Source organism: Coccinella septempunctata, chromosome 1 (assembly GCF_907165205.1).
Source record: "Coccinella septempunctata chromosome 1, icCocSept1.1, whole genome shotgun sequence".
Classification (NCBI taxonomy): domain Eukaryota; kingdom Metazoa; phylum Arthropoda; class Insecta; order Coleoptera; family Coccinellidae; genus Coccinella; species Coccinella septempunctata.
In genome coordinates, this window is record NC_058189.1 from 52814647 (window position 1) to 53035398 (window position 220752).

Consider the following 220752-nt stretch of genomic DNA (forward strand, 5'->3'; position numbering starts at 1 on the left):
ACGCGTGGTTAAAAAAAACTGAAACATTCAAATAAAAACCTAAATTCTATTTTGTTCTGTAAGAGAAAAAAATATATGTTGATTTTATCACGTACAGAAAATTATATGTGTAATTTAGTAATTATCTCTGTGACTTGTTTATGTTTATTTCAATGAGAACGAATAAACATATATATCTATCTATCTATTCTAGGTTTTGTTTCGTGATGTTTCCATTTCTATCATTGAGTTAATCAACCCCGCAGAGAGAAAGGGCTTGATACCAAATTTCTGATAGAACTGTGAGAGTTCATCTGTGAAATTAATGAGCTTATTCTTCCGAGTGCATCAGGTGACTGTGGGACTCAGGGATATGCAACATTAAATCTTAGAATTTTATTTTAAACTTGAGAAAAAACAATTGTCGAGTATAAAGTATATATTGTTATATTCCTAAAAAAAATTCTATGACCATTTTATGGATGTGGACTGCGTGAGGTCTATGTTCAGATTCTGGAGAAGGAGACTCTGCAAAAAAAAAACACCAGAAGTTCATAATTCATTTCGGAAAATTGATATCTCCAAACTCACTTGACTCTGTTTCTTGTAGACGTAATCCAAGTTCCCGCTACTAAGGTTACTCTCATTGAAATTTCGAATACCCAAAATCTCGACTGAGAATATTTTTGGAGGGTGTTCTGCACGATTGTTTATGACGTTTATTTCTATATCTCCATCCTCCACCAAGAAGGAAATCTGTGTGTAATTTCTCCCCACATCTGAAAATGAAATAAAATAAAATACTTTGTTTTCTAAGAAAGAAAAAACATGCTGCAAATTTCTGCAGATGAAAGAATCCCAAATGTCTTTCACCTGTTAACAAAAAGGACTGTTTCAAAATTCATTATTCTCATTTAGTCCAAACTTTTCTTTTTTAGTTTATTGAACTAAGTTTAATTATTCAGTTCTAGTTACTTATTTTTCTTGAGTAGTGTCTAGAATCTGTGGAAATATGACTACTAAAACGGTACCCATGTCCAAATTATAAGAACTTTTATAACAAAGTAATCACGAGTACCTACTTATCCGTGTAGTGTACTCTGCCCATTTAAAAGTATTATTCAACATGAAAAAAAATTTTTTTTTATTTACAGAAAAAAAAGACAATTCTAAGCATTTGAGATGCTTCGACTTCAAGGTCATTTGCATCTCCTACTACGTACTAAAAAATTGACTGGTTAAAAAAAAAAAAATTCAAATATCATTTACAACGTTAATTGCATTCAAATAATGAAACAATCGCCTTGCGCTAATAGGATCTACGTTCAGAATATCGTTTAGGTTGTCCCCCATTGCTGCAGCTCTTCTCTCTTCTTCGAATCTGGGGCAATCTATTAGGATTTGTTTCACGGTAAGGTTGTGGTTGCAAGTGGTACATATTGGTGGTTCAGTGTTTTCTAAGTGGTATTTGTGTGTTATGGCTGTGTGACCTATTCGTAGTCTCCTCAAACTGATTTGCTCCTTACGATTGAGTGGTGTTACCGGAGCTTTTTTTACTGTTTTTTCACATTCATGTAGTTTTGAATTTGTTTGTGACCAGCGGGTTTGCCATAGTTCGTATGCTCTGGATTTGTAATATGTTTTTACATCTTCCGAGGATTGATAATTCTCCAATGGTGTGGATTCTTCAGATGCCGTTTTTGCTAAGATGTCAGCTCTCTCGTTTCCTGGCACTCCTATATGAGATGGGATCCACAAAAATGCCACTGAAACGTTTTTCTCATGTAACCGATGTACTATGCTTAATATTTGGATCACAAGTGAAGAGTTACTGTTGCATGTCTTCAATGATTTGAGAGCTGCCAAGGAGTCGGAACAAATTAATATGCGTCGATTGTCTGTGCTTGTTGTCTCTAACTGTTCCAAGGCTTTCCAGACTGCGAATAATTCTGCAGTGTTTATTGTGCATATTGATGGTAGTTTATATTTCAGTTCCATATTTTCTGAATACACCGCGCTTCCAACGTTGTGATGGCAGTCTGATCCATCTGTGTATATGACCAAAGAGCTATAACTAGAAATTTTTTCCATTGTTCTGTTTCATTTCCTGTTTTGTTGAATTATATTCTCTGTGTGTCGTTAGTGATAAGTCTATTATTGGTCTTTTCAATTTCCATGGAGGAACTTTCAGGGGTGAAAAATTTTTTCTTTCGACTAAATTATCTATTGATATAAGAGCTCTTGATGGGAGTTCTTGAATGATTGATGTTGTTTAATGTGAATTAAATTGGTTCAACAGGTCAGCATCACACACACAGTGCCTACTTTTTTTTACGTCTAGTTTCTTATAAGCTCTACATCCTTCAACTGAACAATTACCTACATTCCCAGCGAATTTCGAACTCTAAAGTCCTTGTCTTCCGAAATAAAATTATGAAATATACAACAATGAATCTTCAACTTACACGCATTAAAATTAAATTGTATTATGGTTAATCATTAACTTCCTTACCTACAGAAATACCATCATCCCAGTACAATAATCCCTCGGCTCTTCCGTTTTGATCTAAGGCTGCCACTATCTTCAAATCGGCTTTTCTGACCTCTTCAGTGGTTGCTCGGTAAAATTGAGTGGGTAAAACTTGACCGCCGCGTATGAAAAGTGGTATCGTTTCATTGTCAGCATAGATATCCATGAATTCCCCACTGCTGTTCAATGGTTGCCTTGTATAATAATCGTACCAAATTCCTTTCGGCAGGTAGGCATTTACTGAAATCGCATTTTCCTGAAACATGAAGAGCATAATCCGATGAAGTATGTATAAGAATAACGTCATTGTAAATTGTGAGAAGGATAAGTAAATGAGAACACTATTTATCCCTTACGACTTAATACAATATTGTATTGTTGCTTATGAAAATTCCTGTTAACAGAGGTCTACGAGGATGTATTGATATCTAGTTAGCAAGGACCAGTTCCTTGCATAAAAAATATATTGCGTTACCATAGCAACGAACAATAATTCATTAGAAGTGTCAGTGTGAAGTTTGAGGTAAAAAAAGTACACCAGTGTTACACAATGAATTAAAAGAAAGAAGATGTCCACCGAAATTGTGAAAAATTGGAGTATCGAGCCATCATCAAGTACCTGTATTTAAAAGGGTTAAGAGGTAAGCAGATTTACAAAGATATGCTTAATACCCTTGGTGATCAATGACCTTCGTATGCGACCGTGAAAAATTGGACTGCAAGCTTCAAAAGAGGTAAATTTTCCATTGAAGATGATGATCGATCGGGAAGGCCAGTTCCTGTGACAGTCCCCGAAAATATCGATGCAGTTCATGACGTGATTTCATCAGACCGTCGGAGTGAGCTAGAACGGATATCTGAAGCACTGAATATTTCAGGCGAAGGCGTTCATCATATAGTTCACGTAAAGGACATGAGAAAAATTGCTGCAAAACGGATCCCCAAATGTGTGAATGTTGACCAAAAGCGTGCAAGGGTAGAAGCATCGCGTTCGATCTGTGCTCGATTTGAAAACGATGTAGACATCTTAAACCGAATTGTTACTATGGATAAGACTTGGGTACATTTCTACGATCCAGAAACAATGCAGCAACCGATGGAATGGCGACACTCTGATTCTCCGAGAGCTAAGAAGTTTCGTGTCCAAAAATCTGCTGGAAATGTTCTTGCTTCAGTTTTTTGGGATTGTCATGAAGTAATCATGATTGATTTTTTATAAGGGTAGGACAATAACCGGAGATTACTATTCGATATTACTGACCACTCTACGGGAAAAAATTAAAGAGAAAAGACGAGGAAAGCTATCCAAAGGTGTTTTGTTTTTGCAGGACAACGCTCCTGCACACAAATCTCATGTTGTCATGCAAAAAATTCGTGATTTAGGGTTTGAATTACTAGAACACCCCCCTTATTCACCAGATTTGGCTTCATACGACTATCATCTCATTCCTCAACTGAAAAAAAGTTTAAAAGGTCGTGAATTTTCTTCCAACGACGAGGTAATAAAAGCTGTGCAAGTCTGGTTTGCAGAGCAAAAAGAAACATTTTTTTTTTGAACAGTCTAGAGACGTTGCAGGTTTGCTGTAATAAATGTATTCAATTAAGAGGAGAATATTTTCAGTAATAAAATATTTTGACATTGAAATTTTGTTTGGTTCTATAGTAGGCTAAGAATTATTCAATATATCCCCGTGCAAGAGGATCTCGGAACTGCTCTGAACATCAATCTGAATAAATTCCCTTTTGAATAAAGAAGAATATGTTCGCCCCAGGACAGGTTTTCACCAAAATGGTATCGTAAAAGCAGCCTATAGTGCACTAAGCTATAGTACCTAGATATTCTATAGGCAGTATTTCAAAATTCTGTAAATAAACAGTTTTTCGAATGATTTCGAAAGAACACGATAAACCTGTATTAGTTATTTCAAGTTTTCGAAAAACTGACCAAAACGCCTGGGGTTATCGATAAGTTGATAATACGGGCCAATGACCCACTGAAATAAAATTAGAACACTTTTTATTCCAAAGCGAACCTTTAATTTTCCTTTATTCAAGAAGGGAAATATAGACAATCTTGTTAACTATCGTCCAATAAGCTTGCTGACCCTATTGTCCAAAATATTCGAGAAAACATTGGGGACTGGTATACCACAGGGTGGTATCGCTGGACCCCTTGTCTTCCTATTGTACAGGGTGTCCCCGGGTCCTAAATTCGATGTCCAGTGAGGGAATCTCGGAAACTAGAAGAACTAGCGCAAAACCGATGATACGCATAGATTAACTTCAATTAATCTATAGATGACACGTTTTCGAGCTCTTTTTCATAGAAAAAAGAATGGTGAAAACTGTAGCCTTCTACTATCCTTCGTTTTTGTGTTATTATCAAAAATTGAGATTTTGACGATTTCGAAAAGTTCTCATAACTTTTTGGTCTATGAAGTTACAGATCTGAACCTTGAACCTTCTTAGGCACTTTTATATGTTTTATACTTCTTTTCAAAAAAATTCACTCACTTCTAAAATGGGTACTATAAGTAATCCAGATCCCCATAAGAATGCAGTGTCGATGTCGTAAGTATTCCGGTCTTCCGGGAACCTGCAAAAAATTGTTTTTCAATCAATGTAATGATTTTATTCAATAAGTATAATCCTATGAACAATCTGGACAAACTGGTTATATCGGTTGGATTAAGTTTACTCACTCAACCAAAAGGGGTCGAGCCACTGTGGTGCCATTCTTGTGAGCTTCCCAAAACAAAGTATACAGGTAGGGAAGAAGGGTGTATCGAATTTCCAGGGCTTTTCTTGAAGATCTGATGACTCTGTCACCCATTGACGCTGGATCTTGTTCCTTCAAACATAAAGAGCACTTTGTATCAACAACTACATAGACTCAAAATCATTTTCGTATGAGACACTGTATTGATATTTGTGATATTGTTCGTTGATATTTTTAAGTCGAGTAAGACTGCGGACACCTATGCCGAGTTTCATTGGTTGTGAGTTTGTCAAGTTCTCACAAAAATGTAAATTCACATTTCCATTTTCATCCCCAACAGACCAACATTCTAAACGAAACCATATGCAATCATCACGGGTCTCGTATTAGGATCTTTTTATCGATGATTTATATAATTTTTAACGTGGACATTTTGAAAGTTTTATTGTAGGTATAGAGTTATTCGGGGTAACTGAGCGCAGAGGGTAAGTGTGTGCAGTGCGTATATCTCGAGTATCTCGACTCTGCAATGTATGAAAAAGGGGTTCATTTGGGTGAAGCAAGGGCGCAGAATCGTCAAATTAGTTTTTCATAGGAGTGCGCCGTGCGACGTTTCGTTAACTTTTTATTTGCAATCAATCAAATCCACTAGTTTTCTTGTTAATTTTTAGCATCTCTGCAAATTCTGCCAGGTCCAAGTTCCGAGTCCGACAGTGTTAAACAACATTTTATTCGATCATGCGCATATTAATCTAATTATATAATAAAAAATTTTAGGTTCTCTTAGCTGCTCAACTCTATAAGAACGTCAATTCAAATTTTGGCTTACTGGGGAAAGTGTGCGCGGGTAAGTGTGTGCAAATATTCATTATATGGGCATCAGTTCAGTGAGGAATAAATTATGACATTGTTGATTTTCTTGGTAAAGACTCGATCAATATTGTCCTATTTGTACAGAAAAATATAAAGAGCCACCCACAGGGAATGTATCAAGTGTTGTGTTCACCAGGAATGGTGGCACAAACAATAATGCAGTACTTGAAAAAAAGCGCTTCTGTATTGACAATAAACAGCATTTCTCTAATATTTTTACATTTTGATGACATTAATTTGTAATTTGTTTTGATTGTGTGGTCCACTAAGCACTGCGTTCACTTACCCCGTGAGGGTGCGCACACTTACCTGCAATACGGGGCATGTGAACGCACTTCGACTTTCACTATTAAATTTTTTATTGCGGGAAAAAAACGTTCATGTTTGTTTGCTTTTTGATGTTTTTTTATAGATTGGAAAATTCTCTATCTTATGAATATGTTTTAATTTTCCTAGTTTCAACATTTGAAACAGGGTATATGGCTTGAAAGGCAAAAGTGCGCACAGTTACCCCGAATGACTCTAGGTTTTTTCGAGAAACGCTTTATTTTGAGCAGTGAAAATATAGGACCAATTTATCTGAATGCTAATTCTTCAGAATGATCTAGCTGATAAGCATGCTTCTGATTACCTTCATCCCTACTGAATTGTGGTTTCTTGAGAATGGGTAAAATGCTCCTAATTGCATCCATCTGTTACACAAAGGTTCGGTTGCAGATCCAAAGAAGCCACATATATCAGCTCCCATCAATGGTATTCCGAACAAACTGAAGTCCAACAATTCTAAAGGAAGTAAGGGTCAATAAGGTGGAAATTATACTAGGTGACATTGAAAGAATAACATCCAGAACGAATGATTTCGCAACTCGATTTTATTAGCAACATAATGACTGTATTTGAAGCGTAATTCAATAACAAATAGAAAAGTGAATGTTTTGTAATTGATTGATTTTTGTGGGAAAAGAAGTAATATCTATTTACTTTGTAACTTTGTAGGGAAACCGTTTATGAAAGCTGAATCGTACAAATATTTTTGAGAATTGATCCGCCTTTATTTTAGCCGCTATAATTTTCACAATATGTCCCTGTTTGATTTATATTTCTTGATGCTCCTAATATCACACAAAGAAATTCAGATTTTTCGAAAAATATGCAGTACTAAGTGGTACTAAGACCGGTTGTGCTGGACTGGCATGAGTTATAAGTTATAAACCGGAAGGTATCCTCCATATACAGGGCGAGTCTTTGACTCGTACAAATATTTTAACAATAAATTCTTGAGGTCAAAAGAAACACTTTTTCCCGATAGCATTTTTTCCGAATCGGTCCTGATACAAAAATATAGCCATTTTAAGTTTTCATAATGAGCTGTGCCACCCCTAGAAAACAAAATTACCTTCAGAATAACTAGCTAATGACCATATATAAGCACCGTTTCATTAAACGAGATTAATTCCTTAAACATCATTTTTTCCATAACGATTCTATGCCTAAACGTCGTTTAGAGCCATAGACATAGAGACATGGACTGAGCAATGTCTTTTTTTATAGAAAGAGAGAAATTATCGTCAGGTATTTACCTGCCTCTTTTTTGTTCACATAGAGGTGAGTGTGGACCAATCAAAATTCTAGAAAAAAACAACTGCATGCCCGACGTGCGTTTCTCTCTGTCACTTTTTTTGACCGTATTTCATGAATAGATATAAAGGGAAGGCACAGTCCATGTCTATATGTCTATGTTTAGAGCTTAAACTTCGTTTAATCCTTAGAACATAGATACATGGAATGGAAAATAAACATTCCAAAGACTGGAGTGAGATGGTTGCTTAGTGTCGCCAATCACAATTGAGACATTTGTTTCGGAGATCAGTGTCACATCAATTTTCACTACGAATAGATAAGAAGTATATAAATTTTTCAATATAACGCCACTGTCTTAGTGTCGCGCTAGGCTAGACAGAGAAACATCGAATGTGTGTACTACAAAACATTCATTTGTAGCACTGAATGACCATTCCATGTATCTATGTTCTAAGGTTTAATCAAACGGTGCACCGTTTGCACAAGGCCATAAATCTGTGACACTATACATCTGTGGATCTTTTAAACAGAGTTGTATTCAGCCGAAGTAGCCAATTTTTCAAATTTCACAGATACTTTTTAATAAACATCAAAATACTCGAAAACGGCGCATTACACGAGAAAATATGAAAACAATTGTATTTTACAAAACGTTCAACTGTTAAAAGGGGGTAAAAGGGGTAATTACCCCCCGGAGAGCCCATAACGAATCCGATTTTTCAAACTTTTCATATGAGAAAACTAAGAAAAAACAATATTATAATGAAATGTAAAGGAGATATTCCTTGTCAATTTTAAGAAAGAAATTTGGGACTGCAAATGCTACCTAGAGGTACCTACAGCAGGGTGATATTTGAAGTCTTAATTTGAAATTTCAATCGTTCTTTCAATTATTACACCCCCCCTCCCAGGAAATCAGTTTAGGACCGCCCTGGATTGCCCATTAGAATTTGGTTACTTTCTTAATAACGGTTTTCAAAAACCACCATAAGATCGAAGTTTCACTGAAGATGATGCACATCGCAGTTGCTAGCGAAACTAGCGAAGGTGAAGTATCTGGATGAGCATAAAAAAAGCCCGGAAATTTCACATGCACAACCGTCTGTCATCCAGCCGTGAAAGCCTTGCTCAACATTATATGAATTTATGAATAAACTCACGTGGAATACTGTAACTTAAATCCTCCCAGTTTGAACCTATATCTCCACTCCAATGTCCACCGTATTGCCCACTACCAGGAAACGTTGACCTTGTTATCACCAAAGATCTCTCCCCCAAAATTTCAGAGACAACACTGTAAAATTTGAAGAATCATTTTTTTTTCAATAACTAGATAGGTACTAACGAAGGAAATTCAATGTTTTTAGAGAAAATTAATATATTAATATAATAATACGAATATGCAGAAAAGCGTTCCATATCATTATTGAACTTTTTGTGCTGATAATGTATTATACGATCTTTAAGAAACAACACATAAAAAGCACCGAGAAAAAAGAGAGCTCCTTTTAGCTGAAACTTCAAGATTCTTGTTTTGGTCTGGACGCGAGGTAACACTGAAACAAAACGCTTTTTTGCCACTATGTACGAGGATGTATTGATATCTAGTTAGCCTAGACCAGTTCCATGCGAAAAAAAATATTGCGTTACCAAAGCAACGAACTCATCAGAAGTGCCAGTGTGAAGTTTGAGGTCAAAAAAGTGAACCAGAGTTACGCAATAAATTAAAAGAAAGAAGATGTCCACCGAAATTGTGAAAATCGAAAAATTGGAGTATCGAGCCATCATCAAGTACCTGTATTTAAAAGGGTTAAAAGGTAAGCAGATTTACGAAAATATGCTTAATACCCTTGGTGATCAATGTCCTATGCGACCGTGAAAAATTGGACTGCAAGCTTCAAAAGAGGTAAATTTTCCATTGAAAATGATGACCGATCGGGAAGACCAGTTTCTATGTCAGTCCCCGAAAATATCGATGCAGTTCATGACATGATTTTATCAGACCGTCGAATTGCGCTAAAACGGATATCTGAAGCACTGAATATTTCATACGAACGCGTTCATCATATAGTTCACGTCAGTTTGGACATGAGAAAAATTGCTGCAAAATGGATCCCCAAATGTTTGAATGTTGACCAAAAGCGTGCAAGGGTAGAAGCATCGCGTTCGATCTGTGCTTGATTTGAACACGATGAAGACCTCTTAAACCGAATTGTTACTATGGATGAGACTTGGGTACATTTCTACGATCCAGAAACAAAGCAACAATCGATGGAATGGCGACACTCTGGTTCTCCAAGACCTAAGAAGTTTCGTGTCCAAATAACTGCTGGAAAAGTTCTTGCTTCAGTTTTTTGGAATTGCCATGAAGTACCTAATCATGATTGATTTTTTGGATAAGGATTGAACAATAACCGGAGATAACTATTCGACATTACTGATCACTCTACGGGAAAAAAATAAAGAGAAAAAACGCGGAAAGCTATCCAAAGGTGTTTTGTTTTTGCAGGACAACGCCCCTGCACACAAATCTTATGTTGCCATGCAAAAAATTCGTGATTTAGGGTTTGAATTACTAGAACACCCCCTTATTCACCAGATTTGGCTCCATCCGACTACCATCTTTTTCCACAACGGAAAGAAAATTTAAAAGGTCGTGAATTTTCTTCCAACGAGGAGGTAATAAAAACTGTGGAGGTTTAGTTTGCAAAAAGAAATTTTTTTTTTTGTAGGTCTAGAGAAGTTGAAATTTTGTTTGGTTCTATAGTAGGCTAAGAATTTTTCCAATACAATATCCTCGTATGCATTCATACAGTATCCAGAATCCTAATCATAACGGGAACTTGATGAAGAGCTTTCGTATGAGGAATTTCACAATATGTAACTCTTTTTTTTTCTCGAAAAAATGAAGATAGCACTAGATGTGAAATCGGAAGAATTATTAAACAAAATATAATACCCACTTGCTGGTTACATTCGTTTCACTTATGCCGTACAGATTATGTAGATTATATTGTAAACCAGCATATTGTTTCGCTGTCATACATATGGTCTTCTTACTGAGACTTCCTTCCAAGACTCTAGGAAGGTAAGGAGGGTCCTCCAGTTCGCTCTCAGGACAACCATACATCGAGCCTTTTAAGAAATTAGAAGGTTCGTTCATATCTAACCAAGCACCATCAAAGGGAACTACATCGTGGAAACTCTTCATCATCAATTTCCAGTAGTCGTGAGATTTTGGATTGGTGAAGTCTGGGTAGGCGGTGGAAACCGGATTCCATACCTATAAAAGAGTTAGAATTCTTACCGATGCAAGACTCGTGGGTCAAAATCAGCAATAAGATGAGCTACGAATTTTTGACCAAACCTCGCAAGGCAGCAATTGATGAAAATTTCCAAAAAAGTATACAGACAAATTACATTGATGGATATATTTTCACTCAAGACGCTTTAGTTATAGTGAAATACGTGTAGTGGTTGAATAACTCAAATCCAGTTTAAAGTTCAATTCCCCCTTCCACAGGGGGAAATTTCATACCCCCCGGCAATCATTGTTAAAAAAGGCTCCAAGAAAATGTTTTGCTCCAGGCCTCGCAATTGCTAAGGTCGGCTCTGATCCCCAAATAAATATTACCTGAGCCACCAAGATTTGTCCTGTACTATTCTTGACGAAAATATCTAACTCAACTCCTTTGTCATAGGGAGGATATGTTCCGTTCGGTTCTCCTGAACTGACACCTGGATCAAATAGAATAACATATTTTCTTCCTTCTTTATGTAATTTGTCGACAAATTGGGGTAATCCATTGAATTTTTTCTTATCGTATGTAAAATCGTTGGAATTGTTCATGTAGTCCAAATCGTTCCATATAGATTGCTGAAAAATCCAGAAAAAAATTAAAATATAGATAACAAAAGATTATAAAAGAAGAAATGACGAATAAGTGATCATGCAGAAAAAGATTGAGTAATATGAAAGTTTTGATTATTTTTTTATAGCTCTTTTGCGTATTTTTTTAATTAAAGAAAAGTAAAGAAATGGCTGAAAAAATAAAGACCCAAACTCCCGAGTTATCACGAGACACCAGGACGCCCAAGATAAAGGATTCAATGTTTCTATCGCCAATAACAGAACAAGAGATAATCAATCAAATTGTTATGCTAAAAAATAATACAGCTCCAGGGCCGGACTTAGTGCGGGCAAATACTCTAAAACAAATCGCTTCAGAAATTTCGAGGCCGCTTGAATATGTTTTCAATCTGTCAATGCAAAGGGGTAAATTTCCCACATTATTCAAAAGGAGTATGATCTCACCAATTTATAAATCTGGTTGTAGGACTGATATCGGAAACTACCGCCCTATAGCCATTATAAGCAATATAGCGAAAATTTTCGAGAAATGCCTCAAAACTAGGCTTACTGAATTCATGAACAAATATAATATACTAGCAGATAACCAGTACGGTTTCAGATCTGGACGAAGTACTAGTGATGCCATATTTGAGGTAACTAAAACTATATATGAGGCTATTGATAAAGGCAAAAAAGTGATTGGTGTGTTCTTAGACTTGAAGAAGGCATTCGACACAGTTTCCCATAAAATTTTGTTGGAGAAGCTAGAAAACTATGGGGTCAGGGGAAATGTTGCTGCTCTTTTCGAATCTTATCTTGAGGATCGAACTCAATTTGTAGTGATAAATGGAGTGAGCAGTAGTGAGCAATTGATTGATTATGGCGTTCCCCAGGGTACGGTTTTGGGGCCGTTACTGTTTAATATCTATCTAAATGACCTGCTAAATGTTCAACAGAATTCAAATTTCAGAATCATTGCCTATGCTGATGACACGGTCATTTTATTTATGGATGATACGTGGGAGACTGTGTACAGACGGACGGAGGAGGGTTTGAATTTCGTGGTATCTGAAATGAGGAAATTGATACTGACAATTAATCCACAAAAAACAAAATTTATAACTTTCGCGTTGACGGAGGCTGCCACTTCGAACTTAAAGAAATTTATAGTTGTTCATGATAAGGACCATTCCACTGATAGCTGTGACTGCGAGTCGTTCAAATGACTGATTCCATAAAATATTTGGGTATACATATTGATCGACTTCTTCGATGGAAAGAACATATTAAATATTTGTTGAAAGTAATCAGATGCTCGATTCCCAAATTTAAATTACTGGTTAATATATTGCCACGCAAGACTTTGTTCTCGGTTTATTACGCCCTTGTACAATCCGTGTTGGAGTACGGAATTGTTGGATGGGGCGCAGCATACACGTCTCATCTTGTAAATTTGGAAATTCTACAAAAGTTCATTTTGAAGATTATAATGAAGAAGGATCGCTTATTTTCATCCGAATTGCTTTTCTCGGAGGCTCGGGTTTTCACTTTGAGGAAATTATTCTATAAGAGTGCTTTGATAATGGCTTATAAAAATATTTCTCAACTGGATGGATATGAACATTCTCATTCCACCAGAGGTCAAATCAGGGGACAGCTGCAGATCCCGAGATCACGGAGAACTTTCACGCAGATGCATGCTCATTGTATTGGTATACGTTTGTACAACACAATATCGAAGGATTCGAGGCAAGCAAATAGCCTAAAATACTTTATAAAAAGTATAAGAAGTTTTATTTTTTCAATTTAGGATGGCTCTTCTTTCGGTCACTCTCTGTTGGAAAATAATTAGAAATTAGTTAGAAATGGTCGAAAAAAAAAAAAAATTAAATAAAGGGAAAACGAATAAACTTAATACTTGTCGAAAAATTTAGGAGCTCATGTCTAATTTATTTGAATTGATTTTTTTTACTATTTCCTCAGACTGTCAGGCACAAACCCTAGGTTTAATTGACAGTCTTTTCTTACAAATATATTACTCTGTATATTATATGTTACCTTTCTAAAATAAATAAATGAATGAATGAATGAATGAAAATGAATTATGTATATCATATTGATCCTACTAAGGCAAACACATTTTTGTCTTAAAAAAATAGTAGAAATAACAATTTTATTCGAAATGTAAATAAAAGTGGAACTTTATGAACCTCTGTTTGCCTTCAATTGAGGAAATCTACTCAATTTGGGTTGTCACAGCATATGCAAGTTTGAACTGAATAATTATGAGTTTTATTCTTGATTTTTTCAAATGCACCGCGGAAACTATTCAAAATCGTTCTTCAAATATGAGGTTTTAAAATTTAAATCGCTTCGTTTCTAGTTTACGATTTGGCAACAGCGCCTAGTGGTAAATAAAAAGAACAATGGCTTGTTTATAAAATAACAGATGTTCATTTACAGCCATCATAAGGCGCGTACTCACTGGCGAGCCTCAACAGCAACCGGCCATAAAAATCCTATGAAATTTTACGACCTTCCTCGTTCGTCGCAGACTTCATAGACAGCCATCTTTGTCTATCTCATCAAGAATAATGTATTTGTTGTCCTTTATTATCAACGCATATTTCTGTCGATGTTTCCAACTTGTGCAGTAGAAACGAAACGCTTTAAAATTTATAAACCCATTTTTATTCTTCATTTTCAAGTCCTTAAAATATTTTTTTTGGGAAACGGTTGAAATGGTTATTTCAAAATGTGACGTTTCAAAAAAATTTCATAAAAAATACATCATTTTCGTCAGAAGGGGTATTCCCTTTGATCGATTAATTAATTAAGCGCTGAAATAGTTCAAACTCACCACTGGGATACCAGCATTCAAGTTCCTCTCAATATATTTCTTTGTGGTATTGAGATCTTTGAGGCCAAATTTACTCAGATGGAATCCTAAACTCCAATGTGGTGGCATTTTGGGTTTACCAATCACCTGCTGATATTGTTTGATTACTTCAGAAGGAGAAGGGCCCAGAAAAATGAAGAAATCAAGTATTCCACCAATAGTTCTGAAGGTTAATGCTGGGGTTGGTTGAATGATGATATCTGTGGGTAAATAAAATGCCAAATTTAATGATTGTCGTTTTTCATCTGCATAACGATTTCGGATCGATATATGGAATTATTTTTTTTTGAAAAAAATTATGAAATAAGCAAAACATTTTAACAATATTATTATGTTACGAGGATGTATTGATATCTAGCTATCTGATTAAAAAAAAAAGAAGAAATTGTGAAAATCGAAAAATTGGACTATCGAGCCATCATCAAGTACCTGTTAAGGGTTAGAAGGTAAGCAGATTACGATATGCTTAATTAATAATAATAATGCGACCGTGAAAAATTGGACTGCAAGCTTCAAAAGAGGTAAATTTTCCATTGAAGATGATGACCGATCGGGAAGGCCAGTTTCTGTGTCAGTCCCCGGAAATATCGATACAGTTCATGACATGATTTTAACCGACCGTCGAATTGGACTAAAACAGATATCTGAAGCCCTGAATATTTCATACGAACGCGTTCATCATATAGTTCACATCAATTTGGACATGAGAAAAACTGCTGCAAAATGGATCCCCAAATGTTTGAATGTTGATCAAAAGCCTGCGTGGGTAGAAGCATCGCGTTCGATCTGTGCTCGATTTGAAAACGATATAGACTTCTTAAACCGAATTGATGAGACTTGGATACATTTCTACGATCCAGAAACAAAGCAACAATCGATGGAATCCCGACACTCTGGTTCTCCAAGACCTAAGAAGTTTCGTGTCCAAAAATCTGAAAAGTTCTTGCTTCAGTTTTTTGGGATTGCCATGGAGTAATCATGATTGATTTTTTGGATAAGGGTAGAACAATAACCGGAGATTACTATTCGACATCACTGACCACTCTAGGGTAAAAAAATTAAAGAGAAAGGACGCGGAAAGCTATCCAAAGGTGTTTTGTTTCTGCAGGTGAACGCCCCTGAACACATATCTCATGTTGCCATGCAAAAAATTCGTGATTTAGGGTTTGAATTACTAGAACATCCCCCTTATTCACCAGACTTGGCTCCATCCGACTATCATCTCTCTTTCCTCAACTGAAAAAAAGTTTGAAAGGTCGTAAATTTTCTTCCAACGAGGAGGTAATAAAAGCTGTATAGGTCTGGTTTGCAGAGCAAGAAGAAAAATTTTTTTAAGTCTAGAGACCTTGCAGGTTCGCTGTAAAAAATGTATCCAATTAAGAGGAGAATATGTTGAGTAATAAAATATTTTGACATTGAAATTTTGTTTGGTTCTATAGTAGGCTAAGAATTTTTCAATATATCCTCGTATGTATTTCTTAGAACAAACTTGACAATTACCGTGTCATTTCTGAAAATTAACTTCAACAATCAGCCATGATTAGAAAATTTGGTGAAAAAGTGAAAGGACCAGAAAATAGATTGAGAGTCGGAAGTTGAACTCTAATGTAGAAAGTAAATCGTTTCAAAAATGTTCAGATGTTCCATTCTATCGAAAAATTAGCTGTAAATTGAAATCTACGGAAACAATATAGTAGGTATTGATTTTTCGTAAAATTTTGGTTCAATACTCACCCATTGCGTTACTATTTTTCAAAAATATTCCATGAGCTTTAGTAGAATTCTCCATGGATAAGTAGAATGGATGGGAGCCATATAAATTCGTCTGCGAGAATAAAAATACTCTATTAACCAAATTCGGAAAATATATAAACGTTCTTTAACCAATATCGTATTTTCAAAACTCAATTTATTGTGAAAAAATGTAAGAATATACCATGAGAGCCTTTCTGCCAAAAAGCATGATGTGTATTAAGATTTTAAAGTTAACAATAGGAATCAGAGGTAGATTTTACATAAATGGATTAGACCATCATTAGAATAACTCGAATCTTATAAATTGAGTCTCACATTGAAAAGAGGAGATGTATCCCGACTGTATAATGTGTAGGTAGTCCATTTTGACTGCAGCTTGAATCTTTCCTTGTGTTCCCCCAATCCATACAAATATGTCGAAGGTAATTTCGTAGTTATCTGGATGAACTGATCCGAAAAAATGAAATTGGTCAGATCGGAAGCATCGAAACTGCAAAAAAACTGGTTTATCGAACAAATAAATTCACAAGACAGAAAACCACTCACATGGTCGTATTATCTGATTTTCTGACTACCCTGAAACCCTGCAGATCTTTCCCAATTATTAGTTTGTACGAAGGATTCTTAGTTGCTGGAGATGGTAACTTTTTCTCCGGGAAAATGCTTTCATACCTTTTCTTTGTGGGGTCAATTACCTGGAAATAGAAATCATATATGTATGTAAAGGGGTTCCCAACTAAAAAATATTTATTCTAACTAATTAACACAATTAATTCTTTCAAAACACACAAATGCGTTTTTATGAGGATCCCACTTCTTTTACTTCATCCTCTCAGAAATCTAGTGACATATAATTTAAAAACTCTCCTCAATCCGGATATTTATAATTGTGTCCCTCTGCATTTTAGTTATAAACATCTTTTATTTTCGGACGAAATTATTATTAGTATTTTATTATTTTATATCAATAAATTCGCATGACTCTTTAGATCAATTTATTTAGCCATATCTACATAAAAACTGTTCATTCCCTTGAAATTAAAGGAAAAATTTGCCCTTTTCTTCAATAAATTATATGTTGCATTTTTTTAGACACAAAGACTTGTATGCAGTTATGTCGACGCCATTATGGTTATTATTATTGGTGATGCTGAAATAAAATATTTATCAAAAAATTCAAAAGATTACTTATATTATTGGCCTTTCGGAAAATACGGAAAAAAGAAAATTTCCACTAGCGTTATTGTTTGTTGTGGTCTATTCCAAAAGTTCACTGGGAAGTTGTAATAGGCCAAAATCCAAAAAGTTTATGCTTTTATTTGAGCAAAGGAGAATAACTTGAATAAATGTTATGAAAACTGAATTATTTCGATGATTTTCATTTAAAATTCAACTCCAAGATACCTAATAGGAATAGGATTTTGGTCTATAAGTTTTTCCCGATAAACGCACACGCACTCTTACTTCGATATTTCGCCTATAACTTCTAAGACACGTTCATGAAATTTTTTTGGGGGGATTATTATTTTTTTCCTTACTGGACAGTCAATGAGCTCTACAATTCATTACCTTAAATCTCAAAATATCATCACTCTGATAAGTTGCAATCAATTTGATCAAAGCCACGTCTCTGGGATAAGGAGACTTATAGCTACGTTCCAAATAAGCCACAAGTCCATCAGACGTTTCCGTGATATTTTTAAATTTGTAGGATAACGATTTAGGTTGATAGAAGCAGGCTGGTATGCCAGAACTGGATTCCGACCAGCAACATCCCCTAGATTCGCAGATATCCTGTGTAACATTTCCTCTTGGTATACAATCCAATCGATCATTATCCTTCACCAAGCTGCACTGTGAAACATTTGCTTTCGGAGGATTTGGGAGGCTTTGGAAGCTAGAGACCTGAAAAAAAAAGTTGGTGAAATCAGAATGTATTCCCCATCAGTTATCAATTGATAAATAAAAAAAAGTGTCCAGTCATATATCAGTGCTTTTCTGAATTATACTACTTATTTAAATCCCTTTGCATTCTTTACTTTTATATCATAAGGCAGAGGATTGAACTCTGGTATGTTTTATCAACAATCAAATCCAAGAAAATTGAGTACGATCTATAGGGAGTCGAACTCCCTATGGGTTTATAAATATTCCTAAGAATCAAGGCCTTAGGAAGGAATCAATCTAATTGGCAGATGTCGATCACGTGATCGTCTTAAACTCAGCATCAGTATTGAAACTTTTAAAATACAAATTAACTTGAAATCAACAAAAATAGAAAACAAAACAGGGAAATTTGTATGACTTCTCTTTGACATAAACACGACTTTCCTCATAGTTGGGGAGCCGACGATGCTATATCGGGATTTACTAGAGGGACGTGGAGACCTAGTGGATTTTGAAGATTAGATGGTAAAAATAAAAAAAAAAGTTCTATGATGTATTCACTTTCAGCGGTGGGGAAAGCGTCTGCAGGGTCTCAAAGATGTAAAAAAAAATCGTCAGGTGTACATACTCGAGTTGAAAATGGTAAAAAACAATTTCCAGCGTGTCAGATTTTGGGAGGATATGTTAATTGGATCCAAAGGAAGCTACTTTTCAAGGGACTGACAATTTGGACATGACGCAAGGTCACAGCTGTCCTTTGAAAATGTAAAAAAAAAAACGTTACTTGTACATACTCGAGCGTGTCAGATTTTCATACAGATGGTCAATCAGGGTGTTGTAGACGTGTTGACCCATTAATCTGACACTAATCAGGGGGGGGTTCTCTTAATCTGACACTTGTAAGATGATAAAAATCCCTGTTTTTTCGAATATTTCCCTCCCTGTACCTCAAATCGTTTTTGTATTCATTATGAACGTTGTAGATAATAAAATTCTACACAACTTTTTTCTGAAGCAATTTTACATACTCCTAACCGTCGAGTTAGAGAATAGAGCAAGAAGCTTAGCCACACATGCGAAAGGTCAAGGTCAATGTAGAATCCCAGTCTAATCTACAATTGTCAAAATGACAAGGTATTTCTATGATGACAATTTCGAAATTAGTCACGAAAATTTTAGTGTTGTCTGTGACTGAACCTTATAATGTACTATTTTCCAACGAGTGAATTTTCGCTTCAGCATGTATCGCTAAACACCTCGCATTAATCGCCATATATCTCAAAAACGTTTGAACGTAGAAAAAATTGCTTGCGACAAAATTTGTTGAAAATGTTATGCTCTACAACTTTTGTAATGAATGCGAAAAAGATTTGAAGCCCAGGGGAGGAGATAATTCAAAAAAACTGATTTTTGTGACTTTTATGGCCAATTTTTATTGTTTCGGCTCGCTTAAACTGTCAGATTATATTTTCTCCGTTATTCTTGAGTCATTAGCTTCAAAATGAAAAAACGCCAACGCACTCGAGAATGTACACGTGACTTTTTTTTTTTGCAACTTTGGCGCCCATACATTTTTGACACGCTCAAATTGTCAGATTAAGAGAATATATACTTTTCAACATGTAATTAACGAAATATATCTTAATCTGACACGCTCGAGTATGTACAATGATCGTTTTTTTTTACTATTCTGACAGGCTGTCCTAGACAATTCCCCCTATATACATGCAGGTCTAATTTTTGTTAGAGGTACTCTACAGGGTCCAAGGTATGTCCCCTTATATTAATCTGACACGCTCGAGTAAATCCCGAATTTCCCTCTTCGGCTCCCCAACTATCATATTTGACAAACGACCACTGTTATTTGTATGATAAGTCATAATAAGCATACTTTTCGATGGTATACTTTATTCCCTATTCGTAATCGTAGCCAAAGCATCAGCAGTACTACATTCGAAATGTATTATTATGTGAGATGGATCAGAAAATCCATGAATGGTAGCCTTAAGGCCACCCAATCCTAGATAAGCCTATATGTCGATATCAAAAAAAAATCAAATCCCTTCATAAAACACTCAAAAATTGTAGGTACCAACGTGCAGCAAAGGGAAAACATCAGTATTTCACAGGAGCTCAAGAAAACCACAAATAGGAACAGTTTGGCAAGAATTTTCATCAAAACTTACTTCATTCTGCGCTCCTAGAACAGTAGCCAAACATACAATAAATATTAGATCTACACGAAGATCCATCTTGTTACACTGTTTCTTTACACTAGTTTTCCTATGGAATTCAATAATTATATCTCCCCTTAACACGTTTATCTGAACCAATCATGAAGGAGATACCATCAATTATTATCTCATTATTTTTTTTCGAGAGGTTTCATAGATATTTTCAATTTGATATTACATTGTCCAGGAGATAATACATAAATACAATATTTTGAATTCTTGTGATTTTATCGTTTTATATATTATTGCAGTTGGAATAAAATTGGGACCAAATATTATCTAATATCTTATGAGATATAATCAATTATTATCCCATTAATCTTTCAGGTGTTTATTGATGAAATGAAAATGAATATTTGTTCCACGAGATGGAGACAGAATCTGCAAATCATCGAAAGATTGAAATTTTTTTATACGATGTCCACTACTAACGTTGCCAACTTCTTTAGCGGGACTGAAGAAATTTGTTTGTGATATTGTTTTATAACGCTTCATGTATCAGAAAAATATTTCCCTATATAATAAACACCCAAACACCACCTGTACATTTTGTACAAAAATTCAAAGGACTTAGTCATTAATGAGAAAGGCGAAATTTTTGAAGAAGTTAGGATTTCGACTTTAATGTACGTACGTAATCTATTTTGATATGGGGCTTTTCAAGTTTAAGGCTTCAATATATTTTATCCTTCATGTTAATGAGCTTCAGTCGCGATAAAACTTTTATCGGCCCTTGTAAAAATTCTTTATTCTTCTTTGTCTTCTTGAATGTATAATATCGCGTTCTGGCAAGTGAATACATAATAAACGAAATTAATTCAGAGACATGACACCCGCTGATATAGAATCAACCAATATGTTACGTATTACGATCTGAATCGAACTAGCCAACCACCATCGCTTGAAGTATCAACAGAAATAGTAGATGTAGATGCTGACCATGGTTTCGGTGTCATTTGAGCTCGTCAGATCAACATAACTCGAACTCCGACGAAAATGAAATGAATCGAATCGAACTTTAGTCTGACTGACCGGCAATAACATTTAGATACATTTATTGGAATTCTGTAGGAGCTCGTCACTGGCAAAATAAAATGGTGAACATAATTCGACAATTCGTGCCAAAAAAATAAATGATCTTGTAGCACCTTTTGTCAATTTGTGAAAATTGTGAAATTAAATAGGTAGCTCTACACATTTTAAAGAAGAATAAACTACTAATAAGTGTGTTTCAACGTATGATGAAAGAGGAAATGTCAATATCTGAGTTAGAACGTTCTATAAATGTTATGAGAAAACTATATGGCCTTGTATTATTGTATTTCAGTATTAATTTTATCTAATAATAATCAGATCATGATTTCTGCTACTTTCGTGATTGTCCCAGTTTTTTCACGTGGATTGTATTGCTGTTCGTTATTGATAGTGTATCAATAATCTATATTAGTTTAGAAAATTAAATGAATCAATTGTCGAACTCTCTAGAGATTATGTTCTCACATCAATCTTCCAGATCATTGGAGGATGACTATGTTTTATCCATTATTTCTGAATAAATCATACAAAAACAATAGACCCATAAGGATCGCAAAAAAAAACGTCAAAACGTCCATATGTTTCCAGGCTCTTTTCGCAAATTACTTAGGGAAATGAGTAGAATGAAACATAAGAAAAAATAATATTTCTGGAATTATTGATGTCGAACTCTTGAAATTCGAAATATGCATTAGAATATGATGATGATTTATATAAAAACTTGGTCCGCACGAGACTAGCTCAACTAGTTTTAAAGTGAAGACATTTCGAATTTTGTGTTACCGTACTCGTACCACAAATTTTTCATATAGTGAAAGTTGGAATAGTGGAATTGAAAAATAATAAATCTCTGTGTGAAGTCCGCGGCATTTTTATTCGTAAAATATACGATATAGATACTGAGTGAGTGCGCATAGTAAGGCACAAAATTCATATAATCAGTTAGTATTTGCTATTTTGCATGGAAATGCTTTATCATTTTTCTACAAAATGGTAATTTCCGAAGATATAAATTTTGATTGTTTTTTCACTCATTTTTCACTTTTATAGAGGGTGTTTTCAAAGGTGAGGCTTTTTTCCAGACAGAAGGTTGAACTCATCAAAATAAGTCGTTTAACGACCATATAAAATATTCAAAATGGCTGAGATACAACCCCTAGAAGTTCGACAAAATTTCATAGAATTTCAAGTACGGGACTGTACGTGGAAGGTGACTCCGGCATCGCAAAAACGAAAAAAAAACAAAACATAAACATATGGCTGGACAATGAATGGTTCAGTACTAAGTTCATCGGATTAGATGCATCAGGTCACTTTTGCGAGAATCATAATTGTTGTATCGTGCAATTTAGGGTGAAAAAAAAATATAGAAAATCGGGGCAGTTTCTTGAAAGTGCTGATGTTAGTTATGTTGAAAAAGTGCTATGATGTTCCCCATTTCATCCCATTTTTACGACGATTGTTAGAATGTTCTAACAAGAAGATTGTGATGCTTCTTTGTGAAAAAATTCGTGAATAATTTAGATGAATTTTACTGGTATTATTCTATTTTTTACACTTGTGTTCTAAGTCTCTTCTGTCAGTTGGTATCGAAATGATCCATATTTAATAAATTCGTGAAAGTTACTAAAAAATAATGAGAACAATTCGGCAATCCTAAGTTTCCATTTTCATTCCCACGTGGATATCGAACGAGCCAATATCCTAAACGAAACCACATGGTCGAATCAGGATATGAGTTTTTTCCCACTGCTTTGCGATAATTCAGCTAACAAACGGTCTAGGGTCGTATAAGGATCTATTTCAGTAATCAATTTCAATTTCAATTTTTTCTTTTTTCAGTTCTACCTTCTGTTGAAAAAACTTGCCTCATCTTCAAATACCCCTGTATAATTCCCAGCAATGAACGAGAATTTTGCGCAACCGAAGACCGAATAAAAAATTGGCATTTCACATCTATGCATAACTTTATGCATTACTTTAGTAAAAGTTTGGTATTTCTATGGTAAAAGTTGACATTGTATAGATGTCAAATATTGAAAACTATTCTGCAACGCTGAATTCGAAAAAAAAACGAAAATGGTGAGAAATATTTCCTCTGTAGCTTATTTTATACGATTTACCTACTTGGAATATGAGCGGCCAATATAATGAGAATATATAACTCGTGTATTTTTAGAAAATGTTTTTGGTAAAAAGGATTTTTTGATAGTCACTGTATTGATTACAGAAAAGATGCAAACTATTTATTTAAATAGTTCGTTGTGCAACCTATACCTCTACCTATTGAGATTCAAATTAGGCTCCAACTTGTAGAAAAATGTCATTTAGCCAAACTCACCTATTATTGGCCACCTGAAAAAATTTCAAATGAAATCATCCCACTAAGTTTAGGTTACAATTTTTCATTTCACAAAAAAAAAATCAACTGAAATCTAAAGAAAAATTAATACAAAGAAAATCATTCAAGAATTTAGTATTGCCTGTCGAAAGTAATGATTTTTTTGGCCAAGTATATAGGAATTATGATTTTTGTTTGGTGAGGATGTGTTGAAAAATTTTAATATTGAGTGTTCACTTTGTGCTGATGAAAATGGGGGGTTTTGAGAGGATTTCCCAGGTGAAGAACATCCATATTGGTACGTAAAGCTTTTTTTTGGAACGAATACATAAGTTCCCCTAAATCGCATTTCCCTACAAGTCAAAGCCTGTTATAGTTGGGGAGCCGACGATGCTAAATCGGGATTTACTCGAGCGTCGTGGAGACCTTGTGGATTTTGAAGATTAGATGGTAGAAAGAAAAAAAGTTTCTATGATGTATGCACTTTCAGAGGTGGGGAAAGGGTCTGCAGGGTCTCAAAGATGGAAAAAAAATATCGTCAGGTGGACATACTCGAGCGTGTCAGATTCCGATACTGTATATGCCCTAACGTGTCTCTGATAATAAATTCATGCTTATCTGACAGTTTGCGCGGTGGGACTGACCGTACGGAAGAGTTGAAAATGGCAACAACAAAAAAATTTCGGGCATGTCAGATTTTTGGAGGATATGCTAATTAGACCCAAAGGAAGCTAATTTTCAAGGGACTGACAATTTAGACGTGACGCAAGGTCACAGCGGTCCTTTGAAATTGTAAAAAAAATCGTTACTTTTGTACATACTCGAGCGTGTCAGATTTTCATACTGTAGGTTAATCTCGGTATTGTAGAAGTGTTGAACCATTAATCTGACACTAATCAGGGGGAGTTTTTTCAATCTGACACTTTGAAGATGATAAAAATTCTTTTTTTTCGAATATTTTCCTCTCTGTACCTCTAATCGCTTTTGTATTCATTATAAAAGTTGTAGATAATAAAATTCTAGACAACTTTTGTCTGAAGCAATTTTACATACTCTTAACCGTTCTCGAGTTAGAGGGCGATAAGGGCGAGAAGCTTAGCCACACATGCGAAAGGGCAAGGTCAATGTAGAATCCCAGTCTAATCTACATTCATCCAATTGTCAAATTGACAAGGTATTTCTATGATGACAATTTCGAAATTAGTAACGAAAATTTTAGTGTTGTCTGTGACTGAACCTTAGAATGAACTATTTTCCAACGAGTGAATTTTCGCTTCAGCATGTATCGCTAAACACCTCGCATTAATCGCCATATATCGCAAAAACGTTTGAACGTAGAAAAAATTGCTTGGGACAAAATTTGTAGAAAATGTTATGCTTTACAACTTTCATAATGAATGCGAAAAAGATTTGAAGCCCAGGGAAGGGGATAATTCAAAAAAACTGTTTTTTGTGACCTTTATGGCCAATTTTTATTGTTTCGGCTTGCTAAAATTGTTAGATTATATTTTTTCCGTTATTCTTGAATCATTAGCTTCAAAATAAGAAAAAACGCCACCGCGCTCGAGAATGTACACGTGAGGTTTTTTTTGCAATTTTGGCGCCATCCCATACATTTTCGACACGCTTAAATTGTCAGAATAAGAGAATATATACTTTTCAACATGTAATTAACCACATATATCTTAATCTGACACGCTCGAGTATGTACAATGATCGTTTTTTTTTTCACTATTCTGATGGGCTGTCCTAGACAATTCCCCCTATATAGAGGTCTAATTTTTGGTAGAGGTACTCTACAGGATCCAAGGTATGTCCCCTTATATTAATCTGACACGCTCGAGTAAATCCCGAATTTCCCTCTTCGGCTCCCCAACTATTATAACCTGATACCTATACAGCAAGTAGAAGAAAGTAGATCTTTCTTCTTTCAAATAACAATTACCTACAGGTCGTCCCATTAGTGAATGAGGTAGCACCTGCAAAAGTAGGCAAAATGAACAGAACTTTTTTACGTTATGTGGTTGATTCATTTCCATCCCCACAGTTAACTCCATGTTAACTCTACAAAGCGACCATAATTTTATTATTTAATCCATTCTTATACCCACAAATTTCAGAGTGAAATAGTTGTTTCTTTCGAGAAGACAAAAAGCCAGACCATCACTGATTCGAAAGAGGACACTTCTATATCCAAAGATAGGGACAAAAAAAAATTGGAACCCAAATTTCTCCTTTCCAAACAGCAGAAAGACGACATAAAGGAAGCGTTCGATTTGTTCGATTCGGTAGGTGGCGGTCTGGTGGAAAGGGACTTCCTGAAAGTCGCCTTCAGGGCGTTAGGAATCGAACCTAGCCGAAAAGATATAAGAAACCTTTCCGCTCTACCCCTTTATTTGTCCTACGAGGAGTTCGTCGAACAGCTACAGATCAAGATGACTTCGGAGGATGAGCCAAGCGATGTGATGAAGATGTTTCAAATATTCGATCTGAACCGGTCCGGGAGGATAACTTATAAAGAACTCAAGAAAGTTGCTGATACTTTGGAAGAGGATGTGACGGATGAAGAACTAATAGAAATGCTTGAAGAGGGTGATGTATCTGGAGATAGAAAAGTTGAATTTGCCGAGTTCAAGACGTTGTTACAAAGAACATTGATAGTATGAAAACTGAAAGCACACGTAGATTTCAGTTCGATTCGAAGGTTTTAAAAAATATATTAAGATTATACTTATTGTTTTACTTTATAGTTGTCATACATTATTTTTGCTAAAATAAAACATCGTTGATTTTTCATATTTGTTTTTGGATCGCGATTTTTCGAATAAATATACTTTTCATCAATGAAGCATGCATGACCTGAGTTCATATCTTATTTTTCGACATTTTTACCCCTTCAGTCGATGATAAACTCGAAAAAATATGGGTATAAATAAAACAGCCCTTTTCACTGATTCTCCACACCCAAAAAAAAAACTCAAAAGAACAGTTTTAAAATGTAATTCCTGTACGCTAAACCAGATCTTCCAATTCTTTAATCCCTATACAGATCCAAATCTATGACAGATGTTTCAACAGTAGATTCTTGAGGCCAAAAGAAACACTTTTCTCCTATAAATCTATTAAAAAACCTTCTTTACACACACGTTCTTGGTCGAGGACGACCAACTAAAATCTTCACTTTTTTGAACACATGCAAGGAGCGCAAAACAATAAACCATATTTTTCGTCATCAAAATCTTGGGTTGAAAGTCAACTTCCCAACTTAGCGCACAACAACAATCAAATATACAGGGTGTCTGTAAACAAATGCGAAGGATTTAGGAAAATGATTCCTCGATGAAAATAAGTAGGGGTAGTTCCTATAATTTTTTGTCGAAATCGACCTCCCTTACAAGATGCAGCCTTTGGAGTTGACAGTTTTAAATTTTTTCACGGGTTCTAAAAAACACTGAGTCATAAAACTATACATAATATGAAGCACTAAGTAGCTGTACCTCACAAAATTTTTTTAGATCTTATAACTTTATTATTAGCTAATAATAGAATAATAGAATTGCACTCCAGAGCGCTCTTCGAAGTCAACTCGAAAATGGAAGGTGGAAAAACAAAAAAAATTATTTTCTCCTTAACAGGCCAGATATTTGAAATATTGGTATGAAAATATAGGTTTTCGAATACGCTGAATCTATCTCGAGCAATTTCGAGAGCCTGTCTCCCTTCGTTAAGATTTTCATTTGGAAATGCATTTTTCAAAAATTCCAATTTTCAATCAGCGATATCTCCTCTTATATTCTTCTGTTCCAATTGGGATTTCCGGTTATATAATAAGCATATATATAGAGAAACTATATAATCAGCATTGCCAAGCCTTTCCACCCTAGCACAAAAACTCGATTTCGAAAATCTCGATTTTTTGGGTCAAAAATGAGCAAGGGGTTACATCCCCCTGAAATGACCTGTTTGCTACTCTGTCTGAAAATCAGGATGTTCTATATTACTATCCTAGGATATGGAGTGCATAGAATTTGTTCCGAAGATTGTAGAAAACCAAACAAGTTGATGCTTCAATAGAGAAATGCACTCCGCAGAGAGCTCTTCGAAGTGAACTCGAAAATGAAAAGTGGAAAAACAAAAAAGATTTTATTTTCTCCTGAACAGGTCCAGATATTTGAAATTTTGGTATGAAAATATAGATTTTCGAACACGCTGAATCTATTCTGTCTCCCTTCCTTCTTATTTTCATCTTGGAAATGGCATTTTTCAAAAATTGCAAATTTCACTTAAGAATCCTTCAAGACCGAACTTTTGCCCCCAGATGGATGAATTTTCTCAGATTTATTACTAGAAGAGCTGCTCTTTGAGAATATGTATCACATTTCCATCAACGGTTATGTTTATTGACAGAAAAACTTCTCGAACGGTGACTATCGAAAAATTTCCAAAAAGATAGAATCACATAAATAATCGTCAAGACCGAACGGCTGCATCGAGCTCTGAAAAATTATCAGATTTATAACTAGAAGAGTTGCTCTTTCAGAATATGTATCACATTTTCATTTACGGTTTCGTCCATTGAGAGAAAAACTTCTCGAACTGTGACTATCGAAAAATTTTCAAAAAGATGGAATCACTTAAATAATCGTCAAGACCGAACGGCTGCATTGAGCTCCATAAAATTTTCAGATTTATAACTAAAAGAGTGGCTCTCTCACGCTGAATCCATTGCGAGCAATTTCGAAAGCCTATCTCCCTTCGTTGACTGTCCCATGCATCACATATGATTCATAAAGATTTTCGCCAGGAGTTCATGAGTCGTATGTGATTCATTGAACGTTCAAAATAAATATTTTCAATTTTCATGAACACTTCAGTGTCTGCGGTTTTAATGGGCTGAACGTCTTGAAGAAGTATGTATGGATAACCTCAATCGTAAAGAATCATACGTGATTCGAGAAACGTCAGCATCAAGTCTTCTATTGGACTTGAAAATTTTGAACACTTCCAAATGGATGGAGAAATAATTAATGTGTTGGACGTGGGGGGTGAGAAAAAAATTAGAATGGGGTCAGTCAACGTGTTAATCTTGGAAATGGCATTTTTCAAAAATTGCAATTTTCAATCTACGATATCTCCTGTTATATAGGTGTTGAAAATAACAACCCCTTATGATTTTTTTTCAAAAATTGTTTTGGTGGGATAGATTATCGAAAAATAAAATTCTCTTATGGTTTCCCATTCAAGTCTGGAGAAAAAAGGTCTCTTGCAAAATTTCGATACAGACGATACTTTTCTCAGAATAAATAAAAACTTACAAGCAGTACACAAAGGTCTGTGAGGCAGAGTTGATGCATGTATTTTAGCGGGAGGTAGTCATTCTATGGAACATATGATAAAATGGAATGAACAGTGATCAGAACTGCTTGTAAGTTTTTATTTATTCCGAGAAAAGTATCGACTGTAGCGAAATTTTGCAAGAGACTTTTTTCTCCAGAATTGAATGGGAAACCTTGAGAGAATTTTATTTTTCGAAAATCTATCCCACGAAAACAATTTTTGAAGGCTGTCATTTTCAACCCCTAATAATACAGTTATGAGATCTAAAAAAATTGTGTGAGTAACATCTACTTCGTGGTTTTTATTATGTATAGTTTTTTGACTCATAGTGTTCTTTATAACCCGTAAAAAAAATTAAAAACTGTCAACTCGTCATCGCCTTTCAAAGGCTGTATCTTGGAAGGGAGGTCGATTTCGAAAAACATTTATAGGAACTACCCCTACTTATTTTCATCGAGGAATAATCTCCCTAAGTCCTTCGCATTTGTTTACAGACACCCTGTATAATCAATGAATTTACAAGGAGATTTTAGGACTCTGGACTTCACTCTTTTCTCTGAACCCCAAAATGTGAGAAAAGAAAACCAAACAAAAATTGGAACTTTCTGCAATTGCCGGAAGATGGATGGAGAACTCTTTCGAGCACCAGACTTTCCACGCACAAAATCGGCGAATTCTTTACACTTCTCAAACGATTTTCCCGCACTTTTCCGTCGCAAACGATTAAAGCTCATTCCTTCCGACCCTATCCTACCCAAGGCCGTTAGCTATTCCGACAACAAAATTCCTAGAATGGATTAGTACCGCAAATCAAAAATAAACGAACACTCCTCGAATACTATTTCAATAATTCCGCCTAAAACTGACTTCAACTGCAATTTACTTACTTTCGTTCTCTCAAGCTACCTGTTTCCCGATTTATCTTTCCTTCTTGAAAAAAACAACAAAAGACTGGATTTTCTTTATAAAGTCACTGTATCTACACCGCCTGATCTAATAATCAGACGCAAAAATAAAGTACTGCATTAAATAAACAATAATAATTATTCATGGGGGTAAGGGGAGAATAGACAATATATTAATTCATCAATAGTTTTTATTACACTCAAATAAGGTACAATAGGGAAATATCAGCCAAAAAATAGTTAGAAAAAAGTTTTAAAAATGAATAAAAAATACCTTCACTAAATATAAAACACAGGAAAAACCTTAATTCTAAAAAATATTCAAATGTGACTAGTTATAAATGGAGTAATCCTGCTACATGGAATACTCGATTTTTATGGCAAATGACATTGATAATCAAAACATGGAGCAGTTAAAGCAATGATGAATTTGTGCAAAAAATCTATTCTATATATAAAAATCACATCAAAATAATTCAGATGAGCAACATTCAAAACTCGATACAAATACATGTACATATTTCTATCAATTACATCACAATGAAGTTGGCAACCGTTTTGTTGAACAAAAAGAATTATCATTATTCATAATACCAATTAATGAATTTCAATCATCATGAGCAAAATTTCAGACTTTTTCCAAGGAACTTATCGAAAGGACTTGCTTGTTAAGAAATATCACGATATAAGAATTCCAAATTCAAAAACAATAACTGTACTGAATATGAATTTTAGCTCTAGAGAAAATTTATCAAATCAAACTTCTAATGATTACAATTGGTGTTATGGACTCGATAAAGGAGGATTTTTGATATTTCTAAATACTGAAGCTTGCAAAAATGGAAAGATTTGGTTGCATTCTCCGCAAACTGATTCCATCCAGCTTACAATAAAATTTCAAAATATGTACCAATGGAGTGTACTCCTAATAAAATTTGTATAACATTCAACTTTTTAGTAAATTCCTACCTAGAATATGATATGACATATAATCAAAAGTTCAATAACGTATTTCTACGATAATAATGCTCATATATCAATATATGATTATAGAAGTAAGAAGTTGAATTTCTTGAGAAATACAATAAAAACTGAATGTATAAGAAAAGTTTTAGTCTCAAAAGTAATATCAGTCAGCCATAAATGATATCTCGGAAAACATAAACGTTTACTTCCAAGAGAAAACAATGTCACTTTTAAAATCCAGCTTGAGTTTATCGATGGATAACACCTGAAAACATTTGTTTTCATTTGAGACTGCAATTCACATGAAAAAAAAAATATTTACCTTCTGCACCGCATCGTAATGGAAATTCTTAATTGAATCACTATTGAGGGTTACTGTAGACACTGTCTTTTGAACCCCTAAAATTGTCACATTACCCAAACTGGGTGGAAGCTCTTGGCGATAAACATTCTTGATTTTCAGAGTGTTATCTTCTGCAGAAAATGTTGTGAGAGAATATTGCTTCTCTTCATAACTATCTGAAATTCAGAAAGTCGATGTTAATCTTAATATCTATTTTGTTAGTTACACCATTTATAACTCAAGATTGGCTGAAGTGTTTGCTATGAAATTTGATTTGTTGGATTTGTCTATGAACCTGTTATTATGAAATACATTGACAATTTGATTAAATAATTGGTGATATACTCACTTAATGAATCACCATCATCCCAATAAAGTTCACCAGATGCTCTCCCTTGTTCGTCCAGTGCAACCAACAGTTGTATTTGTGTTTTACGACTTTCAGTTGTTGTCTGCTTTGCAGATTGTTGCGGAATAACATATCCCCCTCTGACAAATAGAGGGATTGTATCAAGAGGTGCAGATATGTTGAAAAATTCACCTTTACTCAAGGTGGGAGCTTTGCTGTAAAAATCATACCAAATCGCTTTGGGTAAATAACCTCGTACGGTTTCTACATTATCCTGAAAATTCAATAGTAATGTTTTTCGTAAAGAATGGGTACCTAATCAAGCTTTACCTCCAGGACCGGAATAATCATTAATGCTGGTCCCCACAGGAACTGAGTGTCAATGTCAAAAGTGTCAGGTTCGTTCCAAAATCTAGTAAAATGGGAAAAGGATATTAATCAATTAGATAATCACTGAAAGTTTTTTCTCATAATATGATCACTCACTCAAAAAGCAATGGTCGAGCAACTGTGTCTCCATTTACGTGAGCCCTCCAGAATAATGTATAGAGGTAAGGCAGCAATGAATATCTAGTCAGGAGTGCCTTTTTGGAGGATTTTATGACTAAATCTCCGAAAGCAACTGGATCTTGATCCTAAGAAAGTAATAAATAAGGAATGTTATATCACCTTAACAAAAATATACAGGACAGGATTTCAACACTTGCCATTGGCATACCTCCAAAGTTACAAGAAGTATGGAAACCCATTAAAATTTTTTTTATAGAAACAATAATCGCACTTTTACCTCCTGTGCTCTAGCAATTCCAAAACAACTCCCTATTTGTGATTTACAATTTAAAAGCTTGTATAGAATGCTTTACAATGATATTAGGGAAAGCTAAGAAAAATTGAAGTATTTGCATTTATTACAATAAAAATTTAAATAAATAAAAAAAAATTCAAAAAACTTGCGTTTCATGAAAAACCTGTGAGAGACAAGAAGGTTTTTGAATTGAATGAGCTTTCTAACAGTTGAACATTTTTTGAGGAATTCAAATGATGGGTTTAGTGTTTCCAATAATTTTCCTAATTTTTGACTCGATAATCTGTTGCTAAATTTTGTTGCATTAATTTCAATACTATCGAAACATTTTTTAAATGTCTTTTCGTACCTCTTATACCTTGGGAAATATGGCATTTTTTTGAAAATCCACCTTTCATACTCACAATTCCATCATCAGTGTTGTGATTTCTTGAGAATGGATAAAAGGCCCCCAACTGCATCCAACGGTTGCACAAATTAGCTGTTGTATTTCCATTGAACCCACAAATATCTGCTCCCATAAGTGGAACACCATAAAGACTAAAGCTCAAAAGTTCTGAAAGCAATTTTAGTTTAATGGAATATTTTCCAAACTCCGAAAATGATGTATAGTTTCACTCACGAGGTATGCTGTATTTCATATCCGACCATGCGGACCATACATCACCACTCCAATGTCCACCATAATTACCAATACCGGGAAAAGTGGATCTAGAGATAACCATCGGTCTTTTACCACGTATCTCAGCCAAAGCACTAAAAAATCAATTTAGAATTGAAACTTTCTCACAATAAAAGACTTACAAATTGGTCACAATCGCTTCTGTGAATCCGAACAAATTGTGTACATCGTAATGTAGCCCCGCATACTGTTTACAAGACATGCACATGGTTTTGTAATACAATAATCCACCCTCTACTGATGGAACATAAGGGGGATACTCCAAGTTGTTCTGAGGACATCCCGTACTGGAGCCTGAGTAGAAGTTTGAGGGTTCGTTCATGTCGATCCAAGCTCCATCGAATGCTATCTGCCTGTGAAGATCTTTCAGCATGGAAGTCCAATAATCAACCGTATTTGGATGAGTGAAGTCCGGCCACACTGTTGTACCTTTATTCCAAACCTAAATTGGAATTAATTGACGGATACTGGGAATGGCTTGTTATATAGACTGCTCCACAAGAGTTAGGGATATCGTATTCAATCGTTTTTAAAAGTATGTAATCTTCGAGAAAATCGCTGTAGAATCATTTAAAACTCAATAACAACTTGAATCGATCCAATAAAAATCAGTATAAGACATTTTGTCTGGTCGCCTTTTTTCTGAAGTTTGGTTCTTTGCATAGGCTTCATGAATGTTCTTATTTTGAAATGAAGTCAGTTCATCAACGGCTTCGATTTGAAACGAGTTTTCTGAAAATGCCAAGACGTAAATTAACAAACGCTGAGGCTAATAAGGCTATCGGACTACTACAGGGTGGCCTAACACAGGTTGTTGTAGCAAAAAGGCTCCAAGTCAGCCAAAGTGTGATATCTCGACTTTGGAATAGGTTCAGGGAGACAGGACCGTGTTGGAAAGACCAAGGCTTGGTGGGCGACGAAAAACAACACCTGCTCAGAATCGTTTCATCACCGTTTCGGCGAGAAGAAACCCTACATCTACGTGTAGAATGCTACGGAATACTCTTCAAAACGCAGATGGGGTACAAGTTTGCATCGAAACCATCAGACGACGTTTGAGAGAGGTGAATCTAGGTTCGATTAAGAGGACTTCCATTGACACGTGACCATAAGCGTAAGACTGGAATGGGCAAGGCAACATATCAATTGGAACGATCAATGGCGTAGTGTCCTTTTCACTGTTGAATCCAGATATGGACGATTTTCAGATTCTCGCAGAATAAGGATATGGACAATCCCACGCATACCCCGTAATCGTCGCTATGTCCAAGAAGTCCATCCATTCCGAGGGGGTAGTGTTATGGTATGAGCCGGGATATGTTTCAACGGGCGCACAGATCTACACATTTGTCCCGGGAATAATATGACCGCCTTACACTATAGGGAGCATGTCATTGACAATGTTGTGCCAAATTTTCACGCTGCTATTGGTGAAACTTTTCAATTTCTAGACGATAACGTTAGACTGCACCGTGCAACCATAGTTAAGAATGCGCGCGAGGAGCTTGGTATTCCACATTTACCAATACCTCCGCACTCACCAGATTTGAATTGCATAGAACATGCATGGGATATGCTCCAAAGAAGATTAGATAATCATCAACCTACCCCAGAATCCTTAAATGATCTGAGAGAGCTTCTGCCCCGTTTATGGAACCAAATTCCTCAAGAAATGTTCAGCAATCTCGTGTGTAGTATGCAAAGAAGATGTCAAGTTGTTATTGATGCCAGTGGAGGCCATACATTGTATTGATAGTCTTAAAATGCTTGAATTCTCTGGGAATAAAATTTAGTTATTTTACTCGATTTTTCTTAACCACCCTGTATACGCTGCAGACCTACAGGCTAAAATTAATTTGCAACATGAAATCATATTAGTATGAATTTTTATCACAAAAATCTTATTTTAACTATATTTTTTTGCAATTTAAGTCAATATCCCTAACTCATGTGGAGCAGTTTAGATCCAAAGGGTATAGAGTGAAGCAAACACAGTATTAAATTTTACATAATTTAGAAATACCAGTCTCTAAAGAAAGAAAGTTTTTGGAATTAACTGATCAGAGGAATCTGCATCACATTGAAACTGTAGATACTCGGCTAGTGAACTATTTCATATGTTATCAAGTGTTTGAAATAATATGTAATAGAATGATTTGAAAGACTTAGGAGATGTCTCGAACAAATCCTATGTTGCAAATTAAATTGATAATTTGTGAGTATGTAAAAGTTTGCCTGCCCTACAGTGTCAATGAACTATCTAATAACATTCAAATTATTTGCAAAATCTCTTTCTGGAACTTACCTTTCCAATAAAAATTTGATTGCTACTATTCTTCACAAAAATATCCATCTTAACTCCTTCGTCATAAGGTGGATAAGTACCATCAGGCTCGCTAGCACTCACTCCGGCATCAATCAAGGGTATGTAATGCATACCTTTTTCATGTAGTGATTCAATAAAACTGGGAAGATCTTTAAAGTTTTTCTTGTCATAAGTGAAATCATTACTGTTGTTCATATAATCCAAATCATTCCATTGAGTATCCTGTAAATGGGATTTATACTTCAAGATTTTAAATTAAATGAAATTTTACCAGTGGAATTCCGGCATCAATGGTCCTCTGCATAATTTTCTTGGTTTCTTCCAAGGTTTTATAACCAAAACGGCATAAATGAAATCCTAAACTCCAATATGGAGGCATGAAAGGTCTTCCTATCAAATCAGTATACTGCCTGACAACATCAGATGGAGTAGGTCCCAAGAAGAAAAAAAAGTCCAAAACACCTCCAATAGTTCTGAAGGTAATTGCAGGTGTAGGTTGCAATAATATATCTGGAATAATTGTTATTATTTTATGTAATTATTTGTTTCAATTATTGTTTACCCATTGCATTGCTGTTCAGTAGAAAAACTCCATGAGAAACACCTGGCTTTTCTAACAACAAGTAGAAAGGGTGGCTTCCGTAGAGATTTTTCTGAAAAATGTGAAATTTTTAACAGTTTGATTTAATTACATTTTCCCTATAGTTTCAGATCTAGAAACTAATTAATTTGAATAATCATACTTACATTGAAGTCAGGTATGCCATCATGATTGAAAAGTGTATACTTAGTCCAATTGGTTGGTACCATGAAGCGTTCTTGGTGTTCACCAATCCCATAGATGAGATTTGATGGTAATTTACCACTTATTTGGAGAAACTGATTCGAAAATATCAAATTCCTGAATTCTTGTGCATCAAAACTAGAATTATGAACAATCTCAATACTGCATATATCAATAATTTATTATATTATTTACATGACAGTGCCATCGTTCTTTCGAAGAATCTGAAATCCTGGTTTCACAGGATCGTAAATAAACTTGTACAATAAATTAGTTGCTGCTCTGTCCACAATAGGAATTTCTGGATATGGCGGTTCAAATCTATGTCGCAACGGATCAATCACCTGTGAAAATACATTTATGTATGGACCTGAACCAAAAACTTTGAAAATGAGGAATAATAATTGCCTCAAAATAATATATGAATAAAAATAGTTTTGTTTATATCTTAGTTCAATGATATTCTTGTTTTCATTATCTGTTTCATCAATTTCCTATAATTATTTCACATACCTTGATGTGAAGTCTCGATTCCGTCTCATATTTGACTACTAGCTTTATGATTTCAACATCATCAGGGTATCCACTTCTGTATTCTCTTTTAAGAAACGCCATCAGCCCAAATGCTGTTTGTGTTACATTCAAATAATTATATGTGGCATATCCTTTGGGATAAAAACAGTAAGGTATTCCTAATTGAGTTGAAAGTTTTGAAATCCAACAGCATCCTCTTTGTTCGCATGTTTCTTTTGTAGCACTTCCTTGAGGTAAACAATCTAATCTGTCAATTTCAGAGAATATCTGACATTGGGTAGAATTGGGCTTCGGAGGAAAAGGAAGGTCTTTATGAAGAGCAATTTGACTTTTATCAGAAGAGTAAATTTCCTTTGAATCGTTCAATACTTTTTTCCCCAAGAGCTACAAAACACTATCAATAGTAAAGTATCTCCTCAAATATAGTTCAAAATTACCTGACTCGATTGGTATAAAGAATCCTCAGAATCCGCATGTTTATAAATAAGGTCAAAACAATATAAAAGATATATTACCGGAATAATAAAAAATAGAATTAATAGAAGGATTGCCACAATAGTATAAAAATTTGGCATTGACCATTTTCTCCTAGGCCCCTCCGTAGAAAATTTTTCATAATGATCAACCTGCAATACAGTAAATAGGTTACATTACTCCCCAATTCAAAATAGAAAAATATTTAGCGGGTCCTCGGAGAGAATCCAGGGGAAATGAAAATTGGTTTGATAATCACGGTAAATCATTCTTGTAAAAATTGGACTTATGGAGTTACAAACTTATATTAGGCTCACCTTATTTAATGTGTGAGGGGAAAACTTTTCAGAGATAGACGACTCTCTCGATACTTTATTCTTTTCAGGAGATTGTTCATTATGAAATGAATCAAATGACACTGTATCTATTCTACAAATGGTAGGTTTTTTCCTAGCGCGGAATAGAAAGAAATTGTGGATCCTAGTCATTGCAGAAATTCAATTTCTATCGAAAAATTCAACTAAATATCAGATATCATATAGATATTCTTAAGAAATGTAAATTAATTTCATTATCAATACGTTGCTATTCCAACAAAGGAAATTTTTGAGTTGATATAATAAGATAACTCTTTCTGGGAATAATATTTGTCCAGCCGACCTTCTCTTAAAAGTTTAAACAAATCATACTAATTTTTTAAACAAACAGTTCAAAATTATTGTATATATGTAAATATTCATAAATCTGATAACAACATAACCTTATTAAGAAGGGTAATCACAGAATTTCAAACACTGATCAAATATTTTATGGTCTTAGTAAGGATTGGTTTATGCAACTGGCCTCTAATCCCGGTTTTCGGCCATTCGAAAAATATACAAATTGAATGAACGCTAGTTTTGATAGCACGTAACATCCAACTTTTGTACGAGGGCTCATTATTGTAGCTTTACTACCAAAAACATGAATATTTGAAGTTCATTTCTAGATTTAGGGATTAGGTAATAATAAGTTGCCAGCCAGCATAAACCAAACCTAAATTGTAGAATTTTGTATTTCAAAAATCATTCAACATCAACGCAAAGATTAATTTCCGAATATTTCTTCTTTGATCAAAGATATTAAGGAAACTTCAAAATTGTTGGAATATTAATGGATGTAATCTAACTGCAAAATTTTCACTCCCCCTAAATACTTTCATAACATACACCTGTAATAAATACTTAATACGTTTATTTACAGAAATTAATTAAATAGTCTATTTAGCATAAGATGGAACAGGCAAATTCACTCCATGTTTCGCTTCGAAAAATGTATATGACAAAATAATTTCATCAACATTTTTCATATATGGATCTTCAATGAACTCGGGATCAATATAGAAAAATACCGGCATATCCACCTGAAAACATTAATAAGTAGAGTATTAATAGGTAACAAAACTGTAGTTTTTATGTAAATCTGAGATCCTTCGAATTATGTACCCACTTGTTCATTAGGATTTAGCTGTTGTTCTTCAAAACAAAAACATTGGATCTTATTGAAGTACTGTCCAGCTTCAAAAGGAATAACATTATAAGTACTTATACCTATTACCGGTTTGGAACTTGGATTTTTTGCTGTATAAAATGCTAAGGCTGTCTCTCCTGGTACAACCTATAAAGGGGAATGCTATAGGACAAATATGTCAGTTAACTTTTTATATTACTGTCATTTCTTTTTGTTGTGGTTTGAAATTCCATTTCATACTAGTAGAGATATCAGCATTGAATTTAATTCTAATGGGTCTTTGTCTGATTGGGGTCATCGTTTCAACTTTACTATCATCGTGTCCCACAGAGACAGTGCCTCCATAACTGTATGCTTGACAAAACATTCTATATAAGGGAACAGCTGCATAGCTCATACCAGCAGTCACTACCCCGGCAGCCGCAACATAATACAATGTTGATCGTATTCTTTTATTTCTTGCTTCCTCATGCGATAATTGTTTGAACAGTTTTGAGCTGACATTAATGTTTCTTTGTGATTTACCGAACTCATTCTCTATTAATTTTAAAATCCTAGTTACGTATCCTTGCTTGAAAGGATACATTTCTTATTGTTCATCTATATTCTTATTGATTATATTATATAAATATCATTTATTCATTGGGTCAATTAGGTTAGATTGCAAAAACAAAACAGTAACAAATAACCATAGAACACAGATGACAGATAACACGATACACGAGTAGAGAAAACCATAGAAATGACCCATAAAAAGGTATTTTCGGAAATCTAATCTTGGTCACCAACTCAATCCCTAACGAACACGTGACACTCCACCCGTCAGTTTGAATGGAGTAAAAATTTTTATTAATACACTCGATCGAAAGATTTATGTGTATGATTTTGAGGATTTTTGGTTGGCACTTTTTTTTTGCAATTTTGTATTCTTTATCATTTTTCTTTCATTAACTCACACAAACTCACCTGCAACTATTAGAATTTCGGGTTATTCAATGTATCTTTATCTTAGTTGTCTTAAATAAAATTTTGACTCATATATTTGTGTAGCAACTCCAAAACCGAATCAAAACTTGATAATGCTCTAAGCTATTCGAGCATCTTCGTCATAACTTCCAAATGAAAACACCAGAATCTCAATTTATTCAACGAAAATCCTCAATTATTAAATTACAATTTAATAAAATGCACAGTGTGTTCAACTGATAAACCTACTGAAAATTTTACAGTGAAACTGAAAAGGAACAACTATTATATTGTTGGAGTAAAAAAACTTCTCAGCTTATATGAATGCATCCATAAAATTGCTCAAGATAACGAATGTTCAACAAAATTCTTCTTCAAGTACGCTGATGACGGATAAGTGTCTCGTATTGCTCAATTCATCAGCTTTTCGACACATACTTGAATTGAAAGCTTTAATCGAATCTAAAATATCCTCACAAAATGGTGTGAACAAACGAACGACGAACTTTTTGAACAATCGTTATATTACGATAAATATCTACATTCTTGAAAATTTTTCTCTAGTATTCTGGAAAAATTCAAGATGCGGATTGATTTGAATGAAATATGTATATCTATATACACATATATCTATTTATAATCTTCTTCCTTTATTTTTCAATCCTGTCGAAAGGTTAAACGATCTTCACAGAACTTTACAAAACCATTTTACAAAGAGTGTGAGATCTACCATTATATTAATCTTTAATTTGGAACAATTCTATACAGGATGATTTTTGCATTCATTTATGCATATTTTATTTTTCATTACTTATTCAGTTATAATGTGAGTAATATTATTGTCGTTAACTCCAACATTTGAAAAAATCATCCAGTATAAAATTATTATTGAACATAATTCCGTAAAGAATATTTCTCACTATTTTATAATCCATAGTCGAGAGGATAGAAGGTGCCGCTTGAAAAAATAAATACATAAAGTAAGAAAATATTAATTAAATGAAGATAAAATTTCTTGGTTGTGATGAAAGTGGGGAAAAAGTCTTTCTATTGAGTATTAAGGCAAAATGATTTATACTGAATGATCTTGCTGAATTCCATATAATATTATCAATCACACTATCTACAGGGTGTTTCAAAAAAAGATGACGCGCAGTCTACGGCAAAATAAGTTAGGTTTGTTGAGTAAAAATATTACATAACGGCATCTTTTTTTGAGATACAGGATGTTAAGAAAAACTCTACTGACAACATTGTAATGAAATGTTGGTTTTCAAAGAATGTCAATTTGAAAATGATGAAGCAATATATCTGCAACTATAGCGTGAAAAAATTACTTAGGACACTCTTATTAACTATTATTGAACACCAAAAATAGAACATTATTCTCATAAGTTCAATTATATCAAGAAGAAAATTAAAAATAATTTTGATGAAAACATATTTATGAAATAATCAACAAATATGAGTTAGTGTTTCAACTCTGTTTCCATGCCTACAGAATTCTATCCTTTTTTCCAATGAATACATTAATCTTTTCAACGTTTGAGTATCATAGCTATGAGGTCATTTGAAGTGATGTTCGAATCTGTCGCGCAACTATTAATTGCCAGTATAGTTTCGACCTAGTAGTGAAAAATTTAGATGATTTTTTCAATACCATGTAGGTAACTAGAAAACGGATCCGTTACGGATTTTTTTTTACTGAACAAACCCAACTATTATTTTGCCGTGTTCCGTGTTCTACCTGATCTAGCAAAGGGGTCACCTTTTTTTTGACACCCTGTACGATTGCCATAAAATAGGTTTTTTCAAAACACTTCGGACTTATGTTGATGGAGAGTTCGCTTCCCCAACTTCATCCTCTTAACCATATACAGGGTGAGTCTTTGACTCGTACAAATAGTTTTAAGAGTAGATTCTTGAGGTTAAAAGAAACACTTTTTTCCTCAACCTTTTTTTTTTTCGATTCGGCCGTGATAAAAGATATAACCATATTAAGTTTTTATAATGAGCTGTGCCACTCCTGGAAAAACAAAATAACCTTCAGAATAACTAACTGAATCTGTGACACTACACATCTGTGGATCTTTTAAACAGAGTTGCATTCAGCGAAAGTACCTAATTTTAAAAATTTCACAGATACTTTTTGATTTTTGAAAATCGAATTGCTCGAAATGGCGCATTATACGTGAAACTATGAAGAATAATTTATTTCACAAAACGTTCAAATATTCATTAGATAGCGTCAACTTTTAGTCGGGTTTTTTGAATTTTTGGTATTTTTATGGTACGTAATGGTCATAATGAGAAAACTGGAAGACGTGGGTGATATCTTGTGTTCGAAAAAGATTAATCAAATGAATGAAAAACTAAATTCCGAAATTCATTTCATTCGATAAAACCGTTTGTGAGATAGAACTAAAAATAACATTTTTTTATAGTTGTTCAATAGCCTGTATCTTTTAAACCGATCCGATTCGGAAGAAATGGTAAGGGAAAAAAGTGTTTATTCTTTTGACTTCAAGAATATACTGTTAAAATATTTGTACGAGTCAAAGACTCACCCTGTATATCCTAACGTAAATCATTACCTAGAGTTTTTGAAAAGGCAATGTTACTTAAAATTTATAGGAAGTTGAGAAGTATGTCAGGTTCAGCCTACAGGGGTGGCACATATGTATAAATGCGCCTCTGTTGACTGTTGGGTTTTGTATGAAATTTCGATAATTCTAATTTGTTGTAAATGGCCAAAAAATTTATTTGAAGCAATATAAGAATTTTTTGACTAATATCTGCCCCTCTTAAGTACCTTAGTGATCTGACATTTTATATAGAATCACTTGTGCCCACAGATTCATTCAATATCCATATTTCAAATGAGACATGAAGGTTCGGTAGTTATGTGATAGGTTTTGTTAGCTGATGGAGGTAACGGAGGTCCAAAGTCTTGGGGATAATATATCGACCTTCAAAATATGAAACAATGAATAAATTGTTGAGTTTAATTCAGAACAGCACAGCATTTTTGCACGAGCATTAATTTAATGACACCATCAGTTCCTTCTTATTGTTTTGAAAGCGTTTCAAGTGGAACTTTTAATTGGCTCACCAGTATATTACTTCATATTCGTCAAATTAAAAGACAGTCTCTGCGTCACTAAACCACTGCAAGTGTAAAAATGCAATAAGCATAATCATGATGAAGGAAGAATGAATTCTATAGTTTGGGTGCTGTTAGTTTTAATGAGAAAATGCGGTGATCTGAAATTTATGCAAGTGATTATGGATAATATTGAATTGATTTGGCCGATACTTAATGAAAATCCATAATTTAACTAAAAATAACAAATAAAATGATTTTCAAAAAAATGAGTTTTCAAACCACGACCCGTGCGTTTCGCTACCACAGTAGCATCATCAGGTTAGTGAAGGTAAAAAGTTTACCTTCACGATGCAATCTCATGTGAACATCAAATTTTAAGAGACTATTCGGTTTTTAATGCTATATTTGTATAATTATAATCGTGAAACCGTGGGAGCTCCAACAGAGCTCAATCCTTTCGATATCTGCGATAAGTAAATATATACCTTTATACCTCTTCATAGGAGTGTGAAAGCCGAAAGGCTAAAGTCAGAGTATAATAAAAATAAATTTGAATCTTTTTTATTGCATTCGAAAAAAGCCTCATGTGCATAACATGCAATGGAAGACGAGGATGTGATGAAATATGATTTTTGAATTGTTAGTACTTGATTGTCGCAGTGATGGGGAAGGATCTCCTCATTCCCATGCATTTCTCCCTATCGATGAACAGCGTATTAACTTTGTTATGTAAGTCCGATTCGAGGTTGGCCCTTGTCTTCAGCAGCTGTTGATGTTGAGCCTCAGCTTCCTGGAGTTTCATGTTCAGATATTCGATGCTGTTCTGTAGGTCGTGAACCTCTGACACTAATCTGGAAGTAATAGAGCAAAATATGAGGTTTCGATCGATTAATTCATCGTCCAACTTGGAAAACCTGAAAGATGCCATTCAAACACCTATACAGGGTAAGTCTTTACTCTTTGACTCGTACAAATATTTTAACAGTAGATTCTTGAGGTAAAAAGAAACACTTTCTTCCTTTATCATCTTTTCCGAATCTTTTCGGTTTAAAACATATAGGCTGTTGAAAAACCATAAAAAATCTCACAAACGGTTTTATCGATTTATATGAATTTCAGAATATAGTTTTTCATTTATTTATATCTTTTTCGATCACAAGCTATCACTCATACTTATCTATAATTACCTTTAAAATACTAAAAATTCAAAGATCCCAACTCTTGAAAATAAGTTGGACGCTAACTAATGAATATTTCAACGTTTTGTAAAATAAAAGTATTCTTCATATTTTCTCGTATAATACGCCGTTTTCGAGTAATTTGTTGTTCAAAAATTAAAAAGTTTCAGTGGAATTTGAAAAATTGGGTACTTTGGCTGAATACAACTCTGTTAAAAAGATCCACAGATTTGTAGTGTCACAGATTTAGCTAGTTATTCTGAAGGTAATTTTGTTTTTACAGGGGTGGCACCGCTCATTATGAACACTTAAAATGGCTATATCTTTTTATCAGAGCCGAAACGGAAAAAAATTTATAGGAAGAAAGTGTTTCTTCAGAATGTACTGTTAAAATATTTGTACGAGTCGAAGACTCACCCTGTATAAGGTATAGTTATTTAAGTGGCGATTAGTGTGGGTCTGTCATATTGCAACGAACCTAAGCCGGACCTGCCACTCGCTGCGTTCGCGAGTAAACTGTGACGAACGGGTCGCATTCTGGAAACGCGAGAAAAGGGTCTTCTTGGATATAAATTCGCGACGCGATTAAACAGAGTCAGTCGTCAGTCAGTAGTCAGTACAGTACTGAGATAGTGATTAGCGACAAATTAGTGAAAATAAATAACCGTAGAAATAAATCAAATAATAAAAAATAATAATAATAATCAATAAGTAAAATTGTAAATGAATCATTTGAAAAGAACTTCGGACTAATTTCATCACAATGGTGTCAGGAATGAGATTTTTAAATGAATAAAATGCTCGCATTTTGGACAGTTTCGTTTAAAACGTTCGAAGACGAAATGTGTACAAGAAAAGAGCGCCTTATATAGAAGATAGTAGATATTGCAGGAAAGTACCTACACAGGAGAGTGAGGACCCGGACCGAAACTTTTTCATTCGTAGTTTATGTATTTGAACTCGAAGATTGTCGAAGAAAACTCGAAGACTTCTGAATTAAAAGTTGGTAGGAATTCGTAAAAACCTAGAAGAAAAGTTTCAAGAAAATTCTACAATTCTGAATGAACTTTGTGGTGTGGCGAATCTCTTAGAAGGAAGAATAGAGACAGAGTAAGATAAAATAAAGAATGAATTCGAGGAAGAAATGTGCAAAATGAAGAACACGATCAGTGAGCTGGAAAAACGAATTATGTATTGATACTCCGCACACCAGAGAAATGGTTAGCAAAAATTCAAAGTTTGACCTGAGTTTTGAACGTGGATACCAATTTTCTTTGGAAATAAATATTTTTTTCCTAGTATTTTTGTTATCATGCCTATATTACCTGTCCTGGGCGATATCCCTGCAGAGTTCAATTTGCTTCCTGTGCGTCCTAGCTTCTAATCGCGTATGGGCCACTTTCATTGGATTAGATTTGTCATTCATAGCTTTCTTCAGAAGCTCGATATTCTTTTCGACAGAGAATATTTCTTGCTGGATCTGAAATGAGAATTATCGGAAATGTATGCGCAGTCCATTATTCGGAAAAGTTAATAGTTCTATTGCGCATGCAATGATTCCCATTCAAAAAATTTGAAGAACTAGAGTCGCCTTACTATCACAAACCTGAAACTGAGTTATGTTTGAATGTTTAAATAATAAATAACACTGTAATTTATTCTGGGAATTGGCCATCGACCGAAGTCCTTCAGCCATTCTTGAGAAAAGTTCTTTTCGGTATAGGTATACTAATTTCGATAGCACCGAGTGGGCCAAGTAAAAGAGGAAAATCGGCTGATTTATAGGTTTGGTAAATCGCTATCTTTGAGCGAACCGCTGCATATGAGGTCAGCGAAAAATGCCAAACGAAAGACGAATATCCGGAGCGTGCTCAGCAAATACTCTAGACCCGAGAGCTAGATCGGAAAGGCTAATCGACAGGCAATAATTAATCCTGGAATCATTCAAGATGCCGTGAAATTTGTTTTTATTTTTCTTTTCCTATCGATTCAAGCCAAGGAGCTTTTGATATAGTAACGCGAAGTTATAATTATCTTGAATTGAATTGAGCTTGAAGTCAAAATTTAAAAAAATACGCAAGGAACTATAAAATCCGACGCTGCAAACTGAAACAACCCCCAACATTACCTTGTGCAGGTGCATTTGCAACTTGCTCTTGGCCTCTAGCGTCTCGGCAGCCCTTCTGGCCAAAGCATTGTTCGTTTTACTCCAAGCATCCCAGATCTCGATAGCAACACCGTTTATCAGATTTTCTACGTCCGATCTCATCTGCGAGGACTTTCTCCTCTCCTCCTGCGATCTTTGCACCATCCTGTTGCTGTTTTCCGCCCACGTCAGTTGCGTGCTCACCCTGGATATCGGAACTTTTAAATTTATTGCTCCACATGTTATTGTGAAAAAACTTTTTTACTTTCATAAGTATGCATGGCACACTTGTCACAAGGGAATAGGAACCGGACGAATTCATATTTTATATCATTTTTTCGAAATGCGGTCCAATTTTTACTCCTTCGGTGATAATTTTTATTATCCTTTGCCCAGATTCTGGATTATTTTAAATTCTGTTCAATTCTTCTTCATTTTAAACCCCCAGCACATAGTGAGAGAGAGAGAGAGAAAATTTATTGCTATAGCAAATGGCTAACGACTTGCGTCTTACTGCCAGTATTAGGTACATTTCATTGTATATTACAATTCATTCTGAACCTTAATACAATTATACACTGTTTAGTAAAAAAAAAAAATTCACAAACTACAGCCGATGATGGCTGTCATTTGAAATCTTTAATTGTCTCTATTAGAGTTTTGATTGTATATTTTCTGTTGTGTTCCTGTTGGGGACTCTGTAGAACAACTGGCTGGAGTATTCTAAGGTTGTTGGGATTTTTTACAAATTTCGTTCCTAAGGCCTGAAATCTGTCGAGAATGGGTTCGATCTTCATTTTTTCATAAAGTAAGGCGTTAGGTGGGTTGTGTAGTGGGTTCTCTGGGTGAGTGTTCGTAAAAAAGTGTTTAAAAGTATGCAAGGTCGAGCTGTGAATTTTTTTGAAATTACATATTGAATATACATACAAATGATGTAAACCACCTTGGAAAATATAATCCGTAAGTATATTTGCTTCATAAAACACATAAAATTTATTCTTCAACAATGAAAATGTACTATCATAAGAGGTGTTCAAAATGGAGTACTTCCATCTCGAAATATTTCCTAGCTTTTTAAATAAGATTATTTATTGCTCTTCTTATCATATCGGGATTTTGTTTAACTTCTGCACAGGCTTCTTCTATCCCCTACCGCAAATGCTCCCGTGAAGTTAGAAGTGTCTGTCACTTTTTCACGCACACTCAGTAGGAACTGAGGGTTTTAAATGAAAAAGAGTTGAACAGAATTTCAAATAATTCAGAATCTCGACAAAGGACAATAAAAATTATCACCGAGGGAATAAAAACAGGACCGCATTTCGAAAAAATGATATAAAATATGAATTCGTCCGGTTCCTATTCACTTGTGACAAGTGTGCCATGCAAAGTGAAAACTGAATTCCTTAGAATGGGTTATGTAGTTTTTCATGGTGATAACTAAATTTCTGTAAGGGATGTGAAAAATATAGATTTTGGAGCTTGAATGAAAAATCAGGATATACTGAGTACTGCCCTGAAAATATTAATATTCCATAAACCGTTTGGAAGAGCTTTCTGAAGTAAACAAACCCATAAAGTTTGATCGAAATTGGACCTTGCATTCTAGAGTTATGGCTATCGCAAATTTAGGTCAATGTTCATGAATCACCCCGTACCTCCGAAACTAATAGCCTTAGGATACAAAACGAGCAAGTTTTTTGAAAGGCCTGGATGACCTGCATTCACCATTGAGCTATGGCCAACGACTCATCATGAAACACCCTGTATAAAGCTATTATCCTCTGAAGTAGTTGACCTAAGAGCAGGAGAACTCTTTTTGTGTAAAATACATTACAAGAATGCATAACATTAAGATTCTTCATTGGCGTCAAAATAAATGGAGAAAAACACTCACCATACCTTAGAATCCCCGCCACTGAATTCGAATATAGGGTGCAAAAAATAACTACATATTAATAGTAAAAAGCTCATTCGCAGGACCTAGTATATTGACGAAAAACTAAAATTTTAATGTTTTTTTGACACCCTGTATCTAAAAACGAAAAAATGTTTCTCTTTATAAGGAGTCATTAGGTTTCTGTAAGAAAACACTTATCTAGGAACGCCCTGTATACATACAGGGTGTATATACATGAACTGTGACATAACTCACGTTGGATCGAATTTTTCAATCCCTCCGTAATAGCTGATTCCCTTCGAAAAATTGTTGAGTTGATGGCACATATTATCGATTCCAAGGGCAGATTCCTTGCTGACCACGTCCAATTCGAGCTCGTGTTGTGCGGCTCTGTTGTTCCTCATTTGGTCCTCCATCTTATTAAACAGGCACTTCAGCTTTTCCAGCGAATTTCGGTATAATTCGATTTCGGTCAGCAGAGATTGTTCTGGATCGTCGTGCACCAGATCAGTCCCTAAAAAAATTTCAGAGCCGTCAGAGCGTTATAATCGTCTGATAATTTCATATCACCACGGATGCGAGCGAGGCGAGGCGAGGCAAATGCTTTCGATCTATTTACCACCCGTCAACCTTTTTTCCTTATAGCAATAAAGAACATCTTTTCTACCTTGTTATATTTTTCTGGTGCCTTTGAGAAGACAACGCACGTGTATATCAGAGAAGTAGGTACCTACTTTTAAATTTATAATTAAAAAAATGGATTTATGAAGAGTTGACGACGAGAATAGCCGCGACAGTAGCATGCAATCAAACCACCTTATTTGTCTAAGCTACTCGCGGAACACCTCAAGGAAGAGTAATATATACCCCTCTCCTATGGAGCTCAGTAGTGGATGAACTACTATACAAGGTGAGTCTTTGATTGGTACAAATATTTTAACAGAAGATTCTTGGGCTAAAAAAAACTGTTTCCTTTACAATTTTCTCCAAATCGGCTCGGTTTTAAAGATACAGGCTATTGAAAAACCATAAAAAATCATTTTTAGTTCTATCTCACAAACGGTTTTATCGAATGAAATGAATTTCGGAATATATAGTTCTTCTTTCATTTGATGAATCTTTTTCGAAGATATCACCCACGTCTCCAGATTTCTCAAAGACCATTACGTAACATAAAAATACCAAAAATTGAACCCAACTCTTGAAACTAAGTTGGACGCTATCTAATGAATATTTGAACGTTTTATAAAATAAGAGTATTTTTTATATTTTCTCGTTCTCACGTATCCGTGAAATTTTAAAAATTGGGTACTTTGGCTGAAAACAACTCTGTTTAAAAGATACACAAAATGAAGATGAGTAGTGTCACAGATTTAGCTAGTTATTCTGTTTTTCCAGGGATGGCACAGCTCATTAGGAAAATTCAAAATGGATATCTTTTTATCAGGGTCGAATCGAAAAAATGGTAAAGGAAAAATGTGTTTCTTTTGACCTCAAGAATCTACCGTTAAAATATTTGTACGAGTCAAATACTGACCATGTATAGAGGCTAACGCTTAACTTCTAATGCCTAGGCTATGTTGGTTTGTTGATGCCAAACTCCTAATAGTAAGAAGTAAATTCGAGGGAACCCTTTGTAATTTATTACAGAAAGTCCTCGCAGAACTAACGAACAGTGCGCTGCTGTCAGTGGGGATCACTATCAATCCAACCAAGACCACAGTAAATCCGTTCACTCAGCAAAGGAAGCTTCCAGCCATGCAATCCATTTCACTAAATGGAGATATCAAAGAATGGAAGTCTGGAGTCAAATATCTGGGCATAAACCTGGACAGTGAGCTAATATGGATTAAGCATGCCAATATTATTGCTAGTAAAACGATAAGAGTTCTTATGGCATGCGGAAATTCGTCCGCTAAAACTTGGGGCTAAAATACTGCGATGGATATTCACTTAGACTAAACACTAAGAGGTTATGTCTATGGATGCTCATGATTGTGGAGGAACGAGGACTTCTTTAAGCCCTTCCAGATACTGGAGTTCATTGGAGCTCTGGAGCTCGAGGACGAGCTGTAGATGGCGCAGATTTGAGAACAGCTCTGATGGGGGCCAAAGCCAAAATCACAGCTGCGTCGCCTTAAAGACGGCTGTGGCACTATGGACCTAAACTGAAAGTAGCAGCGAACTGTAACTCCATTTTTAAACTATGAATTGTACCTTGTTATAAACGATAACGATACCAAGGAAACATTTTAACATAAAGAATCATTGAACAAAAAACTATTTCATATCGGTAGGTACTCATTTCATAAATGAAGCAAAGTTTACCTAATCTGTTTTCTCTCTGATATAGACATTCCTGCGCGATATGCAAGGGACCTTCTATGTCGTTCATAGCTTTCTGAATGCTTCTCCTAGAATCCTGCAGCAACGCTGACTCTGTCAGCAGTTTCTCCAATTCTGTTCTAACCTCGTTCCTCCAGAAGGTGGTGTCCGTTATTCTTTCCCCCAATCTTCGTCCTGATTCCCTTTGTCCTGCTAGGGTTTTTTCATCAGTTTCCCTTTAGAAAAGATATTTATTAGGATTCCGAACATTACTATTGAGAAAACTGCCGATATGGATGTCTGAATCAATCAGAATTACCAAGATGTGAAGCGAGAGTAATATTCAACAGGATTTAAGTGAAGTGGGCGATCTTTCTATTGAATATTTGAAAAGCGTTTTGCTATTTGCTTATAAAACAACACTAGCTTCATTACAGAATTTTGTGACGCATCTAAATCGCAGTTTCGGAAATCCTTCTTATTCGATTTTATTCCTAGTTTAAAAAACCATTGAACCTAAAATATTACCTCATCACCCTGATGAACTCCCCCCTTAATCTTTCCGAATAATTCCTGTTGGTGTCCGATTCGTTGAAGTTCTTTAAATTGTTCTGAGTCCATTCGAAAGGAGTATATCGTGTATACAAAGCTGCCCTTGCAGCATGAGCTGGATTCCTGTCGAATCCTGTCACCAGATTAGGGAATTTCAAGGGCCTTGTGGCCATGCCATATGGTGTGTAGCATGGATCTACGATAGTGTTAGTCACAGGTTGACTTGGCCTGGAAAATCATAAAGGACTTTTTCATCAGAAATGGAACACTGAAAGTTTCTAATCCTATTTAACAGCAGATTTATGTAGAGGAATTCCCGAAATATGACCAAGGAACTTGTGCATGATATTCCCACTTATATTTCGGGTGGATTCGCCTTATATGAGGTCGAGAATAGCTTTGTTTGAACACTGCACTGATTGGACAACATTTTGTTGTGGTCATTTGAAAAAAGTGCTGTTGAACGTTGAACCGCTATCTTTGAAAAATATACTGTACAAGTTTGTCAGTTGTATTTCTTGACACCTGTATAAGAAGAAATATATTATAATAGTAGTAAAGTATACATAAGAACAAAAATTCCGAAAAACCATGCAGAAATGGTAATAAATCAAGAAAAATTTTATGCTTGAGTGCAGTTTTGTGCTAGACATAAAGTATTTCGGACTGAAAAATTATGAAATCTTGAATATGTGTCATCATATTCAAGATTTTTAAGTTAACTCTTTACTAAGAGTAACAAGTAAGGACAGAGGGGTGCCTTAACTAATACTGAATTAAGATCAAACAGTTTGATTGAATGAGGTGGGTAACCATTACAGTGGGGACAGTTCGATGTTTTCGTATCCGAGAGTTGGTCTCCATGGATGAGGTCTGGGGGTTTTGAAGTATTCACCAATTCTCGTTGGTATCGGTGCTCCAGCCACTTGCTCTACACAGGGGGTGGCACCCACTGTACTCCAGGGTTGCAGTTGCTGAAATCAATATATATTGATCTTCAAAAAATGGATCGAATAGTATTGAAAAATACCGAGTACAACACTGTTTCGACCTTGGAACTCATCTTCCAGTTTTTCTCGAAAAACAATTATTTAAAAAAAGGGTATTTCCAGAGTGAGAACTTTTCTCTAAAGAAAAAGTCAAGGTGACATTTTTGTCTGATTTTCGGTCAGATTTTTCTAGTGAGACTTCTGTCAAGAAAATGAATAACATCTATGTTGAGTCCATTGAACTAAAGAAAGAAACTTGAGTCTTATGATGCTCTGTGCTCGAAATAATTTGACATTTATGTTAACCCCACTTTTTTGTAGTCAACTCAAAAATAAGAAATAAGAGGATTTTTATTTCATATGAATACGCTTCAATCTCATATTAAAACTATTACCATAACAGTTACTATCATTGTCACTGAATCATTGAAGGGTTTTCAGAAATCAATAGTGGTTCCAAATTCATAAATTCATCATCACTATGGCAAGTACTGAGGAAATTTTAAACAAACCCCCAGAACGTAAGGATTTTATATTTGAATAATTAATCGATAATGAGTGAATAATATAATTTCCAAGATCTTACACCAATAATTCTTGGACTTTTCTGATCATACTCTCTTAACGTTGATTGATTTCTTAAAATATGATTTATGTTGTTACAATCTGAATTGTTATTCAGATTGTCCTGGCACACAAAGTGAAAGTGCTGGAAAAGCATCTGCTTGTGAGGGCTGCCCTAATAAACAAATATGTGCTTCGGGTGTAACTAAAGGACCTGATCCAGGAATTGAACTTGTTAAAAAACGATTACAAGATGTAAGAAATAAAATTCTTATTCTATCTGGAAAAGGAGGTGTCGGAAAAAGTACTGTTACTGCTTTGTTGAGCAGAACTCTAGCATTACGAAATTCTGAGATGAATGTGAGTATTTCGTTGCATACAATCACTCTTGTTATGAAATGAGATCTAATCATTGATTTTCTACAAAAGTCACTTACTCTATTATATCTACTTCTTCTGTGTTCTTCCCCACCAAAAATCATTTGAATAAGTTATTTCAATATAATATGTTTTAGATCAACTAAGGTTTTTCAGAGCACCTGAGGGTATATGTTGAAATAATTGTTTTATTAAATATCTTTACAAATCAAAAAAATGGTTCTGCCTCCAACATGGAGAATCTCTGATACAGTGTTATATTTGTATCATCCTTATCCTGGTACAATGACCCATATTTTGTATACTAATAATCAATAAAAGGAAATATTAACCATTCTGTCCGATTTTCTCATTGGGAAAATGTGAATTGAGGGAAATTGAGGGTGAAAGTTGATTTGTCTCACAATACATTATTCCATTTTCCTATCTCCCCATCTTTATCAGAGTGGAAAGGCTTATCTTGTATTATTCCAGATCATTAATCAATAACCTATGCTCTTCATTGGCATTGTACTAAACAAAGAATCCATGCAAGTGTTGATTGCTCAGATAATTTTATCTCTGTCTGGAGAAAAGGTTTAATGACCCTTACATGGATAGCTTCTGATAAAACATGAGTTAAATTGAATAATGCAGTCAGCTATCATTATTCCTTTCTGAAAATTCTTGACAAATATGCATTCCCTGATATCCTTGCTTGATTTTGTGCCATCTGATAAATTTTTTAAATCATATTACCATTGACCATTCCCCAAGAATAACCCTCTTCTCATGATAATTTTTTCCATGGAATATATTCTCCAAGTCAATATTCCAAAAAAAACTCAACTAAGCTCCATATTTGATAATAATTTTTGTTTTCTGCTACAATTAAGTATCATGTTGAGTTTTTTCTACAATAATGAGGATTCATGTATTATAGAAACCTGAAAAGCTAGAAACTGTAAGATTTGGAATAAGGATCTTGCATTCCACTCAAATGTACATTAAAGATATTAAAACTCTATCAGAAAATAAATTGGGATGGAAATTACACTCGACAAGATCAAAGAATCATGACTTTTGTTGTTAGAGCGGTTGTGAACTGTACAGAGCAAGTGCAATTCAGTTTAAGATGTAAGGAAAATGTATCTGCTCTTGCTCTGCATAATTCACAACCTTTGTAAACCATGCTACAAACAAACCTAGTATTATTTTATGTTTCAAAATTTTATATTTTTTTTATAATTCTCTTAATCCAATTTGATTGTCATATCAGGTGGCAGTTTTAGATGTTGACATATGCGGTCCTTCTCAGCCAAGAGTAATGGGAGTGCAAGATGAACAGGTCCATCAATCCGGTTCTGGATGGTCTCCAGTAGTAAGTAGTTATATCACTTTTAATTGGGTTATATTAGGGTGTATTAGCTAATATAACAAGATTAAATGTGGATCCACCTTTGAAGTGAATCAGAAGATCGTGGGATCTAATTAACCAGAGGATTTACTAGCACCAGAAGTGAGTCAATTCATGCATTCATGAAAACTCTTATTAAAACACCTTTTGGTGTTTTTTTTGTTTCCTGATTTAAACAAACTATGAAGTACTAACTCTAGTTGCAAAAACTGAAGTAATCTAAATGAAATAATCTACCTTTTTGAGCATTTATTGAAATTGAATCTACTGAAGAAAAAGTTTTTCATCTAGGTGAAACTGCCAAATTTCCCCCTTTTATATAGAATGTGGCTGCAAATACTTGATAGTTTAAAAATTACGACTGGTAACTTGTTCACACACACATACACACTCAATTTTTTAATGGATTTCCTTTCCTGATGACTTTTTTTGGTGAAAATTTCTTTTGAAATGCAAGAGGGCGCATAAACAAGCACCTATAAGATCCACCGGCGAACCTTATATATGTACATATAAATATACAGGCTGTTCCTCAATAAGTATTAACCTAAAACTGTAGTTTCCTTTTGAAAAAGGAGAAATTTTTTTCTTCTTCCATTGCCAATATCTTGGAAGACGTCAAAAATGTTTTTTTTTTCATGCAGTTCTCCTTTGCGACATTTATTTGAAACAGCTTATATATTTTTTTTTATGTACATATATATTTAGGTTTGCCAGATCCTGGGGAGCTTATAGACCCTTAATTCTTGCAGCAGGATAGGGATAGATTACCTGTAAATTTCTCAACTTTTTGCAGATTTTTTACTCAACTTGATTTTCTTTTTACAGTATGTAGATGACAACCTATCTGTTATGTCAATTGGGTTCCTCCTTTCTTCGGTTGATGATGCTATCATTTGGAGAGGACCTAAAAAGAATGGTATGATAAAGCAGTTTTTGAGCGAAGTTGACTGGGGAAAATTGGATTACCTATTGATTGATACTCCCCCAGGTAAATATATCTTTTTGTTAAACCTTCTATAAAGATTGATAATAAAGTTTTAATGATATGAAAGCAGAAAATATTTATTGAGAAATATTAAGTTGTGATTATTTTCTTCAAGGAACTTCTGATGAACACTTAAGTCTTTCCACTTATTTGTCCGAAGCAAATCTTACTGGGGCAGTAATTGTCACCACTCCACAGGAGGTGGCTTTGCTGGATGTCAGAAAAGAAATAGATTTTTGCAGAAAAGTTAACATAAATATCTTAGGAGTGGTTGAAAATATGTCAATGTTTGTATGCCCATGCTGTCAGGTTAGTCCTACATTATATTTAGTTGGGCTTTGTGCAATGAATTATTTCAGACCATGTCCGAAATTTTTCCTGCAACAACAGGGGGTGCAAGGCAAATGTGTGCAGAAATGAAGGTCCCATTTCTTGGTAGTTTACCCCTAGATCCCGTTATTGCAAGATGTAGCGATGAGGGCAGAGACTTTGTGAGTGAATTGCCAGATGCAGCTGCAACAAAAAGCTTAATGAATGTGGTTGACAGTGAGTACTTACGATTCGTAGAAAGTACACTGCGCAAAAAAATAAACGCACATTCTGAAAATCTCAATTTTAATGAAAGTTAACTCTACATTGACTTCATAACTTATTTTTTATGTTCTCACGGAAAGGTTTTGAACGAAACAAGACACATTAAATGGAAGAAAAATTCAGGATTTCACCGAATCTTATGTGAAAGAAGAGAAATGAACAATTTTCAAAATACTGAAATGCTGATAAGTGATTTAATACTTGGTATTTCCACCCCTTGCGTTAATTACAGCTCGACAACGACGGTTCATACTCAAACTGAGTTATCTTAAAATGTTCTGATCTAATCCTTCCCAGAGATCTCCGAGTTGAATTCTTAAGTCATTAAGAGTAGCTGGATGATTTTCTGAACTTCTCAGCCTTCTATTGAGGTTGTCCCAAACCTGCTCAATCGGATTGAGATCTGGACTTCTTGCTGGCCATTCCATTCGAGAGACTTCAATCTCTTCAAGGTGCTCCTGAACGATGCGCGCACGATGGGGTCTGGCATTATGGTCCATAAAAATGAAATTTTCACCAATGTATGGGGCAAATGGCACTACATGCTCTTCAAGAATGTTCCTTATATACTTATCAGCATTCATAGCTCCATTATCAACGACCACTAGGTCTGTGCAAGCAGTCAAAGATATTTCACCCCATACCATAATCGATCCTCCCCTGAAACCAGTAGTATTCAGGAAATTGCACTGAGCATATCTTTCATGTGGACGTCTGTATACAAGGGAACGTCGATCACAATGGTAGAGGCAGAATCTAGACTCATCTGTGAAGAGAACTCTTTCCCAATCGGCCTCTTCCCAATGGATATGCTCTTTCGCAAAATCCAAACGCGCCTTTCGATGGGCTGGGGTAAGAGCTGGGCCTCTTGCCGCGACACGAGGCCTTAAATCATATTCTCTGAGGAGATTTCTTATTGTCTGAGTGCTAATTTGCACCTCATGAGTTTGCTCAAGCTGAATTTGAAGGAGGCGAGCGGTTGCAAACCGTTGTCTCAACGAAGAAACTCTCAAGTAACGTTCTTGAATGGCAGTTGTTACCCGTAGTCTACCCTGTCCTGGTCTTCGGACATTCATACCTGTTTCCCTGAATCGCTGCAACATTCTGGACACACTTGTATGGGAAACTCCCAACCTTTCTGCAATTCTTGTGTATGTCCACCCTTCTTCTCGCAAACTACCGCTTCGGCACATTCCTCTTGGGTCAAATTGCGTGTTTCGCGTTGCATAGCGATCGAGTGTAGAAAATCAAACGAAAGAAAAACTATTGATCACTAGAATTGATCGAGAACAACTGATTTTAGAATGGGGCCAATAAATTCAAAATCTGATAATATCATCTTTTTTTATTCCTGCTGGGAAAAAACATCTGTATTGAAGAAAACCGTTGAAAGTGGATAACATATGCATGCATAATTCTTATAAAAATAATTATCATTGAGAACACCTTCAGTTGTAGAATAAATTTGAGATTTCCATAATGTGCGTTAATTTTTTTGCGCAGTGTATATCTTGAATGATATTCGTCCCAAAAATGAAGAACCCAACTTATATAATTCATTTCTTATGTTATGATAACAATTTTTTTTCAGATATTATCCAGGCTTGTGACAAGAAACAATTGATATAAGAAGTGATGAATATTTTTGGATGTTAGTATCAATCGATGGAAATTTATTTTTGTCAGTATATTGTATATGAATGTTGTGTACTATAAAATATATAAATAGTTCAGCAATTTATTATTTCATTATTTCCTGAGGGTAAGGAACACTTGCTTTACTGTAAACGTTTTGAAAACGCCTACAAGCACATAATACTAATTTTTTGAAAATTATATGCTTCCGAATTAAATTTGGCAGTTACAATTTTGAGAAGATACCGAAAACATTCTGATTTTTCTAGTTTGTGGGCACTGTATTGAGTATATAAATGACTACAAAAACAAATAAAGCATATTATTTAATTGTGCACATCCGATAGGACAGGAGAGAGATACAAAGCCAAGACACTTTTTTCAATATTTATTAATTGCACAAGCTATAACTATATCTAAACAAAGAGATTACATATAGAAACACTTAAAATACGCGGCAAGAACAACATATACAGAAATTAGTAGATGTAAAAAAAATAAATTTACATAGTGAAAAACAACAGTCTCATTCAATCTGAAAATTTATATAAATAAAAATGATAATACTGATATGCAAAACATTTTAAAATCTCATTTTATGAGATACTATCACCAATTAAAAAATATCACAGTTGAAATTTCGAATTAGTATGTTATGAATGGACAAATAATACATGAAATTTCTAAGTTGAATGACAATAAATACACCTTTCAGCATCAAATTGCAAATTATTTTGAAGTCGGAAAAATTGACGAGTATTTTGAACCAGGAAAAGACCTACCATATGGAGAAATTTCTCTCTTTGACTATGAAATACATAACTGAATATTATTGCACATATCATTCTAACAAGGTTATGTATGTCTCTATTGCATGTGCTTATTCACTTTTTTGAATAATTTCCACAATGACTAGTTCGACTTAGAGAGCAGAAGCTTAAAATTCTTCATATTTACTTTCAACCAAACGTACTTATTGTCACTAAATATTTGAAATGAATTGAAATTATCACTCCTGTATTGATTAATTAAATGATTATGCTGAAATGAAATGATTATTCATGAAATTAAATTCAAAATATTGCATAGAGGCTAAATAAATTGAAATGATATCGACACATTTTCTGAATATACTCATAAAGTGAAATCATGTTAAAAGAAAGATAAATGCTGATTTATCAATTATTGCGAATAAATACCGAGAATCCACATAAATCCACACCAATTAAGTACAGAAGAACATCACAAGAATTAATTGAATTGAAGCAACTTTTCAATAGTTAGGAACAACAAAAAACATTCGTCGGCATCAAGTACCGAATGAGATTCTGTATTCCTCAATTATTCAGTAATATATGCATAAGGATTTGAAAACCAGAAATAATTATCAAAAAGTATTTTTATCTTCTACTGATTGAATAAAAGTAAATTTTCTTCTTCACTATTCAATTTAAATCATTAAAACTTCTTGACCTGTATGTAAAGAAAAGACAAACAAAAATCTAAATTATCAGTTATCTCAGTTTGTGTAAAAATTGGTGATCACCCAGTAATCTAATGATCACATAATAACAATCTATTATTTTTGATAGTTTTTGTCCATTTTTTTTATCTTGATTTGTCAATAATAGGTTTGTTGGAAGAGTGGTTCACAACAGTTGTGAACTGTACATCGCAAGCACAATTCCATTTTAGGGCAGGCAAAATCTATCTGAACAATTCACAACTGTTTGGAACCATTTTACGAACAAACCTAATTATTAATACCACAAACTGAACAATGGTGAGATGATAATTAAATGCAAAAAAGTTTTTTCTAAGGTTTCAGTGAAAATGTATTTTGCAACATGTTGTTGCATAAGATAATTCATGGTTTATAATTTTGGAAAGAAATTAACAAAGTAAACTGAATTTTACTGAAGTCATTATTATTATGGGGAAACACATTTCATTTTGATGCTTCCTATAAGAAATATACATGAACACTGAAGTCCTTGAAAGAAAAAATATTAGTCATATAAACTTTTTGAACTGAATTTGTGATTCAAATTTTCGAAATAATTATACTCAGAAAAAGAGTTCTGTTTTTCAAAACCTTAACCATATCTTACCTTAATCTATTACTTACACCTCAGTTCGATGTTATTCACTCACAGAAGATCAGGTTTCTTCATAACGGTGTTTATCTTCATTCTTCCAAGAACTTACCTGTATATGAGGTGGTGGCAGAAAACTTCTCAATGATTGTATGAGTTGGATTGTATCTATAAGAGCTGAAATAAAAAAATGTACACTTAAAATAAGGAACTCCAATAATACGCAACTAAACATGAATGACAACTTGTTTCAGATAAGATCAAAGCTTCTTAAATCATTATTCGAGAGCCAGCCCTGAGGCGCTCTCAAGAATTCACCTCGGAGTGTCATCATGATTAAATTCTTCTCATATGATATATGAATAAGATGAATAAAGATGAGTATGTTATCCAGTTCTGAAATTATTTTTTTCAAGCATGTTTATCAATGGAAATATGCAATCCATTTCATAGTAAATAATTCTATGCTTCACAGTTGAACAAAATAAAAAACTTCTACTTTACTTTTTTCATGTTGTGAGTCGAGCTTTAGACTTTAGATTTAATGTTCATGACTCTCCTTACCTAACCAAAATTATAATTCATGCTACTCATATTTATCCAACTTATACCTTATTATGAAATTTTACTCACTTTTTTGAAGAGCCTCCGATTGTTTGCCGTAAGGTTTACACATAGCTGGACGTACATAAGTTTTCATCCGTGCCATATTTTTCATTACCTCCGAAAATGCTCTTATAATTTTATCTTGACCTCCTTCACCCCGAACATCTTCCTTCACTTGAGATGTACTGGCTGAAGTCCATGCTCCATTATGTAGAGCTAACAAATCTTTATTGGCTGCTGATAGGCCTTCAATAGAAAAATAAATAAATATTAACTGAAATATTCAGTCCATGAACACTTCTAGAATCACAAGTAACTCTCTTGCATATCTTTTGTATGATAAACTTGTGGAAAAAGAATGAGATCTATCTCCTGGTTGCTAGCATGATACTATGTCATAGAATTATACTTTTTCTCTTCTTCTTCATAGATAACCTCAAAAGTTCAGCACAATGCATCTTGAAATGAACTCTTTTGATGAAAAGAAAGAAGAAAAACCTTTTTGATAATGTGATTTATATAATTTTTTTTATCACCATACTTATAAATTGTAAACATATCTTTGGATCACATAAGCTAATTTTTCAAATCCCAAGTTAAAGTTTGCAACTGAAAAACAACAACTCACCTTCCAAACTATCCAAATTATTCCTAAGAAAATCAGAAACTTTGTGATCTGTGATAGGAACCTCATATTGTGGAGGGGGCTTGGGTTGGCTCTTTGAAAGATCCATCTGATGTTGAAGTTGCATCTGATGTCTCTGCTTCTCTAAATTCACATTCATTTTATCGATATTCTGTTGAGCCAAAACACGATTTTGCTGCTGTATGAGAGCCGCAGTTATCTGCTGCTGTGTTGGAGGTGCCACAGATTTGGGACGATCCATCAGTTGTTGATTTTGTTTAGAGTCCAAAGCATTCTGATTGACCATATCAACGCTGGACATTCCTAGAAAAGAAATGGTCACTAGAATCAAGAATAAGATTTATTTCAAGAAAAAGAAATACTCCTCAAATGGTTCATCTCGATGATAATCTGCTGATATATGAAATTAAGTAGGTTGATGGCTTATCATCTTATCAAGGATGATGAAGCTAACTTAATTTTAATTTATTAAGTTGAGGCATAATATTGTGCAATGTGTCAAACAGTAATACTGACTTATTACATACTCTATGCAACTTACTGCTTCTAATATCGGGATTATTAGCAGCTTGCTCTGCCAGATAGTTTGGATTTCCTAAATGCTGTAATGTTTTCTGAGTCAACTCCATTTGACTCTTGTAGTATCTACAAGCTGGATTGGGGCAATTTTGTACTACTTCAATAATAAATTCCTTTTCCATTCCAAAGTTTTCTCTTCCAATTGTATAAGATTCCATAACCTTTATAATTTTTATTAAGTATTTAGTATAACCAAAACTACCAGACCAGGAGAAATAACATGGATTGTACTGAAATCCAGCACATCAAATAATGAACTACTCACTGCCCTAACAGTTGCTTCAATTCCAAGGTGTAGCCCATGTGGACCATTCATATGTTTTAGCATAACTGCATTAGCAAAGTGTTCAAAGGGTAAGATGATTTTCCCATTTTCCCTTAAAATCAACCGGCCTTGAGAATCAAGTGTCACTCGAGAGGCCATCATCCTGTAATATATTCAGAAACTTGTTGAAGGGTGGTCTTTTTTATGTAATGAAAAACTCATTACTTACTGTAGATATGCGGCGCTTGGGAGCATTGATGTTTCTTTAAGTTCACTGAAACATTGAAGAAGCTCCACTGAAGGATTCCAACCCTTATTTTGCAAATATAACTGCAAGAGCATGTATAATTTTTCAGTTACATATCCAGTTCCACTGAAACCCATTGGAGATGCTGCAATATCATTCACCGAGGCTTGTTGCATTCCTTTAGCAAGAACGTTCTTCATAGTCTCCGCTAAATCCATTTCCAACAAACCAAACTTCGACCAAATTTTAATACAATTTTTTAAATATTCATTTTAACCAAGATGTCTAAAAACATCTTAATTTTAACGCAGATCGTAACTATAAAACTAAATTGACGCAATCATTTCATTTTACACTGGAAAACAGAGACTATGCTGGAAAATTAATGCATCGAGTGAAAATAAACATAGGCAAGCAGCAGCACATTAACATAGAATAATCACAAATGGCAAAGAAAATCAGAAAAACCGGTTCCGGCTCCGTTCTTTCGAAGTATTTCATTTATTAAAGAATTTCACCAGAATGTAATCTAGTTGTTATTGTTTTCAATACATACTATATAATTACTATATTCTCCTTTTCATTCGCGAATTCTACAAACTGAAAATTTTTCAAAATTTTTGTTCTTGATTTTAATATCTGTGGATGGATCGTAGATCTAACCCATAGATCTAATAAAATTAACCTAGAAATCGGACTTCAACCTCAATTATTTGGCTGTTATCTTAACAAAAACATTTTTATAAATTTAATTTTTGGTACGATGATTACTTATCAATATTCTTAAACATCCCGTAGTTGGAAAGATATGTAAAAAGAGGATAGGTCTTGAGAAAAATTGACAAATAAATATTATCTGAATTGTGTACTTCCCAAATTCATTTTACCAAGAATGATTTAACAACCTTTTTGCGATTGAGATATTTAGGTTCATATCATTTTTTTCTATTTTAATAATCTTGTAAATATCTTATCAAATCTCATTCATCCATTTTCCAGGCGTAAATACATATTTATTATAAATAATCAGAATCAGTGCAGTCGAGCTTCACAATATCTATAGATTGGATTTTATGGATAGTGGGTATGTAATGATAATTTTCATCAACGAATATAATTATCTGTCTTATTTTGTAGCCCTTTTTTTATTGCTATTCTTTTTCTATTCTTAGAAAAATTGGGGAAACTAAATGTACAATGGAAGTTCGGATTCACTTGAATCTGAATCATGTCTAAAAAACCCAATTTCTTTGTAACAAGATGTATTATTATTATTATTATCATTAATTTCAAAATTTCTGAACTTGTTTAATTTCAAATGCCAGTGCTAATGCTTCACATCGAAAGATACTGTTGAAAATGTCTTATCTCATTTTTTGTTTACTTGGACTGTTATTTGCTTATAATTCTTGCTGCTATACTTGCTCCTTCAGTCCTTCATATCAACCGGATTCTTAATCTACACTTAAAAAACGCGTAGTGCATGAAAACTAAATATTGAAGAGATGCTACCTACTTCATTTTATTGACCCATCAGGATCAGATTATTGCTTGCATGTATTGTGAAACATCTCATAGAAAGCGGACAATGCGTGGAGGCTTTTATTGCCAAGATATGCGTAGAAAAAATATTGAACTGCCTGAAATTTTTATCATTGCTTTTAGGCAGAGACAAAGGTTGTCTCTGGGTATAGATATCCTCTTAGTGGATATTACAGAATTGATACAAACGCATAACATCCGTCTACATAAAAGTCGCTATTATTTAAACCGAACTACCCACATGCCAGCATTCACGGAGCCGACGGAAATAATCTCGCAGAAAAAAAAAGATGCTGACCATATGGTTTCTGCCTTATTTCTTATTATGTCTTATTAGAGCCACACAAATACCTTCCTTCCCGATAAAAAACGTCACCAATTGACGGAGCGGACCCTAACTCGAATTCAAAAAATTACCAGAATGGGTTGAGTCGTTCGGAATTTATAAAAAATAAATAAATATGGGATTACCACTCTCGCATTCCTGACTCGCCTACTCGCCTTTATGTACTTTGTTCACTCCTGAGAAAAACTCACGTAGTGCGGGACATACTGTATATATTTTTCACCATATAATGGCTAATATAGTATGACTACTATATTAGCCATTTTCGTCCGTTTGCATGCATTCCTTTCTTATCAAGCGTTCCACCTGTAGTCTCACCTTTTGAGACTAGTTACAAAGTAGGTGGTTCATTGTGCATATAGATTAATATAATGAAATGGATAAAATATCTGTGATTCATTTTGTTTGAATTTCAAGATTGCAACCTCTAGATTAAGACTTGATTCAAGTGGTCAGACGATCTGAAATACATCATCAAGAGTTGAGCCAATTTTTCATTAAAGGAAAAAGATACTTTTTTTCAATTCTACAAATTCAACCACGAAGTAAGTGATGACTAGTTCTAGATTTTCAAATAACGACGTGTACTAAATGAAGAGTGCACACTTGAAATGAAAGGCTCAATTAGTTTGAGTGATGAATATTTGAATTTTGTATTACAGAGTTTATTTTTTGTATTTTGAGATGCATCTATCTCACTCTATCTTTTTGACTTGGATGATTGGATGTCATCCTTGTACTCTTTAAGGTCATGAAGAACTGAAATTCTTTCAGTTTTGCGCTCAAAAGTTGAGACTGGAAATAATTATATACCAAAGTGAACATTTTAGACGCTCATATTTTATAATCAAAGAATCAATATCAACCTTTGGAATCGACTACGAAAGAAAACCCAAAATTTCATCAGTTGAGGTATTGAGAAATGCAAATGAAAGAAAAATATCAGTCGGGCTGTCCAGGCTTTCCTTGAGAACCACTCGGTAAAACCAGATAAAATGGCGCATATATCGCGCTAGTACTCCCTAAAATGATCCCTCTAGGTTTTGATGCAAGGTGCAAATAGAGAAATTAACCATAATATAAAACAATTTTGTTGAATCTGGACTAATTAAACTCCTTATAACTTCATATGTACAATTAGTACACTAACTGATACAATACTTCATGTTCATATACTTCTATTATTATTGAGTAATAATAGATACGAGAATAGATATTAACCCAGTTTATTTGCTTCAAATGTCTAAACCTGTATAGTAAAGTGCCTTCCTCTCGGCATGAATGCTTTGGTTTTATTGTTTGAAGTATGACGAATATTTGAAAAATTATAAATTTTTTTCGTTTTATTTAAAATTTCATCAGAGGGTAGCTTGATTTACTCCGAAATGAGAAGAAGAAATGACACTGTTCAACAAATTCTGAATGTTTGTTTAATTAATATTCATGATGCAGCATTTTCTAGATTTTGCAATGATTTAGTTCAATAAACACCAAACAAATCTACACTGTGAAATGCTCGTATGCTGGTTACTATATTGAATTACTATGTATTTCGATGATTAGTGAAGACTGAAACAAACCAACTTTTTGTAATAATATTTTGTTAAAGCCAACAACCAGTTTTTATCTTTCTTTTGTACAATGTGAAAATAACCGTTCAAACCTTATATTGGTGTTCTGTGGTTCAAACTGTAGGGAAGCATACAGGGTGAGTCTTCGATTTGTGCATATAATCTTTATTTTTAAATGAACTCTTCTTTCCTTTATCATTTTTCCTTATTCGAATCGATTGCGCTTCAAGAAAAATTGTAGAGTAAGTACGTGCCTTAATAATCTGTTCAATGTTTCATGACTTATTTTAAGAGAATATGGACAACAAAGTAATTTTTTGTCAGTAATATACCTATCTATATGAACCAAATTCTCCTTATGTGTTAGGTTTTCTACATTCCTAAAATTAATTCCTCAAATTTTTTCAACAGTAACTTGCAATTAATATTTTTTTAAAATGCGGAACTATCATTAATTTCAAACGTGGTTCTCTAGCTGGTAAATAGACACAACATCCATTTATTATAGCGATCGAACATCAAATTAAAGATATTTCCGGAAAAAATATACACGACAAACTAAAAATTTGGAAATAACTGAAAAACTTCAAGTTTTTTGTCGTAATCGAAGTTCAGCAGAAAATTTCGTTCACACATTGCAGGTGCATATCCATTCGCATATGCGCTGCATGCAAGATTAATTTGACGGATTCGATTAACATATCTATCTTTTTTCACTGATGGTAGTTACGATTCTCAACATATTTATCATAATAATATTCACAAAGCTCTGTCACCGATAGACGATTATTTTAGTTCATTATTTCCAATAATAATAAACGGGTTTCAAAAGAACTTTTCCTCCGCTAGGAAAATATACTTTTCTCCAATGCAAAAATTATTTTTTCCTCGAGCTTGAAACATGTATACTCTCTCCTCGGACTCGAAAAGTTTTTCTCCTATTTAAAAATATTATAGTTTTTCTCCTCAAAACAGGTATCCTTCCTGAAAAATATATTTTTTCTTCCTGGTAATTTTAGTTCTTGTGGTAATTTCAATTTCGAAAGTGCGAGTAAGTGATTTTCTCTCCGATTATTAGCAGAAAGTAATTTATTTAACAAAAAAAAAGAAAATTCAGACAAAGCTTATTAACTCAAATATAATTACGTACTTAGATACAACATAAAAAAGACATATTACAGGGTGAGTCTTCGACTTGTATAGTTGATTCTTTTGAGGTCGAAAATAACTTTCCATACCATTTTTTCCGATTCGGCCTAGATAAAAAATATAGCCATTTTAAATTTTCACAATGAGCTATGCCACCAACAATATTTTTCCTCGGTTGCTATCGCATTTAGGGGAAGAAGATCAGCAATATCTTCTCATCTACTACTAAAAAATATATTATTTTCCAGAACATCCTGTTGAAAACTATCGAACAAAAAAATGAAGATTCCGCTACTGTTTTTGCTTTTGGTGGTTTGCTTACATGTCGACGCTTGGAAATTTTGTCACAAAGGACGCTTACACGGAGGAAACTTAGGGGAGCCTGGTTCTAGAGGCACCCTTTCACGTTCTCCATTCGTTAAGACGTTGTGGTTCAAACAATGGCTGGACCATTTCAATCCTAGGAACGAGGAAACTTGGCAACAAGTGTGTAATTTTTATTCTATAATTTTCCTTTTATATGATTCGAAATTTTTAGAGATATTTCATCAATAACGAATACTATCAAGACGGAGGGCCAATATTTCTAATGATCGGAGGGGAAGCAGAGGCTTCCGATAAATGGATGACCCAAGGTGCGTGGGTTGACTACGCCAAGAAATTCAAAGCTCTTTTATTTCAAGTTGAGCATAGGTTTTACGGACAAAGTCATCCTACGGAGTGAGTAATACCTAATAGTTTTTATGTTTTTTAATTCTAAACACAAGATTTAATATACACTGTTTAAAAATTCAAGTGGATATGCGAGAGAAAACTTACTTTATGCGCTTGAATAGAATTTTCAGTATCGCTGTACATAACATCTGGATAGACGTATGTTTGCGTATTACACACACATAGTAAGGTCCTCATGACCCTAAAAACCGCATAAAAGCGCATGACGTTAACCGAATGTATTGGCCAAAATTGTATTTAACATGGCTAGTCTGCAATATGTCACAGCTTACCTGACCCACCACAGACATTGCAACTCGCCAATGCTTTGACTCAACAACGAACATTTGGCAAATCATTCCTCAAACTTTCATTAATAACCTCATTGGCACAATGGCGAATAGAGTAAAGAGCTCAACGAAAAGCTAGAGGAGGCCCCAAGCGATATTAAACCTTGATTTCAAGGTGTTTCTTGTCAGAAAGCCTACAGACTCAACCAGGTTGAAAATTTATTTTGTTAATTTCTCTACTATTTTGTCGCTCTAAAGCAGTAAGTATACTGTTGCCATTTCAGGTAGGTTAACCATATGTAGACACCTAAATATACGAAATAGTTTTTTATTTTCCTTCATACAATTATTCAATTTGTGTAAAACATTCACTTCATCTTTTGAGGAGTGTATATTCCAAATGTGGATAATGAACACTATAAGACTATAACTAAGTTAGTAGCAAACATCAAACATATAAAAACCAAAGCTCTCTTGAAAAATTTGTACAATTATTTGATTATTATACTTTTTTCAGAGATATTAGTGTGAAAAATTTAGTGTACCTCTCCAGCGAACAAGCTTTAGCCGATTTAGCTACTTTCATCACAAAAATGACAGACGAATTGAAACTAACAGGCAAATGGATAGCATTTGGTGGTTCATACCCAGGTTCTCTGGCCGCTTGGCTAAGAATGAAATACCCTCACTTGATCCATGGTGCAGTATCTTCTAGTGGACCTTTGCTAGCTGAAGTTGATTTCTTTGGTGAGGATTACTTCATTTGTGGTTCATAGATAATTATTCACTTTTTGGACAATATGTTGTAAAGCAACATGTTTAATTTTCACAGATTACTTCAGAGTAGTTGATGAAGCTCTAGAATCTTATAGCGAACAGTGTTTAGCTAACGTAAAAACGGCCCACGAACAAGTTAACCTCCTCACCAGACATCCCCTCGGCATGAGGAAACTGGATGAATCTTTCAAACTGTGCGATCCGTTGCAGACTTTGATCAAGGAGCAGAAGCACCTGTCCAATTTTTGGGATACGCTGGCCAACAATTTCGCTGGCGTTGTCCAATACAATAAGGACAATCGTATCGGGAAGACGAAGGCCGGGAATATAACCATCGATGATCTCTGCGGTATAATGCTCAATGAGACAATAGGAATACCTGTTCAACGTTTGGCCGCCATCAATACCCTACTTCTCAACGCCACAAATCAAACTTGTTTGGATTATAACTATGACAACATGATCAACGAACTGAGAAACACAAGTTGGGAAGGAGAAGGAGGTGAGTTTTTGCGATACATAATTAAAAAATCGCTACAAATTTTTTGACAACTTCCTTTGAATCATTGTGCGCAGCACGACAATGGACCTACCAAACCTGTACTGAGTTCGGGTTCTACCAAACATCCAGCTATTCCCCACACGTATTCGGCGATCAATTCCCGGTAGATTTTTACATACAACAGTGCGAAGACATCTTTGGATCCAGATTTAACACCTCATTTCTGGACAGAGCAGTAGACAGAACAAATACGATATATGGTGGACTCGATATTGACGTGACAAATGTCGTTTTCGTTCATGGATCCGTTGACCCTTGGCATGCCCTCGGGATCACCAAAACCAAGGATCAAGGCGCCCCAGCTATTTATATTGAAGGTAAAAACTCCATAGAGGAACCATCAAATTGTTTTTAATATTTCCTTTCATTTTGTTTGGATTTCATCATTGTACGGGTTCTTCGCACCCCTCGTGATATACATTTGGATGGTTTATTGTTTGCAGGAACAGCACATTGCGCCAATATGTATCCTAGAGATGATTCTGATCCGCCTCAGTTGAATCAAGCAAGAGTGGAGATTGAAAATCATATAGATAGTTGGCTCAGACTATGAAGTCAACCACTTCAGACATTTCTATCTGTTAGTTAAGGTTTAAAAATTCAGGTAAAATAGTTTTATAAGATATTCGAAATATAATAAAAGTTATAAAGTTGAATTTTCGTTTTTCATCATAAACCTTCACTACCTATTCTGTTATCATCAGGAAATCATTCCATATTTTTTTAATGTTCAGTTTTCAAAGGAAAGACCAGTATGAAAAAAAGAATTTTTAGGCAACAAAAATATATTTTCATTTAATTACATATATCTAATTATCATTTCTTTCCAAATACTCAAATTCTTTTATTATACAAACTAAAGAATAATTCATAATATATACTATAATACAATTCTGTTTATATATTATTCAGTTTGAATAATGTAGAGCAATCGATCAGATGAAATCCGAATAAATATCATTATAGAATAAGGAGAAACTTGAATGATTGAGTCATACTCTAGAATATCCACCAAGTTTCTTCAGTTGCTGAGTCACAAGAATATCCGTAATTTTTTCAGAATCTCTTTCATTCAGGTCGTATCAACAACTGAATTGCATAATTTCATCTGAACAATTAGCCTCCAATAATAGCAGTTCATGATGCCTAATTGCATGGCACTATAACCTGGTTACCTTCCCTAAGTTTTCACCTTAAGCTATTAAAAAATCGTACGTATAACATGAGCAGTTTAGCGAAAATATCTGTGACAACCAAAAATGATCTTTTCAATGTTAATAAATAAATGATATGATCAAACTTCTGATCCTCCGAAATACGGTGTATTTATTGATGATGAATTGGAAAAGCTCACCGAAAACACTATCACCACAATATCAGTCAAAAAGTTTGTGATAAGAGTAAAACATTCAAAAAGATATACTACATAGTTCGCAATAATGAATATACATATAAGCCTAATAATTGTATTAGACAGAACTTGACAATATTCTTTTTATATGTTATACTTCAAGTAACTTTTGTGGTGAATTTTCAAGAGTGGAAATTCCAATGCGTATTTTGAAGGATCTTAGATTGCAGTTCTGGAGGTCCTTTGAATTTTTTGCTATGAAATAAATATTTTTAATGATCAGATTCCTACATCCTGGGGTTATGTAAATGACTTATCGGTACGTAGAATCCTTAAAATTCGTCTTTGAAGTTATTGATTGAATAAGAACAGCTCCTATTGGAATCAATAATCTTCCAGGATATTTGTCGAAAATTAATCGTCATATAAACCCCAATACGTTCATTCGCATAAATAAATAGTTTCATTGGACGAACTCAACAGTGACCACCATACTGGGTTGTCAGTAGCGCCTGTGGTCTCTGCTAGGTGGTGGCCTTGGGTCCTTTCCGCTTTGGTGATGGTGATGATGATGATGATGCCTCTTCTTCTCCGAACTCTTACTGCCGTTGAATAGTTCGTTCGCTGCCAATTCAGAGCCGTCCTTCTGTCTCTCGGAGTTCCTGAACTGATCGTCCATACTCTCCTTTCTTCTTTGGGGGGAGTGGGTTGAAGAGCTGCCCGCGTTCAGCCCCGATTTACTGCCGGCAGATTCGTGTAAGTTCTCCCACGCTTGTCGGTAGTACCTGTTCAAACCGTTCCTAGATTCCGAACTGGAGGAGTCGAAAGAGGCTACTGTGTTGCAGTCAGGGGAGGTACGGTGTCTGTAATGTTTGGCACTGTGGTTTCTGGAAACAAAACGGAAATTTAAAGTTTCTGTTCCAAAAAGCGGCTATGTCTATGACAATATTTGTTTCTAAATTCCAGTAGTTGGAGATGAAAAGGGTTTTTGTTTGTTTCGAACAGGGCTGGCGACAGGAGGGAAGGTCAAATGCCTATGGGCCTAGACTCATAGAGAAACTAGGCTCACAGTAGGACACAGGAGAAGTCCACCAAATTTAATTAATGAAAGATCTCTCCCTAAATACCACCTTCTGATTTTCGTGTTTTTCTATTAAATTTGAACGAGTCCAGCCTTTAGTGGGAACAGCTGCGCCACACGACCCCACCATCCCTCCTGGCGATGCCAAAAGGTGGTTGCTAATGTTTTCATCGCTTTGAGAACATACGAGGATATATTGAAAAATTCTTAGCCTATAGTCCGGGAGGCAGGGGCTTTTTTTTCAAGGAATTTCATCCCGGCTGAATTTAATACTATACTGTTGTAGTCACATTGCAAATGACGAAACTGACCGTCAGCTGGTCAAGTAGCGGTGGGTGCGGGCGTGGGAGGCGGCAGAACTCGGGAAAAAATGCAAAATTTCAAGTGATTTCATCCCGGCTGAAATTTTTTATATGTAATATTGATGATAATTAAAAACAAAATAGTGAAGTCAGCCGATCCGCGGAGGGTGGAAAATACGTCAGTCGAGCGCGTGAAGTTGGGAAAAAAAGTTGAAAATCAAGTTATTTCATCCCGAATGAAAACACCTGCATATGATTTCTTACATATATGGAAATATAAAAATGACCGTCAGCTGCGTGTCTAGCGGGGGAAAGACCGTCAGTCAGAGCAAAAATGTATGAGCGCGCTCATGCATTTATACGGCGCGCGGAATTTTCAGTGGTCTGACTGATGACTTTTTTCTTATAAGTTGATCAGTCTACTAATATTTTAACATTTATATTCATCAAAAATATGATTTTTATTAATATCAGACGGGTTTGTTACGATTTACCCATGATACATGTAGGTAAAGCAGCAACATCATATAATATACTTAATTATATGCAATAGGTAATTCATATTTTTATTAATTAGTTATCAACATTCAAATATCCATCCGTTTCTGTTTCGTTTTCTTCTGAAATAAAAAAATCAATCAATTAATAAAATCATGTTGTTTTATGCTTTTTTTGGCATATATAAATAAACGAAAAAATTTTTTCATACCTTCAATGTTCAAGTCTATATTACTGATGCTTGTAATAGATGGTGGCAATTGGTCTCCCACAAACCATTTAAAAAAATATTTGTCTTCAATTTTCTCCCATCCATAGTCGGATGGTAATAAGTCAGTAAGGACAGGGAGATGAGCTCCAAAGGTGGGCGATGTATGCCGTCCGGATGAAATGCTGGTTCAGTTCAGCCTTACAGGGCGGGAATAACGACCCGTCAATTTTTTTTTCCAAATTTATTGGATTGCAGTCATCTTTATTGCCGTATGCTCTGTTGAATGTTAACACACGAGCAGTGTTAACATCGTCAACTCCTGCAAATCCATATATTCTGCAAACATAGCTTTCCAAGTATGTGAACAATTGATCGATGTCACAATTGGGGATTTGTGAAATACCACTCAGTGCCTGGATATACGTTGGAGACTTCCGGAGAATTTCAAACGGTTTTTTTTTCCTTTACGGTAAAATGCTGAATTGAAATCGCATCCAGTAAAGGCATGAAATCCTAGCAATGCAGAGCACAAATTTGGACCCAATGATACAAACAATTTGGTGGCATCAATGAATGTCTGATTATTGCCGGTCCCAACATGCATCGAGATTTGTGCGTTCTTCTCGATGAAATTCATATTTCCCAACATGATGATCAAGATATCTGTATCAGAACATCGCTTTGTTACATGAACATCAGACTTTAAGCGACAAACATGGAAAACCATCTTTGTGTCTGCTTCTTCGTGACCTGGACACGTTAACAATGGATCGGATTATCGTTGAACTTTACCTTCTTCAACTTCATATTTGTGGCATTCTATATAGTTCACAAAAACTGTTTTATTACCAATCCACGATGCCGTGTGATCATTTTACCAGTCGTCTATTAAAAATTTAACGAGCGCTTCTTTGAAATAAATATTTTTCAATGCATCTGAGAAATTTGATGGACGTATTTGATCGGGTCCATTTATTTGAAATCGCTGCCCTCTGACCCTATTTCTTAATGCATGCTCGTTGTCCTTAATAGATGGAAATACGTATCGGTCAAAAGCAATTATCACTGTATCGGCACTATTTGATGTAAATACTTGCATCAGCTTTTGTGATATCTTACTAAATGATGATGGCACATCTCTGATTGAATGCATTATGAAAAAACCGTCATAAATAATTACGTCGCACTGATTTGGTGGGATGCTGTCGAGATCTTTCTGAAGAGTTTTCAACAATACCGATTTATCGGTTTTGCAAATCGTCCCATCTAGGTGACACAAGCTAGGGGGACAGGTGTTAAGGGATATGCTAGAACTGTATCGATATTTAGAGTTTGTTTCAAGGACAGTGAAAATAGTTGTCCAAATAAATCACGTTGCATTTGAATGGAATGGGATCTTCCAGCAACTAACATTTTTTGCTTCGGTGCAGCCGCTGAGAAATTCAGGATCTTATTTCTCTTGATGACTTTCTCAAATCTTTCCTGATCTGCCGAACATTCTAATATAAATTGTTTCCGTTGTTCATTCCCAAGTGTCTCCACATTCAGCAAAAAATTTTCGATGTCCTTTGTAGTGGCTTGCCCTGTTGAAATATTGTATAATGAATTTTTGTCTACGTCTTTCGAAAAAGGGTTCATATTTTGTTTTATATGATTTATACAATTCTCCAACTGTAAGGAATGTCTCTTTATTCTGCTCTTCTCAAGATCAGCTGTTATGTCTTGGTCAGGCCGAAGGTCGGTTTCCTCCATAACGTGGGCAATAATTTTTGAACGTATGCTGTGACTTTTACACCATCGCTGGCGAGCCTTGATTGAATTGGTAGTGTGACTGATTCCTGTCAATTTATTGGCAGCATCGGCATTTATGGTTTGTTCCAATGTCAAGTCTATGGGCTGTCGAGAGAATGGTTTGTCAGTGCGTTTGATTCCCATTGATCCACTACTTAATCGCAAATATAATCCTGGATGTGTTTCATGTACTTTCATTAATTTGTCATAGTATATTAGGGTGTAACGTGCATAATTTGGCTGATTAAATGCGAAGAAGACATTTGCAATATTAGGTAATATGAGTTTGAAGAGTTCGACGTTCCCAGTGCGTATACTTCGGCATAACATGAAATAATGACTAACTAAATTCATATAGATCATGTAGAATTAATAAAAATATGAATTACCTATTGCATATAATTAAGTATATCATATGATGTTGCTGCTTTACCTACATATATCATAGGTAAATCGTAACAAACCCGTCTGATATCAATAAATATCATATTTTTGATGAATATAAATGTTAAAATATTCGTAGACTGATCAACTAATGAGAAAAAAGTAATCAGTCAGACCACTGAAAATTTCGCACGCCGTATGAATGCATGAGCGCGCTCATACATTTTTGCTCTGACTGACGGTCTTTCCCCCGCTAGACACGCAGCTGACGGTCATTTTTATATTTCCATATATGTAAGAAATCATATGCAGGTGTTTTCTTTCGGGATGAAATAACTTGATTTTCAACTTTTTTTCCCAACTTCACGCGCTCGACTGACGTATTTTCCACCCTCCGCGGATCGGCTGACTTCACTATTTTGTTTCTAATTATCATCAATATTACATATAAAAAATTTCAGCCGGGATGAAATCACTTGAAATTTTGCATTTTTTCCCGAGTTCCGCCGCCTCCCACGCCCGCACCCACCGATGGTATTGCAGCTGACGGTCGGTTTCGTCACTTGCAATGTGACTACAACCTACAGTATTAAATTCAGCCTGGATGAAATTCCTTGAAAAAAAAGCCCCTGCCTCCCGGACTACTACTATAGAACCAAACAAAATTTCAACGTCAAAATATGTTATTACTCAACATATTCTCCTCTTAATTGGATGCATTCATTACAGCGAACCTGCAACGTCTCTAGACCTTTCAAAAAAATGTTTCTTCTTGCTCTGCAAACCAGACCTCCACAGCTTTTATTACCTCCTCGTTGGAAGAAAATTTACGACCTTTTGAACTTTTTTTCAGTTGAGGAAAGAGATGATAGTCGGATGGAGCCAAATCTGGTGAATAAGGGAGGTGCTCTAGTAATTCAAACCCTAAATCACGAATTTCTTGCATGGCAACATGAGATTTGTGTGCAGGGGCGTTGTCCTGCAAAAACAAAACACCTTTGGATAGCTATCCGCGTCTTCTCCCTTTAATTTTTTCCGTAGAGTGGTCAGTAATGTCGAATAGTAATCTCCGGTTATTGTTCTACCCTTATCCAAAAAATCAATCATGATTATTCCATGGCTATCCCAAAAAACTGAAGCAAGAACTTTTCCAGCAGATTTGTGGACTTCTTAGGTCTTGGAGAACCAGAGTGTCGCCATTCCATCGATTGTTGCTTTGTTTCTGGATCGTATAGAAATGTACCCAATTCTCATCCATAGTAACAAATCGGTTTAAGAAGTTTACATCGTTTGCACTCTTTTGGTCAACATTCAAACATCTGGAGATCCATTTTGCAGACATTTTTCTCATGTCCAAATTGACGTGAACTATATGATGAACGCGTTCGTGTGAAATATTCAGTGCTTCAGATATCCGTTTTAGCCCAATTCGACGGTCTGATAAAATAATGTCATGAACTCCATCGATATTTTCGGGGACTGACACTGGCCTTCCCGTTCGGTCATCCTCTTCAATGAAAAATTTACCTCTTTTGAAGCTTGAAGTCTAATTTTTCACGGTCGCATACGAAGGACATTGGTCACCAAGGGTATTAAGCATATCTTCGTAAATCCACTTACCTCTCAGCCCTCAAATACAGGTACTTGATGAAGGCTCGATACTCCAATTTTTCGATTTTCACAATTTCGGTGGACATCTTCTTTCTTTTAATTCATTGCGTAACTCTGGTTTTCTTTTTTGACCTCAAACTTCACACTGACACTTCTAATAAGTTATTATTCGTTGCTATGGTAAAACAATATTTTTTTATGCATGAAACTGGTCTAGGCTAACTAGATATCAATATATCCTCGTAAGTGCGGGAAGGCTGTCCAGACCTACAAACCTGTGCGGTGTGTGAGTTTGTTCCTGGCTTCATTATTTATTAATTTATTACCTATTCTCTATCGAAACAAGCAAACACAACTATAAGGAAGAGCACACATGGGTTAAGCATATAAACAGCGTGTGGTGAAGGGTTTCTGTGCAAGGAAAGAGAGAGATGAAGGGTACATGCAGTGCAGTGCGGGTCGGGTCGTACCTGTGTTCATCGTGGCACAATTTCGGGCTTTAGATGGGGTTGGAGAAGTAACCAGCCCTATGGGTCCGACAGTTTCGTGTGAATTCCCTTCTACCGATCTGCTGGTCGGGAAACGGAAGCGCTAGGAGGGTGTACCAACGTGAGGGCATGGCACTGGCTGCAGGCAGTCGATGGGAGGAACGGTTTGAGCCGCCCGCACTGCGATTTGACATTGGTGTGAGATGAATGATGAGAGGGAAAGTTGAAAAGATGTTAAATAAAGTTAGTCTTACGATAACAAAGATGAAGGAGGTATAAGTAATCTTGTACAATCGTTGTAACGAGCAGTGCGTGTCATAAACAGATCTGAGTTGTATCTTTTATTGGTATACCCTGGTGGTGGAAGAGCACTGCACAAAGGCCCTCTGTAGAGGAGCGGATCCCGAATAGCATTATTTCAGTGAAAAATTAATAACAAAACCTAGTAGATTCTTTGAGGAAATTAAAGTAGGTATTTGGTATGAAATTCCTCCCGTCCGAAGATAACTATTTCAACCCTTTGTGAGCATACTTCAAGGTTGAAAAAAGATATGTTGATTGGACCCAAAGGAAGCTACTTTTTCAAGATACTGACAATTCGGGCGTGACGCAAGGTCACAGCGGTCCTTTGAAAATGCAAAAAAAGCAAAAAAAAAGTTGTAGGTAATAAAATTCTATATAACTGTGGCTGGAGTAGTTTTTCATTCCCTTAACCATTTTCGAGCTAGAGGGTGATTAGCGCGTGGAGTTTAGTCACACATGCGAAAGGCCAAGGTCAATGTAGAAACCCAGTCTAATATACATTCATCGCCATATTCAAACGTAGAAAAAATTGCTCCGGACAAAATTTGTAGAAAATGTTATGCTCTACAACTTTTATAATGACTGCGTAGAGGAGATAATTCAAAAAAACTGATTTTTGTGGCCTTTATGGCCAATTTTTATTGTTTCGGCTTGCTGAAACTGTCAGATTATATTTTTTCAACTTTTCAACATGTAATTAACCAGATATATCTTTATCTGACACGCTCAAGTAATATGTACAATAATCCCCTGTTTTTACTATTCTGATGACAGGCTGTCCTAGACCTATATAAAGGTCTAATTTTTGGTAGTGGTACTCTACAGGTTCCAAGGTATCTCCCCTTACATTTAACTGATAATCTGACACGCTCGAGTATATCTCGAATTTCCCTCTTGGGCTCCCCAACTATAGGATTCATTACCTGAATGGGAACGTTGTTGATATTAATAAAAGAAATACCGATCCAACCGAATTGAAAATTGAAACCTAGTTATGAAGTACTGATACGAAATTTTGTAGGATCGTATAAAACATGAGAAAAATTCTTATGGCTTATTAACATGGGTAGATTTTTTTGACATATGGTATTCTTTATTCGCATGAGATAAATGATCATAAGATTCTCGATTTTATAAGTTTTCATTCAGCTTAGGTATGAAACTCGCCTATTTTAATCTGAGGAAAACTATAATAACATGTCGAATTGAGCTCAAATTTTACACGATACTTCAGAAAGTTTTTTGGTACTAGGTACTAGTCTTCAAGATGTTTGCATATCTGTCTTTTTGAAAATATCGGTGCGGCCAAGCAGCGTTGGACAAATTCCGTACCTGGATGTGTTACCCAAAGATATTACACAGTGCGTAATATCTTTGGTGTTAGGTGTAACCAACCACACTGGTTCTGAATTTGAACAAGCCTGCAAATGCTCTTGGTCAATGATCTGCTCATTTTTAGACGTAGGTGTAAGTGCTGATGGTCATGGTACAATTATATGGAAAACGCGTGACCTTGATATACAAAAAAATTGGTCGCCCAGATTCGCCTTTGACTGTAGTCTATAGTCGAAGATTATTGAGTTAGGTTAAGTTAAATTAGGCCAACTAACTCAATAATCTTTTACTGTAGTGAATCTGACCGCAGTATCGCTGGCGAGTGGCGCGTAGTGTCTCCTGACTTCAAGGTTGAAATTTCGTGCGTCAGATCTTCCCTTGTAAATCGGCAAAGTGTAACTACTTGTACTCTTTGAGCGTTTGCGTACTCCGTTTTGCGATAGGATTCGCTGTTCAGATAGTCGGTGTCAAAACAAGCGTGTTTATTGATGTGAATCCGTAAAGCAACGTCCAAGCAGATGCAACAATAAAGGAGGGCCCAACTAAAAACCCCAATCTTCACAACTAACCACAAAACTTCTTTTTCCAAAGGCTCCCATACCCGTCAGTTCTGATTTATGTAAAAGCCAACAAAACAAGATATCCATAATTCCTTACCTTTTCACCAGAATAATGATGGTTGTGATGATTGCTGCCAAAAATATGAAAGCCCCGAATGCGCCCAACGCAATGACAGCGCCAAGATTCAGCTTGGCTCCAAGTGGTTCTCTTCGTTCTCCGTCAACGGAGAGTGGAATATTAACATTTGGAGCCTCCCCCCGTTGTATGTTCGAGCTTCCTGCTATTTCGTTGTCTTGGGGATGCACAGCCACGACTAATTGAGGAAATTGGGTGGTGGTGGACGTTGTTGATTGCGCTGAAGTAGTCCTAGGCGTGGTTCTTCTGGTGGTCCTGCTTATCTTCAAGATATCCATGTCTGCGCGAATGGTTGTCGGACGTGGTGGATGTGTTCTTCTTCTTGAAGTCGATGGTTTGGTAGTTTTCGTGGCAGGCCGTGTGGGTGTTGTAGGTAATAGAGTTGTTCCATCTTCTGTAACAAGATAAAGTTGATATTCACAGCAAAATTCGAATTTGTTCGATTTGGGAGACGTATTCATTTAAAAAGCGACCGATTATTTCGATTTCTGCCTGAAAAAACATAAGGAATATGTGACGATTCCAAAAAAAACATAAATTGGGAAGAGAAATAAAAAAAACTTTGACTTTGATTATTCCAACCATAATATTATAAGGGTTACTCGTAGCAAAAACCAAAGTTCAAGATTCAAACTCTTGAAATCATCTAAAACTATAGGTAATGATTCTCAGAAATTCCATCTGGATAAAAAGCCATACACTGAGAGATCTCATCTGTAGAATTTTTCGCAGTTATTTACGTTAATATTGTCCTTCCAATCCTTTTTTCCCTTACATCTCGTTTTCTTCAATTTTTTTTATAGATAATTGGGATATGGATAATTTGATGATTACGCAAGACTCAGATTATCGTATTCGATTAGAATGTATTGATTGTTTTTTTCAAAGTTCAAGAAATATCGAAATCATGAAGAATAATTGCAGACTTTTCATCAGATTCAATTGTATCTGAATAATGTCGAATCCCAACAACCCAGTAATCAGATGCAAAGATCAAAAACGTGATGATGAAAAGTCTGCAAAACAAAAGTCAAGGTTCTTTCATCTAGGAAGCGGATGGATATTTGAATATCCGAGCATAGAGTGTGCATGTTTCAAAGAGACCTTTTTCCCATTCTTAATTATGTTCATTACCTACTTTGTCAATAAATGGTTGAAGAACGTAAATTTTCAGCATATATTGAATTTATACAAAATTTGTCCTCAGTGATGTTCTGAATTGTTATTTTTTTATTCATGTATCACAAAATTTTGTGTTTCCCCAGTAGGAAGCATTTTGTTGCAAAGACAAATTAGGCAATTCGAGTAAAAGTGTCTCGTTGCCATCTTTACTTTCGTTGCAGAAGAACGTGTTTTTTCAGGCAAGAAAAGTAAGTCAGAGAATACGAATAAAAGTAACAGTACCTTGGCAAGTAGGTGGAAGCGCATCATATTGCTCATTAGCCAGGCAAGTAATCTGTCTTGGTCCAACGAGCTTGTAGCCGGGTTTACAAGAGTATCGGACCTGTGTTCCAAAAACTGTTTCATTGTTGTTGACGAGCTCGTAGAAGCCATTTTCGATTTCTATGGAGCCGTTGCATTCGATTACTGTGGAAGATTTAAATGAATATGCATTAAGTACTTCAGTTTTATGCAGATAGTTAATCATCTCTGTAATATTACGGATTTGTAACGAAGCAGCCCATTGAATTTTTTTTTTTGGAGAATTACACTCATCAAATTCATTTTCTATCGGAAATACGAAATTTTTCTCCCAGAAAAATCATCGTTGATCTAAATACTTATTCTGAAAGAGAACAAATTTTGAAAGAATTGATCTTCACTCAGTGTTTTTTGCTCTTTTCAAATTTCTATTCGATTTTTATATCTTGTATACTTAGTGATATTTCTTACATGACAAGTGAAATTTTTCAATACGGGCCTGAAATTTGAAAATTTTTATTTTGCGTGAGCTGATGGAGAATGTGGATAGTAACAATCTTTTGAAATATCAGCGAAGTTAGCTTCATTCACGAAGAGTTCATAGTTTCAGCATTTTTCATAAATCAACCTATATCTAATAGTTAGGGAGCCGACGATGCTAAATCGGGATTTACTCGAGCGTCGTGAAACCTAGTGGATTTTGAAGATTAGATGATAGAAAGAAAAAAGGTTTTATGATGTATGCACTTGCAGCGGTGGGGAAATCGTCTTCAGGGTCTCAAAGATGTGAAAAAAAATCGTCAGGTGTACATACTCAAGCGTGTCAGATTAAGATAGTGTATATGCCCTACGTGTCTCTGATAATGAATTCATGCTAATCTGACAGTTTGCGCGGTGGGACTAGCCGTACGGAAGTGTTGAAAATGGTAAAAAAAAAAATTTCCATCGTGTCAGATTTTTGGAGGATATGTTAATTGGACCCAAAGGAAGCTACTTTTCAAGGGACTGACAATTTGGACGTGACGCAAGGTCACAGCGGTCCTTTGAAAATGTGAAAAAAAAATCGTTACTTGTACGTACTCGAGCATGTCAGATTTTCATACAGATGTCATTAATATGACACTAATCAAGGGGGGGTTTCCTTAATCTAACACTTTGAAGATGATGAAAATGCTTTTTTTTCGAATCCGTACCTCTAATTGTTTTTGTTTCCATTATGAAAGTTGTAGATAATAAAATTCTACACAACTTTTGTCTGAAGCAATTTTACATACCCTTAACCGTTCTCGAGTTAGAGGGCGATAAGGGCGAGGAGCTTAGCCACACATGCGAAAGGGCAAGGTCAATGTAGAATCCCAGTCTAATCTACATTCATCCAATAGTCAAAATGAATGTATTTCTATGATGACAATTTCGAAATTAGTTTCTGACTGAACCTTAGAATGTACTATTTTCCAATGAGTGAATTTTCGCTTCAGCATGTTATCGCTAAATACCTCGCATTAGTCGTCATATATCTCAAAAACGTTTGAACGTAGAAAAAATTGCTTAGGACAAAATTCTTATGAACTATTATGATCTACAACTCTTATAATGAATGCGAATAAGATTTGAAGCCCAGGGGAGGAGATAATTAAAAAAAACTGATTTTTGTGACCTTTATGGCCAATTATTATTATTGCTAAAACTGTCAGATTATATTTTTTCCATTATTCTTGAATCATTAGCTTCAAAATAAGAAAAACACCACCGGCGCACTCGAGAACGTACACGAAACTTTTTTTCTGCAAGTTTGGCGACCTCTCGCACATTTTCGACGCGCTTAAATTGTCAGATTAAGAGAAAATATATTCTTTTCAACATGTAATTAACCACATATATCTCAATCTGACACGCTCGAGTATGTACATTGATCTTTTTTTTAATATTCTGACGGGATGTCCTAGACAATTCCCCCTATATACAGGTCTAATTTTTGGTAGAGGTACTCTACAGGGTCCAAGGTATGTCCCCTTATATTAATCTGACACGCTTGAGTAAATCCCGAATTTCCCTCTTCGGCTCCCCAACTGTAAGCTATTGTCCCTTATGTCATCAGGCATCCTCTATATGTATTTTTTTCCAAATATTGGTATGATGTGGCCGATATTTGATGGACATCCATAATTACCTACTAATTAACTAGATACTCCAGGTGGGTGAAGGTATACTCTAACATGAAGATGCTATTGTGATATCGAAACAATTGTTCAATTATGCAAGGGAAAATATATGATTAATGATTTTCTGGGGTAGGTACTTACTCTCGCATCTTGGTGGTGGACCATTCCATCGAGCATCTACGTCACAGATAAGCTCAGCTCTATGCACAAGTCTAAAGCCCTCATCACATTTATACACAACTCTGCTTAGATAACCCACACTATCGTTGACCAAAGTATACTCTCCGTTCGCGATATTGGCTGGGTAACCACACTGAATTTCTGTGAAAAATGATATGTGAAGTGATATCCTCTAGCGCCTCATCTAAACTCAAAATTTGACTTACGTCTACAAGTAGGTGGAAAGGCGTCGTAGAAACCAGTATCGAGGCACGTCCTCGTTTTCCTTCCAACGAGAATGTGCTCTTTGTCACATTCATATTCGATTGTCGTACCAACGTCGAAATTCTCAGCTAGCATGGTCGAGTTTGGTGGCTGTTCTGGACGTCCACAAGCTTTTGGTTCTGCAAAAAATGTTGAAAAGTTAACCACGAAATGATCGAAATAAAAGGACATTCATATGGATTTTACAAACCAATTTTAAATGAAAATCTGGAAAGATTCTAGAACCTATAGATTTCTGGGAACAAATTTAAAGGTGTCAATAAGTATGGGGACTTTCATCTAATGAGGCAAGGGCTCATTGATGCTTTCCAAGAGAAATGGTAGATGAGGGCCAATTGAAAGGCCACCACACTCTCCAGACTTGACACCTTTAGATTTTTCCCCTTCGGTTGTGTATAAAACACAGCCCCGAGATGTAGAGGTATTGATAGTAGGAATACACACATCATGCCTAGAAATTCAAGTTGAAGTTTCCAAAACGTAAGGACCGAATTTGAAAATGGGTTATATTTTCGTCTACAAATAAATAATGGACAACATTTTTTTTCTATAGTGGTAGGTTGTTCATTATTTTCATGTTTAATTGCTACTCTCACTATAGTAACTATTCTACTCTTTTTTTTGCCCCATTTAAGATTTTAGGGTTTGCTGTCATCATGCTCACAGGTTGATTAATATTGATTGGAACTAACCGTATAAAATTTCTCCCTACGAACCAAAGTTTAGCTCTTGTGGCATTTTTTCTGATTTAGTTTTGGGATCGAGATAATAAGGGTCGTACATTTTCAAATTGACAAACTGTATGAATTTTTTCTTGAGTAGGCCCTGTTTAGATAGAGCCCCTAAAAATGGCACCAGAAAAGCAATTTTCATACTAAAATTCTTACACAAATGATAGTGAGCATACATATTATGAAAGAAGGCGATACAAGCAATATTAGTGGTGTTCCCTTTTAATGTAAGCATGACATCCGACTATATATACAGGATGTCTGTAAACAAATTCGAAGGACTCAGGGAGATGATTCCTCGATGAAAATAAGCAGGGGTAGTTTCTATAAATGTTTTCGAAATCGACCTCCCTCCCAAGATACAGCCTTTGGAGGGCGATGACGAATTGACAATTTTCAATTTTTTTTACGGGTACTATACAGGCTGGGCATAATTGTCATAATATCTACTGAGGGGATCTCGAGAACTATAGCAGCTAGAAGAAAACGGATGACACATTCTCTAGCTCTTTTTTCCTTACTATTCCAAATCTGAAAACAGAATCGGTTTATCATTTTCAGATTTCGAGTTATAATCAAAAATTGAGATTTTGACGATTCCGAAAAGTTCTCATAACTTTTTTGTCTTTGACGTTACAGCTCTGAAACTTGAACCTTCTTAGGCGTCTTATACGTAGAATCTACTGACAAAAGATTTCTTTCCAATTCAAAAATATCAAATTCAATAAAAGTTTGCATTTAAAAAAATGAAAGTTCACCTAATGATTCGAAATGAAAAAATATTTTGGGCTCATCGGTGGATTCTACGTAAAAAAGTGCCTGTAGAAGGTTCAAGTTTCAGATTTGTAACTTCAAAGACAAAAAAATTATGAGAACTTAACGAAATTGTCAAACTCAAAAAAGAAGTATTGTAAGTAGGAGGCTGTGGTTTTCACCATTCTTTGTTTCTCTGAAAATGTAATAGGAAATGTGTCATCCGTTTTCTTCTAGCTGGTATAGTTCTCGAGATCCTCTCAGTAGATAACGAATTTTGCCCTCCCTGTACATAATATGAAGCACTAAGTAGGTGTTACTCACACATTTCTTTTAGATCTCATAACTTTATTATTAGGGGTTGAAAATAACAACCCCTTATGATTTTTTTTCAAGAACTGTTTTCATGGAATAGATTTTCGAAAAATAAAATTCTCTTAGGGTTTCCCATTCAATTCTAGAGAAAAAAGCAGTTCTGATCACTGTTCTTTCCGTTTCATCGTATAAGTGTTCCATGGAATGGAACGCTAAAATACATGCATCAATTATTTGCCTCATAGACCTCCGTTGTTATTTTCAACCCCTAATAATAAAGTTATGAGATCTGAAAAATTGTGTGAGTAACATCTACTTATTGCTTCTATTATGTATAGCTTTATGACTCAGTGTTTTTTAGAACCCGTAAAAAAATTAAAAACTGTCAACTCATCTGCCATCGCCTTCCAAAGGCTGTATCTTGAAAGGGAGGTCGATTTCGAAAAAAAAATTATAGGAACTACCCCGCCTTATTTTCATCGAGGAATCATCTCCCTAAGTCCTTCTCATTTGTTTACAGACACCCTGTATGCGTAATAACGCTACATTCCTGTTCAAAAACTTTTTCTCTCAGAAACCGTTACTTCTAGCAAGAAATTTCAAGAGACCTTATTTGATCGAAATAACTCAAGCTATCAAAAATTTATTTTCAATGAATAAGGAGAAAATATGCTTGCGAAACTAATTTTGGATGTGACTTTTTCTTCCCTTACACTTGCATGTCTATTCCTTGGAACATAAATATGTACATGGAATGGGCATTGACGTGCTATGAATGTATTTGTTGTGGTACAAACATTCGATGCTTCTCCGTCTAGAGCGACACTAAGGCATTGGCGTGAAATAAATTTGTATAGTTCCTACCTTTTCGTATGGAAAATTGACGTGACAATGGTGTCAGATTCAACTATCTCAATTATGATTGGCGACACTAAGCAACTATCTCACTACAGTCTTTAGACAATAACAAATGTTTATTTTCCATTCCTTGTATCTATGTTCCCAGGTCTATTCTATTTCATTTGTTTTCTGGTTCATAAAGTGAAAAATTAAAAATTGCTTTTCAGGTACCAACTTGTTGAGCTGTATTTGAACTATTTTTTGACCAGTAATCACCACTTGAATCTGAGAATGTTATATCTCACACAAAGAAATGGAGATTTTTGAGCAACCCCTTTTTTGGTGACGAAAAACATCTGAAAAATGACGATTATACTCACGGTGCTGGCAGATGTAGTTCAAATGCATGTTACAGTCCGTATCTGACCACAGCCACCCCTTGGTACCGTCATACCGAGCGCAGTCCCCATTCTCTATTGGCGTATTCCAGAACGACACAGTGACATCGTCCCCTTTCAGCCACTGCCAACTACCCAATTTCTTGTTCCTCACCGCCCCCATCCAGTACTGCCCGCTGGCGTCACTCCTGTGCCTCCTCCACAGCTCCCAGCTGATGAAGCCCTGCAAAGCAGGATTGCTCTCATCCACCAACGTGCCCCCACGGGACTTGCAGAAATTCAGGGCCTCGCGGAACTTCAGTGGCTGCCGGTTGTAGAAGATGTAACATTTTCCGTTGTAGGTGGCTGTGCTACCGGGAGGCTGGTCCCTGAACTGGGGGCACCTTTCGATCGGGAGGGCTTGGTCGGTGTAGACGAAGGCCTCGCAAATTGATAGTTGGCTGGTGGTCGGCGTTTCCAGGTGGACGCTGACGAAGGCGCCCGGCATGGGGGGGTTGCACGGCAGGAATAGGGGTTGTCCCACTTCTAGGAAGCCCGTGAAACGGTTGCATATGGGGTTGGTGCCTAGATCTGGACGGTTGTTGCCAACGCGAATCACGATGGTTGCGGGGTTGTTTCCTCCTGAAAAACAAAGGGAGAATATTAATAATTCAGAGTATGACATTACGCAACTATATAAGAAAAATGTTTTTTTGTCCTAGAATTCATATCTTCGGTACCTTCAGGGTGTCAGCGGTCGTTTACTCTAATTCTATTAACTTGACAAAAAATTGTTTCAAATAAAACTTTCCTCTTTTTAAGTAGGGCATCTCTTAAAATTATTTTGAACTATACAAAGTGTTTCGTTTCTTCCGCACAGCTATCAACTTCGTTATTTTAAATGGTACACCCTATATTTTTTACATTTTTGAATTCCCTGTTGAATTTTAATGTAAGTTTGATGAGACTATGTCTGAATTCTTAACGGTTTTCGAGAAATTTTAATTTTTATTAATATTTTGACAGGGACTATAGCTGCGTCCCTGTTCTATGTAATTGATTCAAATTTGGACTGTGGCTAGTCAATAAATGATACACTAAAAATTTTCTTTGTAAATAACCATTTTATATACAGGGTCCACGAAAACGTAGATCCATTCATTATATCAAAACAGAAATTCATGAAAATCTTAATTTCTTTAAATGGCATCCTATATTTTTTCTGTTCATTATTTAAGCATTTTTTGTTCGCTTTTAGTTGTTTTAAATAATGAACAGAAAAAAAATATGAGTTGCCTTTTAAAAAAATGAGGATTTTGATGAATTTCTGTTTTGATAATGGATCTACGTTTTCGTGGATATAATATGGAAATTTACAAAGAAAATTTTAAGTGTATCATTTATTGATTAGACGCAGTCCAAATTCGAATTAATTACATGTAGCATGTATAGTATGTTGATTGGAAGTTTTCTCAAATAAATTAGTTTCATTTATGAAAACATTTTTATGATTTGATATCCTAATCTGAACTCTCTTCTTAAACACTAGTATTCATTTTCAGTCATAAAAATCATCATTCAGTCTGAACTTTTACTAGTCCGTTTCTGTTTTTATAATTTGATAAATATTTCAAGGAAGGCAGTCGTAAAAGGTGATAAAACTGGAGAATTTGAAATAATTTTACCTATAATTTCAAGATTCATGGAGGGCAATGTTTAATGATCACGCTGTATGACGGTGCCAAGCAGAGATTTTGAATTTTTATTTTGAATTAATTCTTTGTGGTTACTAAAATGGAAAAAAAAACATAATGTCCATGTACAGGCTGATCCAATATTCACGAAAATAATAAAATTCAAAAAATTTCTCAGTACCGATCTGATTTATTCGATTTCAGAAATATTGAAGAAAGGCGATAGTAAAGAGTGACAAAACTTCAAAATTTGAAATCATTCGATCGCTTAGTTCAAGAGTTATTGAACTGTGAAATTTCACTCATAAGATGAACATCACCCTGTATATCCCAAACGAAGGCTCGCTGGCGATTAAAACCGCTTGATACGAGTCCAGCCTGATGACCATAATTCATGGTATCCGTTTGTCGTATTCTTTCCGGGACACCCTGTATAACTTTTAAAAATCTAGCCTTGAAACACCTATGAATTTTACAGTTGAGAATTTCTGAGGAAAGAAAGATGTGTTAGCAGTCGAAGTCAAAGTTATATATTGCGTTATGAAGAATTACTTTCTAATTATGCCAATTTTATACATTATGGAATTACAGGAAATTGCGAACAAATGAGGAAAGATCCGTCAAAATGTAAAACAATGGCACAATTGCTGCCTATCTGTTAATCTAAGGTTAAGTTGAGTGATTATCGAAATATATAAAATTATGAATTTTATGTGAAGGAAGGTGTGAGGGAGAGATATATCTAACAGTGACAGTCATATACGTACATGCAAATATTTTTATTGCAAATTGCATCACATTGCACTCAGGAAGCAATAGAATGAAAAATTGCCTATAAAAAGTGAATTATGATCTTTCGAAATGGAGCAAACCATTCTTTCAATTCATTTTCATCACAGAAACCAATTTTGAATAGTATGGGTAAAATGGCTTAAATTCGCTGTAAATATCTAAAATCTAGAGATTGAGAATGCATGCAGCGAGAAGCATGAACTGGCTTGAAAACAGAAATTCTGCACAGAAGAAGAAGAAAATAACTTTCTTGGGACATGTCTCAAAGGTCAACGACTTCACTTAATATTAATAAAACTACATAAATATGTAGTTACTGTACAGGGTGGGCAAAATTGGGGTTACCTGAAGTACAACTTTTTAACCCAACGAGATAGAGGAAAATGCATGGCACATTATGGTCGTCATTTTTTCTTATGAAAACAGTAGTTTAAAATGACTTAGAAAGACTCAGAGTGATGCTTGATATATTTCTGAAACGGAAAAAAAATGGCGATTCTTTCTAAGTCATTTTCAACTACTCTGTTTTCATACGAAAAAACACAACGTTATGTAATAGCTCAGCGGATAAACCTCTTGAAAAAAATCATAGTATGCCACTGGATTGCTATCAAGAAGTGTTTCCATAATGTTTTTATTTCCTAGTACAAACAGAAATGGAGCTAATGACCAAAGTTGAAATTTTAATTTTGGCCCATAACTCGAAAACAAAAGAAGATAGAAGAATGCAGTTGATGGCATTATTAGTTTCTCGAAGAATGACGACAGTAATTTGCCATGCATTTTCCTCTTTCTCGTTGGGTTGAATAAGTTGTAGTTCAGGTATCACCAATTTTGTCCACCCTGTATCATATTAAATGAAAACAAAAATAATAAAAATAGGGATTTTCCTTTTTGTATCCAGTTCTTCATGGAATTCATGTACTAGTACAGTACAATCAGTAATAGTTGGAATATTCCAAATTTCAATTACACTGCTCAACAATTAATATGGATCACTGACTTTACATCAATTTATTTCAGAAATATTCGCTTCAGAATGTTTATTTCATCGGATACCAGACCACCAGAGTATGTTTAGTTGATTGTACTTGTTCTTTTTTAAATACAATGAAGAGTTTTATGAAAAAAAATTTAATAGTAAATATGAGATAATCTAGGCATAGTTCATTCAAGAATGATTGACATCCCAGTAGGCCTCGAAAGTCCACACGAAGCATTTGGTCAACATTTGGTCACAAAAGATATTCAATATTTTCTGTTGTTCAAATCACAGAGCTGGAATATATAAATATAACTTAAGAAAGTATTTGAATAGAAGAAATATTCAAATTCAGAGCATATTTATCTGCATTCAAATTTGGTATATGTAATTATGTTTCCAATTTGTTCAATTAAATTAAGAAAATAAACATCGGTAAAAAATACTAATTATCTTTTATCTTCAGTTGTCAGTTGTCTAGACTTTGAATCTCCAATTCATTATTGATTTTTCTTAGGTAAATCTTCGATTTTGACCTAAGCCTGAGAAACATTTATACCAAAATTTATTAGGTTTTCTCATTTGAAATATGTATTTAAGGAACCTAGTACCTATGTATGTACTTTTCAAGTAATTCTTCCAACCTAACCATTGAAAAAACTACAATTGAAGCTGAAGCATAGTCCACATCGTAAGAGCCTTATGCTAATAACAATTAATTCTAACGACGAAATCCTAATGCACAATTCTTGAATACGCCAATTACTGTCATGATTAATTACCAATGTCACTCGAATAGACACAGCCATTGTATTCCACACTGCACGCTCCTAAGCATCCGTTAATCCTGATTTTTCTCATGTTCGGAAGATCCAACATATGTCCCTCAATTTTCGTAATTTTCTCGAATACAATAGTTTCAAATTGATTGGATAATCAGCTAAGTAGAACGATTAGGGTTTTTATTTCACGGTATCGAGTATGCTATGGAATCAATACGTGTATAACTGTTGCTATTGATTCCCTGTTATTCATCTTGGTGAACTGACAGGGAACTGTGTATAATTAAGGAGGTGGGTTATGATGGACGTTACCGTTGAAGAGTTCTTGAATAGCCAAGAGTAGGTACTGAATTTTGATTAGAACCTACTTATTCTCAGAAAATCAATACCTAAACCATGATCCCAAGTTCTGGTCAGATATAATTATTCTAAGAGGAGTGGAAAAAGCAAAAAAAATTACAACAAAAATTCAACAGTCAGATGAATATTCGTTAAGTGGAAATTTTCGCACAAACATTTGAAAGATTCATTGTGAAATATCCATTTCATACAGCAATTTCGAGAGGCAAGTATTAAACACAATAACTAAAATTGCTCGGTTTTCCTTGTAGATTATCGAGAAATCCGGATATAAAATACATAAATATTTTCCTATAATGACAATAATTGGAACCGTATCAAATAATTCTCATACAAATCCAATTTGCCACAAATTATATGGATCACTAAAATTCTGCAGGGTGAAAGTAGATAATTTACTGAAGAAATTAGGTTTGATATTAGCGATGACGATTGTGGAAGTGCACTGAGTATAATAAATAGTGTATTGCATATTTATAATTATATGCGTTTATTCATTTGGCTCTTTTTCATCAGTCATTAGATATTTAACACTAAAATATTTCCTTTCTGTAAAAAAAGAAACATATACTCCATTCAGATTTATTTTAGCAGTCGTTTGGCCATGAAATAATTTTTAGTTAGTTGATTTTTGTAACTAGAACGGAGTAAGGTTGGCACTCATGAAATGTCTCTAATGTCATAACGCCGTTGCCACAACTAATATCAATTTTTATTACGAAAATGTCGAAAGGGATTGAAAAAAGAGACAAAGTTTCAGGAAGTGCTATTTAGAATTCAGGTCCGCTCATTCGAATATTTATACCCTGATTTTCTAAAATCCACAATACGTCAGACGGTACCGAACATATTCAAGGTAAGATAATTTATATAATGTTTCATCTGAATCTAAACGACTTATATTTCAGCTGAATATTTCCACAATCAGAAAGATCAGAAAATGTTTGAGTGAATTAATGCGAAAAGTTTACTACAGGATTTTCGATGAATGTCATCGTAGAATAAGTTCCCGAAAACTGATTATTCTAGTTTTCATTTGACTTGTCCTATACATTGTAAATGTCTTAAGGCACCAATAAAAACCTATAGCCACAAATACGCGCCAGTTTTCCTGTTAATTGTTTATTCATGTGAAATTTTTGTTCAGAGGTGAAGTTCATCTTGACTTGAAACTTCCTTTAATTCCTTTTACTCATATTGATGCAAGATGATTTTTGTTGAAGAATTTAACATTCTTGTAATTATCTGTTAATTACTTCGGGAGATACCCATTCCCAACCACTGCATCATATGCATTTCATCTTCGGGTTAATATTTTTGAAATCTACAACTGATGTAACCTATTCAAACTTTAGCCAAAGAAGATAACGAACATTAACTCTCCTCAAGCTAGTGCATATTATGATATTATACTGATCTCTTGTATTTTCCATGCAAATAACTGCCTTCAATCAGTTTGTATAAACTTCAATTATGTTCGTCACATTTTTTCCGAAGAGATTCGACATGATGATAAAATACGTAATATCAGAAACTTTTACGTAGAACGGGCAACATAGCGTTGATTTAAAACCCAAAAAAGTTTTGACAAGCGTCATAATCCCACATTTTCGTACTATACAAAGTGAAATGTGTCAAATTTCCATGGCCAACCGACTGCTAAAATAAAAGTGAATAGAGTATAATATGTAAATTTGACACCCCCTAATATTTCAATGGTGCTCTACGAAATACGAATTTATATCGTTTGTGTGATGGATTTGGGGATATAGGAAGTGACATTCGCAGCTTGAGAGGGTATAAACTATGGACATGGGTATAATCGAAGGCATTATAAACTATTTACCATTTACGCACGCAGAAATATCGAAGAGAGAAATCATCAACACGGTCATGGAACAGTAATCACTCTAATATGCTTTGTTGATTCGATGATAGTTTTATTGTGATTTTATGGCTAATCGACTTAAGTTAAGTAAGAGCAGGTATTTTTTACTTTCCATTCGAATATTCGCGGCTTTGACTTTCTATAATCAATGATCAGGTGTGAAATTTCTCACTGGATTAATTACAGCATCTTCGATGAAACCCAGAGGTACGATTGAGATGGGAATGACAAAAAATGAGGCAGTAAAATGAACAGCCCAAATAAACCAGAGTGGCGATTTGGCGAATATACCAAACTCACCTTTTCTTGCAGGAAATGGTCCTGCAATTTTATTGATTCATAAAAAAAATCGTAACCATCAATACATGTGCACAAAAGTCCAATTTCAAAATAGATAAATATCTCCACAAGGTTTCTCTTGAAATTGCAGTCTTTCGAAAAAAGGTTCAGTTCAATTATTTCTAATCAAGACATTTTGAAATAAATTATGCAAACAAAATCACCTACAACTGAAAATTTTCATCATGAACATTATATACTGCGTGAGGTTTTGACCTGTGTATATATTTTAACAGAAGATTGCAGGGGTCAAAAGAAACACTTTTTCCTTTTACAATTTTTTCTAATTCGGCTTGGTTGGAAAAATACAGGCTGTTGAAAATACATAATAAATGTAATTTTCAGTTATATGTGAAATTCGAAAAATTGGATATTTTGGATGACTGCAACACTGTTCAAAAGATCCACAGATGTGTAATGTTATAGATTTAGCTTATTATTCTAAAGCGAATTATATTTTTCCAAGGGTGACAAAGTTCATTATCAGAAGTTAAAATGACTATATATTTTGACCTCAAGAATCTACCGTAAAAATTTATGCAAAAGTCAAAGACTTACCCTGTAGATTCTCAAAAACGATTAAAAAATACTTTCATCCGTCATACAACAATTGGGACATTGAGGTGAGTGAAATTGAGAGAAGAAACTTTTTCCGATCGAAGGTCAAACATATGTCGACCATAACTCAGTTCAGATAAAAAAAAAGAAAATTCAATTTTTCTTATGATTTTTTCAGTTGGAAGCAGAAGAAAACAGTTCAAAAATGACTAAAAAATTTCAAACTTACATCGGTTTTTACCCAAATAAGTAAAATAACAATTCTAAAAGTTGATTCTGTTGAGGCATACAAGAAATAAGTTTCTATAAAACCTGCAGACCCTCTTTAGATCCATTAGTTATCAATATCCCAAATAATCCTTCACAATATCACTTTACGATTCTATTCAGAATGGTAGTAAACACTTATATAGCTCATAATACCACGGTCTGTAAATTTATTACCTGCATTATATACCTTTGAGTGTTTTAGTGGATCATTAACCGGTAGAAGATTAAGAGAATCATTAGTACTACCCTAGAAATCCTCTGTTCCAGTTTTTTTTTCGGAGACGAGAAAGTAGATTCGAGACCTCTGTAGACAATTGGAGCAAAGTTATGAAGACAACATAATATTTAGATGAGTGTCCAAATTTTTTTCTTTCTTGCAGGTATAATGAAAAATGTTTCGTAATATTCGCTATATAAGTAATTAGGTAGGTATACCTATATCTGAACACCTCCGACCAAAGAAAACCCATATCTACTTTGATCAAATAAATTGGAAGACTGGAAATAATGACAAAAATACTACAAATTCCGCGATGTGGTTAGGTAGCTTGTTCGTATTTTGATACGTGAGAACGTACGTGAACAACAGAATCAATAATTGACATAATTTGCCTGGCAAGTTTTTCAAAGTGACACCCCGTATAAAAAGTTGGGTAATTAAAAAGACTATTCGAGCATTATTCTACAAAATAGTGAATACTGTACAAATATGAAATAATCGGAATATGGCTATAATAGTAAAAAATAAAATAAGCTTTCCATCAGCATCAGATCATAAATTTCTTATGAAATCGATCGGGAATTTTATCGAAGTGTGTTTGTTAACAATTTGATGTTTTTTTGATAAATTTGGGGATATGTACTGAAATGAACACAATAAACTGTTAAAATTATTCAGCAATCTAGAAGTGTGAAATGTGTCAACTACATATTGACATATCAACTGAGATGTTTGAGCAAAGAGTAACACTCTTTGGTTTGAGTCTTGGTTTGAATCATAGATCTAATAATACATATATTATTAAGTTTATGGTTTGAATAGATAATTGGACTTTTTGGAAATGATCTTGAAACATCAGTTATAAGACTTATAAGTGAATCGCACTCACCACAACATTCTTTCCCGAAATCCAATCTAACAAGTTGCACCATGTAGGGTTCCAAAAGATTGACGTACCACCAAGGTGTTTTTTCTGGTTTCGTCAAGGTACACGTTTCAGCATTGAAGAAACCACTTGTGCTACCATCGATGGCTTTCTGCGGTATGCCTCCCCCTTCTGTGCTTGTCTGCATTGGGGCTTTTCCAGCCGCAACGTTCAAAACTGAAAAAAAAATCGATTATCATTATTGAGCGGACATTAATCTTCCATCAATGACGTTAGTGGAAAATGCATATAAACTGCTCCACATGAGTTAGGGATATTGATTTAAAATGCAAAAAAAATATAGTTAAAATAAGATTTTTGTTGCAAATTAATTTTAGCCTGTAGGTCTGCAGCGTATACAGGGTGGTTAAGAAAAATCGAGTAAAATAACGAAATTTTATTCCCAGAGAATTCCATAAACGGGACAGAAGCTCTCTCAGATCCTTTAAGGATTCTGGAGTAGGTTGATGATTATCTAATCTTCTTTGGAGCTTATCCCAAACATGTTCTATACAATTCAAATCTGGTGATGGCGGTGGTATTGCTAAATGTGGAATACCAAGCTCGCATTCTCAACTATGGCTGCATGGTGCGGTCTAGCGTTATCGTCTAGAAATTGAAAAGTTTCACCAATAGCAGCGTGAAAATTTGGCACAACATTGTCAATGACATGCTTCCTATAGTGTAAGGCGGTCATATTCCCAGGACAAAAGTGTAGATCTGTGCGCCCGTTGAAACATATCCCGGCCATACCATAACACTACCCCCTCGGATTGGATGGACTTCTTGGACATGGCGACGATTACGAGGTATGCGTGGGATTGTCCATACCCTTATTCTTCGAGAATCTGAAAATCGTCCATATCTGGAATCATCAGTGAAAAGGACACTACGCCATTGATCGTTCCAATTGATATGTTGCCTTGCCCATTCCAGTCTTTGACGCTTATGGTCACGTGTTAATGGAACTCCTCTTAATGGACGTCCAGAACCTAGATTCACCTCTCTTAAACGTCATCTGATGGTTTCGATGGAAACTTGGACCCCATATGCATTTTGAAGAGTATTTCGTAGTATTCTAGATGTAGGGTTTCTTCTCGCCGAAACGGTGATGAGCAGGTGTTGTTTTTCGTCGCCCACCAAGCCTTGGTCTTTCCAACACGGAACCTGTCTCCCTGAACCTATTCCAAAGTCGAGATATCACACTTTGGCTGACTTGGAGCCTTTCCGCTACAACAACCTGAGTTAGGCCACCCTGTAGCATTCCGATAGCCCTATTAGCCACAGCGTTTGTTAATTTACGTCCTGGCATTTTCAGAAAACTCGTTTCAAATCGAAGCCGTTGATAAACCGACTTCATTTGAAAATTTGAAAACATTCATGTAGCATATGCAAAGAACCAAACTTCAGAAAAAAGGCGATCAGATTGACGAAATAATGTCTCATGCTGATTTTTATTGGATCGATTCGAGTTGTGATTGAGTTTTAAATGATTTTACAGCGATTTTCTCGAAGATTACATACTTTTAAAAACGATTGAATACGATATCCCTAACTCTTGTGGAGCAGTTTATTTTTCGATACATTGTTTGATTTGCGTTTTAAAGAGATCCCTTTTAGAGATTTACCAACCCACTGTAAACTGTATTTGTTTGGAAATTTGGTATAAAGCGAGTGTTCACGACTTATTAACAAGAAGATATAAACCGTGCTAACCCAATAAGTAGTATGACTACGAAAGTGGAAAAAGTGAGAATTAATAACAAAACCCTTTCGAACCTCTAAAAAAACATCAGTCGGTTTTCACACTCAAACCAAATATTTTACAGAATTTGACAGTTTGTGGTGAATCTGAAAGATAACAAGAAAATGGTTCGGTATAGGCACATGCCAAAACATATCTCTCAACATTCCAAAACCTACTGAACGATGGATCGATAGAACTTCTAGAAGTGATTAAAAATTAACGAACATATCCTGTCTCAATGTGTGCAAAGCTGACTCAGTTGTGAGTAATAAAAAGGAAACTTTCAATCCTATCCGGATATTTATGAGAATCCGCACCTACTCTTAACCTACTTCGAGAGGAGCCACCAGAAACAAAATCTGGATTTTTTTTATGGTTAACCTCCGTCAACAATGAACACGAAGCAGTAATAGAAAACGAGGCATTTCCAAGAGCTCGTTCGTACTTTCATCATTCTATGCATAACAGCTGTTGTGTATCGAACAAATAGGTACGACAATCGCGATGAATAAATATAATTTTGACGAGAATGTTACGGTAAGTGAAGATATCTGAGAAGTGCATATTATATTATGAAAAACTTTCACTGGAGTAAATGCCGAGTGGTTAATGTTAAACTTGGTGATTATTGAGGAGGATTAGTAATCAGGATTTGATTCTGAGGGGTACTGTCCCGATCCCGATTTTCACTATTCAGTAATTATATTCTTAAGTCTTCAAAACAACAAGTATAGTAGTTTGGAAATACAAAATCATTCACAGCATATCAGAGTTTTTCGATCTCAAATCCAAGCCATCTTACTCAACCCTACTTATGAAAAACTTATTCCACAAAATTATATAGTTCAACCTATAAGCATTAAGTGTACAGGGTCAGCCTCGTACAAATTATTTAACAGTAGATTCTTGCGGTCAAAAGAAACTTTTCTATACCATTTTGTCCGATTCGGCCCTGATAAAAAGATATAGCCATTTTAAGTTTTCATAATGAGTTGTGCCACTCCTGGAAAAACAAGATTACCTTCAGAAAAACTAGCTTAATCTGTGACAATACAAATCTGCGGAATATTCAAAAAGAGTTGCATTCGGTCCAAGTACTCAATTTTCAAAATTTTCAGATACTTTTTGATTTTTGAACATAAATTTACTCGAAAACGTCGCATCATACGAGAAAATATGAAGAATATTTTTATTTTGCAAAACGTTCAAATATTCATAAGATAGCGTCCAACTTAGTTTCAAAAGTTGGGTTCTTTGAATTTTTGATAAGTTTATGGTAAGTAATGGTCCCATATAATGAGAAAACTGGAAGACTTGTGTTCGAAAAAGATTCATGAAATAAATGAAAAACTAAACTCCGAAATTCATTTCATTCGATAAAACTGTTTGTGAGGTAGAACTAAAAATAACATTTTATATGGTTTTTCAACAGCCTGTATCTTTTAAACCAAGGCGACTCGGGAAAAATGGTAGAGGAAAACAGTGTTTCTTTTGGCCTCAAGAATCTACTGTTATAATATTTGTACGAATCAAAAACTCACCCTGTATGGGGAAAAATCATAAAAACTAGAACGGTTTTTTATTTGGATCAAGATAATAGTCAACCTACAGTTTCAATATGAGAAAACAACTGTAAATTCTCCGTTAATTTTCTAATTTGGAAGGTCATTGATTGGCAGTTTTTGTATCCATTGTTTTCGTCCATAATGGTCTGGCTACATCCTCAGGATTCAACGAGGAACAATGTGCCATAGCCTTATACACAGGTGTCATTATTATTATTGTGCACACATATTCGTTAGTAAATATATCCCGAAATTAATGCAACAAAATTCGGTCATGAAATCTCGAGATAAAATTAGGAGACCCCTATCTTGATTTTTGCCAGGAGGCTCATTCTTGTGAAGTCATAGCCCCCTGAATTTCACCCTAAAAAAGTCTCAGAATCTAATGTTTAACCATGACACGTGTTTCACTATCACAATAAAATAATAATAATGATGAAATGAAAAGTTTACCCACTTTCTAATAGGAAAATTCAATTTAAACTATATTTTTCAAGAAATAATTCAAACAAATCTTCTAGAAAATTCAATGATTTTCAAATTTTTTCTTCTTTTCAAACCCGATCATCATATAGAGGCTCAATTAATGCAACAATATTTGGTCCCAGATTATCTTGCCAGTGGGACCCCTCTTTCAGAGCTGCAGCCTTGAATTTCACCCTAAAAAAGTCTTTCCTTTTTATCTCAGAATCCAATGTTTAACCATGACACGTGTTTCGCTATCACAATAAAATAATAATAATGATAAAATGAAAACTTTACACACACTTCCTAATGGGAAAATTCAATTTAAACAATGTTTTTCAAGTAATAATTTAAACAACTCTTCGAGAAAATTCATTGATTTTCATATTTTTTCTTCTTTTCAAAGTCGATCACCATATAGCGGGTGTCCTGAAATTAATGCAACACTATTTGGACCCAGATTCTGTTGCCAGTAGGTCCTTTTTCCTTTACCATTTTTTCTTTATCGGCTCGGTTTAAAAGATACACGCTATTGAAAATCTATAAAAAAAATGTTATTTTTAGTTCTATCTCGCAAACGGTTTTATCGAAGAATATGAATTTCGGAATATAGTTTTTCATTTATTTGATTAATCTTTTTCGAACACAAGATATCACCCACGTCTTCTCTTTCCAGTTTTTTTATTAGGACCACTACGTACCATGGAAATAACAAAAATTCAAAGAAACCAACTCTTTAAACTAAGTTGGACGCTATCTACTAAATATTTGAACGTTTTGTAAAATAAAAGTATTCTTCGTTTAAAAAAAAATTTATATCAGTGATATTCGGAAAATTGGATTGAATACAACTTTATTTAAAAGATCGACAGACGTGTAGTGTCATAGATTTAGCCTGTTATTCTAAAGGGAATTTTGTTTCTCCAGGGGTGGCATAGCTCCCTATGAATACTTAAAATGGCCATATCTTTTTATCAGAGCCGAATAGGAAAAAATGGTATAGGAAAAAATGCTTCTTTTAACCTCAAGAATCTACTGTTAAAATATTTGTACGATTCAAAGACTCACCGTGTATACTTGCGAATCATGTTTTTAATTTTTTCCCAAAAATCTTGCATTTCATGAAAAATTTGCAAGAGACAAGAAAGATGTTGTATTCAATGGGCTTTCAAACGGTTTAACAGTTTTCGAGGAATTCAAATACGCGATTAATGTAAAGTGGTTACAAAGACATTGTAGCCCACTGCGAGATTTTGCATATCATTAAACTCCTGTGCACCAAATATTGAATTTGGTACACAGAGAATTTTCGTATGATCGGATTCTAGGATAAAAAGAAAAGACTATTTTTAGGAGCTGTTACTCCTAAAGAAGGGACAAAAATCAATAATAGTGGTGTCCCAATTTTGTCTCGAGAATATATGATCAAATTTTGTTGCATTTTTCGGTATATTGCATTTTGCAACCATATTGACAGTCCCAATAACCACTTAAGATTAGTCGGTTTTATTTCCGGACACCCTGTATATCCCCAGTTATTCAGGGCATAAAACATGTAACATGGAGATCGAGAACGTGCGAAATGTATGAACATCAATTCCGGAGATGACTCGCAAGCCCTGCCTACATTCATAACATAAAAGAAGAAAGAAGAGGTGATGAATAGAGGTCGACAAGCATGCAAATCTCCCAGGATCCTTATTATTATTAGTTTCGCGATTACGTCGTCGGATCAACACTGTATCAGTCGGATGAATCGATAAGACCTTTCTCGAAGGATTCGAAGAAACAAAGAAAGAAATCCATTGGAAAGCTCGTGTGAATCAGAGCTAATTATGCATGAGAACTGAGTGCCATCTGCTGTCAACCAACAATAAAAATTCACACGGATCAAACGGATAAAATCAATACGAGAAAATTCGATTCGATGTACTCTCAAGGAAAACATTCCTGAGCGTTGGAAAATTGTCAGAATAACGATACCGCGTCTGTCAACCAGACCATGATGAATTGTGGAAAAGGAAAAAATTTCGTTGGAATTATGTGGTTGATAGAGTAGACCGCTCTTCTTTTTAGAGACAATGGTTCATTAAGTTCTGATTTCCATGACGAGAACTCTTCTTCAGTTGGTACATGTATACCATATTGTATACGAAATTTTACAACCTGAACAAATTCTATCCACTTAACCAATTCATAAACTCGTTTGTTTGTTCATAAACAAGTCTCTATGAATACGGTAATAAGTAATAAGAGATTCGAAGTAGCAGTAAAAGTATTTTTTTGAGAATTACATAGTGGCAATATGTATACACAATTGTACATATTCAGAGTTTCATTATTAAGGTCAAGGATCAAAAACTGAAATAATACAAAAATTTTCGAACTCAAGATGGATTGATTGAAGACAGAATCTTTTTCACTTGATTTCGTATAAAAGTTCGGGGATTGGGGGGTGGGGGTGTTATAGTGAATTTCTGGTACATTTTTTGGAAACTACATATAATTAAAAAAAGATAGTGGTACATATTTTGAACAAAAGCTTTCTGATAAGAGCACCTCATTTTCCATAATAATTAACATTGAGCAGTGAACCAATGAAGAAAATTTAGAAAGTGTTAACTCCGGAATTATGAGTAACTCCCGTTAAAATCATAGGTAACGTAACTTTTACAGCCAGTTTAATAATCATTAATTAAAGTCCTTTTAAGCTTAAAGATGCCTTTATTGCAATTTTTAGTAGGGTTAAAGCTTTACTTTATGTTTGATTATCAAATCGACCGTCGAAGGAAGCTTTTCAATTAAAGGAACTTTAAGTACCTATACATGGAGAGCATAATTAAAAAAAATTAACCTATTCGAGCCTTTTTCTAAAAAGTAGTACGAAGATTGAATATGATTTTTTTTTATTTTAAATAGGGGAAATGCGTTAGTCGATACCTCATTTGAATTCAGAAGAACACAGGTCTTTCCGTCAAGGATGCTGTGTAAAATCAATCTTATTTCTACAAATTTCTTCTGTGGTTTCGATGATAGTCGTTGATTGTCAGACATCAAAATACTGTTCGATTCTTTCATGAAAAATCGACGTATGCGAGCATTTTTTCGAAATGAATTGATTTCAACTGTAATCTCATCTGTTTCGTTCTCAAAAGCCCATCCTGTATATAATAATGCTCTAACAAACCAAAGGCACTGCTAGGATTTTGAAAATCGTCTCAAATTATGCCCATTTCGCGAAATATTAATTATGTACAATGTGAAATTATTGTTTAGCATTGAATTTGATGCGGACGCTCAGGTTCGCTGTGATAGTGATAAAAAGTGAAAAAGCTTATTGTACGTCATCTTCAACTATCTCTTTACTAGTCGGGCTGCCTCATCCTTGCATGACCAGTCCTTCACAGTGACACAATTTTCAGTGGGTCGAAAACCAACCCAAAAATTCCGGTAAGACTAATACATCACAATATCATTACCAACATCATTGTGAAATAATACATTTGAATATTACAACTCGTATGTAAATACGAGCAATCTTCCATACTGAATATTCAAATCTCTTATTTCCTTCCCAAAAGAAGTTGCGGAACATTCTTGTACATCGAGAAGCGATGAAATTTAAAACCTTCACAATCGAAATGTAGGAATTTTTATTGCCTTATCATCTACACGTCCTAGGACGGGTTCTATCAGATATTTAATGGATTGGGAAATACAAGGATTAAGCCGCTCTTTTAAATTGAGACGCATAATCTAGAAACGACCATTTCAAGCAACCGTAGATAGATCTGAACATTTTTCGTGTCTTGGAAATCTCATATTACCTGTGTAGGAACCAAAGATAAGGGCATTATAAAACCCCCCATAAAAAATAGACAGATTGGTACCTACATTATCTCTCTATAAGATTGAATAACTCAACTCTTCAGACAGAAGTTAACAGGAATTACTTCACCCACAGCTTTAGTTCAGAAGGGAAAATTGCGTTATCGATAGAACCTGAAATTAGTGCTTTGGCTGATAACAACAATTTATTTTTCAATTCATCAAATGTTTGTAAAAAGTGGCTATACAGGGTGAGTCAACAGTGCTCGACCTGTGCAATCATTATTGGGAATTCTAGAAAGTTTGGGATAGTAGAATTATTCAAATTTTGGCGAAATCGACGCTACTTAGGGCATGATCTAAAATTATTTTTGACTCTATAGGATGGTTAGAAAGTGGTGAAATACGGTACCGCCCTGCCATTTCAAAGAAAAATACCCAATATTTATATCATATTCTGAAATTCTGATTCAGAAATACCTCACATCTTTGTGCATTTTTAACGGAGTCCACATTTCCTGAAAAATTTCTTTCTTGAAATTCTCAGATTTATTAGTAGAAGAGTTGCTATTTCATCTACGGTTACTTTTATTGGGAGATAAACGACTCGAAATCTGACCTTCGAAAAATCCTGAAAAAGATGGGTTCAGTTAAAAATTCGTCAAGACCGAACGGTTGCGCCGAGATGGAAGAAATTCTCAGATTTATTACTACAAGAGTTGCTCATTCAGAATAAGTATCACATTTCCATACACGGTAACTTTTATCGAGAGATAAAGGACTCGAAAGCTGACCTTCGAAAAATCCTGAAAAAGATGGGTTCAGTTAAAAATTTATTTATTACTAAACGAGTTGCTTTTTCGGAATATGTATCACATTTCCATCTACGGTTACATTTTTTTAGAGATAAACGACTCGAAAGCTGACCTTCGAAAAATCCTGAAAAAGATGGGTTCAGTTAAAAATTCGTCAAGACCGAAAATCCTGAAAAAGCTGGGTTCAGTTAAAATTTCGTCAAGACCCAACGGTTGCACCTAGATAGATGAAATTCTCAGATTTATTACTAGAAGAGTTGCTCATTCAGAATAAGTATCACATTTCCATACACGGTAACTTTTATCGAGAGATAAAGGACTCGAAAGCTGACCTTCGAAAAATCCTGAAAAAGATGGGTTCAGTTAAAAATTTATTTATTACTAAACGAGTTGCTTTTTCGGAATATGTATCACATTTCCATCTACGGTTACATTTTGTTAGAGATAAACGACTCGAAAGCTGACCTTCGAAAAATCCTGAAAAAGATGGGTTCAGTTAAAAATTCGTCAAGACCGAAAATCCTGAAAAAGCTGGGTTCAGTTAAAATTTCGTCAAGACCCAACGGTTGCACCTAGATAGATGAAATTCTTAGATGTATTACTAGAAAAGTTGCTCTTTCAGAATATGTATCACATTTTCATCTACGGTTACTTTAATTGGGAGATAGACAATACGAAATCTGACATTCAAAAAATTCTGAAAAAGCTGGGTTCAGTTAAAAATTCATCAAGACCGAACGGTTGCGCCGAGATGGATGAAATTTTCAGATTTATTACAAGGAGAGTTGCTCTTTCCGAATATGTATCACATTTCTATCTACGGTTACTTTTATCGAGAGATAAACGGCTAGAAAGCCGACCTTCGAAAAATCCTGAAAAAGCTGTGTTCAGTTAAAATTTCGTCAAGACCGAACGGTTGCACCTAGATGGATGAAATTCTCAGATTTATTACTACAAGAGTTGCTCTTTCAGAATATATATCACATTTCCATCTACGGTTACTTTTATTGATCGATAAACGACTCGAATTCTGACCTTCGAAAAATCCTGAAAAAGCTGAGTTCAGTTGAAAATTCGTCAAGACCCAACGGTTGCACCTAGATGGATGAAATTCTCAGATGTATTATTAGAAAAGTTGTTCTTTCAGAATATGTATCAAATTTCCATCTACGGTTACTTTTTGCGGCAACGTTTTTTTGAAATTAACATTTTATGCGTGCCAAGTAACAGAAACTTAAGAGAATCATTCTAATCGACTGCTTTCATTTCATAAAAGTGAATGGACTATAAGTTCTGAGATTGGCTCAAGCTTTAGGCATTTTTTTAGAATATCCACCAGAGGATTTCGAAACTCTGACAAGCCTTATTGGTCCTAAAATAAAATCGACAGAAGATGTGACTCCTCAATCAAGGATCCTTTCTGTTCAGAATTATACCCTTCGATCATACAATTTTTCATATTTAATTCTGGTAGATTATTATCGCGTACCACAATCAAATCAAACAGGATAAATCGAGAGTGATCCTCCCAATAGATCGTGCGTTTTCTCGACGAAACATTCTGCAATTGATGGATTCGTCGGTAGGCCAATTATTTGATTCCTTGAAATGTGTAGTGAAATCACCATTAGGTCGATGACCATTTGGAGGAATGCGGAGCTCAAAGCTCTTATAAGGTGCAAAGATATATACCGCTTTGTATACCGTTTATTTATATTAACTCTTTTCGATCGACGAGTTAACTATCAGGCTGTTGGAGCGCTCTGGAATATGTTGTCATTCGCGCTGCAATTTTCCAGTTAGTTATGGGAATTCCTCCGGTACCGACCGATAAATGAAGCGATTAATTGCAAAGTTCGCATCCATCAATATTGCAGAGGTTGAAGCAACGCTACAAATCGCGGCCATTGGTTTATTATTCCATAAGTTTCCTCTACAAACTAGCCGTTTTTTCCGTACTTCAGATGGCACCACAAGTTTTTGCGCGAGTTTAGTAATGGCGACCTTTGAGACATACTACAAACAGGCTGTTTCATAATTTGATGCGGACACTGAGGGAAAAATCCCTTGAATTATTCTGAGCGAGTTGCTTCATATGAATATAGGTCATTTTGTTTTATTCGATTCTGGTATGTATACTTTATTCAAATTTATTTTAGCAGTCGGTTGGCCATGAAATAATTTTCTCAAATTTTTGTAACTAAAACGAAGTTAGGTTGGCACTCATGAAATGTCGTTAATGTCATAACGCCGTTGCCACAACTAATATCAATTTTTATTACGAAAATTCGAAAATGCCGAAAGTGATTGAAAAAAGAGACAGGGTTTCAGGAAGTGCTATTTAGAATTCAGGTCCGCTCATTCAAATAGTTATACCCTGATATTCTAAAATCCAGAATATGTCAGACGGTAGCGAACATATTCAATGTAAGAGAATTTATATAATGTTTCATCTGAATCTAAACGACTTATATTTCAGCTGGATATTTCCACAATCAGAAAGACTATGAATGAAGAGGATGACAAAGAATTTCCTTCTATTGGCAGACCCAAAAATGTGGTGGCATTTGAGAATTTTATATTTGAGTGAATTAATGCGAAGTTTACTACAGGATTTTCGATTAATGTCATCGTAGAAGAAGTTCCCGGAAATTGATTTTTCTATTTTCATTTGACTTGTCCTATACATTGTAAATGCCTTAAGGTACCAATAAATACCTAATTATTATTATTATTACATCAATGTATTAAGATGAATAGCCACAAATACGCGCAAGTTGCCCTGTTACTTGTTTATTCATGTTAAATTTTTGTTCAACGGTGAAGTTGCATCTTAACTTGAAACTTCCTTCAATTCCTTTTACTTATATTCATGCAAGATGATTTTTGTTGAAGAATTTAACATTCTTGTAATTATCTGTTAATTCCTTCGAGAGATACCCATTTCCAACCACTGCATCATATGCATTTCATCTTCGGGTTAATATTTTTGAAATCTACAAATGATGTAAGCCAAAGAAGATAACGAACATTAACTCTCCTCAAGCTAGTGCATATTATGATATTATACTGATCTCTTGTATTTTCCATGCAAATAACTGGATTTGGTATGCCTTCAATCAGTTTGTATAAACTTCAATTATGTTCGTCACATATTTTCCGAAGAGATTCGACATTGTGATAAAATACGTAATAACAGAAACTTTTACGTAGAACGGGCAACATAGCGTTGATTTAAAACCCAAAAATTTTTTGACAAGCTTCATAACCCCACATTTTCGTACTATACAGAGTGAAATGTGTCAAATTTCCATGGCCAACCGACTGCTAAAATAAAATTGAATGAAGTATACAAGCAAAGTTGTCATATTATGCAGAGCGAGTCTTTGACTCGTAAAAATATTTCAACAGTGAATTCTTGAGGTCAAAAGAAACACTTTTTTCCTTCACCATTTTTTTCGAATCAGCTCGGTTTAAAAGATGCAGGTTTTATTTATTTATTTATTTATTCACAAGGGGATACAAACAGGTACAAAGGTTGTTGAAAAACCATAAAAAAATGTTATTTTTAGTTCTATTTCACGAACAATTTTATCGAATAAAATACAATATGGTCTTTTATTTATTTGATTAATCTTTTTCGAACACAAGTTATCACCTACGTCTTGGGTCTTCCAGTTTTCTCATTACGAGTCATGAAAATACCCAACTCTTGAAACTAAGTTGGACGTTATCCAATGAATATTTGAACGTTCCGTAAAACAAAAGTATTGTTCATATTTTCTCGTATAATGAATGCGTCGTTTTCGAGCAATTTCATGTTCAAAAATTAAAAAGTATCTGTGAAATTTGAAAAATTGGGTACTTTGGCTCATTACAACTCTGTTTAAAAGATTCACACATATGTTGTGTCACAGATTCAGCTAGTTATACTGAAGGAAATTTTAGCGCATCTCATTATGAAAACTCAAAATGGCTATATCTTTTTATCAGGGCCGAATCGTAAATAATGGCATAGGAAGAAAAGTGTTTTTTTTACCTCAAGAATCTACTGTTCAAATAAATATTTGTAAGAGTCAAAGACTCACCCTGTATTATAAATTTATAGTTTGGGTTCTCACGAATTGTGGAAAAGGAATTTTCCATAAAATACGCGCTTGGCTTCATTCTACTCAGAATTTGGTACTTCTCAACTTCTTATGATCCTTTGGACGTCAAATTTTTGTCCACTATAAGTTAAGCTCTATTCCCTAGGTATAAGACAACTTAAGGATATTTTTATTGGGTCACAATGAAGCCATTTAAACCTTAAAAACTTTTTTTGCGAATTGAATCCTCATAGGACATTTTTTGTCATAATATGACTTAGACTACCTGAGTTCTCCTGGAAAAACTTATCATGCCCTATCGATCCAAATTTTGATGAGAATTCTACGAGGTCTTCAAAATTGCTCGAATCAGAAATTCAGCGTGTTTCTTCTAATAACTCTGTGTGGATATAGAAAAAATATAAGCTTCCTCATAAATTTAATTTTAATCAAACTGCCTATCAAAGAATTCACTCAATATACTGAATATCGGCAAAAATTATAAGGTGATGAAATATATAAGGTGTTTCAGCTGAAGAAGATCACATTGATTCTTTGTATACTTCTTACTTATTCAAGGTCTTGAAAACACATTTGCGACATAAAATAACATTGAATATTCATATATCGTTTCAATAAAATTCAGATTTCTGATTACTTTCTTGGTTATCCGACAATGTTAGTGCGAAATAAATTGGTTGTATAGGAATGATTTATGAAATAGGAATAGGAATTCCACTCTTCGGAGAATCAGGTTTTTACATGACCACAGATCCTTCATTTTATTACGAAAATCTCTAAACAGTGTGCGAATCTTTGTGTCTATCACCAAAGATAAATGATAGGTGAAAGAAAAAGTTGGAAGATACTGTACAAATAAACTTTGTCAGAAAGTGACATTGAAAAAAAAATATCTTGAACTTATCGATTTAAAACCATAAAAAAGAAGTTAATTAAGTATCATTTGGACAACGTGTTCAAACCTATAAATGTCCTATATTTCGGAAAAAAATTTTGTTTCGTTCCTTGATTCTCAATTTTTAAAATCAGTCTATTAAGGTCACCAGTAGATTCACTTTTATTGTCCTAAATTTGGACTGATTCATGTCCTAGAGATGTAAGAAAGGATTTCTCTTATTGGATCATTGATAGAAAGTTTAACGATCAATACACCTATTAAACTCAATCTGGATGAGTTTATAACCGAATCAGAGAAATCCAGAGTGTCGATCACCTCATTGTTCAACAATAAATTATTTTCATTGTTAGGTTTTACCTCCATAAAATTTATGACATACAAGGTAGAGAAATCTTCGCCAACTGTTTTGGACGTTGTCAATTGTACTTGAACAATTGGAATTCATCATCAGACAAGAATTTTGGAATTGGGATTCATGTTTGTGTAACACATACATAATTTGGCATGAGCTGAAATTAGGTCAATGTTCTGAATTCCTGTACCGAGAATTGGCAAAGCCATATAGAGTGATAGCTACACTTTTCTTAACGATTCACAAAACTAGAGGAGTTACATACTACACCTATGTATGGTTCCAAAAGCTGATTGCTTCACGATGTATTAAAGAATCTCAATTCAAATAATTGTAAACACAAATAAGAGCATTAATTCAGATGAGAAATAGTGTCAAACGTCGTATCAAAAGCCAGATAAACATTTTAATTTTTTTCTTCGAAATATTTATATCTTTGAAAATAATATGGACTTTTTATGTTCAAATAGGTAATTCGATAAAAACACGTAAAATGCGTGCATCCTTGATATTTCGATCGATTGATTTCAAGGATAAAGCATTAAGTAACGGAATGTAGAAAGGAAACAACAGATATATCTGAAGGGATTCACAACTGAATACTCCATTTTTAAATATGTATTGATTTCATGTATTTGATTTTTTTTTGAGTGTGACATTTCTGCTTTCACCATTAATTTTTATATGGACAGTTTCACTGTCCTGAAAATACAGATTCATTCTGGGATATATACCATTAATTGTAATACCAGATCTATGTCAGAAAGACGTTCTCACATTCATAACAATGAGTAATAAACAGCAGAGTTATAACTATAAAGTATATAAAAGTGTTAACCATGCTATTATGATTATTTGCGGTTAACTAAGAATTTCTAAGAAAAGCCAAGCACTTATTGAATATAAACCTCAAATATGTCAAGTCAGAATAAGATGGACACTAAAATATGAAGTTGAAATATAATTTGTAATTATAATAAATTTCCCATTAATAGTTAACTTCTAACCTTGGAATAACTTCGTATATTATGGGTACCTACTTATTCAATGAATCAGGCATGTGCTTTTCAATAATACCACATTTCTTATCTAGAAAAAAACTCTTAAACAGGTACTTCTTCTGATGGTTAAATCGTGGATATATTGTTCTGTTTTAATGTCACCGCATTAGTATATCAATTCGTTTTAGTTTGCAGTTGAACGAAGAATTTTAATTCTGCCTTATAATTGTTTGAAATTCGGAAAAAATAGACCGATGAAAAGGTTTCAATAAAGTTTCGTTTGATTGAGAGTCTGTAATAAACTAATTTCTCTTTAGTAACTGATCGAAAGTATAGGGGATGTATGAGCAACTGAAGAGTACCAATTTGTTCGAAACCATGTTGTTCAAATAGCATCCATTTGTGATCGTATGAGTATTGCGAGTATACAGGAATCCATTTTGATGAAAAATAAGAAAAACCATATTGTAGAAAGCGACCGAACATTGTAATGCATAGATTGAAGAGAAATAATCTATGATTTGAACACTAACTCATTATCTTCGCGGGAAATATTTCTCTCGGGATTTTTTTCTGCGCTAGTTTGCGGAGTTGATTGATAAAAATGATGAAAATGATTGAAAATATAGATAAAATTGCGTAACTAGAGTAGAAAAAATCTTACCGTTCAACAAAACACGAATGAAATCTCGTTTTTTTCCTGCATCATTGATGTAATTTGTTTCGTGTCAATCCGAGGCCGAAAAAAAAAAAAGTAAATGAAAATAAAATTATTTTGAAAAAAAGTTTTCCTCCCCGGCGGGGAATCGAACCCCGGTCTCCCGCGTGACAGGCGGGGATACTGACCACTATACTACCGAGGATATATTTATAAAAGAGTTGCGACAGTGACTTCTGCAAATTCCAAGCAAAGATCTTTGATTAAAACTACAAAAATAAAAATATCCAAGATGTGAAATTAGACCATCGGGTGTACAACATATGAAATCACGCAACATATCCATATTAACCTTCAAATAATGACTTCATTTCACTTTTTTCCTACATTTCTTAAGTCGTTCAAGTTCAAAACAATAGGAAGATATTGCTTCAATTAATTGATGCATTTATGCATCAATTCAATCAAGGCCTATCGGAATAGTGCTTTATTTCGTTTTTTCCGGTTGAGCTGGATCAACTGAACCGATTTCAATCGGAAACTTCATTGTAATAATACCTACCTTGGCAAAAAATTCATTGATTTGATGCGCAATTCATGGAAAATTGCATAAGAGATTTTCTTTCAAGAATTGATTCATGTCTATTTAGAGCACGTTTACGTTTATTATAAAAAAATTCAATTAAAAACTATTTATCAATATGTATGTAGTTGAATTAATAAATAAAAATTTCAAATATTACTTGCTTATTTATATGTGATAATAATTCGAATGATTCTATTTCGAACAAATTTGAATAAATATTTAATGTTTATAATAATTATTAGTTAACTTTTATTCCATGAAGCACTGAAGTTTCTGAATTACCTACATAAAATGTTGAAATTTCTCACATCCGATTCTGGTAGTTATTTCGAGATGTCATATCTAAATGGTAATCTGCAATTTCGGTAATTTCACATATCCTTGGTTTTGCCGAAAACTAAATCCATGAGTTACTACAATTAAAATATTCCATAATCCAAAAATGAACATGTCCGGTGTTTATTAAAGTCGACTTTGCAAAATTTCATCACTGGATAAAGATATTTTACACTTCCTATTTCAGAAGAAATTGCTACTACAAGCTACTGCAATGGGTCAATGGGTGGAATCCGATTCAATAAATTTCGAGTCAATTTATAGTAGCATCCAAATTGAAATAATTTTTCGTTATCAAGATGATATTAATGCTCGTTGAATGTAATGTGAACATTATGGAAGAACCTACTACATATTTTCGGTGACTGACCTGTATTTGAATTGAGTATTTCATTAGATAATGAATTGAAGTAGATGTTTCAACTCCTCACAGAAATAATCAAAATATTGTTGAGAAGTCTTTGAGACTTATCATTTTGAAGTACTCAGGGCAGTGATGGATAGGTAAAATATTCCAACAATTTTCTTACAGATTTATTCATTGAGGCAATTGTGATATATCTACTTCAAAAGATCCGTTAGTGAAAATGTCACATATAATCAAATACCTATAAATCGTATGCTGTTATATCTAAAACGCCACGACTTCAGTTGATATTTGAAAAAAATTCCAATAATTCATTACCAAGATGTTAAAAGTTAACGTACTTGAATTACTCAAATTCTTCTAAATTAATCCAGTAATCATCACTATAAATTGCATATTATTTGATCATTCGATAGGTGATTAAACAACTGTTATTTGTATGTGCTCATTAGTGTTAGGTATAATATAATATTTGACTGGAAATAAATATCAAGCTTTCCTACTGATTATCTCTGTCTAATGATGTCATTACGCGTTTTCTCTTATAAATATTACCTAAAAATCATACAAACTACAACACAATACATATCTATCTCAATTAAAATAATTTGTGGTATGAATTTTTCTCGCATGAATAGGCAATTCTATTGCTTTTTCCATGAGCAGAATGGTGGACATATAAATGAAATATTTGTGGTAAAGAAACACACTTCTCAATACAGTTCAAAAATGTTGATGCAGAACTTGAAAGGAGAAGAAGAAAATTCTTAGTGGGGTACCTACGTTTATTTGCTTCCCATGCAATGAATAAAGACTAGAAAATATTAATGTAATTGCGAAATAATTTTTGAAATTTTTTGAATTTTCCGATTGTCTTTTTTGATCTATCATTTTCCATAATGATTGGAATAGTATAGTTATAACTCTCCCTAAAATTTCAACAACTCGAATGATAATCAACGACGATCGTCCAATCTTTTCTGTCTCAATGATCCCATTCTGAAGGCTGAAAATGAAGACATAAAAAATCATTTTTCGGAAATTGTTGAGGTCGACTCATGACTGTCGAAATATGTTCTGGTACAATTAAACTTGGCATAGTGCTTAACATTGCACGTGTTCAGCTTGAGTAGTCAACATTGAGTAATAAAAATTTCGATTCATTATTACGGTATCATGGAGTTTATTTGCATTTAAATTGCAGAACTCGCCAGAGCGTTGGCAAAGTGCCTACCACACTATATTAAATTACCGGCCTGGAAGATAGTTCATCAAATTTTTGTATCAAATTTAAACAGGGGAGTTGAAAGGACGTAGATTCCAACATTTCCGTCATGATAAAGCAGTTTTTTCATTATTTTCTGAATTTTCTTTAAAAAAATATCGTCAAGACCTGATGATATGATGATGATTGACAAAACAATTCGATTTCTAGCTTATTCAATCAATTATCAACCATTGGAAAAAATTGTTTCATTAGCAAAGGAACCCATACCATTTATATAAAAAATGGCTTTATATACTCTCAATTTCCTTTTAATCTTCGTTATGTTGAAAATTTTGACCCCCAAGCAAAATTGCCCATGGCACAAAAAATTTTAATAATAGTTTTCGAGAAACAAGTTGTCAAAGATAAAAAATTCAACTTTTGGCTCACAATTTTTTAAAATTTCGAGAATTGACAAAACGTCCATTTATTGTGGGGATACGATTCCGCATCAATTATTGTACAGGGTGGGCAAGATTGGTGATACTTGAACTACAACTTTCTAACCCAACGAGATTGAGGAAAATGAATGTGCCATTCATGTCGTGTTTTTTCGAGAAACTAATAATGACATCAACTGCATCCCTCTATCTTCTTTTGTTTTTCAGTGATAGGCCAATTGAATTTGGGCGATTTCAACTTTGATCATTATCTCCGTTTCTGTTTGTTCTAGGATGTTGAAATGAAAACATTATAAGGAAACTTTTTTTGATAGCAATTCAGTGGTGTACTGTGATTTTTTCCTACAGGTTTATTTGCTGTGCTATACCATAAAGTTATGTTTTTTCTCATTAAAACAGTAGTTTAAAATGACGCCAATTTTTTACCGTTTCAGAAATATCATACATCACCTTCAGTCTTTCCGAGTTATTTTAAACTACTGTTTTCATAAGAAAAAAACACATCTTTATGTTATAGCTCAACAAATATATATGTGGAGAAAAATCATAGTACGCCACTGGATTGCTATCAAAAAAGTGCCTCATTTCAACATCCTAGCTGAAAAAGAAACAGAGATAATGACCAAAGTTGAAATTTTAATTTTGACCAATAACTCGAAAACAAAAGAAGATAGAGGAATGCAGCTGATGGCTTATTAGTTTCTCGAAAAAAGACGACCGTAATGTGCCATGCATTTTCCTCTATCTCGTTGGGTTGAGAAAGTTGTAGTTCAGGTATCACCAGTTTAATTTTGCTCAACCTGTACAATGTCACGGTAATTTTTCGTTTTTTTCTTCACAGGGTGTAAATGAATAGTTTCTAAAACATTTAGGAGGTTTATTATCAAAAATAGTGTGGGTTTATCTGTGTCATATAATTTTTTTCAAACAGCCCCAGAGCAGATAAACCCTTTCATATAAATTTTAATATACAGCTCCCTAAAGATGGCACCTGAAAAGCAATTTTTTTTTAATTTGCAATTGAGCAGACATTCTATGGGAACGAGAAGTCAATCGAAAAAAGTCGTATTTCAGGTTTCTGAGAAAAAAATTAAAAATTACTTTTCAGGTGCCATCCTTAGGAGGCTGTCTCTAAGCAGTGACTGCTCAAAAAAATCTCAAGGAAAGGACCCACACTATTTTTTGTAAAGGAATTATCCCTTAATTTAACTATTCATTCAAACACTGTAGAAACGGGAAGAACAAAGGATATGGCAATTCGATTAATTTGAAATGATTGATATGACATATTTACTGTTGAAAATATTGCATACAGAGCTGACAGGGTAAATAAAAAGATACTTTTCAAGCTTATTCGGAACACAATTACTCTTGTCTATAACGATTGCATCTAACTCTAGTCTCTACTCGATCGAGATCAAAACCATTATGTTAAAATACATGTCATATTCAATCAAACGAAAGTGACATAATTGTTGACTAGTATAAATGTCTAGCAATTTGTTCCTAGGAAGTGGTGGTTTATCCGAAAGTTTGAGACCAATTTTGTCCGTAATTAATGATTGCAAGGTAGATTAGGTGCCAAATTATCCGCACTTATTTTTGCACACTTTCAGCATCGGCTGCAATCATCTTTCATTAGGAATAATTAGTAGGTACTGGTACTCAACAGCTTCAATTTTCAGGAAGTTTGTCAACTATTACCGTTTATTGCTTTCGTAAATGAATGGTTTGATCCCATTTCCTCATTCGGCTCTGATCCAAAATATAACTAAATTGGCGTTGTAAATTAGAACATTTTCGATTTCTCTGTCTATTGCATATAAAGGAAATTTATCTCCAGTTTAAATACATGATTAGGAAAAATTACTCAAACGAACTTTCTGAAAAATCTTATACACTGACTCGTACGAATATTCCAATAGTAGATTTTTGAGGTCGAGAGAAACACTTTTTTCCTTTACCGTTTTTTTCCAATCGGCTCAGTTTAAAAGATTCAGGCTGTTGAAAAATCATAAAAAAATGATATTTTTAGTTCTATCTCACAAACAGTTTTATCGAATGAAATGAATTTCGGAATATTGATTTTCATTAATTTGATGAATCTTTTTCGAACACAAGATATCACCCACATCTTTCAGTTATCTCATTATGACCATTAAGTACCATAAAAATACCAAAAATTCAAAAAACCCAACACTTGAAACCAAGTTGGACGGTATGTATTAATGAATATTTGAACGTTTCGCAAAATAAAAGTATTCTTCATATTTTCTCGTATAATACGCCGTTTTCCGGTCAAAGACTCGCCTTGTATAAAAGTTATATACGGCTGTTAAAAATCTACTTATCTGTGATGAATTGAAATATACAAAGATGTACACCCTGTTCCAGGTGAATTCATTCTCAATTTTTTGAAGAGATGAAAAAATACCATGGAAATCTATAACTAATTCAAATGACACAATGTTTTGCTATGGACTACTGAAAAACCAAATCCCTCTATAAAAATCATTCTTAAAATTCTCCAAATAATCGACTAATTTCGATGATATTTCAAACTTTTTATTATGAATAAGGTGCTAAGAAATACTGCAAAGTATAACTTCTGAGCCTTTGTTTTCAATCAAATAATATCAAAAACATCATTCTTTATATGATCCACATTTTTTCTTATCAACAAATTCGGAGAAGTAGAAAAGCATTTCACTTATTATATGGAATTTCTGAGTGATAACATCCCTTATCTTTTGGAAGGAGTACACCAGAGATCCATAATTTTTCAGCACGATGTCGCACTTCAACATTTTCAGAGGAAGTGAGAAATTATCTCGATTCAGAGAATCCAAATCGATGGATACAGATAGATAAATAGAACTATTTTTATGGTGTCATTTCATACTTATTTTCATATTTCCATCAATTGATTGATTGCTATTTCCATCAAGGAAATAGCAATATCAGAAATCAATTAATTCAGAGAATTAACTTCATCAAGTCTGATGAAGTTTGTGCTGATATATGGAAAAAACCTAGAATGTTACGAAAATCAATTTGAGAAATATCGACAAGTACAAGTTCTCAGCCGTAGATGGAGGTCATTCTAAGCAGATTCTATGAAATTTCATAAGTAAATTAGTATTCATCTGATTTATCAGAATTTTCATTTTATTTATTAACACGGTGAAATTTCAGAAATGTTTTCTTCATCACTAAAACAAATACATAGTGCTTATTGAATACATTGAATCATATACAGCATATGATGTTTTTGTAATATGATTGGAAACCAAGGCTCAAAAAATGGCTTTTACATTGATAGTATTAATTGGCACCTTATTCGTAATCATAGTGTGGAATATCATTGAAATCAGTTAATTATTACGACAATTATATGGATTATTTCGTTTTTTAGTGAAAAAAAATCGAAAAACTTTCCAGATCCTCAGTGTCTGAGAAACTATAGGCATCAGAAATGTTTGAGTGCCCATTTCTGACTTTTCATGTACTCCTCTATTACACCCAGCCCGATGGATCAATGGTAATAAATCCAATTTTTTTCTTTACCACTTTTACCGCTTCGGCCCAGATGAAAATATATAGTCATTTTAAGTTTTCACAATCAGCTATGCCATCCTAGGAACTTGAAAAATGGAGTTTTTCAATGATTAGACAGACCTTCCATCTGGTGAACGAAGTTTTAAGTATAAATTCATAATAGGTATCAAAAATGAGTAGGTAATAGCTATTTCGTTGGCGATAAATAGTGAGTATTCCTCTCTTGATTTGAATTTTATTTTAGATAATAATAACGTATTCATCTTGCAACCAACCATATTAGCTCTGATATTCATCTCCAATATGTAATCATTTATTATCGTTGTTCATTCCATTTCGTAAAAGAGTTACCAGATTCAAACATAGGCCATTTAACCTTTCATTTTGATATAAGTAAATAAACAAATGATATTATGTCTAATTGTTCAAACATTTCCAAGTTTAAAAACACAGAACACCCTAATGACAACAAAATTCTTTTCAGAATAAGAGTCCAAATCTATGACACTTTAATACTACAAAACTGTAATGTTAAACAGAGTTGCATTCAGCTCAAAGACCCAATTTTTCAGAGGTCCTTTGAATTCCTGGTATTTTTATGGTATATAATGGTCACCATGAAGAAACTGAAAGATGTGGGTCAAAGACTCACCCTGTATTCTAAAGGTTCATTGTAAGATATAACGTAACAAAAACTATTCTTCTCTAATGAAAAAAAAAATGATTAAATGGCGCTCCTGCAGGTCCGATTTCACTTCGTAGATGGTCCGTCGATGATTGAAATGTTTCAGGTGTAACGACCTAGGCCCAAAGTGGGTCAAGAGCACAGGTCACGAATAGTATATAATAATAATTAAAAGAATACGTCGCACCGAGGAGGAAGTCTTGTTTCGAGCGTGGATTCCATAATAACTAGGTCGAAAGTGATTTCATGTGGAAGTACCAAACCATTAATGAAATTCGGTCTTCGTAAATAACTAGATTATTTGTAAAAATATTATTTAATAACTCGGATCATCCATTATTCATGAAAAAATTCGAGGCGGCGTTTCAGAACACGAACTGTATAATATTATGACGAGGACGTCTGCACGCAACTGAATCTGATTGAAATCACACCTTTCATTTTTTTCAAATTGTACAATTTGAAGCTGCTGATTTAACAGTATTCATTTTCACATGGAATAACAGTTATGAATGCTCAGAAATGGGCTACTCTGGATCATGTCAAAATTGAAATTGAGGTTATTGAAGAGGAAAATCAATTATTCATTGTACACAACCTACTGGGTGTTTCTGAATTGATGCGAAAGATTTCAATGGGTGATTCTTTAGCAAAAATTAAGGGGGACCTTTCATATAACTTGTTCAACACCCTTTTTCCTCCAAGTTACAGCCTTTTAAAATTAGGTAAAAAATTGTTTTTATTCAATATTCTCGAAAAATTTCGAAGAATGAAATTTAGCAGACAACTGATGCTAATAAAATGGCTCTTTTTGTTACCCTAAAATGTAATCACAAGGGGCTGAAAAAAACAACCCCTATAATATTTTGACTTTTTAATGCGCCTATATTTTCCTATTCAAAAAATTGATTTAAAAAGACAGACTCGCTCTGCAACTTTTTTATGTCTTGATTTTTTATCATACAGTTGTTAGATTAATAACAAAACAATAAAATAATGCTCAGACTCTTTTTCAATTTTCTTCAATTTACAGAGAGGTTATCATTTATTAAAAAATAGTTTTATTGTCCTGATTTTCTCTAATTTTCGAATTTGATATATTGAATAAAAACAATTTTTTTACCTAATTTCAAAGAGCTACAACTTGAAGAGAAAAAGGGTGTCGAACAAAAAGTTTTATGAAAGCCCCCCTTAAATTTTGCTATAGAATCACCCTTTGAAATCGTTCGCATCAATTCAGAAACACCCAGTAGGTTGTGTACAATGAATAATTGTCAGTTCTCAGTTTCAATCCTACTTTTTTCCATCTGAGGATAAAGCCATATATCGTCGTTAAAACCCGAAAAATGTGTAACTCCCAATTTATTCAAAAAAAAGAGATTTTGATGCCACCCCTTAGTGGTTTTCAACATCTACATGCTCAGCAATTTGCGTAGTACCATCGAACAGTTAATTATTTTTCCCGCGCAAAATAGAATAATGTGTATCTCCGTGCTTGAAATTGTTTAAAAGAAATACGTGTACCTTCCTTACACTAGCACGGCGTCAGTGCATATATCCACATCGCATCAGTGGATAACATAAGAAGTAGTAGAAAAATAGTGCTGCTTTGTTGTGAAAACAAAGGTAAATATTAAGGGAGTACGGGTAATAGTAAAAAGTTTTTTGCCTCTCCTGTAAAATCAGCTAAAATGGAGTTACACATTTTTCGGGTTTTAACGACGATATGTATGTATAGTCTGCGGCAAATGACTCATCTCATCAAAGCAACCAATATTTCATGCAAATAATTTTTTTCCATCAATCTATATAGATTTAGAAGTTCTCTTCAAATTGTGTTATGTACCTATTGCGAAAAAAATCAAAAATTTCTAAGAAGAAAAGAGGTGTTTCTAAATTGATGAGGGAGATTTTGAAGGGTGATAATTCAACAAAAATTTAGATTGTTCTTTAATAAACAAAGTTCTATATTGTAATTCTCTGCTCCTTCAAGTTACTGCCTTCGAAGTTGAAGGAAATTTAGAAGAGTTTGGCAGATAGTTGATACGAATCACATTTAGTGTTTTGACAGTATGGGGTGGAAAAACCAACTTCTACAATATTGAACTTTTGGATGATTCAATAATTGTCAAATCAGAAAACTCATTTAGAGAGACATAATTAATACACACCACACACCTGTGTCTTTATATTTCCTCCTAAAATTTTGTCAGTTCGCAGGCCCGGATCTAGGGGGGGGCAAGCGGGGCGCTTGCCCCGGGCGTCAGCTTAAGGGGGCGCCAAAATCAACCAGAGGTTGAATTTTTTTTTTAGTTTCTCGGAAAAAATTAACTTCCTAGAGCTAAAATCGAAACTGTAGAATGGAAACATGATAAACCATCACTATGCCAAAAATCTTCAAAATCAATGAGGGATGGATCAATTAACTGTATATGTATTATTCAGTCATCTAGGAATGACCTCCACACTTGGGTGAAATAGGTTAAAAGATGGGATATGTCTACAATGTGTCGCAAGTATAGAGCCAGTAATTTCTTTGCCTGGGGAATTACCGACTCATCCCCATTTCATCTGGAACTAAGGGCCAACATTTCCGATTTTTTATGGACCATAACTTAAAAACTAATCCTTTCAGCAAAATTCTGTTCGCATATTCATAATCTACGCCCTCGATTTAGTAAATACAACAATATTGGTGGAAATCGTAGAGATCGGAAATTTTTCAAATTTTCCATACTGTATGGATTTTTTGAAAAATATTTTTGGTCTCCGATCAAAACCAAATTCGTACTGTACACTAATACGAGGGCGTAGAACACGAATATGCAAACAGATATTTTTTAAAAATTTAGTTTTCAAGTTATGGTCGATGGAAAATCGGAAATTTTGGACCTTCGCGGAAAAAATTATAAAATCTAAACTGTTAGCGGTAGATAAATGAAATGTGGTTTTTTCTATTCGCAAGGAACCAATCTATCACAAAAAAATCAGCATATGACTAGTGCTTTTTTCTGGCTGCTACACCTCCTCAAAGTTGACCAATTTCTTCGAAATTTTGCACTTAAAGTGATTTATATCAAAATACTGATCCTACAAAAAATCAAATTGCATATTCGTGATCTACGACCTCGAATTAATAAGTAAAATGACCCGGGTCGATATATGTCGCTGAAAAAATTAATTTTCGTTCGGAATAATTTCGTTCGTAAAGCGCGGGTAAAAACGATAGGTGAGCGACCAGTGTGAATGCAGCCACGAGTTCCAGCCACGCGTTTGCCTCGTCGCCTCGGTGAAGCGGTCGGCCCGCTCGGGGTATATCTTGATTCGTAATGAAGGCTGGTACGGGATTGATATTGAAAAGTGGTAATGAAAATGAAATTTAACGATGTTCTCGAAAAGGAGTGAGGGTACTGAGTATCTACAACCATTCTGAACTATTACTAGGAATGAATAACGAGCTAGTGGGTCAATAAAAGGGAAATTTTCTAGTTTCGAGTAAAATTGAGTTATTTGAATTTTTTTTTTCGGTGAATATATTCTATTTACAATGCTCTTCAATACCTATATACCACCTGATTTTGTCGGGCACCAATTCACCCCCCACTACCCCCAACTTGTGTGTCTGAAAAATTATGCTAAGTCGGGTAAAATTGAGATATTTGAATTTTTTTTTCGGTGGATATATTCTATTTACAATGCTCTTCAATACCTATATACCACCTGATTTTGTCGGGCACCAATTCACCCCCCACTACCCCCAACTTGTGTGTCTGAAAAATTATGCTAAGTCGGGTAAAATTGAGATATATGAATTTTTTTTTCGGTGAATATATTCTATTTACAATGCTCTTCAAGACCTATATACCACCTGATTTTGTCGGGCACGAATTCACCCCCCACTACCCCCAACTTGTGTGTTTCCGAAAAATTATGCTAAGTCGGGAAGAATTGAGATATTTGAATTTTTTTTTCAGTGAATATATTCTATCTACAATGCTCTTTAAGACCTATATACCCACTGATTTTGTCGGGCACGAATTCACCCCCACTACCCCCAACTTGTGTGTCTGAAAAATTATGCTAAGTCGGGTAAAATTGAGATTTTCGAATTTTTTTTTCAGTGAATATATTCTATTTACAATGCTCTTTAAGACCTATATACCCACTGATTTTTTCGGGCACGAATTCACCCCCCACTACCCCCAACTTGTGTGTTTGAAAAATTATGCTGAGTCGGGTAAAATTGAGATATTTGAATTTTTTTTTCAGTGAATATAGTCTATTTACGATGCTCTTCAAGACCTACATACCCACTGATTTTGTCGGGCACGAATTCACCCCCACTACCCCCAACTTGTGTGTTTCCGAAAAATTATGCTAAGTCGGGTAAAATTGAGATATTTGAATTTTTTTTCAGTGAATATATTCTATTTACAATGCTCTTCTAGACCTACTTACCCACTGATTTTGTCGGGCACGAATTCACCCCCTACTACCCCCAACTTGTGTGTTTCCGAAAAATTATGCTAAGTCGGGAAAAATTGGGATATTTGAATTTTTTTTTCGGTGGATCTATTCTATTTACAATGCTCTTTAAGACCTATATACCCACTGATTTTGTCGGGCACAAATTCGCCCCCCCACTACCCCCGACTTAGCATAATTTTTCAGACACACAAGTTGGGGGTAGTGGGGGGTGAATTGGTGCCCGACAAAATCCTGTGGTATATAGGTCTTGAAGAGCATTGTAAATAGAATATATTCACCGAAAAAAAAATTCAAATATCCCAATTTTACTCGAAACCAGAAAATTTCCATTTTATTGACCCACTAGCCCGTTATTCATTCCTAGTAATAGTTCAAAATGGTTGTAGATACTCAGTACCCTCACTCCTTTTCGAGAACATCGTTAAATTTCATTTTCATTACCACTTTTCAATATCAATCCCGTACCAGCCTTCATTACGAATCAAGATATACCCCGAGCGGGCCGACCGCTTCACCGAGGCGACGAGGCAAACGCGTGGCTGGAACTCGTGGCTGCATTCACACTGGTAGGTGAGCGAGGGTTGCAAACGACATTCTTGTAAAAACAAACTTTTTTATTTTTGGAACGATTTCAACCCGAGTCATTTTTTCTACTAATTCGTGGTCGAAGATTACGAATAAGCAATTAGATTTTTCCTAAGATGAGTACTGTGGGAAAAAAATAACTTTTAATGGAACAATAGGAAAAAATAAGAAATATTTTTTTCCTAAAGTACTCATTTTAGGAAAAATCTAATTGCATATTCGTAATCAACGACCTCGAATTAGTGAAAAAAATATCCCGGGTTGAAATCGCGATGACGAATATGCAATTATATGTTTCCTATGAACTTTAGAGGAGGGGGGGGGGCGCCATCATGAATTTTTGCCCCGGTCAGAAAAAATCGTAGATCCGGGCCTGTCAGTTCGATTATACAAAAAAAAATCCTCGCAAAACAAAAATTATAAAATCAAATAATGAAAAAAAACTGCGATGCTATTCGTGTAGGTTTTATGACGGGAAAATTAATAGTAGGTATTATATTTTTAACCAACCAAATTACTGCTATCAGTAAAGAACATTTTCTCATATACATATATGAGTTTTTATAAATTCCTCCAAATACTGGATGAGTACAAAGATGTTTTATTGTGGTGGTATATTCCATCATTGTGGTGTATATTCCATCATTGACATTAATCGTTTAAACTCACCACAAAATGGAATTCCTTCCGGTAACCATTCGCCATTTTGACACACACGCCTGGAAGGACCCAGCAGCTCGAATCCTCTTTCGCATGCATACGTAGCAACTGTCTCAGGACCCAAATTTTCATCTGAGAATGTGATGGATGAGTGCGCCGGCGCGCCAGGAAAACGACATTCTGACGCGAAAACTGAAAGAGAATAAATATCAATCAAATAATCAGTTTGTGGAACATCAATTGGTTAAATGAAACCAGTTCATAAGCTGTACCGAAACGAAAGAAAAATATTGATCAGAACCATTTTTATTGAGCCACAACTTTTATAGAATCACAGTTGGCTATTTTCCGAAATTACTATATGTCATTAAAATCCTTATAGATATAACTCAAATATATCGGAAAATATTTTTTTAACTTTAACATAAGGTCCTTTCGTTTGCATTAAAAGTGTAGCACTTTTCTACACTCGATTTGAGTATTCGTTTGCTGATTGAATTTACTCCAGTGTAGAGGAGGTGTAGTTTATCTACATCTCCTTTTGATTATGTGTAGATAAACTACACTTCCTCTCCACTGGTGTAAATCAAATCGAGTGTAGAAAAGTGCTACACTTTTTATGCAAACGAAAGGACCTATATTGCACTTGCTATGTATTCACTTACGAAAATTCTGATTTCAGAAGTGCTCCCCTTAAAACCATATTTCTATGCTTAAAACAACATCATTTTCAACGCCCATCGAGTCACTAATGGCAATGGCCATAAAAGTTTTCTGATCATATTTGACAAGATTAACAAACAATGACAGTAAATGTCATCGGTTTTAAGATTACAGAAACAATTTTCTGTAATCTGTGGATATATAATTCTTCTTGATCTGTTCTACTATTTTCGTATTAAGAAAAATTTCTAGACTCTAGTAAAGGCATTCTATGTCACAAGCTTTTACATATTCGGATGTTTACTAAATTTCCAAAGGTTAATTTTTTTCTAACTGAATTTTGAGACGAATCTTTCACGTATTGCATAACTAGTAGGAAATGATTTCCATAAATAGTTCATTTTAAATTCGATTTTGGAGTTTTATTAGAAAACTTGGCAAATACATGCCCATCAACCCATGAAATCATCTAAAGAAACTTGGGGTTAAATTTTTCGTTGAGAACCATCAGTGAACAACGATGGACAATTTTTTTTTCACTAAACCAGTCCCGTTAGGTTCAGAATATATGAGGTGTTTCTTAATTGATGCGAAAGATTTCAGGAAGTGATACATTAACATTCAAACAATAACAAGTATCTCATGTGATTTTTATTTTTCAAACCTTTTATATTGGAATTGAATATCTTCTATATAGAACAGTTTAGAAGAATTTGATTTGGCTCTTATTAATTTTCACTTTGAATTTTTCCAATTTCGGAGTTTAATTATGAAGACGTGAAAATATAAATAAACCTTTATAATATTTTGCTCAGAATTCGATACTCCAACATCTTTCAAAAATTGATATGAGAGAGCTGATTTAATGTGGAACTTTTCTGTTTGAATTTTCCCTCAAAAGCCCAATTGTCTGTACAAGTTCAAACTGCGTTTAAGTTTGAAAAGAGTTTGAAAGGGTCTTATGGAGAATAGTAGGTACATATAGAAGTTAAACGTGTTCTCATTCGTCGAGTTGGATTGTTTGGATATTTTGGGTTTTCTACGTTGGTGAATGTTGGATCACGTGTTTTTTGTGGAAAATTTTTCAAGAGTGAAATAAAACCTGTTGATTATTGACCTCGTCAAGACGCATTCATTTGGAATCAGCAGACGAAATTAGAGCTGTGTCGATGGTCTTAGTTACAGTGACTATATATAGTCACTGTAGTCGTAGTCACCCACCACATATAAAAGATAGTGAATGAATATCCTAAGATCTTCATGAAAAAAAAATCAATGAATAAAAAGGCAAATTATGCATTTACTGAAATGGGCCTTTTGGATTTGAAGAAAATAATTCAGAATAATCGATAAGAATTCGACAACTGTGTAGGATAATGTTGATAAGTGATCATATACAAAACTAATGAAATTGTAAATTGGAATCAGAATAATGTTGTTCTGAAATTTTTTATAGGTACACATTTTAATGAATTATTCAGCTTTTATACGATCGAATCTAATTTTCCCTCTGATGCAAGTAGAAAATTGTTGTTTACAGATGCACAAATTCTGATGAATTCTGAAGTCCTCTCACACCAGGAAATTGCATCAAGAGCAGAGAAAAACTATTTCTCTCTATGTAAAGCAGAGTTCTAGACATGTTGCTCTGATGGATAATGCATGGATATCTTCCTCTTTCTCAGCTACTTCAGTCCTGTCATCAAGTCAAGGACGAAAATAACTGAATATCCAAGAGAATTTACACGTGTAGTATGGAAATTGCGTTACCTGTTACTTCCTGATTCAAGAAAAAATCTTACTACGGAAATTTTTTTGTCCCATTTGATAGAGAAAGTGTCTTTCCCACTTTTTGTCGCTTTCGATTACATTTTAGTGGTTATTACCTACGTCACACCTTGTAATTTCACTTTTACGATAAAAAATTCAATAGCCACTCCCAATCAAATGTGAAGGAAAATGAAAAAAATCTGGGAAAGAACAGGGATGGTTTTGTTTGACCTGAGGAATCATCCTTCGAAATATATGTACAGGTGGGCAAAATACGTTGTCTACTGAGAGGATCTCATGAACTATTGGAGCTAGAAGAAAACGGATGACACATTTCGCTATTTTTCAGGGAAACAAAGAATGGTGAAAACCGTAGCCCCCTTCGATTCTTCGTTTTTGAGTTATTAGCAAAAAATGAGATTTTGACGATTTCGAAGAGTTCTCATACATTTTTTGTCTTTGAAGTTACAGATCTGAAACTTGGACCTTGAACCCACTGACGATCTCAAAATTTTTTTTCATTTCGAATCATTAGACGAACTTTCGTTTTTTCAAATGCAAAATTTATTGAATTTATTATTTTTTTATTAGAAAAAAATATTTTGTCAGTAGATTCTACGTATGAAAGTGCCTAAGAAGCTTCAAGTTTGAGATCTGTAACTTCAAAGACAAATAAGTTATGAGAACTTTTCTAAATCATAAAAATCTCATTTTTTGCTGATAACTCAAGAACGAAGAATCGAAGGAGGATACGGTTTTCACCATTCTCCGTTTCTCTGAAAAAGAGCTCGAAAATGTGTTACCCGTATTCTACTAGCTCTTATAGTTCTCGAGACCCCCTCAGTGGACAACGAATTTTGCCCACCCTGTACAAGTCAAACACTCACCCTGCATATTTTATTAAACTTTCATTATGTGTATTTCGGTAAATTACGAAGTATTTTTGGCGGCAGAATAATACAGGACGGGTGAAAATCAACCTAATGCTCATATCGACTCAGTTAAGTCAATATCCTCGTACATAAACGATCTCAACCAAGGTTTCTGTCCTAACCTAACGTCGATATCTCCACGTTCGACCAGTGGTATCTGAGCTAGCACGTCCTAGCGAAGACTTTCAATTGAATTATGGATGATCTCACACCTGTATCGAAATCGATAAAATATACAAGGAATTCTCTCTATTTTTCGCGTTCAAACTACAGCAAGTTTATGCACACGGGGATTCACTAAAGCGTGACAAGCCCTACAGGTAATAACGCTCCCTTTGGTAAATTTGTTATTTCATCCGTTTCGTACGGATACACAAAACTAGGCCACTTCCGTTTCTTCACGGTGTTTAGATCTTATGAACTTTTTTGTACTTTCTGTCTGAATTTAATGATATGGAATACAGGGTGTTTCACGCAGTGTCCACTAGTATTTATCTATGAATGAACCGTAGATTGGGGTGACTTGGGACGATTGTTGAATTCATCTTGTCATATTTTCAAAACGGTGACCTATTTTTATCTGAAAAAGAGGTTCAAATATGCTTAATGACTCAGACTATTGATTAGGATATATACCATGCTTCAGAATTCGGATATAAATTTTGAAAAAAATAAGATATACTGTCTCCCGATTTGGGAGGCTTGAGGCACAAGTTAAAATCTATTGATTTCTCAACTCTCAAATGAAATAGGTGACTTGGGATGGTGTACCGTCTTGAAAAATTTGAATTTGTGATTATATAGTTGAAATTCGGTAGGGAAATTAAATGATAAACCCCTATTACAGCGAAAGTAAATATATTGCAACTCAAATGTAAAAAAAAAACTAAACAAAACAAGGCAGCTTTTATTTGTTTCATTCTTTGGTGATTCCTTTGTGGAAATAACGTCAATAATAATATCCTGCGAAAAATCGGCATATTTCCTGCTGTCAATGCGCCGCTTGTATCTATTCGGCATTGTCCCAAGTCACCCTATGAAACAAACAAATAAATGAATGAGATCCGTGTTGCCGTTTGATTTGTAAACAACCTTGTTTCATGACCTATCAAATATCCCAATATCCCACGTATCCAGAAAAAAATTACACATGCACAAAGTGAAACACTTGTACAGGACACTAGAAAGTATAGATAAGGGCCATAAAAAAACGCGCTTTTACTCTCCTGAATTCGTTAATTTTTCCTGTCAAACTCAACAGGAATTAATTGTTAAACTAACCGAAAAGACGCTACACAATCTTATAAGTTTGTCCCTTCGCTCATAAATGGTAAAGAAAGAAATCTGCAAGGGGGGTAATTGTCCCAAGTTACAGGACTGTCCCAAGTCACCCGAATCTACCGGAACTGAATGAGATTTTTTCTGAAAGCTAATAGATCATAAGGAAAAACCCATAGGTATCTATTCAAATAAAATATTCTCTACTCGGTGGTACTGAAAATTGAGCCAAACTTTGTTACTTCAAATGAGACACCCGATATATTTCATAACATTTTTGGATCCTTCACAAAATTTTATCTATGGTTTATTTCAACTCCCTCATACCAAATCTCAAGGTTCTAGAGGTATTAATTCATTTGTCTCGAATTTGAGGTAAAGATAGTTTAATGAATTGTTACAACTACACCATGTACAAGGTGTCCCAAATTCAATGTCCAGTGAGGGGATCTCGTATACCAGAGCTAGAGGAAAACAGATGGCACATTTCCAAGCACATTTTCAGAGAAAAAAAGAATGGTGGAAACCGTAGCCTCCTAGGATGCTTCGTTATCACCATACTTTTGTTTCTTTGAAGTTACAGATCTGAGACTTGAACTCGATCTAGAGGCACTTTTTTACGTAGAGTCCACTGAAAGCCTTGAAGGATTTTTTCACTTCTATAATGTCGATTTATGAGGCAAAGTTTGTTCTTTTAAATGTAAACTTTTGTTCAAGACAATTCAAGAATCTCTGAATTGTCTACTCCTTTCTTCAGAACGTCGCTGAAAAAAGTTAATTATTGAGTTAATTGATTCTATAGTCAACTTTCTATGTAGGTACCTACTATGCATCATATTGCTTTATTGCTATCGATGAAATCAAAGTTGTTCAGTTGAAAGAATGCTAATTTGATTAATTAACATTATAATTAATTTTTTTAGCAACGTTCAGTATTAAGAAAACAGTAGACATATATTGTGAGTGGTTTTTTCGTGTAGAGTGTGTGTGAGTGCCTACTCAGGTTTTTGATCTATAACTTCAAAGACGAACAAGTTCAAAATCGTCAAAATCTCAATTTTTGCTGATAATTCAGAAACGAAGGATCGTAGGAGGCTATACAGTTCCAATCCTCCCTTGTTTCTTTGAAAAACGGCTCGGAAAAGTCCTATCTATTTGCGCTAGCTCTTCTGCTTTCTGCACGAGATCTCCTCACTGGACATCGAATTTGGGACACCCTGTATATGGATCCCACTTTATCTGATTTTCAAAAACCAAAATCATTTATTCGTGGGGTGAAATTCTTGCCAGAGTTAAAACGTTCACAAGAATTAACAGACAAAATTTTATACAATGCCTCAAAAATTTAACTGAAAATTTTATGATGGGTTGAAATTGAAAGTGATAGACTATAAAAACTCTTCCAATCAAAGATCATGCAAACATAAGAATTCTATGCCGTAATAATTGAAGTAACTCATCCGCCAACTCGTGGAGTTATCATGTTGATAATCTCATATTCTTGATCTATTTATTCATCTGATTACGCAATTTTGTCAATAACGCAATTGGCTTCTACACTTTATTCTTTTTATTCCTATTGTTATGCATTTTATAAACGATTACCTTCGCTATTAGGTATATTGCGTGTAACGAAAAAATTATACGCAGTTTTATTTTGTTTTAGTAGTTGAAAAATAAACACTATGTATAAGGCCAGAGAAGACGCATAGAAATTTTTGTTTCTACAGTGGCTCGATGGGTTTTTATTGTAGAATCCAAAAATCTAAACTCACTTTGGCGTCTCAATTGCCAACTCAGTAGAACAAGGAAAAAGTCTTGAAATGAGTATCTGTAGTTTTATCAACCATTAAAAACAGTAGCGGTTCCTGGTGGGCACGTGCCCCCTCTGCCCCCCCCCAAGACTCAAAATTCCTTCCTCGCTTGCACTAAATTTACAGATGATTTTCAAACCTATTTCCGAAAATTTACGTCAGTGGATTCGAATAGTCCACCAAAACTTGAGTCTGGGAGATCTGAAGCCGTTTCTGAATACGACTACATATTTTGTCTTACATTTCCGTGTTATTGACCGATAACCGTTTTTTTCTCAATATATCTTGAGAATTGAAAAAGCTTAAAGATGTCTGCGCATTAGCATAAAAAAGTATTTCTTTCAGATACGAATTTTAGGTTGGGCGAGATGGGAATAGGGAGAGAGGGGGTTGTGCCCTCCCCAAACTCGAATCCTGAATCCGCCCCAGATTAAAAATGATATTTTTGTTCCATATTCAGTTTTTGGCAGAGTATATCAGAGGAATAAAAAAATGTTGGAAAATATCAGTGAACTAGTGTTCTGAAATTATAGGTTACAGGATATCTTGTTCGAGTTCGAAAAAATATAACTTTGATAAATAAAATTCAAGAGATAATGTGAGAGAATTTAATTTTTGTATTGCTGTGACAGTTAATTGTACTTTTTAATGAATGTCCTTTGTGGAAATTACCCCATTAAATAAATAGACGTTTTTAAATATTTATAATAAATTCAAAATGGCAGCAAATTAGCACTGGACTAGGAGGGAAAACGTCTAATCCGGCCCTGATTATCAGATTATAATGAAAAAAGGTTCGTTATCGCTACATTCTTTTCCTCAAATAATTTTTTTTTAATTTTTTTTTTTCAAATTCGTTAAGGGGAATGAATTTCGCATCCATAACGAAACTTCAAGAATAACATTGTGCACACTATGTATCTAATTTAAAACTTTTTCATGAAAATTCACACATGATCTGATATTTTCGAAATTCTAAGCGTGAAAAATGACCAAATGAATTTTTATGTAATTATAAATTCGTGAAGTTACAGGTGTTCCTATTCAATTATTTACATTACAATGTAGGCTATATCTGAGTTATATCCTCACTACCTACTGACAACCTAATCATCGAAAGGTATTTCATGATTATCTACGAAAAAAATTCCAAGAATTGTAGTAATACCACGATACTACACAACCAAACCATTATAATCGAACCGAATACCAGAGAGAACGTGATTGTGCAAGTATTTTTCAATTTATCCATCCTACTTTCCCGAGTATTTATATTTCATTTCTTCGGAAACAGATACATAATAAATTTTAGTTTGAAGGATTCCTCTTGAAAATTGTTTCAGAAAATTTAGATATTTGTGTTTAGAATTTGTGTTTTCAATTCGAAATTCACAAAAATCACCCTTTGTTCTAAAATGAAGTATGTAGGTATATTCTGTATTTCTGATTTCCTTACCCTATCAAATACAATGATAAAATTGAAATATACTCATTATGTTTGTCAGTAGTAGTTAAATTAAAAACTTGTAATAACACTGTGATAATCCCTGAAATGACCTGTGAGAAATTAAAAATAAGAATTATTCATATTCAGGGTATAAATGAATAATTGCAAAAAAATTTCGCAATTCTTTGTCAGAAAATAGTATGGGTCTTTCATATAAATTTTGGTCAGCCACTGCTTAGATAGCTTAGGTTCCACTTGAAAAAGAATATTCAATTTTTTCCTCAGAAACAAAAAAAAAAAGAAATTAAATTGAGCAAACATTCCATGGGATGGTGTTTCCCTGTAATTGCAAGGGGTAGAAAAATCCACCCCTGAAATTTGTTTCGCAATAAACCTTCTTCCCTAATCATATTTATTTATTTATTATCATACAATTTCAATTCTAATAAGTATAACAAATGTATTATACCACTGAAAAATACCATCAAAATTTTTTTCATGAGAGACACAAACTATTTTTTGACAAGGAACTACCCCTTTAAACTTTTTCGCAACTAATCGTTTACATCCTGTAGGTAAATTAGGTGTTTCGGTAAGTTCTCAAAGTCGAAAGACGGAAGGACTGCACATAAACGGAGTTATCCAAAGGTAGGTGTATCACGTCCTTACTACCGGTTGGGTTTACGTATGCATAAGTGTAGACGATGAATTTTAGGTCACTAGCACATGAACAAGATATGGCGACGAACCTCTATCAAGAAGATTCATCCGTAAAGTATAAACAGATAAGTATCTCTTGAAACAGTGCTTAGTCATTGTTTTATGTTTGTGACTAAGTGAAATGGTCGATTTAATCCGGAAATCTTGGGCACGCAATCTCACTTTTGCGATTTCAATTCGAGCTTTATATGGTTGAACATGAAAAAGCCGAATATGTGGGATAAAAATTGGATGTCAACATCAAACAGAAGAATTTCAATTTTTTGAATAAAACTAACAAGAAAGGCATGGCCAACATTTTCTTTCACATCTCCCTGGGTTGAAAGCCAGTTCCATAATCAATAAAAGTCACTTTAGAGCTTTTTTATTCCTTTAGCATTAAGATATTTTAAAATTTATTATGAAACTGGCGTTAGTATTTAAGGTATTTCAACTAAAATTTCTCACAATTCGGTATAATAAAATTTCAGGCGTTATTTTGAAATTCACTTTTATCGAAACGAATGGAAGGGATGTAAATTCAGTGCTAAAACCTGAAAATATTCATGGATTACGCTGAACCAAAAATCATAAATAAAACCGTCATCTTGATTCTGAAATATCTATTCCAATTATAAGATTAACTTGCTAAAACCCGACCTGTAATCTACGAAAACGCTTCCTATTAAATTGAGAAACCTGCAGTTACTAAAAGATTTACTGTCAATGTGATTAATCAGAAAGTATATGTTTAATGTCAATAATTTGTGCTCACACGGAGGTGAAATCGAAATAAACCAATCTGGGTCATGTGTGGTCTTAAATGATTCATATTTTGACGCCAATAATTCATTGAACGACCATTTATGTCCTGGTGAAATCCAGTTGATTAGAAGATTGGCTATCGAATCGAGTAAAATTTAATAAGGATTCGAAAATTCGTGAACCAAATTATGTTTCTCCAGGCTTTCATGAAGTATGTACCTAAGTACATATTCCCAATTCACTTTAATAAAAGCACTCGGTTGGCCATAGAAATTTGACACATTCCATGGTATGAAAATGTGGGATTATGACGCATGTCAAAAAATGTTTGGGTTTTAAATGAGCGTTCTACGTAAAAGTCTCACTTTAGGACACATGCAATTTTCAATATTGATGAAACACTTAATTTTCGACCAGGTGTTTCACTTGAAGTATCTAGAGTCTAGAGAATCAGCAGATTTTTTTTTATTTGTGGATCATTATGAATGACCAGGATCTTTTCAACCAGGTCTCTGTACTTCCGGTTATACCGAAAATTGAGCCAAACTTCGTTATTTCAAATTGTACTCCCAATATTTTATCACATTTTTAGATTTCTCCCAAAATGATATATATGATATATTAATTGATTTGTCTCGAATCTTACGTGATGATATATGTACTCTTAGAAGAATTGCATAATTTCGCAAAATACAAAGTTTCAAGTATACAGGGTGTCCCAAAACTAGTGAATCAAACGTCACACCACGATGAGTAGACCAAATGCTAGGGAATGACGAAAATGTACCGTTTCCAAAATAATTAGAATCGAAAATACCTAAAATTGCCGATTTTTCAATCACAGGGCCAGTTTGTGGGGAAGGATAGTATTATCACCCTTAATTAAAATTATTCTAAGTAGTTAATCGAAAACCTCAGTAAATGTAAATTAAAACAATTTTTTTTCTACATAAACTTTATTACTCGGAATAAATAATAATCTAGGAGTAATATTATCGATGATAAAAAATCGCCATTGTTAGATTAGGTTTTTTTTGGAAACGGTACATTTTCGCCGAACTAATGTTGGTGCTATGCGATAGAATTTGGTCCACTCCATGGTGGTGTGACGTTTAATTCACTAGTTTTGTGAAACTTTTCATTTTATCAGCAAAAATAAGATCCGAAATTTGAAAACCAATTTCCTATGTTGGCAAAATTTGATCGCAGAAAAGTTCTGATGAGAGTTCTGAATAGCGCTCGAAGAGTTCTACAAAAAATATCGAGTGACTTTTATCGAAAAAACAAAACTTTTCAATTTATCAGCAAAAATAAGGTCAGAAATTTGAAAACCAATATTCCCTATGTTGGCAAACTTGATCGCAGAAGAGTTCTGATCAGAGTTCTGAATAGCGCTCGAAGAGTTCTACAAAATATATCGAGTGACTTTTATTGAAAAAACAAAACTTTTCAATTTATCAGCAAAAATAAGGTCCGAAATTTGAAAACCAATATTTTCTATGTTGGCCAAATTTGATCGCAAAATAGTTCTGATCAAATATTATAGAGTTAGCTCTATAACTCTATAATCTTTGGTTCTGATGAGAGTTCTGAATAACGCTCAAAGAATTCTACAAAATATGTCAAGTGAATTCACACCACCCAGAGGAGAATATTTTGGTTAGATAGATTCTGGCCATTCATTATGATCCATAAATTTTCAAAAAAAAAATCATTCGGTTTCCTAGATATTTCTAGTTGCGGTATATCATAGTTCAATTAAATTCAAAACTGCTCGAAGGTAATTACTATGGTTACAGAGGAGATAAATGGTAGGGTCAAGAGTCACTCCTAGTCTGAAATTACTTCTCAATCTTCATTTGAAATAGTGAAAGTTGGAATATTTCAAAGAGTTGAAATGATGAAGCTTCAGTAAACTTTGCAGCGTTTTCTATCCATTTTCCGGAAAATGCACGCTTATTTCAAAACGATGGTTAGGCAGGTTCATTTTTTTTCTAGATCGATTCCATACTACATAGATATTCCAATTTCAAATTACAAAATTGGTATGGAAACTTCACAACTATAACTATAGTAGCATCTCAGATTCAAACCTGCAATTTTATATTTTCTCAAATATTGTGGAATATCGTGAAACAATTCTCAAATGACTATGACTCCGAAACCATCGAGTGGACTTTGTCAAAAAAAGAACTTAACAATTGCATCAAATCAGACTGAACCTACCCTGAAAATTTAAAAGTCCCTATCTAGCTCTTTTCCTTCGGTAGTCAGAGTGTTTACGCCCGAATGGACAGACAGGATTGATTTTAACTAATAATTTCTCAGAGATGAGTCCGATCCACTAGCGTTTGCGACCTTTTTCGTCTTAAAATTCGAAAATTACACACACCGGCGAAATGGAAACGCTCGCAAAACCAGAATTCAAATTTTGATCGCTCAACAACATATTCTTTATATTCTTTCAAGAACATCTGATGAAACCAGCACAAATGGTTCCGTAAATTTCTAGCTCTTAAATTCAGTCGATTAGAACCAAGCTTTATTACTGAAAATGATATTGAATCGATGTGGACGATAATTGCTGAAAATAGATAATTAAACTGGCAAATGAACTTAATAGGTTTTTCGTTATCACAACATCTTTGCTATATGTGTATTGGTTAAATAAGTTATCCAGGAGAAAATCTTGTCATTGAGTTTCTAGTGTTTGTTTATTTTATGATGAACCAAAATTTTTCGATCAAAATTCACGATCAAGTGATATATTCCTGTTGGAATCGCAAAGAGTACAGGGTGGGCAAAATTCGTTGTCTACTGATATCTCAAGAACTATGACAGCGAGAAGAAAACGAATGACACATTCTCGAGCTCTTTTTCAGAGAAACAAAGAATGGTGAAACCTTTTTTTGAGTTATTAGCAAAAAATGAAATTTTGACGATTTCGAAATGTTCTCATAACTTTTTTGTCTTTGAAGTTACAGATATGAAACTTGAATCTTCTACAGGGCCCTTTTCACGTAGAATCCACTGACGAGCACCAAATATTTCTTCATTTCGAAACATTGGGCGAACTTTCGTTTTTTCAAATGCAAACTTTCATTGAATTTTTCATTTTTGAATCGACAAAAAAGGTTCTGTCAGTAGAATCTACGTATAAAAGTGACAAAGAAGGTTCAAGTTTTAAATCTGTAACTTCAAACAAATAAAGGTAAGGGAACTTTTCGAAATCGTCAAAATCCCAATTTTTGTTTATAACTCAAAATCTAGAAATGATAGGCCGGTTCTGTTTTCAGATTCGGATTAGTCAAAAAAAAAAGAGCTCGAGAATGTGTCATCCGTTTTCTTCTTGCTTCTATAGTTCTCGAGATCCCCTCAGTAGACATCGAATTTTGCCCATCCTGTACAGCGATTCAATTCTTCTGTCAGAGTTTCCATCATCCTTAGGATATTCCTATTCCGTGAACGCAAAAAAGGTTGACCAAAACAAATGAAGATCCTCTCGAATCATGAATATTTAAAAACCTCCGTGTCGCGCCTTCACATTCAACCTCAAATTGAATAACGGAATGAATCAAAAATGTTTCTAGTGTGTGGATACAGAATAAACACTTCAGAACACAGCCTCATCCGCTGTACCGTTACGGGATTCTCGGGGAATTTCCAATTTCTCCAAAATGAAAAACTGAATCAACGCTTACCCGAATCCGAGGATAGTAGTCCAAAAGCGGCGTAAAAAAATAAATACGAACACCATTCCGTCAGTCTCGAAACGCGGCACTTGCGACGGAAGAGCATCGCGGAAAGTCTTTTCTATCGGGGAAAAACAGTTAACGGCGTTCTGCAGGTGGCCACAATGTTCACACTTCACCGCTGTTACTCTGGAACTGTCGGACCACACGGTGTACGGTTTCGACTGTTGAACGAAGAAATGATGACTGCCGTTCGAAATCCAGGCCAGACGCTCCAACTCTTCACCAGAAGAACGTTGTCGTGGTCGAAGGTGATGGTATCGCGATGGTAGGATTGCCGCCAAAGAGAAATGACACGAATTCGAGGAGCTTCTTCCTTGGCGACATTGAGGTAGGGTAGGGAGGTTGCGGAAGTAGGTGGATATGCCATCTGATGATGAGTGTAGGTGGTTTTTTGGAAGATTTGTTAATTTGGTGATCGAAAGTGGCCTACTTGCTCTCAATGCTATTCGTTTAACGACATTAATAGTTGGGGAGCCCAAGAGGGAAATTCGGGATTTACTCGAGCGTGTCAGATATAAGGGGAGATACCTTGCACCCTGTAGAGTACCTCTACCAAAAATTAGACCTGTATATAGAGGAAATTGTCTGGGACTGCCTGTCAGAATCTATATTAATAAAAGAGGATCTATGGTTTACTTCAAAATGCTTTATTCTTCAAACTATCGCACCAAATTGGACAATTCTTTTTTTGTTGTGTTTATTATTGTTAGGGCAAGGTTTATATAACAAAATATTCCCAAAAAAAATTGTACAGAACAGAAAAAAAGACATTCCTTTTTCTTACGACCAATCGAGCAATCATAGAGTACTTATAGGTTTTCGACACATTTTTGTTTATGGAATATCATCCACAGCACGTCTCCTTTACTCATATGCCACATTGTCACACAATCACGATGAGTTAGTTATTATTATCTACCCTAGAAATAATTTAAATGGCAAAACTAGGTTTGCCGGTCAGCTATAGTAGTAAATAAAAACGATCATTGTACAAACTCGACCGCGTCAGATAGATATACAGGGTGGCCATCCATAACTTTCCACCACGAATTTTGAGGATGGAATAACGAAAAAACGCTCAGATAGGTCAAATTTTGTTGAAAGGGGGACAAATAAGGGTGTTCAAATTAGTTTGATATCACTACCCCTCTAGCCGCAACCCCTAACAGCTCTCCTTTTTTATTAGGGAAAAGGTGCCGAGCAGCACCTTGTTGGAAAGGCAATTATTCAAACTCCTGAATGAGTGTATTTTTTTTGTCATCGCTTTATTATTATACAGAGTGACTCAGTATGCCATCAATAACTTTCACACGCCGAATTTGGATCTTTGGGATGGAAAAAACGCTCGGACGGGTCAAAAAATGAATTCGATATCACTACCCCTCGTGATATCGAATTCATTCCAACAGGGTGCTGCTCGACGCTTTTCTCTTATTCAAAAATGAGAGCTGTTAGGGGTTACGGCTAGAGGGGTAGTGATATCAAACTCATTTGAACACCCTTATTTGTCCCCCTTTCAACAAAATTTGACCTGTCTGAGCGTTTTTTCGTTATTCCATCCCAAAGCTCAAAATTCGGGGTGGAGTTATGGATGGCCCAGCCTGTATGTAGTTAATTACATGTTGAAAAGTATACAGGGTGTTTCCTAATTGAATGCCAAAATATTGACATTCAATTAAGATGAAAAATCACAACCATAAATATATGGTTGTGATTTTTGGGCCCATTTTAAGAAAAAAACTTCATATGAACATATGTCCTAAACGTCTTACCTTTTGAGATACAAGGTGGTATCATTAAGACAGTCAGTGGCACGCCACTGACTGTATTAAACTATGAGCAAATTTGATCTCTTGAATTTCTTCAGTCCGACGCACGGGTTTCATCTAAAAAAATTAAATCTACGTATGTCTCTGCACGGTGATATTGTCATATGTATGTATTAAGGATATTGTTATGATCATGCAGAGAAACGGTTTCTATTTTTTTAAGCAGAAACCGTGAATCGGATTGAAAAAAGTCAGGTGATCAACTTTGGTAAGAAATGATTGGGAATTTCAAAAATAATTTTTATTTCAGAAAAAATCTGGGGCGTACCATCAATGTCTGCCAAAATAGGTAGGTCAAATCACGTACGAACGCCACTGGTGGAAATAAAGAAAAAAGTGATACATTAAAAAATTCCTCTTGATTCATAGTATACATGTATGACAAGTTTCATTAAAATATTTAAAGTGGTATTGTAGATATTGATAATAAATGATTTATTTTTGAAAACTTTACTACCCTGTATCTCAAAAAATAAGACGTTTAGGACATATGTACATATAAAGTTTTTTTCTTGAAATGGGCCCAAAAATGACCCCCATTAATATTGACACTCTATTAGGAAACACCCTGTATATGTATTTCCTTAATCTGATAATTTAAGCGTGACGAAAAACTATGTGAGAGGGCGCCAAAATTGAAAAAAAACGTCACCTGTACAGGGTGGGCAAATTTCGATGTTTTAGCACTACAGTTTTTAAACCAGAGGAGATACACAAAATCTGATACCCCATTCTCGTTCTCTCTTTCTGAGAAACTAACAATTGTAGTAGTCATTCTTGGCCACTTCTTTTGTTTTCGAGTTATAAGCAAAAATTGGAAAATGGCGATATTGAAATGAATTTATATCTCCGCTAATACTGATGATAGAGCTCTGAAATTGAAACATTATAGAGACACTTTTTTACGTAGAAACCAGTGGCGTGCTCGCCTTTTTAGCAGGATTTTTAATTACGAAGCTATTACCCAAAGTTATGTTTTTTAAATGGGAACACTAGTTTTCTGTGCAATTTTTTGAAAGCTTAATTTTTTCTGATTCCAAAAATATGTAACATCATATGGTTTGTAGCAATATAAATGATAGAAAATGGTCAAAAACCATTTTTCTCAATATTTCTATGGTTTCAACTTTTGATGAGCACAGAAACATATAGCATCGTATGATTACCACTGTCTCCTTCTATAAGTCTTTTCATTATTATGAAAATTTATTAAATATATCTTAATTCAAATTTTGTGAAAATTGGTAAAAAGCATAGAAAGAATGACATTGCCGGAAGGAGACTGCTTTTGTTATAGGAAACTCCATTTTTCTGTGCTCGTCAAAAGTTGAAACCATAGAAATATTGAGAAAAAAGGTTTTTGACCATTTTCTATCATTTATATCGATACAATCCATATGATGTTATATATTTTTGAAATCAGAAAAAATTAAGCTTTCAAAAAATTGCACAGAAAATTAGTGTTCTTATTTAAAAAAACATAACTTTGGGTAATAGCTTCGTAATTAAAAATCCTGCTAAAAAGGCGAGCACGCCACTGGATTCTACGTAAAAAAGTGCCCGTATAATGTTTCACTTTCAGAGCTCTATCATCAGTATTAGCGGAGATATAAATTTATTTCGATATCGCCATTTTTCCAATTTTTGCTTATAACTCGAAAACAAAAGAAAGTGGCCAAAAATCACTACTACTATATTGTAAGTTTCTCAGAAAAAGAGAACGAGAATGGGGTATCAGATTTTGTCTATCTCATCTGGTTTAAAAGCTGTAGTGCTAAAACATCGAAATTTGCCCACCCTGTACATTCTCTTGTGTGGCGTTTTTTTTCTTAATTTGAAGCTAATGATTCAAGAATAACGGAAAAAATATAATCTGGCAGTTTCAGCCAGCCGAAACAACGAAAATTTGCCATAAAAGTCACAAAAATGAGTTTTTTTGAATTTTCTCATCTCCTGGGCTCGAAATTGTTTTTGCATTCATTATCAAAGTTGTAGAGGAAATATTTTCTACAAATTTTGTTGGAAGCAAATTTTTCTACGTCCAAACGCCATATATCTCTATATAGCGATAAATGTTCATTAGAGTGGGTTTCTACATTGACCTTGGCCTTTCGCATGTGTGGCTAAGCTCCTCATCCTTATCGTCATCTAGCTCGAAAACGTTTAAGAGTATGAAAAATTACTTCAGACATAAGTTGTATAAAATTTTATTATCTACAACTTTCATAATAAATACAGAAACGATAAGAGGCACAGGAAGAGAGATATTTAACATAAAATGCATTGTTATCATATTCAAACTTTCAGATTAAGAAAACCCCCCTGATTAGTGCCAGAATAACAGGTCAACACTTCTGCGACTCCGAATTAACCATCTGTATGAAAATCTGACACGCTTGCTCAAGTATGTACAAAGTAACTTTTTTTTGCATTTTCAAAGGACCGCTCTGACCTTGCATCACCTTTTTGTATTGTCTTGAATAGTAGCTTCATTTGGGTCCAATTAACATGTCCTCTAAAAATCTGACACGCTCGAAAAATTTTTTTTTGCCATTTTCAACACTTCGTTACGACCAGCCCTAACACACAAACTTTCAGATTAACATGAATTTATTATCAGAAACACGTAGAGCATATACAGTATCTTAATCTGACACGCTCTGACACCTGACAATTTTTTTTACATCTTCGAAAAACTGCACATGCTTTCCCCACCGCTTAAAGTGCATATATCATAGAACCTTTTTTTCTTTCTACCATCTAATCTTCAAAATCCACTAGGTCTCCTCGACACTCGAGTAAATCCCAATTAAGCATCTTTGGCTCCTCAACTATAAGATAAAGGCTCTTTGTAATTAAGAGGAAGTAGTAGGTATAGGTACCTAAATAGGATTCGAGATCAAGACGATCGACATTGGTTGCTTTTCGGATGCTACCCCAAATACGAAAATCTTTGAGCAATAGCCTGTATTACTCTTACTGAGTAGTAGTTACTGAAAAGTAGAAATTACCACGTGAGAGGTAAAAGTAGGAATATTGAATAATTCCTGAATTTCAGCGTAATTTTGGCATATATCGCTATGAAAATCTTTGTAATATATATTATAAAGAATTGAATCGTCGATGTCACCTCGCCGCTCTTTTCATTGAAAAACTGTAGAAAAATGATTGTGAAATCAAGTTTTATTGACACTAAAGTCCAAGTTTTTTTTCTCATATAAAAACAACTAAATTGGAAAAAAAGAGACGGGTGACATCAAGACGTCCTTTAACTTCAATTAAAAAAAATCAAGGCTTCACGTAAGAAATTGAAAGCGTAAATTAGGAACTAGTGAATGCCGTTTTTGAATGGAGATTCTTGAGGTATTACTTCCCCTTATATTATTAAGCGTCTGTTTCAATTATTAGATACCACTTCTGATTCGAGATGAGGGGTGTTATTGCGATACCTCATGTTGAAGACCTTATCCAGTACTATATGATTCCTGAATTTTCCATCGATAACGAAATGACAGTTAAAATAGTGGAAGAGTACCTACTTAATTTTGTGATTAGTTTATTGAATGCTGGAAATGCACCTATGCACCATTCACTTCCATGCAGTGATAGGTACAAGTTCTGCTGAAAATGTTCACGTACATTAGTCAAGATTGCTGATGTTATTTGACGGCATTCATTAATGATCCGAGTTCGCAAATCATTCAGTGACTCAGGCTGGGTAGCGCAAATCTTGGATTTCAGGAAATCGACCAGGAGTAGATATGCCCCGATGTGTTTAAAAGTGCATAAGACATCCAAGAGGTTCAACATATCATCAATATTCAATGTTTCCCTTTTTTCCTAATATTGTATTTTTCTCAATCTTTAATCGATTACTTATCTAACCCTAAGATACATGTATATAAAAAATTGTTGTAACAAATTAATTGATACTAGGTGTGTTTATGAGTATATTATTGTGAAAGGCTAGTAGCCGCTTAATCATGCGTCTTTCTTTTCGGTGCATTAATTAAGACGTCACCATACATTGTCACTGTCTATACTTTAGGAGGCTGTGATTCGGGTATTTGGCAATTACAAAAATATTGGTCAGTATATACAGGGTCTTATTTCACCATAAGCGTTTGACAAACATATACAAGTTATCCAGAATCCCATCGACTAGTTTGTATAGTTTATTTTTTTCAATTTAATAATTACCTATACTCCACGAATTTCAGTATGGATATTCGTGTAAGTATATTGGTAAGGTACTGAAAATCCATCTTTCATCAGATGTTCTCTTTTTTAAAATCTCTTAGTTTTATGAAGTTATAGCAGCAAGTTTTCAAAAAAACAAATTGTCGTAGGCTGTATTCTCTTGAATTTGAATTGAAGAACGCACATTTAGGTTATGATAGTTATTCACCTATATAAAACATATTTTCTAGGTCGCCATTATTATGGCAATCGCTGACGCTTGTAAGAAAGACTAGTTGTGTAATATGGCAATTGAAGACGTTAGACATTACTCTCATTAGTCGAATTATTCGAATCAAAGTTGCACGAATCCCAATAAAAAACTTGATAATTTCGAACATTTTATTCACTTGATGTGATGATTAAAATGGTATTGTAACTCAAATTTTGTTTTTACTGAGTAAAGCAGCAGAAGTAAGCCAACCCAGAAATCTGATCTAGAAATGACAAATCGGAAGATAATGTATTGTAGATTTTAGGTGAAATTGTCGAAATCGCAGATTGAAATTTAAAATCGAGGTTGACAAAACTAAGTTTAAGTGCTTGATTGTACCTTTGGAGTCTCATAAAAATTTAATCATCCGAATTTTCTGTTTCAACGAAATGTATTATTATATTATTGCGAGATAAAGTGAAAACATCAAAAAACAATAATTGGCATTATTGAAAAAGGTTGAACTTTACTTTGATACTGACATACCTACATAGAAAAAATTAATTTGAAACGAAATAACGAGAAAGAAATATTAAACCAAAAACCGGCTCAAAACTGTAGAAAGTTATCTGAAGAATATTAAAGATCTGAACAACGAATCCTCATAGGCTAGTTAAAGAAGCTAGAGGACCAGTTACGATCGATTGATCTAAAAAGCACTCTTAAAAACTTGATGCTGGACTAAATAATCATTGACTTAATGATGCACATAAAAAATACATACTATACTCTGCATGGCATTTACCAAATGAAAATTCGGAAACCTTGACTAAGTTAATGAAATATTTCTGCTTTTTTGAGAAAAAATCAACCTTTCTATAGAATTTGCAGGGTTTTCGAACGCTTTTTCCTGCAACGGGAGATGTATAGATAATTTTACCCCAATGTCTGGAATTTAACCGAAAATTGTCTTAAAAGTTTGTTTATTAGGATAATTGGAAGATTTTATGATAAAATTCAATTCTATCTGTTCGTCTGCCAACCATAAACACTGTAACTTTCGAAAGGAAAGAGCGTGGATTGAAGTTATGAATCAACGAAAAGACCTTGTTACTTGAAATTGTCAGGATAGATTCAAGCAAAGATTATAGATATAATATGTGGAATCATGGTTTTCCGATTGAGTTCATTAATGGGCAAAATAAGACTTCTGGTTTTGGAATTACAGTTATTTAGAAATAAAGTCAGATATAATTTGTGAATTGTAATAATATCCCATTTGTTTCTTATATTAATCGGAATATCAAGAATAATTCTGCACTTAATCTCCTTGTTTCTCAAGCAAGGATCCCAATGCACATTTTAATATTTATTTCCTGAATTTTCATTTCGATGGGGGTGGTCCCCTTGGGCCACCTCGTATACACTCCCCTGATCTCGAGAAATGAAACACAGAACACGTTTGCAAAATGGTGTATGCGCAAAATCACGATGCTTCTTTGCTTCTATTTAAAATTCGTAAATTTATTGATATTTGTAATAAGACACATCCACGTAAAACATATACATAATTGGAATTTATGAAAATCATCATAATCCCAATATATCGATCGCCTTGGAACCCAAGCTTGTCCAAGAAAAAGCAAAAATTTAAGTTCTGTGGCTCCTCTCTTGACATTCAATGAAAGTGAAAATATTTTTTCTTAACCTTACATCAACAAATTGTTTATTGATTTTTGTAATTCAGTTCTTTCTTTCCTTAAATATATTCTATATTTCAATTATGTGAAAAATAATTATTAATATAATTGTGACGGCAAGTATACAGATAAAAACGATTAGCTGTTTATAGAAAAATATGGCTTTAATTGAAATAACTAGGACATTTTGGAGTAGTGAGTTCAGCTAGTGTTTGAGGACGAAACAGAAAGATTGCGTTGTGAAAGTGAAATGTACTTCTTCTAGTAGATTGAATAGCATCTTGTGTTTTAATATGTTGATGCATATAATTTATTATTGTGAATACATAGAATATCCAGTTTAACGTATTATTGGTATTAGTCATCTATAATCTCTTTTCTACAACTGTAAGACATGAGAAGAGAAATGATATAATACTGCATAGGATTGAATATTCCCAGTTTTGTGAAGAATGGATATTTGTCAATTTCACTCCCATTCTGAGGAACCTAGCAGTCAGAATCAAATTGTGAATTCTACATATATGGATGATAGAAATCTTACCAACATTTATGAAGAAACGTCCAATTGTGAGCTGAGATTCATTTCTAATGAAGAAATGAATGATTTGTTGCCACCGTTAGGTGAATATGAAGAACTGACTACAGTAAAGCAACTAACTACCTCATGCAACAACTACTGCAAATTGTATAAAACATTTGCAGATACTAGGTAAGAATTAAATTGTTTTGTTGTGATGGGTGAAAATAGCCTTTTTCATTTGAATTTGAGGTGCTTTTTATAAATGAAGTTTTGGGTACAAATAAATATTTATAAGTTAAAACAACATAACCACATTACCATCTAGTGTATTTAAGCTGACCACATTCAAATTTTTTTTTAACAATTTTATTTAATTTCAGCATAAATAGCCCTTTGGAGAATACAGATGATCAATTATTTATAGAAATAGTAAAAGAAGATATTGATGCTAGACATAATCCAGATGAGAACAAATCAATTCTTGATTCTATAAGCTTCAATATTGAAGATCATGAAGAAACAATCGTAAAAATCAAGATAACTAATACTGACAATGGTTTTTCAGTGAAAGAGTGAGTAATCTTAAAGAATGACTAGCCTTTAGTTTTCACATGTATGTACTTTTTCTATTAATAATTCTTATGTAATTTTCAGTTCTTCCAAATTTGTCAATTGGAAGCCTACAGAGATTGTTCCAAAACTCAAAAAAGTGTGCAAACCAAGAAGTCCCAGAAAACCTATGCAGCTGGCAAATTACTGTGATCTCATCACTGATGCTATAAATTCTTCACCTGAGAAACGTATGATTTTAACAGAAATTTATCAATACATTATGGAACATGTGCCTTTCTTCAAAGACATTGACCAAAAAGGAAAAGATGGTTGGAAAAATTGTGTGAGGCATACTCTCTCAGTTAATAAAAAGTTCATAAGAATAAAGAATACGTCAAAATGTAGATTATCCTATTGGACAGTATGTGAAGGAGGAGATTTTGAAACCCAATTTGCACAGTATTCCTGGGTATCAGAAATATATAAACCTGAGGAGAGGAAGCGGAAGATAATCAAAAGAACTACTGTGAAATTAGGACAAAATTCTAAAAATAGTGTGAAATCAAGTAAACAAGTACAAAACACTGCATGTGAATCAATGGACAAGAAGAAAAGTGACAAAAAATACTCAACAAAAATTACTAAGAATGATTGTCTAAAATCAGATCCAGTGAAAAAGAGTAAAGCAAATAATTCATCAAAATATAAAATTATAGAGAATCGAAAGCCAGTGGTGATCAAAACAAAAAATAAGAAAAGCAAGGTAAAAAAGAAGAAAAAAATAATCAAACGTGAAATTAAATCTCGTCAGAAAAATGAGCCACAAAAACCGAACTCCAAAAAAGTTGAAGAAAAAAAGAAAGCTCAAAGTGAAAGAAAGTACGTAAACAAAAAAGTTGCCTCTGATTCGATCAAGAAGAAGCAACCTACTAGAATTTTGAGAGTGTTACCTGAACGTTTGTCAAGGAAAGCAGAAAGTGTTTTACAAAGTCAAGAAAATGGTAATATCAGAAGAAGCACTAGGAAAAAATCTGTTCGTAAGTCGTGGCCACTCTGAAACGTATATACATGAATCGCTAAATAATTTTTATGGTTTCTGAAATCTAAAGCCTGTCTCGCATCAAAGGAAAATGTTTCATCAATTAACATAACACTGTTTGCATTTGGATTAAGGCCTTCTATTCATAAATACGATATCTGATGATATGACGATCTAAAAATGCCCCTACTGGTCAAATATGGTTGATTATTTTGAAATTTTAATCAACTGATGAATCAGGAGCATTTTCAAATCATCGTATCGTCTGATATTATATCTATGAACAGAAGGCCTTACACATGAGCAGAATAAATTATGTATTATAAATGGGAAATGAAAGACTTAATTTCATATGTAATTTCTCAATTTGGGTTTAACACTGAGAATAAGATTGAAATTTCTGCTTCATGTGTCTTTGGTGTTAGCCCACTTTGAAAATTATTTTCTAGTGTGATTTGATTGAATATTGAGGTTTAAAAATAATTTGTAAATAAATCTGCCTGTATATTGTATATAATATGAGATTTTCAATAAAGTGGTTTTTAATATAATTATATGTTTATATATTTCACATTGGCGGTAGAAGAAACTGTCAATTCGAGATGGTTACATTATTATTAATCTTATTTTTCTTGTTGCATACGAGATCAACAGATTGCGTATTCGACATCTAGCATTGTCTCCAATATGCCCTGACCTAAATTCAATCGAGCACTCTTGGAAACAATTATAAAAAATTCTTGATGCCCACAGACTATAGCTGGAAAAGCTTCAACAATTCTGAGAACTCTTGCCACACTCCAGCAACAGCCAGATTTTGACAATCACTATATTTTTGACCGGATAAACATATATATTTTCGTTACGATTCTCGATGTTTACTTTGTGGTGGATGATCATTTCGCCATCAAAAACTTCCCATCACTAAATAAAACAAAATATACCAGTATCAAGTTCTTTTTTATTAAAACCAAAATAATTTAACAAAAACATTTCAGGGTTTATTTTCAAATTGAATAATTGAAAAAATAAAATAGGCCGAGCTGCTGAAGTCAGAGATTTAGGGGGAGTCTAAATCTCCGGATGAAGTAGGATGAAGAACTACATTTCATTCTCAAAATTTGATAAGTGAATGAGAAAGATACTGTAACGAAAAATTTCTTTAAATCATTCTTGAAGAAGTAACCTAACTCCTTCGCGAATATTCATCATTCTTCAATGGTATAAAAAAAGGATTCTAAGTTATGAAAGTGAATACTTATGAATAAGGCATAAAGGAGTGAGCCTACCTTCAAGATTCAACACAGACATAACCTACGAAACCCAACCTCACGTTATTAAAAATTGTAAATGAAATTTGTTCTTAAAATCTAAAAAAAATATATTCTAATAAATTAACATGAAATACTCTCCACAACTAAGTAAAAACATTTCACAAATTGATATCTTAATAGGGGTAAAATTATGTTCCTCGTCTAAAAATATCGAAGGGGAAAAAAAGCTTTGAAAATCGGAAAATGTGTAAAAAGAATTGCAATTTTCAGATACATAGTCATACATTTTCAAAAGCTATCAGGAACAAAATGACATGTACATGTATACAAAATATCAAATTAGTTTAAAAGGTGTTAATTTATCATGAACATAAATGCATTGTTAAATTGGTTTTGTCTGTGTAATATCGAAGTAATTTACAGGGATACATAAACATCTCTATATATTCAAATATGTACAGAGTGAATCTCCTACTTGAGACAAGGAATACTGTCAGTTTGTAATTGAAAATTTCTAACGGACACAAAAGAATCCAATACGATTTGCATAATAGTTATTTGGCTGACAATTCTAGTAACAATTCAAATTTGCTGATTTTCTTCAATTATCACATATGATGGGTTCTAAATTAAATGAAGAACTCTCAAAAATTTAATTCGTGGAGCTTTAAGAGATGCTATTTTTCCTTTCCTTACTACAATCGGAAAGAAATTTTTTTCAGGATGTTTCAGACATTCATTTACCAGCGCAATGCCTTCTTTATGAATAAATAACAAATGTTTCAGAAATCACCATTCATTTTCTTCATTGCCAAATTTCAATGATGATAAATTGAAATTTAAAATAGTCACCACATTGCTTACTCAGTAGTTTAATTCAGTAACTGATGATTCAAGTAAGGAAAGTAAAAATTTAAATGTTTCTAAAATAATTTATTTCAAAAATGAGAAACCAGGTACACAATAAATTTAAAATTTCAGTTCAATATCAATTATGAAACCAAACATAAGGTTCAAGACTGCTGGCTGAAGAAATTGCATAATAACATGATTCCAAAGTCGTAATTTAGAAAAAGCCTAAGAGATTCTTTTCAAAATCTTTGGTAGTTCTATTAATATGCATACTGTGATCTAAATACAGACGATAGTAAGGAATTCAAAATTTTCTATCAGAATTAAAAGAATTTTCATATTGATCATAACCCTGGAATTAAACTCCTAAAATAATAATAAATTCAGCCTATTGTCTCTGATGATAATGTCTCAAACAGAAGATATTCACTATGTAAAAATGATGCGGTTTCATGTAAATAGTACAGGGCCTGACCCATCAGAATATCACAGTCCTCAACAATTTCAGGGAAATCATATAAATATGTTGAATTCACAACATCAACATTTCTCAAAAAATTTTTCACAATTTTATTGATTATGAAAAATTCTAAAGTAAAAAAACTACATTCTATGGATCAGACCTCTCAAGTGTTCATGCTAAGGTATACTTTAGGATTAATATTATTAGCTTTTTCCTTATAAACTGGCACATCTGTGAATATTAATCTGGTACAACAATTTCAGTTAGGTCAATTCCTCTACAGTGTCATCAAGAGAACAGACTAATTCTTCAGATAATATATGTATATATATTTACAATATAACAATGAGTATAATAATAAATATATTGAACTATTCAAAAAATATATAACATATGTTAAAAAAATAGTAATAGAATATTCCACCCAACAAGTTGCTAGAAAGCCACTTCATCTAATTGGAAGGGTAAATATAAGGAATTTGAAATTTTGTGAATTAAATAACAACTAACTAAATCCAATTTCACCATGAAACTTAATGTAATCGAGAGATTTTTTTACAGAATTTCCAAAAACAAGAATCTACTGAAGAATAAATCTGTTTTATTTGCTCTGTTTGGTAAGAGACCAAACCATATTCGTTCATCAATTATATATTCTACAATATTATCAACATTATATTACAATTCCAAAAAGGCATGTTGGACTCTGAATTTTCACAGATTGCTAGTTCACCTTTTCACAATATAAGATAACACTTCATAGGTCTGAAAAAAATCATTGTATTGGCCTGCGGCCAATAGAAAATCCTGAATTTATTTACAACAAACTTGAACACACTATGCTTCAATATTATACTTGAAACTGATTCACTCAATCGCATTCATTCCTATTTACAAAAAAATCCAGAACTATCGCTGTGTTCTTCTAACTGCTCTTTTAAATTTACGAACAGGAACAGGTCCACCCCCTCCTTCGGTGGGGTTTGCCCTGAAAATTCAAATCAAATTTTGAAAAATCAATTTCACGAGTTTTTCCACTAATCATTTTCAATTTGTTAGCGGAAGAGAATTGATTTTTTTACTACAAAAATCGTAAAGTACTCACGAAAATGTAGGTACTGAGCCTCCTGTGAAATTGAATGATGGTTTAGTTCCTGCATCAAATGAAGGAACTGGCGCAGAAAAGTTGAAACCACCTGCGGGTTTTACCTGGAATGAATCACATAAAATCACATTCAGATCAGGCACTGAAAAAGTGAACAAGTTAGGTTAGGTTAGGAACAAGTTAGGTTAGGTTAGGAACAAGTTAGGTTAGGAACAAGTTAGGTTAGGTTAGGTTAGGAACAAGTAAGGTTAGGTTACAGTTTATATTACATGAAAGTCAATTAATTTATATTCGAATGAATAAATATAATATTTGCAATGAGAAAATTAAAATTTTCTCAAATGAATAATCAATACACATATATCGTTTTATTGAATGAAATGAATTTCGGAATATAGTTTTTCATTTATTTGATGAATCTTCTTCGAACACAAAATATCATCCACGTTTTCCAGTTTTCTCATTATGACCATAAGTTGTTCGCTATCTAATGAATATCTTAAAGTTTTGTAAAATTTGATGTTTAAAAATTAAAAATTATCTGCGAAATTTGAAAAATTCGATACTTTGGCTGAATACAACTCTGTTTAAAAGATCCACAGATGTGTAGTGTCACATATTTAGCTAGTTATTCTGAAGGTAATTTTGTTTTTCCACGGGTGGCACAGCTCATTATGAAAACTTAAAATGGCTAAATCTTTTTATCAGGGTCGAATCAGAAAAAATGCTATAGAAAAAAAGTGTTTCTTTTGACCGAAAGTATTTATACTGTTGAAATATTTGTACGAGTCGAAGACTCACCCTGTATAATAGTTACAGAGTTGAAATGATCAATAAAAATTAAATTGCTGATTTGGAAAATAAAGAATACTTCTTAAATGTTTGGTCAACGAAAATATTCTCTCTTTAAATTTCATAGGTATATCGTCAGTGTTAATAAAACAATATTTGTTTAATTTTGATATTTAATTCAGAGAAAAATTATGGTTAAGTATGGAAATGGTGTTTTCCCCAGAATATTTCAAATGTATTACAAAGTAAGAGGTTCATGGATACCCATTTCCATTGACCATTTTCGGAGAATTATTCTAAATTTTTTACACAAAATTATTTTCGTGATCATTTCAACACTGGAAGTAATATATTCAGGAAAAAACTAGCACGATTTGCCACAATTACATCCATAAAAACAATAAAACACGTTCAATTCAAACCAGAAAAACAAAATCCAAGCATTTTTACGAAAAACTATTAATAACTGTAAGATTTCCAGAAAAAGCAACCTAACATGCTTGCAGCGTTTGTGAATTTCGCCACCAGGTGGCTTGAAGATGAACTTGAATATTTTCTCGCATGTTTCATCTCTTTATGAGAAGTTTCAGAATTATACATTCATTATGGGACACCGTATACATGTCATAGGTTTCATCAAATGACAAGATATTAGTAAGTATTTTCATTGAAAGCTAACAAATTTATCTGAAAGATCCACTTACCGCAGATGAGAAATCAAATCCGCCTTTGCCGAGTGGTGTTGCCTCAGCTGGATTTTGGGTGGCACCGAAACTGAAAACCGCTGCTTGATTGCTGTTCATGGTAGTACTTCCAAAATTGAAACCTCCGTTTTTCATCGTAGAACCTTCAGAATTTGTGCTTTGTTGAACGGAATTCGAGGCAAAACTGACGGAATTCGTGGGCTGCAATGTAACGTCAGTTTTTACAGGATTGAAGTTAAAACCACCCGGTTGGGCAGAAGATGATGATGAACTACCAAAGCTGAACATTGGTTTGGCATTTTTGTCCTTCGAGTCGTTATCTTTACTTCCAAAACTGAATAAGGGCTTGGTAGAATCGCTCTGAGGTGCCGATGGTGCCACCAATGACGTACTAGCAGTGTCTGTTTTTTTCGGATCTTCTAATGACGTTCCGGTGAATTTATTATCCACGGTTACTGGTTTGGGAGGGGTGAATTTGAAAAGAAGATTTGGAGCTGCTGCATCTTTAGGAGGTTCTTTCGAATCAGCCGTTGGTGCACCAAATTTGAACACAGGAAGAGAACTTTTGTCCGAAGCAACTGATGGGGTTTTGAATAGAAAACTATCAGATTTTTCTTTATTTTCATTATTCGGTAGGGATTGTACTGAATTGGAATCTGCTTTATTTTTGGATTCAGATTCAGTTGAATTGGATAATGAAAACGTTTTCTGCTCTACTTTGCTATCATTCTTTTCTGTATTTTCCTGTGCAATTCCAAATTTAAAAACTGGAGTTGCCGAAGATGTTTCATTACTAGTATTGCCAAACAACGAAGATGTGGAACTGATGGCTGACGAACTACTCCCCTGCATATCTTTCGGTATTCCAAAATTGAATTGCATTTTATTAACCCCAAAGTTGAACATATTAACATTGCTCTTATTAACCAAGGTCACTCCAGGTTTCGGGGTTTCGCAACATGGACACTTCTCAACTTCTGAATTATTCCTCACCATGCACGTAGGGCATTCCCATTTTTCAGATTTTTTTGTTGGAGCATCTGTTTTCACCTCATTAATAGTTTGTTCTCTGGGAGTTTCACACGCAGCACAAGCCTTCAACTCGTTTTTATTTCTTATTAGACAAGTACCACATTCCCAAGTTTCATTCGAAGGTTTCAGATGGCTTGGAAAATCGAATTTTATCTGATTCGTACGACTATTCTCACATTGCGTGCATTTTCCTTCCACCCCTTTGATTTCGCTCAAACACATCTGGCACTTGGTTACTTTCAAACAAGGATTCATCGAATCACTTGATTTCGAAGACAAATCTTTCCTTGTACTCTCGCAGGCGACACACTTCTGCGATTCGTTTTTATTTCTTACCCAACAGGTATCACACTCCCATCCATTAGAAGGAGCTTTAAATTTATTCCCAATACCGTTAGTTTCTGGTTTGGAAACTTTGGGAGTGGCGCACGCCACACATATGTTGTTTTGAACTTTATTTCTCACTGAACATGTTGGACAGTCCCATTCATCCAATTTTTTAGCGAACTGCAAGCCAAAACTCAAAGTAGAGTCTTTCTTAGAGTTCTGGCTCTTTTCCGCTCGTGGTGTTTCACAAGCTGCACATTTTGTAACTTGGGATTTGTTCCTGATCAAACATGTCTGACACTCCCAAGTACCCTCGGGAGGTTTGAATTTTTCCAGTAAGGGGTCACTAGATATTTTCAAGTCCACATTGTCACTTTCACAAGATAAATTTCCATTAGTCATCTTAGTCTCAATTTCCTTAGATTGCGATTTTTTTTGATCTGTTTCACTGGCATTCTCAGTTAATTTAATTTTCTTAGACAACGGCTCGCTGAATTTGAAGTTATTGATTGCGATGATTGATTTTGAATTATCAGCTATTACCAATGGTTTAGAAAACGTATATTCCGTAACACTGTCTGTCGTCTTGTTCTGAAGTTCACTAAGAGCAGGTTTCAGTTTATTCACACTAGTTTTGATCCCCACGGCCTGGTTTCCATTTTCCACCAGTTTTACCATATCAGTTTTCAAATCTTTTTTAATGGCAACATCATTCTTCAAACCGTCTTGCTTCTCTTTTTCTAAAATTTTATTTTTGTCCTTGTTCTCTTGTGATGCAGTTATATTAAATTCTGGCATTTCGAATGTAGGATACTTATTTTCAGGTATCATTAAAGGAACTGGATTCAAAATATAATCATCTAGAACCTCAATAGTTGGAGCTTTGGATCTAACCGAAGTTATTTTCGATTTCATCTTATTCGTATGTTTCTGTTGATTTTCAGTAGAAATTTTGTACTCTTCATTATTCAAATTGGAATTTGAGGAAGACGCTATATGTCTTATCTCATTCGTTTTATCCTGTAAACGTTGAATCTGTTTCATTTTGAGCCTTTCGGACACCGATGGAACCAGAAGTTCTTTGCTCGAGCCCATTTTGGAATTCTTAGAATATGGATTTGCTGCTACATACTTTGAAAACAATCCCTGTTTATCTGTTCTGGTGGGCAACGGAACTTTTTTAACGTCAGACATGGGGTTGCTACATTGCTCCAGAGTTTCCAAAATTCTTCTGGCAGTTTTACTCAGGGAAGTAAATGATTTTGAGTCAGAAGACTTGTTTACCGGTTTCACCATAAAAGAATTTTTCAACTGTTGTTTTCTTGTTTCGTTCATTCCTAATTGTCTTCCGTAAGCTGAAGCTCCTCCATAAATTGTTGAGCCATTATAGAAAGGGGAATTTATGATTTTACTTGTTGTTAATGTTCTATCAACAAAACTTGGAGAACCAAAGTTTGACATATTGAAGGATGGCTTTCTTGAACTCAGAGATGTATTTTTATCTTGTGGGCTGAAACTCTGATCAGCAAATAGAGATCTGCTTGGTGTTATGGGAGCTGAAAAAACATTGTGAATAAAAAAATATTTCAATTAATTCAATGGTAACATTGTCAATATATAAACAGAGCCAGAGAAACAACCTAGTAGAATGAGTAAAATATCTAAAGATTGTTGTACTAGAAAAATGGAGAAATAAAGTGAATTTCACAAGTTTTAATGATTTGAGCTAGGTTGAACAAGGAGTTTTTAACCTCCTTTCAGTATAGAAACTAGAAATGCTGAAAAATCATCAACTGAAATCTGGCCTGAAGCAAAAAATAAGTCAGTTTATACTATACTGGAATAGTTACTGTAGAATGTAAAGATTATGAGAGAAATGTGAAAGATAAATTTTTTTTTTTTCTGAATGTGATACGATTGGCTTTGCCCAATGAACTACAATTCTTAAATGTTACATATCAATAGGTATGTAGCTGGAAAAAAATTTCATTAAAATTTTAATGGCATGTTTCCCTCTTCTGACAAATCGAAATCTCCAGAACCTTAAGGTTTGGCTATGGGGAAGTTCGAATAAACTGTGGTTGAAATTTTGTAGAGAAACTGAAAATTTTATAAAATATAGGATGTCCCATTTATAATAATGAAGTATGGCTCAACTACCAGTATAACTATACTACTTTGATATTTGAATACCTAATCTACTGTGCCAATAGATTATTATTTTTATCTAATTGGTCAGTCTAAGTTTTCCAAATAGTGTTTAAAATTCACAGAGCTACAATTTTATTACACTATTTTTTCTTCATCTTAAATCCAAAAAGTATATTACAAAATATTGATTACTTGATAATAATAAACTCACTTGATACATCAAACATTGATTTCTTTTCACTAAACGTTTTCTCTGTAGGGTTGATCATACTTTCTGAGATTCCATTATTTTTTCCTAACTGCTTCTCACTCAATTTAGCCATTGATGAATACCCACTTGTGTTTTCACTCTCCACATATTTATCTCTATTTGATACACCAGTAGTTGTAGAATTATTAAAAGTTTTTTGTACACTTCTCTGAGAAATAAACGAAGGACCGGGAATTGGTTCCATGGTTGTTTCAACACTTGAATCGTTATTCAAATTAGCCATGAATTCAGAATGACTAATAGTATTTTCTCTATAACGTGTTGTAGATAATGTATCATTTTCCATTCCTTTAGCTTTCTTACAAGGAGGTTGGATCTCGTTAGTTTCTTCATCTTCTCTTGATCTTACCACCCCAGATCTTTTGTCCTGGTTTTTAAAAAGTCTGGAAAAAGACGAGCTCAACAAGCCCGACACTCTAGAACGTACTTTGGTTACGAAAGACTGCAATGAAAAAAACCTGTTAAATGACATACAAATTGAACATTAACAATGCCTGAATAATACGAGAAAAATTGTTCTTAATCCAGGCTACAATAATTAAAGCTACATATATTCGCAGCCGAACGAAATATGCAGAAAACAAGTTAGAAGGCGCGAAGATTTGACAAAAACTCATGTAACCTACCTCATCCTCTTCGGAATCTTTAGAATTAGTAGAGCCATTTACTATATCATCCTTGCTATTATTTGTTTCCATGGTTTCAACTAAAAATTTTGCGTTTTATACAATAAATACAAAAAGTTCTTATGAAGACTTGCTAAAATACATTCTTTGAACAATTTTTACCACACGAGTATTGAAATATGGCGGACGAATATTGGGCAAGCGTTTGAAAGATCTATCGCGCGCATAACCGCAACCAATGGATACGTTCAGATTTGGTGATTATTTTTTTCTGAGCTCAAGAATTATTCCTTTTTCATTAGTACAATTCATTCAATTATATTTACCAAAAAAAAAAATGGATTTCAATTTTCAGATCAAATATAAAATTATACAGTAATCTGTGACAAAAACAAATTCATGGTAGATGAACTGTAGTTCAACTGTAAAGTAGGTACAATCACTTTGAATATATTTTAGGTTGCATAATTATTTCACAGGTTGTCTCTGACATAGGTTATTATTATTTTGAATTTTTTTTACAGTTGCCGGTTTTCGTTACAATTCTAAAAGAATGTACCACGATTACAACAATCGCAGCAAAAAAGTGTTTTCATTAAAATGCACAAATCTTTAAAGCTGATTTATATATGTTTCACATTGACCCCTATCATTCTCACATATTTCTTGAAGCGTAAAAAAAAAGAAAATAAAAGGAAAAATATTAATGAAGAAAAATATTATTATAGGAATTTGTTTATGTTTAACAGAAAATTATGTAGAGACCATGTGATCAAATCTAATCCTTGTGATATTAATTGCCCCCAAAGAAATCTAAAAATATTGGTAGATTGCATTGGATCCGCAAGACGATCCATTAGTATCTGTGTACTAACTCTGCAGCTTCTAAATATTTTCCAAGAACTTTTGAAAGCACATGAAAGAGGTGTCAACGTGAGAATTATTTTAGATAAAGAAATGATTGCAGAAAATTCACCAAGACTACAAAAACTCAAAGAAAAGGGTACTACATTAGTTTTCAAGAAATAATATTTATGAAGATAAATTCCAGTTTCCTCTTTTGCTGATCTTTTTTTTTAGGCATTCCTGTAAAAACTCAAGTGGAAAAGAGCTGTTTACACCATAAGTTTTGTATTGTAGATGAAGATGATGAAGTTTTGGCCAAAATGTTTTTTGGTTCTATGAATTTCACATTACAAGGACTCGTCCGCAATTATGAGCATGTTACCCTTACCAACAACTATGAAATGATCAAAAGATTTCTTGAAGAATTCAATTTACTTTGGAATGAATTTGAATTTTTTTATTAAATAAACTGTTAGAATCATACAGTTAAGTGACTATTAATATCATATGAATAATAACCAATTTATCAATGATTTTTTACTGTTTTATTATTTATTCATTTGTCCCGTTGCCTCGCCCCATTTTATTCGATGCAATCATTAAGTAAACAAGATTCATGGAGTTCATTATTTTTAACAGTGAAGTAACTGCATAATCCAGTAAAGATTATCATCCAAGTAGCTGTATCTTCCAGAGACAAGAGTGGTAACTTCTTATTACGATCAGCAGAGACAAATTTATGAAATTATAAGCAAAATACTTGATTGAACAATAATGTGGTTGTAGAGACAAATTTTATTATTTTGAAAAAATTTCGGAAATGAGCATGACATATCAAAGTGGCGGAAATGAATAATTCATCTATGATCATTTATTTGATGTTCTGTGATAAAAAATATCAAAATGGTGTTTTAGGTTATGTTGAATTCAAGGTAAAAGGTAATTGAGTTTTTGTGTGGTCTGAGAAAGGTACTATATTCAAACAAGACTTTGAATTTTTCAACATGCCACCTAAAGCAAAACCAGGAGCACCCAGCAAGAAAACTGAGACAAAAAAGAAAGAGAAAGTCATAGAAGTATGTTATTCCCAAAATCATACCTTTACTAAAATGATCATATGGAATAGGATAAATCTAAAATATTCAAACAAATTATTAATTTTAGGATAAAACGTTTGGCTTGAAAAACAAAAAAGGTGCTAAACAACAAAAGTTTATTGCGCAAGTTGAAAAGCAGGTTAAGTCAGGAGGTATACATCCTAACAAAGAACTTGATCCAAAGAAATTGGAGAAAGAAAAGAAATTGAAGGAGCAAAAAGAATTAGCTTTGCTTTTCAAGCCGGTACAAACACAAAAGGTTGAAAAGGGTATGATCGCCAAAATATTTATTGTAATTAGATTGCTCTAAGAATATTACTTAATCCTTATGTATTAGGTGCGGATCCAAAGTCTGTGGTATGTGCATTCTTCAAGCAGGGACAATGTGGAAAAGGTGATAAATGTAAGTTTTCTCATGACTTGACTATTGAAAGGAAAGCTGAGAAACGATCCCTTTATGTGGATATGAGAGATGATGATGAAGATGATACCATGGAAAACTGGGATGTAGATAAACTAAAGGAAGTTATTGAGAAGAAACATGGTAAAAATAGTGGCAAAATGCCAACAACTGATATTGTAAGTATACCCAACCTAGAAATAGAGCTCAAAATATTGTGAGCATAAGCTAGCTGCTCATATAGAGAAAAACATGCAGAAATACACTGACTTTTACTTGTTTGACTTTTACAATGTTTTATAGATTCTAATATTATGTATAGGGTGAAATCAGGCTTGAAAACATGATTTGGTCCAGTGAACCCAAGTTGTGTGGAAGCCTATTAATATAGGATCTGTTACCTATTTCTATCATATTTTATTTTGAAGTTTGGATTCAGGATCATTGAAATTTTCAGATTTGCAAACATTTCATAGACGCTGTTGAGAAATCTAAATATGGGTGGTTTTGGTCTTGCCCTTCTGGTGAAAATTGTATTTATCGACATGCATTGCCTCCTGGTTTTGCTTTGAAAAAGGATAAGAAGAAAGATGAAAAAAAGAACGAGATAACCCTCGAGGAACTAATTGAGAGAGAAAGAGCAGCTCTTGGTCCTGCCCAAACTAAGGTCACCCTTGAATCATTTCTTGCTTGGAAAAAAAGGAAAATTCAGGTGAGGAATGAATGTAATTTTTTTTCTGAAAATTTGATTGACATGTTTTGGTTATTCCATTGGAAAGAATTTATAGGGAACTCTAACGATTTGTCAAAATCAACTAAGCATTCGCTGTCGTGGGGCACACAAGCTTTTCCCTCCATTAATTCGCATGCTGTTTTCGTCGAGTATTGTGTTTTGCGCATGTTTTTGGAAAACATGTTCTTCCCGACGTTAGATTCGAGTTATAAGACTATAACTTTCTCAGAAATACATCTTTATAGTGATAATAAAAAGCTTTGTGTGCCCCACGGTAACGAACAATCAGCTGATTTTGACAAATCGTTAGAGTACCCTATTATCACAGATTATTTGAGTGGAAAACATTCGAAATTTTCAGAAGAAAGCATAGAATTTACGGGGTTTGGCTTACTTCATGTCAAACAACATTTCACTGGGCATTTACAATTGAAAAAAACCAGTGATGTACTGTTTTTTGATTCTTTCAGGTTTTTTTTTTGGATTCTAATTGTTTTTATTGAATTTTTGTCAGGGAAACTAAACATGAAGATTGCATGATGGTCATAGATGGTTCTGTGGGCATATTTTTCTGAAGGGTTTTCATATTTTGTTTTTTTTTTTATTTGGACATACTGCATTCATGTGTTTTTCCAATTTGACTCAAGTTGCATTTGCTGAAAAGATCTATACAAGTGATATAGATATTGTTTTGCAGGAAAAGAAAGACAATCTCAAAAAAGACCAAGAAAAGAAGAGAAATGATTATAAAGCTGGTAGGCAGGTTGGTCTATCAGGAAGGGAAATGTTTAGTTTCAACCCAGATATGGCTAAAGAGAATGATATGGAAGATGGGGATGAAGCATTTGATTCTTATACTAGAGAAGAAGAAGAAGATGAAGTAGAATATAAAGAAATTGATTTCAATTTGTTACATGAGGAGGCTCAAGAGGTAAGATTTATATTTCTTAGATTTTCCAATAAATTTTTCAGATTTCATGGTTTCTATCAATATTTCAGGTTGATGGTAGTGGAACAATTGCAGCTGAGGATCGACTGAAACAACCCAGTACAAGTGAAATATCAGACAATTCAAGTTCCAAAGAAGCAGGGGCTATACCTATTAATGAAAATTTGTTCCTTGAGGAAGACCTAGATGCTTTAGATGAAGAGTTGAAAGATCTTGATATAGATGATTGAAATAAGGAGCTTTAGAGGCTTCTTCGGATGTTTTTTGTACCAGGAACCCTTGATTGACTGTAAATACTGAAATCATCAATTTGAAATTTGTTGGCAGATTTAACTCTATGTAATAAATAATTTCCTTTATGTATAAATATCTCATTTTCCCATGCAGAACCAATTTGCATATTAATTTTTCATGTTCAAAAAAACTTGGCTTATGCGGTTCATTTCCAAGAAATATTTAAATCGATTGATACGATAGGTTAACATTTCCTCAAGAAATGAAACCACTAGGAAAAAACTAAGGTCGTTTATGATGCTAAAAGCACCTATAAGAAAAACATTGAAGATTTTGAAGAATGTTTTCGCATTAGTTTCTCATTTCTCTGAGGCTTTGGGAAATCGTAAATGAACTGATTCATAACTCACAGAAAATCAAGGGTGAGGAACTAACTACCCCCAAATATGGTTACAATATAAGTGGCTCCATCTGTGATAAATAACTCTAAATGACGTAAGGAAGAAACACTTTCAAACAAAAAAGTGCTATATATTATTTCTTTCATACTTCAACGTCTTCAAGCAGGTTCTTCAGAATTCCAAAACTTATTTGAAACGATTTTTCATGTCAGAAAAAGTTTCGGTGTTGAAATTTCAGAATGCTGTACCATAAAGGAATTCTACAAAAGCGCATTCTTCAGAAAGAAGGTGAAACTTGCTTCATTGGTAGATGGCAGCGTAAGCACAATGATACTTATTTAATCTTGACGGAATGCCTTAAGAACGTTGCTAAATTAGCTACAATTAAGATCATACTTCACAGGATCATTTCTGTAGTATATCTTCACACATTCTCAACTCACATTGAGAGTGGTTGCATCCTCGACGATGAGTCGAAGTTTCGCATCTTGAGCGTGAGGCAGGTTCTAAGAATTCTCTCTGGAAATCCTAGTGGCCATCGATGATCGTTCACCTGGAATTTTCCAGTTACGGATGCGAAACAATCTGAGGGGTTGCACTTCTTATAAAATTTAAATTCAGGTCTTATAGTGTGTAATAAGTTGTTGTTTATTCTATAGCGGGATTTCACCGACTTTATCATTTGATAAGTTGAGCGGTAAACGATAATAATAGTTGTCTCTGGATAACTTTGATAATACAATGTGAATTTTTTTGATGAGTGTGCGTACTTTTACCAAAGAGTGTCAATACTCTGCTTTTACTTAGACTTAGATCCTTTTTGTATAAATCTGCATTCGTAATCCATTCGCGGGCCGAATGTTAAGCAGATGGCATTCTCTCTGTTAACATTCGTAATTTCGTAATGACTTCAAAGTCTAGGGCAAAATTTTTTGGAAGCCTCAAAAATATTTGACAAGAAATTTCGAGCCAACGCCTAACTCATTTGAGTCAAAGATGTGGTTGAATCTTTGATTTGAGTTTGTTACACTTCGGCCCGCGAATTTGATTACGAATGTATAGATACTCGACACCGAGTATTTTTATTATTATACTACGTGCGAGAAGGTAAAGGTCTCTAAAATCACACTTTTTCATGAAATCAAAGAGTTAAACGTATATATCTCTGGTCTATGCTGTTCATAGACATCATTGAACTAAAGAAAGTTCAATGATAGACATAGAGAGCATAGACCAAAGATTATAGTATGGAGAGTAGAGAGAAGGAGAACGATCGCCGTACTAAAAATGTGTCTCCAAAAACGGGGAAAATAGGTGTCGCTGCGATTACAGCGGGTATCGATAAGGAGTGGGGATTCAAGCGTCAATTTGAAATGAACAGCCTTCATTTTATTTAAGGTTATATGTCATCGTGGTTTTTCTGATGATTTTTCAAATACCTTTCTTCAAATCTATATTGAATATGAGTTCTCTGAATTATATGCAATAAAATGCAAGTCGAAATCAATGAAATTCAAAAGAAATCACTGATCAAAAAAATTGTACCTACTTTTGTTTATCATTGTTTATTGAAAGCAGCTATGTTAGTTGGTTTACCGTAATCGTCAAAATTATATAAATCCGAAGTAAGGCGTAGTACACATCAAGACAACAAAAAGTAACAGTCTCAGATTTATCACTCAGGTATTGGAGTAGATTCTGTTGCCAATACTCAGCTGAGAACCGATATAAACCATATATTATGTTATGCCAACAAAATTCTTCAAGAATATTCTCTTCTGAACCATGTAGTTTTATTGGTTAGATATTCTTATTCAGAAGAGTCAACTTCTCACGAGGGATGACAATTTCGATTTCGTTTATAATGAATCCATCATCTTTTTGATATCTTCATCGCAAAAGTGCTCTTGACAAACAAATTGATTCGGAGTCGATTCTTGAGATAAGGTTTTTTTTCAATTTTCTCTCAAAAATGCTCTCGGAAATTTTATCTCTTCTCCTTTTCTTTCCGATGCCAAAACACTCTTATACTAGCGCACGCTTCAACATTTCACCATGGTCATATGTTGTTCTCTTATCAAAAATCGAAAATAATAATATTCCTATCATCTGTCACCAGGGAAACAGTTCACTCAGCCAACGAGCCAACTACAATTTGATTCGTGTAAATCAAAATTTCGCACTCTCGTGATGGCCAGCGCGCCTGTTAGCAAAAGCATGAACTACCATATTGGTACATATTTTAGGGGACAAAAAATCTGTGGTCTCAAAGCAGCGATCGTTCTCCTTCTCTCTACTCTACATAGATTATAGAGTTAGTCCTAACTCTATAATCTTTGGCATAGACATGATAGAGACTCTCTTTCTCTTTAATTTGTCTATGATGCTGTTAGCCAATTAACCTCCTTGTCTTGACATTTATACCTTTATTTTGATATGACTTGTGGTGAAAAAATTAATAACGAAAATAATGATTTCAGTAATTCTAAATCTTCCAGACGAGTATTATTTCGCACAGGCAGTATGATGAATAACCTTATGAAATGTGACAATATAGATGCACCCAAAGAAAGTCCACCAAATTTTTTCAAAAAAGGTAGGGAAAAATTACCGGGGTTTTATCAGGAATTGGTTTTCCTGGAAGTTCTTATCATCCAATTTTAATTCAATTTTCTCTATTGGTAAAATTTACTCTTTACTAGATTGGTGTTGCACAACCAGTCTTGTCGGTTTCGTTCATAAATGAAAATGGAAAAGTTTTTTATGGAAGTCGTGAAAAAACTTTTTGTCAATATTGAAGGTTATTTTCTCTTTTAAAATCATGAATTAATTTATGTGCGTCCATAATATATCAGACTTTCAAATTAAGTTTCTAGAATTACTAGTCCATCCGTACTCAAGTGTATTCTAATCAATTTTTGAAATTGCTTCAAATTTCATCTTACTGAGCAGAACATGCTATTCAAAGTGTGTATTTAGTCATCAATGTTTTTCAGATGTCACAGAATCCTTATTCTCCTTTTTGAGATATGAATTGACAATGGACTACCAACTAGAACATGATGAAGAAAGATATTCAGCTAAAAGAGAAAAAGTTTATTCCTTCATGAAAATTCCAATGGAAATAGAACGTTTCATGCTTTATGGATTTATGCAATGTATAGATTCATTTTTATTTATATGTGCATTTCTTCCTATACGAGTAGCTGCAGCTATGTGGACACTTATGACAAAACCTTTCCGTAAATGTTTTGGTCTTAAAAGTAGGGGAAAACTAACCCCTGCTGAAATCTGTGATATACTGAGAGCTATTATTTTGATTTTCTGTAGTATGGTTATTTGCTTAATTGATCCCAATGTTTTATATCATTTAATCAAAAGTCAATCAACAATCAAGTTATATCTTTTTTATAATATGTTGGAAGTTGGAGATCGATTATTCTCATCAATAGGTCAAGATGCAATAGATGCTTTATTCTGGACAGCAACAGAACCCAAACAAAGAAAGAGGGAACACTTAGGAATCATTGCTCATCTGTTTTTTGCAATGGTTTATGTTATTTTACATAGTATTCTGGTTCTGCTTCAAGCAACAACACTAAACGTTGCTATTAATTCCAGTAATAAAGTTTTGTTAACAATTATGATGTCCAACAATTTCGTTGAATTGAAAGGTAGTGTTTTCAAAAAATTCGATAAGAATAACCTATTCCAATTGTCCTGCAGCGATGTCAGAGAAAGGTTTCACTTGTGTTTCCTCCTTTTCATTGTAGTGATGCAAACAATGAAAGAATATTCTTGGAAGACGGAACATTTTTGGCTATTGCTTCCAGATTGTGTGGTAGTATTAGTAGTAGAGTTTTTTGTTGACTGGTTAAAGCATGCTTTCATCACAAAGTTCAATGACTTGAGCTTAGATATTTATAGAGACTATACAACAAGCTTGGCATATGATTTAGCACAAACAAGGCAAAATCATGCTTTCACAGATTGCTGTGATTTAGTGGCTAGAAGAATGGGATTCATACCCTTGCCATTAGGCGTTGTTTTGATTAGAATTTTGATAGCAACAACGACAATTGATAATTGGTCCAATGTTTTCGTATGCTCTCTCATTTATTTCATAATTGTTCAGTGGAAAATACTGGCTAGCATCTTGGTGATGGGAAGAGCCTGTGATCTGATAACACAGCATAAACATGACAAAGCTTTGCTGATGTCTCCAATTAATATCAAATTATTAGCAAACAAAGACTTGGTTAAAGTCACAGCCAAAGAAGTTGCATCTAGTCCACTTCATGTTTCACTCCAGAAAGATAACATATTGAACATTACTGGTTCTGAAAATCTGATAGATGAACAGCTCATGCCAAATGATTTAGGCTCTGCAGCGATTTTCGCAAACAGCACAGTTGATTTAAGGAATGCAAAATTAAATGAAGAAGTGTTGAAAGCAGATTCTGAAGGTATAGAAGTAGAGGCAAATGAAGGTGAAATTATTACGAGGAGTTTTCCTAATATTACAGCAGATTTCGAAGAGGATGTTGGAAATGGTTTGAAAAGAGCAGAATCTGAACCAGCTCTCAATACTTGTAACAATGAAGATGATGAAAAAGAAACCCACAAAAATGAAATAAAGATACAAAATAAAAATTCAACTTAGGATATTTTTGTTTTAATTTCATAAGGTCTTGTCTGTCTGTCGATATTTATGATAAAATACCGATTGTGTTAATTACTAACTTTTTTCCAATAAATTCCATGGGGGTTCTATTGGGAGAAAGCTTAGTTGACAAGTCTAGGAAGCTACAGAAAAGAGGGCTTTAGTTCTTGGTACATTGGACAGAGGGCTCTTGGGTGGAAGCAATTACCCTGAGAAAACCCTGCTTGCTGCCGTGGAAGTAAGCTGAGTTTAAATGATGCTTATAATCTTTGATCACAGCTGTCTCTTAACGGCTATGATGTGATCAAGTCCAACCACAGCCTTCGAGGTAAGTCTCTATAGATGGATGTAGTCCAACCCTTTTATACTTAGGGCATTGACTAACTCTATGACGTTTGGGTACATGGAATTAATATGGTATAAAGATAACAAGGTTGTCCTAATACAATGATGTTGGTTGAGTATGTAACCCTATCTGTTAGTTGTGGAACAGCCTACCTGCAATTCATAATTATCGGACACTGAGAGGTGCCAATAAGTTGGAAACCAAGGCCACAAACGATTCAGTGCTAACCACATGAATCTCTTGGATCAGCTTCAAACAGGATTAGTTACTCCATCATGGGTTCTGAAGAAAAGTAGATTTTTTTAATTTATACACATATCAGGTTTAGCAAATGGCTTAATGATACTATTCTAGATTTTCAATTATTATAATTGAAAACTATTTGATATGGATTAGTCGAGCTTTGATAATAAATAAGAAACTGCTACAGAAAGTTTATAATAGCAACCACAAGTTAATTGTTTATAAAAAATTGTCAGTGAAGAATCCTTCCATAAAAAATTGTTTTCTCCTTTGAGGGATCATAAATCTCTCAACTTGACAAATTATTATTGTTTTAACCATTTTTATCCTTAACTGTAGCAAGATTTTAATTGTTCGAAGGATAGATATAAATGCTTTATCGTGCCTCCAAGTATAACAAAATCATTATCATCCAATGAGATTCTCATTTACGTTGAAATGCCCAAAGTTCTTCTAACAAGATTCTCTGCTATTCTGTTGAATTCTTCCCTATTTTCCCTCCACATTTTTGCAGCATCAACATTGGCCCCACTTTCATCATTGGGTTCAGCTAGCATACTGACAACTGATAGGAGAATTTTCTCTACACTTTGAACTGGTGACCATCGTTCAGCGCTTGACTCATATCCCATGGGATCATCGCCTGGGGCGTGTAATATTGAAATACAAACTCTGCCATCGGAGTATATGTTGGGATGAAACATTTCACATGTGAATTGCATTTTGGGTGGGCTCAATGGATAATCTGGAGGAAAAACCAATTTAGCAGGAAAAACACCACCTTCGAAGCATGTTCCTTCAGGACCAGTTATGAGAGCTTCCCACTCAAAAAAATTCTCTTCATTTATTGGACCAGCTATAATGCCTTCGGGAGGATTCAAAGTTAATTGCTTATACTCCGCCATAAGACGCCTTAACGCTGATCCTGCCATAATCAACTTCAATATTTCTAATTCATAAAAACTTACTAAACAAGGAATTTATGGATAATCAAAGTAACATTTAACAGTTCTCTGATACTCCTTTAAGATATCAAAGATTAATCCTTTTTGAAGATATCAGCTGATATCAGGATTATCAGCAAAGTTATCGGGTTTTCTATGGTTGTCATGTCAGTGAAGTCCAAGTTTGTCTATGGTGAAGTCTGACATCTTTCTTTGGCCTTATTTCTCTATGGTTTGTACAAAGAGGATCTTGGAATCACAAAACACTGCCTCTTCAAAGATTCCTCTTTGGTCTCTGTTATCTGTGTCAGACCAAAAAAAGTTAATCTTTGGTTAGACATTGAACTCTTCATTGGGTGTCAGCAAAGCGTATGGTCCGTATATACACAACATTTGGTAACCGAAAGTTACCAGAGCGGTTACTCTGGTGACTGATATTGAACCAAATTGTCAGGAATTCGACATATACTGTACTGTCCTGGCCTTAAATTACCTTGCGCTGGTCAGTGATGCTTGTAGAATTCTTTTTACTTCGAAAATACTTACGAATGACAGCACTTTAAAGACACCTTACTACTCTATGGCCAAAAATCGTGATCGTCTGCAGGGGCTTGACACTTCCTTACCCCCACCCCAAATACGGTTTTTAGTTCTGCAATCAATCGCTATGTGGCACTGCATACGAAAATATATATCATATTCTCCACAGATTACTGTATTCTGACATATTGGATTTGTGAACGCCAACAGTGTCAATGTCAATATGCTTTAATGCAAATTCTTGTTTACAAACGAGATCTTATACGAGAGTAAATTAAAAATACCCATTTATTGAACTCGACAGTTTTATCAGGAAATCAATTTTCTTGTAAGAAATATTTGATTCAAAGAACCACGTAATTATAACATTAATCGTTTATACTTAAACCAATCCAACCAAACCCTTTAAAAATTGTGTTGATGGAAATGAAAGTCAAACTGTGTAGTCAGTTATTAAGCCACTCCGTGGGGTCAATGATGAAGCTCATTTCTCAATGGGGTAAGTATTTTTTGAAACATAATAATACCAAAATTTACTATTTTCCTTTTTAGAAATCAAGCATCCGCTTCAGCTTCACAGAGAGGCTATCGACACTGCTGACGTTATAACTATTCTTGGATGAGTTATTTGATTCGTTGAATGTGTCCAGAGCTTGGACATCCACTGCGAAACTCTTAAAGAAGACGGTTAGTATTCAAACAGAACACAATGTTGTTTGGGAGCAGGCGATACAAATTTTCAACAGTATTTCATTTTATTGCCCTCGAAAGAAAAGATCCATTGTGGTGCCCACTTTGAAGAATATAGTGACAACATTGAACGCATTCCTTTACCTTACTCAAAAACTGTTCAATGATTATCACTTTAAATATATTCTCACTGGGGCTTTCAATCAAGATTGTTTAGTAAACTTTTTTGGGCACATTAGAGCACATGGAGTAAGGAATACTAACCCAAATGTTGAACACTTTATTTCATCATTCAAAACTTTAGTTATTAATAATTTCATGTCGGTGCATTCCTGGTGATCTAACTGTGAGGAAGATAAAACAGGGAGTCGTTGTTTAGAGACTTTGAAATCTTTCCTGCAGGAAAATATAAAATCCACATAGGTCTTTGGGCAACTAATTTTTTCTTTTCCGAATTATTCATGCATTCTAAGCTTTGGCATGCTGTTTTTGATTTCTATTGCCGACTCCCAACAAACATTGTGTCCTTTTTGGATAATGTTGAAGATTTCTGAACATATAATAATTTCAACCTCATTTCCTATGAACAATATTATTACTGATGAGGATAAATTCAGATGCATACCACCCGACGATATGAATATCGACAAGTGTTACGATCTGATTGAGCTAGCCAGCTTGTCGATATTCATATCGTCAGGTGGTATGCATCTGAATTTATCCTCATTATTTTATTCATTGCCTCCCTGTTTAGGCGTGATCATTCTTTATTAATATTATTACTGTTTATTATAATTATTGTCTTACGAAGATATGTGACCCTATTGACATTTTACCTCTGCTCATATATTCATTGCCATAATTATTTTATTTATTTATTTATTTATTTATTCAATGAACGGTATAAAACCTTTTACAAAAAAACAAAAAAAAACAACAAAAACAAAAAAACAATGAAAATTACAAAATCATCAACTATTTCTACTATTCAAAAACATTACATAATAGAAGAAAAAAATCACAGTGTTATGAGATGCCTCAAATCTAACCTCAATCCCGCGACCGACCGATGAAATATATCGAGACCCAAGGAATCTACGACATTGGTATTCCGCATCATTCTGGAAACTGGAGAATGAAAGCAGTAATCAGTTCTCGATAAGGCAGGTCTAAACAGATCGAATCTCCTGACCAATCTCGAGGGAACATATAAATTGAACTGGGATAGAAGTTCAGGAGAATACAAAAGTCCTCGAAACAGTTTACAGACAAAAATGACATCTGCATGGAATCTTCTTGTTCTCAAGGATGATAGTCCAAGCTGGTCCCGCAAACGACTCGCAGAGAAAGATATAAAAGAATATTCGCCTCTTCTGATTGCTAAATATTTGAGGAATTTGTTCTGTACTTTTTCGATAAGAAGGCTGTCCACGGCAGTGTAGGGGGACCACACGACGGATGCGAATTCCATATTTGGTCTTACAAGAGTGACATATAGGTATTGTAGTGTCTCGCTGCTGAAATCTCTAGTACTTCTGAGAACAAATCCCAAAGTTCTTAGGGACGTTGAAGTAATCATTTGGATATGAGGCTTGAAAGTCATCTCTCTGTCATATGAAATACCTAAGTCTTTGACAACAAATGCTCTCTCGATGGGTTGCCGTCTAATGAAATAGTGTACTGTTATTGGGAATTCTAAACGAGAAACAGTCATGAACTTACATTTATTGATGTTAATTGTTAGACGATTGGCTGCACACCATTCCTCAACAGCTCGCAGATCCGACTCCAAAGCCTCAACGTCAGCCATCGATTTAACCGAAGTGAAAAGCTTCAGATCATCGGCAAATAATAAAAATTTGACAAAACGGATGACGAGTCCTATGTCGTTAATGAAAATCAAGAACAACAAAGGCCCCAGGTGACTTCCCTGGGGAACGCCAGACGTGACAGAAACCGGAACTGAAAGCGTGTTACCTATCTTCACGAACTGGAATCTGCCCGAGAGATAAGAACTCAACCAGAAATAAAATCTTCCATGAAAACCAAATGACGCAAGCTTCCTCCCCAGAATCGGGTGCGACACCCTGTCGAACGCCTTAGCGAAATCAGTATACACAACCTCGACCTGCCCGTGATTTCCCAAGGCCTCAAGAACAAACTGAACGAAGACAAGTAGATTGGTCTCAACACTTCTACCCCGAAAAAATCCGTGCTGCTCAGGAATAATTTTATCATAACATCTAGACTTTATTTGATCATGAACAATAGACTCAAACAACTTAGGGATGGCACTCAGTATGGTTATTGGTCTATAATTAGAAATATCCTCCTTAGAACCCGATTTGTGAACAGGCTTGACAAACGCAGACTTCCAAGAAGTCGGGAAAATTCCATCATTCAAGGATTTGTTGAATAAAATTTGAAGCGGAAGAGCAATGGTTTGCTTACATTTCTTCAAGAATAACACTGGAATATTGTCGGGTCCAGATCCTTTATTCACATCGAGAGATTCAATGCTATTCAACACATGTTCAACATGAATCACCGGGACAGAAATCATGTCTTCGGAATCGTGATATGAGTTGTCAGTGGATTCGCTGGAAATATTCAGATCGCTCGGAATATAGACTGACTGAAAGAATTTACCGAAAGCATTGGCTATATCTTTTTCGGTATGAAAATGATCATCCCCATAACACATAACACCTGGTAAATTAGTATCGGATTTCCTAGCATTCACATAGTTCCAACATTTTTTAGGATTGGTACGAATAGATTCTTCGCTCTCCTTGACAAAATTATCATAGCATTCTTTAGTCAAACTCTTACATTGCGATCTGAGGCTACAAAATTTCAAGTAATCATCCCATGTGTTTGAAATCTTATATTTCTTATGAGCTATCTTCTTACGAAAAATCAAATCTTTCAATTCACATGAGAACCAATTGGGAAAATTTGACAATTTGATCTTGATTTTAGGAACAAATTCCTCTATAGCCTCGTATATAAGAGAGTAAAAAGCTTCAACCTGAGAGTCGACACACGCATCAACTGCTCCAAGCATTGCAGTCCAATCAATGGAGGACATGTACTCATTGAGTCTGTCATAGTTTGCGGATTTGAAATTGAAAGTTATGAAATCATCGTTTCTTCTGAAGAATTGATTTGTAGGAATTTTGAAAGAAAGTGCCGGATGATGAACATCCAACTTCGACAGGACATCATCAGCAGCATCGACTCTCAGGAATTCGGAACTCGAGAAAACTAAATCTAGCATTCTGCAATTTATATTAAGAATAGTATTGTTCTGATACAGATTGAGAAAGCTGAAAGTCTCTAATAAAACTTCAGAACGCTGACAAAAACCCGATTCAATATACAAGCACATGTGGTCATTAGACCAAGTAGTATTAGGAAGATTAAAGTCACCCACAATAAATATTTCATCTGGTCCAAACCGATCAACAGCAGCTTCAATGTTTTCACAGTGATAGTCGTAGATACACACTGGCGACTTGGGTGGTATATACGCTGAAACGAACAAAAACTTCCTACACCCGATAGACACAACAACGAGAACATCTTCGACCGACATCTGCACACGGGGTACGCACTGAACAGAGAAAATCTTCTTTATAGCTATTAAACAGCCACCACCTTCAGTTTTTTCACTGGTTGATGTAGATCGATCAGTTCTATAAATATTGTAGTTCCTCAACTGCAGCTCCAGGTCACCAATAGAATCGTTCAACCAAGTTTCCGTGATTAAAATTATGTCATATGATGAGACGTATATGTTTTGCATGAAATCTGCGAACTTGGTACGCAGACCTCTCACATTTTGATAGTAGACAGTTAGATGATCAGACCTTATGGACTTGGCTGGCTGCGCATACCGTAAGGCAGAGTGCGATGATTTTTTGAGAGGGGAACGATCCTTGGATTTCCTCGAACATAACGAATCGTTATGTCCTTCTCCCCTCTGGACTTCCTTTCCTCCAGTTCCTGTCGTAACCTTGACAAATGTTCCCTCTGCTTTAATGTGAGATCAGCCCTCACTCGGACGGGCTCAAATTTACTTTTGCTCTTCAGAACCTTAAGAGCATCTTCGGAATCCTTAAAGGATACCTTGATGGACAAGAGGCCGTCATCTTTGCTACCGCCAACACGCGTGGTACGGGCAATCTTAACTTCCGGAAATACTTTAGACACCATGTCCTGCACCATCTTATTATCCTCCCGTACCGGTCCAGTCATCGAGACACCGTAAAACATCACGTTTTTCGCTCGGAGTCTACGTTCATCCAGCTCTGAATAAAATTCCTCAGCAGAGCAAACCCCGCTGGTGCCTCCAGATGGCGCAGAAGGAACCATCTCAAGCCGATCAGCCCGAGAGCCAAGGCTGAACATGTCCTCCTTTACAGCAGAAATTTCCTCCGATAACTTATTTAAAGATGACCTATGATTACTCAGTACCTCAGCATGCTTATTGATGATTTCTTCATGTCTTCGCATATCAGCAGAAATTTTATCTACTTTTGCATCGATAGCTGCGATGTCGGTGACCGCCAAAGAAATAGCCCCAGAAAGCGAATCAAGTTTGTTCATCATCAGCTTGAATTCACGCATTGTTATGGGGGCGCTGTCATCCCCTGATGACGAATGTTGGGTCGAAACGATGTCCACGGATAAGTTCTCAGCCTTTCTCGCTCTTCTGGAAGAGGTGCAGTAAGAACAGGACCATTTTGTGCCGAGATCCTCAATAGTCTTCTTATCATTGGATGTTAAATTAGCACATACTAAATGAAATTGACTATAGCATGTAGAACATGCAATAATTTCACCACATTTCGCCGTCGATTTGGAACAACTCAAACAATTCGGCATTCTTGGCAAAAGGAAATAAGTTGCACAAATCCTATGATGTATGGACGCCTTAGAATGGAAATATGAACGTTATCTCGCACAGAACCCAGAGATAAGATAACGAAGATTATGAACTGAGAGATTGTAAATAAACAGTGTCTACATCAGTGTACTTTACCCATTCATGAAAAAACTGCGGGCTGAAAGGTACTCGTAAGCTTTCACCATGCAATGTGGACAGCCTCAAATTTAGAATTTTGTAGTTTCAATTTCCACCAATAAGAACTAAAATTTCAGAGCACAAATCGAAACCACCCAGTCAGCTAAAGCATCACATACGATAATTATAGCTTATGTATTTCCATATTTTTTTTTCCTGTGCTGGGTATATCAATATATGTATATTTTTCATGACAAGTTTTATTTCTCCTTAAAATTCGCCCTAATAATCCATATTATACTATCGACGTCTAAAATACCAGTGAATGGGCTAATTTAAATTTCGCGCCATGCGATTGCAGTTTCCAGTTATACCGACATTTCTCTCGGTTAGTTGGGTGGCAGCCGCATGGGGGCGCTGAGGGCGGGATAAACTGTATTTTGCATCGTAGAACGTTCCTCTTTGGTAGAACGTGAGTGTCAGATCTATTCTACTCTGTAATCTGTGATCGTCTGGTTGTGGTAGGACTCCACATTACGTAGGCAACCCAAAGTACTTACCCTGATTACTAATAGAAAAATTGACGGGAGGTTGGGAGATTCGAAAGAAAACAACACATTTAAACCCAAACAAGAAACGTTTATTTCGGGTTTCATTGGAGACGATTTCCAATGTCATAGCTCTAGGGCGCAACAGAGGGGAGGAAAAAGAGCTGCGAGAAAACCTCCCCTTAGAACAGCAACAACTACATAATCTACTATACAGGTATGATTTTACGTAGCTACGGCAACAGGTTCAACTGGCGAGAGAAAATCTCATGTGAAATGCACACTTGGTGGAATCAGTTACATCTACAGCTATCAGCTCCTTAATGATGACTCTTAACCGATACTTCAGTGAGATGAGTTACGTTCAGCATACAACAGTTCTGAATTGGGTAGGGTTCGGAAAGGGGGTTGTTGGAAGGATTAGACTCAGATGCAAGGGCATCCAGCCTAAAGGGTTGGAGACGCAGTTACAATGGTACCCGGCCTCAGGGGAGAGAGACGCAGCTGCAAGGGCATCCGGCCTCAGAAATCGACGCAGGTACAAGGGTACCCGGCCTAAAGGGTTAGAGACGCAGTTACAACGGTACCCGGCCTCAGGGGAGAGAGACGCAGCTGCAAGGGCATCCGGCCTCAGAAATCGACGCAGGTACAAGGGTACCCGGCCTGCAGGATACTAGGAAGGGCAAAATCCACAAAAGTTGTATGTTTGTCCCGTAACACAAATATGAATTATTTCCGCTCCTGGCTATCACGTTCAAATATGTCCTGTATTGACCAACTCCACCAGTGAAGAGAAAAATAATAATAATGAAAGAAAAGGAAAAATGATAATTAAGGGTCCTTAATGCAATTACAGTATTTACCCTGTTGGTCGTACCTAAGTAATCGAATCATTGGCTTGGCTTGGGGACGCTTCAGTGACATTTACACGTATTCATAAGATAAGTACAAAAAAAATATGTAGAAATTAAGAAATTAATACTATGAACATTACATAACACAAGCGCATCCACCATGAAACAAGTTTATTATAATAACTAGCCCTCAAATCATAAATGGAATAGAATTGGAAGCAAAAAGGGGTAGCGTACAAAATGGCGTCTAGCGTCCCTATGACGTGTTCAAAGAAAGAAAAACTCAGAAAGTACGTTATTATCTACAATAAAGAAAATGAGTTATATTGTGTGTGGAGCACATAAAATAGAGACGGACGGAATTGGCCCTCGAGTAATTAACGAAATACTTTAACAATGGAAACTAATATGATGCATCAAGTACCCAAAACCGCATATTCGCAATAAAACCTTCAAATTAATAAAATAAGAAACGGTAATAATGAAATGTGTGGGAACTTACGTCTGGAATTCACTGAACAAAATAAAGAAAAAAACAAGCTTTGTCTTACTCAAAAATTCACTCCAGAAAAAAAAAACTAACTAACAGGAAAAACCGGTTTAACTCGTTTCAAGAAAAGACGCTTAATGAATCCCTTCTTCATTAGGATTAGGAATTTCTTGGCTTTTTTTTCTCAAGTACCCACTTGAAAAAGAGCGTCTTCCAGAGGGTTCTTAACGCTTGCGCCATCTCCCCTTTCAGTTCAACAGCTAGTACAGAAAACTCTTTCTCACATTCCTTCTTACTGATGGTCTTCAAGCGAGTCCTCTAGAGGGCAGTAGTTATCACAATGATGAAAAAAAAAGAGCAGTCCACTACAATACGGACCACCCACTTACTAACCAGAAGTAACCAAAGTGTATATACGGACCACAGCCCATGATATATCTCTGCTGAAAAAATTTGTGCGTACTTTTCGAACCGATTCGTGGAACAAATCAAAAAGAATCTTTCTGATTCTATGAATATTCTATGTTAATAAAGGGTGTTTTCTGTGCTATGTTCACACCATAGAGAAAGGAGTGATATTAGTGTTCTGTGGAAAGGAGTCTCTGGTTCGCGCGTTTCGTTACACAGAACAGACCCATATAGAAGGGAAACTCCCCTACTAAGAAGTGGGGTCAAGTTTCAGCGCCCCCATGCGGTGGTTCGAGGAAATAAAAGCGCCCTCTGGCGGCCGGAATTCGAAACAAATGAGCGGGAAAATTTGAAATGCTTCCTATTTAAAATCATTTGATTTGATTTTTGAAGTTCGGGATTGAAACAACGTACTGGAATGAGTTAATATAGCATGTAAGATGCTATATTACCATTCCAGTACGAGTTGTTTCAAATCCAATGTTCTCAGAAGCATGATGACTTGAATAAAAAAACACATATGTAGGCAATGATATAACTATATTTCTTCATAAATAAATCATATATACATCACAGTGTATCGCCTTATATGTAAAGAATAAAATAAAAATAATTCTAATGTCCATATAATATACATCAAAGTTTATGGGTTTATAAGTAAAAAATAAAATAGAAATAATTCTAATGTCCATATAATATACATCAAAGTGTATGGGTTTATGAGTACAAAATAAAATAGAAATAATTCTAATGTCCATATATACATCAAAGTGTATGGACTTGATAGGAAAAAAATAAAAAAGAAATGATTCTAATGTCGATATATACATCAAAGTGTATGGGCAATGGGCATATATATGTAAAATATAAAATAGAAATAATTATAATGTCCTATGGGAATTATTCGTTATAGGACTGAAGGAAAACACTGTTTTTTTTTTAACTTAGTCGACGTTTCATCAGTACTTTGCTGATTTTTTCAATTCAATTCAATTTGGGAGAACCCTTCATCATAAAGCACTAATATTCATGTAACCAATAATTCCCATATATATGTAAAAAATAAATTCACACTTTCACTCAAAATAGGATTTTCGTATTTGTTCAGTACTTTTAGTAGTCAAAAAGGGATTACAAACTTTTTCCATCCAAAGTTTGATAATTTCCGGTTGTTTATTATCTGCTTCAGGAAACCGATGACGTCTACTAGTCTTATCACCACAGTTCGGCACACAAAATTTATTGCTTTTAATATTTCTATTTTCCGACATCTTATTCAATTATCAGAAAAAACACTTAGGAATCACGATGCACTTCACACTGCAGACAAAGACGAAAAGAATGAGGTTATGGAAATGTTTACAAACGTAAAATCAGCGATGGAAGCGACCCCATGCGGTGGTTCAACAAACTAAATAAGGGGTCCAGTTTTTGTAGCTGAGTTTCCCCTCTATCTTGACTTACTTTATGTTTCGTTAGGCCGGCTGCTAGATATTCGACGAAACGAATATAAAAACTTCTTAATTTCAGTTATATTTTGATAAAATATTCTACCACAATGAACGTGAATCACATTTTCAGAGTTTATAGAAACAGCAGTATTTTGAGAACGCTACTGAACAGCTCGAAGCAACTCACAGCCAATTCCAATGTGAATATGCGCTACCCTCAAATTACCCGAAATATGTGGTGTTTGTCTGGAAATTCACATGCACACAAAAATTCATTATTTAATCATAGTCTGAATTGCAATTGTGGATGTGGAAAAAGCAATGCTCATTCCAAAGGTAATGGTATTTTCAGGTTATTTGTCTATTTAAAACATGTGGCGAACGGTATGGGGTCGATTCTTAAATCTACATCACTATCGATAATTTCCAATAATTGGTATAATAGCCCTTCAGTATTAAAAGCTTATTCTGTAAACAAATTTCTCATCACTACACTACTCACGGGGAGACAGGGTTTTTTTACTGAGGTTTTTCCCTAAGCTCTTGTATCATACTCCAAATTGTATGGTACCCCGTTACACTAACCTTTGCTGAAACTCATACATATGCTATATTGTTTGATAACTAAAAATGTATTGCTGACATTCAAAAGAATATATATATATATATATATATAGACCAACATTCCTGTATAAATTATTCAGAGTGTTAGTTTTTCCTTTCGCTCTAATATTTTCATCAGTTCATGAATCCTAAATGTAATTTCAGCGAATCTATCAAAATTAAAAGTGAAATTACTGTCTGATTCGGCATACTTCAGTATCAGATTTGCAGTTTTAAAACATTTCATTAGTTATCTAATGATTTACATCAGCATTATTAGAAGAAGTAAATTCCTCATCCTTTCTTATTATGTATCTCTATTCTTCCTTGAATATATTTAAAAAATAATTACTCCTTCAGCTGAAAAAGAATTGGTAGAATTCCTCACTGAAGAAATATTGGCAGAAAGGAAAACCCAAAAAACAACCACAATTCCATCAGAGCTTGACGGCTTTAAGGCAAAACTCAATGGAGCTGAAGTGACATTAGTTAAAGAAATCAATGATGAAACGTAAGGGTACCTTCATTTTCAGTGTAACAAATTTTCACTGATTTTATCATTTGTGGAGCTTGTTCAGTGTGGTTCTTAGCAATTTATCATCGAAAAATAAAAAGATTAACAAAAAATCAAGTGCAATATTTTGGATGGCCAAATTCTGCCATTATATTTTCAATACCAGCATATTAAGAATAGATCAGTGAAATTTGTTCTAAGAAATTATCACTGTTGGTCATCAGTCATAGTTTTTCTACTTTTCTCTTACTTTTTAGTATAAAAATTACTTTCAATGTCAATCATACTGTAGACCAAGATATTGAAGATATTGACCCTAATATGGATAAACCAGAATTGGGAGAGTTGAAGTCTAAGCCTGCATTTAAAGTAGAGATATTGAGAGGCAATACAACTCTTAACCTTGTCTGTTCCTTCTTGAGCCCTGGAGATGATGGTGGAGAATATAGTAAGCTAAATTTAAATACAGCATGAGATAATATTCTTTACTCAAAATATCACTGTTTTTATATTTCGGTATAACTTTATCTTTGTGCTTTCTCAATTTTTTTTTTGGAAATGCTGTTTTTTACAAAATCGAATAATACTGAAACAAAAATATATCACATAGAAATCTATCTAGTAGTATTCAATTATGCAATTGGATTAATTTGTTTTTTAGATGACATTTTTGGAATAGACGAGATCAGCATATATGAAGGTGACTGGAATGAAAATGTTTATGCAGTATCAGGAGAAGTTGTAGATTCGGTAATTTGAAAAAAACATGTTTTTTATTTTTTCTTATTGTTCTGAATTTTAGTATTTATATGACCTCATTCTGAACTATTTGGAGGACAAGGGAATCACCAATGAATTTGTTGAAAAACTTTCTGGATACAGCACAGCCTTCGAACATTCAGCATATATTGGATTATTGGAAAGTTTGTCCAAATTTGTTTCAGGAAAATAGTTTATTAGTTCTAACCCTTGTATTGTTACTTTCTCTATATCATAAATAAATAAGTTATTACAAATGGTTTTTCTAAAATTATCTCCAAATTAGCTAGATATAATAATTCAGTATATACTAATAAACTTCAATTAATTAATGGGATGGTAAAGTGCAAACATTTGTTGCACCTCTGTTTTAGAGTTCAGCTACTACTTAAAAATTTATGGCAATGTGTTTTTCGATCTGGAAGTTATCTTTTAGGGAAACAAATTTTTACCTTGTAGGTTTGAGATGATGGTTAACTTCTGAATTTTCTTAAGATTAGGGCTCAAACAAAAATGGATTTGAGTGCAGGTAAATTGTAGTACATATATTTCAGGTACAAAATACTCAGCAAAATTAGTTTCACCCAGATGAATATTTTGACATCTTTTTGATTTTCATAATGGGTAAACAAAATAGCATTCCTTACATTAACTGAACACAGTATGTAAATAAATTATATATTCAAGTAACCCTTTAGCAATATTTACTTCACTTGTCAGGTGTTTTCTGTTCATTTTCGGTGCCTAGAATATCACGTTGAACTTCTCTTACATCAATATTCTGCTCTTTCATTGCTTTCTAGAAGTAGTAATTTAATTGAAACAGGTACCTACACAAACACAATCAAACTATGTACCTTCACACATTGTTGATATGTTTTCAGGAGTGTTGAACACATTGAATCATCATAATTTCCTTTCAAAAAGTGCTCTGAAAACCATGTATTAAAACAGGCATCGTATTCTCTCTTTAAATCGATGCAAGATTCGCTAATGCTGTTCATCTTCCTCAAATAATTCCTTTCTAAAATTTTAAGAAAATTATTTAACTTTTCACGATTAATTTAGAAAATTTTGAATATCTTCTTGTCATAGAGCCACATTTGACATAACCTAACCTAATTTTTGAAATTCATAGAATTGAATCCCTTCTGTTAATCTGTTGTTACTCTTCGCATCTTTTGGGTTTCTCCCGAATGAATTACCTCAACAAACAACTTTATGATAAAATGAATTTAACAGGAGGCAAGTGCACGAAGATTTGATTAAAATATATCCGTGTGATAGATTTTTCTTGAAAATTATTCGAAAAATTGTCTTCCGCTGTCTTTGGTTGAAGACTGTGATATGAAATATTTTTAGAGGTTAATGTTCGATTTTGGTGAACCGTGGACTGAAAAGAAAACAAATATTGGATCCTGCTATCAAAGGAGACCTTTTCTTTGGTTATGATGATGATTATATTCAATATTTGGTTGATAATAATGTAATATCAGGTTCATTTTCCATACACATAACAACGGAGTTTTCATGGTCAATACGCAAAAAAAAATTGGAAGTCGACAAGTCAGAAATAATTGCTTGCGAAGAAGTTTCCAGTGTTCAATTTGATGTGAAATCCAACTAAGGCTGTGCTAGAACCAAGCTTGATAATGGTACCTTGGGAAAAAGTGTTATATAAGCATCAAAATTATCCTGACAATTATACAGACGGTACTTTTCTGCGCGACTTAAAGAAAAATATAGATTATAAGGAAGTTTCTTATTTTGAAGCCTTCATAGGCGCAAACTTACTTGTTCAAGAAATATGTATGGTTATGGGTTTTGTCTTAGTATATATCTATCTTTATAACGAATGGCTACCACCAAACTTAATATTCAATACTTTCAATTGTTTAACTTTAATTGGATTTTTGTTACATAAATTCAGTTATATAAATAGTGCTTTTTTTGACATGATAAGTCACGACTTGAGAACATTGCTTATTTATATTGTGTTTGGGCACCTATTTTCACCAGTTTTATATACTTTAACTGATACCATAAGCACAGATACAATTTATACAATGACCTCATTCATGCTCCTTATTCATATGATATTTTTTGATTATGGTGTTAATGCCACCATTGTTTCCAATAGTCTATCATTAAGCGCAGCAATTTTTGCTTCAATCTGTTTGGCCTCTAGATTATCATCAGCACACCATGCATTTATTCTTATAACAATTGCTATAGAGTGTTTTGTGTTATTTCCACATTTACAAGTTGATACAGGGTTTTCCCTCTTGATAACATTAGCCTTAGCTTTGTGCGATTTATATTTTTTAAATCTCATATGTGTTTTTGCCACTGTAATATTTTTGATAAGTTTATTGTTTATTATTTTTATCTGTCCATTGCTGTTTGTTAAATATCAGAAATATAAGGAAAATATATATGGGCCTTGGGATGAAGCTGTAGTTGAAGATGCCGATAAGACAATATATTTTTGATAGACGATATTTTTGACTTCTTTACTACCATGAATTCTGAAGGCTTGATGATATAATATATGAGGTGTTCCATAAAAACTCAAAAATGATGTACAGGGGAAAACAAACAATTAGATCAATGATGAACTATCACTATCCAACATTAAAAGAAATGATTCACAAGAACTTTTAATGTTTACCTCCACAATATTTTAAAAAACAACTGTAAAATAACATAAGATGAAAGAGTCACCTGAATAATACTAATCCTCCATATCCTCTTCCTCTTTTTTTGACGTCTCTGGTTGTTTGTAATGCCTGTACTCAGGTTTCAGTTCCCACATATTTTTGTGCGGATTTTTCAGATTATAGTTACACACATCTTTGAGTATTTCTTTCAAGTATGTTATAGGTTGTCTTGTAATTTTTACAAGATCCTTAATATTATAGTACTGATGTTTTTCAAATGCATTGAATAACATATCCATAACAGCATCTCTATCATCACGAGCTTTCTTACCTTCAGCTTTTTTACGTTCCATATACTCAATCTGAAAACAAATATATTCAAATGAAATCACGAATGAACTCTTGATTATATGTAGCGTTTCATGATTTATACCGAAAATATGGTGACAACTTCATTGAAATATTTTAAAAGGTTTCGAATTCAAACAAAAGTATTAAAACTATAGGAAAAGAAACTTACATTGTTCTTATGATCTGAAACAGGTTTATAAGTATTCACAATCTTCTCTAATTGTTGGACTTGCCGAGTCGGTTGTGCTGCTTTTTTTATAGATTGTAACTTCAGTTTCATATAGCAATTATCTGCATAAGGTCGACATTCTAATTTTTGTACAATTTTTCCTTCCATATATAGTTTTTCAGATTCAGGGACAACAGAATCGGTTGATCCAGCTACATAAAAAAAATAAAACAAAGGTAAATTGATTTTTTGGTTACATTTTGAAAGAAAAGTAGGTAATAAGCTTCCAATAGCTTCATTTAGTTCATTATTAAATTTTTTTTCCTTCTTCTTTTTGTAGATTTATTCCCGGTAACGGGATACAGCAATGAATGAATGAATGAATGAAATAATAAATGAGGATAATCATTTCAATTAATGATACCTACTTACGTATTACATGTGAAAACACTCCAAGAGTTTGCTGAGTTACAGTTGATACATCCAACCGATGGTCTTTTGGAATAGCTTCTTCTCCCTCTTCTTGTATATTCAAAGTCGCAGAAGATAATGTTAAAGATACCTGTGGTTTTTCCCCTGGTGCCCTGAAAATGTATTCAAACTTAAATATTGGAAGAATATTTTCAATGCTGGTTATATAGTTATTGATCAACTGCACTGTTTGATTAACTGAAATCATTACATTCATGCAGAATTAAATCTCACTTCGTTATTTTCAGTTTTCCAACTTCTATATCACTTGCTGCCTTCTGCCACCTGTTAGCAACATATTTCGGAAGTTTCACAAGCCAAACACCTCTGTTTGCATTGGATAAATCTAAGTCTCTATCAAAATGGGGGTTTTCTTTGGACATTTTACTAGATTTGATTATTTTGGAATATCCTAATACTCAAAGATTCTTGTTTCGTTTTCGCTATTTACATTTACCAACACCAACATATGTTTGACGTTTGACGAGCGACACAGAGTAGCGATTTCTACGAAACCACAGAACACCGAACTACAGACAAACAGACTTTTTAGTTTTCTTCTTCGAATGATTCTTATTCTCCAACGGTTCAGTTTATCTCCAAGCCACCTGGTGGCGTAATTTACAAACTCGTTGGGCAGGTTGTTTCTCTTTCAGATTCTTCATTTATTTTATCATAGACAATCTATTGTATTTTATTTCGCTCGTTAGTTACGAGAACTGATAAATACGACAAATAAATAAATAAATGTGAGAACTGAATGCTAGAAAGTTGTATTTCTGGTTTGCATTTATATATTGGACACTCAAGATTAATTTGAATTACTTCAAATATCGAAATTGAAAGGGCTTAGTTTTTATGTATTATTAGATTAATCTATAATGTAATATATGTGCCAAAGGACATCATGCCATTTAACTTTTTTCCTAAATATAATCATAGTTATAAGGTTAAGATTATTATACATGTTTTCATCTGTTTGTCCTAATTCCTCGTGATTTCCGAAGTTCTTTGGAATACCTACTTCTATTTAAATGTTAAGTCAATAGAATAAATAATATAAATGTGCACGAACCTCTGATACAAATAAACATTTCGACTCTTTAGATAATTAACTTTTTTGCCAGTTATTCAAATAGAGGAGAGTCACATTCACCACGCTATCGTTTTTCGTAATAAGTGGAGAACATTGCTAAAATTGCCATTCAATGGGCTCTGGAATAATAGTGTCATAAATTACTGGGTGTGCTATTTGAAATAATGCATATAAATAGGAAAGTAGTATTCTGTTTCCGGCACAAACGTAAGTCTCTCTTCTATGGAAATATTTTAATTGAATCTGTTAAATAGATATATAAAAACCCCCTCGATCGATACTAATTTTCATCTCTATTTGCCGCTAGTTTTCCTAAAACTTCTTGTGGATGGTCAAGGCAGAGCCGTCTTCAGAAGGCTGTGGTCAACGCCACCTTGTATTTAGACATTTAATTTCAACAGAATGGTATGAAAAAAATACCCAATTGAAAAAAATGTGTGATACAATCCACACGAAATTCCACGACTTTACAACTATACTAGTTATATTTAGAGTTATTCATGTCGATTGGAGATATTTTTTAAAATATCATAATATATTGAATATAGGGAGCTTATCAACATCTTGGGAGGCGAAGGATAGCAAGGAAGTTATACTTCAGACCTCGTCAACGTCATTTGTAAGCAATAGTACACTCAATAAAACAATTTCTAACATTCAATATTAACTCTTTTGGGACTTTGTTTTTATTTCATCTAATTCCTATTTTGTACACTGAATTGTCATGGCTGCTTTATCACAAAACTGTAAAAACTGTGCAATTTTAATCCCTACTATGCTGAACACCGTGTGCTGTTTCATGTGGCTTTCTTGTACATTTCGGTGAATTTCATCGTCCCTCAAGAACTTCTCTTGGACCCAAAGGAAGGGTTGGCCTGAAGTTAGTTTTAATAGAGCCATCACAATCTTTACAGGGGCAGTTTTCCTCCTGTGGGTAAAATTTGAGACTTCTGAAAGCTCTTAGCTGAAAAAGAATACAATATCAATAAAAATGAAGATTACAGGAGAGGAGAAATCTTTTTGAAACCAAAGATTCAATCAGATGGAGAGGATACAAACAAACGACAAGGAGCTGAACTTCCCACAGCAAGCTCCAAATTCCCACAATTTTTTTTGATCAAAATTTCAGATGCTTTTAGGACAAAATATTTTTTTTTTCATTTTCGAGGTTGTCTGATGAGTCATATTTTAGTTTGCATATGTGGGAGAGGTTTTGGGTCTAGGCTGATATGATATGCCGCGCCGTTTGTAATGCTTTTGCAAAACCATTTTTTTAGTGAATTTGTGGGAAATTCTTGAATGAAATATTGAAATGTGTACCTGTTCTTGCGAGACTTCGATTGGTTCCTTGAAAACGATCCAAATTACACACTCCGAACAGGGTGGTGTTGTTAAGGATCCACAATATGTGTAGTAACCACAGCTGATGTCTTTAGGTAGCATGTTAACAGGGTTGAGGGGTGGGCATTCGGTCTTTTGACCTTTGAATGGGATCTTGGGAAGTTGAGCTACAACTTTTTCCATCTCCTCGTTTTTGGCTCCTGGCTGAAAAGGCCCAAATATTGTGTTTCACCATTGAGTATTAATTGATATATTGTTTAATACTCAAATAATACCATTGAGTTTATAATACTCAACAGTATCACTGAAATTTTAAGCATCAGTTGTTCAGATGAAACTGTACTTGGAAATAAAAATGTTCTGTCCAGAAAAAGCCTATCCAAAGGATTGCAAAAATTTTTTTTGCTTGTGAAATAGAAAGGACAGCGACAGCGTGTTATCTGATTTTCGAAATCTTAAACCTAAAAAGGATGAGGTGTAACTTAATTATGAAGAATTCGAGGTGCAATTCAATTCTGTTTCTGTAAGCATTCTAAAATCCCAAAGAAAAGAGCTAGGAATTTAAAATTTTCAAGGTAGGTTTATCCGAATGATGCCGGCATTATATAAGGTTATATCATTCAATAATGGTGTCGGCTAAGTTTTCTACTGGAAAAAATTCAGCGCATATAGTTTCGCAGTTACAGACAGATATATATCATTTTTTCTTCTCAAAAAAGAAAAAAGTCTTGTCCAAATTAAATCATTAAATGCAGACCGTATATCAATAGAAATTGGGAACATTTCAAGAAATTCGGATATTGAATTGATATGGACTATAATACTGAAACACTACTACTGAATTGAAATTACACATTCCTAATTTTCATTCACTAACATGTTACCTTGACCCAACTGAAAATGATACTTTGATGGCGAAACACGTGTCGTGGTTGAATATTATTATCTCATTATAGTGAAGATCGTGAAATTCGGTTTTTGAAAAAAATCTGTATCTAAGAATCTCTAATATTTGTCAGATGACAAGGTCAAAAAAGCTCGGTGAAAAATGAGAACTTCTCTCAAGTCCACGTTGATAATATATTGAAGGATGTATCTACAGGAGATATTTCGTTAAAATTATCATAAATGGTTTGGACTAGAAAATTTCTTCCCTAGCACCGGAATCGAACTCAGGATTTCAACGTTCCTAACCCAGCTCTGAGTCACTGAGCTTCGGACATAATTAAATGGTTAAAATATTCAAATTTTTTGTATGGTTTTAGGCTAATTAGGTAATTCGAACAAAAATTATTATTGCGCATTTCATTCTCACCTTCAAAAATACCCCAAGAACACAAAATCCGTCCGGATGTTTTGCAGCTTCTTGCAATGATGGGTACTTCGAGGAGTTCCAATGGACCATGTGCAACTACGAGAAGAATAAAAGACTACAAATATCTATAATTGCATCAAATGGTCCAGCTTACCTCTCCTGCGAATTTTTTTCCATCGATTGTGTGCTCCGATCCCTCATCGTCTTTTTCACCCCAGTGACAATGTATTTGAAGTAGTTCGTATGTTCCTTCGATTGGTCCTCCGGAGAGTGCTGTTAAAAAATATTTGCTTGATTCTATACAAAAGGTGGTCCAGAATTATAAAGGGCGTTCCTAAATAAGTGTATCGACCCCCATGAAGAAATAACACTTTTTTTCTCTTCCATTTTTTCCAAGATACAGTGTGACACATTTTTTTTTTTGAGTTTTTTTTTCTTATATCTCAGGAACCGTTTGAATTACACATTTGAGTTTTTGTACACACATTGTCACTAATAATAGCTACTTTTTTGCACTTTATTCGGATTTATTAGACGTGCCAGTGGAGGAGATATTGAATTTGCACAAAGGTTTCAACCCCCAACTTTTACACCATTGGACCAATTTGCATTTGAACAGCAAATTCTGATGCGCCAATGTGTTTTACATGAAAAAGATATTCTTGGTTAGTTGCTTTAAAGTGAACTATTTCCGAGAAAACAAGCAGTTTTCTGCTTGCTAACGCATTGTAAATATCTTGTAATTGGAAAAAGCAGTAGTTAGTTAACAAGTTTATAAAATTTAACAAAATTTGACAACTAGGTTGTTAAGTTCGAATTGTAGAGTTATTTTTCATTATTAAGACCTGGAGGAAAGAATGGAAGAGATAATTTTTTTTTTATTTTTTCATGAGAAATCTACAGTTGACCGTTGATACACTTATTTGGGAACACTCTGTATACATTAATTTATAGAGCTGTTAGTACGTCCAAAAATATTGGTACTTCTTTAAGTACACTAAATTGAAAATTTAGAGAGATAGAACCCAAAAAAAATGAAACAGGCTAGTTTTGGGGGGTTATTAATAAATTATTTCAAAAATTGTTTCCTTTTATTTTACATTTTTCTACGCAGAGAAGGTGAATTGTAAGAATTCGAAAAGTATCATCATTTTTGATTAAGGGCGGGTTTGAAAATTTCAAAAATTATTTTTATTTGCATGTTATTTTAAATAAAAACTTTGAACGCGTTTATCCCAAAACTCAACTTGTATCATGAATGACCCTGAAAAGATAACTAAGGACAAAGGTAGTCCCAAAATTTTCTCCCTTCGGTAAATCGTAAGTAAAATTCAAAGTTATTCTTTCTATACGTCAAAAGCCTGAAGCAAAGTCCTACAGCTTTCATCCCTCTTTCTGATTAAAACTCAAATTTGCTTGTATAATCATCTACATAAGGTGCAATTCAATAATGCTTCGAAGATCCAAATACCAAAAAAAAAAACTGAAAAAATTTCGAAACTTACACGATCCTCCTTGTATCATGTCCACTTGCCAAGCGTGGCCTGTGTTTCGGATATCCTTCACTTTTTCAGGAGTGTAACGCCATTCCAAATTTTTATTGCAGTTCAAGGTTTTCAGGTCCACAGGTTTTATATCGACAGGACTCTGGTGTTCACCCTTAGCTGCAGGATAATGTTCTGGCCAAGTTTGTGGTCCTGTAATAATTTTAAAATTTAGCCTTCTGGTTTATTCTGTTTTTAAATATTTCTTAAACAACTACTTAGGGAATTTTGTTGATAACGAAGGTGCAATATAATCATTTTATCGGCACTAGAAAGAGTCGTTAGAACCTTTTACCATATCTGAATCTTCGTATTGTGCGTTCAAAAAGAAATTTGTTGATATCCCATATATGCTATTTCTTAGCTACTAGTGAACCATCCGTACTAATATTATAAAGAGAAGAAGTTTGTGAGTTGATAAAAAGTATTATCTGGAACTATTGAACTATTGTATATATTTTATTGTGATCAATCATATTCGGACAAAAGTGGTATTTTTCATTGATTTATCGGCGTATGCTGACTAAAGGCATTTATTGGGCGTTGAATACTCAAAGCTAAAGGGTTTGATATGCATGTGCAGGGGCTGCCCAAAAAAAAAATTATATGAAAGGCCCGTACTATTTTGTGACAAGGACTCATCCCTTATTTTTTTCCTCAACTGTTCATTTACAGTTTACACCCTGTATACTTGTTAACACAAGAATACATTTATTCAATTCGCAATTTCTCAATTGACAACTAAAGAGAGCTCCAATTGTATTCCAATAAATAAATGTATCAACAACCAATCACGATTATACTGAATTATTATTGAAATATCTCCATTGAAACGATTTTCATATGAGTCAATCAATTAAGGCAGTATTTGCTTATTCAGTGGCAATAAACCTGACTTACTTATGTATACATTTTCGTTAAACCGCATTTCATTACTTTAGAGGACTAGCCTTGCTTATTGAATTATGTATTTCTTGTTACCCCAAGTGAATATAGACGGAGACAATGGGGTCCAAATCTATTTTTGTTCGCTAGTATGAGTTATGGAGTGAATATAAACGAAATGGTAATCTGAAATTGAGGAGCTTTTTTTTAAGAACCTACCAATATCACATCCGCTGATTTACTGGTCATGCATTTCAATTTAAGCATGTATTGAAAAAAGAAGGTGTTGCGAATCATGACAATGAAACACAGGTTTTATTTTTGAATAATAAATGTGTTAAAGGTAGGTATTTTATTGGATTTTAAGAATTTTATATCTCTACTATTCTCTACTTTTATAAACTGTATAGAAACCAGAAAACGAAGAGAAAGGAAATTGGCAGACATTCTACGAGAGCGAGCAAATAAAAATAATTTTGGTGGTATGTACTAGGAATCACCACAAAAAAAATTTTTCTCAAATATTTATTCACATTCTGTACAATAATAATTCGTTTGGGAATTATAATTTTTCAAACGCCAACGAATAATTTCAGATGTTCTTGAAAAAGGTAGCTGAAAGATTACAGTTTATCATTCAATTTTAACGAAATCTCTTCGGCTTGAAATTCTCACACTTCTTTGATATGAATGAGATAAATAAACAGGGTGAGTCTTTGACCTGTACAAATATTTTAAAGGTAGATTGTTGAGGTCAAAAGAAACACTTCTTTCTTTTGCAATTTTTTTCGAATCGGCACGGTTTAAAAGATACAGGCTGTTGAAAAAACGGTTTTATCGAATGAAATGAATTTCGTAATATAGTTTTTCATTAATTTGATTAATCTTTTTCGAACACAAGATATCAACTATGTCTTCCAGTTTTCTCATTATGAGCATTAGAGTCATTCGGGGTAACTGTGCGTAGAGGGTAAGTGTGCGCAGTGCGTATATCTCGACTATGCAATGTATGAAAGAGGGGTTCATTTGGGTGATGCAAGGGCGCAGAATCGCCAAATTAGTTTTTCATAGGAGTGCGCCGGCGAGGTTTCTTTAACTTTTTATTTGCAATCAATCAAATTTACTAGTTTCATTTTAAATTTTCAGCATCTCTGCAAATTCTGCCAGGTTCCGAGTCCGACAGTGTTAAAAAATATTTTATTCGATCATGCGCATATTAATTTACATATATAATAAAAAAATTTGGGTTCTCTTAGCTGCTCAACTCTATAAGAACGTCAATTCAAATTTTGGCTCACTTGGGAAAGTGTTCGCGGGTGTGTGTGCGCATAGATTTATTATATGGGCATTAGTTCAGTGAGGAATAAATTATGATATTGATGATTTTCTTGGTTAAGACTCGATCAATATTGTCCTATTTGTTCAGAAAAATAGGAAGAGCCACCAACAGGAGAATGTATCAAGTGTTGTGTTCACCAAGAATGGTGGCACGAACAATAATGCACTGCTTGTGAAAAGACGCTTCTGTATTGACAATAAACAGCATTTCTCTAATATTGTAACATTTTGATGACATTATTTTGTAATTTGTTTTGATTGTGTGGTTCACTAAGCACTGCGTTCACTTACCCCGTGAGGGTGCGCACACTTACCCGCAATACGGGGCATGTGAACGCACTCCGACTTTGACTAGTAAATTTTTTTTTGCGGAAAAAAAACGTTTTTGTTTGTTTGCTTTTTGATGTTTTTTTATAGATTAGAAAATTCTCTATCTTATGAATACGTTTTAATATTCCTAGCTTCAACATTTGTAACAGGGTATGGCACAGTTGCCCCGAATGACTCTACGTATCATAAAAATACCAAAATTGAAAGAACCCAACTCTTGAAGCTAAGTTAAACGCTATCTAATGAACATTTGAACGTTTTGTAAAATAAAAGTATTCTTCATATTTTCTCGTATAATACGCAGAGTTTTCGAGCACTTTGATGTTCAAAAATTGAAAAGTATCTGTGAAATCTGAAAAATTGGGTACTTTTGCCTGAATAAAACTCTGTTCAAAATAATAATAATAATAATAAACAAAATTTTATTTCAAGGAACATCACACAATACATACATATATGAGCGACATTAACTGAAACAATAGTCAAGACAGAAACAGGAAACATAAGAACCCTACACCAGGAACTCATCACATGAGTAAGGTTCGATTTTCAAGAAAAGATCATTTATTTGTTTTTTAAACGAATGTAAAGAATTGAGTATTTTGATAGGTTGTGGTAATCTGTTGAAGAATTTTATGCAGTTGTGATAGGCACTCTTTTCTGTGGATGACAGTCTATGGTGTGGAAAGTTATAGCCATAGACTTATAAATAACATATATACGTATTATAAGTCTATGGTTATAGCAGAGATTTCTTGTGGAATAGTTTGATTGCGGTTTTAGATGTTCAAACTGTTGTTTATTTTTGAAGAAATACAAGAGACATTCTTGACTAAAGATTGCAGGGAAAGTAAGAATTTTGTTCGACCTGAATTTGCCTCTACAGGACTCCCGCGTATTTAGTTTTAATATTATTCTCAATGCCCTTTTCTGTGCTATAAACACTGAATTGGACGATCTTCCATTTGCATAGAAAATTATTCCATATCGCATTATAGACTCAAATGAAGAGTCTTTAGAGAGTTGAAGTTCATGTATCGAGTAATGATTCTAAGACCATAGCTAGCTTGGTTGAGTTTACTAAGGATCCACAGATGTGCAGTGTCACAGATTTAGCTAGTTATTCTGAAGATAATTTTATTGTTCCAGGGGTGGCACAGCTCATTATGAAAACTTAAACATAAAAATCTTTTTATGAGAATCGGAGAAAATAGTATAAGAAAAAATTGTTTCCTTTGAAAAAACCTACCGTTCAAATATTTTCACAAGTCAAAGACTCGCCCTGTATAATTCATTTATACAGAGGAGAACAAATAAATTCTTAGGTTTCTAGATAATCGCTGCTCAAACTCCTTGCCATTCGAAGTCAAAAGTTTCTTTAGTATGATCGATCAGTATTATAACGAGAATGTTTAAAAGAGTCGACATGTTTGGAATATGTTAGCATAACAAAGTTATACTCTTTTCCAAGTTAGATCTTAGTTCAACACATTCCTCCTCGTAAATGAAGGATAGAAGATAAAACAAATATACCTACCCTATCTTATCAGAATGTATTTTATTTGAAACAAACGTATCAATTGTTTTTACTGCAAAAAAAGAAAAAACCCTTGAACAGGGTTCACATTTCATAATTAGAAATTTTTAAAACTGAGGTCCGTAAACGTTTCGTCGAATCATTGCTGCTGTATAGGGTGTTGAAATTTCAAGAGTCCCTTAGTATTTTCTTTGTATCTCCTGCAATTATTGTGATATTCATACCGCAATCTGGTTACAATTTGGGATGCAAATCATCGGCTATTCTAGACGATTCTAAAGAAAGATATTTTTCAGGAGTTAAGTTCGCTTTTCAACCAACTAATCAATTTTTTGTGTGACTATGCACGTAGCCACCTAGATTATAAAATATAGAACGTGTTTTTTGTTTCTATACAACTTCATTTTCTGCAGTTTTTTTGGGCGACCGATATTCTGTGATTCCCTAGACGAGATTAAAATTTTAAAATGGTCAGAAAATGATGATCTATTCAGATATATTTTTGAAATAAGAATTCTTTTATAGATGAATTTCTATCTACCTCTATCAGCTATTAGTTTCAATTCGCCTCAGACCTTAATTTCATTCAATTGCTGAAGTCCATTAAGGATCTCGGAAATAGGTGTTGTTTTTCGCATCTAAATCCGTGCAGATGTCTATATTTACATCGGGTGATTTGTTTTCGTCTTGATTCATTTGATCTTCGACCTATTCTGGTTTATCCGCGGTAGAAAGAATCAAATGGCTATCGAAACTTATGAACTTTGTTAACTATATCAGGTTAATCAAATATTTGTCTTTTTTTGGAAGCTTTTTCCCCAAGTAAAATTGCGCGTTATTATTTTGCCTGAATTTATAAGATTTTCAAGGTTTGAATCTAAAATGGCCCTGATTGTTGAGGCATTCGTTGTGAACACTATCTTTCGAAAAAAAAGCTAAGAACTTTGAAATTTTCTGGGTATCTTTACAGGGTGGTCCAGATCGTAACCAAGAAATTTTAACCACGTATTCTACATCAAAAATAAGCCCTAGTTTGTCATATGAACATATGTCGAGAAATGTTTCCTCTCCGAGATACGGGGTGTTAGAATTATAGAAAAAAAAATGTTTTTTATTAATAACTTTCAAACTGCTCGAAATATTTTTATGAAATTTGAGACATATGTTTTGAGCGTCACGGAGCACTTTTTGCATAATATCATTTCTTTTCTATTCCACCAGTGGCGTCCGTACTGCAGCGAGACTGAATATTTTCAGATAAAAAAATGATACGCCACTGGTTTTTCCGACAATAAAAATTACTGTTTAAATCCTTATTTAATTTGGAACCAATTCGGTCTCTTGACTTTTTGCTGTACGAGGCACCGTTTCCGGTTAAAAAAATAAAACACATTCTCATGCATGAAGAAATCGCCAAAATTTGATATGGTAGGTACATAATAAAAATAAGACTATTTTTGTGAACGAAACGTGTAACTAAAAAAAAATAAGCATTAACAACCTTGCTCAAAACGAACTTAAAGAAGATGGAGTTGGGTGTGTGTTGACTTTATCTAATCTTAGAAAATTGCTACAAAACCGTAGTAAGTTTTTTATTGCTATATCAAATTTTGGCGATTTCTTCATGCATGAGAATGTGTTTTATTTTTTTAACCGGAAACGGTGCCTCGTAAAGCAAAAAGTCAAGAGACCGAATTTGCTCCAAATCAAATAAGGATTTGAATAGTGATTTTTATTGAAAAAACAGTGGCGTATCATTTTTTTATCCGAAAATATTCAGTCTCGCTGCAGTACGGACGCCACTGGTAGAATAGAAAAGAAATTATATTATACAAAAAGTGTTCCTTGACGCTCAAAACCTATGTCTCAAATTTTATGAAAATATTTCGAGCAGTGTGAAAGTTATTAATAAAAAACATTTTTTTTTCTATAATTTTAACACCCCCTATCTCGGAGAGGAATCATTTCTTGACATATGTTTATATGACGAACTAGGGCTTATTTTTTATGTAGAATACGTGGTTAAAATTTTCTTGGTTACGATCTGGACCACCCTGTATATAGGTTTTAAGGCATTGAGGAAGTTAATACTCAATGGTTGAGGTTCCGAACCTTATTTAAGTGGCAAGAATTGCTGTTTTTGTAGCGGATGTTGCTTACTGCTAGCATAAATTTGTTTGTTTGAGGAATGGTTACAGACGATTCTCATTTTACGTTGTTTTTATGCACCCCCTCTTGTTAAAATTATTATCAATCATGCATCGTTTTCGAGAAGAAGCCTTCGCAGGGGTGGTCCCTTTTCAAAGAATTTTTTCTCTTGGTCAAAGTTTTTTGCACAACCAATGACTATGGGTCTTACGTTATATGTTCTATCTGTATTACTTAACCATTTTCGTATAATTTGGGAAAGTCTGAGGAATGTTCCTCTTCTGCGTAGAAAATGTTATTGTTAGTGTCAACCCACTATTTCATTATTTGACAAAAGATTACAACAAAAAGAAGTTTTCAATAAAATTGTTGCTGTAGATAAAATAGGTACTACTGTTTAATATCTTTCTTGATTGGAAAATAAGTCTTTCTTCACAAATCATTATCACATTTTAAAACAAGCGTTTTATTCTGTTAAAATAGTTCAGTACCAGTGACTGTAACTGTTTCCATGATATCCTAGACCGTGTCCGTAATACAGTCCGCTTCCGTAGGGATATCCTAGAGATAGACCATTATATCCATAAGCTGGAGCAACCGCAACACTTTTTGCAACTACAGGAGTATGATAATCCACTCTTGAACTGTAACTAGTGGCTGAAGGCACCCCATATCCTACCAGATAACCAGGAGCGGCGATAACGCATGAAATTAGGGCCAAAAAAAACGAAAACTTCAACATTTTTCAGATATCCGGTTTAACTTCGCTATACAAAATCAATCTAGGAGACCACTGTGCAACGAAAGCATCATTCGTCCTATTTATATAAAACTTTAATCTTAATTTCACAATATGAACTTGAAATGTGCAGTGAAAAAAATGTATCAATGTTCCACTTCCTTGGTTTCAACGAAACTTTTGTAAATTCTATCATGAATATTGATTTATTTCTGGGATTGGTTCACGGTGCTACAATTTCCCAATTCTTTTATTAATTATGTTCTCAATGTAATTGCATGGTTAATTTTTCGCTTTATAAGTATAGGAAGAATATCGAAACTTTCAATTTCAGATCAACATATTCCAAAGATTTTTTCATTACTCACTGTAAATTATCCCATCTTTATTTATTACCAGTATCATCTGCATATTACATTCTGAAGTTGTAATCTTTTAAAAGCTAAACTATCGATTTTTGTGCCTTGTTGTTTGGTTGCTTTTTTCTTATCCCGATTTTTATGACCTATTGTAAAAAAATAGAAGGTGAATTTAATGTTAATGTTCAATATTAGGATTAAGTTCCTAGAAAAGCTGCATAAACCTATCGTAAATTACTGTACGGAAGTTTCTGGTAAGACGCAAGAACCATACAATTGTATAAGGGTAATATCGTCCTTCGTCCTTATAAATATAAAATGTTTTCCTTATACAATGACCATATTATGATCTGCTACTATTCTACTGCTCTACCTGAATTATTTTTCAAAGATTTCAAAAATTCAAAGATTCATCCATACTGTTTTTTTCTTCTTCGTATAAAGAATATTGTAAAAAGTTGAGGAACTTCTGTTGAAAGATATTTGTCAGTTTTGAGTGGTTGTTGTACTTCAGTCGTTCCAGTTTTTTGGAATTGATTGTTCATATACAAATAGGTATACAGTGTGGGCAAAATTTCGTTGTCTACTGGGGGGATCTTGAGAACTATAAGAGCTAGAAGAAAACGGATGGCACATTTTCTAGCTCCTTTTCAGAGAAACAAAGAATGGTGAAAACCGTAGCCTCCTACCATTCTTCGTTTTTGAGTTATCAGCAAAAAATGAGATTTTGACAATTTCGAAAAGTGCTCATAACTTTTTTGTCTTTGAAGTTACAGATAACAGATCTGAAACTTGATCTTCTCAGGCATATTTCTACGTAGAATCGACTGACAAAAGATTTTTCTCTAATTCAAAAATAGCAAATTCAATAAAAGTTTGCATTTAAAATAACGAAAGTTCGCCTAAAGATTCGAAATGAAAAAATATTTTGAGGTTGTCAATGGATTCCACGTAAAAAAGTGCCTGTAGAAGGTTTAAGTTTCAGATCTGTAACTTCAAAGACAAAATAGTTATGAGAACTTTTGGAAATCGTCAAAATCTCATTTTTTGCTGATAACTCAAAAGTGAAGAATTGTGGGAGGCTGCGGTTTTCACCATTCTTTCTATTTTCTCTGAAAAATAGCTCGGAAATGTTTCATGTTTCTTCTAGCTCATGTAGTTCTCGAGATCCCCTCAGTGGACAACGAATTTTGCGCACCCTGTACAGTGCAAGTATTTTACTTGAAATAAATTCAGTACCTACATCAAGAAACAGTTTTTTTGTCTCAAATATGCTCGAACAGGGATTGGTATTTTAAAATGAGTTCTTTTTGATCTATGAAAATAATATACACAGTGTCCCAAATTTGGGATAAGACGTTATCGATAATTTTTTAAATGACAATCCTAATTTTCTAGGAAGTTGATATATAAACTTACTTATGCGTACTATAGGTATATCAAATTTTTATTCCTCGTTAAAAAAGTTTAATAAAAATAAGTAGGAAGTTGATATATGAACTTACTTATGCGTACTATAGGTATATCAAATTTTTATTCCTCGTTAAAAAGTTTAATAAAAATAAGTAGGGAGTTCAGCATCGTATCGAACGATGATTAGTTTGCCGTTTTGTGAGAAAATATAATATTTGTTCGAGACCCTTCAATGAGGGTGGCAAAGAATAATTCGAAGCCCACTGGGATGTTATAATCATTTTAAAAGACCATCTACCTAATAGGTAGATATCAATTTTATTCAGAAAAAAATCTTTTGAACATTAATTCTCCGCAATACTCTTTCTGACGAAATTGATGTATTTTTTATGAAATATCTTTGGTACGTCACATTTTGAAATAACCATTTCAACCGTTTCCCAAAAAAAAAAATGATTTGAAGTACTTAAAAATGAAAAATAAAAATGGGTATTTAAAATTTAAAGCGTTTCATATCGATTGCACAAGTTGGCAACATCGACTGAAATATGCCTTGATAATAAAGGACAACAAATACATTATCTTGATGAGATAGACAAAGATGGCTGTCTATGAAGTCCGCGACGAACGAGGAAGGTCGTAAAATTTTATGGGATTTTTATGGCCGGTTGCAGTTGAAGCTCGCCTGTAAGTAGGCGCCTGTAAATCAACAGCTGTTATTCTATAAACAAGCCATTGTTCTTTTCATTGTCTGGTAGGCGCTGTTGCCAAATCGTAAACTCGGAACCAAGCGATTTAAATTTTAAAACCCCATATTTGAAGAATGATTTTGAATAGTTTCCGCGGTGCATTTGAAAAATTCAGGAATGAAACTCATAATTATTCAGTTTAAACTTGCATATGCTGTCATAACCCAAATTGAGGAGAATAATAACCCAAATTCAATTGCTATTGAACTTTCTCAGCTGTAATAAAAATAATATCATTTTCTTTATCAGCTACCTAATAGATGAAAAATAAAATTGGTATCTGAGGATTTTAAAATCCATCAGCTTCCTATATCAAAGACGTTATTGCTGTTTTATCAGCATCTAAGGTGATTTTGACATTTCTGACTGTGATTATGATAAGGAAACACTCCTTCTGACGAAATTGATGTATTTTTTATGAAATATCTTTGGAAAGTCACATTTTGAAATAACCATTTCAACCATTTTCCCAAAAAAATTATTTGAAATACTTAAAAATGAAAAATAAAAATGGGTATTTAAAATTTAAACCGTTTCATTTCTATTGCACAAGTTGGCAACATCGACTGAAATATGCGTTGATAATATAAAAAATAAAAATAATATCATTTTGTTTATCAGCTACCTAATAGATGAAAAATAAAATTGGTATCTGAGGGATTTTAAAATCCATCAGCTTCCTATATCAAAGATGTTATTGCTGTTTTATCGGCATCTAAGGTAATTTTGACATTTCTGACTGTGATTATGATAAAACAGTAATTTCCTCATTGGGATTCTTATTATGTTATATGATAATGTCAGAAGAGGAAAAAATATAATAATTTTGACAGCCATTTCTAAATAGATAGACTATAATCGTTTTAACGTATTTGTTGATATTTATTTATCGATTTTTGTTCGTGTGGTAATTATTTTAAAAAACCTAGATGGAAAATCAAAGAACTATTACAGTGTGCTCTTATTTTAATGTTTCTTGTTTATATCTACAATTCGATTTGATGTGTAGGTACATTATTATGTACATATATTGTGTGATAGTATGTCCCTCTGGAAAAATAATTAACATAACGTTTTCATAAAAATACTCCAATTAGATTGAAAAATATCAGTTGTACTCCGATTAGTAATGAAGTCCGTAGCCATATCCACCATATCCGTATCCTAAAACATTTCCATAGTACAATCCACCCCCTAGTCTATACGGATGTCCTAGACCACTATAGTGACTACCGTATCCGTATGCCTGAATAACGGGGGTAGAAATGATGGTCTTCGCCACAACAGGAGTTTGGTAGTCCACCCTTGAACTATAACTTGTGGCAGCTGGAATACCATAGCTATATCCTACCAACGGATAGCTAGGGGCAGCACACACATATGAGATTATGGCGCAGAGAAGAATAAACTTGAGCATTTTGATTCTCTTGAAACTCACTCGAGTTGGATAGTACACTGATGTGGGTTTAAAAGTGTTCGTTATTTATACCAGACAATATTGCTCGAAATGACTCTTTGCTAATATGATCTTGAATTTTAATTGAAATGATGAAAAACTGGGGTAGTTACACCTCGTTGGTTATCACAAGTTCATATTTTATCAAATTATTCATGATTGATGTTGATTTATTTCTCGGATTATTTCTTAATTTCCTATCCATGGTTCTGTTATGATTAGGTATGACCATAGCATTTTATTGATAACACTGGTCAGCCAGGTTTTTATTCCTCATTTTCATATTGTTATTGAGAATGTCTGGGTTTGGGACTTTGATAAATACAAAATACTAGATAATTGCTAAGAGCTTTTGCTTTTGAAATATGAAGTGTTTCTAATAGAATTCAGGAAAATTACTACATTTTCAGGTGAAATTTGAATGCAACACTGTGAAAGAAGTGTATAAGTCTGTCATCATATAGTGTCCCAACCTCTTTTGTAACGCTCTTCCATTGTCTGTAAATCTTGATGGAATCTCCCACTCTGCTCTTCACTAAAATTGTCCAGGTTTCGGTCTCATTTTACCTCGTCAAAGCAATACAACTCCCAAATCGATTTCAAATGTTTTCATTTGAATTTGGATTTGCAATGGTGTGAGTTGGAATTTTAAGATGGTTTTTGTGATTTAGTTTTTTCATTTTTTTATTGGAAACTATACATGTCTCATGTAGGGACCATGAAAACATCAGGGGTGATATATTTTTTCCTTACTCGATTTATGACGGAAATCGATAAAATTTTAGTAAAATCAGCCTTGAAGTGATGTGCCATTCGACGCAAATTTCGTGGCTTCCTTCTATATTTTTATTATATGAATCTAGCCCCTTTTTTGATTCCTTTTCAACACAAAGAAGGAACTATTTTGGTCCGATAGTTTTGATAATAACTGTTCTTTAATGGCCATCGACCGAAGTCCTTCAGTTTTGTTTTTGTTTTGTTCGAAATTTTTACTTATTTTACTGGACCAGGCCTTCAGCTATATCTATATATAGCTTTAAGTCTTTATCTCATGAAACGATGAACCTCTATTGTAGTTTACAGTAAAAATTTCACATAAATATTTTCCAAATCTGCAAATCAATTAATAGTAACCATAAAACGTACCAGGAATTTATCTGTTCAAAGTGTTCATTTTCAGGTCCGATTCTTAAAAATAAGTCATAAATCAATTTTCAAGAATGCGGTTTTCAGTTTATGTGCTATAATCAATTGTCGCGTTGAAGCATTAAACTCACCATTTTCTTGGCAATATCCCCAATGACTTGACATTCTGAAAAAAAATATTTTTAACGTGTTTGAGTCTTGCCTTCATGAAGAGGTTAATGATGTATGAGATTATGTAGTTAACACTAAATATCGAGGATGAATTATAAGACACATAACATGCAACATTGAAGCAGAGTTATATGAATTATGGGTAATGAAACAAAAAGAAGAATATGTGAGGCGTTTCAAATATAAATTTCGAATAATCACTAGGGTTAAACTTTTTTGGTATTAAATGAGGAGCATAGGTACATACTTCATTAAATGTTATGAGGAAGGTTCTCCCAAGAATTTACAAATCAGACAAACAATGCCTATATAGAGGTATTCATACAGAGTGAAACTGTATTGTCATCATCTACTTTCTTCGCCTTTAAATTGGTAATTAATTTAAGTGGTAAGAACTGAATATTTAATAGTGACACATAATTTCCATCTCTACAATTTGATGTGCCATTAAACTAATTAATGTGATATCATGTTTACGAATAAAGGAATATAGATTAGTTTCCTGGCAACTCAACAATTTTGCACTGCTATAATTTGTTAAATTAATAACATTTTAGTTATTTATTTTGAAGACACTGTTGAAAATTCAACATGCTTAAAGTTTTCAGATTACATAATATCTGTTATTGCATTGAAAACTCAGTTAAATTTGATCTTGAGGTAAGGACAATTTGAATCTGTTTATTACATAGCTCGTGAATTGGAGCTAGACTAACAGTGGAAGGGTCTTTTGGAACTGAGTAAAAAGGGGAAAAAATTTGATGAAAGTGAAACTTGTAGAAGATAAAAAATGAGTAGGTAATGTGGAGGAAAATACAAAACTCTTATTTAAATTAAATATCACAAGTGCTCTTGAACTTGATCTGTAATTTAAATCGAATTTCTGCTAGATTTTAATTAAATCTCCCAAAAGATAACAGGGTTAGTAGTTGATTTAGGATTGAGCAACTAATCTCGAAGAAAATTGTTGAAGAAAAGGGATACATACAGTGTGTACAAAAAATGAAGGTACTACTTACTCCACGATGGTTGAGAAGAAATTTGATATTGAAGGATCAACGGAAATCAACTGAGCAAATTCTATAATCACCCGTCTTTTTATTGGGGGATGTTTTAGTGAGACATAATAAATGTATCCATTGACATCCCCTCATTTATAACTCACAAGAGACAAATTCATGAATGATTTCCATTAGTAGGTACGAATTCCATTTGATAATTCATCAATGCCTGACAGTGAAATTGAGTTTGAACTATGAAAGTTTGGAAGTTACAAAATGTATCTATTGTTTCGAATTTTCATCATTCATTGTTTAAAGTCGACGCGAATCCAAGGACAAGGACATGAAGTATGTGACAATAATGGATTAGAATAGAAGCCATATACCTACACTTTGAAAAGGCATTATGATGTTAAAAAGGAACTGTCCTTTTCCTAAGCAAATGCAAAACACTAATCTGAAAATTGACTCAGGATAAGTTTTAACGAAGAAATTTTTCATAGGTTTTTCATAGGAATGGACATTTATTTCAATATGAAGCAGAAACAGACATATGCGAAAAATATTTCTATTTTTGGTGTTTCCTTTGAAAACTTCTGCCGATAAGATAATGAGATTAATTCGAAACTAATAAATATATTACTCCGAATTAATCATTACATATTTTGACGTTTTTTGGTCAAGTCAAGTAAAACGTTACAGGTACACATAATTGAAAAATGCTTGTAAGACGAAAAATTTTATTCTTTATTCAACAGGAAAATGCAAAAAAAATTCTGTACGTAGGTACTTCACGAAAGAATTTAGCACTAAAATCATATGAAATCTTAAGTATGTATTCTTGTCAGCAGCATGGCGATAAACCATGATGTGGATTGGCCACTCAAATTAAGTGAGTTGACATCGTTGAATTTTTTTGAGGCTGAGGCCATTTTGAGAGAATCCAAGAAAAAGAATTATAAATTAGAATTTTAATCTTCAATATAATATGATACGAATTGATGAATGAAACAGAGTTTTTTTTTCGTTCCACAAGGCTTACAAATTTCACGAATTTAGAATCGTACGCCAACACTTAATAGACACACCTAATAACTTTAGTAGAGTATTTTCATTTTTTCCCCATTAACTCGAGCATGAAATATTATATTTAGAACTCTTTGGATAAATACCCATATTATTCTGAACTCTGTTTGGATGGGAGCCATAAAATAACTCATGCAGATGTATTTTGTTATTTCAGGAGAAACAAAATAATGAAATCGAATTCTCGATGAATTGAGCTGAACTTATTTCCAGACACTTTTTAATTGTTTTTTTTGAGCATTCCAATCCCATACGAAATACTTATTATAATTCATTTTTTTATAGTAGGTGCACTTATACAGGGTGTCCCGGGAAGAATGTGAAAAACGGATACCTTGAATTAATTTCATGGCTGGACTAGCATCGCCTGAGTGCCTTTGGGATATACAGGGTGATGTTCATCTTATGAGTGGAATTTCACTGTTCAATAACTCTTGAACTTATCGATCGAATGATTTCAAATTTTGAAGTTTTGTCACCCTTTACTATTACCTATCTTCAATATTTCTGAAATCGAATAAATCAGGTCCGCACTGAGAAAATTTTAGACTTTTCCTATTTTGCTGAATATTGGATCACTCTATACGTGGACATTATGATTTTTTTACGTTTTCGTAACTACAAAGAATCAATTCAAAATGAAAATTCTTAATCTCTGCTTGGCGCCGATATTCATGGTGATCAATAAACATTCCCTTCAATAATTCTTGAACTTATAGGTAAAATTATTTCAAATTTTGCAGTTTTGTCACCCTTATCGACTGCCTTCCTTGAAATTTCCATCAAATTGGAAAAACAGAGCCGGACTAGCAAAATTTCAGACTTCCTATATTTCCGGTGATATCGTATCAGCCTATGCGTGAACACTATGATTTTTATGACTGAACTAGTGTTCAAGTAGCGAGTTCGGGTTAAGATATCAAATCGTATTCACAAATGAAACGAATCTATTTGAGAAAACTTCCAATCAATGAATAGAATAAAAAAGAGCAAAAAGAAATTGAAGATATTCAAACTCAAAAACAAATTAAATAGAAAAATTTTCAGTTCAGGAATTGTTCGAAGAGGTTTTCTCCATTTCAATACATTTTTGAGCACGTTGATAGTGTTGTTTCACAGCTTTCGCTGTCGTATTCAGTTGTGATTCAATAATATCGCAAACATTAATCATTATTTGTATGTAGTTGATTCCAACTGTTTATCTTTACTCCATAGACCTCTTGTTTAAGCGCTCCCCATAAAAAATAATCCAATGGTGTCAGATCAGGGGATCGGGGAGGCCAAGCCACATGCCCACCTCTACCAATCCATCTGTTTTAAAAAGTGTTGCATTAGCACAGGAGCGCCATCATGTTTCAACCACAATGTTTCCATTGGAATGTTTTCTAACAAACCAGACAAAGTATGTTCCAAAAAATTCTTATAAATTTCTTCTTTCAACCTATATTCAAAATTATGAGGGCCAATCGAACAATTGTTGTAGATACCGTACCAAACATTTATCGAGAATCTAACTTTCTAACTTTTTTTTGAATTATTGATCTCGGCTTATTCTGAGCCCATACGAGAAAATTACAATTACATTCAATTTGAAGAAAATTTCAAGGAAGGCAGTCGAAAAAAAAAATAAATCTTGAACTTATCAGTAATAATAAGTTCAAGATTTATTGAACTATGAGGTTTCACTGATAAGGGAACGTTTATTGATCACCCTGTATGACAGTGCCTAGCGGAGATCAATAATTTTTATTCTGAAATAATTCTTTGTTGGTACGAAAACGAAAAAAAAAACATAATGTCCACGTTCGGGGTGATCCAACATTCACGAAAAGAGGAAGAGTCTGAAATTTTCCCAATACGGATCTGATTTATTCGATTTCAGAAATATTGAAGAAAGGCGATATTAAAGGTGACAAAACTTCAAAATTTGAAATCATTCGGTCGATTTGTTCAAGAGTTATTGAACTGTCAAATTTCACTCATATAAGATGAGCATCACCCTGTATATCCCAAACAAGGGCACTCAGGTCATTGAAACCTCTTGATACTAGTCCACCCTGATCACATTAATTCATGGTATCTGTTTGTCGCATTCTTCCCGGGACACCCTGTATAAGACGACTTATTAGTGAGGTAAGATTATTATTATGAGGCAGAGACAACCTTGTTGTCTCTGATGAATGACTTCGTTGTATTTGATGTATTCATTCCCACGAGCTGGACCGGAGTAAAAGATTGCGAGGAGGTGTCACTTATTTTTTGGAGGTTCAACTCAGATTCCAATACCATTCCAAGAGCCAAGAGCACTTAAGATAAAAAGATGAGTAGTTCTTCATTCAGAAAACTGCTAAGCCAAAAAGGGAAAAATTGATTATTTTCCACATAATATTCAACCCCCAATCTAGATCCAGAAGAAAACTTTAGTTTTCGGAGATTTTTGTTATTTCCTGATAAGATATGAAATAAGCTCTGATTGGGGGTACAATGGATCTTAAGGTCGCAATGCAATGAAACCCCCCTTGAATCTACAATGTCGAAAATGGGAACTTTTCTCATTTTTTCATTGATATAATTGAAATGGCAGGAGATATTTCGTTAAAATTCTTCGTCTGTTTGTTTGACAGATGTTTTGAAGATTTACCATTCCTTGAAACTACCCTGATTTCTCACAGGCTTCGAATTCTCAGCTGAGAATCTTCTCTGATATCCTAGCATGTTTGTAAAAAAAGGCACCCTTCTCTTCAGAGAACATCCATAGAAACAATTCTGTGTTTTTTTTTTTCGGAGATCTCACCTATGGAGAGTTCCATTTCAGCGAATTAGAGATGAAGGACCCTCGGAATATGAAAATACATACCGGGTGGCCCACCCCAGACGCTGCGCTCATTTTGAGGGCATAAATGAAGATATTTTGAAAATCTTTTCTTGTGGTGTGTGTAGGATGTCCGAAAGCACAATTTAAAATTATTGTCATATATACAGAGTATTCGAAAACAAAGATATAGACCAAAGTTGCACTTTTTTAAATGTAACACCCTATATTTGACCTCAAACATGGAATGGCAAGCTCAAGTTATGATGAGTTTCTTCAGATTACTTTATTGCTCAGAAGCACCCTTTACGAGATAATGGCGAAAAATCGAAAATATGGAGTTTTTTTAAATAGCAATTAATGAAGAAACTAGTTACGCCAGCGATCAGACAGTATTTTTTCGAGTAGATAAGTTGGCTACTCCTACATATAAAAGAAAATTTCAACTCTGGAATATAGAGTGATCATAATTAATTCTCAAACATCAACTACAAATAATCGTCGAAAACTTTCTTATTTCAAATGGCACACTCGGTATTTCTATATCTCGTTGAACGTAAAAATTAATTTCGAAACTATCTTCATAAAATTTTTCCACATCTGAACCTGATAGTTTCTGAGCAATTTTCGATTTTTAATTCAAAGCTAATAAACCATTTTCGCCATTATCTCGTAAATGGTCCTTCTAAGGTATAAAGTGATCTGAAGAAAATCATAATAATTTGAGCTTGCCATTCCATTTTTGAGTTCAAATACAGAGTGTTACATTTAAAAAAGTGTAACTTTGGTCTATATCTTTGTTTTCGAAGACCCTGTATATAGTCCTGTATATGACAATAATTTTAAATTGTGCTTTTGAACACCCTACACACACCACAAGAAAGATTTTCAAAATATCTTTATTCACTCTGGTATATAGGTACATAATAATCGATTAATTTCCACCTTTACTACAGTAAGTATTGATGCTTACGATTCTACAAATACAGGGTGAGTCTTTGACTCGTACAAATATTTGAACAATAGATTCTTGAGGTCAAAAGAAGCACTTTTTTCCTAAACCATTTTTCCTAATCGACACTGTTGAAAACCCATAAAAAATGATATTTTTAATTCAATCGCCCAAACTCTCGAATGAAATGAATTGCGGAATATAGTTTTTTATCTATTTGATTAATCTTTTTCGAACACAAGATATCACCCTCGTTTCCAGTTTTCTCATTATGACCATTACGTACCAAAAAAATACAAAAAACTCAAAGAACCCCACTCTTGAAACTTGAAACTGAGTTGGACGCTATTTTATGAATATTTGAACGTTTTGTAAAATAAAAGTATTCTTCATATTTTCTAGTATTATATAATGCGCTGTTTTCGAGTAATTTGATGTTCAAAAATTAAAAATATCTGTGAAATTCGAAAAATTGGTTACTTTCACCGAATGCAACTCTTTCTAAGAGATCCACAGATGTGTAGTGTCACAGATTCTGGCAGTAGCGGATTTACCATAGAGGCTGAGTAGGCTGCAGCCTAGGGCGGCAGATTTCAGGGGGCGGCAAATTTGGGGACAATTTTGTTTACACTAATTATAGAAACATTTCAGTTTCTGTAATTAGATATTTTAATATCTATCTACATCTGACTCTCCCCAAATATAAAAAAAACTGAACAAGTAGTGCATCATTACTATATTTTCCTGTTTCCCCTCTTATTTCGGCCGCATTGAACTCTATACTGAAACTTCGTGGGGGTGAAAAATTTTGGTGAAACTAGATTCTGAATCGTTGGGATGTGTTTCTTCAGTTCCTACGAAAACACAATTCAAGAAATGTTTGTCCAGACGTTCGTATCTAAGGCTCTATGTACAGGCTGGGCAAAATTAGTTGTCTACTGAGGGGATCTCGAGAACTATAGCAGCTAGGAAAAAACGGATGATATATATTTTCAAATCTGAAAACAGAACCGGTCTATCATTTTTAGATTTTGAGTTATAAACAAAAATTGGGATTTTGACGATTTCGGAAAGTTCTCATAACTTTTTTGTGTTTGAAGTTACAGATCTGAAACTTAACCTTCTTTGTCATTTTTGTACGTAGATTCTACTCACAGAATCTTTTTGTTCAATTCAAAAATAACAAATTCAATGAAAGTTTGCATTTAAAAAAACGAAAGTTCGCCTAATGTTTCGAAATGAAAAATTATTTGGTGCTCGTCAGTAGATTTTACGTAAAAAAGGGTCTGTAGAAGGTTCAAGTTTCACATAACTTCAAAGACAAAAAAGTTATGAGAACTTTTCGAAATCGTCAAAATTTTACTTTTTGCTAATAACTCAAGAACGGTTTTTACTATTTTTTTTTCTGTGAAAGAGAGCTCGGGAATGTGTCATCCGATTTCTTCCAGCTGCCATAGTTCTCGAGTTTCCTCAGTAGACAACGAATTTTGCCCAACCTGTATAAACCAGCGACAAATTATTCGGAAGAGAGAAGCTTTTTTTGCTAGAAAAGGTTGAAAAGTTAGGTATCTAAGAACCACATTTAAGCCAAGAAAAGCTGAACGCTGTGGCTCTTTTGTGTACTCGTATAAAGTCAGAACTAATGAAAAAAATTTCGTATTACGACATAGCAGAAAGATATTTTAACAGCGGGTTTCATAAAACTTTGATTGTGCGATCAACGATTTGACAGTCACTTGATTTCTAAAATGAACTCACTGACACCTTTTCATTGCTGAATATATTGAAGAAGTATAGCAATTGAGAATAATTTAATGGACGTATAAACATCATAATTTGATGCGAGAATGATATTCTGAATGATCATGACTGAATTAACGATTGAAAACAAATTGACGTCTGTTGGTCGATCAAGCATTGATTCCCTGATCAAGCTTTATGAAACCCGAGGCGAGACTCTTATGACTTACGTTCCTATTTTATTGTTTTGAATCAAGCAGATATTTTATACGGGCGGAAAGGCATTAAAAAAATTTTGGTTCTGTTCGTCTATGATAGAAAGGGGTAGAAAAATCCATCCCTGATCCTTGCTTAGCAAGAAACTTTTTCGATATTCATATCTTATAATAAATAATTAATTTTGGATAACTTAATCCATTCTCAAAAAATCATCTTGAGATTTTTATCACATATACTCATTAAGATGATTGTGTGCACAATTGCAGAAATATTCGATATGCACTTTGTTTTACTGTCTCTTTTTTTCCTGAAAAACCGTGAATTTTCCCAAGAAACTACAAGAGACCTTATTTGTTAAGAATGGATCAAGATATCCAAAATCAATCTTCTATTGTAAAATCTGGATATGGAAAAAAGTTTCTTGCGGAACAATGTTTAGGGGTTTTTCTGGCACTTTCAATCATAGAGGAACAGCACCGAAAATTTCTACCCCGCATAAAATATCTGCTTTTGATTTCATTTTTGTCAGTTTCTCGATTCTCAAGGAAAAAATTAAAAACTGCTTTTCGGGCTGTAACTATTAGAGGGGCTCAGAAAAGTAAATTTTACATTAATGGTCCACCCTATTTTCTGACGAAGAATCACCCCCTTTATTTTTTGCAACTATTCCTATGGACCATGTTACCATGTATATATGGTGTACCATACTTAATGATAATAAATTTAGTCTTTCCGTTTGATATAAAATATATCTATTCTATTTTAAAATGTGTGCCCAACAAAAATGAATTAATTACGTTTACTGAATGTATATCACTGTGTGACGAATATCAATTAATATATCCATTACTTCGCCTCATTAGAAGTCTTTGAGTAAATTTTATTTCATTCAGAAATAAACGTTCTATTTCTTGTGAAATCTCAACTTAATCGTTGCGTTGTAAAAATGATCTGGGAACTCGGGAACTGACACATCGATTCGCTAGGCCACAATAATTATGAATAGTTATTAGGACCACAGTGTACAAATCTCAAAGTTACATTTTTACTGACACAAAAATTGTCATTAATATTTTGAACTAAATAATTATGGTAAGGGCGGCAAAATTCAAACAGCCTATATACTGGCGGCAAATATGTAAATCCGCCACTGGATTCTGGAGGTAATTTTGTTTTTCTAGGGCCGAATCGGAAAAAATGGTACAGCAAAAAAGTGTTTCTTTCGACCTCAAGAATCTACTATTAAATTATTTGTCAGAGTCAAAGACTCACCCTGTATAAGTCTATATTATGTATTATACTGAGAGGTTCTCAATGTGGTGAACCAATTGATATTATTTGGCTTTTTTTCCAAAACTTTTGGAGCCTCGATTATATAAAGCAGATTTGGCTTATTGTCACAAATAGATTGTTTTAAGGTCACGCCTTCATCCATTTCGACTTCCTACCTTCTAAATTTATTCAACATTGATGATTCGAATTAATGTCACAGTCAAAGTTCTCTATTACGGAAGACGCATTTGTCATTAGTATAGTAGCTACGAGTGGAATATTCAAAACAAACCTATAATTTCTTCCTTTAACTATATATTGTCCACAATGTCCTCTGTAGAAAAACGATTCATTGATGATAAGGCATAGGTTGAAAAATGGAATTTCTTTAGTTTTCTCATTGACCAATTCAACATTTATCCGAGTGATGAGGGTTACATAAATGCCAGTTTTATTTCATCAAGAATTTTAGCGTGCTATAATAGAATTTTTCATATGAACTCTTCTTTATAATTTTTTTGAATTATCTTAGGTTCCTTATCAAGAATTATCAAAAGCGGCCTCGAAAATTATGTATAACCACCTACTATTTTTAATCACGAAAATGACATACCTACCATTTCTGTTCAATTTGAAATATTTTTATCATATTTGACGTGGTTTGCCATACGACTCTGACTTATACAGGGTGTTCAGTGGAAAGGAAATATAATTATAATTTTGATGGGAATTAGGGTCAAAGAGATGATTTTAATTAATTCATTAGTAACGGCTCGAGTGAACTTACAAATTTTATGAGAAACGATTCTCTTTTTTTTGTTGTTATTATGGAATCACCTTCGGTATCACCGTATAGACAGACACAAAACAAAATAATTACCCAAGATCATTCGAACAGTTAGAAACAGTAACGAATGACAAAATTCGTAATTATCTACATGCTGACTTCCGTGGAGCAAATGACGATCCTAATTAAATTTGAATGTAATCATTAAAATTCCTCATCTTTCGAATGAGCTTTGGTGACAATATTAGGTATAAATGTATAGAAAAATTATGTGAGAATGCGAGAAAGTAAAGTCCCCAAAAAATTAAATGCAGTTCACTTTCGAATATAGTGTGAAGTCTATTGATTTTTCCGCATAATAAACACATATTTCCATAAGTTTTTCGGAAAAATTTCTACCAGCTATCTATGGTTATTGAAAGGGACCAATAGAAAAAAAAATTAAATTACTTGGAATAAAGGGCAGAAAATTCCTGCCCACATGGTGAAAAATTCACCACTTTAGGAAAAAAAATCGAATATTTTTGGAATCTGGCAAAATAATGGACCATATCAAAATAATGTTGACAATTTCTAAATTTTAATAACCTACTCCTTGACCTTCTTGTCTTACCGATAAAAATTCTACACGATTAAGGTTGGCAAAATTCATTATTCCCATTGAATAAATTCAATTACTTTTTCAACTCTGAATGAATGTTTTCTTTTTTGGGCAGACTATGTGCTTTGCTATGAATGCAAGGTTATTATTATTGATTTCCTTGGAAGATATAAACCGAGAAATATTCCAAGACGAATTTCAGTTCATCTCACTAGAAATGGAAATTTCATTTATTTGTTCTCAATAAAATTTGAATTTGATATCGAACATGAGAAAATTACCCTCAGACAGTTTACTTAGGAATTTTAAAAACAAATGCAAAATTTTGGTCACTCCTCGAAAACCACTGAACATGATTCACAAAAATTTTCTTTGTAAGTAACAATGTTATATACAGGGGGAACCGGAAAAAAATTTGGGTTGCCATTTAAAAAAATGAAGATTTTGATGAATTTTCGTTTTGATACATGGATCTACGTTTTCGTGGATCCTGTATATAATATGGTTATTTACAAAGAAAACTTTTAGTGTATCATTTATTGACTAGAGGCAGTCCAAATCTGAATCAATTACATAGAATAGGGACGGAGCTATAGTCATGGGCGCCCGCAGGGGGGGACCAGGGGGGGCCACGGCCCCCCCTGAGATTCTGATAGACACCGTTAGAGAAATTTTTCTTTCAGTAAAACTAATCGTAGATGATATTTTGCCCCCCCTGAGAAAAATTTCTGCGGGCGCCCATGGCTATAGTCCTTTATGTAAGTACCTCAAACTGTCAAAATATTAATAAAAAGTCAAATTTCTCGAAAACCGTTGAGAATTCAGACATAGCTGTATTATCAAACATATATTCAAATTTAACAAGGAATTCATAAATGTAAAAATATATAGGGTGTTCCATTCAAAATAATGAAGTTGATAGCTGTGGAGATGAAACGAAACACTTTGTATAGTTCTAAATAATTTTAGGAGACGCTCTACTTAAAAAGAGGAAAGTTTTATTTGAAACTCTTTTTTGTAAAGTTAATAGAATTAGAGTAATCGACCGCTGCCCCATGACGCGGACACCCTGTATTTATACAGGGTGTTCCTAAATTGAACGTACAAACGAAAAGGGGAGATTCCTTAAGTGAGTTTAAGAAAAAAAAGTCCCATAAACATAGGGTCGCAAACGTTTCGTTTTCGAGATACAGAGTGTTGAAGTTTGAATTTTTTTCAAGTTTTTTTCTCATACTATCTACACTTCACAAGTTATTCAACTGAAATTTGGCATAGATATTACATTTTAGAGTTCTCACCACGTGACATGGCAATTTCGATAGAAGATCTACAGGGTGATATTTTTTCTGGAACACTGCCACCTGTTCTTTTGCAGAACTTTTTTTGGTGAGAACAGGTGGCAGTGTTCCAGAAAAAATATCACACAAAAATAGTCTTATTATTATTATGTACCTACCACATCAAATTTCTTCATTTCTTCATGCATGAGAATGTGTTTTATTTTTTTAACCAGAAACGGTGCCTCGTACAGCGAAAAGTCAAGAGATCGAATTTGCTCCAAATTAAATAAGGATTTAAATAGTAATTTTTATTGTCGGAAAAACCAGTGGCGTGTCATTTTTTATCTGAAAATATTCAGTCTTGCTGCAGTACGGACGCCACTGGTAGAATAGAAAAGAAATGATATTATGCAAAAAGTGCTCCTTGACGCTCAAAACCTATGTGACAAATTTCATAAAAATATGTCAAGCAGTGTTAAAGTTATTAATAAAAAATATTTTTTTTTCTATAAATTTAACACCCCGTATCTCGTAGAGGAAACATTTCTCGACATATGTTTATATGACAAACTAGGGCTTATTTTTGATGTACAATACGTGGTTAAAATTTCTTGGTTACGATCTGGATCACCCTGCATAAAAGATTTTCACGACTAGACCATAGCTGAATTAATTTTTGAGTAATGAGAATTTAGACCTCGCCATACAGTATTTATGCAAAGTGTCCCTAGATATGGATTACCCCCGTGCTAGGGTGTTCCCAGAACCTTTATGTAAAATTTCTATGATTAAATTCAAATTCAAGCATGGAGGGCCAATTTTTTAACATCAACCAATTACAATAACCGGAACAAACCCAATCAAAACTGCCTGGATCTCACTCTGCAAATAAAGCAGCATTCATAAGCACTATTATTTCCATTCGTGTTATCTTAATTACCACTACTACAACGTTTCGGCGCATACATCCTTCAAATAATCAAGACGTAAAGCATTTCTCCCCATCTACCAAAAACACTGATTATTCCATGCAGCAGAGTAATTAAAACGAAGTTTCGAATGAAAGTGGTTCAATTAAAACTTACCCGCTGAGATTTCCAAAATTTCCAAGTGGGCAAAGAAGGAAATTTCTTTCGAAAGAATAACTCTGATGGGAGCTTCAAGTTGCGCGCTTTTTTCGCGGGTCAGTTATCGATAGTGCGCGTATGATCACACTAATATATCCTCTTCTCTAGAGGACGTGGGCCAACACACGCAAAAATACGCCGGACGGCTAAGCCCCACTTTAAAACCAATACTACGGGCATAAACAATTCACTCCAGGTTTCAAAATGCGTTGTATACAACGCACAGTATACTGTGCGTTCATGAATTGAATTGAGGCTAATGGCCTAACCAGTTTTCGAAACCGAAGAATGCTATATGTATGACTATCTAAATCTCATCTTCCGTGGAACATTAGAGGTCACTAGATAACTAATGTTTTGGACGCCTATATACCTGTTGACACAGTCGCCAGTAGACCGAGGAGATGGTACAGACCCATCAAAAATGAAGAAAGGAGTTGGAAAACTAACATTTCCGATTTTCAGTGAAACACTACGAACATTCCTAATGCCTTAGAAATCATTAACATAAAAGACCGTACGAAATCATATACTCAGTGACGTTATAGAAGTTTTAAAAACAGAAAATGTAAAGTTTTAGCTTCGAGTATTTTTTGTTGAAACAAAATTATACTTTGACTCGTAAAAATATTTTAACAGCAGATTCTTGGGGTCAAAAGAGACACTTTTTTCCTATGCCGTTTTTTCCGATTCGGCCCCAATAAAAAGATAATTAATTTTAAGTTTTCATAACGAGCTGTGCCACCCCTGGAAAAACAAAATTACCTTCAGAATAACTAGCTGATACTATGACACTACACATCTGTGGATCGTTTAAAGAGAGTTGCATTTGGTCAAAGTACCCAATTTTTAGAATTTCACAGATATTATTCAATTTTTGAACATCAAATTACTCAAAAACGGCGCATTATACCAGAAATAATGAAGAATATTTATTTTACAAAACGTTCAAATATTCATTAAATGGCGGACTACTTAGTTTCAAGAGTTGGGTTCTTTGAAAGCTCACTACTATAGATATTTTCAGTTATTGCTCCTTCTTCTACAATGTTTAGTGCAACTATTGTGTATTAAACCCCCTAGACCCTAATACGTTCTATTGGGGTTTAATATATTCAATGGTGCAACAAAATATCTTGAGTTCATAGACGTCAAAGTAGTCTACAAGGGTAAAACTGTTACTTTGTTTCTAAAAATTTGTTCGAAATCAGGTTGAAGTACTTCGAAAAAATCAAAATAAAGAATAGAAAGGAGAAGTTTATTCATAGAGAGGTGTCCGGCGGCAGAGATGTATAGGTTCTGGATGCTCAGTGTACCCCTTGCAGAGATAAGTCTGACCCCTTGAGGTACGCCAGTTGACCGTTGGGGTACGCGACAAAATTCAAGTATTGGTGGTGACTTACCTGATTCACGCAAGAGCGATTAGCTTTCTACGTATTGCAGACAAAAAATTTATGCAAAAAGGCTGAAGTGAAAGACAAAATATCTTAATGGCCTTCCAGTATTCATTCTATCGATACCCATGTGAATTAACATTAAAATTGAGCAAAATTACCCCAAGAATTGACTCCATATAGATACATGCCATAAAAAAACACCAACCATATTAATCAATAAAAATATAACATATCGATTGAAATTTATTCTGGGAGGATTCTGCATTTCTTCATAAACTTTTTAGGGTTTTCACTCCTAATCTCTGAAACAAAATCAATTAAAAATGAAATCAACGATTTGCTCCTGCGTGAATTCTTGCACTAATTTGTCAGGAGCAAATTAACTAGAAAAAATTGTTGCCTGACAATGAACTCAAAATAAATAACGTTGAAATTATAATTCTAAGTTGTAACGTTTCGGAGTCTATATCAGACTCCTTCATCAGACGAAAAATCTATTTTAGAAAATCTTCTGAATTGTGGCTTTTGTTTGACATTAATTGCAGAGATAATAGATTGATTCCAAAATTCCTGAGAATTAGGCTCGGAGTAATGCGGTTCGGAAAAGATTAAAAACAAGTTCGGTTATGCGTTGGTAAGAGAAAGAATAAATTTTCTCAGATATAATAAGGTAATATTTCAACAAAATATAACATTGACAATTAATGTCAAACAAAAGCCACAATTCAGAAGATTTTCTAAAATAGATTTTTCGTCTGATGAAGGAGTCTGATATAGACTCCGAAACGTTACAACTTAGAATTATAATTTCAACGTTATTTATTTTCAGTTCATTTGTCAGGCAACAATTTTTTCTAGTTAATTTGCTCCTGACAAATTAGTGCAAGAATTTACGCAGGAGCAAATCGTTGATTTCATTTTTAATTGATTTTGTTTCAGAGATTGGGAGTGAAAGCCCTAAAAAGTTTATGAAGAAAAATATAACATACCTATCTATCAGAGTACCTTAAAAGTAAGTACAAAATTCATGTTTTCGTTATCATCTATAACTGTGAAGTTTGTCATGCACTAGTAGGTAATGTAGTTGCGTTTTTTAAATGAAAAATCTAACTTTTAGTACCAGAAATGGATGGACAATGTGTTGCTGAGTATGACTTGGTCATTGATGGGTTTTTTATTTGCTCTTATTTATTATGGGGATGAAAAGTTATACTTATTAAACCCGAGTTTTTTTGCCTGTCAATTCATTGTTGATAATTGGGAAAATTACGACATAGCACAAAGATGAAAGATAAAGTAAATTGACATAATTACATGTCCATATCAAGATTATAAGAAACACCAAAATACAGCGGAACAGAAAGAAAATACCATAGCTAGCGATAAAAGAGACTGATACTTATCGGCGAAATAATTGCTGATTTGGATTAAAACCCCCTGATCTGAAAAAGGGGCTGTTGGTCCCACATTCCTATCGATAGGAACTATGGTCCGAAATGATAAAAGTTCTAGTTCTAATCTGACCAGAAATGAAACCGTACTCAGTTCTCGTGGCACTGTCGTGTTTGAGCAAAGTAAGCTCTAGAGCAATTGGATAAAAAGGAAGCGCTGATAATTTCAATTGAAGTCGACTGATAATTGAGCAATGTTCCCGTTTAAAAGTTATGTTGGGACCCATTTTATTTGGTTAATCGAAAGTTGGAATATATTATTAGAATGTTTAGAAAGAACTCAGCCTTAATTATACAAAATACAAATGAGAAGATAGGTAATACCTATTCATTGCTTGATTTGAAAAGTTTTTTCCAACATTTTCATGTAACTTTTATCACTTTCAAAAGTCATGATCAACAATCCCATGACTACATTTTGGTATTATCCTACTCATTTCCCATGAGAATAAAGTTAATCATACCAGCCATTTGAACACTATACTTTTATATGGCAATCGTTTATAGTAGCATATTATAAAAACAGGACCATAAATTGAAAAGATTCATGTATACCTAAAATAGAGAAAAGAATAAAAAGGTCGACCTAGAATTTTTTTCTACTAGGTATACAGGCACAGGGTGTCTCAGAATTAGTGCTCAATTATACACCACAGTACTCTAAGAACAACGGAATAGTGAGAACTTACAGCCCTTCAAAAGTTCCTTGTATCCTTGAGGTGAATTAAATTTATTTTCTCAGAAACTACAGCAGATTAAAGTCTATAATTATTATTATCAAAGCTCAAACTTGTAGTCAAAATGAATAAAACATACAAATTCAAAGCAAAATATTTATATTACCTCTATTGAGACAAGAACTGAACTAGAACTAGGGTTTTTTGTCATAAATGTAGGTATTATAGAATAATCACAACAATAACAACGGAATTTCCAGTTGAGAATTTTGAGATTATCAATGTATGTTTTTCGATCATCGATTCAAGAAATTTCTAGGAAATTACTGCTGTTGGCGGTTTGCGGGTTTGCTCATTTCCACAGAATTCTTGAACTCGGGGAAAGAATTATTATGTTATTTCGTCAAGAATTTGTCTAGTGGGAAAGTGTAACGATATACATGAAGTTCAATCAGAACCATCGAAGGTTCGAAGGAGTCTAAATTATTGGCAAAACTCAAGGAATATATGCAAAGATTATATAACTAATAGGCATTACGACATTTTTGGAAAAAGCCACAAGACGAAAAATTTTTTTCGACAAATCATTGTTTTTCATACAGGATAAGTCTTTGACTCGTAAAAATATTTTACCAATATAGTCTTGAGATTAAGACCAAACTGGTATAGTCTTGAGATTAAGACTATACTGGTATAGTCTAGTAATGGTCTATACCATTTTTTCCTATTCGGCCCTGATGAAAAGATATAGCCATTTTAAGTTTTCATAATGGGCTATGCCACCCCTGGAGAAATAAAATTTCCTTCACAATAACAAGCTGAATCCAGAGACTGCTGAATCTATATGGCACTATACATCTCTGTCGATCCAGAATTGCATTCAGCCAAATTACCCAATTTTCCGAATATCACAGATATTTTTTATTTTTGAACATCAAATTAGACGAAAACGGCGTATTATAGAGAAACTATGAGGAATATGTACTTCATTTTACAAAACGTTCAAATATTCATGAATCCAACTCTTGAAACTAAGCTAGAGCTTAGTTTCAAGAGTTGGGTTCTTTGAATTTCTGGTATTTTCATGCTACGTAATGGTCATAATGAGAAAACTGGAAGACGTGGGTGATATCTTGTGTTCGAAAAAGATTTATCAAATAAAAGAAAAACTTTATTCCGAAATTCATTTCATTTGATAAAACCGTTTTTGAGATAGCACTAAAAATAATATTTTTTATGGTTTTTCAACGATTCGGAAAAATTGGTATAGGAAAAAGTTACGCGTCAAAGACTCATCCTGTATACAGGGTATAAATAGTTGCGAAAAAATTCAAGGGATGATTCCTAGTGAAAAATAAATAAAATTTTTGTTTGAGAAACCGCCACTGCTCACATACATCCCCCAAAGATGGCACCTGAACAGCAATTTTTTCTTAGAGACCAGAAAACAGAAAAATGAAGTTGACCAGACAATCTACCCTAGCGGAAGCGCAATAAAAAACAATTTTGGTCATCATGATATCCAGCAACTAAGTAAATTTAAGTTCAAAGATAATCAACATCATTGATTACCTACTTGGGTAAATAATAATAATAATAATAATTTCAAAGATAATTCCAGCCTATACGATTCATCATACGTAGGCACCTACCTGTTCATAATTTTGTTTATTCAAAAAATGTTACTTCTAATAAGAAATTTAAGGAGACCATATTCGTTTAAAATGAATCAAGCTATGAAAAATTAATTTTCCAGTGGTATAATATGAATAAGTAAAAAAGTTTCCTGCGAAACAAATTTTAAAAGTGGCTTTTCTACCTGTTGCAATTTTGGGGAACAACACCTGAATTTGTTTGATTGTCTTCTCGCTTTTTCTATAGAATGTCCGATCAGTTTTCTGGTTTCCTGAAAATTGCTTTTTAGGTACCATCTCTGTATCTAAGCAAGAGCAGTAAAAAAAAAATTATATTTTTCGGCACATTTACACCGTCTAATAGAGGTAAGCTTTGATGAATACCTCTTTAATTATTCGAATACTGGTGAAAATAATTTGTAGATTATTTTTGTTTTTTTCGAACTAATAAAGAGTGATCGCTGTTTGCCAAAATCGCAGAGAAATTTACCTCAAAATTTTCCAAGGGAACTACGAATGCACTGCAAGATTTCACTGAATTTTAATGAGGTAATGAGGAATATGACGATTCTAACTAACGGGGAAGTAATAATTCCATTTCCCCTATTGACAAATTCGTTTCAGATAAAAGGAAGTGATAAAATGAAACTTCTGCTAATCAGAAATAATTATTGAAAAAATATACACCTAGCTATCAATTAATAATTCCAGAAAGTCGCGAGGAAAGGATTTCCTTCTCGATTAGATATCGAAAATTTTCCCTTATTTCCCGTTTTATCTCATAGTAAAATTATCCCGGAAATATTCATTCAATATTTTTTTTCGTAACATTGTAGTAGGTATATCTAGGAAAATGAAAAAAACGCAACCAATAACGCACTCTGATTTAGTATTATCGAAGATTTTCCTTCAAACAATTATAAATTGCACTACACCCCAGATTTTATAAAAGTCTTATAACCTGAGTGATTTTTGACGTTCTGGGAGCTACGTACGGAATTATTAGGCCTAGGCTGACCTTTAGTTAAAAAATTAAGAAGGTTGATTACGCCAAACAAGAGTGTGGCCCTTTCATAAGTATAATTTTTTTGAGCAGCCAATGCTTAGATAAAGCCCCCCTAAAGATGGTAGGACCTGAAGAGCAATTTTTAATTATTGCCTCGAAATCGGACAACAAACAAAAATGAAATTGAGCAATCATTAAATGGGAGCAAAAAGGCACTAAAAATTTTTTTTATTGATCCTCTATAATGTCAGCATTATACAGGATGTCCGCGCCATGGACAGCGGTCGATTTCTCTAATTCTATTAACTTTACAAAAAAGAGTTTCAAATAAAACTTTACTCTTTTTAAGTAGAGCATCTCCTAAAATTATTTAGAACTACACAAAGTGTTTCGTTGTTCTGCACAGCTATCAACTGCGTTATTTTAAATGGAACACCCTATATATTTTTACATTTTTTAATTCCTTGTTGAATTTGAATATGGGTTTGATAGCACAACTATGTCTGAATTCTGATTTTCGAGAAATTCGACTTTTTATTAATATTTTGACAGTTCGAGGTACTTACATAAAGGACTATAGCTCCGTCCCTATTCTATATATCATTTAAAATTGATCCAAAACAGAAATTCATCAAAAACTTCATTTTTTTAAATGGCAACCCATATTTTTTTTCTGTTCATTATTTGAAACAACTAAAGGCGAACAAAAAATGTTTAAATAATTAACAGAAAAAAATATGGATTGCCATTTAAAAAAATGAAGTTTTTGATGAATTTCTGTTTTGATAATGGATCTACTTTTTCGTGGACCCTGTATATAATATGGTTATTCACAGAGAAAATTTTTAGTGTTTCATTTATTGACTATAGACACAGTCGAAATTTGAATCAATTATATAGAATAGGGACGAAGCTATGTAAGTACCTCAATCTGTCAAAATATTAATAAAAATTCAAATTTCTCTAAAACCGTTGAGAATTCAGACATAGTTGTATTATCGAACTTATATTCAAATTCAACAAGGAATTCAAAAATGTAACAATATAGGGTATTCCATTCAAAATAACGAAGTTGGTTGCTGTGCAGAAGAAACAAAACACTTTGTATAGTTCTAAATAATTTTAGGAGACGCTCTACTTAAAAAGAGCAAAGTTTTATTCGAAACTCTTTTTTGTAAAGGTAATAGAATTAGAGTAATCGACCGCTGCCCCAGGACGCGGACACCCTGTATCTATCTACTAGGTAAATTGAACTTATTTGAAGATGGTTCCAGAACCGTTTCGACTCATGCTACGTACCTGTTTTTGTTTGCAAAAACCGTTACTATATTAGCGAGATATTACAAGAGATTGTATTTGTTCAAATTCAAATTGCATCAAAATATCAAAAACTTATTTTTCAATGGTATATAATATGAATAAAGAAAAGAGTTTCTTGCTTTTCTTAACCCTTGCAATTGTGGAAGAAATCCACCAAAAAAATTTTTCATTCCCGTTTTGCTATAGAGAATGTCTGCATGATTTCTGTTTTCTGGTTTCCGATCCCATTCAATAATTTTACAGCAATTTGACATTTACGTGCAATCTGGAGAAAATTGATGTGAGGTTCTAAGAAACTTCTCCTGGTACCTATTATCATCTAAAAAATCAAATATCACTTAAGTGTTTTTTCTTCTTCAATTGAATTTGGATATTTGAAATATCCCATTTAGAATAACATTTGAACCAAAAATTATAGAGTTATAATCTCTGATTTGAATAAATTCAATATTGTATGAAAGAAACAACATTATTTTATCAATTGCAAAAATAATAAGGAATTTTACGTTAATCGGAAATATTCATTTGACTGAAACGGATAATTTTATCTTCTTGTTCGAATCTGTTACGTACTGATCACTTTTTAATTGCAGT

General features: G+C 34.1%; 20 protein-coding genes and 2 non-coding genes across 27 annotated transcripts; 10 read left to right on the top strand and 12 right to left on the bottom strand.

Moving 5' to 3' along the window:
- Positions 1–360: 360 nt before the first annotated feature.
- On the bottom strand, positions 361–20416 carry LOC123318673 (lysosomal alpha-glucosidase-like). The gene is made up of 15 exons (XM_044905360.1): positions 20263–20416; positions 17759–18094; positions 16736–16884; positions 16505–16679; positions 16169–16259; positions 14396–14634; positions 11317–11559; positions 10646–10965; positions 8843–8976; positions 6733–6884; positions 5212–5360; positions 5024–5105; positions 2492–2765; positions 571–758; positions 361–507 (listed from the first exon to the last, which is right to left on the bottom strand). Exons 1-15 carry the CDS (start codon positions 20326–20328, stop codon positions 445–447), a joined length of 2661 nt encoding a protein of 886 aa, XP_044761295.1. The 5' UTR covers positions 20329–20416; the 3' UTR covers positions 361–444.
- Positions 20417–23356: 2940 nt separating this feature from the next.
- LOC123317568 (caltractin-like) lies at positions 23357–26482 on the top strand. The gene is made up of 2 exons (XM_044904162.1): positions 23357–23427; positions 25807–26482. Exons 1-2 carry the CDS (start codon positions 23425–23427, stop codon positions 26350–26352), a joined length of 549 nt encoding a protein of 182 aa, XP_044760097.1. The 5' UTR covers positions 23357–23424; the 3' UTR covers positions 26353–26482.
- Positions 26483–30101: 3619 nt separating this feature from the next.
- On the bottom strand, positions 30102–37963 carry LOC123315869 (lysosomal alpha-glucosidase-like). The gene is made up of 16 exons (XM_044901772.1): positions 37509–37963; positions 37155–37343; positions 36697–37101; positions 36379–36527; positions 36147–36321; positions 35962–36052; positions 35671–35909; positions 35379–35621; positions 33196–33515; positions 33014–33147; positions 32796–32947; positions 32073–32221; positions 31917–31998; positions 31587–31860; positions 31217–31413; positions 30102–31159 (listed from the first exon to the last, which is right to left on the bottom strand). Exons 1-16 carry the CDS (start codon positions 37677–37679, stop codon positions 31097–31099), a joined length of 3033 nt encoding a protein of 1010 aa, XP_044757707.1. The 5' UTR covers positions 37680–37963; the 3' UTR covers positions 30102–31096.
- Positions 37964–38407: 444 nt separating this feature from the next.
- Positions 38408–39403, bottom strand: LOC123313556 (cytochrome c oxidase assembly protein COX11, mitochondrial). The gene is made up of 3 exons (XM_044898496.1): positions 38900–39403; positions 38680–38847; positions 38408–38593 (listed from the first exon to the last, which is right to left on the bottom strand). Exons 1-3 carry the CDS (start codon positions 39284–39286, stop codon positions 38450–38452), a joined length of 699 nt encoding a protein of 232 aa, XP_044754431.1. The 5' UTR covers positions 39287–39403; the 3' UTR covers positions 38408–38449.
- A 3914-nt stretch (positions 39404–43317) lies between these two features.
- Positions 43318–52038, bottom strand: LOC123322546 (tektin-3-like). Its single transcript, XM_044910490.1, has 8 exons — positions 51901–52038; positions 51690–51844; positions 50847–51098; positions 50322–50554; positions 48249–48507; positions 46079–46301; positions 45276–45430; positions 43318–43623 (listed from the first exon to the last, which is right to left on the bottom strand). The coding sequence occupies exons 1-8, from the start codon at positions 51931–51933 to the stop codon at positions 43413–43415; spliced, it is 1521 nt and encodes a 506-aa protein (XP_044766425.1). The 5' UTR covers positions 51934–52038; the 3' UTR covers positions 43318–43412.
- Positions 52039–52175: 137 nt separating this feature from the next.
- On the top strand, positions 52176–57516 carry LOC123322547 (cytosolic Fe-S cluster assembly factor NUBP1 homolog). Its single transcript, XM_044910491.1, has 7 exons — positions 52176–52380; positions 52542–52783; positions 54060–54161; positions 55026–55188; positions 55301–55494; positions 55545–55731; positions 57371–57516. The coding sequence occupies exons 1-7, from the start codon at positions 52341–52343 to the stop codon at positions 57406–57408; spliced, it is 966 nt and encodes a 321-aa protein (XP_044766426.1). The 5' UTR covers positions 52176–52340; the 3' UTR covers positions 57409–57516.
- Positions 57517–57788: 272 nt separating this feature from the next.
- Positions 57789–62259, bottom strand: LOC123310828. Its single transcript, XM_044894502.1, has 6 exons — positions 61836–62259; positions 61607–61769; positions 61304–61502; positions 60745–61065; positions 60144–60362; positions 57789–59687 (listed from the first exon to the last, which is right to left on the bottom strand). Exons 1-6 carry the CDS (start codon positions 62069–62071, stop codon positions 59575–59577), a joined length of 1251 nt encoding a protein of 416 aa, XP_044750437.1. The 5' UTR covers positions 62072–62259; the 3' UTR covers positions 57789–59574.
- Positions 62260–62569: 310 nt separating this feature from the next.
- On the top strand, positions 62570–69427 carry LOC123310803 (putative serine protease K12H4.7). 4 transcript variants are annotated; one of them, XM_044894486.1, is made up of 8 exons: positions 62570–62611; positions 62853–62937; positions 66710–66947; positions 67000–67181; positions 67983–68212; positions 68298–68744; positions 68819–69121; positions 69248–69427. In XM_044894486.1, the coding sequence occupies exons 3-8, from the start codon at positions 66741–66743 to the stop codon at positions 69355–69357; spliced, it is 1479 nt and encodes a 492-aa protein (XP_044750421.1). In that variant the 5' UTR covers positions 62570–62611; positions 62853–62937; positions 66710–66740; the 3' UTR covers positions 69358–69427. The 4 variants fall into 4 exon arrangements, with proteins under 4 accessions (XP_044750421.1, XP_044750405.1, XP_044750428.1 ...); XM_044894470.1 differs by having other exon boundaries at positions 62576–62781; XM_044894493.1 differs by lacking the exon at positions 62570–62611 and having other exon boundaries at positions 62834–62937.
- A 144-nt stretch (positions 69428–69571) lies between these two features.
- LOC123322385 lies at positions 69572–136515 on the bottom strand. The gene is made up of 9 exons (XM_044910331.1): positions 136150–136515; positions 123090–123272; positions 94674–94886; positions 85903–86541; positions 82826–83002; positions 82581–82760; positions 80260–80442; positions 78817–79249; positions 69572–71042 (listed from the first exon to the last, which is right to left on the bottom strand). Exons 1-9 carry the CDS (start codon positions 136244–136246, stop codon positions 70658–70660), a joined length of 2490 nt encoding a protein of 829 aa, XP_044766266.1. The 5' UTR covers positions 136247–136515; the 3' UTR covers positions 69572–70657.
- Trnad-guc lies at positions 110281–110352 on the bottom strand. Its single transcript has one exon. It is a non-coding gene; the product is annotated as a tRNA-Asp (tRNA).
- A 7555-nt stretch (positions 136516–144070) lies between the features above and the next one.
- Positions 144071–146790, top strand: LOC123321892. Its single transcript, XM_044909679.1, has 3 exons — positions 144071–144837; positions 145029–145220; positions 145303–146790. Exons 1-3 carry the CDS (start codon positions 144578–144580, stop codon positions 146255–146257), a joined length of 1407 nt encoding a protein of 468 aa, XP_044765614.1. The 5' UTR covers positions 144071–144577; the 3' UTR covers positions 146258–146790.
- A 2622-nt stretch (positions 146791–149412) lies between these two features.
- LOC123310749 (nuclear pore complex protein Nup153) lies at positions 149413–156042 on the bottom strand. Its single transcript, XM_044894395.1, has 5 exons — positions 155837–156042; positions 155151–155652; positions 151430–154344; positions 149934–150037; positions 149413–149816 (listed from the first exon to the last, which is right to left on the bottom strand). Exons 1-5 carry the CDS (start codon positions 155906–155908, stop codon positions 149738–149740), a joined length of 3672 nt encoding a protein of 1223 aa, XP_044750330.1. The 5' UTR covers positions 155909–156042; the 3' UTR covers positions 149413–149737.
- A 302-nt stretch (positions 156043–156344) lies between these two features.
- Positions 156345–157213, top strand: LOC123313371 (mitochondrial cardiolipin hydrolase). The gene is made up of 2 exons (XM_044898233.1): positions 156345–156839; positions 156917–157213. The coding sequence occupies exons 1-2, from the start codon at positions 156437–156439 to the stop codon at positions 157144–157146; spliced, it is 633 nt and encodes a 210-aa protein (XP_044754168.1). The 5' UTR covers positions 156345–156436; the 3' UTR covers positions 157147–157213.
- Positions 157214–157608: 395 nt separating this feature from the next.
- LOC123311282 (zinc finger CCCH domain-containing protein 15 homolog) lies at positions 157609–160220 on the top strand. The gene is made up of 6 exons (XM_044895166.1): positions 157609–157758; positions 157847–158048; positions 158117–158358; positions 158637–158891; positions 159610–159843; positions 159912–160220. Exons 1-6 carry the CDS (start codon positions 157687–157689, stop codon positions 160089–160091), a joined length of 1185 nt encoding a protein of 394 aa, XP_044751101.1. The 5' UTR covers positions 157609–157686; the 3' UTR covers positions 160092–160220.
- A 662-nt stretch (positions 160221–160882) lies between these two features.
- Positions 160883–161090, top strand: LOC123323070. Its single transcript, XR_006539258.1, has one exon. It is a non-coding gene; the product is annotated as a small nucleolar RNA U3 (small nucleolar RNA).
- A 1796-nt stretch (positions 161091–162886) lies between these two features.
- LOC123320078 (protein TAPT1 homolog) lies at positions 162887–165161 on the top strand. The gene is made up of 2 exons (XM_044907249.1): positions 162887–163092; positions 163493–165161. Exons 1-2 carry the CDS (start codon positions 162933–162935, stop codon positions 165157–165159), a joined length of 1827 nt encoding a protein of 608 aa, XP_044763184.1. The 5' UTR covers positions 162887–162932; the 3' UTR covers positions 165160–165161.
- Positions 165162–165927: 766 nt separating this feature from the next.
- On the bottom strand, positions 165928–166828 carry LOC123311442 (ubiquitin-conjugating enzyme E2 G2). Its single transcript, XM_044895430.1, has one exon. It carries the CDS (start codon positions 166678–166680, stop codon positions 166177–166179), a length of 504 nt encoding a protein of 167 aa, XP_044751365.1. The 5' UTR covers positions 166681–166828; the 3' UTR covers positions 165928–166176.
- A 9897-nt stretch (positions 166829–176725) lies between these two features.
- Positions 176726–178832, top strand: LOC123322205 (complement component 1 Q subcomponent-binding protein, mitochondrial). Its single transcript, XM_044910084.1, has 5 exons — positions 176726–177038; positions 177666–177816; positions 178077–178267; positions 178481–178569; positions 178622–178832. The coding sequence occupies exons 1-5, from the start codon at positions 176810–176812 to the stop codon at positions 178769–178771; spliced, it is 810 nt and encodes a 269-aa protein (XP_044766019.1). The 5' UTR covers positions 176726–176809; the 3' UTR covers positions 178772–178832.
- A 264-nt stretch (positions 178833–179096) lies between these two features.
- On the bottom strand, positions 179097–179694 carry LOC123322298 (TP53-regulated inhibitor of apoptosis 1-like). Its single transcript, XM_044910243.1, has 2 exons — positions 179436–179694; positions 179097–179377 (listed from the first exon to the last, which is right to left on the bottom strand). Exons 1-2 carry the CDS (start codon positions 179580–179582, stop codon positions 179288–179290), a joined length of 237 nt encoding a protein of 78 aa, XP_044766178.1. The 5' UTR covers positions 179583–179694; the 3' UTR covers positions 179097–179287.
- Positions 179695–179788: 94 nt separating this feature from the next.
- LOC123322199 (phosphatidylinositol N-acetylglucosaminyltransferase subunit C) lies at positions 179789–181077 on the top strand. The gene has a single exon (XM_044910072.1). It carries the CDS (start codon positions 180231–180233, stop codon positions 181068–181070), a length of 840 nt encoding a protein of 279 aa, XP_044766007.1. The 5' UTR covers positions 179789–180230; the 3' UTR covers positions 181071–181077.
- Positions 181078–181225: 148 nt separating this feature from the next.
- On the bottom strand, positions 181226–182709 carry LOC123322213 (general transcription factor IIF subunit 2). Its single transcript, XM_044910094.1, has 4 exons — positions 182464–182709; positions 182191–182342; positions 181759–181970; positions 181226–181600 (listed from the first exon to the last, which is right to left on the bottom strand). Exons 1-4 carry the CDS (start codon positions 182610–182612, stop codon positions 181313–181315), a joined length of 801 nt encoding a protein of 266 aa, XP_044766029.1. The 5' UTR covers positions 182613–182709; the 3' UTR covers positions 181226–181312.
- Positions 182710–183976: 1267 nt separating this feature from the next.
- On the bottom strand, positions 183977–218446 carry LOC123322180 (carbonic anhydrase). 3 transcript variants are annotated; one of them, XM_044910055.1, is made up of 7 exons: positions 218323–218446; positions 199757–199791; positions 187487–187678; positions 186136–186254; positions 185982–186077; positions 184646–184870; positions 183977–184289 (listed from the first exon to the last, which is right to left on the bottom strand). In XM_044910055.1, exons 2-7 carry the CDS (start codon positions 199788–199790, stop codon positions 184155–184157), a joined length of 801 nt encoding a protein of 266 aa, XP_044765990.1. In that variant the 5' UTR covers position 199791; positions 218323–218446; the 3' UTR covers positions 183977–184154. The 3 variants fall into 3 exon arrangements, with proteins under 3 accessions (XP_044765990.1, XP_044765998.1, XP_044765985.1); XM_044910063.1 differs by lacking the exon at positions 218323–218446 and adding an exon at positions 212632–212797; XM_044910050.1 differs by lacking the exon at positions 218323–218446 and adding an exon at positions 212403–212461.
- Positions 218447–220752: the final 2306 nt, after the last annotated feature.

What these genes read in the sequence shown, in the direction of transcription:
- LOC123318673 (XM_044905360.1), bottom strand. Translation starts at nt 20,328, where the DNA reads ATGGATCTTCGTGTAGATCTAATATTTATTGTATGTTTGGCTACTGTT. An exon ending in GAAAAATAGTAACGCAATGG is followed by an intron (nt 14,635 to 16,168) that starts GTGAGTATTGAA and finishes ATTTACCCACAG; the next exon opens with ATATCATCATTCAACCAACC. An exon ending in GAAACGAATGTAACCAGCAA is followed by an intron (nt 8,977 to 10,645) that starts GTGGGTATTATA and finishes CAAATTTTACAG; the next exon opens with TGTTGTCTCTGAAATTTTGG.
- LOC123315869 (XM_044901772.1), bottom strand. Translation starts at nt 37,679, where the DNA reads ATGACTAGGATCCACAATTTCTTTCTATTCCGCGCTAGGAAAAAACCT. An exon ending in GCTCGACCATTGCTTTTTGA is followed by an intron (nt 31,999 to 32,072) that starts GTGAGTGATCAT and finishes CCATTTTACTAG; the next exon opens with ATTTTGGAACGAACCTGACA. An exon ending in TGATTATTCCGGTCCTGGAG is followed by an intron (nt 31,861 to 31,916) that starts GTAAAGCTTGAT and finishes TTGAATTTTCAG; the next exon opens with GATAATGTAGAAACCGTACG.
- LOC123313556 (XM_044898496.1), bottom strand. Translation starts at nt 39,286, where the DNA reads ATGTATCCTTTCAAGCAAGGATACGTAACTAGGATTTTAAAATTAATA. An exon ending in CACAACAAAAAGAAATGACA is followed by an intron (nt 38,848 to 38,899) that starts GTAATATAAAAA and finishes TCCCCTTTATAG; the next exon opens with GTTGTACCAGGAGAGACAGC. An exon ending in AGCTAAATCCTAATGAACAA is followed by an intron (nt 38,594 to 38,679) that starts GTGGGTACATAA and finishes TAATGTTTTCAG; the next exon opens with GTGGATATGCCGGTATTTTT.
- LOC123322546 (XM_044910490.1), bottom strand. Translation starts at nt 51,933, where the DNA reads ATGAGTTCCAAGGTCGAAACAGTGTTGTACTCG. An exon ending in TCAGAGAGAAAACAGATTAG is followed by an intron (nt 48,508 to 50,321) that starts GTAAACTTTGCT and finishes AAATTTTTTTAG; the next exon opens with GGACTGATCTGGTGCACGAC. An exon ending in ATTGAAAAATTCGATCCAAC is followed by an intron (nt 46,302 to 48,248) that starts GTGAGTTATGTC and finishes TCCGATATCCAG; the next exon opens with GGTGAGCACGCAACTGACGT.
- LOC123322547 (XM_044910491.1), top strand. Translation starts at nt 52,341, where the DNA reads ATGGCAAGTACTGAGGAAATTTTAAACAAACCCCCAGAAC. An exon ending in TTGTATGCCCATGCTGTCAG is followed by an intron (nt 55,495 to 55,544) that starts GTTAGTCCTACA and finishes GAATTATTTCAG; the next exon opens with ACCATGTCCGAAATTTTTCC. An exon ending in CTTAATGAATGTGGTTGACA is followed by an intron (nt 55,732 to 57,370) that starts GTGAGTACTTAC and finishes ATTTTTTTTCAG; the next exon opens with ATATTATCCAGGCTTGTGAC.
- LOC123310828 (XM_044894502.1), bottom strand. Translation starts at nt 62,071, where the DNA reads ATGGATTTAGCGGAGACTATGAAGAACGTTCTTGCTAAAGGAATGCAA. An exon ending in TAATCCCGATATTAGAAGCA is followed by an intron (nt 61,066 to 61,303) that starts GTAAGTTGCATA and finishes TTTCTTTTCTAG; the next exon opens with GAATGTCCAGCGTTGATATG. An exon ending in ATCGGAGGCTCTTCAAAAAA is followed by an intron (nt 59,688 to 60,143) that starts GTGAGTAAAATT and finishes TTTTTATTTCAG; the next exon opens with CTCTTATAGATACAATCCAA.
- LOC123310803 (XM_044894486.1), top strand. Translation starts at nt 66,741, where the DNA reads ATGAAGATTCCGCTACTGTTTTTGCTTTTGGTGGTTTGCTTACATGTC. An exon ending in AGCTGAAGTTGATTTCTTTG is followed by an intron (nt 68,213 to 68,297) that starts GTGAGGATTACT and finishes TAATTTTCACAG; the next exon opens with ATTACTTCAGAGTAGTTGAT. An exon ending in AAGTTGGGAAGGAGAAGGAG is followed by an intron (nt 68,745 to 68,818) that starts GTGAGTTTTTGC and finishes CATTGTGCGCAG; the next exon opens with CACGACAATGGACCTACCAA.
- LOC123322385 (XM_044910331.1), bottom strand. Translation starts at nt 136,246, where the DNA reads ATGCTCTTCCGTCGCAAGTGCCGCGTTTCGAGACTGACGGAATGGTGT. An exon ending in GGAAGGAATTCCATTTTGTG is followed by an intron (nt 94,887 to 123,089) that starts GTGAGTTTAAAC and finishes TTTTTTTTTCAG; the next exon opens with TTTTGAACGTTGCGGCTGGA. An exon ending in TCCACCACCAAGATGCGAGA is followed by an intron (nt 80,443 to 82,580) that starts GTAAGTACCTAC and finishes AATCTTCCACAG; the next exon opens with TAATCGAATGCAACGGCTCC.
- LOC123321892 (XM_044909679.1), top strand. Translation starts at nt 144,578, where the DNA reads ATGGATATTTGTCAATTTCACTCCCATTCTGAGGAACCTAGCAGTCAG. An exon ending in AAAACATTTGCAGATACTAG is followed by an intron (nt 144,838 to 145,028) that starts GTAAGAATTAAA and finishes ATTTAATTTCAG; the next exon opens with CATAAATAGCCCTTTGGAGA. An exon ending in AATGGTTTTTCAGTGAAAGA is followed by an intron (nt 145,221 to 145,302) that starts GTGAGTAATCTT and finishes TGTAATTTTCAG; the next exon opens with TTCTTCCAAATTTGTCAATT.
- LOC123310749 (XM_044894395.1), bottom strand. Translation starts at nt 155,908, where the DNA reads ATGGAAACAAATAATAGCAAGGATGATATAGTAAATGGCTCTACTAAT. An exon ending in AAGATTCCGAAGAGGATGAG is followed by an intron (nt 155,653 to 155,836) that starts GTAGGTTACATG and finishes TTTTCATTGCAG; the next exon opens with TCTTTCGTAACCAAAGTACG. An exon ending in ATCAATGTTTGATGTATCAA is followed by an intron (nt 154,345 to 155,150) that starts GTGAGTTTATTA and finishes ATGTTTTTTCAG; the next exon opens with CTCCCATAACACCAAGCAGA.
- LOC123313371 (XM_044898233.1), top strand. Translation starts at nt 156,437, where the DNA reads ATGCACAAATCTTTAAAGCTGATTTATATATGTTTCACATTGACCCCT. An exon ending in ACAAAAACTCAAAGAAAAGG is followed by an intron (nt 156,840 to 156,916) that starts GTACTACATTAG and finishes CTTTTTTTTTAG; the next exon opens with GCATTCCTGTAAAAACTCAA.
- LOC123311282 (XM_044895166.1), top strand. Translation starts at nt 157,687, where the DNA reads ATGCCACCTAAAGCAAAACCAGGAGCACCCAGCAAGAAAACTGAGACA. An exon ending in AGAAAGAGAAAGTCATAGAA is followed by an intron (nt 157,759 to 157,846) that starts GTATGTTATTCC and finishes TATTAATTTTAG; the next exon opens with GATAAAACGTTTGGCTTGAA. An exon ending in AACACAAAAGGTTGAAAAGG is followed by an intron (nt 158,049 to 158,116) that starts GTATGATCGCCA and finishes CTTATGTATTAG; the next exon opens with GTGCGGATCCAAAGTCTGTG.
- LOC123320078 (XM_044907249.1), top strand. Translation starts at nt 162,933, where the DNA reads ATGACTTGTGGTGAAAAAATTAATAACGAAAATAATGATTTCAGTAAT. An exon ending in ACCAAATTTTTTCAAAAAAG is followed by an intron (nt 163,093 to 163,492) that starts GTAGGGAAAAAT and finishes AATGTTTTTCAG; the next exon opens with ATGTCACAGAATCCTTATTC.
- LOC123311442 (XM_044895430.1), bottom strand. Translation starts at nt 166,680, where the DNA reads ATGGCAGGATCAGCGTTAAGGCGTCTTATGGCGGAGTATAAGCAATTA.
- LOC123322205 (XM_044910084.1), top strand. Translation starts at nt 176,810, where the DNA reads ATGAACGTGAATCACATTTTCAGAGTTTATAGAAACAGCAGTATTTTG. An exon ending in AAGCAATGCTCATTCCAAAG is followed by an intron (nt 177,039 to 177,665) that starts GTAATGGTATTT and finishes TTACTCCTTCAG; the next exon opens with CTGAAAAAGAATTGGTAGAA. An exon ending in AGATGATGGTGGAGAATATA is followed by an intron (nt 178,268 to 178,480) that starts GTAAGCTAAATT and finishes TTTGTTTTTTAG; the next exon opens with ATGACATTTTTGGAATAGAC.
- LOC123322298 (XM_044910243.1), bottom strand. Translation starts at nt 179,582, where the DNA reads ATGAACAGCATTAGCGAATCTTGCATCGATTTAAAGAGAGAATACGAT. An exon ending in CATATCAACAATGTGTGAAG is followed by an intron (nt 179,378 to 179,435) that starts GTACATAGTTTG and finishes TACTACTTCTAG; the next exon opens with AAAGCAATGAAAGAGCAGAA.
- LOC123322199 (XM_044910072.1), top strand. Translation starts at nt 180,231, where the DNA reads ATGGTACCTTGGGAAAAAGTGTTATATAAGCATCAAAATTATCCTGAC.
- LOC123322213 (XM_044910094.1), bottom strand. Translation starts at nt 182,612, where the DNA reads ATGTCCAAAGAAAACCCCCATTTTGATAGAGACTTAGATTTATCCAAT. An exon ending in GGAAAACTGAAAATAACGAA is followed by an intron (nt 182,343 to 182,463) that starts GTGAGATTTAAT and finishes ATACATTTTCAG; the next exon opens with GGCACCAGGGGAAAAACCAC. An exon ending in TTTCAGATCATAAGAACAAT is followed by an intron (nt 181,601 to 181,758) that starts GTAAGTTTCTTT and finishes ATTTGTTTTCAG; the next exon opens with ATTGAGTATATGGAACGTAA.
- LOC123322180 (XM_044910050.1), bottom strand. Translation starts at nt 212,446, where the DNA reads ATGCTGCTTTATTTGCAGAGTGAGATCCAGGCAGTTTTGATTGG. An exon ending in ATCCAGGCAGTTTTGATTGG is followed by an intron (nt 199,792 to 212,402) that starts GTTTGTTCCGGT and finishes ATTTTTTTTCAG; the next exon opens with AATGTCAAGTCATTGGGGAT. An exon ending in GGGATATTGCCAAGAAAATG is followed by an intron (nt 187,679 to 199,756) that starts GTGAGTTTAATG and finishes AAATTATTACAG; the next exon opens with GACCACAAACTTGGCCAGAA.